Source organism: Crotalus tigris, unplaced genomic scaffold (assembly GCF_016545835.1).
Source record: "Crotalus tigris isolate CLP2741 ecotype Arizona unplaced genomic scaffold, ASM1654583v1 scf7180000018716.860359, whole genome shotgun sequence".
Lineage (NCBI taxonomy): Eukaryota > Metazoa > Chordata > Lepidosauria > Squamata > Viperidae > Crotalus > Crotalus tigris.
This window is the reverse complement of record NW_024097164.1, coordinates 53,842-297,634: the sequence shown is the minus strand read 5'-3', so window position 1 is coordinate 297,634 and position 243,793 is coordinate 53,842. Positions and strand designations below refer to the sequence as shown.

Genomic DNA, 243,793 nt, shown 5'->3' with positions numbered 1-243,793 from the left:
AAAAATATACGGCTGTTGTACTTGCTCCAGATCATGTTTATAGCATAAGCAGTCTTAGTGTGCTGATGCCCATAGTTCCAAAGAAGATAGTGATCCACTCTATCTGGGGAAAAAATATCATTATTTTCTTAATAAGCATTTTGCCATCAACTATGTTGTGGTCAAGCCTTGGTTTACAAAGCTGCACAAAGTTATGTGTACATATGCCTAGGGAAAGGCACACTCCAATTTGTAATAGATTAGGTTCCATCTATGCATTATACAGATGGAAAGATATAGTAGAAGTCAATTCTGAAATAATTTAAGCAAACAAAATGTTGAAAAGTGCTGCTTAGTTCATTGAATGTAGCATTTCACAAATCAGCCACCAAATAATTTTTTCTCTCACTATGTCAGAACCAGCATTTCCCCACTGAACAGTGCAGCTATGGCTGAAAATCACCAAAAATTTACTGATCATGCAATGTAAGATCAGTCGATTTACACATTGGTAGAAACCATTATTCAAGAACTTAAAATTAATATTTCCACTGTTTCTATTTCCTGTCCTCAAAATCCAATTACTTCCAACTATCTTTCTTTAAAAAGTGGTACGTTTAAGTGATATCATTACCTAAAATGTGGAAATGTATATTACAGTGAACAATATATTATAATATTTTCCATGTATTACTATTAAAAAGCCCAAACTAGCTAGGGGGTAATAAAAACTACATTATTATAGAAAGATACAGTTAATCTGTATTTTTCATCTTCTGTTTGGAAAATCTGGTAAGAGAAGATTCATGACAAACAGCTATATGAAAAAGAATTAAGTGGTCACCATCCATTCAGTTCCTTTACATTATATCCTTAAACACTTCTTGGTTGAACATGAAAAGAAAGTCCTTAATTTCAGTTCATTTTTCATTTTAATCATAAAAAAATTGGCAACCCTGGTTAAATTATATTTTAATGAATCCTTAGTGAAGAGAACCTGACTCAAATCTCTGCAGGGTACAAAGTTATACATGAATAGGTCTGTAAATTTAAATGCACACGTATTATTTGTGTGTAGTTGATTACATAGAATAATAAAATGGTGAATACTGAAGGCAGAACTTTCAACTCCCCATCAACATAATCTAGAAGATAATGTCTAGTCATAAAAGAAACTGAAATTACTGAAATGCTAAGGAAATTTCTGAGCTACAAGAATTCTACAAGGAAGGTAATATAAGTTTGAAGGACACAAAGAGAAAAATTTGTAGTTGTCTACACTTGGAAATCATTTTCTTGTTGAAGAGGTGACTGACTGACTGACTAACTGATGAAAGAACATCCAAACTTCTGCACTTACCATAACCAATTTTCATTGTCTTTGAATTAGTAAACAGATGCATATATAGTAAGCATGCATTTAAATTTTCAGTAAAATGCTTACTTAACTTTGTATCCTGTAGAAATATCAACTTTTGTCCACATACCATGTTTCCCTGAAAATAAGACCCACCCAGAAAATAAATCCTAGCCTGATTTTTTAGGGTGGGACTAATATAAGCCCTACCCCAAAAATAAGCCTGGGGGATGAGTATGGCTACCACAGGAGGCACCAAGCAGGTGGGGCTGAAAGTGTCTGGCAGCAGCCGCTGCCCATGGGGCACAGGTAAGTCCAAGTGCAGAGGCAGAGGCAATTTGGATGCGTTGCATGGCTGCTTGGCTCACGAGAGGCTCATGAGGCAGCACCAGAAGGCGGAAACAGCAGGATGGGGGGAGGCAGATGATCCCGACATGTCACCCACTCTGTCCCTCCATCTGTTGGCTTGTCTGCGGCTGCACTGGGCAGATGGTTGTGTGGTGTGTCATCGCTTGTCTTTTCCCATTTGCCTCTGCCTTTGCCGCCCCACGCGCCTCCTGTGATCCAGACGGCTGCACAGGTTGTCCAGGTTTTCTGTTTCCCCCTGTACTTCTGCTTCCTCCTGCTGCTCACGCCGCCGCATGAGCCTCCCGCAAGCCAGACAGCCGAACTGTGTGTCTGGATCACCTGCTCCCCCCTGCCTCCATGCTTGGACTTACCTACGTTGTGAAAGGGGCTGGCAGGCTGGAGCTGGACACCATTGTGCATGCACCGGGGGGGGCGCCCGGCCGGGCTGATTTCTCTGATACTGTGTTTCCCTGAAAATAAGCCCTAATGCGTCTTTTGGTGCCAAAAAAAAAAAAAAAAGGCTGCATCTTATTTTCGGGGAAACATGGTAGTTATTAACCAAAACATGCAGTGTTGCCTAAGCTTTTGCATTCAATGTATACACACATTTAAGTGAAACTACATAATTTGAATAATTTATTTTTATACTTTGGACATTTGAAAATTACATCTGATTCATTCCTTCTGTAGATTTTAAATCATCCTTTTTTCCATCTGATGTATTCATTTTCAAACTAAGGGGCATTCCAAATTAATACGTTGGATTCAGTCTGGTTAGTACTCAGATGGAGTCCTTAAAGATTGGATTGGAGATTACAGCAGAAATAAAAAAGAAAACCCCATAAGGCAACAGCAAACCATTTCCATGCTGCTGCTAAGTAAGTTATATGGCTGCATTCCTGAAGTCATCTGGACTTGTGCTCAGCTTGAAGAACTTGGCTTTTTTAGATCAACTACAACCTTCGCAACGAATTGGCCATATGGATATTTCCCAACAGTTTTGGTTTGTAATATTTGCAAAGAAGTTATTTGAGTCCACTTTCCAAAGTTTTATACCCTTCACATTTAAAATACAAAAGCAGATTAAACAGTTTTATGATCTTTTTTAACTGGTATTTGACTTAACAATTTAAATGGCTTTTTGATTCAAGTTCTTACAAACACATACATGCAAACATACATACAACTCTAAATCTTTACAAAGTATTATTTATAAAATTAAATTTCCTTCTCTGTCTCCCTTCTACATATAAAATTACATGCAACTGCAGTTAAATCTTTATACAGATTAAGATATTAATCTTAAATTTTTACTGATTAAAAGTTTCTGAGGCCTAGAAAAGCAATATACAATGTCTATCTGTCTATAGCCATGGATACCATGTACATCTTCCAAGCATTCAGAAGAAAACTAAAGAAACTGGACATAGTTTTGCGGAATGAGTCCTCTCTTCCCATTTAGAGTTCCTTCTAACCAGCCAGGTTCTCGTGAAAGATGCACTGAACAACACAGAAAAAGAGAAGAAAAAAATGTATGTTATTTGGATTAATTCATAATTTATAAAACTTTTCTAGAATTGTTCAACCAACATTTCATATAAGCAAATTAAAATCAATCTTTTGAATCTCCATTTTCCAGGAACACTAATTAATCACAAAGGTATAGTGAGGGATAGAGACATATGGTTAAAATTCCATAGGAGGAGAATCATATAAGTCTTTGGTGACAAAAAATTAAGAGGAAGAAATTAATTTTTTCCAACTAACAGTTTATTTTATTAAAAGGCATATGCTTTTATAATATTCAGCTCATTTTATCAGATGCATACTGAACCTGAAGCAGATTCTCAGAACAAACATGGAAGAAGACAGCGCCACAATCCCAGACATCTATTTGTTACCTGGTCTACACCAGCAACCCCATCACCAAACTAATACGTGTGTAAGATTAAAGGAATCTACACATGCTCCTCATCTTATGTCAGTATTTCTCAACCTTGACAATTTTAAGGCATGTGGACTTCAACTCCCAGAATTCCACAGCCAGCAATGCTGGCTGTGGAATTCTGGGAGTTGAAGTCCACATGCCTTAAAATTGTCAAGGTTGAGAAACACTGTCTTATGTGATATATTCCATCATCTGCAATGTACCTTCTAGATTTTATGTAGAACAAACTGGACAAATTTTCTTCAAAGAATTAATGAACAGAAGTTTCACATCAGGACTCCAAATGGGGCCAAAGTAGTATCAGATACTGTTTTAGAAAAGCAGGATTAAGTCCATCCCTTAGCAAGAAACTGCTGAATTTACATATATCTAAAGTTTTTGGCAGTCTCAGAACATTTCAATAAACACAATGGGTTTTAAACACATTACAATTATTAATTTGTAATCTGTTTTACATGCCATAACCTCAATCTTTTTCCTCATCAGGGTTTTACCCCAATTTAAATCCTACATCTGTCTATCCAGTCATTCTGATGAAGTGAGCTACAACTCATGAAAGCTTATGCATTTTAATAAAATGTATTAGTCCAAAACAGTGATACCAGATTCTTTATAACTTTAAAACAACAGAAATATTCAGAATCGATAGTATTTTCTGATCTTACAGATCTAAATGATAAGATAAAAATGAGTGCGCCTGATAAAACACAATACTGTTGCAGCACAAAATATTTTAGAATACTTTGATTTTGGAGCACTTACACTATATTAGTTGAAAAATCTAATGATTGCAATTGGACAATTTTGCTTCTGAAGTATTCACTGCATGTCTGAGAGAGATTTGGAGCATGACTCAATTTTTCCAGTTATATTTAAGATATTAAAGCTAAGTTATTAAAAGACTTGAAAAAGGCAACAGTTCAAGCACTTTAAATACCCAGCAAAAATGAATTATAAATGAAATGTCTCACAGGAAGCTATTGAGCACTTTTTTCTTCCACTTTGCAAAGTGGAACAGATTCTCTTTTCAGAATAAAATATAACAAGAATAAGCTATAGTGGTATATAGTGGTAGCAGATTGACTTGTAGCTACTTAAAGAAAAGTAACTGATTTGTTTTGGGGCTCTCTTCTTTGATGTTATTTTCAAATGCTAATGCTGAATAAATAAAGAATAATTTTTCTTTAATATAATGACACATACATTATATCATATGTTTGAAAAATCATAAAATGAATCTTTACATGGAATGTATGTTAAAATAAATTAAAAATGCATCTGATGATGAGAGGTTTTGATTAAAACTAAAAAGACATAGAAATTGCACCAATTCTGAATAGTGGCGTTATCTAAATTCTGCCATTTTATTTGTTTCTTTGATCCCAAGTCCTGCCCTCAATCTAATCCTCCTGAACAATAATAACAGCTAACCAACTAAAAGACAATGAAGATACTATCCTGATTCCGGTCAAGATTTTCCCCTAAAAAATATGTTAAGGGAGGGAGAATAAATACGGGAGAAATTAAAAAGAGACTAATATATGAAGGAAAAAGTGGAGGGGAGAGAATTTTACTTTATGGATATGGTGGTTTATGTCAGTCACTAATTTAATGGTTATATCAAGTGGCTGTTATTGACAGTATGTCAATTTAATGGATGCAGTGTCACTTCGATATTTTAAGTTATTGGTAGAGCAATAGAAAAGATGCAACATTCTCTCAATTCTTCATTTAAAGGCTTATTAAAACATATGGAAGCTTAGTGATACATATTAACTGGTTTTGTGGTATCTGAATGAATTCTAAGTACATGGGCAGAGAGGCATCAGGAAAAGACGCAGTCCTTTTCTCAAGGACTGTTGAAGGACAAATAGAAATGTTTTTACAGATTTGGTAAATATCACAGCTTAATTAACAATTCTCTTTGATAGTAAAATATTCTACTTACTACACTTGAAATCATTAAAAACATATTCATTTCTGGAGCCATTTTATTTTTATTCCTGCCACTAAGGAATTTTTTGTCAGTAGAGGCAAAGATGTATCTTGGCTTCACTAGTATTCAGGCTATGTCTGAGTCCTCTTGTGGCCAAGATAAATAATCTAGCTAATCGTCCTCCAAAACTGAGTGATATAAACACTGCAGTTCTCCTATATGCAAATGATGCAGTGCTGTTATCTCAGACACAAAATGATCTAAAGCTTTACGTGCTTAGCTGCACATTATAGTGCATAAGCATTTAAACATCATTATGCAAAAAACTCAGATATCGTGTAATTTCCCCTCAGGAAAGTTATTGGAAGGACATTAAATTTGGATACTGTGATTTGACTTAGATTTGATAGCTTGAACCTAAGATTTGCTAGTATGTTCTAATCTAAGCACTCTAAAATACTTGCTTGGTAACACATTTTTACTGATAGTATGTCATGCTATCAATAAATGCAGGGCACATGTGGATTATGTCTTCCAAAATGCAGACAAGTCTTGCATTATACAAGCAATGCAATATTCATATCTAGTGTTCTAGTGGTGAAAAGTATTTTCAGCCAATGTGCAGGCCCAGCTTTTGTTAAGAACCTAACTGGGACCATATGGCTTCTCCACTCTTTTAAAGGGTGCAATCTAAATTCTTAAATAACAAATTTCAAGTCCCAAAATGTGCTCCAAATGTGGCTTTGTTCATGAGGCTGGTGGGATCAACACTGAAACTTATATTTGGATATTTGTCCTCTGTTATTTGTTAAGTCGATTTCTTTACTCATGAGCTTGCTACTTCTGACTTTAAATGTTGACTTTATTTAATCCTGGGGTAGAACACTGCGTGAGAAATTGAAGTGCTATGCTCTTTCACTTAATGCAATCTTGAAGATGGTATACGAGCACTTAGGGGCAGCTTTTAAACAACATGTCCAGGATTAGGAAGCCCAATCAGACCTCACTGCCATACCCAAAGATGTGTTCTTAGATAGTCATTCACCTTTTTTCAAGATGCCAAATCACATAATCCAAGTTCAAAGAGCTGAACTTAGGCAAAGTTAACGTTCTCCCAACAGCTATTCCTGGGGGAAATTGCAGGGTATCCCATCTGAACAAAGACTTTGCCCCTGTGGTGAAGGAACTCCTGACTCCTGTTTTGCCGTAATGCTTCCATTATGAAGATGCCCAACTGCAGATACTAACTCTCCATCTGGTTAGCTATCCAGATTACCAGATCTTTCTTATATATAACCCTTACTATCCAATTAATATGATTTTATTGCTACAAATGTGGGTATATTTTTTTACATTGACAAAATGTTTTTGTCCACACTAGTTTAATTATTGGGTTTTACTTTGGTTTTTACTTACTGTTTTGGAAACTGTGTTTTTTAATAATAATAATAATAGTAAAGTTGGAAGGGACCTTGGAGGTCATCTAGTCCAACCCCCTGCTCAGGCAGGAAACCCTACACCATTTCGGACAAATGGCTGTCCAGTCTCTTCTTAAAAACTTCCAGTGTTGGAGCATTTACTGCTTCTGGAGGCAGGTTGTTCCACTGATTAATTGTTCTCACTGTCAGGAAGTTTCTCCGTAGTTCTAGGTTGCTTTTCTCCTTGATTAGTTTCCACCCATTGCTTCTTGTCCTGCCTTCAGGTGCTTTTTGTTTGTTTTTGGCTGACCAATAACTAATAAAGTTTATTTGTTAACTTCACCCATTAAGACTGTAATATCCACAACTTCACAGATAGGAATAAAACTGTGGACTCCTATGAGCAACAGTTGTCTAAAACATTAAGGGCTTGGTTTTAAAAGTATTTCTCGTCTCAAAAAGGATGCAGTAGTTCTTTAAAAATACTTTAAAAGTCAATGTTTTATCTTGCCCTTCCGGTTTGATTCCTTTCATAGTATGAAGAAAATGTCCGAAGATTCAGACCAGGTAAGAGAAACTATAGCATGTTCTTCTTGGTTTTTCCTTCACAATATATATAAAAAAGCCATTCTATTGACATTCCACACAATTTATACTGAATGAGAATTACTGAAAGGATCTTTTCCATAACTGATTCAATTCTGTTCAGGGGAAAAATAACTTAGAATAACATACATGTAGATACAATGATTTGTATAATAAATACCGATCACCAAGAGAAAGTAGTAAAATTTTAATAACCAAGCTTTCATTGGGATCATCCAACATCGTCAGGGTTTAAACGCAGACGTTAATGAGAAGCCTTTTATAGGATATTGACAGCCTTCATCCAGCTTCTGGAACGTGTCACCGGACCCAGCTGTTCGTGCAGAGCCTTGAATAACTCGCATGCGTCAATGCGTAGTACTTCCCCATGCGAGTTATTCAAGGCTCCGCACGAACAGCTGGGTCCAGTGACACGTTCCAGAAGCCGGATGAAGGCTGTCAATATCCTATAAACGTCTTCTCACTAACATCTGCTTTTAAACCCTGACGATGTTGGGTGGTCCCAATGAAAGCTTGGTTATTAAAATTTTACTACTTTCTCTTGGTGATCGGTATTTATTATGGATAATATACCCAAGAGTCGAATTTTTAGCTGTATAGTTAATCAATGATTTGTATCTACAGATTTGTGAAGGAGAAAGAATAAGTCTTGTAATTGTGCTATTTTAATTAATCATTGTGCATTCACATATTTTTCTGCCCAGAGTCTTTATTCAGAACCTTCTGGAAGTGATATTTTGGTAAAAAAAAAAATATCACATGTAGATATACAAAGTGTCATCCCACGTTCATCTCATTTGCTTGAGTACTGAAGCAACATGAAATCGAAGTATCTATTAGCATAAACACTTGCAAATGGTAAACTTAGGTAGGCTATATGCATGCATGGCTAAAAGAAGAACACCAGTTAAAAAATATATTTGGATGACAGTAAACTCTCTGGTCAGCACAAGGTGTTCATATTACACAAGAACAGAAGAAAGAGCAGCATACTTAAGACAGAGTGATTGTCTGAACTGACTCTGTGGTATCAATAAAAAAATACTAGAAACAAACTGTTGCTTTTATAAAGTGTCCTTTTATACTCACAGAAGCATGTTTGTCTTATCACCTAAAACACAATAGATTTTATCCATTTAGAGAAATGCTTTGATTATATTGTGTTTCCGTGATACTGGTAAGCAAACCCAAATATTGTCAGAAAAAAGCAAGCCCATCAGTATAAAAGGCAACAGGCACCCCTAACAAATAAAACACTTTTTCAAGATTAGATGACAAAGAAGTCTTGAAGATGGAAAGATATATCAAAGATGCAACCTTCAAAGAGGATTTACCCCCGATATATTTAACTGGATATAAAGTACCATGATGTCTCTGTAGAACTGAAAATAAGCAGATCAATTTGAAGCAAAGCTGTCCAATCCTCTCACAATTGAGACAAGAAAGGTGACCTTATTGAAGCCAAAGAGTGAATGGTTTGAATAATATATTCAACAGAAAAAAATAAATACTCCATGTTGGGGCTGATAAAGTGATAGATTAGCATATATTATACTGTCCCTTGAAAAATAGAATGTCTTGAAAAATGTTACACTGTTAAGGAGAGGTAAAAGCTTTGAGATTTAAGGGAAAAACAGAACCAGAAAACAATATGCATTAGTAGGTAAAAATACGCATGGCATGGATCCAGGCTATCTGAAGAGCCGACTCACTTCAGTGTGATTGGCTGTGACACTCGCTTCAGTGAAAGAATCCCACTCCGAATCCTGTCTGCCAATGAACTTTGTTTGGAGGGGTCCAGGAGAAGAGCACTCTGGAATATTCTCCTGCTGGGAGTTGAGATTGGCCTCTACACTGCTGGCCTTCCAGAGCAGCTTTAAAATCTGGCTCTGCCTATTGACCTGGGGCTCTGACACAGGCGCTCTGTACCGGGACTGGTTGACAGGGTAAAGAAAAGATCCCCATTTCCCCCCCCCCCCATCATCTGTCCTCTTGGTTTTTAGCTTATTATTTAATCTTAATTTTTGTACTTTTTAAACTTTTTTATCACTTTGTTTCAGGTCCCCAAAGAAATGAACCGTATGCCTACTTTCCCTTTTTCTGTAGCCTTTCTTTGTGGCCTGCCATTCTGTTGGGAAGGGGGAGCTTTTGAGATTGCTTTGCACTGTCTGCAGAATGGAATGTCTCTCCCTTATCTAAGGGACAGTTTGCACTTGGAGCCAGGAGAAATTGAAAGTGAGAAAGACCTTGAAAAGCCCGCTGAAAAGACCAGTTTTTGAAAAGACCAGTTACCAAAACATGATGCCACCTGTGAAATGGCTGGGATTCAAACGAACACTGAGATTCTGCGGGGAGGAGTATTGAATGTTGCTTTTAATATATTGCTTCGCGGGTTTTTCTCTCAGATTCTGCCTTGATCCCCTACTGCAACTAGCCGCTAATAAACGTTCCTTTTGAAACAATGCATGTTTCAAGAGTTCTGCTTTCTTGGGAAGCTTAGCTGAGGTAGGTCCTTACACTTTGTAAGCCATCCAGAGTCAGTGCAACAGTGAGATGTATGGAATATAAATTTAATAAATAATAAATAAGTAGGTAAAGTTTTCAAAATTGTCTCAAAACATAGGAAAGAAGCTATTTCCTACTTTTGGCTTTCCAAGAAGTTGAGCAAGATAAGGCTGCAGTGATACAATCTATCTCTGTCTTAAGTAATTGCCAGACAAAAACCAAGCCATGTGGACAAGGGATAAATTAAACCATTGTATTAAAAGAAATCCTGATGCCAAGCATGTGCTAAATCTTACCAAGCTGACTCTCAAAAGGCTCAAAAAATAGTCTTTGGAAATCTGTGAAGCACAAGCTTTCTTTTATTCAGCAATGTAGTTTTGGTAATAGAGGGAAACATAACATAGCTTATCCTATGCTATTAAGGTCTTGCATAAAAACTTCACGTGACATTTGGAAAGTCTCTTTGCTTCTGAATCTCATTTGTGACAGTCATCTATTCCTGAAGGCATCGCTGAAGTAGCTTGAATCCAAAGGCTGAAGGATTTTGGTATAATTTTAATGATGTGGAAACAATCACAAGGATGCAAACTCCCTTTTTCCAAATGGAGAATTTAAATAGAGCCTTAAATGCATTTCCCTTTCTTCTTTTGAGGAAGAGACATGAGGTCTGACATGCCTGAAAGCATTCTGTTAAATTCCTGCTTTGTGAACCACATGTTTCAACAACAATTTTGTACATAGATTTGACTACAGGAGTTTCAACTCACATGCCAAGAAACCACACCTTTAAACTAAACTTGCTTTTAAGAGAAGTCTTTGAAGCAATTAAATAAACATTTAATTCCTCTTTTATTACTTTTGATTCAGACGCAATCTGTCTATAAGGTAATTTTTGACAAGATACAACTATAACATCCCAGTTTTCTTAATGGTAAACAGACTAAGAACAAAAGAGAACAGAAGAAGGAATAATAATAATAGAAAAACCTATTTTTTAATCTACTGTAAGCAAAAATAATACAGTGTGTGGCAAAATGACTAAATGAACTCCACTTATTTCAAGCACAGGGTAGATGTATATTTCTGTTTTATATATGCTTGTTTTTTTCTCTGCTCCCTTTTCTCTGTTCATGCAGAAAAAACAGATCATTTCCAAGTTTTTAAATCCGCCTTAACTTGTTTAAAAAAATGTAAATACTTTGCCAAGTCTTAAGATGATGAAAAAATTAAGTTCATGAGAAACTTTTCTTATTTCTATTTTTGAGGTAAAAGAATAATGCCCAGTAGGAAGTCAGGGACCATATTTGGAGATAAAAGGAGAGACTGACTCAAAACAATTTCCTAGGAGATAAATGATAGTAGATACTTTTTAAAATGGCCAATGTTACAGAAAATCTGAGACCACCAGAAGAAAAACAAAACTAGCCTCATGTTTCCATCATTTCCCTAGCCAAAACCATCATATCATCATGGGACTTCATCTAACTCAGCATACAGCAACCCATGAACTCAGTAAGGAATGGGAAAAGCTATTACCTCAGAATAGGCATCCACTTGGAGCACAAAGCGATTTTGAGATAATACTTTGGGCACTGACATAATGTAACAAATGTTAGGAGAGTATGGTTAGTCACAAAATATTATTTACCAGAAAGCACAACCGATAAGTTCCCAGAAGTTTTCTTCCCTTCATGCTTGCTACTACCCTGCCTTTTTTCTCATTAAAAAGTTATCAATGTGCTATAGCTTGCATTCAGGAATTTACTTTTTTAAAAAAAGAGGCATGTGAACAGTTGTGTAATTCACTACTGTTTCTGCTGCTATCCACCAGTTAACAACTGCCAAAAAGGGAGATAAATCTACAGATATAGAAGTGTTAGCTTTCTCGTGTATTTGAGCCAACTGCTATCTTTTCTGGCAGAGGACAAGTATAAAGAAGGCCTGCAACTTCTTTGAAAAAATGTATCAAAATATATAATTGCCCTCTGTCACAGAAGCACCTTCTTCAGTTGCTAGCTGAATGATGTAAGTTGCAAATGCTGCCTTTAAGACAGTGATGGCGAACCTTTTAGAGACCGAGTGCCCAAACTGCAACCCAAAACCCACTTATTTATCGCAAAGTGCCAGGACTGCATCAGCATTGTGGTGCCCTCAGGGGGGGCATTGGGTGGGCGTGGCTGCAGTAGTCACGGCAGACTGGGTGAGGTGGCATCCCCGTGGTGCCAATGCTGCTTGCTCGCTCACTTCCTGCCCTGTCGCTTCCAAATGCCATGTGCTCGCTACTCTGGCGAACTCTGCTGGGGCAACGGTGTGCATGCCCACAGAGAGGGCTCTGGGTGCCGCCTCTGGCACACATGCCATAGGTTCGTCACCACTGCTTTAAGACAATAGATGAACATCAGAATTAAAAGAAGAATTGCTGCTTGTGGTTAGTAGATCAATTCATCCTGGATGTTGTCTTCTCCTGTGAAATGCTTTGCATTCTTGCAACTTCCAAAATAAAAATCTTGTATGACACATCCTTATTGCTTCTGGGATAAGTGCTAAGTCAGCTCAGGACTTAGAATCATAAGCTGACTTTAAACTTAGATGAAATGCTATTTTATTTTAATTGATTTATTGATTTAAAAGATTTCTACAGCTGCCAATCTCTTTCTCTGTCTCTCTCTTTCTCTCATACATGCACACAAATACACACACATATAAAAATAAACAAGATAAACAAGTTATAGTAAATCCTGTAAAACAACCAACAAGTCACAAGTGTAACACATTCAGATGGGGGACACCAGTTATTTCATACCTTACAGGATATCAACATCCTGGATCCACTGTCTGAAGGGCCATTTAGGTTTTCAAGGCCTTCCTAAAGACTAACAAGGTCAAAACTAGTCAATCTCAGGGGAAAGACTGTTCCACAGTATAGGTACCATAATGGAGGAGGCATTCCTGTGGGTTCCATCAGATTATACTGTTTCAAGAAGGGAACCTGGATCATGTCTCCTCTATTAGTGTGTGGGACATGGCAAGAAATAACTGGAGACAGCCCCACAAATGTTATTGAAATGATGGTTAAACCAACTAACTAACCATATCTTGGAATCCAAAACTCTTGATAGTGAAACTAGATCAAAAAACAAGTACACTGTGCTTTCTTTAGCACTTATAGCCCTGTACAAGCATTCTTCGACAGTATATATACATCATAATAGACTTTCTGTATTTGTGAAAGGAAACCAAATCTTTACCCCAACAAAGCTACAGCAGCTATATAAATTATATTACTTTAGATTGACCTAAAGCTCTTTTATATTACTATCATCAACCCACTCCTTGTCTATGGAGATTCTCAGTGTCTATTTTAGTACTCAAAGAGGGCTAATGACTAGATGCCTATAAGGAACATATATCCTTCCATTCTCCACCATTCAGCCAGAACTGAAGAAGCTTCTTGGATGAGAAGTGAAACATCTTCAAGGAAAAACAAAAAAGTCCATTTGGCTTTTGAAAAAGCACCTTTGGGACAATCTACTCCTTCTTGCTTAATATTGTGCAATAATCAATATATTCCTTTTCATAGTGCCAGAAAACCACTTTACAGTTAATACCTGCTTTCTTGTTTTGAGTAGGATTAACAAAGGAAAACAATTATTTTGAAAAGTGGTCAGAGTTGAAAAGAGTATCCTGTTTTGGTGCCATACTCAAATTCAAGATCTTCCTTTCATTCTATAAAAGAGTGGGGCATAAGTCAATGTTGTATAAAAAGAATCCTAAGTGAACATGTATTTATCACAACAAGAGGTAACTTGGAATTGATAGGAAATATTAGAACTATAAGACTGTCAATGAGCAAATGTAGAAGTGACTTTGGAAACTGGGAAGAGAGTAATTAACCATTAAGGGAAAAGAAATAGCAACTCAACTCTGAAAACGTGGAAAGTATGAGAAAGAAACTCCAAATAATTCCTAGATTTATTTGATTTCAAATAAACTCCTTGATTTAGTTCAGAATAATATGGCTTTCCATTTTCCATTACTCTATCTTACAATATAATGAGCATTCCTGAAATCCAAGAATTCTGTTTCTTGACCTCATCCCCATCAAAGGGCCAACAGAGATTTTCTTTGATCTGGTTTCTAACATTCAACATGACTACATTCGTACCCTGAATTTCTCCATTATAGTCTATGTAATATGAGCTCAGCAGCAACGAGCCCAAACTTTCCAAACCTAGTTCTTACTCAGTTCTGACATATTATTAAAAGTATAAGAAGTAGTTCTTTTTATTGAATGAATATTGATCTTTTTAATGTGCTATTGCTTGTTCAAATATGTAGTTCATTTCTACCAAGTTTCACTAAGCCTTCCCCAAACTCCTATCCTACAGATTTGCTGCTTCAGAAGCTCTCAGAATTTCCATTTTAGTGTGTCTATTGATTGGAAATCTAGGGATCAAGAAGGCTAGATTAGGAAAATCTGCAGTAGGTTGAAAGGAAATGTAAATAGAAAAACTGCATCTTTACACTGTATTTCTACAGTGTAGTACAGAGTAAGAGGTAAAACCATGGCTAATATGGATCTCCAATTAAATTCTTTGTATCTCTCAGTTCTACTTTGATCCATAAGTTGTATAAAATATTCCTTGTGTTCCATTAAATGTTCAAATAAGATTAAACCCAAACTATGCACAGATTGTCTTAATGCGATTTTTTTTCCAGCTTCATCAGACATTGGCTCAGGAAAACATATGCTTACAATGGATGCTGCATGTATTGTTCCAGACACCATTTAGGGAGACTATATGATATTACATGTCAGCTTTCTAAAAGATAGGCTTATTTGTAGGATTATAAAAGTGATAACTACTTACCATCTTCAAAAACTGCCCCAGTTTGAAAAGACAGTTCAGAACTATGCTCTGCTTCACATGGATATACTGCCCTGGCTTTTCTATTGACAATATTGAAAAAAAGGTTGCACAATTATTTACAGGTCCTCAATTTTATATGACAATAAAAGGAAATATTGATTTTAGTCATATAAGAAAAGTTTCAATGTCTCTGTGTATTTATGTAGAAAAACAATAATCAGCAGTTAATGCAGAAGATACAAGATTAGACCAAGAAGAAATCTATGGTTCACAGACTTCATCTACCTATGAATGCATTTCTTGCTCTGCTGAAATTAGCAGTGCATTTTCTGTCTGATAATCAATAGTCATGTTTGTTTCAAGTGCCATTTGAATCATGGAATGCTGCTGTCTCAATTGATGGTAGTGTTAAAATTTTTATTCAGAAGAGGATTAATGTTTTGGGAGGCTTCACTCATGGTATGCATATTTTTCACCATTATTCATTCATGGATTTGCCCATAATTAGCTTTTCCTGAAGCAATTACAAAGTAGCAGGAGCCTGTTTACTGAAGATCACTAAAATTATTTTTACATTTTAGTTGGCATAGTTGTTTTGGCATTTTTTATAACATTGGTAGCTAAAAAACAAAATGGCACTAAAGACTGATTAGGATATACTCATGGTATTTTGGCTGTTAAACATGAAGAAACTGAAAATCATTGTAATAATTTTGTCTTAAAATTATAACTGTCATATTTATATGAATACGAAAAAATCCTAGTACTTGCAAAAGGAAAGTTTAAATATATGAAGTCAGTACAGGTGGTGTTCACTTAACAACCACTGTTCCAACTCGCAACAGCATTAAGGTTCCAGCTGGTGCAGTATTCCGAGGGTCATGTGATCACAATCTGGGCACCCACCTCTTGATTACAACATTGCAATATCCTATGGTCATGAAATCATTATTTGCAACCTTCCCAGACAGCCACCCACAAACAAAGTCAATGGGGAAGCTGGCTTGAAGTCAGAAGTTGTATTCACTTAATGATCTGTGCAGTCCTTGCTTAATAATGGTAACTGAGGACTGCCATAACTGCTGTCACTAAGCAGCATGGTCATATGATACCTCAGTTTGCAATCCCATCACTTAGTATTGGAAATTCCAGTCCTAATTACCATCATTAAATGAAAACTGAAGCTCACTAATGAAGGAATAATGAAGACGTCTCATGTTATATTATTCAATTATCTCAAAATCAAATATCTTTCATTCCAACTATGGAATTTGAAATGCAGCATTTTTAATTCCTTAGCAATATTTGGTAACATTTATTTGATGTCATTGTCTTTCCTGGATAAAAAAAATAGCTACGTGAGGCTTCCTTATTTTATCTATAAGAAAGAACAATTTCTTTTCCAAGGATTGTAAAATATTCCATTATCTTAATTTCCCATACTCAAATGAGACTGGAATACAATTCAGTATTCTCACCCTCCTAGCTCAGTCCTGCATACTATGGAGCCTGACTTCATATTTTTTTTACTAAGATATGACTGATCAGAGAGCTTTTCAATGGACTGGCTGGGAAATTACAAGTGAATTATAGTCTTAAATATATTACTGTATCCTGAGAGACAGAGAAAATTTCATTTAATGTGACCAGAATTGAACTTTGTCCTTAATGTCTATGCCTTCCTCCCCCTAGTTTGAATATTCTGCTTTGTATCATGAATGGGAACATATTATGACAGTAAACAATTTAACTATAAAAGAACAATTATGTCTACGCTAATTGTTATAATAGAAAAGAACAATCCTGTTTCTGTTATGTAATAAGAGATAAATTACAATGAAAATAAATTAATATTCCAATATTACCTTCCAACTGGTCTGTCAGTTTCTGTAGTAGAGGACGGAAATAAAAATGATAGGTTTGTTGTGACTGGACTTTGTGCTGTAGTTGATTTTAGATTTATCCAGGAAACCATTGATGAATGAACCTCACTGGATCTGAAATAATTTTATGAGAATAATCAGTAATTTTAATCCAATCCCAAGTTAGTTCTGAGATCTATAAAATCAATGAAATTATTGACCGGTCATTATAATATGTCTTCTTAAACATACATCAAACATCTTTTAGCTTTGGTTTCTCTTTTGCTTTAGGAAAAAATCAACCTTGTTAGGCTAGTGAGAAAAGTATGCTTCCAGGTAAATATGAGAAGTTCAGGGAAAAGTCAAGATGGCAAGCTGTGCACTCAGCTTTTTATTTTATTTAATTATTTTTATTCTTTTTTATTTTTATTTTATTTCTTATGAAATATACACAGTTAACAATAAGATAGAGAAAAACCTTTTTCGAAAAAAAAAAGAAAACATAGAATTTTTTTGTGAACAGTCTGCTCTCAAATGTTTATTAGAAAAAACACCCCCTACCCTTTTAAAATAGAAGATTGAGATATAGCAATAAAAAAGTAGATTAAGTTTCTGTATTTGGCTTATGAAATGGTAATTCATGAAAGATAACTATTACAGTTAGATAAATATTGAATAGCAATATGGTAGCTTGTATGAAAAAATAGTAATTAAGGATGAATGTGAAAAACTATTAAAGAAGAAAGATTATTTGCTGGTCATTTTTTTGACAAGGAGAAATTATTGTAAGGTATAATTCCATTTCTAGAAGGACAACTTGGAAATTTGACAATTAGACATCTTAACTGATATTCAGGAACTAAATACTAGAAAAGAAAGTTTATTGGATATTATTTGACTTGTTGCCAAGGTAACACTGCTAAACAGAATTCCTTTATCTCAGGAATCAGTGAGCAAGGAAAGTAGAAGACAAAGGCCAAGGAAAGAATTTACACCAACTTTTGTGCAAGTCCATTTTGTTCCATAGAATAGCATAACCTTTCTTTATTTACAAGAAATATACAATTCCACACTTCTATTAAAACTGAATAAAGGAACAAAGATGCAAATGTTTCTTGCATGTAAAGTTATTTTTCATTGAATGGGAGCATATGCTGTTAAATAAAAACAGAAACAGGAAGATAATAAATTTTCTGGGAAGACTTTAATCAATATTACTTAGGTAATAATTGGATTATATATATTTTAAGGGATGTGGCTATTTATTTTGATTCCAAGAGGAAATGAAGACAGATAAGGTCCATTACATACAAGAATAAAAATATTCACATATCTACAGCATGATCAGTCTACACTGCAATAGCATGTTGTTGATAACTTCTAGATATATTAACATAACAATATTTCATGCCTGTTTCTTAATATATTTAAGCATAGTGTTGGCTGGGTGGATGGACAGATTACAGACAGACAGAAGGGCAGATAAACAGACACCAACTAGCCCAAAAATAGTATAGATGATAAAACATTATAAGACCAAGAAATAATAAAAATAAGTCTAAAATTAATATAAAGTTGATGTATATTATTATTGGGTATTCTTTCTAAGAAGTCTGAAAAAGTTAAGCATTTAAATTTTGTTAGAAAAATAAAAATATAATTATTTATTCTCCTAGTTATGCATTTATTTATCATAACAAACTACTGATTACTGATTTTTCAAATCTTCATATCTTATTTCAACTTAATCAGGGAAAGAGCATATATCAAGAAGTAAAAAAACTGCTCTTCAGTAATGAAAAAAAAAGACAGGAAAATACTTTAGGCATACTTCAAAGGGCAAGGATGGGGTTTTAAAGCATGTACTTTTAACAATAATACATAGTTTTTATAACTTTTACAAAAAAAATTTTTTTTATTAATTATTGCCAACTATTGGGGGTAGTGCTCATCTCCACTTCAAGGCCATTGAGCCAGTACTGTCCGAAGACATGATGTTACAGAACACTATTACCTTCCCACCAAAACAGTAGCTAAAACTAGCTTCAGCACAATAATTATTAACTAACATTAATAAAAATAAAAAAGGAAAAACAGAGCCATTAATGATAATATAATAATATTTTTTTTAAAAAAATGTTTTTTCGCCTCCGGTAAGACAGAAGTGCTGATGGTAAAGAAGAAACTGGAACAGAGGGACTGAGGTTCAGCCTCATTTTGAAAGGGTTGTACACTGCTGGAAACAGCAGGGTCACAGTCTGGGAATTTGACTTCATTTCAGTGGTCACTGGATTCAAGGTGTCAGCTGGGCGCCTCTGCAAATTCTTTTTGAGCTAGTAGCTTAACTTTATTAATGCTTAGTCATGCTAACATCCTTTTTTGATTACCGTGATAGATCCTACAAGGGACTAGGCTTGAAAAGTATATAAAAGTTATAATTAGTGTAAAATGTGAAAATAAGGTTGTGATCTAATATAACAATCCTAGGATGACTATATAGATCTGCACCATCGACTAAAATTTTAAGAGCTGGTATTGATCTTTAAAGTGCTACCAGGTTTAGAACATGCCAAATGAAAGAACTCCCTCTCCTTTTAGAAGCCTGAACCATTTTAAATTTTCCAAAAAGTGCCCCGTTGAATGTGCCCCTCCTGCAAGACCATCATTTGTCCACCATGTTGGAGACAGACCAATTCTGTTCTTTCAAGATAGGGCATGGATTCTCTGCAATATAAAGACTCTGTAAACATGTATCTCTTCTATCAAATATAGATTTCTACAAATTTTACAGCTAATTTATTATTTTTTTCAAACTATTCTGTTTTTATTGATATATGTTTTTAAAAAACTTAATATATTCCTCAAATTTCATCAACACTGAGCTGAGTTACATAACCCTTCAACTCTGTGGTAATGACACCCTAAAGAATATTATATATTGTAGCACCTTTGCATGCTTTGTAGTACACAGATCCCCTTTCCATTCAAGTGCAGGAAACGTGAATTAAGCCACACTGGTACAGATCATTGATTTTTTAATCACTTTATTTTTTTCTAACATTATTTGATATTTGGTGTCATTAATTTGGTGCATTAACTTATACTTTCAAATTTTAATCATAATATCTTCCCATTTTTATCATGTTGAAATTCAAACATTAACAATATACTGAAATTTGAATTAATATTATTGAAGTTCAAGTGTCCAAAATATTTAATATACTGAGTATTATATTTGTTGAATAATATACTGAGTATTATTGAATAAAATATTTACATGTTTTAATTAAGATCTCATAATGTACTGCATCAAATATATGCAATTTCACTTCTGTCTTATTTGAATGATATGAACGCATGTCAACTGAAATCTGTATATGGTATGAGAGAAAAAGTTATATAGGAAATTTGTCAAGTATGAATTACACTGACTATAGACATGGCAGAAGGAGGAGAATGCTTTTAGAAGGCCTAAAAGCATAATCAGATGAGATCTTTATCATAATTGTAATGTAAAATTTTAATAACCAACCAGCTTAGGCAGGCTTTCTTCTGGGTGTTCTGAATGGCAGTAAAAGGTTCACTCCTTTTCAAAGTGAATTGTACTTTTCATGTAAATCTTAACCCAGAATAGAATCTTACCCTGGGCTGCACTATGAAAAAAATCTATGCAACTGCACAGCCTTCAATATTCCACTGGCTGTCACTGTGATTCCCATTTTTCTTTTTCAAATGATTGCACACACAAGTAAATTTTTAGACTAAATATTCTGGGTGTGGGAAGAAAAAAAACACTGCTCTGCAGGCAATGCTTTTCTTCCTAAAAGTTTCATGTTAATCACAAAAATGCATTGTGCTTCTCTGTACTTTGTACAATATGAACACCATGACAAAATTCTTACATACAAATTATTTATAATCAAAATGTTAATGGGACAAAAATTCCTGTGAAAACCTATGAATTAATTAGGGATCAGGTTGAAATATTGAAAGGAATATAAATCCGGGGGATTACATGGCTATATCCAAATTGCTTTCTTGGCAACAATATGGAAGTGATTATCTTAACCTTTTTTGGGGGGTGGAAGAGAGAACTTTACAGAGTCCATAACTCTGGTCTATTCTACATGAATTTAACAGGAATAATCCTGTTTAGGTTTTCCAAAACCAGCAAGTCCATCTAGCTGCTGTCTCCTGCTGTGATAATTAGGAATAAAACACTTATGGTATTAAATATCTTGCTGAATAACAGGGGGATTGGACTGAGCAGACGCACAGAACACTTATTTCTTCTGTGGTCTGCTAAAGAGAGGAGGAATTATGAAGTAAAACATCTAACTTTAAGGGATTCCCCTCTATGTAATAAAGATACACTACAATTCTCTAAAATAGCACAATGTAATTTCAGCTACTGTTATTACTTATATGTTTAAAATGTATGTAATGAGTCCCCTTTTTTTAACTGAATTAAAAGTTTTAAAAGAATTTGCAATATCATTTTTTAATAGTTAAATCCAAAAAATAAGCTAAACTCTGTTCTATTAGAGGATCCATTTAAAAAGGAGCTAACAAAATTGCTTTCCACATTTCTGCTACTTACAAAAAACTTTAAGACAACAAGAAATCTGTACTTTACAAGTTTTTTTGTATACCATTTAAGTTTTCAAACAAAAAGTGTTACTTACAGATTGCCACTGTCAGTTATAAGATTATTTTTCTCTGTGTCTTGAGGGCTGGTAGGAGCAGCAGTTGTGGGAGACTGAGAAGACAGGGAATCCATGCTATCTGAGCGTGTGCATTTTTTGGCAGGGCTAAGGTGGTCACCTGAAAAATAAATATTTTTTATCTGCTTTCATTTTTAAAAATGTAGCATAGTTATATTTGCTCTGAAATCTGACTTCTGTGAAAAATGCTTTAAGGGTTCCAGCCATTTGCACTATATGAACGTACAAGTCATTTAAGACTTGCATACAGGCAATCCTGGACTTATGACTACAGTTGAGCCCCAAATTTCCATTGCTAAGCAAGACAGTTGTTAAATAAGATTTGCCCCAGAGATTTGCCCGTAGTTGATAATTGAATCACTGCAGTGGTTAAGTTAGTAATCTGATTGTTAACTGAATCTGGCTTCTCCATTGACTTTGCTTGTCGGGGGGTCACAAAAAGTAATCACATGACCCCAGGACACCGCAATCATCATAAATACATGACAGTTGCCAAGCATCCAAATTTTGATCATACTGAGGATGCTTCAATGGTTTTAAGTATGAAAAATAGCCACAAGTCATTATTTCAGTACTGTTATAACTTTGGTCACAAAATGAATGGCTTTAAGCTGATGGCTGCATTTAAAGAATGAATGGAACTGCTGCACACTGGAAGTGAAAAATAATTTCAGGCTTAGCAACTTGCATTTACTTGATTATTTTCGTCTTGACAATTATCAGTAGAATGTACAAATTGGCTGCATTAAATTAATTCAAGTTGAAACAATGTTCGGATATACCAATGGGTAATCAAAACATCAATTCTGTAACAAAATCTTTTCAGATATCTTGCAAAAGTCTTTTTGGCAATTTTTAAGGAAATCATTCTTTTAACATTTAAAAGAAAGCACACAGCATTTTAAAATTTTATCTGAAGCTTATCTTTCTAATGTTTTTATTTAGATAAATGTAATAACAAAGCATACATAATTCAATGAGATACATAAACTGAAACTTATTAAGATGCAGTGATTGAGGATATGAAGAGCTTTGTGAACTAGAAGCTTATCATCTTTTCTGGATGGGGCGATACCACCCCAGACAAACCCAATGCACAACTCCAGGATTCTCCTAGACTTGTGACTCCTGTTCAAAGAGCAGGTGGCATTCGTGGCTAAGAGAGCCTTTGCACAGCTTCCTGTGGTATGGCAACTGAATCCTCTTCTGAATTGTGGAGTCCTGCTTCAGTCATTCATGCATTTGTCATCTCCTGCCTGAATTATTGCAAAATGTTCTACAAGAGGTTGTCCTTGAATAGTATTTGGAAGCTACAATTGGTTCAAAATGCAATAGTGTGGACAGTTTTGGAGGCCCTTAACATCACAGTTATGCAAGTTGCACTGGTTGTTATCTGCTTCTGGGTGGAATTCAAGATGTTGATTATTATCTTTAAAGCCCTTTATGGCATTGGATATCTGCAGAACTATCTTTTCCAATAGGATTGGCCTACCCCACTTAGGCTGGCAGAAAGGGCTATTGTGGATCCTATCAGCCAAGGAATTTCAGTTGGTGGGATCCAGGAGAAGAATCTTTTCAGCCATGGCTTCTGGCTTTTCAACAGGAGGTAAGATCCGCCCCCTCTCCTTTAGCCTTCAAGAAAGGTCTTAAAATCTGGCTCAGCAGTTGGCATGGGCTCCTGAAGGAGAAGCTGTCTGCTGGAGGTGGTTGATACACTAACAAAAAACGCACTCCACTTTCCCCCCCAATTCTTGTTTTTTAGTTTGCTTTAATTTTTGTCATTTTAATCCATTTGTATATTTATAATAGTTGAATGTTTGTTTTATCTCAATGTAATCCTCTTAAGAGTTGCCTCAACTGTGAGATGGGCTGCAAGTAATTTGATAAATAAATAACCATACCATATTTAGATTAATTGTGCTGTCTAGTACAACAGATCTATTACATTGTTCTCTGTACATTAGATACTCTGTACATTAGATACTCTAAGTTGTTGTTTAGATGTTTGCTGGTATGCATCCTTGCATGACACAATAAGAGCTTGTGGTAAATTAGATTGTATAATAATGATGCATTCATAAAACCCATAGTAGAAAAAACACTTCCTAGGAGAATTTACAGGTAAAGTGCAAACCTTTTGGATCTATTCTACCTATTAATTTTTGTAACATAGATTAATGTTCATATCTAAAACCATACAGCATGCAGCGCATTTTTTTTTCAAAGCACTTAGGAAAATCATGACAGAGACTAGCATCCTGATTCCAAGATTTCAGTTCATTTCTGGTTTCCTGGGAGTATGACGGCTGATAGAAATGCTAGTTTCAACGCTGCTAACATTGGATGTTCCCGCTCTGACAACTGATGAAAATGCAGCCATTTTCTCTTCTCCTTTCTCATGTTTTTTCTTGCTTTTAGAAATCAGGTGCAGCGGGGGGGGGGGTTTGGGATGTAAGCTCAGCTAGCCATAATAATAATAACGCTGCTGTGGGAACCCATGGACAAGCTGATAACATTTTAGCAGGCTGAGGAGCTAAGGAGAAAGCCCGCGCTTTAAGCTAATTGGGGAATGTGCTTTATGACAGTTTATTGGGGGTGGGAATTGTACTTTGTTACTTTGTATCTGGAGGAAGGGAATTTAGTTTTTGGGTTCAACTTTGTTTCCCGAATAAATGTTCTTTAAGGAAGAATTTTGCCTCAAAGTTCTTTTGATATGTTTCATCTATCGGAACCATGACAGCTAGGAGAAGAAAAACTATCTAGTCAGGTCAAGTTAAATCTTGGCACACATGGCTGTATATAATTTTGAATTATTTGCCTCTCTTCCAGCATCATCTCATGATGTTCTGGAATATTGCCTCACTGGAGGCAGATTAAGGACATAAAAAAGGCTGGTTGGAAGATGGAATCTTGGAAAAAAAAACTTCTGTAGGCTTCCATCTATAACAAACATGCATGGTATAGGCTTCATATATACTTTTGCACTTATCATTGAATGGTTATCCAGTTCAATTATACAAGTGAAAATAATAATCCTAGTAACCATCAAAGGCAAAAATGTAAAATTTATACATACTCTTATTTGGAAACAAATTCCATTGATCTTAATTAATGTGTGAATAGTGGGAATAGCAAAAAATGCATGCATTAGATCAGGGGTGTCAAACTGCCGGCCCACAGGCCGGATATATTCTAAGGAAACCGTGTCCACCCCATTGTCGGCAATGGCAAAAAAGTCGTGATATGTTACGATACGTCATGACACATTGGAAGTTTGACACCCCTGCATTAGACTGATTTTCATGAAAATAAGTAGATTATAGATTTAACAGTATACGTTGTGAAAGAATGTCAAAATTGAAATTCAAATTTAACAAATATTTCCATGTCAGTTACAAAGAATTACAGATATAGATTTTAATCTCACTGGTTTGTCTGATGTAGTCTCTTTCAATGTAGCCAAATTTTGTTATACTATCTGCAAAAACAGGCAGACTTTGATAGCCCAATCCATCACCAATTGTTAAATATTATCTTGTCCTTTTTATTTTATTTCGTTTTATTTTTAATGCTTATTTATAATGCTAGTCTGTGACTATAATAAAAATACTCCTCCTCCTTCACTAGTTTACAGTATTATATTAAAGTGAAGAAATTATACAATTAGCTGTCCTGAAATGTCTGTTAAAAAGTCACATTATATTAGATTTTATTCTTCATTAAGTTATATTATGATGCCAAGAGCAAGTCCCATTTAAGAAAGTTTAAAGGAAGACAACAGGAATTAGATCATAAAGCAAGAGAGAAATTAAGTGACAATGTCAATATGAATTAACAAAAATTAATTTCTGTTATATCATAACACCACTATATATTAAAACAAAATCTATTTTCTATACCCAAAACAGAGCCTAAAGAAGAAAACTACAAAGGAGGCATTTTGCCTATCTATTGATAATAAACTGTGCTAGCCAATGTTAACATAGACCTGGAGAAGAGTAAAAAAACAGAAATAAATGCTTGGGGAAAAAATAGACTGATGAAACTGCCAGAAAGCTGTTAAGTGTCTCTTAAGTACTCTGATAAGAAAACAATGAGTGAATTATTGACACTAGAATTAGAACAGAATGATACATGATAGAAATGCCAATTATGAGGAACAATAAAAAATAAGGAGAGAGAATAAAAATTTTAACCAGCTGTTATTGGTAATTCAAATCAAAATTCTTATTAGTTGCTGCATTATTCCTTAAATAAACAGGTATTCTGGTCTGGTCATATTTAAAAATCACTATATCTGATACTATATGTTGCCCTTGAACACAGTGAAAAAAGAATATATATAGCCCCTTTGTTCTTTTCAGTGCAGTACATAGTGGTAACAACTTATAGAAAGAATCTCAATAAAATATTCAATTTAGTGACATCTAAAGAATCATGTAACCCAGTGACACCTAAGGGCACATCATATAATTGCTCTCTTCCAAAATATCAACTGCATTTACCTAACTGATAATGCATCTCTTCCATCTGTAATAATGAGCTGAAATACACTGCTTAGAAATTCAATGCAGAAGTATTGTATTCTATCACAATGCAGAAGACGGCTACTTACCCCATTGGGCTGCCACCCAAACTCTGTAAGGCTGGCATTTGTAAAAATTAATTTGTTGTGACTCTCTAAGATCACAGAAGACATTGCTATATATATCTAAATAAAGCAACTTTATTAAACGTTATGTTTCTGTAATATAAGCATAAAAATTACATATACATGCATTATTACTAACTATAAAACTATTTCTGCAATAATAAAGAAAGCTTGGACATCATTTTAATTTTTAGAATTATTCTTAAACTCAGTGTTCCTGGAGCCATAGGTAAATAAGCAACTTAATTAGGCAAATGACATCACCATCATCATCATCATATTCTTCTTCTTCTTGTTCTTCTTCTTATTATTATTAAAGAAGTTGCATTGCAAAAAAGTGTATTATAATATGAAAAATAAACCAGGGCATTCTTTTTTGCAGAAGGACACCAGATGGCCAGCTCCCTCATTAAAGCAAAAATCCTTTTCAAGGAAGTGTTAAAGAACTATTATCTACTTTACATATTTTAGCAAATATCTCATTTAAGTATTTGTGCATATAAAATTCAAAAATTTATATGCTTTTACTTTCTACCATTAGATAATAAAGCTTACAGCAGCACATAAGCATGAAAAAATCCCCGAGTGAATTAAATGGTAATATAGCCATTAATATAGAATGGTGCAGTGGCTCAGAGCTTAAAACCCTGGACTTGGCTGGAAACCAATAGCCCAGATTCAAGACCCAAGAGCCATGTGATGGGGTGAGGCTCCTGTCCTTGCTCCAGCTCTTGCCAACCTAGAAGTCTGGAAGTACGAATAGATAAATAGATACTTCTGGTGGGAAGGTAATACTGCTTCATGACATCATGTTGGCCACATGACTGCGGAAATGACTTCAGACAGAATTGGCTCACTGGCCTTGAAACAGAGATGACAACCTCCCCTTATAGCTGGCAATGACTAGTGGAGTAAAATCTACAGGGACTCCTTACCTATAGCCATTAATATAGTATTTTCACCAAATTCATTTCATATAGAATATGTTAATGAATAGACAACAAAAGATTAAAAAATGTGCTAGCAGGAAAAAAAAACATGTCGCGCTATAAAATGAACCAACCCAAGTACAGGTAGTCTTTAAGTTACTACAGATTTTTGAGTGACAGTTCAAAAGGTAGTTATGACCCAATCCTGAAGTTATGTCTACTGCAGCATGCCATCTGCTTATTTACCTCCCCCCCCCCGCATCCTGCCCCACTGGGTTCCCACAGGCACTGGGCCTATGTTATGTTCCATAATGTAGATGTTTGTGAGAAGATGCAGTATTAACTTACAAATTAAATAGTAAAATAATATTTTTAAAGCTCATACCAAACAGTCTCATATTTAAAAATTAATATTTTACTATTATTAACTAGATTTTATATATCACTTCCTACAACTGCAGCAGAGCAATTTTTCCCCACACATGTCCAAAGTACATTCTATCCTCTACACAAGATATTATGATAGAAGAATATGATTGAACACTGAAATATTAAGTCACATACTTCCCAAAAGGAATCTGATCTGTTTGCTTCTTTGTAGTTTCTAGTTTTGCTTGGATGTTAAACCAATCCATTTCCCTTTTTTTCTAAATCTCAGCTTTGCTTCCAATGCATTTCTGTTCTGTTGCAAGGAAAATCAATATTAGCATCTTAAGAAAAGTATGCTAAAGGAATAGCTAGCATACAGATGTACAGCATCCTCCTACGTGAACTTCTCATTGAGGTAACTAAAAATAAAGGATCAAAAACTACTCACAATCTTATCAAGCTGTGGAAAACAGTTCACAGCAGAATCAGATACTGCTCCAGGGTATTATTTTAGACCACATAATTAAAATGTCAAGATATGATAGATCCAATGGTTATCATATAAAAAAGAAACAAGAATAAAAGTAGGGCAAGATGAATTCCACACTAACTTGAGATTAAAGTGACAAGTGGAAATTTTATCTACTGGAGCACCCAGAAAATAAAAAATATTTAACTAATAGGAAAAATAGGTCCCTTCCCAATATCTCTGAATGCTGGTAATGGTCTCTTTTTGTCTTCTTTTGAGAATAGAAACCACTATGTGAATAGGCATAGATCTACATCAGGAGTATTTGTACAAAATGGCATTGAATCAAAATAACATGCAAATGTTGGTGCCATGATGTAAGCTTCATTTTTGCATAATTCTATCTGGATCTTAATACAAGTAGTTAAGTTGAAAGATATGCATTATTCTACCATGATACACACATTAACATTTGCTCTCCCTGCAGGCGCCCATGATGCAAATGGCTGTACACATTCTTTTTGATTCTTATTATTTAAGATTAACCTGAAAAATCCATAACGCAAGGGGTGTGAGTCAAAAAGTCAAGATGGTGGCTATGTCTGGGTGACTGAATCTTTACCCCTTTTTACCAGTTTTCTGGGTCAATTTAATCCTTTTTAAATACATGGTTAAGACTTTATTTTTTTCTTTTCTGTCCATTTATATGTTCCATCTCTAGTTTTGTTCCTTCTTTTTTATTCATTCCACAACGCAGATTCTCCTTTCCTTTCCTTCTCACCACTGCCACCTGCTTCCCTTTCATTTTATTTTTCTATATGAAATACAAGAATGTTCATGTGTGATGTGTTTCTACATATGAGAGTCACGTATACATGTGAAAGAAATAATACTGAATATATGCAAGCAGAGGAGCTAATTTTATTAAAAATTACAGTAGTAAGAATCTCCCTCCGCAATTCACAGGTAATTTGTCTGGGAGCAGGAGAACTTTTGTTATCAGTTGAAAATGGTGTATCTACTGAATGTCTGATACCTCTCAAATTTTATGGACAGTTAATAGTGTCTCTCTCTCTCTCTCTCTCTCTCTCTCTCTCTCTCTCTCTCTGTCTGTCTGTCTATCTGTGATGTCTGTGTGTGCATATACATGCACGCTTCCCTGGAGTTACAGACATTTATATGAGGAGAGGATTTCCAGGAATGACAAGGTAAGAAAGTTGAGCAGGACTCAACATTGTATTTACCATTTTTTATACTTCTTTTTCCTATTTATTGTATTTGTAGGTACGAATATTCTTAAATTCAAGGTTATCATTCTTTTGTATCAATATATCAAGATAATATATATGGATATAAAGTAAATAGGTTGTGCAAATCTTTCATATTCATAGACTAAGGTGCTTTAGATCAATGTGGAACTCATATAGCATCCTAAAGGAACAGGATCTTTTTCTGGAATCATAATTTCAACAGAAAAAAGCAGAACATGTGTCCCGGAAAAAGTCACTTTTAGTTCAAGGAGCAGAATATCCCCATGGGCTTTAACCCCCTTCTTGCCTTCAAATTTGTAGTTCCCCACAGCCCTGTTTGCAAGTGCATAAATCAGATTCTTCTATACTGGAGGATGTACGCCTTTGAATTGTATAACAGGAACGTGCAGAAACCTAATGAACTTTCTTGAGGGCTAGATCCCAAATACATTTCACTTTGTCATGTGATCGTCCATAGTAATCTAGAATGATTCCTGATTCACTAGCATGTTTTGGGAGGGGAAAAAAATCCATCTCCTATTTTACTAAAAGGGTTTTCTTTCCATTGCTTAAAAAAATCCCGCAGTATTAAGTTGAAGGGAGCCAGTTTGATGTAGTGATAAAAAAACTTGCTAGAAAAAGGAAGATAATGGGTTTAGGTATGGAGCCATTTTGGTGTCTTGGGGATAATCACTCACTGAACCTATGGGGAAGGAAGTAGCAAGCAACTTCAAAAATACTGCCAAGAAAGTACTAAAATACCAGGGGAGGGCAGAGGGGAGGGGAGAAGAAAGTAAAATGCAAGTGGTTGCAGGCCATGCATAGCGGTATAGCCAACTTTCCTTTTATCACTTCTCTTCCAAGCAATCCATTCTTCAGAATTTTATTAGAGAACCCCCATGAAAACAACATTGAATACAAGAATTCAGAAGCCTCCACTACAAGATTACTGTCAAGCCTCACAGAGTGACCAGGATGGTCCAGACACAACTGCTTTGTAGCTTGCCATACACTTGGGGGGAAGGGGTATGTGAGCCGTTAACAGTTGCCGGCTACTTTGTGACAAACAAAGACACGAGGAGAGAATTATTTATTGATGATTGTGGATTCTCTCATAACAATTGCCTAACGTACAATTGGGCAGCATGACTTGCATGAAGAGGAGAAGGAGGTTTCTATTCCTTAATTAGAAATTTAGGAGCGAAACCTCCAAAGCTGGTTTTCCTAGCAATAGTGGCGAAATGGTTCATTCAATAAAGCTTTGCATTAGAGATATAATTGTCTGTCTTTACTTTGTTGGGTTCATCAGTCAGAACCTCAACAATTGCTTTGAATAGAGCAGAACAGGATGGCCGTTTGAATTAAGTGAAAGGAAAAGGATATTTCTGTCACCAAGACTTATCTCAATAACCTCTGGATCAATATGAGTTTGATATTACAACTATATTCATGCTCCCCAAGTACTCTTGAGTTCTCTGGAATGAGCAATTATGGAGGTTTGAGGACTTCTTGTTTTATGTACTCTCTTCCTAACTCTAACCGCCAAAATGCTTTATGGAAAGAAGTGAAGTTTATTTTTTGGGTTAGGTTGTTGCACTGCCATTTACAAATCAATGAAAATTCACAGAAGAAACTAAATTGGAACAGGACAAATTAGAACCGTTTACTTTGTCTTGGGTGAATACAGATCTATCCCAAATTGTACTATGTTCTCCAGTATTACAATTCACTGCTATACAGGAGCCAACACTGCTATACAGGAGGTTCACCTAAAAGCTATGAAAGGACTCTGTGGCTGTATAAAGAATTTAACATGTCATCCAAAATTACTAAAGAAACTCAGTGGGATTTTAATATTGCTATTAACAATTATATATTGCTGTTAACAATTCTATTATTGACAGTTTAAAATCTCAGCTTGATCTTGTTTTAAAATATTTAAAAGTCTGAACAGTGATAGGCCACTTATTATTCCAAAGTATGTTTGGGTTTTTATTGGCATCCTCAAAGTATTGGAATTTAACTTCAAAGCTTATGGCAAGCGAGGCTGCCATGAAATGTGATATCTTAATTAAAAAATGAATAAACAGTATTATGGAAAATTAAAGATCAACAGATTTATCGTGGAATGAACTTTCATGCCATGACAAATAACATAGCTTTTAAGATGCCACCATACTTATTTTTGCTCCAACAGAACTACAGATGTCCTGTTGGATGCTTATGGTGGTTCTAAGAAGTTCAGTGCAGAAACTATTTTTAAAACTATTTCTTTTAAACATTACAGTACAATCTTTAAAAACACATCACTACATATCTGGTACTTTTCCTACCCCATATATATCTATAATACATGCATACATATATGTACGTATATACTGATTTTCTGGAGGACATGTTTGGATCTGCTATTTAATAAAAAAAATGAAAAGTATGGAAGACAAAAGGCATCACTTGTATTTATATATAAAAGCTAATAGTTCATATTTGTTATATTCTTACAACATTGCACTATTTGTCTGTCAATAAATACATCTCATTAAATAAAAGTTTATTATTCCATGTCATCTATTTGCATATTACTAAAATTAAGCTGCCTACAATATTTCTGGCTGTTGAGCTCATTTTCTTTATGAAGAGATATAATTAGTTAATGTAAGAAAGAAATAATAAAAAATACAAAAGTCTAAAAAACATTATTAAATTCAAATGCCCGACCAGGAGAAATACCTGGGGTGTATATAAATGTGGAAAAGCCAATAAAAACCACACATGGAGCTGGATAAAATCAGGAGTGTTACAAAAAAGGAACTGAAGGCTTTATTTTTCTAGCTCAAGAACAACCTTTGTCAGAGGTTTGGATTTAAATGTAGCAAAAACCACTGGGCCCATTAAGATGAAGAATTTTGGAAAAAGAGTAGGTTAAGATCTTATGGGATTTCAAAACAGATAGGCATCTTGTTCATAACATGCCTGATATAACAGTCATTGAAAAAAAGAAAGTCTTCTTGATGTTGCTATATAGTGGGTAATGATAGGTTTGATGAAAAGCAATCTGAAAAAAAATGTGAAATACTAGGGCTTGCAAACCGAAGTTAAACACTTATGGGAGAAAACATCATGACTGGAACTAGGGAACCCCAACCCCCTGGGCAGAAAGTGGTCTTTCTGCCAAGACAGAAAGGTTGGGGATCGTTGTCCTAAGAGATCAAAATGTTAAAAGTGAAGATGAAAAGTTTGTTCCTTCAGATTTAAAAGAGTTTGTTAATGTTCACCTTATAGTAGTTCCTGTCTGAGATATGTGTGTATGTGTGTGATTTGCTGTATCAATGTTAAATAAATTGGAACAATGGTGCATTGGAATTATCCGCAAGAAAAGCAAGAACTGGTATGTCCACAAATAGATAAAGTTATAGAAAATGAAGAAACTAAAATGCTCTGGACTTTTCAAACAGACAAGCATCACCTGTCACACAACATCTGAGACTTAACAACTGTCGATAAGAAAGACCAAAAATCTAGATAATGGTCATTGCAATACCTGGAGACAGCAGAATAGGAAAGAAAGAACTGGGGGAAAAAACCTACAAAGACTTGCAAATAGGAGTAGCAAAACAAAGATAGCACCAATAGTAATAGGCTCGTTGGATGTAATCCCAAAACAACTGGCGTACCACTTGAATGCCATTGGCAGTGAGAAAATCACCATCAGTCAATTGCAAAAGGCAACTTTAGTGGGAGCAGCTTACATCCTATGACAGCTTACATCCTTCAACAATACCTAATATTATTAAACAAGTTTAGTCTGTCTCGGGTCCTTGGAAAGAACTCTACAGGAGGACAAAAATGACAAATCCAATCTAAACATCTGGCTGACAGTGCAACCAACCATAATAGTTCAGACTACTGCTGATGTATTACTTAGGAGGGAAATGAGTCAGTCAGTTTGTCTGCCTGTCTATCATTTTATATCTATACATACTGTATCATTGTTAAATGAAGTATTTTAAATGGAAAAAACTGCTAATGTAATATTTGCATCCTGAAAACTGTTATATTTTATTTGCACAATTCTATTTTTTCTCATTTAAGAAATAGTAGTAAAGTTGGAAGGGACCTTGGAGGTCATCTAGTCCAACCCCCTGCTCAGGCAGGAAACCCTACACCATTTCGGACAAGTGGCTGTCCAGTCTCTTCTTAAAAACTTCCAGTGTTGGAGCATTTACTGCTTCTGGAGGCAGGCTGGTCCACTGATTAATTGTTCTCACTGTCAGGAAGTTTCTCCTTAGTTCTAGGTTGCTTCTCTCCTTGATTAGTTTCCACCCGTTGCTTCTTGTCCTGCCTTCAGGTGCTTTGGAGAATAGCTTAATTCCCTCTTCTTTATGGCAGCCCCTGAGATTTTGGAATACTGCTATCATGTCCCCCCTTGTCCTTCTCTTCGTTAAACTAGACATACCCAATTCTAGCAACCGTTCCTTATATGTTTTAGCCTCCAGTCCCCTAATCATCTTTGTTGCTCTTCTCTGTACTCTTTTCTAGAGTCTCAACATCTTTTTTACATCGTGGTGACCAAAACTGGATGCAGTATTCCAAGTGTGGCCTTACCAAGGCATTGAAGAGTGGTATTAATACTTCACGTGATCTTGATTCTATCCCTCGGTTAATGCAGCCTAGCACTGTGTTGGCCTTTTTGGCAGCTGCAGCACACTGCTGGCTCATATTTAAGTGATTGTCTACTAGGACTCCGAGGTCCCTCTCACAGTTACTACTATTGAGCATGGTGCCACCTAGGCTGTACTTGTGCATTTGGTTTTTCTTGCCTAAATGTAGAACCTTGCTTTTTTCACCATTGAATTTCATTTTGTTAGTTAGTGCCCAGTGTTCAAGTCTGTCCAGATCCTTCTGTATCTTAAGCCTGTCTTCTGGAGTGTTGTCTATTCCTGCCAGCTTGGTGTCGTCTGCAAATTTGATGAGTTCCCCATCTATCCCTTCATCCAAATCGTTGATAACTTATAGTATATAAGTTTGATAACTTATAGTATATACAGTGTATATGCAATTATATACCAATAGTCCTTGACTTACAACAGTTCATTTCGTGACCATTCAAAGTTACAATGATAGTGAAAAAAGTGACTTATGACATTTTTTCACTTATGACCACTGCAGCTTCCCAATGGTCATGTGATCAAAATTCAGACGCTTTGTAACTGACTCATATTTATGATGTTTGCAGTATCCCATGGTCACATGATCTACTTTTGCCATCTCCTGACAAGCAAAGTCAATGGGAAATTCAGATTCACTTAGCGATAACTTAACACCTGCAGTGTTCATTTAACAACTGTGGCAAGTAAAGTCATAAGGTGGGGCACTACTCACTTAAATAATGTCTCACTTAACAACATAAATTTGGGCGCAGTTGTGGTCATAAATTGAGGACTACCTATAATGAGTATCAATATTACTGCTATTACTGTTGTCTTTTCAGCCTAGGTAAAATTAAAATTCAAATGCATTATTATCACTTCAAACTCACTAAAAAAGCTTTCCTTTTGCTTATCTTATTCCATTTATTCTGCAACTTACAATTACTGTCATAGATTAAATACAATTACTTAAAAATTCAGTTAAAGCACATTTTCCTAAAATTATGTAAATAGTCTATTATAAAAAATGTGTTCTATCAGAATCTTAACTTCGTTTTCTGATTTTTAGAAACAAAAATAATGAAATGAAAACTATTGCTAAAGATATATTGCAATTCCACTATTACCAAGATAGACAATATAATGAACATCTTACTGTCATCCAGCTCCAGACAGAGATTATATACAGCAAGAGGCCTCCTATTACGTTGCCCCTGTCGTCTTGATTGTCGTGGTGGAGCATTTGGAGGAGAGATTGACACAGGGGTTGGCTCAGGGAAATAAGCATCAGGCAACGTGTGGAAAATCTGGAAAGAGGAATATAAAACACATTAATTTACTGTGAAGGACAACCTGTATAAATCCTGTACACCATTTTCAATAAATCACTTGTTTGGGATTTGATTCAAAACTGGAAAGAGAAAAATTATATTCAATTTCTCACATTTTGAATATAATCATTTTAAATAAATCAAAATTAAAATAAACATAAATATTCACAGGCCAAAGAATTTTCAACTATGTTTGCAGATGGCAGATTATGATAAATCAGACTTACTTATGAATTAAGGCAAGAGATATGCTCTACAATTTGCCCAACCTATGAATTTTGCTCAGGTTTTTTGTTATAATTTGTTATAATTCTTAAAACTGAGGAAAGTAATGCATAAACTACAGCTTACTCTGCTTATTTTTTCACATGCATTGTGATTCCCTTCCCCATTGGGAAGAAGAAATTGAATCTTACTGAAATGAAGTATCATAGTAACAAGAAACAACTGATTTCCTATTTGTGTATCTTTATTTATTTAGCCTACTCTCAAGAAGCAATCACTAAAATATCCTCCTAGATCCCAATTTTATCAGGTGAAAATTATAACCAAGAAAAGGGTTTTTTTTTAACCTATGGCACCTGGAAAAGTGTTATATATTTTTCCCACTGTGATTTTTTTTGCTAGGAACTTTAAACTAGATATTATTATAAGAATGAAATTGAATCAGAGATTCCATTCATCTGTATCTTTCCTTTAAATTTTTTTGAGTACAAGTGAATCTCGTGCTTTTCTACATGGACAGACTGCCATGAATGTGCACAGCTCAACCTCTACAAAACACTTTTTGCATTTAGATGGGAATTATGTTTGGCATTCTTCCCTTCTCCCTCAAATTTCCCCAAATTGCTACTATTATAAAGCAAAAAAGAAGCCAAAGGTCTTTCAAAAATGATGGCCTTCCAAAATACACTGCTCACAAAAATAAAGGGAACACAAACGTATAGGATCCTATACGTTTGTGTTCCCTTTATTTTTTTGAGCAGTATATATATGTGGGTGGGTCCATGCAGACACGTGTTTCTCATTGCTTCAGAACATAAATTTCATAAAATAATAATCATTTCATTAATCTGAACCACAGCTGATGTTCATTATCTGGTTAAAAGGACATTAAGCTGAGGTAGCACTAACTGGGGTGGGGGGAGTGGGGAAGGATGAGTCAAGACAAGACAATAAAAAAAGATATGGGTCTTCTCTATATGCAAAAAGGATTTTGGGGGAAAGGAAGAAAACACTGAAGACTATTAACAGGGTTTTTTAAAGACTATAACTCAGATTCCTTATTCCACCTTATCTGGTTGGAATTAGGCTGCATTTCCTTTGGACTCATGTGAGATTCTGTCATATCACATGTTGGTTGGAGCAAATTCTTTTGGGAATATCTTTGGATCATTTCTTAGTTTTAATTTAATTTCCCAAAAAGGAAAATGAAACTCAGTTTAGTTTACTTAGCTTTTATTTTCCAATATTAGATCTTTAGGTCTAATATTTAGGTCTCTACCTAATAAAGTCGTAGTTACCATAGTTACTATGTTACCTTCAATCTTCAATGGAGGATATAGACCTAGATTTCCAAACGGATATAATCAGAATTTTCCACCTCCATTACAACTCAATACCCATCCTTTCCTACTCTATTGCCAGATATTTTTATAGTATTTCCCACAATTCACGTAGAAGACACTTCACTTTCACCCAAACTATCAAATTATCTATAAGGACAACAACTGGTAGATACATCAGTATTCCCTACTAATACTTGTATATGTTATGATATAGAAGTTGAATTTATTTCACATTCATAACTAAGTGCCCTCTATGCAATAAATGGAGGACAAACTAATAACAATTGTTAAAAATCTAAATTCTCCTCTAAGCAGATTATCCATTTTCTCCTAGGCAATCAACTTTGGCCACTACATATATTGCTTACTTAATAATCGTTCAGAGATCAAACTTATGATGATGCTGAATGAGTGGCAGCTATAACTAGTCCTCATACTTATGTTGGTTGCAGCATCCAATCACATGATCACCATTTGTATAGGGAAGTTGAGAGAACATAATGATCATGTGATATTCTCACTTAATGACACGATTCATTTAGTATTGGAATTTCTGTTGCTAAACAGTATGGTCATGTGACACATTGTTTTATGATTGTGTTACTCAATGATGGAACTCCTGGTCCCAACTGCAACATGGTAGATAAGTTTTTAACAATACCCATGTCTTGCAGATTTTATTTAATGTTTCCACCACACTATTAATTACTTCAAGCTTGTCTGTTTAAGCTTTATTTTAATATTTTTACATCACTTTTATATTTACTGTGTTGTAATATCACCATTTATATATTGGTTATGGATTGTAAATAAATGAATAAATGATTGTCTTTTTCACTGAGAATATGACCTTTTAAATCAACGTGAACCAGATAGGTTTTCTGTATTCTGTTATTAATTGTTCTCTAACAGGTTGTGTTAGATTTACTTATTTATTTTGTATACTTCTGTTTTCCCAAAGTTAGCATTAAAATAAACAGTTTATAAAACTATAATTGTATTCTGCTGAGCCCTATGGTGACAGCTCATTATCATATTATTAAAATGTTTTAATCAATTTTCAAAAAATTGTCACAGTAATGCTAATCAAACACTGGGATGGGCTAGTCTGTTAAACATAGACTACTAAGATACACTGTTTATGCATCATGGTCTGTCTAATCTTCCTCAAATGGAGAATGATTAATAACGTCCATCAAATAAAATGCACTGGATAGGGTCAATTTCACTTACAATGGTGATTCTGAAAATATTTTGGAATCAAGCCATATAAGGCTTCGTAAATAAAAACTGACTTTGAATGGCATCAGAAACATACCAAAGCTAATGCAGGACCTATAGTACATATATTATATCACCATGAAAGTTTTGACTTGCCAATACGTGGGCTACTGATATCTACAGCAACTGCAGTTTTAGAATGGCCTTCAAAAGTAGCCTCATGTAAAGTGAATTGTACTAGTCTAACTTTATGGTGGTGATATGGAGATACTATTAAAAAGGAATCAAAATGAGGAAACTATTAATAAATATAAATAGTATTGAAAAAATGAATTACATATTTTTAGGAATAGGAAATAAAATGGCGAACTATTATACTTAACTATAAACTTTTTTAAAATTGTAAAAAAATAATACAGATAGATCGATAGATATAGATAGAATTACAAAGCAGTGACATTACTTTGCAAGTCCAAAATAACTATTCTAAGAATAGTTCAAAGGAGCTACTGTGTTGTTAAGTGGAAGAAAAGTACAAGCCTAGCTGCTCTAAAGGTCCATGTCATGGTTCCCAAGAGCATCATAGCAATATCACACAATATCTGACTTTAAAGCATTGAAGATAAAAATAAACACATCAGGTTTGCTCTGAAATAATCTGGGCAGCCATTGCAGTAGCCATAACTGAAGCAATTTGTAATACTATAGTTTGTTTGTTTTTATAGAGAAAATACTTCTCCATAGAAGTGCTAAGAATGTATGGAAACTAAACTTTAAGACACAGGGGACTCACCCAAATAAAGCCCAAAGCATCCTCTTTCTTCTTATAGTGTCAGAAATAAAATTCTTACCTGTCCATTAGCATCAGGAAATCATCAAAAGCACAAAGGGAATTTGCATTATTCAATAATTATATAGAACATTTAACAATTCTTAATTTGAATATTCTCTTACATTTTAACTGATAGCACTGCATGCTGTCTAAGACCCGAGCAACATTAAGAGAAAAATTAAATTTTTGGCATTCCCTATTATTATTGAGAATATAAAGGAAAAAAAGCAAGTTTTTTTTTCAACTTGGAAAATCAACTTTTCTTGGAAATATAAGTTATACTTTTGGGCAACTTCGGCGCACAGTTGTTAACCACAGCTTTTTCAAGAATTTAAAATGACTAAATGGATAAAAATGGGGGAAATATATGTTTATTTTAATTGCATCCTTTATCTATTAAATCAACAGAATAGGCAAAATACAGTACAACAAACTGAATCCTAATTTCCCAGAACTGAACAAATTTTTCATTGAATCAGTTGCCATGACAGAGGTGCAGTAGTAGTAGGCAGGTGGGCAATGAGATCAATTTTCAGTAACATGGTTCTCCTTCAGGGATAGTAGGCAAACAGAATGCTCATACTTGGAAGACAATTTAATTCTGTAATTTGTGGGCTTTGGAAAAAATGGGAAACATATGCTCTACTAATTAGCAAAAAGAATCATTATCCAAATGGCCTATAATGTCAGAAGACTATAATGCAGTCTTCTTTTCAACTACATAAAAATATACAGCCAAGCTAAAGAAATGAAGAGAGACGCATAAAGTGTTGTTATGAAGAGTGCAGAGATCCTCAACAATGCTGTTATTGCAACATTTAAAGGATAAGAACTGCATTCAGGACATATGCCGGGGTTGATGTCCTACTGACAATTCTTCCTTAGCTGTACAAATTCTGACAGAACCTTCCCTAAGTGCAATACTCAGAGACCACAGGATTGCTGAACAAGGACGTGAAATGTAGATCACTCCATTTCAAACATCTTGAGAAGAATTGTTGGAACAGAAGAGACAGCCATGAAGCTTTTCATTCCTACTGACCCTGCTGGCAGACTACTAATTTAATAGCCAACTAGAAAAGAGGCTAGGACTTTTTGTGTTGCAGTGTTTTTAGTCATCGGTCTCTTGCAGCTATGGATATTTATTTTTTTGCTGTTCCTTCAGCTCTTTTTTTGCATAGCAAATCAGGTCAGTTCAAAATAAAATAATCCATTAATTATCAATTGTTCAAAGAGATAAGGGAACATGAGGGATTTGACTTGGTACATATTGTTGAGAATTACTGTAAGGAAAAACCCTATATTGTTTGGCATAAGAAGGACAATTTGATTAAAGTATTTTTGGAAGGACGCTTAGCCTTGATTAAACAGCCTCCCTCCTTCTTTAATTTCCCACAATTCTCCTAACAGCTCTATCTTCCATTCAATCAGCTCTTCTTTCTTATCCTCAAGTATGTTCTGAGATCTTGACAGGTAAGATATCTTTTCCATTTCCGATATTATTGCTATGTCTTCTAATTCTTCATTTGTCTGAGTCTCTCTGTTAGTTCCTTTCTTTAGGTCATCCATCTTTAGATCTGCTTCCTCTGATTTTTCTTCAATTTTCTGGGTTGCTAGTTCCTTCTCTGTAGTCATTTTCTGAGTTTGTAGATTTAGATTAAAGAATTGTTCTTTTCTCTTCGTGTTATTTTTAGTCTCATCATGAGCCAAGGCAATTGTCTCTTGTATTGATTTTAAAATAGGAAGAATTTATTTCTGAAATTCATCAACATTTTCTTGTTGGTACCTCAAGCTGGGGACTTTGGGGACAGGTGTTAGGGATGGTTTTTTTACCATTTGAAGCTAAGTATGGAACATCCATTTTGTTTTTGTAAGTAGTCTTTATAGTCCAATCTATTTAGGGATTTAAAAAGTTTCAGTCAATTGTCATTTGAACTTCTAATTATCCAGCTGGCCTATCAGTTCGTCCTTAAGTCTCCCCTCAGCAAATATAAGTAAAGTTTGAATTTTTCAAATGTTTTTGTCCAATGAAAAACACATCCTTTCTGTCCAGAGAGAGAGAAGAGCAATTAAAAATTGTTCATCAATCAAAGGTTTATAGTCCAAAGTATTCCATCATCTCCATCAATAATGCATGTTTCTTCTATAGAGAAATAGCTCCATGACACAGCTCTAAAAGTCAGTTAGTATTTATATTCATAGTCCAGGCAGGCCAGTTTCAAAATAGTTTATTGTCTCTGCCATACAGATAAGCAGCCCAAGAGGTTTGTTTGTTCGCCTCCCCTTTTCCCAGCTGCAGTCTTCAAAAGTGAAAGTTAGAAAACAATTAAGAGTCTTATCTGAGTCTGGGCTTCCAGACAAGTTTCCTTTAGGCCAGGGGTAGGCAACCTTGGCTCTTTTATGACTCGTGGACTTCAACTCCCAGAATTCCTGAGCCAGAATGGCTCAGCTTGGAAACCTCTCCTTTTCCTCTCAGCATGGCTGGTTCAGGAATTCTGGGAGTTGAAGTCTATGAGTCATAAAAGAGCCAAGGTTGCCTACCCCTGCTTTAGGCATAATAAATTGTAGTGCTGTAGTTTGCCACTTGATGTTGTTGATGTCATCTTCCAGCTTTTTACATCCAAACTTATATTACAAGCTTTTAAAATCTCTTTAAAAAAAAAATCTCAAAAGCACTTTTAGTCCCCAAATTTCAAAGTTATATATGTGTATTGCTTCCAAATTAATCTTGTAATTTTCTCTATTTTCTCCCAAGCAATTAATTTGCTGCTTTTCTTTTCCTGAGGGAATGGGGTGGAAATTCCCCTTGCCTCTCTCATCGGGGAGGATTCTTTGATTTGGGAAGTTTTCTCCCAGAAAAAAATCTTAAAGTCATAAAGAAAGGTTAGGGTATCACCCAGTTCCATCCACATTGCTCAAAAATTGCTGGTTAATATTTATTTTCTAAGGCTGTCAGCAGCTTCTGACTGGCTACATCTTTCCCTCGCTGGTTTGGAGGGCTTCTTCGGATCAAATGGAAGGGCCATCACCCTTCCACGATCAACGAGGGTCCCCTCCTTCTCTGTCACCTCTTTGGGGCGACTTTTGACCCTTTTTAGGGTTTCCAATGGGGTGAAATCAAACATGGAAGGAGCCCTATCTTCCTGCATCCATTACGCTGCGACGTCAAACCGGAAGTCTATAAATAATTTTTATTGATCTGACATACGATTTTAAATAAGATTTTAAGAAAATAGGTTAGTATTCCTCAGCGTTAGTGAGCAAAATTTTCTGTTCTTAGGTTACCTTAATTGTGGAAAAAAGAACACTATTTTGTACATAGTTATTTTAAGAATATGTAAATAAATCTGCTAAAACATATGGATGACATAAAGCTCTTTTATAAAAGCGATTATTGGTTTAACAGATGAACAATTCTAAAACAACTAGGCTTTTAGCTTTTAAGTTTGACTCTGCATTTTACTGTAACACATTTTATTCAAACCACATGATGAAGATATAAAAATCATGCTTTACAGTATGGTCTTTATTTTATAAAGGAACTCTGTCCAATATACAAAGCATATGGAAAATCTGCTTGATGTGCTTTTCACAAAAAGAGTTGGACAAAAGGAATATATAATCATTACCACATACAACAGAAATAGAAATATTCTACTAAATGAAATAATTAATCATGTTTTCTCTCTCTTTTCTTCCCTTTCCCCACCCCCAGTTATGCTTTCATATATTCTACTTGGCTTAAATATTAAGTTTTTTTAAGTACCAGTATCAAAATCCAGAGTAACTCATAATATGTGAAAGAAAAAAATACAAATTCAGGAAAAATCAACATCAACTAACAGTTTGAAACAATAGCCATTTTTTAATCTTCACTTTTTATAGTGACCATTATTGATTATTAATATTTATATATTAGAAACCCTACATATGAAGAAAACAGCAGTGGAATTTTAACAACATATGTATTCATTTTCATAAAGTCATAAACTCTTCTTAGAACAAGGACAAAATGTTGGTTTGACAAACTTTACTGAATATATAAAAACTGTAGCATGCACATCAGTGTGATATCCCATACTATGACTCTTAATCACAAATATATTACTGTGGCTCTCCAAAAACAATATGGCATTGGGATTGAAAGCATAACTGGTGGATAAACTTTTCTCAGATGTATGTATGTATGTATGTATGTATGTATGTATGTATGTATGTATGTATGTATGTATTATTTAACATTTATATAGCATCCCAACTCACAAATAGGTGAATCTGGATGGCTTACATCATATAATAAAAACCCACAAGAAAAACCACTCCCTGTACCATGGCAGCCACAACAATTATAGGTAATCTGATTAGATTAAATCACAACTTTGAATCTCAATATTGGGGTTTGGGATAGGGAGAATTTAAGGCGGGATTAAAGACTAATACTACAATGCATGTAAGATATTATATTTACAATAATAAAAATGTTCTATTATAAATACTACCATTAACTAACTTTATGTCACAAGGAAGGGAGGGAGGGAGGGAAGGAAGGAAATAAAAAAGAAGGAAAGAAACAAGGAAAGAAGGAAAGAGTTTGTTTTAGATTGCCAAGGAGAATTTCTTTACTGTAATAAGGCCAGTGGAAAATACATTTGCTTCTACTGCCACCTGTCTATTATTATGTGTATGTAGGAAATTAAAATAAATTGTTAAAAGTGAAACATTTTAAGCCTCCCTTGATGTGATGCTTCCACAGACATCTGTCTGCCAGTCTGACTATAACGAATCTAGTAGAATTTCCATTGTACTGAAAGCAAGCTTTTTGCCAGTCTGCAAAGCAGCAGGACTGTGTGTGTGGGAGAGAAGAGTCAACTGAACAAGCTGACACTTTCTGGCAAGTGCAGAAGCAATAGTAGAAACATAAAATGATTTAAAGACATTATTACATATAAGTTGTACTTCTCAGAACCTTGATGAAGTATAAAGATATGGCTATAGAAGCAAACACATATGTTTTCATTCTTTTTCTGTGCATCTTTTTTTTTTAGAAAAGAGATAAAAAAATTGAGACTGCAACTTTAAACATGAAAGTTATAAAGTAATACAAATGTTAAACAAATGAAAAAATGGTTTTCTCCCATTTATTCAATCTATAAATAAATAATGTGGAAATGAAGGGACCAAAGAAGGCTCTTGAAAGCATTTGTTTATTAATAGCCTATGCTGAAATGCTAATCAACTCTTATGGGCAAATGAATGTTATACTTACCATTGTTCAAATCAGTGATTTATGATTATCAATTTGTGACTAAATTTTTCATATTATGCCGATAAATCTATTAAGATTTCAGTTAATATTTGATTTACTACGAATCAATGAATGTCACAGGAGCTAATTATTCTTTGGCATTCTGAGGCAACTTTGCAACAGGACAACTACTTTGAAAACAGGTCTTCAACTTTTCCAGGACTCCCTTTATTTTCACATCTGCCAAATTTTGAATCGCCATGCATCTACTGCATCAAATCTTAACTATATCCACTTTAGTTTCATTGAGACTTTTTTTCCCCATTTACGACCTGTAATCCATTAATTCAGAGTAGAGTTGGGAGACTGTCCTACCATATACATTCAGATTAGGAATATATTCTATATTCTATGCACAGAACAGCTGGTTTTGAATGGTCCATGCCAAGATCTAAATATGTTTCAAGTGTTTCAACCATGTGCAAAATGGTTGTGATATTCCACATAGGAGCATTAGCAGTGGCTGGGGGGACACAGAGAAGTAAAAGAACTAAAAAGAAAGGAGGGAAGTGAGTGAGCTGGTGAGTTATGCACTTATTCCCGCTAATGGCTGATCCAAAGTGTTCAATAGAAATCCTAGGATGGGATGGGTTCAAAATGAATTAGTTTCTCCATTCTATTCACCACATTAATTCAGTTTATGCATTTTAATATTTTTATGTAGCATCAACATTCCAAGATAAATCTTCCGTTTATTAGCACCAGAGGGATGGAAAGTTCAAAAAGAATCACTGCATCTCCTAACACAATAATTCTCATATAAGAAGCAAAAGTAAAGCATACAAATGCAGAACTTTCTTTTAAAGACTGCAGCTAAATACTGAAATATATCCTTGAAAAAAAAAGTAAAATAAAAAAGAGAACTTTAAATATTTGAAAAATTCTAATAGGTACTATCTGCAGATAAGCTGAAGAGTTAATACTGGGGGTCAGAGATATAAATGAGAGAGATACTAGGCAGTCACAGACTGATAAAAAGATGTTCTATTTTAAAGTCAAACAGAAAAAACAAAGGTTGCAGATTAGAGAATAGGGTAGTCATTAGGCAAGTAAGCATATCATTATACATACTTGCATTTCAGAAACTTAAATCGGACAAAATTCATTCTTTTCTCAAAATGTTCCTATCTGTTAAGCTAGTATAACTGCTAACAAGATATTTTATTAATAAACCTATTAATAAAATAATTAGAAGTAATGTACATCCCACAAAGAAGCAATGCAGAAAGAAGTTGTCCTAATCAAGAAGCCATCCTCTTTATTAGACACAAATAGTATGGTCCATCTCCTTCCCTTTCCAAAAACTTCATACACATTTTCCATTTTTCTACAAAACAGAATGTAAGGGTTCTGCCAATCTAGCTGTATGAAGAAATAAGAACCATCAGCATCTTTTTTATGCCCCCAAGAGGGTGGAATTTTAAAAATAATCCCTACAATGTTTTTTTACAAGGGATGAACAGGGAAGATTTAAAGGTCAAAGTGAATTTCATAATTCTTACAAAGGCTGAAAATGTCACTTCCTCCTTACAAATCCTGAAAGCCTATTAAAATTAAGGTGATTCTGCTTCCCATGTTATGGAAGTATGGAATTTGATAAAATCATAAATGATCTCATAGGAATTTAATTTCAAATCTTATACAAAGTATAAAATATTTGAACAGGTTTTTTTCCACTTCCTACACTTACTTTTTCATGGTTTTCAATTAGAATCTCCACCACAATGTTCTGAAATTTCAGATCCATAAGACCAGCCACTGTTTCTTCCTGTGGCCTCATTAATGTCGGTCCAAACACAACTCCTAAATTTGCCACAGTCATGAGATTTTTCTTAGCATGATCAGAAACACTTTTCAAAAACAGAAAGAAACAAACAATTAGCATTATGAAAATGGCTACTTTAAGATGAAAAAATAAAATTACATTTCCTTCAACCCTTGAACTTTTGCAACCATTCAGGATGAGCTTGTGAATTTCTTCTCTTTTCTTAAAATATTAAACCTCATTTAATAAATGGAAGTACCCCAAATTTCAAACAATTATTAGAAAAATACTAACAGAAAAACAAAAAAAAGCTTTTGTTCCTCTCAAAAAAAGTTGTTAGCAAATACTAACAATTATTTTATATCATTTTGAAGTGAAAACATTTTTACTTCAATTAAAAGCAATACTGTTAATGAAGATAATAGATTACATCCTGATTTGTGTATTCCTATATTGCATGTAGCATCATATGTAATATCTATAGGCAACAGTATCTAGCTTGCAAATTAGCCTCCAGATTGGAAATAGGAATAACATAGTATGTTTGGGGTTAAAACTAGAATTTGGTTGCACTGTGCAATAACCGTCAAAATGTGTCAAAAGAAAAAGGTAGTGTCTTTTTATGTATCAAGGAATGTTGTATGTAACACAGGTGCAATTAAGCTGAGTATATAGGTCATCCTTACTTAATGACCACTAGTTTAGCAACTCTTAAAACTTGTTAACAGTGCTGTACAAGTGATACTCATGACCAGTTCTTGAAGTTCTGGTCATCACAGTGATTCTGCAGTCACGTAATCATGATTTCTGACCTTCCCTGCCAGCTTCCAAGTAAAGTCAATAGGGCAGGAAGATGGAAGTTAAGTGCAGTCCTTGCATAACGACCTGCAATGACATTAGCCAGGGGCAGCCAAAATTGCCATGACTAAGCAGCATGGTAATGTGATATCCAGATAACTGCACAACAGACATTCCTTTCCAATTACTGTTTTTATGCAAGAACTACATATCTGACCAGAGTCATGATGAGATATGGAGGGCAATTTCTATTGTCCATGTTAAGAGACAACCATGGCACATGGAAGACAGTGACTTGGAATTTAAGAGTAGCAAACAATAAAGAGCTTGGAATAAAGAACCTTAATTAAAAAGTAAAATGGAGAGAGAAACATGTTCATTGTTGGTAAAGTTTTTGAATAAATGGAAAGACTTTTCTAACGCTTTTGGTGTGGCTGGGAAAAGATCCTGTTTCCTTCCTCTCTGGAGTGAGAGTGGCCCTATTAAGAAGTCCTTAGGAAGAGAAAAAGAGAAACAATAGGTGAGTGAAGTAAAATGGATGAAGTGTAGCAAATATTATACAGTAAGTTCAAGAAGGGAGGGAGGACTGATTGGCAGAGCAATTTTCAATGGACAGTTACTATACCAACTAGAGTTTTGCTGAGGTCAGAAGAGTACAGTAACCAATGTGATGCCAGGTTTTTTTTTTTAATCCACTGGTTATTCCCTGGATACTGGTCACTATGGATATTTGGAGCTGGATTCCAGATCTATTTGTAATAACATGGCTTGAATGAGATTCAATGAGAAAAACTGGTGCATACCAACAAGACAAGGTTGGGTGGAAATGAGGAATTTCTTTGTCTGAGATTCACCTGCTAAGATTTTGAGTGCTGCAGCAGTACTAATTCCAATGATAAAGAAATGGTGGTGATGATTCTATGTGAGGTTCACAAAAAGAAAAAAAGAGAGAGGCTTATTTATGGTGCGCTTCAATCTCCAAATAGTCTGAGCAATGTACAGAGACAAAACAAAAGCTTAAAAAAAATCAACAAAATTCAGTCCTCCAACCAATGCTTATGAACAGTGCCATCAATTGATCCATCAAACAGAAGAAAAGGTTTGATGGAACCACAAAGATTGTATTTATTTGCTGAATTTATCAGGATAGAGACTTCATGCAGTGTTAGGCTAAAGATAGTGTACTATCATGGAAAAGACTTGCCCTTTAGTTCAGCCACCATGTGCTTTTAGTAGACAGGGATATTCTCAACAGCCCTCCCTAGATAAGTGACTTGGATAAGCAGATACAATTCTGGAAAGATGTTGCCAAATATACCTGATACTGCATCATAAAGTACTTTAAAATTCATTAAGCATGCATGTGATACAGATCACTTTTTCATATTGTCAATGGGGCATATTGAGTAAAATGGGATGGAAGAAAAGGAAAGAAATGAAATAAAAAAGAACAAAAGTAGAATGTTCACAGGAAGTACAATTTCTGTATGAAAAAGAATGAGAACAAAAAATATGGAATCCATATGGAAGAGGTAAACAGAAGTGTTTAAGAGAATAAAAGCTGTATAAAATGAAATAAAAAGATACTGAATAATGTATATAGACAAAAAAATAATAATCCCAAAGAATGTATCAAAGAAAATACTGGAAATACTGTATTTGAACATTGAGCTGAAAGTCTGCTGCCGAGTACAGTAAGAGCAGTACACTCAATGGAATGTAAGCATGTCTAAGAATAAACAAAATGCTTAGCAAATGGTTCAACAATGAGCAGAGATTAAGACATGGATGTGTGAGCTTTCCTTAGTTTTTTAGGCGATAATTATGTAAGGAAATGCTTGTGTTGTCATTAGAACAGTATTTCTTTTAGATATCAGTATGTGTGTTTGTCTGCATGTGTGTATATTTTTGCATGGAGACCATATTGTGTTGTTTGCTAGTACTTCAATAATTTGCAGTGTATATTAAATAAATCAGATAATTAGATGTACAGATCTAAAAATTAAAATACTGAAAACCAAGTTAAGATATAAAAGTGATAAAACAAGAAAGGGTCACCAATGTTGAATAAACATAGACTGAACACAAAAGTAAATGAGCAGCATGACAGATGTACATTGAGGTGGTTGTATGGAAAGGTATATTAAATGAATATTGGTATAAATGGCAATGGTTTTGGCTATGTTTCTTTTCTTTCTGTAATGACCTCTTATTACTTTAGCTATTTCTTAATATTTCCCTCTGCATTAACAGTGCTTAATCAGTAAAGGTGGGCATGCATCCATCCATCCAGATTAAATTTTACTAAAATAGATATACAGTATATAACAAGGCAAACTTCACATTTGTTTTTGCTGTTTATATGAAATATAAAAATACACTCTGAACATAATCAGCCTTCTGGAACTGCAAAGGAAAAAATGTAAACATCAAACTAAGATACAAGACACTTACTTTGCTAAGTGCTTCACAACAATATCAAGCATTTCTTTGTTCTTTTCTGGAAGTTTATGAATCAAGGAGTGGATAACTTTAACACGAGACTCAGGGCTACCACTTTCTACATAAAAGAAAAAAATAATAATTCGTAGTTATGCACTTGGTACAATGTATGCTGAAAATTATCTATAAACATTTTAATTTTCTTTCTTGCTACCTGTGCATTTTTAAAAATATAAAGTGAAATCCTATTTTGATACTTTTTTTATGTCCCCAAATGCTAGGAAACTTCAGTACTATATTAAAAGTTGTTAGTTATAGAACATTTATCATAAGAGGATAGCTTTTTATTTTCTTGGCCTTGTTTATGACTTTCCTTAATATACAACCAAGCATCAGTTCTGTTTCCTGAAAACCACCCTGACTATAATATTGAAACAATTTGTTGAAGTGCATTACACTGAGATAATACAGACATGTCACAGCCCCAGATGGGGTATAATGAAAATGAAATGATGCACAAATATGGTAAAAAAATGAGATTTGCTAAACCTATGCAGATTTGTAAACAATTAGGTGACAAGAGTCACTTGATAGTATTAAAATAAAATAATAACATACCATAAAGTAAAATAAAATAAAATGGTGAATAAATACCTTGAATTAAATAAATACACACACTATCCACTCCAACCATTTATCTCCCATATCCTTTAGTATCATTATCTCTTTTCCAGCTTTACCTTCTTCCTCCTAGCATGCTTCAAGTTTAAATACTAAGAGAGTCCTACAAATCTATCTTTTACAGATCCTTCTTTTTACAGAGCTTTCTTTCTTCATATCCTCAAATATTGTGCCTTCTCCTTCAAACCACTGCACATTCTGCTTCCTTCCTTGTTGCTGGCAGTCCCTCAGCTTCTTTAAGTCATAAACCTCTTTAGCCTTCCCCTTTAAAAAGTTACAGTCATAGTGAAACTGATAATATTCTCTTCTCTCATAAAAGGTAGGTTTAAATAATTGAGTAATTGGGCATTTCAGATTAATATCTAGGCCGTTTTCTTCTCTACAGTACAATATGGATTTTCTGATGGGGGGACATTGAATGATACAATAATTCTTCTTTAGTTAATTATGGTTATGTTGACAGTCTTTTTGAAAGATTCTTAACACAAAGTTCAAGCTTCTATGTAATTCAACTACATTACATTCTGGGAGGTTACATCCAGTTTTCATATTATTTTCATAAGATAAAAATAATGCTAATATGTGTAAATTATATTGCAAAATCCTTCTATTTAGCCAAATACACTTAGTTTTATATATGAATTTGAATATATACTGTATAATAGTTTGCAGTGAGGCTGTTGTACTAGGTAGAAAGGTTTTAATATTCTGAATACTGTATGCATTTGTAGGAGGACCAGAAATATACATAAATTGCAAATGATTTTTGGAAAAGACTGAATGTTAAGTTACCTAACTGGATTTCCCTGATTTCCAATAATTATTATTTTAAAAGAAATAAAATCTGATAAGTCATATATTTACTAGCAGGAGTGATGAATTCTCCGTGTAACTCATACGTCATTAAGGGCTCTGGCAGGCTTCTGTTAAGACAAAAACATTGTAATAATTAAGGGGGAAAATGATCATGCCTCTTTAAATTTACAATTGTTTAAATACAAACATCCTAAAACTATATATTTTATCATACTACAATGTATTCATTTTAATTTTGCACTGGTTAATTTTCTACTTAGGATGCCTCTTATAGTAACTATAAAAAAATTATCATTCTGTGAAATATTTCTCTGGGCTGTATCTCATATTGCACATGAGGAAAACCTTGAAGTTTTTACCACCAGAGCCAGAAAATATAAAGGCATCATTACCATACTACAAACAATGTAGTCTTTAAAAGATGCCTTTTTTCAAAACATAAAAGTTTATTATAACTATTTCCACAGATTGCACTCTGAAAATTACAATTTACTTCTTTTTCTTTCTAGTCGAAAGGAATGTTGAAAAGGAAGTATGTAAAGAAGGTTGAGTGTCTGTCTATCCATTAACAGTACCACTCTCCAAACCCAGGACAGGACAGAATCAAATTGGGGGTGGCAGAATGTTGCATTAATGTATCAACTGAGGCTATAGAGAAAAATGTGCCCATGAATTGCTACAGAAAGGGCAATTGTGCAGCAGCTTGACATGTTGCCAACCATTCCATTCTAAACTTTTTCCCAGGTCATTTCATTAAAGGACTGGAAAAAATTCCAGAAATAATATTCTACACACTTCCTAAAATTGTTTACACTTGCATTTTTTTAAAAAAAAACCATGATAACATTTGCCATCTAGTATAGTTTCAATTAAATTACAGAAATCATGACATATTTAATTGTACCTTAAGTATTGTTTCAGTGTACTTGTTATTGTCTTCACTTCCCATTCTGTATTACCTTCCAAATCAACTTCATCACTTGTTTTTGCATCTATAAAATAAAGATAAGCAGGTAAATTTGATCAATTATAATTCAGATTTCAGATACTTTTAAAAGAAATAAAATCTAATAAGTCATATATTTACTAGCAGGAGTGATGAATTCTCCGTGTAACTCATACGTCATTAAGGGCTGAAAGCAGCAATAAATCAAATCATAAAATTCTGCTAATGAAGAGAATAAGCCACACACCTGCAAGATTCTGTTTCTTATCTTCTATGCATAGAGAAGTAGAAACTACAAGATACTGGGAGTACACAAGATAGTATACAGTACAGAAAAGTATACAGTACAGAAAAGACCATTTGAAAAATCAAATTTACACCTGTTGTCTGTTGTGGTCTCTGTGAATTATATATGGGTTATTAGCAGGCTTACCTGGGTTACTTATATTCTGGGACAACTAGCACTCATTAATACAGAATTAAAAGCAACACTGATATCAAATAAAGTATCATTTTGAGGTCAAACATTTAATATATAATACTGAATGCTCCCTTGTCTGGAAGAGATATAGAATTGCAGATATCAAACTAGTTGGTAGAGTGACTTCTCATGGACTCTATGGTTTTGGCTGACTATAATATACACTGGTTACAATAAATTTTGTCAATTAAATTAATATATATTGATATTATTGATACATCTCTTTTATCCATCAGACAAGAGAGAGATTTTTTTCCTCAATCCAGAAAAGCAGAAAAATATGTTGTATATCATAAAATGACTTTGTTGTAGGCAAAAAATTCCAAGATTCAGTGGCTATCCCAATAAAGTACAGATAAAAAGACACTTAGGTGAAGCCACTTTAGACTATAAAAGAAGACTATAGTTGGTCTTCACAAAATGTCTAACATTTGATACAGCTCTCTCACAACTAACCTAAAAAGTCAGGTCTTGACACTAGCCAACTAAGTGATTGGAGGTCAGGGTGCAGATTCTTACTGTGTATTAGATCTTATGAAACAACTAGAATAGCAGAGAATCATACCTATCTTAGCCACCAAAAACAATCAAGGTGGTTCTTGATGAGGTGTACCTCAGGCATGCAAGATTTTGATAAAGAATGGACTTTTCAGCCAAGATGTTCTTTATAGCTTCTTTGCTACAGAAATTCCTTTTGTTGCAGAACTTCCATTGTTTACTTTTATGATTTTTTCCTTTACTATTGTTATTTTTACATGTTTTATTTTTTCTTGTTTTATTGTTGTAAGCTTCCCACAGTAGTGAAATAGGCAACAAATAAATGTAATAAATACAAAAAATGTCCTCAGTGGTAAGAAGTTCCTGGCAAGGTTGTAATCCATGTTCAAAACTCTTATATGCAATGACAGAGACACTTATGAAGAATTACAGTAATTTTTCTAACAATCAGATCCATTTAATTCTTGTAACTAATATTCTTTTTCAGTAGATAAATTATTTAAACATGAACATCCATTTTATGAATTTTTTATCCTTAACTTTGTTTTTTCTTTCTCACAACATTACTTTCCTCTCGAAAATCTTGATGAGCCTGAGGATCACAATTTAAGAAAGCTAAGACAGGAGATGAGATCTTTCCTATGCTTGCATACCTATCCAGGTACGTCTTTGTAAGGCAGAACATGCTGAAACATGATGTAATAGCAGTTTTCCATAAAAAACAAGCTGAAAAAATGAATGACCCAAGAAAGATGGATCTCAGACAACAGAAAGGTCATAGGATAGTGGTTTATATTCTTCATAAAACAGAACCCTAAAATAAGCTTCTATTTGAAGAATATGTAATAAAATATAAAAATACAAAGAAATAAACTACATTCTATAATATGTGTGTAAAAGGATTTTGTGTATGTGTCGATTCCTTGCACTTGTCTGGATCAGTCCCTGAAGTTTTCTTGGCAATGTTTTTCAGAAGTGGTTTGCCTTTGCCTACTTCCCAGGCCTGAAAGAGCCTGGCTCAAGGTCACCCAGATGACTTGGTGCCTAAGGTGAGACTTGAATTCATAGTCTTCCATTTTCTATCCTAATGCCTTAACTACTGTACTAAACTGGAACCGCTATCAGCTATTTAAGTTTAAACTATCGCGTTTCCCCAAAAATAAAACTTTCTCCAAGAAAACAGAAGATTAAGTTGGGTTTTATGAAAATACCAGGTTTCAACAGGTTCATGCATTTTGTCTCAATAACTTTACCTTTTACTTCCTCATTCTTCCTGATGCTATAAGAAATATTAAGGTCTATATATCTTTCTTAAATTCAGTTTAATTGCCAATAGCAATTAAAGAGTTAATTAATAATTAGCCAGACCATTTTGCAAATTAATACGGCAAGCAAGACAGTATACTGTATAATATCTGTCATATTTTCAGCAGAGACAGCATCATACAGGTGGCAAGGATTTGACAGTAGCGCATACGGTAAAATAAAGTACTTTGCCATTCACATAATGTCTGGGGTAATGAGATGAATTCATTTGCTAGTTTCCTCTAGTTTTATCTGCCAAAGAACACTGTGTTATCAGCACAGATGGAGCTACATGCTCCTGGAGATGAGCCTGTTGCAAACTAGCGTCTCTGAATATCAATGAATCCTTGAGAGTCAGACCAGGGATTCTATCAAGTGACAAGCTTGGAAAACACAGAAAGCTCAAGTAATCCCAGTAATCTGATCTGATTGCATGTAGTGCCAAAAGTTGTGCACAAGAAATCTGAAAATTTTGCAGTATTGGTGGGATTGGATAAAAGACAGATGAACAGTTTCAGATGACGTATAGCTTATTTGTGTCAGAATTAAATAAAAATTTTATTGAAGGATGAGAATTATAATTTTCTAGAAAATCACTAGAGCTCAAAATAAGGATTAAACACATACAGACATGTACATTTAAATATATTTGCACTGAAATGAGACAAATTTCAATATGTTAAAAATATTCCTTTACTTAAAAAAATATCTAAATATACTGTTTCATTTCATCAAAATTTTGTCCTCACATAATTAAGGAGAAATCTTGAACAAACTGCAAGTATCTTAAATCTTTCTATATTTTCAGATTTTTTTTAACTTTGGTGAATTAAAGGGCATAATGGCTATGTATTAAATTATGCCTTTTCAACATCCATTAAATTTCCCCAAATCAAATTACTTTCTCATCTTGACATGATTTAAACAGAAAAGTAAAACTTGAAAAAAACATTTAAAAGTATGCATATATAATGATAGAAGCAGATTTTAAAAATGAGCATACCCATCAACAAATTCAGAAGTCTCTGGACTTTTGAACTCACCCCTACAAGTCTATACAGTCCTTGATCATTTATACCTATTAGAGACACAAAAGAATAAATAAAAGTTATTATATATAAATAAGTCATATTTATTATAAACATTTAACCTGGCTGATGAACAGCTTTGAAACAATTAATCCATCGACAACTAAAAACTGAGAATTCACTTCCACTTTGAATACACTGAAGAATGTATAAGCTTCCCATAAACAGTGTAGGTTTTTTATCTGATTAAGTATAATTGTATGTAAGAGCTAAAATAAAGTGATAATGAAATCTTTGAAGAGTTCAAATATATCCATGCATCAATGAAAACACTTTTAATTCAATATACTGAAGTTAACATAAGTTCAATATTTTTCTCCCTGGTTAGTCCATAATTTAAATTACACACAATTTGAGCTCTTTAACATACCTAAAAAAATAAATATTAACCTAGAAGATACACTCAAATATAAGGCGCTACCTAACTATTGTAAACTTCAATTACATATTGCCTATGAAGAGCATTGCAGTTGTTGTTATTGTACGTAACATGAAATCACAGCTGGCAGTTCTTCAGCTGGTGTTGGCCTTCCTACACATTAAGTTCCTCCTAAGAGCCTAGGATGTCATAATCTATCAATGTAATATATGTGTAATACTAGCAGTGTGGCCTTTATAAATGACAGATAGAAATTTTGTTAATGCACACAAGATTTTTGGGTATGGCAGTGTGCCAATAACTACGGGAACCACCATGGCCCGTTTATGCTATAATCTTTTAACTTCAGTTTTCAGATATTGATACTTTGTGATCTTCTGCAACTTTTGGTCTTCCATTCTACTATCCTCTGGTATTGCCATAGCTAGTGCTTTTTTTCTTAAAAAAAAAAAAAAGGTGCCAGAACTCACACACGTCATACAACCTGCCTTGCCTTGCCTACCCTACAAGGTTCTATCCAAAAAAGGTGCCGGAACTCCGTTCTGGGCGTTCTATGAGAAAAAAAGCCCTGGCCATAGCAATTATCCACATTCTCTTCTTTTTAACCAATTATATAAATTGCAATATTTATATTTTCACCTTTTCCAATTAGTATACTTAGTTTTATAACATGGAAATGCTAATACTAGTGATATAGCAGGTCTCATAATTTCTAATCATTTTTATATGACAGTCTTAAAAGTTCCAAGAAACTGTTATAAAATATAATAAATCGGCATGTTTTAGGATATGTATTTCCTGAATTGCTAACAGTAAACACAATCAAGAAAATAATAATATGGATCAAGCCATAAGAATATTAAATCTGGTAGTAATATAGGTAGTCCTCAAGTTATGAGTGTAATGGAGTCTGCCCATTCCACTCGTAACTCAATTCATTCATAGAGTGAATCTCGTATCTCGAAAGAGATCACTCCCTTGCTCGTCAAAATCAAACTGCTGGCACTTGGCAGAATTACCTGCAATACAGGTAGTCCTTGAGTTACAAGTGCAATGGAGCCTGCCCAATCCACTCATAACTCGAAAACTCGTAGAGTGAATCTCAGATCTCGAATGAGATCACTCCCTTGCTCATCAGACTCGAACTGCTGGCAGTTGACAGAATTACCTGCAATACAGGTAGTCCTTGAGTTACAAGTGCAATGGAGCCTGCCCATTCACTCGTAGAGTGAATCTCGTTTGAGGTATGAGATCACTCCCTTGCTTGTTAAAACACACACGGCTCATTAAGCAAACATGAGATATCTCAGGGTGGGGAAGGCCATGGAGGGCCTAGTGCTGGTACAGACCCCAAGGCCTCCCCGACCCACTAAGATACCTTATGCTTCCCCCTCCCTTCCTGCCGCACCGGACTCACCTGGAAAAGATCCGTCGCCTCTCTGCTGCAGGTCCGCCCAGATCTGAGACCAGGGGATGCTTCCACAGCTGCCCCACAGCCCAATCCCGGGTTCCAGAGGCCTTTTCAAAGCCGCTGCCACCCGGATTTGAGGCCAGAGAATGCTTCTGCAGCCCACCGGATACCTGATCCAGGCGTCAGAGGTCTTTTCAAGGCCACTGCTGCCCTGATCTGAGGCCAGGGAATGCTTCCGCGGCCCCCCATGGCCCGATCCGGGCTCTGGAAGCCTTTTCCAGGCCTCTGCCACCAGAAACAGGCTGACAGAGGGCTACATAAGCATCCCCCAGCATCAGATCCGGGTGGCAGCAGCCTGGAAAAAACCTCTGGAGCCTGAATTGGGCATCCGGTGGGCCGTGGAAGCATTTCCCGGCCTCAGATCTGGGCAGCAGCAGCCTCGAAAAGGTCTCCAGAGCCCGGATCAGGTCACGCGGAAGCGCAGAAGTGTTCCCCGGCCTTAGATCTGGGCGGCAGCGGCCTGGAAAAGGCTTCTGATGCCCCAATCCAGCCTCTGAAGGCACGTGGAAGCGTCCTCAAGCTTTGGTTCTGTTCTCTGTTGCAGAGAACATAGGCCTAAATTAACATGAGATCACGCAAGATCAGTAGCGTGAAATCTCGCCCCACTGATCTTGCATGATCTTACATTACTTTAGGCCTCCATTCTCTGTGAATGAACCGAAGGCTTGGAGCAGCCAAAAAAGTGAAGGATCTTGATGTTCGCAGGGTGAGTAAAGGCCTGGTACCTAGGGAGACCTGTGGCGGGGGTGGGGAGGGAGGAAATAACCCAAGGTGAATGTTGCAGAGCCACTGCGGACTTGTAGACTTCAACTTGTGGACTCAGCCAGCAAAGCTGACTGAGGAATTCTGGGAGCTGAAGTCCATAAGTCTTAAAGTTGCCAAAGTTGAGGATTAGGATTCAACTAAAATGTACTGCTAGCTTATCCTAAAGCAGCAAAAGCAAGCTATAGCCATTCAGATGTTATTAGGCCTATCCAATTTGCCTATCAAGTGGTCAGTGTTTGATAAGATACAAGCTATAGTCCTAGGAAGTCACAAAATCTCAACTCTAATAATATATTTTGTAGAATGAATATTGTTAATGCTTATGACAGTTTTCAGTAGTCTATAGAGCTATTTTCAAAAGCAGTTTCAAGATTTTTATGTTTCTTTCAATTCCTCACTACTGAAAATCTTGTTGTAGAACTTCAAGGAATGATAGTTTACTGCTGCCATCTATCTTTCCAGCAATGAATTATTATAACTAGTGCAGAAAATGGATGAAAGCTTTTAAAACAAATATTTGGGAAGTAGAACTATGAAGTCTCAGAAGAGGAAGAAAAATAAGTATTATCCACCTCAAACAGAATTGCTGAGGATATAGATAAATTAAGATTAAATGAAATATTTCTCAGGTACAAAAGAGTAATTGGTATAGAAAGCACAAAAATGTACTATGTATCTGATGTCTCAAGAAATCACAGTGATTAAACAAGTATCAAGTATTATTTATTTCATTTTATTTGTCCCCTAATAGGTCACTCATAATGACAATATTTTAATATTTTCTTTTGCATGGCAAACTTTCCATATCAAATCCTTAGCATTTTCTAGATGATACTGAAAAAAAATTATAAAATAAAACTCTAGAAATCCAGTGCTACTCAATGAAGGTCATATTCAATTAGATGAAGTGATGCTAAGAAAGAAAGCAACTTCCTATTGGCTGAGAAAACTAGAAACACTTTTTGAGGTTTGGATAGCATAGATAGCTATGGTAAGATAAAGTTAAGATAAATGTAGATTTTAAAAATATTTGTGTTCAACAAGCAATTCTTAGAATACGGACTAAGTATAAATTTAGATTTTGCCTAATAAAAATTTTATGGTTTCAACAGAAGGACCATTTTATAGATGAGAAATTATAAGTACACATAAATGATTAGTTTATTGAGATATAGTAAAAATTTTCTCAAGATTTAAGAATAATAAAACATGTGGTTAAAAGGATTGACATTATGTTCTAGCCTTAAAAGAATTTTTATAAGATGATATATATTTATCATCAGAGAAACTATCTAGAATATACTTTGAATCTTGCTGGAAACATGAACAACATCAAGAGAAAAAACAATGTCTACACTTGTGGTTGATTAGTAAACCCTTATAGATTTTTATATGAAAAAAAAATGCTTTACAGTTGGTAATTTTAAAAAATGGGTAATAGAAAAAAGTGAGGGTATTTTGTAATAGAGTAAGAGATACTTTTGTAAATGTATTCATATTTGCTGCAAAGAAAGTTGGAAATTTCAAATTTTTAATTCTTTGTCTTCCTGCAGTTTGCTTTTTTCTTTCTTTACTGCTTTTGCTTTTTATTGGTGTGTTCGTTTTTATGTGTTTTGTAAAACTACTAAAATTTGTGTGTGTGTGTGTGTGTATGTATGTATGTATTGTATGTATGTATAGCAACTTAATGGTACTATATATCATATATTACAGGGGTCCCCAACCTCCAGTCCATGGACCGGTACCGGGCCACGGTATGCCAGTCACTGGTCCGCACAAACAAGCAAAGCCCCATCTTTGGGATGCAGGCAGCACACAAAACCATGCACTCTCTGGTCTGTGGAAAAAACTTTCTCCACAGAACCTGTCCCTGGTGCCCAAAAGGTTGGGACCTCTGATATATTATATCAGGGCTTCCTACTTTCTGCCTCTTTTTTCATCTGTACTTGTTTCTTTAACCAGCAGCCAAGAGAGTAACTAAGAGGAAGCTAAGCAACCTGAGCACATCTCTCCATTCCATGATGCTAAATTCTGATGACATGCCAATAGAGAAGCATGTTTTTTGCTATCGTAAAGTAGGAAACACAGATTTAACATACACACAAAAGCCTAGCACAGTTACTTGCTTCAGAATATCTGGAGATGAATCAACTATAAGGAACTAGACAAAAAAAAATATCCAAGAGAACCTGTGCTTGCTTTACAACTTATTAGCTTAGAAGATCCAAAATTAATCTTCAGCAGTCATTAAGTGAATACATAGAAAGACATTGTAATATTTCAAAGAATCAAATATTTCAAAGAAAATTTGACTATCTGCAAGTTTCATAGATAGGTAGGTAGGTAGGTAGGTAGGTTGGCAGGTAGGCAGGCAGGCGGGCAGGCATACAACAGAGAAAAAGAAGACCAAAGGGGATCTTACTTTTACATGCAAAAAGCTTTTGTTTCGGTATTAAGTATTACAACAAAGCTTGATAATATTTCACATTAAAAACAATTTACTACACAAACTTTCAAACATAGGAAGCCAAAACTTAAAAACAGCTCCTAAATAGAGGAATAAATTATAAATACAGCTCTGAACACATATATCAAACAGTTACAATAGCACATGAAATGTGAGTGAGAATTCAGCCAATTTTCAAGAGTAGCTTTACAAGTCATTATGCATCAGTATTAGATTTTATCTAATCATACATTATAAATTTCATAAAATTAATATATTGAAATGCTATGTTCAATTCTGCAAAACACTATTTTGTCTCTTTCCCAAGTCATCTTTTCATTTCATAGGTAGACATCATGACTTCTTTGTTTTGATACACAAATGGCAATGGTAACACGATGAGTGTTCTGCACCAGTTGTATAAAATTGCAGTCTAAAATATGCCTGGAAGTCAGTAACTCTGTGAAGTTTCCTTTTTTAAAAAGAGAAAAAGTATTATCTGCAAACAATGTTGCCAAGAGGAAGGGGGAAGCTAGATTTCCCCACCCCCAACAGTCTAATGGCTTTGGGTTTTTTCTCTGACAGCATACTTGCTCAGAACTGCTGGAGAAAAAAGGTTATTATAAGACTTCTTCCTTCCTCCCAAGAATCCAATGACTTTGAGCCAGACTATTACAAAAAAAGAAATCGAATTTCCCTTCCTCTCAGTAATTGTGAAAGAAAGATACATTTGTGCAAGATGTAGGAAGACTGTAAAACATAAAGATGGTCATGGAGGGCAGTATGTGGGGATGGAAAAGTTCCCTGTTCATGATTTAATTGGTGCCTTAAATAGGTAGCCATAGCAAGAAAACCATTAGGACTCAAGGGTTATGCTCATGAAACAGTAAAGCTGAGTAGAAGTTGGAATGTTCCCACTTTTCTACCCTGCTTTTTCCCCATGAATATTAGAAGATTCATTATAGCCAAGATGAAAGATTATTTATTTAATCCATGAATTCTTGTCTTTACCTCTTCTTTCAATAGCACTAATGCATTTTCTGAGAATTGAGAATCCAATCTTATCTAGCTGTGTACCTAAGAAGACAAAAAAAATGAAGATATTTCAAATCTTTAAGCAATATTTTCCACTTTACAAATAAAAGATCATCTATACAAATAATTGTAGCTATAGCTATTCAAACAATCTACCACCGAAGCAGGAGATGGGTTTTAAAACAAAATATATTACCCCAACATATGGCTATTGGGTTTATTATACAAACAATCCTCTCCAATTGTTTTCTCCCTCTGTTTATATTGCATCTAGCTATGTCACAAAATAAAAATATTACTTTGAAAAGAAAGTTGAAATATGCATAAAAACAAAATATTCTTTATTAATGAGCACTTATCCAAAAGGTATTATTTTTACACTTTTATTCTGCTACATTAAACAACAACAATAAAATGATCACTTGTTCATTTCCAGTGATATTCAGTGGAACCTCAAAATTATGAACTGAAATTTAAATAGATTTAGATTTCAATCCTGAATAAAAATGAGGAGGAATCAACTCACTGAAAGCGAACAGGCTGAAGCAAGTGTTGAATAAAATTGGAACACAATTTTATTTCAAATGGTTTTTTTAATCTCTTAGCTGGAACAGTACAGGTAGTCCTTGACTTCATTTAGTGAATGTCTAAAGTTACAAAGGCATTGAAAAAGTGACTTATGACCACTTTTCCAACATACAACCACTGCAACATCCCCATGGTCACAAAATTCAGATGCTTGGCAACTGATTCGTATTTAGGAGAGTTGCAATGTCCCAGGATCATGTGATCTCCTTCTGCAACCTTCTGAGAAGCAAAGTCAATTAAGAAGCCAGATTCACTTAACAATCGTGTAACTAACTTAATAACTGCTGTGATTCACTTAACAAATTTGGTAATAAAATAGAGCAAAATGTCTTGGTTAACAGCAAAAATTTTAGGCTCTATTGTAATTGTAAGTTGAGGACTACTTGTGCACAAGATAGAATAAAGTTTATTTGTTTGTTTAACAAATTTATTTAGCCACTCAAGTGACATGTAAGTGATTCTGGACAGGTCACAACTTTTAAAAAATCCAGAATAAAGTTACCTTCAGAAATTATTCTTGAAAATTTAATTTTAATATAAAGATTGTTTTAACTCTAGTACTTACTTCCTTCTTTTTGTGTATTGGCCTTGTTCAAATTAAGAAACACCTAACAAAACAAAACAAAAAGAAAGATAAAACTTCTAACTGCACTCAAAATACAAGCTTTTAGACATTTGGGTAAGGAAGAACTCCCTACTCCATTAAAAGACAAAAATGGATTGTTTAGAATTGAATCAAAATACTACTTGGTCAGTTAATTTCTTTGTAACTAACAATTTCTAACTTTCACCTGTTTCTGCATGCATAAATAAGCATATTTCTGAATGGTATAGATAACCAATGCAAGTTACATTAGGATCAAGCCAGATGACTGGAATTCAAAATTCACTTCCATAATCCAAATAATGACATTAGAGGTAGAGGCAAATCAAAATTCTCCTGAAGACATTATGTGGAACTAGAGGAGAAGTTGCTTTTAAGTGTCAGCAATTAGGACTGCCCTTACATGCCAGCTTTTAGGGGGTTAATTTTGCTAATGCATACACTGCCAGGTGTAGATGCTGTCAGATAAAAAAAGAGGTTGTGCTTAGTTGAAGTCCTGTCAATTGGACAAACAAGACAAATTGGATTAGCCTTACAAACCAGAGATGTGTCATCCCTCCTTTAAATTCTTAAGACTTCTGACAGATTCTCATACTTCATCGTGTTTCCAATAAATCTATATTAAGGAACCTTATATAATCTCTTCTCCTCTTCCTCCTCCTCCTATTTCTTCTTTTGTATTTATTTGCATATTTCCTGGGGTAGTATGGATTTTGTTTTGTTTTTTTAATTCTAACTAGCTTCCTTCCAAAGGAAAGATGTTCCTTCAAAATTATTTGTATTTTTATGCTATTCTCTTCATTTAACAAATGTTTCACAGTGAAAAGGAGCTCTTGATTTGTCAATAATCTTTGAATTACTGCATGTCTAAACTGTATAATTTGGCAAAGAGCAGACAGAAAAGGAAACTGGAACTTCAACTATATTACAATTACTTGTACCTTTTAAATTATGTTAAATTTTATTATGACAAATGACAGATAATTAATATAATATAAATATGCTTGTTATTTCTATACACACTGATACTTGAAGTATTTTTATATAAACCAAAAATGAAGTGTTTCTTAAGAACTGTAGATAAAAACAGTAACATTTTTGAGATACAGCCTTTTTATTAAGACTGTCAATTTTATATCATTAGAGCTAGTAATAATACTTTTTTCAAAAGTTTTGCTTCCTGAAAAACTTTTGCTGATTATGATAGACTCCTACAAACTGCAAATAAATACATTTTCAGAATGACTGTATGACATAGGAATCTTGAGAAATATCAAAATATGAATTTAACTATGATATATTTAATCTCATAATGTTTCCATCAGCTTTGATGGATTCTGGTTGCCCTGATATCATTTTTCCATTGTGGCAATGTCCTGTTTAAACTTTTCACCATGCTCGTCACTGACTTTCAGGAAGAAGTGCAAGTGTGAATGCAGAAAATGAATATTCAGTGACATGTGGCACTTCATCATCTTGTATGCTGTAAAAAGTTTGTCAATCAGCTGATTATAGTTTGGTGCTCTGTAACTGCCAAGAAAATTCTCAACAACATCCTTGAATGTTTTTCAGGTGCTTTTCTCCGACCCCACTAACAGACCTTCAAATAGATATGTCATTGCCCAAATTGACATATCTTGGGTAAACAAAATTGCCTTCCTTAATCTTGGCATCATTTATTGTCTCAAATAACGAAAATCTTCACTTTCCTTGTTAATCGCTTTCACAAAATTTGTCAACAGTCCAAGTTGTATGTGAAGCAGTGGAAAAAATATCTTTGTCAGAACGTGTGTCACGTTTTTCTGTCCTGGAACCAAATTCTTTCAGACTGGCCATTTTTTTTTAATTTAACTCTCTTGCATGCTGTCCCATACACATATGTAACAACAACATTTGGTATATATAGCTGCATTCCAAGCAGAGACCCGCTACTTCTAGATATCTACAGATATGCCAGTTATGCTTAGCATACTGGATGTGGTTCAACAACAAGTCCGTATTTTGTTTTCATGTTTCTTTCTTTAGTGCAGCATAGCCAATAGTAGTAGCAATAGTCATAGCAGGATGTACATTGCCACCATGTAAAAACAGATTTCTATAAAATAGTACATGTTAGTTTAAATTACAGGTTATTTTCCTGATTAGCAGCCAAAACTCTGTCAGATATACCCAAAGTATTCTGGAAGCAAAACTTTTGTTGTCCAGTGTTAAACTTCATTTATAAACAAATTTACTTTAGAATAATTTTCTTCAAAAACGGTAACAACAAAATAATGCTGCAACAGTTTGGAAAATTTTTAATTAAAAAAATCCAGTAACATTTTTTTATACTTTTAGTCTATGTTCAGTTTATACATTATAGTTTTTCCTCTTAGAAGGAATATTCATTTATTCCTAGGTATATTTTTTTGTATATATTTCCATATGTACATTTAAAAACACATAAATAGATGCACATGCACATATATACATATATACCTTTAAATCAGAAAGTTCCATGCAATTGATCCATAAAATTCTATGTCAGTATGCACACATCAGTATTTAACAGTGATATGTTTTATCATTTTGTTATGTAAGCACATAATGCATAACCTATAGCACACAAACTATATAATTAATAGTAAATATAGTCCATGTTGTATTAGTAGTCTCTCCATGTTTATTTATTTGTAAAAATCGTAATTCTCTTACAGTTTCCTTCCCATCTAAGGCTTCAAACCACAGGTTCCTGTCCTCTTCTGAGAATGCTTGCAGGGTCAGAGGCATACCAGATCTGTAAAAACACAGTATTTAAAGTTATTTAAACCACCACTAAGCACTAATTTTCATGTGAAGTAATTTTTTTCATCATAACACTCTACAAATGCATCATATCCATCTTTGAAACTATCAGATATCTTTGAAACTATAATGTAGTTCATAGTGCTAAGTGAAAAATAAAAAAGTACACAAGCCAAAACCAAACATGCACACGCATACACACATATATACACAGACACACACTTACACAGAAACAGTGGTTTAGCATAATACATGAAACAAGTCATTATATTGAACCTGAAATTCTGGATGGCCGTACTAAAGTTAATTGAAGTTAACCACAAAAGCCATGGTGGCGCAGTGGTTAGAATTCAGTATTGCAGTCTGACTTTGCCCACTGCTGGGAGTTTGATTCTCACTGGCTCAAGATTGACTCAGCCTACCATCCTTCCAAGATCAGTAAAATGAGGACCTAGATTGTTGGGGGCCATATGCTGACTCTGTAAACTGCTTAGAGAAGCTGTAAAGCACTAGGGAGCAGTATATAAGTCCAAGTGCTATGAAGCTACTGAAGCTCATTAAAACAAAATCAATTTGTATCATTAAATTTAAGTAATACAGTGTGCCATTATTCTTATGTGATATCATTCTGTTATGCAAGAGAAGAGACATTTAAACTATAAGGCTGAATTAGACTGTCCCATTCCATAGCATTTAATAATACCTAATTTCAATATGTCGATGAACGAATTGTTCATATCACTTAAATATTAAAATAAAGTAAAATATTAATATATTTTGGGTACTTCCCTAATCTATGGAATTTAACAAGACATCAATGGTTATGGGATTTTTCCTGAAAGAATGGCCAAAGTAATTATTCTACAATACTAGTATGGTAAATTCAGTATAATCATTATTTTTAACAATAACATCTACTGAAATTTAAAAATATATAGAAACGTAATACAAATTAAGGAAAATACAAAGTATAATTTGAAAGAACAGAAAGGTATGAAAATGGATAGCCAATGACACTGATGTCATTTACATTTAATTTATTTATATTTTCTGTAATCTCTTTAACTTTCATTTATTTTTCTTTGTATTTCTTACTTTTTTCCTGCACTTTCTATTTTGAAAAGGAATAGTGAATATTATATAATGATATAATTAAAATATGCAGTAAATTAACTGAATCACTAAAAGCATGCAGAGTTTAAAATTAGGATCCCTAGTGTGGCATCTAAGAATGCCAATGTCAATGCACTCATGTCGCATCTCTCTTGGTAATCACAAATATCCTTGTCTCACCTTTTACTGTATCTTTAAAAATAAAAAAGATAGGCATTTTCAGCCCAATGTTTTGAAAATATATCTAGTTAGTAAAAAAAATGTCAAAAATAAGGAGAATTTGGTTAAAGGAGATAGCAGACAGTGGTCTGATGCTTTGCAAATAAGAAAGTCTCCAGAAGATACAGCCATTTTGTACATATCCCCATTTCAAAATTCCAAATAGACTGGGTATCTTTTAGTTTATTAGAATATTTAGTTTACTTATATACCCTAATGCAAAGACTGTGAATTTCCTTTGTTTACCAAATGTATGCATTAATTCCACTCTTTATATTGGTTTCAAGGATATAGTTTTTAGCAAGATTATCAGAAGTATGGAAAACGTTCCTATGAAGATGGGCTAAAGCAGGGGTGTCAAACTTAATTTCATTGAGGGCCGCATCAGCATTGTTGTTGCCCTCGGGGGGGATGGCCAGGGTGGGTGCAGCCTACTAGGTGGGCATGGCCAGCTCTACATTGTTCGCGTCAAAGATGCCTGGGCAGGAGTGGGACAGATCTGAGGCAGAACGGGGTGGGACCGAGGCAAGCGCCAAGGCATGCTCCATTTCTTCATTCCTCACAAGGGGTGACATTTCCCCAGCATGCACCCAGGGGGCGGGGCCAATGCAGCAAGGGCTGGTTCCTCGCTGTTTCTAGACGGCCTTGTGGAGCTAAGACTGAATGTGTTTCAGCATAGATGGCAACCACAAAATTGTACATTGGCTCTCGGCCGGCCTGGGCCAGGGCCAAGGCAGCAGGGGCCATTCCCTCACTGTTTCCAGGATGGCTTCGTGGGCCACATGAAACCATTTCGTGGGCTGCATCTGGCCCCCGGGCCTTGTGTTTGACATGTCTGGACTAAAGGAACAAGATATATTTATTACAGAGAAAAAAGGACTCATAGGTATCATATACATTTCATTTATATGAACTATTGCACAGTGAAAATGGAAAAGCTTGATTCTAGATGGCAAAATTAAACATATTGTTTTACAGGACCATAGATTTTGGTTGACCACTAGGAGAAGTATGACAAAAATAGTGTGCACTGAAGCTATCACCACAAAAATTATGGCCCCTTTCTCACTGCAGATATTCAATTAGAAACTGGTGAGTGGTTAGAGTTGCTTTATTTCTAGATTTCTTGCACTTTATGCAGAGCTGCTAAATGGATTTGAAGGTTCTTTTCAAATCTACATTTATATGATCAGAAGATTACTTATAACAGGGCCTTTCAACCTTTTTACCCATTATACCACTTTTAGGATATGGCAACATCCGAATACCACCAGTCGCCTAGCAAGGTGTCAAAAACTTGATGACCCACCCCCCAAAAAGGAAAAAAGTGATAAAGTACTGGTAGTCCTCGATTTACAACAGTTTGCTTAGTGATTGTTTGAAGTTACAATAGCACTGAAAAAAGTGCCCCTCAAACCACAGCTGAGCAAGACAGCGCCCGGCGGCGCTCTTCCTCCTGAGGTTTTCATTGTTGTGAGCATTTCTGTTGAGGATTGGCAGCGGGGGTGGGGTGGGGGTGTTTGATTTTTATTCCCCCCATCTGCTGGGTGGTTGCAACAGGTTTTGGTCACTTCACATGACCCTGGGACACTGTGACCGTCATAAATATGAATCAGTTGCCAAGCATCTGAATGTAAATCACAAGACCCTGGAGATGCTGCAATATTCCAGCTGATCGGCGCTTCTTCTGGGCTCAGCAGAAGCACCAGGATCAGCGCTGAGCTCCAGCTGGAGCCTGGCGCTGATTCTGGCGCTTCCACTGAGCCCTGACAGCTCTGAAGAAGCGCTGATCAGTTGGAAAACGGTACTGATCCTGGCGCTTCCGCTGAGCCCGGACAGCCCTGCAGCTCCAGCCATCTCTCGCTCAGGCTTGTGCAGTGCTACCACCGGTTCAGCTCATTCTCCTCCCCCGCTACCACTTTTCTAGGATGGTCGCGTACCACCTGCCAGTTGCCAATGTACCACAGGTGGTACCCGTACCACTGGTTGAAAAGCCCTGACTTATAAGGTCATCCTATAAGAATGGTTGTGTCAAATGAACTATATAGGTAATAATTTGAAATAAATTCAGTTAAAAGTAATATTAAGATACACCTGACCGACTTACCTCTCTAATATTTCCATATCAAAACAAAATCGCCTATCTATAGAATCAGTATTCCGTTTGGTACAGTTCTGAAGTACATAGACTTCCAATTCACCCTGAAATAAATTAATTACATGAATATGATGACAGAGACTATTACTAAAATGCCAGGAAAAATGTGATTAATAACATAAATTTAATTGTTGTTATTGTTTGATATTTTTTTTTAGAATGAAAGCATCCATCAATATTGTAGAATTTTTGGAACTGAATATAATGCATGCCTAGAATTCACTATATCATCAAATGAATTTCTCAGGACTAACAGAATATTTTACGGAGTAACAGATGGGATCAGAAAATCTTCCTCTTCATCATCATTTTGGCTGACACTCAAGTTAAATTGACTGATTTAGGATATTGGGCATAGAAGAGGAAGAATCCTGTCACCAAAAGTTCAATAAAAATCACTCTGCCTTGATTGCTATCAATACAGTAGCCAATACAATGAGTCGTGGTGGCCCAGCGGTTAGAATGCAGTATTGCAGACTAATTCAGCTCACTGCCAGGAGTTCGAGTCAGCTCAAGGTTGAATCAGTCTTCCATCCTTCTGAGGTCAATAAAATAAGGACCCAGACTGAGGGGAAAAATATGCTGACTCTGTAAACTGCTTAGAAGCAGTATATAAGTCTAAGTGCTATTGCTATTGCTATACTGATAATTTGGAAATGACATGGGGAAGATGAATATTGTAAGAAAACTGAAATGCTGCAGATTCTGGAATATTCAAACAGTTATCAAAGAGTTTCTTAACTTCAAAACTGGTAATATGAACAGGTTTCCTGGAAAAAGACATACTGTGCAAAAGTACTGTATATTTGAATAAATATATCGAATGTAATATGAGCTGATCAATGGAATGTAATTTCTGTGCCTTACTAAGAAGTCATTCAAATAAGCTTTCAAATATATTTGATATTAATGAATTACTATGGATAAAATATGGGTATTTTGTTAAAGCTCTCCAAAATTCCATTTCAGATCTCTCCAAACTTATTATTTGTAATTCCCAATATTGTATCTAACTATATTTAAAAGAAAATGTCAAAAACACAGAGAAGCAATACAGAATATACTTTATCTTTTTTACTGTTCTTTTGATATGAAATATACTCACACTTTTTCCTCCTGCTCTGTGTTCAAATGGTAACATAGTAAACTTCTTTGACTCCTTCTTATACATGCAATAATGTTTTATCCAACTGGAACCAAATGGTGCAGGTCCTTCACAAAACAATAATAATTAAAACTTCAAATTGTTAGATATATAAAGATGTTTTTCCATTCAGCCTATTTTTCAGATTGTTACATTTTGAATCAAAGTTCTTTTTAAAAACAAATAAATAAATCCAATATATGCATTCTTGTTAATAGAATCACAACAGCAAAAGCAATAGAAAATGTAAAATTATTACAGGTAGTCCTTGGGTTACGAATGTAATGGAGCCTGACCATTCCATTCGTAACTCAAGAATTCACGGGAGTGACTCTCATACCTTGAACGAGTTCACTTCCCCCTTTCTTCCTGCCGCACCGGACTCACTTACCTTGAAAAGATCAGTCTCCTCTCTGCTGCGGTTTCTGCCTTTGAAGGAGAGTCAATGGAAGCTCCTGGGTGCCAGTACTATTGTGTGAGTTCAGGCACCCATCCTCTTTTCCAGAGAATGGGAGCCTGAACTCACGCAGTATTTGCAGTGACTATCTCCTGCTCCCGTCCCCCAACTTCTTTCCACCACTGCCGGAACAATTTTCATCAGGACAGAGACCTTGGAGAGACTGGAAATTCCATCTGCATGCAAATGAGCACTTAGAAATGGAGTGAAACGCTCCATTTCTCAAGCGCCCTACTAGTAGCCACGTGGAGCTCCCAGTCTCTGTCAGGTCTCTGTCTGGATAAAAAGAGTTTGAGTGCATATGGGGTGTTTGGAACTAAGCATTTGTTTCATTTTCAAATGGCCCATGGTCGTTGAAACATCTTTTCTCCTAAGAGACCTGACGGAGACTGCAAGCTCCACATGGCTGACATTGCAGACTGAGAAACAGAGCAAAAGGCGCCGTTTCTCAAGCGCCACATTCCAGGCATACGGAGCTTGCAGTCTCTGTCAGGTCTCCGTTCGGTTAAAAAGTGTTTCAGGGCCAATGGAGAGCTTCAAAACCTAAGCCACTGGTGGTGCCGGCCACCTCCCCAGCCAGCCCTCATCCCACCCAACCTACTCATTGCCTGGCATGCCATCTGGCACAAATCCTGACTGCTCTTCTCCTTGTCATCCTCCCCACTCAAGCAGCCACAGCGGCTTCAGTTTCTCAGCTCTAAGTGGAAAAAAGCAGAGGCGCAGCAGTGAGATGGCTCTCAATAAGGCTGGCACTCATGAGTGAGCAGCACACCTGGGTCTTCTTGAGAGCAATCCTGCTGCTACGTCTCCATTCTCTTTGTTTCAGACGGAGCCAAGAAACTCCGCTTGAATGGGGAGGACAACAAGGAGAACAGTGGTCAGGATTTGTGCCAGCCAGCCAGTCAGAAAATGAGTAGGTTGGGCGGGGTGGCTGGCTGGCTGGCTGGGGAGGGAAGACTATGGCCACTCAGGTGGCTGCTACTGCCACCAGCAGTGGCTTGGATGCAGGTGCAAGAGGCCTGGCTCCATGATGCCTTCCTGATTAGTTGAAGGCTTCATTTCTGCCCTCAAACTAAGGCCAGCACACGTGAGCAAGCAGCATACCCACGCAATGGACAGTATTGGTTCCTGCATCCAGCTGACTCCAATTCCACACTTTGCCCCAGAGGAATGCAAATGAAGCAAACAATCCCCCCCCCCACGAATGGAATCTTCTGAGGGCCATGATGTCTTTTGTAGAGAGTTTGTGTTCAAACTCACGCAAAATTACAGCACCCAGGAACTTCCACTGTTGGTGTAAAAAGCATTTCCAAGCCAATGCTCCTCTCCCTCAAAGGGAAAGAAACTGCAGCAGAGAGGAGATATATTTTGCAAGATGAGTACATCTTGTTTATGGGAAGGGAGGGGGAAATTGTGGGGAGTGGGGGGGAAATAGGGTGAATGTTGCAGAGCCTCAGTAATTCATAAGGGTGAACTGTCATGGTGCTGCAATATTTGTGATTTTGGGACTTGTTCATAAACACTAGGGGGTGCTTGTTACGTAACTTTGAACAAGCATTAAGTGAACGCTCGTAATTCGGGGATTACCTGTATAAGAACATCGAAAATAGAGCAAATGTAGGAAATTGAAATGAAAAGAGAAAAAAAATTCTATACAGGTAGTTCTCATTTAACTACCACAATTAGAACTAGTAGCACCATTACTAAATTATGAGGGTGTTAAGCAAAACATCATGTGACCATGATGGACTTATGATCTCACTTCTTCTGCAGTTGTTAAGCAAATCACACATGGTCATAAACTGAAACTTGTGATTTTACTGCCAGCTCCACTGATTGTGCTTATTGGAAGGTGATTGTGAGGTACGCAAATGGAAAGCACATGACTGTGGGTGCTGCGACAGTTGTAAACACCCACTGGTTGCAAAGGACCCAAATTTCAATCACATAATCACAGGAATAAATAAAAAAATCAGTCATAAAGTTAATTTTTCAGATGTCTTAACTTTAATTCACTAAGCAGAACAGTCATTAAACAAGCCTTACCCATATATAAAATCATTAAATTTTTAGCATTATAAAAAACACCGCTAAACAGCCTGAATACATGTTTACAAATTCTTACCATGAAATGAAACAAATAGCTTACTTTTTTCCTGCACATAAAGATAACCCTCCATTGCAAATTGATTTGCTCTTTTGTGTTTTTTGGGATTTTGCTTGATTTTGTTCATGAGGTCTTCCACTTCTGATCTTGTTCCCTCAAAACGACTTCTTGTCTGCAAGAAAAGATTTTAAAACTTACAACAGAAAACCATAAACAAGTGATTCTAGAAAAAAATATCAAAACTATCAATCTCCTGGTATTTAATATCTCTTTGTCAACTGTATATGGCTACAAACATATTAAATACTATTTCCCAGATAACAGAAACATGGAAGATTACTGTTCTGGATCATATAGCTCTATGTAACCCTAACTAGAGAGCATGTTTCAGTATGTTAGAATATCTGGCATTTATTGATTTAAGTGTTGTTTCCTTAAGAGATGGATTATGGGAAATGCAGTTTAGCTAGTCAGTCATCTCATGTTCATGGGTCAGTGGGAGGAGTTTCTGAGTTCCTCTCAGGACATACTGGCTACATGCCCAGTTTGGAATGCCTTTGTTCATCCAGCCTCATGCCTCCCAGCCACAAGGCTTGGAGCTCCTATGCTAACATGTGATGCTTATGCAGAAGAAGAGGGGAAAATTCATTATCAATTTACCTATGGAAATGAACAGAGATGTGTTATCCAGAAGCAACAACATAAAAGCAAGTATTTTTTCTGAATAAACATATTTATCTGTTTTGCAATGATTTCTATTGAGTTGCCTGTCTGCCCTGGATTGGACTAAAGGAATTTGTTCTGTCTGGGTCAGAACAATTACAACTCTTCCAAGGTGTTACTCTGGTTGCTGAAACTTACTAACTGGAGATGGTAGGCAACTATCTGGCTTTGTGTGTGTTATCTTTTGTCTTAATTCCTGGAGATTACATTTTTAAAATTTCATTTATATACCACGTCTATTATTTTTATAAATAACTCAATGTGGGGAACACTACTATTACTTCCTCCTCCTATTTTCCCCACACTAACAACCTTGTGAGATGAGTTGGGCTGAGAAAAGGTGGCTGGCCCAAGATCACCCAGCAAGCTTTCATGCCTAATGAAGTTCATTTAAGTTTCTTTTTGACAACATTTTTGGAATTGGTTTTCCTTTGCCTTTTTCCTAGGGCTGACAAGCAATGACTAGACCAAAGTCATCCAGCTAACTGAACTGAAGTTCATGAACTGAAGAAGCTTCTTGGATGAGAAGTGAAATTCTTTCAAAGAAAAAAACAAGTCCAGTTCCCTTTTGGAAAAGCACTTTTGGGACAACCATGACGTGGAGGAATGAGAACCTCCATAGACATTCAAAGTGGATGATATGCATTTTGAAGACATCATTGTGTCTAACCCACATACGAAAGCCTGTCCAATTGATGAAAGTGTTACCCCTACTAATTCTTTCTGAATTTGGATTATTATCCAAATAATTAATAATTTACATTAACTTAACTTAAACATATAATACAATGTAATGAAATAAAACAATAGAAGACAATACAACATAATATATAAAAGTTATCTTAACATTTGAGTTTGCAATGACTGTTAAGCGCTGTAGTTTTGATTTCATACTAAAACATGAACATAAGCATCATAGATAATTGCTTATAATACCACAATCTTCTCTACAGAAAATTAATTTTTCAGTTTATATTACAATTTCCAATTAATTTGATAACAATGTCCAATATATGGAACTCTCAACAAAAATATTTTATATATATTTCAGCTTATTTAAAAATAATGCAACATACTTTTCTCTGTTAAACATTAATAGAGAAAATAAATTCATTTTTATTTTCAATTATTAAGTTATATACAAAATGTGCAGAAATATTAATTTGGTTACTGCATAAAGGCTTTAACAAGTCATGTAGCATATTAGCCTGCAGATGGCATTACATTTCCATAGTTTTGTAGAATATTATCATGCATTACAGAAATACAAAACTGCAATGGCAGGGTCAGAGTTACAGATGGACTTATCCTACAATCAAAGGATGGCGTCACTTACATTCTGGATATTGATCTGCAGATCCATTTTGTAATGGTTAAAATCTTTGGCAAGTTCATATCCTTGATGGTAGAAAGTGAACATACCCTGAAAAAATGACAGGACCTAAAACACAGTAAGATTTCTTTTTAGCTTAGATGGCAAAGGAGTAATTTCTTTTTACTTTCCTCTTAGCATTGTTTTAAATAAATTAGGTTCTATGTTTAGTGGGACTTTATGGCATAATACAGAATTCCACTGTGGAATAATAATCTGTAAATTCATAATTCACAACGTACTGTGATTAAGTATAAATTCAGTAAAATAGCAAAAGGACGTATTCAGCACAATGGAAATGGTTATATTTGTTTCTAAAGCAACTTTTACTTGTTTTCTATTGTAAAATTTATTTTCTTTCAGATACATTTTTAATATTCTACTTACAGGTTCCACAAACTCAAATTTCTTTCTTTCTTGTATCTCTTGCAGTTTACACACATATACAAGTAACAGTTCATAGAAATGTTTTCTGTTTTGCTCGATTTGGTTATCTGCCTGCATAAAAAATATATATAGTTTTGCTTTTTTTAAGATTCAGAGATTCTATACAGAAATATATTGTATCTCAATCTAACACAGAATCATTAACTGCACTAACTTAAATGTAATTATACACACCAAGCTCTATGGTCAAAGGATTTCAGGTTAAAATTCTCACGTTTCAGAATTAATTCCAAGTGTTTATATAATAACTTTCTTTTAATAAATGTATTAGAGTAAATGGGGGAGGGGGAATTGACAAATTAACAGACAGGAAAGTTAAGCTTAAACTATTTTTATTTTTCTCAACAAATTAGACCAAATAACTGTAAAGCATTGAAACAGTTTATTAAAAGAGGCACAATTTCCACCAAAAAAAAAAAACAAAAAACAAAAAACGATTATCAGGAGATGTAAGCCCTCAGATTTCATTTTATTAAAATTAAAATGTATAACCTGCATTCACACAATAAATTTAATGACTGACACATAAGCAAAAACAGCAATCTAATGTACTTGCATTTGGATTCTGTAAAATACATATATAATCTAAGCACTGGTAGGTGTCAGGTGCAAGAAACCAGTAACAGAAGTAGAGTTCAAAGCACTAAAAGTTTATTTTATGCTACCTATACACAAGAATCTGATCTAGTTAACAGTCCAACCAAATTGGCACTAGATAAGGGTTAATGGAATTCATGAGGAGGCTGGACTTAGATCTCTTCTGGGAAGTAATGACTCCATTTGACCCCAGCATGGGTTCTGCCTGGTCATCTTCTACATTAGGCACTTTACTGCAAATTAATTGTGTTTATTATGTATAAAACAAATAATATTTATCATTGATAGAAAGTCTCAGATTCCAGCTATTCGTTCCCTGCTCCCAACCCAGAATAGAAAAATAGCTGCTAGCAACTTATCTACAAAAGAATTATTATTGCAAATGATTACAACAGATAGAAGTTTGACAATGTAGTATAAATGATACCTCCAATATTTGTGCTTCTTTCTTTTTAGCTGACATATTTAAATGTTTCTCCAGTAAACTGTAGTTCTTTTCTGTTTCTTTATCAAACCTCTTTTTTTCTTCCTAAAACATTTTAAATGGAAAGATGAAAGAAATATTATATCATTTATACATGAAATACATAAACTTTGTAAATTGTTTGGTTTTTGTCCTTTCTAACCTCACAAATGTATTATTGTAGATACTGTACATGTTTTTGTAAAAATGAAGAATTTTAATTTACAATTTATAACAAAGCTACTACATCCAATTTTGGTATACATTGTTTTTGTTCAATAAAATATAAAACACAACAGCACACACAGAGGTTATACATTTTTTGAAATCACCTCATAGGCCTTGGTTAATAGATGGAAGAGTCTTGGCAAGTTTGTAAACAGTTCTGAATAGAAAAGCAAAAATGCAGAGCTATGGTGGTGAAGTGGTTAGAATGCAGGCTAATTCTACCCACAGCCAGGAGTTTGAGCCTAATAGCTCAAGGTTGACTTGCATTCTTTCGAGGTCAGAAAAATGAAGACCCAGATTGTTGGATAAGCCAATATGCTTACTCTGTAAAACTGCTCAGAGAATGTTGTAAAGCACTGTGGAGCAGTATATAAGTCTAAGTGTTATTGTTGTTGCTATATACAAGTATACAAAATCTTTTGTTAAATATTAACGGATCTTAATGCACACGTAAAGTACTGAAGAAACAATCATCTATTCCTACTTAAGTTAAATTTTTACCATTTTATTTGCAAAACAAAACAGATAAAATGGAAAATAAGCTATAAATACAAAAGTTGTTGACAAACCTTTACTGCTCCAAGTTGTTCTTTTCTGAATTTTTCCAGAGGCTTGATGAGAGTTTCAGTTACACTTAGGGCCTTTCAAGAAGAAGAAAATAAATACAAGTATACTTATGATTATTCTACAATAGGAAGAAAACATTACACTGACAATGTTTTCCAAATGAAAATATGTTTTAAAAAAATCCACATTAACTTCTATTAATAAACTATCATTGTCACAAGAAAAACAGTATACATGTATGTAAATTATTCTATTAATTGTAAATTTTTCTCTCCTGGAAATATAACGGACTTCAAATAACTTCAGCTAGGATATACATGCCTATGTTCTAATAACTTTTTTTAGACAACAATGTTTTTAGAGTATATATCCAAGTGCAACAGAATATATTTTGCTTACTTAATTATAATAAAGCACAACTTCTTTGTAGCCACACCTCTGAAATGACATTTCCTACAAGATCCAGATGGTCTCCACTCTTTAGAAGAGCCACAAGACCTGGCTTTTCATCCAAGTCTTTGTTTCATGCAGTTGTCATCTTGTATCTCTATCTTTTATGTATTATTAATTTATTGTAATTTATTGCTTGATCGTGTCAGGCACCAAAGTTAGTAAGCTAGACGGCATACAAGTTTAATAAATTATGGTTGGTCACACAATCAGCCAGATGTTTAGACTGAACTGGCATTTTTATTCACCTATTGAGTCCTTCCCAAGAACCTGGGATAGGTAGATGGTGTTAAAAGTATTGCCATAGGATGTAAGCTGTTCCAAATATAGATGCCTTTTGCAGTTGAGTGATGGTGATTTTACCAATACTGAAACTGTTCAATTGGTGCTCCAGATGTTTTGAGATTGCAGCCAAGGCATCTAGCATTATTGGTACTATCATTGCTTTCTTTTAACACAGTCACTCTTCTGCTACTGGTAGGTCTTTGTATTTTGTATCTTCTGTTCTATTCTGCTATTCCACTGCAACATCCATTATCCGGACTTTATTGCCTGTCTTACTGACAATTGTTAAGTTTGGGGGGTGGTGATGATGATGATGATCATAAAGATTAAGCAAAAACTTTCCTCTCTATAGTTAAATATAGAAAGCCTTGCTCACACCTAGAGAGCTATGTAATAGATTTAATAAATGAAAATAAACATTCACATTGTTGAGGGAGATTTTATTATTGTCTAAAGCAGTGGTTCTCAACCTTCCTAATGCCGCGACCCTTTAATACAGTTCCTCATGTTGTGGTGACCCCCAACCATGAAATTATTTTCGTTGCTACTTCATAACTGTAATTTTGCTACTGTTATGAATCGTAATGTAAATATCTGATACGTAGGATGTATTTTCAATGTTACAAATTGAACATAATTAAAGCACATAGTGATTAATCACAAAAACAGTATGTAATTATATATTGTGAAATATTTATTTCTAGTTACAAATAAATGAAATTTTGTCTTGAAGCATGGGTGCCGAATCACACCTTCAGCTGTTCCACCTGTGGCTCTGAAGGGAGACCTGACCTTTTCTCTTTTTTAAATGAGCCCTTGAAGTTGCCTCATTAGGTTAAGTATGACCTGTGAAAAATTAATATGACTGTGTATGGGGGAGGGAGTGCTTATGGGGTGGGAGAAAATAAGGATTAGTTGAGGTGATACTCAAGGGGAGCTATACTTGTAGACATTTGTTGTCCATGTGTGTGATGTGGCCCACACAATTTACCTCTTCAGCCTGAGCCACTGCCCGTTTTAATACCTCCAGCTGAAATTCACTGAGGGTGTGGAAGAGGACCCCTCTCCTTCCAGGACAATTGATCCTAAGGACCTTCAGAGCTTCTCTCTCTGAAGAAGGCAGAAGGGAAACCTTGGCTCTTTTATGACTCATGGACTTCAACTCCCAGAATTCCTGAGTCAGCATAGCTCAGTTCTGGAGCTGTGCCTGCCAGAATCTTAGGAGAGATTTTTGGAAGGAGGTCTTGTCCACTGAGGCAGGCAGCAGAAGGGAAATGCATTCCTTCCTCCCACCCCACTACTGGTTCTACTGAGCAATAATCAACTGCTTTTGGTGCAGCAGCCAGGGCAGGAAGAATGGGGAGGCATTATTGCAGCAACTGCAAAAAAAGGCCCCTTGGAGCTTCTTGATTCCACACTAGGAGCAGATTTATTTTGCCCCACCCCTCCCGGCTTTCCAGAGGCACACTAGGAAACAGAGAAAAGGCAGGCAGGAGGGGAAAGGGAAACATATGCTGCAAACCAAAACATTCACCTAAAGCAGCTTTTATCTCCAAAGCCCCCCCCCCCTTGATCTCTTCCCTTTTCACTGCCTCGACCAGTTTTCCTTCTCCCACCTGTAATGAAATGTTGCTCCCTTCCCCTGCATCCCACAAGTAGGAAGCCATCAAGGGAGGGGAGGAGGAATTGAGCAGCAGGAATCAAAAAGTACATGCTGTCTTACGGAGGGCTGCAGGGATCTCAGAAGAGGACAAGGGGGGGGGGAATCAGCTGCCGTGGGAAGAGAGGAAAAAGCTACTATACTTTTATGCCCACCACATAAGTAGGAACAAAGCTCCCACATTTATCATTAGTGTGATCTATCACTGGGAATTTAGGGGATCTAATGCAAACTTCCAATTGTGTGAGGATGGTTATCTGGGAGCTCAGTTAACTCCTATGCAGCAACGGCCACCAACTTACTTCTCAGAGTTGCGATAAGAGTAATAAAAACAGCTACGCTCTTCATTAGGTTTTGCATTATCACGAGTGGACTGTTTTTGCATGGGAATTGTGTTTTGTTTTTTCCTAACATAGGACACCTTCGACATCATAGGAAAGCAAGGGCATTATCTTTTAGCAATGGAGATGTCCCGAGCAGCTTCTTCTGGGAAGCGAACGGACATACCATCACCCCTCCCCCACTCCGGAGCATGAGGAGACTGCTCCTTCCTTTTATAAACCGCCCGCCTCAACATAAAGCTTGCTGGGCTTCTTGCAAGCTCAGTCGCGTCTGCGTGCCTGCTCGCGAGATCTCGAAGCTTGGTTTTCTTCCTCCACAGCAGAAGAGTCGGGGAACTTTCCTAGCCATCCAGCTATCTGTCCGCCCACGGAGGAGCAGTGGCTTCGTAGGCCCGCCCATCCCCACTTTGAGCTGAGCGTCAGTTTTATAGCCTGCCATCTGCCTCAAAGCACTTCTCTGTCGCGAGGAGGCGAAGGTAGCAGCCTGCCGGGCGGATGCTTTCTTCTTCTTCCTCTCCCTCCTCCCTGAAACGACGAGAGTAGGACGCTGCTGGCTGGGTCGCCCTGCAGCAGAAAGCAGGGCCACACTGGACCGCGGCCTTGCTCTTTCTCTGAAAGGTGCTTTAGCCAGCTGAGGCTCCTGGTGGCAACGCAGCAGACAACCTCTAACCTGAAGCATGCCAGAGCTGGGCCAGCATCCGCGAGCTCCAGAAGCAGCGCCCAAACGCGGCTTTGCCCTCCCTGGGCCAGATCCCTCCCTGCTCAGGCTTTCCTCTGCCTCCCGCTCCCCTTGCCTGGAGACGGATAGAGGAGCAGTGTCTCGGTTCCTAAGACCATCGGAAATATATGTTTTCCAATGGTCTTAGGCGACCCCTGTGAAAGGGTCATTCGACCCCCAAAAGGGTCGTGACCCACAGGTTGAGAACCGCTGATTTAGAGGAATTAGATTAAATTAAAAGATTTTCTTTAAGAGGTTCAAATGGATATATAACAAACTTTTGGAGTTTGAAAACTAATGAGAAATATGCAGATGACAGAGCTGACACATTACATACTGCTATATTTTATTAAATAGAAACCAAATTAGAATGCAACCACACTTTTGCATGTGACATTTTAAAAAAAGAACTCACCATTATTTCTCTTTGTTCTTCTAAATTTTTCAGAAAGTTAGAGAATTCATGAAGGGATGCATCTGTAACATGAATAAATATAAACATATATATAAATAAATATCAGACACTATGTAGCAAATAAAATATAAAAAATAAAATTTTAGATTTATATAGACACTCAAGTTACAACCATAATAAAGCCTGGATTTTCTGTTATGAATCATGACATTCATAAGTCAAGGCACCAAGTGTCTAGACTTGATTTTATTACTTCTTTTGCAGTGATTGTTAAGCAAATGCCAAGGTAATTAAGCAAACCTCATAGTTGTTAAGCAAATGCCATGGTTGTTAAACAAATCCATATGTTTCTATGTATGTTTTTTTTGCTGGAAATCAGCTAAGAAGACCAGAAATTAACCAAAAAACATTGCAAATCATAGTCATGTGACCACTGTGTGCGTGCGTGCGTGCGTGTGTGTGTCTATTGGAACTCTGCAACCAAGTCATAAATAGCTTTGGGGGGATCCATTTCAAAAGGCTGCTAAGTGATTGGTTGTTAAACAAAGGTGACTTGTATTAATTTTCTTATATTGACATACCTATGCATCTTTCATCATCTGTTTCAGCCTCACCAATACATTCAAACCTGAAATCCCTCAGTGAACGAGCAAACTTTCTTTGGGCAGCTGAAAGATCTAAAAGGAAAAAAGAAAGAAAATGAGTGATAGCGCTTTTCAATTCAATAAAAGAACCTTAACATATAATTAAGGTACAACAAAAAAATCTAAATTTTGAGTCTTCATTATTTAAAGGACTTCCTATGGTACTGAATAAATAAATTTATGATATTATAATCTTGTATATAAGTGTGAGAGGGAAAAAGTAAGTGAGAGGAAAACTTTTAGCATTGTTATTTACTATTCACTAACTTTTGCAGCTCTCTGGACATAATATAGATCTTAATTTACACTTAACATGTATATTCAATAATCCATATAAGTTCCATCAGGACATAAATGGAACAGAAATTTTAGTTGTGATAAAGTTTATATGATTGTATATGAATTAGAGAGCAAATGTGGTGTAGAGGTCAAGGCATCAGGCAAGAAACCAGAAGATCATGAATTCTAGTCCCACCTAGGCACAAAACCAGCCGGATGACCTTGAGTTAGTCACTTTCTCTTAGACTTAGGAAGCAGGCAATGCACTTCTGAAAAACCTTGCCAAGAAACTGCAAGGACTTGTCAAGGCAATCTCTGAGAATTGAACATGACTGAATGGGAAAAATGCATTAATAAAATACATTTAAAAATCCCTTCTATTGGTAAAAGCATCATTTGTAATTATCTGGTGATACTATGAATTCAGTTTGGCTATATTAAGAACTTGTGCATTACTTCCCCCATAAATTGTTCTCTGGCTCAGAATCACATGTATTTAATATTCACAATTCATCAGAAGTCAGCTGCTCAGAAGGCACAACCAAGTGAAACTATATGAAGCATCCTTAAGTAAGTATATCCCATAGTGTATGTACAAACCACAGCTGTGTTAAATGCCATTTGAGAATGAATGTTTCTTTAAAATGGTGGGGCTAGAGAATGAATATTTCTCTCTATTTCAGGGGTTCCCAACCAAGGGTGCAAGATGATATTCCAAAATATCATCTTGGGTTTTCAAAATTATAGTTTATATGCATAATTGGTTGCCGTTATTTTGAACTTTTGTAAGGGGTGCAAGAATATATCAGAGCGTTCTAGGGGTGCGGGGTATAGAAAACATTGGGAACCACTGCTCTATGTAGTGGCTTGCTCTGTCAATGTTGGTGGGAGTGGTCTTGGTGCTTCCTTGATCCCAATCAAGGGACCACCACAACCACCCCCACTAATACTGATAGGCCAAACTACTACTATATAGAATGAGAACAATCTCCACTCCCTTCTAGCATTGATAATGTTATCTAGTTTGGTAATTAATGCAAGAAAACAACCAAGCTCAAAGAACACCAAGGCCCCACAGTTCAACCCTGAGCAATAAATATTCTCTTCTGTCGATAGCACCTAACAATATTTGTAATACAGTCTCAGTAGATTAGGCACTGAGTCTTATGATACTTTATAAAAAAATGCAGCCAGTTGCAACTGCCAGGTAAAAGCTGCAACAGCTATATAACACTAGTGGGTTTGTGGGTGCTGCATTGGTTTATAGTAAAGCTTTTGGTGCAAATGAGAAAAGCCCCAAGAACACCTGAGGATTGCATCTTCCATACAGAACCAATCTCTGTTCCACCATCACTGTAAGCCGGGGAGTTAAAGGTTCCTCACAAATGTCGGGTGAGAGAGCAATTCAGCATTAGAGGTTTTCATTGGTAACCCCCCCCCCCTTTGGAACAGTCTTGAAAAGGTCATGGAACTAGGGCAGAGTTCCCCAACCTTTTGGGCATCAGAGACTGGTTCCGTGGAGAGAGGTTTTTCCACAGACCGAAGGGTGCATGGTTTTGTGTGCTGCCTGCATCTTGTGGATGGGGCTTTGTTTGCTTGTGCGGATTGGTTGCTGGCATGCCGCAGCCTGGTACTGGTCCACAGACTGGGGGTTGGGGACCCCTGAACTAGGGCTTTAAGGTGTAATTACTGCTGCTACCTAAATTGGAGCAATAATCAATGTTTATGTGCTATTATTGTTTTTTTGTTGTTGCTTTATTTGCTATTTTCATCCACATTCAATTTATTGAAAATCAATATGCTTTAGCAGTGTACATTGATTAGTTTGTTTTTAAATTTATCTAGCTGTCCACCTCACAGATGTGACACTCAGCTAACAAAGTTAAAATACAAAATGCAATATAAAAGTAAAACCACGATTATAAAACAAAAACCATTAAAACATACTAAAGAAATAAAAACTACTAAAAACATAAAAATATAATCTGTGAGGATACAATCCAATTTACTAACAATACAACCATTTAGCAGACTCTACACAACCACTATCAGATATTTATAACAAATACAGTTAATAAAAACAGATTGATTTTTATGCAAGGAATGTCATTTAATTCTTTTGTTTACACATGCACACACGCATACACACACACACATACAAGCATTCTAATGCTGTGTTCTGAATTAACAGGGCAACTGAAATTATCTTGCCTTTTAAATATTGCTGTTTGAACAATTATATAACTGTCAAAAAGATTATATGTAGGAAGATATATTAACATATACAAGCTGTGCCAAGTATTTTATGTAATTTAATAGAATGTTTAAATTAGAGTTGAACTTGTTGAAACACTGTATCTCAATAAGCAGATTTTTTTCATAAAAAGCAAGATTCCTAAGATTCTGCCATATTATTATACTACACAGGCTTAAATTCCATGCTGCCATGGCAATCACACCCATACAGATTTTTTGCCTACTTAAAACAATTGATGTTTATTATAATTGGAACTCATGAAATTTAAATTCCATAAAGGAAATAGTGTAAAATATTGCACATTTTTAACATGGAGAGAGGTTTTTCTGCGGACCAGAGGGGCGTGGTTTTGTGTGCTGCCTGCATCCCACAGATAGGGCTTTGCTTGTTTGTGCAGACTGGTTGCTGGCATGCCGTGGCCTGGTACCGGGGGTTAGGGACCTGATTTAGATCAGTTCAAGAACTCCAGTCAAGGAGAGCCCTCACATCGTGATGAAATCTTTTCTATTGTTGAGTAGCAATTAGATTTATATTTTTCCTTAGAATTAACCATAATCTACTATATAATTTCACCTATTTCTTGTACCAACTTCTAGAAAAATTGGAGCAATTTTGTACCATTTTCAATATGGTACATGCAATCTTCTCTTCTCCAGGCTAAATATTGCCTTCAACCATTCCTCCTAAATGTCTTTTTTCCAGATTCCCAATCATTCTAATTGTTCAATAAGACAGGAAACCTTTTCTTTAGGAAAAAAAAATACTTTCAAAAATCTCTTGCTTTGATCTAATGCAAGGGTAGGCCGCTTAGCATTAATGTAATATCTTTTTTTAAACAATACAGTAATGACTAAAATGGCCCTTTCATTTTTCAAAAAAATCTTTTCAATCTAGCCCACTAAATGGGCTTTTCTTGGTACTTTTCCTTTATGTACTAGCCAGATCAAATCTTTCTTAGCTTTTCAAGATCAACAAAGTTAGCTGCCTCTTCTGTTGTAGATTAAAATTATCTTGAGTTCTATTGCAGGTAACTATTTGGTGACATTCATACAGTTTTCTTGGCATAATATATAGAAGTACTTTGTTATTATGATTTCCATATTTTGAGTCTTTCCTAGAGTTGTTTATTCAAGTACGAACTAGCTCAAACCAGTTTAGCTTCTGAAATCACATAAAGCTGGCCAGACTACTGCCACAGGCGGAAAACTAAAAACTGGAATAATTATATATCCTAGCTAGTATGATTTAAAAGAAACTGTCCCAAAAACATGTAGAGAGCAATAACGAGACTATACCACATGTAAAATATTTGGCACTACCAATGAAACCAGAAGAAGCCACTTCTAATGATGGACATGTTTACATTCTACAGGCGCTAAATCAAATCATTTTCTCCTAGAAGATATTTTGAGGCTCATAAGAAAGCTGGATCTACCAATGAAACCAGAAGAAGTTAAGTTCCCAATTTATTTATTATATTTATATACTAGTTTTAGTATAATACCATATAATGGCTTTATTTGCATAAATCAATTTACAAAGATCTATATGGCATCACAGCAACAATATTGAGGTAGGGAATGTCAAACCCTGTTCTCTATGCTTTTTCTTCATTTGAAACACATCCCAATATGCTATTACCTTATGAGGCATTTACCTTCTAGGTCAGTGGTTCTCAACCTGTGGGTCAGGACCCCATTTGGGGTCGAACGACCATTTTACGGGGGTTGCCAAACAACGCAGTCTGCCATTTTTTCCCCTTTTCCTTAGCTGTGCTACTCCCTTTTATTCTATTGGCTTTTGAAAGCCAATAGAATAGACTCTCTTGAATAGTGTCTAATTCTATTGGTTTTCAAAAGCCAATAGGAATTGTCCAGGCTGTCTCTGCCCTGCTGAGCCCGCCAAAAGTCCCATTCTACAAACGGTGCTGCAAGTTGTCTGCAGCAAAGGAGAGCTGTATGGAATTTTCCACCCTTCCCTGCTGAGCAACTACTAAAAATGTAAGTAAAAGAGGGCCAGGGGTGGGAGGTGGGAGGCCGGCTGGCGCAGGGAGGGTTGCTGGCGCGCGTGGGGCCCGGTGGGTGCCTTACCTCCCTTGGGCTGGGCCGGCTGGTGGCCCAGCCGGTGGTTGGCCTGCGCCGTCTCTGCCGCTTGCCAGCTACGCCTCAGCCGGCACAGGGGGCTAGGCGCGGCGACTCGACTTACGACCGGTTGGGTAGTCCTCAGTTTACGACCGGTTGGGGGTTGCGGCATTAAAAAGGTTGATAGAAGTTTTAGCAGAGGATTAGGGGTAGAAATGCCAGTGAGAGACAGACAAACAGTATTTAATATTATATATTTCTGTATTACTGCCTCAGCTAAAAGAATATTTTTAAAATAAGTATTAAGCACTGGAATATCTAAACATGAGTCTTTCATATAACAAAAAGTTAACAGTTTCATAGGGCCTACATAGATGAAGATATACCAATTTTTTTAAGTATTTCTGCTGCATGTATAGTTTTTGAGTTTTACTTACAAGTATCACATATTACACATATATATTTATTATGTTTCTGCATTATCTTTTTATATTGTTGATGGTTGATTACGTACTATCGAGTCAGTACATAGAAACTGCATAGATAGATTTTCTCCATAATGATCAGTCCTTACCTGGTCTTTCATGTCTTCTCAAATTATACACATCAACGATGTAATTTTCATTCACCTTACTACTGATCCTCCTTTTTCCCTCCACTTTTTCCAGCATTATAGAGTTCTCTAGCAAGCTTTTTGCTTAGTGTGTCCAAATTTTAATCATTGTTTAATCATTAAACATTAACATGTTTTTATTTGTTTGTTTTTTTACCATCAACAGTTCACCTGGGAGTGCCAGGTACAAAATGGACAGGTAAGTCAGTAATATCTAATGATTCATCACTTAGTTCTATAGTCTGCCATATAATTACCAGAATTTCAAAAAAAAAAAAGCTTATAATTTAGAACTTATTACAAGACAAATATAATCCAAGGCTCATGGTTTTAGAAAATGATATCCTCTGATCAAGGCTTTTAATACCTTTTTTTTTCCAAACTGGCTTTTAATAATATATAGTTATATTAAATATTTTGTTTTCTGAGGTTTTCACGGGTGTTTGTATATTAAATAGTGTAAATGTGATCTTTATGATGATCAAACAAGGTGTCGTATTTTGATGAGTTTATGGTTTAAATTTACATTAACCACCTTGAGCCATCTTGGAGAGGTAGTACAGAAATAAAAAAGATAGCTATCAATAAAAATGTTTTATCGAGACTTCTGGTGGCGACGGCCATGCCGATGGTGGCTTTTTTTAGCCGTTTGCCCTGGGATGTGTCAAAGAATGCTGAGACAGTGAGCAACAGCTGTCTCGCGGCTCGGAACCTCTCTCCCCAGGAGAAGGGGAGGAGGTGAGCGTTCCTCAGATAGTGGTAGAGCTCCCCGAGACCCAAAGTTTTTTTTTTTTTTTTGGTGGTCGTAGGGTGAGAGCTCCCACGGAGTTTGAGATGTTCTCCACAGTCCAGGATGCCTTTGCCCTGATTTTTCTTCAGAGCAAAGCTAGACGCTGCTTCCACATCTGCGCTTAAAATGAATTTGTGAGTAAAATTTAAAGCAGACAGAGCTGACCAGGAGAGATTAAAATGGTGATTATATTGAGACTTTAACTCTGGAAAAGAATTTATCTTCTCCTTTTTTCAATTAAGAGTGGTGAAAAATGGCGCTGAGATGTTGATTCTTTGAGTGAAAGGACCGGAACTTCTATTTGGAACAATGTAACAGATTTTGTATTTATATAAAATGCAAGAATCTTCTTTTTTTCTTTTAAGGGGGATTTTGTCTTTTTTCCTCCCCTCTTTTTTTCTTTGGTATTTGTTGATTTTATAAGATTTTAGCAGACTTTTTAACAAGTGGTTTTAAAAATAAAATGGCTTCAAAGTTCTTGGAGCTTCTGTTGTTTCTAAAGACTCGATCTTCCCAGTAATGCAGACAGCTCAGCAAGCTAAGTTTAAGGTACCACCACCTTCTCCATTGTCATCAACATGTACACTTAAAGATCTACAGGATGCCTTGGGAAATATGGTACAACAGATTAAATAAGAGATGGAGGAATTTTTTGAAAATAAAATCAGGGAAATGAGAGAGGACATAGTGTTTGCGTTTCAAAAGTTCATTGGTTATATAGAGTGTCTGGATGATCGTATTGATGATGCTGTGGAAAATTTTGAAAAACTGGAAGATCAAATTGACAAAGTAGAAAATAAGGTGGAAATAATACAAGATGAAATTACTATGTTACAATATAGAGACATGGAATTTGCTTTAAGAATAAGGGGAATGAAGGAAAACATGCAAGAGGATTTGAGACAAATGGTGGTAAAAGATATAGTTTTCATTTTGGGGGCTGAGCCTGAAGAAATACTGAGAAAGACGGAAAAAGTTTTTAGGGTTAATTCAAGGGTTGCGAGGCAGAGGAATTTGCCATGAGATGTGGTTATTTATTTTTCTAGGAGATTACTTCGTAATGAAATTTTACAGGCTTTTTATAAGCAGAGATTTCAAATTGCAGCTCAAGATGTTATAATTTTAAAAGAAATACCTTAAAAAATTCTTAGAAAAAGAAAGGATTTTGCTTTTTTGGCTGACGAGCTCAAAAAATGACAGGTCCAGTTCAGATGGGAGATACCAGCTGGAATAGTGATGAATTATGCGGGGATATATTATAGACTTAATACAATTTCAAAGGCGAAAGATTTTTACACTTCTATTTTGAAGGCGGGCTCTCCATCATCTTCACGACCTGAGATAATAGAAGAAAAGTTGGAAGAGCAGCCGGTTGAAAGTGTTAGGTTATTGGATGTAGGAGACATACAGGCTGAACCTCTGCAGCAGTATCTTGTGACAGAAGATTTTTTAAAGAAACCGAGAATGACTCGTGCAGCCTATAGACGTAAAGAAAAAGAACAGCAGAAGGCGGATGTTGGAATAAAGAAAAGGAAATGATGAACTTTTGTAGTAGTTTTTTGAGATAGAAGATGTTTTAAAGGAATAGTGAATGATTTGTGTAATATGTAGATGTAAAGAAAAAGAACAATAAATGTTAATTTAGCTGGTAGTTTTAGTATGTTTTAAAGGAATAGTGAATGATTCGTGTAATATGTAGATGTAAAGAAAAAGAACAATAAATGTTAATTTAGCTGGTAGTTTGATTTAGTATGTTTTAAAGGAATAGTGAATGACTTGTGTAGTATGTAGATGTAAAGAAAAAGAATAATAGAAGGTGTTGATTTAGTGGAAAAGTTTAAATATTTGGGAGTATATATTATAATTTTTTTAATTTAAAGTGTATAAAAATAATTATGAGATATTATGGGTAAAGGTGTAAAAGAATTTAAATTCTAATGATCTCTGTTGGTGAGAATTTTAGTTATTAAGATGAATGGTTTGCTAAAACTTTTTAAATAGGAGGGTATTAATAAATTTACTTAAGGGTGGGGGGGGGGAAAAAGCAAAGAGCCAAGTTTATCGAATGTAAATTTGTTGGTTGGGTTATATTGGAGGGAAAATCTTGTGTTTATTATGGATGAATGGTTGTTTAAAAGAAATATACACCTCGGCGTGGAGAAGATGGATAAATTACATGTAGAGTAAATATGGGATTTAATGGATAAATTATGATTAGAGTTGATATGGGATTAAAAAGTATTATTTAGATTATGAATAATTTTTAGTTTTTAATTTGGAATTGCTTATATTGTTATTTTTGTTTTTTTTAAAATTTGCTTAAATTTGTTTTGTATTCGAGTTAAAGCACATTATTGATTTTGTTATTTGTATAGTTGGATTAGTTTATTTAGAATTTGCTTGTTTATTTGTAACCTTGTAACCAGCTCTGGGAAGTGAAGGGGGGAGGGAGGGGGTTATTCTAGGGGGGGATATTGTTAAAAACTTGTATAAAACTTTTCAATAAAAAAATAAAAATGTTTTATTTATAAAAATATTTTCTGTTATTAAGTAATAATAATAGGTCAGCATAATTATCATTAAGAAAACCTCTTTGCATATGAAGTTCTTGATGGGGACATCCTCTGGTACCTATCTAGCTCTTCCTAGCCTGCAGACATATTTTTAATAAGTCATTCTTAATTAATCTTAACATTATGCAAGCATATACAAGCACTTTTGCAGACAATTTGGGTCAAAAATATTAATGGCATTTTAGGTCAAAAGCAGTAACTGAAGTTTAGTGAGATACATGTTTGAGGAATGTAGCCTCAATATTGATGTAATCTATGCTAATTCAATTATCCCAGTCATTATAGGACCAGCCATATTTTTATATTAACTGCACATCTTCAAAGGCAGACAAACACAGTACATTAATACTATGAAGTTTGTTTTTGTATAACTAAACCAGCTTATGGTTCAAATGTGCATCAATATTAGTTAATACAACATAAATTCCACATCTTTGACACTGAGTCGTATTCAAACAACTAAAAATTACAATGAGCTCATTCACCTGATTCTAGAAGTTGTTATTAAATGTTTTGCTGAAAAAATTGGCAAAGACAAACCAAATGAGAAATATAGTCCATAATTATATTTATACGTAAGAGAGAATAGCTATAGGTACCAATAACAAAGTAAATACAAGAGAAGTCTCCAGCAGTAAGAAATAGAAAATAAACATACGAGACTGTCTTTCCACTCAAAACTGCTGACCTGAGTTTTCCTTCCTTATGGATTGTGCTCCTGGGACTTTACCAGAGCAAAGGGCATCAGTTGTACTTCAGGAAGAGAAACACTGAAGATGCAGAGAGTGGATATTGGTGAAAGAGAGGAATGAGAGCGCATTGGAGAACCAAAATGCAATCATGCATGAAAGATATGAGATGAAAACAGAAGGTGGAGTGAGTCAAAAGCCTCAGAAGCTACTACAGCTGAGAAAGTAGTAGCAGGACCTTATACCCACAAGAAGTCTTTTACAGATGCAGCTCAGCTACAGCCATTTAGCAGCAACTAATTGTTTTTGCCTTCCTATAAACTGATAAGGCCTGAGAGTCAGAGAAACAACTCAGAAAAGGGAGCAATTGCCAGGCTACCTCCAATTCCAGCAGCACCTAATGAAGTCTAAGGGCTGGAAGGCAGGGTGTAAGATAAGGATAAGTACAAAGTAAAAGAACATGAGTAAAAGGAACACATTTTCCCAGACGGTAAAGGTCAGAGATAGAGTCAGAAAAGTGTACATTTTGCATAAAAAACCAACTTTGTATAAATATCAAAGGAAAGTATTCAATGTTCTGGTCTGTGGTATATGCTATTACTTCTCATATGGATCTTTTGTAATTTTAAGTTTATGCATATACCGATTTATTTGTTCCAGTTTATATAACCACTCATCTCATATATGTGACTCACAAAGTTAAAACACACAGGTGAAGAGAAAAGAAGGGAACGGGAATGTTTTCAAGTGTTTGTTCAGAAATTGAGAACCATTTTATTACTGCCTGCCTGCTAAGTAATTTCTCTACTGTTTTCAAATTATTTCCTATAATGTCAATAATGCAAACATACATGTTGTATGTGTGTGTGCGCGCGCGCGTGTGTTATAGATATTGCTGTTAAACTGTTGAGTTTTCTGCATGCCAAATACAAAATATGTTACTTCATTGTTTTTGTAGCTAAAAGCAAATATAGAACATTTTCATTATGCAAACGTGCATTTATGAAGAAGTTTAAAGCTTAGTGGCCCCAAAACTATATTTCCACTACAGGTAGTCCTCAACTCACAACCACAGTTGACCACAAGATTTCCTTCACTAAACGAGACAATTAAATGAGTTTTTATGACCTTTCTTGGCAGTGAATCTTTGCTTGTCAGAAGGTCCCAAAAGGATGCCAGTTGCCAAGCATCCAAATGTCAATCACATGAACATAGGGATGCTGCAACAGTTGTTAAGTGTGAAAATTGGTCATACATCATTTTTTTCAGTTCCGTTCTAACTTCAGTCATTAAATGAATGGTTGTAAGTCGAGAACTACCTGTATATTGTGTTACTTAAGCTATACTGAAGTGAATGAATTACATCTGATTCATTATCCTGTCATTTTTTTCTGTAGACTGAATAGTAAGTAATATTTTACCATATTGTCTCCCTTTATTACCTTAAGTTAGCTTTAAAAAAAGTATGGGAACTCTATGTTTGCTTTGGTGGAACCCTTAAAAATATTTTACCTTCTTTTGTGAGAATCTATCCAACTCAAAACATTTTAATGAAACAATCTGAGTTAATATATAAGATTTTTCACTTAAAATTATGCAAGATTATATGAGAGAACAGACCATTACTATGTATGTTTTTCAACAACATAGTAAATACACAATTAAAATATGGCTAAAATAACTGTTTTAGTTGAACTCTCAAGGATCTATCAGAAATATATGTACAGCAATCTGCAACTTCTGTGTTCCTTAATAGGGCTCCACCTTGATATAAGATATGATACTTCTCACAAAAGAGTTGGGTGTCTTCACAGGCTGCCGGGGAAACACCCAGAAAAGAAAGAGGATGCCAACCTCTCATCTAAAACTGAAAATTGAGCTGAATAAAACTTGTTCTATAGGAATGCTAAAAGAGAACAAAGAATGCTGTAATTGTAGATTGTTATAATCCTGTTAATTATAGCCCATCAAATTCACAATGTAGTTGCTACATTTTTCTCAAATTACACAAATGATAAAGTTAAAGCAAAACATATTATCAATTCAAATAGTTACTTAGTAAGCTTGAGCTTTATCAAGGGCAATATTTTGATTCCTCTTTCAAGTATTATGATTATTTGTGATCAAGAATTATGGAGTGGCTGGAAGTAGGGAGATAATAAGGACACCTTTGAACTTCTTAACCCTTAAAAAGAAAGTGTCATAAAACAAAATATGCTTTAGTTCATGGGTGTCAAACTCACTACGTCACATGACGCTTCGTGACGTATCTTTTTCCATTGCCGGCAATGGGGTGGGCGCGACTTCGGTATGATGAACCCGGCCTGCGGGCCGGCAGTTTGACACCCCTGCTTTAGTTGCTTGATCATCCAATTAGATTTGGTGTCAGTAATCAATAAATAGAACATTTCAAGGTAGATTACTTTCTCTTATTTTGTAGGTTAGTAAATTTTATTTAGCAAATATTATTTACATATTTATTTACTGGATTTATATCCCTCCAATTCCATTAGATACAATAAACTTAAAAACCTCCATATTGTAACACAATTTTATGAATGGTAAAACATATGCAATAAATCTAAAATTAGCATCCACAGTATCAAAACATTCTCGGTAAAAAGAAACACACATCAAACTACATTATAATAATTTATAATATACTTCTAAATTGACCAAAATAATAATCACTGCACCTACCATACTTATTAACATAAAGAAAACCCTATGATAAAATCAACCAATCCCAGCAAAATTATGTCAACTACCAAAGGTTCTCTGAAACCATCCAATTTTTAATGTCCATTTTGGAAGGACATTATACTGAAGGCAATCTGATATTCAAAGGGAAGCTATTTTATAAAACCATTACAGAAAAAAAAATCTTTTGGTTTCCCTTTGTCGTTTGTTAAAATGTGGAATCCTCAAGCTTTTTTACCATGAGAAATATAACATATGGGTTGGTTCTAGCTGAAGATGGCTGGCGATAGCCTAAGACATAAAGCGCACTATAAGTCAAAACTAGAATTCCAAATTGTGCTTGGAAGCCTATTAGCAAGACCTAAGCACAGATATAAAGTGCTTCTGGTGGATGACTCTGCCATCACATGGATATTGTGTCACATTTTGTACCAATTATAACTTCAGGTGGTCTTTAGAACAGCAGTATTCTGATTGTGTGATCATTAAGTCATGAGTTTCTATTGCAAAAATTTCAGTCTAGTCACAACTGAAGCACCAGCCTAATTTGGGCAAATAGCCCTTAGCCACCTATCCAGTGGTAGTCATGAACTAAGGAGGATCTCAGAACCTCCTCCTTTGGAGCAGCCTTTCCCCTTCAAGACAACACAGAAGCTGCCATTGAATGTTGCTCAATTTCAACTTCATCCTGTTTTTTTCTATTCAGATCTTGAAAACATGCAGGCATTGGGACAAAATTTTCATAGCTCTGCTAAATTGGCTTAGGAACACATTGTAGAACTGGATATCACTAGCATATTGCTTATACAGGGCGTTGTCTTACCTGAACACCTTTTCTCAGCATGGAGATGTAGAATCCACCAATGGGTTAACTCTGCCTTCCTGCCCAATAGACCGGATCAGCTAACTTGTCACGCCCGTCCAGGGATAGCCACTCCCCTATTCTTGACGAAGGCGAAGCAGCTGACTACAATTTGACGTGATAGCTCCCAGTTTTCTAATATGAACTTTAATGATTTTAAGGATGGGAGTGGATTCTACATTTCCGTGCTGAGAAAAGGCGTTCAGGCAAGACAACGCCCCTTCTCCAGCACTGGAGACGTAGAATCCACCAATGGGACATACCAAAGCCTCACTGCCCCAATGGGTGGGAAACAGAGGAGGACAAAGTTGTGTTTGTGGAGATTACCTGTTGCAGGACCCTCCTTCCGAAGAAGTCGTCTGCGGAGGTGAAACGGTCTATCTTATAATGTCGGATGAAGGGAGAAGGCGTGGACCATGTTGCCGCCTTGCAAACCTCCACGATAGAGGCCTGTGTGGCCCACACTGCAGATGTCGCAGCGCTTTGAGTGGAATGTGCTGTGATTTGTCCTGGTGTTGGCAGAGAAAACGATTGATACACTTCTGCAATACAAAGTCTGATCCACAGCCTATGGTTGAGGTGGACATCTTCTGTCCGCTAGAGGTGTGGTGAAAGGAAATAAATAGAGCTTCTGATTTGCGTAAGGATGCTGTTCACCTGATATAATGTCGTAGTGCCCTCCGGACATCCAGTGTGTGCCACTGTCGTTCCAGGGGAACGATTTCTTGGGCCCTATGGAACAGGGTGTTAACCTTAGGAATAAAGGTTGGGTCCAATCGGAGGACCACCCAGTCCCGATGGAAGGTGCAGAGGTCCTCCCTGACCGACAGGGCTACGTCTGGCCAAGGTTATGGCGACCAGGAAAGTAACTTTGAGGGATAGGACCCTCAGAGTGCAAGACTTGATGGATTCGAATGGTGCCCTGGTGAGAGCCCGAAGGACCCATGGTAGTTCCCATGAGAAAAATCTATGAACCACAGGTGGCTTTGCCTGGGATGCATCCTTTAAGAAGACGCGAATCCTGGGGTGCTATGCCAGGGGAACTGTGTTGGCGCAAATGAGTAGGGTGAATAATGCCACTACCTGCCTGCAAATGGTATTTGGTGCTAAGCTCCTGTCCAGACCGTTGAGCAAGTATTCTAATATATTAGGAACTGTTAGACCCATGACATCGAGTGTTCGCTTCTTGCACCAGTTGCAGAAATTTCTCCATGTGGAGTCATAAATGTGGTTGGTGGCTCGTCGGCGGGATGCTTGGATCATGGAGATTACTCTTGGAGGGTACGACTCCCCGCTCAAGATTTGGTGTTCAAGTGCCAGGGGGCTAACTGCAGCCATTGGGGTTCTGGGTGTTGTAGATCCCCCTGGTTGAGTGACACCTGGTCTGGGGGTATCCTCCATGGCAGGGACCCGGAGAGATTCACCAGGTCCGCGAACCACAGTCTTTGTGGCCAGTGTGGGGCTACGAGTATGATCTCCGCCTGTTCCTGCAATGTCTTGCGGATGGTTGCCGGGATCAGCGGGAGAGGAGGAAACAAGTAGTCCCCTTGGCCAAGGGCAACATAGGGCATCTGTTTCCTCCGCCCCTGATGATGGAAACCTTGAGAAGAACCTTGGGAGCTGGGCATTTGTTGGAGATGCAAACAGGTCTACAACTGGTTGCCCGAACCTCTGTGTTATCTCCGCGAATAGGTCCGAGTGTAGACCCCATTCGGCGTGATCCACAGTCGACCTGCTCAGGAAATCCGCTTGTCTGTTTGCCTTTCCCGAGATATGCTCAGCCCTGATGGAGGCAAGGTTTTCCTCCGCCCAGTCTCCCAGTGCTTGGGCCTCTGTCATGAGATCCCTGGATTGGGTTCCCCCCTGCCTGTTCATGGGTGCCTTTGCAGACACGTTGTCTGTGAGGACTAGTATGTGTTGTCCCTCTACCCTGTTGTGTAAGTGTTGGAGAGCCAGGTGTATGGCTTTTAACTCTAACCAGTTGATGTTGTGTTCTAGGTTCCTCTGGGACCATTGTCCCTGTACCTACATGGACTGCAGGTGCGCCCCCCAGCCAAACAGGCTGGCGTCTGTCATAAGTATGAGACAGTTGGATTCCTTGAAGTGTGACACTCTGGCTAGTGCTGGCAATGACCACTTGAGGGATTAATGTTTCTGGGGGGGACCCTTACCCTTCTGTTGAAGGAGCTGAGTTTCAGCCTCTGGAATGGAAGGAGGAACGATTGAAGACTCCTGGAATGCAGTCTCACCCAGGGCACTATTGCTATGCATGAAACCATCTTCCCCAGAAGTTGGGAGAATACGACCAGAGGGGATGTTCGCTCCCTGCGTATTCTGCGTACTAGTGAACATATGCTGTTGCAACGTTCCTGTGACAGGTAGACCTGTTCCCTATGTGTGTCTATGATTGTGCCTAGGTGTAATATGCTGATGGCTGGGCGCGTCTGACACTTTTGGAAGTTGACCGAGAATCCGTGCTCCTGGAGGACTCTGATTGTCAACGCTAGGTCCGATTGTGCTGCCTCTGGGGACGATGATTGAATAAGAATGTCGTCCAGGTAGCAGTGGGTGCGCACCGGTATTGTTCGTAGGTGTGCAGCCAGTACTGCCAGGATCTTGGTGAAGACTCTTGCGGCTGACGAGAGGCTGAATGGTAGTGCCCTCTACTGGAAGTGGTGTCCCGCGTAGCAGAACCTGAGGAACCGATTGTGGCTGTGGGCAATGGGGATGTGGAGATACACTTCCGTGGGATCTATGGATGAGAGGAGATTGCCGTGTTGTATGCTGCCCAAGATGGAGTGGAGGGTTTGCATTTTGAATTTTCAGTGGGCGATATGATGGTTCAGACCCTTGAGGTCTAGAATTGCCCTCCATCCACCCGAGGACTTGGGAACTACGAATAGAATGGAGTAGAATCCCCGCCCCTGGTTTCCCATTGAAACCTGTTCTATGGCTTTTATTTCTAGGAGGTGTCGAATGGCCTCTTGCATGAGATTCCTTTTTGTGGGGTTCCTTGGCTGAGGGAATGGGACAAAACATTCTGGAGGATTGGACACAAACTCCAGGAACAGACCGAGGTGTATGGTTTGCCGGACCCAGGAGTCCGTAGGGTGGCTTACCACTGGTGAGTGAAATTTGCCAGTTTGCCACCCATGGGGAGGGATGTTAGGGATGTTAGGAAGTCATTTGAACCTTCTGAAAGAACGGCCCCCTCCTCAAAAAGGCCGTTTGCTCTGATTTTGGTGTCTGGGCTTGGGTCCGGACCTGTCCGGTTGGTGGTCTTGCCTGGGGGTGAAAGGAGTGTAAGGCTGGGGTGGCTGAGGGGTCTGAGAGAAACCCGAGCCCGTTCCTGACCGAAAGGATTGCCTGCGGGCGTATGGGGTTGAACGTCTGTCAGCCCACCTGCTGGAGTGCACCAATACCTTCCGCTTGTCCTTGTTTTCGGTTAGGTAGGGGTTCAGCGCCTCTCCGAATAGTTTTACCCACTGGAAAGGGGCCGCGGCTAAATGCCACTTGGCCTTTGAATCAGTTTGCCAGTGCCTGAGCCATAGCATCCTGCGTGCTGAGACGTTGGATGCTATCGCTCTGGATGAGAACCTGGCCGCATGCAGTGTGGCATCAGATACGTATTCTGTTGCTGCAGCAAGCTTGCTCAGGTCCTGTTGTGTTTGTACCTCCTCCTGGGGAAGGTTGGCCTGCATTTGGCGGATCCAAAGTAGGGATGTTCTTGCGAAGAATGAAGTGCAGGAGGCGGCCTTAACTGCCCATGCCACCGCCTAGTGGGTCCTGTGGAACGTAAGCTCCCATTTCTTGTCCTCAGATTTCAATACCTCTGCCATGTCTCCCGACACTGCGGTCGGAGAGAAGAGGAATCCAAAGGGTTCATCTACCTTTGGTACCTCAAGGTCCTCTGACTGCTCTGGTGTTGTGCTGAACAATTTCTTGTCTGCTCCCCCGGATGCGGGGAAAGTGCCTGGAGAAGCCCATTGTTTCTTAATGGTACTCCGGAAGAGTGTCGGATAGGGAACGTGGTGTTGGGCTACCACGGGTTCTAAAAACAATAAATCTGAACCGGGCGGTGGTTCAGGTTGAGGAGTATGGTCTGGGCCAATGTTTGCCATTGAGCTGGCTCTGCGCAGCAGAGGTAGAAAAAGGTTGGGGTTGAATACCCCCCCCGAATGGAGGAAGGTCTGGGGGAGGGTCCTCCTCCTCCCACCATGACATGTCATGCTGATCGTCCTCCGTAGGGGAGGACTCCCTGCTGTGGAGGGACCATGATGGGGAGGAGTCTTGGAAAGCAGCTTCCCCCCGATTGGGACCTGGGTGGGGCCCTGTCCATCACAGGCTCGGTTCTCGGTCTGTGGTTAGGTCTAGCCGCCATCATCCTGTGGACCGTTTGCTCAATGAAAGCTTGAATACGGTCCTCACAGAGGTTGATCTCAGGTTCCGCCCCCCTGAGTCCTGCCGCTGGGGGTGTGAATGTGGCCTCAGGTGTGGGTTCTGAGAGCCCTAGCATGAGAGGGCCCCTCTCTGGTGCCTGGGGGAACCCCTCTGGGAACCAAACTCCATGGGTGGAAGGTCTTAAGGGAAGATTAAAGGATGTTTCCTCTATTTGTTCTGCTTTTGCCTTGGCTTGTTTTTGTGCCTAGGAGAACTCCCTCTCCAGGGCCTGGTGTCTTCTGCTAGCCTGTTTCTCAGCCAACTTGGAAGGTTTTCTTCCAGAAATGGACTTAGCCTTTGCTTTGATCCTGCCTGCCACCTCCTGTTTGGAGGATTTTTGTGTTTTGCGGCTGGTGGGAGGGTAGGCGATGCTCCGGGGTTGAGACACCGTGGGTTTCTCCATCCTGGTTGAGCTATTTCAGTTACCTGAGAGGGAACTCTGGCAGGGGATCAGTTGACGAGGTGGCAAGTAGGGGTAGCAGGGGAGTGGTCGTCCCACTCTCCTGACTGTCTGACCGAGAAAGGGACGCTGTTTTCCCACCCCTTTGGGGTCTGGTCCTTCTTGTTCCAACTGTTGCAGCGGGTGGATCTGAAGTACTAGGGGTTACGGTCAGGATATAGTACACCAGGGTTGGGTATCAAGCCTTTCTTTAATTGAATTTTTTTATTTTTTAAAATTATTATTAATTAATTAATTAATTTGTTTGTTTGTTTTATTTATTTTGTTTCTGTTGGGGCTCCAGCTGATTCAGTGCGAAAAATAATTCCTGTTGTGGAATTAAGAGTGGTAATGGAGGGTGAGGGGGAGGTCGCTGTCTGGGTGATCCGGTGAGGAGAGAGGGAACCAAAGGGACCAAGCAAGGCAAAGAAAGGAAGGCACCGAATTAGATTGTTCCTTCTGTGCCACAGAAAAAACCTTAGGTCTCCATGTGTTCGTAAACAAACCTGCAAAAAAATGGCAGCCGGGAACTGCCGGATGCCTGGGGAAGGAGACAGAAGTACGCCTACTATTTGCACTTCCTGTTTCTTTGCGGGAAATTCAACAAAGAGGGGAAGAAGACGGAAGTCCCCTCTGGCAACTCCACACGTCCCGGCCTCCCAAAATGGTGACCTGCGCAGGAGAACTAGCATGGTCCCCCCGACGCTTTAAATTCCGAGCTGTCCTGGCCTCTATAGCCCTGATACCTCGGCTGGCATTTTCACCGTGACCGCAGCTGGCACTCCGTCAACTCCCTTGCTTGGAGCCGAAGAGAGAGACCAACGGGGATATCCCCCCCCCCTCCGGATTGGTGCGGGGGCTTCGGCTGCAGCGTAGAGCCAAGACCGGTGCCCAGCTGATTCTCCCTGCTGCGAGTGTAAGCAGAGCAGCTGAGAAACCACCCCCGCTCCCCTCCAGAGGTGCGGAAAGCCTTAGCTGCAGCACTGATCTAACGCTGTGCTGGGGATTCCCTTTGAAGAGAACAGATCGTAGGAGATGATGAGCCTGGAAACGTCCTTGGGATCCCAGCTGCAGATATCTTTTCAGCTGAACCCCAGGTCTGGGGAGGGAAATCACCCCCTACCCAAGCCTTCCACAACCAATCCTCCCAGCGCTGTGATCAGTGCTGTTAGGGTAGTTGTGATTTAATTAATAGAATCCACCAATATTTTATCTCTATTACCTGCCTTAGACGGGAGCCAATTTATTACATCTGAACTGGGCTGAGACCGAGTCAAGAATGAGGGAGTGGCTACCCCTGGATGGGCGTGACAAGTTAACTGACGTGGTCTATTGGGCAGGAAGGCAGAGTTAACCCATTGGTGGATTCTATGTATCCAATGCTGGAAAACAACTCATACCAAAGATGATCTCTCCCATTGTTAGTTGTTAAATAACAGGACAAAATAGACTGACCACTGACACACATAAATAGTCAAAAGCCAATGTCTTCTCAGTTATGATTAGGAATTAAAATTGCCCATAAAGGAAGGCATTGGAACCTAAAAATAGTGGTTTCTTTTAACAATATGTGAAATATATAAGCATTCATAACTAAATCATCACTTTGCACAGAATGCTGTGGCACAGATAATTTATGAGTGCAGCTTATTATGTCCATATAGTTCCACTGCTCCACAAACTGCTCTGGCTCCCAATAGGCTTCCTGATATAATTCAAGGTACTTGTAGAAGTTGACCAGGATGAGCTGAAGAGAGGGGTCAAGTGCATCGTCTGTCTCAAGTTTCTTTCTGCCCACAAAAGATCTAAGTCCAGTCCTCCTTGCATTCCGCTGACTCTTCTCTACTGCCAATTTGTTTTGACCATCAGTGGTTCAGATTCTTGTAGAGTGCTAGCGTGCGATAAACCTTTATATTCATTTGAACTGTCTGAACTCCTGATTTCCTGCACTTGACAGTACTGGTTATCGTCCTTCACAGTGCAAGGTTGTGTTACTTGTGGGACCACTTTTTCTCTAGAACATCTGCCTCCCCCACATTTTTATATCTTATATAATTTCCATTGGATAACTTTCTCCAATTTGATTGAAAACTACAGCTGTCAAAATTGATATTAAGATTTCATATTTAGTTACATTAGTTAAAAATGCTGGTATCAAAGCTTTAAGATGTTGCTGACAGGAAAGACAAAAATATTTGTTGCAATATTATTTATTACATATGTATATATAAAATCAGCCATACCCTGCCAAAAATGTATGAGTTACTTTTGCTAAACTTTTGCCAGAACAAGGTAGCCAAGCTCCATGTAATGAGTTAGACTGAAAACAAGCCCATTAACAACTAACAACTGAAAATGCTACTTTATAGCTTCCAATTCTTTATATGCAGATCTTATAAATAAAATTATGCAATTCTGATGGCCATTCTGATAAATGGCATGTTTCATTCCCTGTCAGGGCCTCCTCTCCCCTAAAAATGTCTTGTTTATTCAACAAATTTTTCAGTAACTAATGTACTGAAATTTACCCAGCTGTCTTATAGAGGCTGACCATTCAGGTTTTGGAAGGCATGGCTTCAACTAAGCCTGTCTTCTGAAAGGCTCTGAAGACCTGACTGGTTTGGTGAGTCATCTGGATTGTACCTAATTTTCTGAATTGCCTTGGGCACAATAATAAAAAATGGGAATAAAAGACTCCTCGAGTTACAACAGTTCACTTAGTGACTGTTATGTGAACCCCCCCTGAAGTATTTGATAGTCCCGAAATTACGAATGTTGCAACACCACAGCAGTCATTCAGCCTTATGAACGCAGAGGCACTACAGCATTCACTCTGCCTATCCTCCCCACCATCCTGCTGCACCGGACTCACTTACCTTGCAAAGATCTGTCTCCTCTCTGCTGCAGTTTCTTTGAGAGTGGGATGATTTCGTTTTCGGCATCCGATTGGCTTGCAAACACTTTTCATGTGAGAGCAAAATATTCTGGGCACCATGATCACAGCACCCAGAAACTTCCAGTCTCTGTGCAAAATGTTTGCAAGTCAACAGGACGCTTTGAGGCAGTTAAATTCTCAGAAATGTCTTTGTTTTGAAAAACTGGTCCGCAGGTACATTGTGTCCTGCCTCCCATACACATTTGACAGTCACCAGTTTGCATACAGAGAAAAAAAGATCCATAGAGGACGCCATAACTATCACTCTCCATACTGCTCTGACTCATCAGGAGCAGCAGGGGACCTATGTAAAGATGCTCTTTGTGGATTTTAGCTCTGCATTTAACACAATTCTTCCATATATACTGGTGTCTAAACTTGTAAATCTCGGAGTTTCACATTCAATCTGCCTTTGGATTATGAACTTCCTGTCTGGCTGCTCTCAGAGGGTTAGATTAGGCAACTACAGTATATCTCTTCAGCCCCTTATTCTTAATACCCCACAGGGCTATTGTTGAGCCCCCTACTTTACACTCTCTACACTTATGACTGAATCCCCACTCATCCCAGCAATATTATTGTTAAATTTGTGGATGATACAACAGTGGTGAGGCTTATCTCCAAGGGGGATGAGTCTGCCTACCGGGATGAGGTGGAACGGTTGCTCTTGTGGTGCAGAAACAATTTTGGTTCTCAACACAACTAAGACCAAGAAGCTTATAGTAGATTACAAAAAGAATAGATAAGACATTCAGCCCGATCATCAGCGGAGAATGTGTGGAGCGGGTGGCAAGCTTTAGGTTTCTGGATGTTACCATAAAGGAGGACCTGACCTGGAGTGCTCATGTTATAGCATTGGTTAAGAAGGCCCAGCTGGTAACTGCTGGTAACCTTCTACCGTTGCTCCATAGAGAGCATTCTAACCTAATGCATTTGTGTATGGTTTGCTTGTTGCACAGTAACAGATAGGAAAGTGCTCCAGAGGATCATTACCATCTCCCAGAGGATTATTGGCTGCTCTCTCCTCCCCCCCCCCGAACGAACTGTACAGTTACTGTTGTCTTAGGAAAATTCAAAATATTCTTAAAGACTCATCTCATCCCAGACATTCTTTTTTTTAACTTTACCATCTGGCAGACAGTACAGGATAATAAAAACAAAGACAAATAGGCTGAAAAATAGTTTTTATCCCAGAGCTGTAACCATATTAAATACCACAGTATAGTGCAGTAATGGTAAACCTTTTAGAGACCAAGTGCCCAAATCGCAACCCAAAACCCACTTATTTATCGCAAAGTGCCAGGGTTGCATCAGCATTGTGGTGCCCTCAGGGGGGAGCAGGGAAGCGCCTCTGAGTGCCGCTTCTGACATGCAAAAACTGGGGCTCAAAAATGGCCACTGTGCTGCAAGGCGCAAAAACGGCCGCCGCCATGCCTCAAGATGCAGATACAAGGCGCTGCATCATGCAAGAACAGGGCAGGGCTAGTGAGTATCACGCAGGCACTAGCCCCACCCCATTTGCAGCGTGTAAAATGCTTTCCCCTCCCTTTTCTTCCAGTCCACCAATCAACAAGATAACCTTTATTGTCTTTTTTTTAACTGTGGGCACAACAGCACACATCAAAAATGAAATTTAGTTGCCCGCTCTCAAAGTGAAACACATACATGATACGCCCTAAAAACATACTATATACAACATATGTATAGACCCACACCCCTACATATACATAACAAATAAATATTAAATACTGTCCATCTTGAATATATAACGGAAGGAGGAAGCTTGAAAGTTCACAAGGTTAATGCTATATGGAATTAAACTACGGCTGGATCTGGATGTTCTGCTGCGGATACCACGAAGCCTTCTCCCACCTCTACTCAAGCTTGCTAGTTGGCCACTTCGCCTTTGTGCTGGGCAGGGCTTCTGCTCCGGGCAGCGGTGGCGGCCTGATGGACCTGCTGCTGGCAGCGATGGCGCACGTGTCAACAGAGAGGGCTCTGAGTGCCACCTCTGGCAAGCGTGCCATAGGTTTGTCACCACTGGTATAGTGCAACATTGAAGTGCAATATTAGGGGCAGCACAGTGGTGAATAGAATGTGAAGGATGTGTGTATATAATGTATGTTCTTATTTGTGGTTTTTACTTGTGTGTAGTGTGCACTTTGGGCAGCACTTAATTTTGTTGTGAGTTACACAATGACAATAAAGATATTCTATTCTATTCTATTCTGCTAGTACTTCGCTAAAGAATCTGGTTATTGGAATGGAACTTGTCTAATGTCACAGAAAAGCAGCTTTTGTTGTTTCAGAGTACATAGTATAAAATAATAGATTTAAATTATTGGGAGGCACATTTTGGATGTTTTAAAAAAATTCTCAGTACCTAATATAAACAATAGCAATAGTTACACTGATGGTAAGTTCCTTTCATTCATTATTCAAGCAGAAGCTAATCAGTCATCTGTCTGAGAAACTTTTATTGGATTTGACTGCCTAAGTGGCATTTTCTAAAATTATGGTTCCTTGGTTCTAAAATAAACTAAGTTGTTGAGGTCAGAAATATTTCATCTACACTGAAGCCTTTGAAAATTAAACAGAGGGAGCAGCAATTTGGGTAAACTGTAATGCAAAAATTCCTTTTGTGAAACTGATGATTGAATTATTGACTGAATTGTTTACTGGTGGTCGTAAAAAGATAAGCTTTTCCTAAGCCATTGCCAACTAGCAATATTAACAGCTTTTATAGAAACTTCCACGTAATGTGTATTGGTATCTACTCAGAAAGTTGTTATATATATTCTCTTCAGAGTGTAATTCCTGCCATGCAGAAAGTTTACTTGTTTATATTACTTTGCTTAATTTGTATACTTGCCCACATCACAAAATGTGTTTCTGGACATTGGTTTTAAAACAAATAAGATAAACAATAAGCATAAAAGAGCTACAGCAACCCAATATAAATCAGCACTGATGCCAAACTACAACATGCTTAGAATTTCAATTGCTTAGAGAAAAAAACTTTTTTTTTATTACAAATTTTGAAATTTTCAAATAAAGGCTTTGGACAAAATAATTATATAATATTGAAAAGAGAAATCTATGAAATTTATGCTTGATCTGCAGGTACAACTGCACAAAAGGACAAGAACTTCAAAACAAAATTGGATTTATTCTGTTAATAACTTAATATTCAGAAGTTTTTTCTTTTTAAAAAGTGCTATGCTTAACAATTGTGAGATACTGATGATCCTTTGAATCTGTTGGACACATCCTTCATTTCTAATTTATTTTTATTTATTCATTAAACTTGTATGATGGCCATCTTTCCAGAGGAAACTCTAGGCAGCTTTGAGTTTAGCATAAACTATTTAAAATACTACCAATCAGCATAAACATGTCTATGTTTTATAAACATATATAGGCTGGGAATGGCTAACAGGGTAGAGAGAAGATCCCACCTCCGTGTCACCCATCCTCTTGGTTTTTAGTTTCTTATTTAAATGTTTTGTATTATCTTTTTTTACTTTTTATTATTCTGCAAACTACTCAGAATTGCTTTAATGGGTACTATATACATTTAATTTTAATAAATTTTAATAAATAAAATTCCATCCAGGAATCTTTTTCATACCTTATATTAGTGTATCTGGCACTTTAAACACAATTATTTCTGTTTCTTTCACAATCAGCTTCCACATAATCTTTGCTTAAATCAATATTTTTGTTCATCTTTTTATTGTTGAATGAATAGTTTTTAAGGGCCCACTAAGGGCAACAACCAGTGTCAATTCAATAATGTAGCTTATCATCCATAGTAATTCAAGATGTATAATTTTAATTAACATCAAGAATTCTTATGATACTATATGATATGGAACTGTGGGAACCTATTAACGTTCCCTTATTGAAACAAATACAATCCTAATGTTTAAAAGCTGTATTAAGTATAGATAAATCCATTCTAGTTCTGCAGCTGAGCTCATCTGAACAACTGTTCAATACAAAGTCAATTCAGTATTAAAGCATTTAAATATTAGCTTTAGTATTATCAATGAATTCAGAGAGATTACCAAAGTTGTACTTTGAAGTCAGACTTTTAACAAACGGGTTGCTCAAATTATAAACACCACCTCTCAGTATGGTCTCTCTCTCTTCAATCTTTAATTCAAACTAGCTTGGTCAAGAACCATTTTCTGACAAGGGATTCTGGATGTCTTCAATCTTCAATCAGAATATAGCTGAAAGGGACCTTGGAGGCCTGCTAGTCCAGCCCCCTGCTCAAGCAGGAGTCCCTATATCATTTCAGACAAATGGCTGTCCAGTTTCTTCTTAAAAACCTCAAGTGATGAAGCACCCACAATGTCTGAAACCACACTGTTCCACTGGTTAACTGTCCTCACTATTAGGAAGTTGCTCCTTAATTCCAGGTTGCTTCTCTTCTTGATTACCATAGTTTCCATCCATTGTTTTTTGTCTTGCCTTCTGGTGCTTTGGAAAATAAAATGACCCTCTCCTCGTGGCAGCCTCTCAAATACTGGAATACTGCTATCATGTCACCTTAGTCCAGAGATGTCAAACACAAGGCCCGCGGTCCGGATCCAGCCCGATATGTGGTTCTGTCCAGCCTAGGGACCTGTTCTGGAAACAGCAAAGGACCGGCACGCCGCACCTCGGCCCGGCCCAGGCCGACCGGACACTAGTCTACAACTTGGTTGCGTCCATCAAAGCCAGAACACGCTCAGTCTTAAATCCATGGGGCAGCCCCACCCTCTCCCCTGGGTGTGCGCACAAGCAGAATCTGGCGTCCCTGCTGGCTGTCTTGTCCCACAGGCTGACTTCACCCAAGACATGGGTGCTGGCTGCTCCTGTGCACTCACCCAGGGAGCAGGGCAGCTCCTTGCTGATTCCAGGGCTATCCCATAGAACCTTCGTTCCTTTTGAACTGGAGAGGAGAGTTGGGGGGGATCATCGCTGACTGGGAGGCTGGAGCTCTGCGGATTTGGCAGAGAGGTCAGGAGCTCTGGCAGCCTCCACAGTGGCTGGCAGCAGGGTGGGGCTCTTGGGAAGGGATTTTTAAAGAGGAAGAGGAGATTGACTGGGGGGAGATTTTATTTTCTCTCTTCTGGAGAGGCAAGCCAGAAGGAGGGAGAGCGAGGTAGGAAGTTGGCGAAAAGGCTTTTTATTCTCTCTGGAGAAAAAATAAAAAGCTTTTTTGCCAACTTCCTACCTCGCTCTCCCTCCTCTTTGCTTGTCCCTCTGGAGAGAGAATAAAAAGTCTTTTTGCCAACTTCCTACCTCACTCTCCCTCCTCTTGGTGTGTCTTTCCGGAGAGGGGAAGGAACAGAGGAAGGAAGAAATGGAGGGAGGGTGGGAGGGAGGAACAGGGAGGAAGGAACAGAGGGTAAGAGGAAGGAAGGAAGAAACAGGATGGGAGGGAGGGAAGGAAAAAGGGAGGGAGAAAGGAAGGAACAGAGAGAGGAAGGAACAGTGAGGAAGGAATGGAGGGTGAGAGAGAGGAAGGAAGGAACGGAGGGTGGGAGGGAGGGAGGAAGGAACGGAGGGTAAAAGAAAGGTAGGGAGGTAGGGAGGAATGGAGGATGGGAGGGAGGGAGGAACAGGGAGGAAGGAACAGAGGGATGGAGGAACAGAGGAAGGAAAAGAGGGTAGGAGGGAGGAAGGAAGGAAGGAACAGAGGGAGGGAGGGACCATGTCCTGGCGCTTGCCCCCATCCCATCCTCCTCCATTGGAGACCCTCAGATCTGCCCAGTCCTGCCCAGGCAACCCTGAGACAAGTGATGTAGAGCTGGCCACGCCCACCCAGTAGGCCACAACCATCCCAGCCACATCCACCCGGCCCCGAGGGCAACCACAATGCTGATGCGGCCATCAATGAAATTGAGTTTGACACCCCTGCCCTCTACTATACCTGTACATTTGGTTTTTCTTGCCTAAATGTAGAACCTTACTTTTTTCACCAATGAATTTCATTTTGTTGGATAGTGCCCAGTGTTCAAGTCTGTCCAGATCCTCCTGTATCTTAAGCCTATCTTGTGGAGTGTTGGCTATTCCTGCCAGCTTGGTATCATCTGCAAATTTGAAGAGGTCCCCATCTATCCCCTCGTCCAAATCATTGATGAAGATGTTGAAGAGCACTGGGTCCAGAACAGAGCCCTGAAGCACCCCACTACACACTTCCCTCCATGTAGATGCAGTTCCATTGAGGACCACACGCTGAGTACGGCCGGTCAGCCAGCTATGAATCCATCTGGTGGTGATGCTGTCTAACCCACATTTTTCTATCTTGTCAAGTAGTAGGTTGTATCTACTTTATCAAATGCCTTACTGAAGTCCAAGTAAATTATATCCACAGCATTCCTCTGATCCACTAATTTTGTCACTTGGTCAAAGAATGCAATAAGATTTGTCTGGCATGATCTGTTTTTGACAAACCAGTGTTGGCTTTTAGTAATGACTTTATTTGCCTCTAAGCGTTTGCTGATACGTTGTTTGATTATCTTTTCCAGAATCTTCCCAGGTATTGAGGTCAGGCTGATAGGTCTGTAATTTCCTGGGTCCATTTTTTTTCCTTTTTTGAAGATGGGAACTACATCAGCTCTTTTCCAGTCCTCTGGTAGTTCCCCAGTGCTCCAGGATCTTTGAAAGTCATTGTTACAATTCTCCCCCCAATTTCCCTTCCATATAGCCTCCTTACCCTACCTTCTCTTGGCTCTTGAGAGTATTCTTCCATCAAATACAGAAGCCTTTTTTTAAAAAAAAAATGCAGCAGCCTTTTTTCTCCTTTGCCAAGAAATGCCCCTTTCTTTGCTTTGTGCTCTTTTTTGTTTTGCCACACAAAGCCAGCCACATATGGCCCAGCATCCAGGTTGTATATGCCTTGTCATCAGTAGGAGAAAGAAGAAGGGCAACTGGGACTGGGCAACTGAGGCTTCCTGGAATGCGGAAAGCAACCCAGAGCCACACAGTTCTCAGGCCACTTGCTATCCAGAGAGGCAGGGTGCAAAGTGGCCAAAAGAGCACAGATGGGGGGGGAATAGGAAGGTGAAGGAGTTGCAGATAATCTCTTACCTTAGTGAGGCTTGGGGATGGGTAAGTAGGACAAGCCCAGAATGGCTTGAATTGGGATGGATCCTTGGTTAATGACCAGTAGGATTAATTTAAAGACAGCCATAGGGACTGCTGGGATTGCCATTGCTAAATGACGCAGAAATGTGAGTTGATGTTTTACAACAGCATTGGTTATTGACCAAAATTCAGGTTCCAATTGTGGTTGTAAGTTTAGTACTTTCAGTGGACTGTACTGCCACTGAATCTCCTTCTGAGCCCAGGCTGTAGATATACAACTTAGATATCATCAACATATCCAGCAGCTTCATGTAAATATGAAAAGGAATAGGAAAATATTCGCTACTGTTTTATCAATTTAAAAATTGCTATCTTGATTCAGAATGGCTTCAAGTTATGTTATTCTTAGTTGTGAAGTCGTGTCCGACCCATCGCAACCCCATGGACAACATTCCTCCAGGCCTTCCTGTCCTCTACCATCTTCTGGAGTCCATTTAAAGGAAGGAAGCAAACCTGACTAAATTATCAGATATTTTGCTTCTAGTTTATGAGTTTCTACTAGAAACTATCTCAATGTTTCCACCTCTCTGCAATTATGAGGACTAAGTCTGTTTTTTCTATAGCGGGTCCCCAACCCCCGGTCCGTGGAGTGGTGCTAGTTCGCAACATGCCAGAAACTGGGCCGTGCAAATAAGTGTAGCCCCATCTGCACGGTGCAGGCAGCACATGAAACCACGCCCCTTCAGTCTGCAGAAAAACCGGTCCCTGGTGCCCAAAAGGTTGAGGGCTTCTGTTCTACAGAATGCTGGAAATGGATGTCCAATTCTGCATATTAATAGGTACATATTTAGATATAAAGTACTCATCTTCATAGATGTGTTTTATATTTTTAAGATATTTATATTTTTTGTTATCATTTAAATCAACTAAGAATTTTGCCTGCTTAAAGCCCTTACTTAATACAGTAACTTCTCATTTAGCAACTATCTTAGTTAGCAACCATTCACAGGTCTCCCTTTTTCTCAGAAATATCTTTATTTAGCTAGTATTTCACTAAAGAACCTGGTTATTGGAATGGAACTCAGTCACTAAGCAAAAAATGTGTGTATATAGATGCTGTCCTAAATACAAATTTAAAAGTTGTTCTACAAAAAAAATTTCCAGGAGTGCTAAATTTTCCATTATTGCATAATTCTCGATTTAGTTCTTTTCCACCAGAGTTAACTTAATTCTGAAAACTAAATATAAAAGTAGCAAACCAAACTTTTATATTACTGAACTATACAACAGATTTCTTAATTCAGTTTTCTTAGGGAAATGTTTCCACATATTATAAGTACTGTGAATTATCTCTGGACCACAGTAGGATAGCGTCCCTTCAGTCAGGAATGCAACACTAGAAAAAATCTTACATCTTTTCAACTCTTAATTTAGGAAAAGCATTGTTATTAAAATGTATGTGCCAATTAACTTCCAGCGACTCTGGGCCCTTTACAAATGATTTAAGACATAAAAACAAAAAGAAACAAAAACAATACAGATGGCAGAAGAACAAACTAGGTGGAAGCAAATGAAACAACCTTAATTAAAAGGAGGCCTCAGTCATTCTCACCAAAGGCTTAAGTGAACAGTCAGGTCGACAAACAAGGTTTCATTGTAAGTAATTATAGAGAGGAGTTTGGCTTTAAACCTTGAAGGAAAGAAAGAACTAGTCCATGCTCTGCTTATTTTGGAGATACTTTAAAAAGCTCATATAGCCCATTTGTCCTCGAAAAAATTGAAATGGGAAATCATAAGAGACATAAACTGGATCCCAAAGGCTCATTCCACCAAATATTAAGAGCGGCCACTTCGCAATGGGAAAATGGCTGCAGGTAACCAGAAATCTTTGACTAACTATTAAGAAGTTACAGAACTGTAGACTTCTAAGGGAAGAATAGAGAGCTAAGACATCTCCAATAGCTAAGATTCAGACATTTCTAAATCAGCAGACACAACATCTCTGGCCAAGACTAAAGGACCAACAAGTACATTGGTCCCACAGAACCACAGGAGAGAACAGATCACTTACTTGTGCTCTGGACAGCTGCTCCTCACAGACAGACAGCAGGACATCAATTTCCAACAAATTTGAGTGCTAGGAAACGAAAGGAAGCAAACATGCTTTCAACTGTGTGCCTTTTAAAGGATACTGGGTTCACTAACCTCACTTTCAAACCATTTTGGAATCTAACGATTTTAAAGCTCACAGAAAACTTCAAAATGACAAGTTTGAAAAGCTACCTGTAAATTTAACTTTACTCTTCAATAAAATATAAATTAATGTTTAAGAATGTAAAGAATTGGAAATAAATGTCAAAAATCTAAGTAAGATTTTGATCTAAGAAAGTTATAAATGAATTAAAATACGACAAATTTGAATTATTAGAACTCTTGCTATAAAATTTTGGAAACAATAAACACACAACACCATACAAACAGTGGGAACTAAATTGCTTAGTCTATCCTAACAAAAATTAATGACTATGATTTCAGAAATTGGAACTAAAGATTCCTGGCTGAAAGAAAAAAATGTGATGAAAAGTCTGTCTTGTGTTTTTGCAAACTGACAGAAAATGCTATGATATTTGAAATACTCCAGGAGATCTTTGAAGATGGAGTTAGAAAATAGCAATTACAATGTTAGCAATAATGCAGGCTTCTATGGATAGACTATTTCCAAAAAAAGATGTTAAAAAAGATATGGCAGAAGTAAAAGAGACACAAACAGTAAAACATCTTGGGAAAAAAGAGATGAAATAAATTTTAGGGGGAAAAAGTTTCATGATAAAGAACTGAAATGTTTTCCTGTTGCAGAAAAATCAGAACATAAGGAAATTGAAGAAATACTTTAAAAATATGGCTTAGAAGACAGAGAAGATAAAGTGGAAATACAAATGACAAGTCAAGAGAATGACCTAGATAAGAACTTCTTACTACTTGTAAAAAAATTGGTTAACGAAGAAACCTTTGAGATGGGAAAAAGAAAAACTGAAGAGAGATTCTATGACAATATTTGAATGAATTAAAGATTAAGATTGGAGGAAAAGGAAATAATATAAAATTGGTTTGTTGAACAACATTAAAATGGCATATTTGTATACCTGGAACTTTTTGCATCTGGATTTGCGTAAGGAGAAGGAATGGGTTATGGGAAGAAGAAATACTTATTGCAAATATTGTTACCATATAGAGGATGAAGAATTATTAATTCTGCTTGTTCTGATGAAGATCAGAAGTCACTTCTTTAAATATTTCCTTTTGTCTTTTTCTTATTTTCTTTTCCCTCTTTACACATTTTTTTTCTTTATTCCTTCTTTTTCTGAGTTTACTTTGTATTTTCTTTTACCAGTTATTAGAATATTTGATAAAAACTATTTAAAAAAGTAAAAGTGTTTGATTTTTTTGTTAAGGAACAGAGCAACAGGACACAATATTTACATTTTCTATGTTAAATATGTGTTGTGTATTTTTTCATATCTCAGAAAGAATTCTCAAAAAAGAATATAAAGATATTATCCTCAAGTTGTAGAAATATTATTTTTCACGTATTTGTTCTACAGCAATTATATAGAGTCCTTAGTCATATTACGCAAGATTGTGATTAAGAACACTCTGAAAAATACCAGGAGGTGTAGTACAGTACTTATAACTGAGAACTAAAATATAAATAGGAACAAAAGGGAAATAAAAAACCATGTTATTCTTTACCAATATCAATAAAAAGTAATATAAAATCCACATTCTACTTTTTTATTACTAAAAAACAACCAAAATAAGTATCAAAAATTATTTTGCTAAGCCAAAATTCTGTTATAGTGCATTTGAATATCCAGCAAGTAATATTTCTATTCCACTCCAATCTGTTTTGTTGTTGTTTTAGGGCTCTTCCTCAAACTTACAGAAATAACAACAAAATTGACGGATGTAATTGCTTGCAGAAGACTAAAAGGCTTAACCTTTAATTACTTCAGCACAATATCCAGGATGTTAAGACAGTGCAACAACCCAACTTCAATCATGCAGCTGTTCAGGGCAAAACTTTATTGTATAACTCAGAACTATATTTTAAGAGGAGAGGAACAACTTTTAAGGAAAGTTTATAGTTTGTTGTACAATTACAACACTAATTTCCCATTTACAATTATCTGGTCCATACTGTTGAGTTGACATAATGCTGCAATCAGGAAACCATTAACTCAAATATGAGCTAATCTTCAATACCACAGCATAGACTGACAGAAATCTAAGTTCCAGTTTTAAGGAATACACCCATGTTTCTATAGAATACAAGATAAGGAACAAGAAAGCAATAAGAGTGTTTAATAAAAAAAGTCATCTACAATTAGGATACAATTATAAGATTGAAAAGCCAATGATTTACATAGCTTGATCATTTTACAGCCGCACAAATGCAAATGACCCAGCAAAACTTGATAAAAACATATTTAAGGTTTATTCTTTTAAGCAAAATATTCAGATATAACCAGCCTGTATTTATTCTCTTAAACCCAGAAAGCATAACAAATACTCTGGGATTAGCAGCTTTTAATGTAAGGATATAGGAACATCAGATTATTTGATCCATTATAGTACACACACACATACACAGATATTTCAAAATATCTTTGTTAACACAAATGTAAACTGAAAACTGTGTTTCAAAGTAGATATTATTTAGGGTAATCCAGAATGATTGATACATTAATTTTTAATTTTACTGTAGAAAGCATGTAATATTTTTATCTTTTATTGAGACCAGCAGAGAAAATTATATAATTTATCAGTTTATGTAGTATTTTGAAAGTAAATCTAATCTGCTGCATAAACAAAAATTAGCCTCATCACAATCACTATATTAACATTAAACATAAGATTTCCACATAGAACATTTACACATTCATTTAAATTATTTAAAACAAATATCTATGTACACAAGATATAGACGAACATGATATATTTATATAATCTGCTGAATTTCCTCACAATATTTGGTTTCCTGCTTCTAAACCCAAGTTAAACGCATCTGAGTTGTTACAGCAAAGTAAAGTAAGGAGTGATATGTATACTCAGAAAATATTTAAATCAACTAATTAATGATTACACAATACAAATACTGAATCAAGTTATAAAATCATATTGTGCACAAATATGAATCACGTAAACCCTGATTACGGTTCCAAGGGCCTATAATTGACAATCAGGAAAGGCAGCTGTGGGAATTCTCTTATTATATATAATAAACTCATCCAATAATGATAATTATTGAATAATTAAAATTCATAGATATAATCCAAGTATGTGTTTCATATGTTTATAAAAAATTGAAAGGCTTTGAAATATAATCTGAAGTGTAAGAGGAATTTCAAGATATATTGATTAGACTAAAATAAATTTTATATCAGGAAACATTAAACAGCGTTTCCCTACTCAGAAGCAGCGCGACTTGGAGACAGGGAAGATGTTTATCCTATGTAAATTATGCAAACATATTAGTTGGAAAACTGCAGCTCTTTCTTAAGTTATATTAGCCGTATGAATTTGTGTCTGCATTGCTGTAGATATCAAAGAATGCCGATCGGTTTCGTCATTAGGGCAAAAGCGCCGAATGCTAGTGAATTTTGGGAGTCCCCCTTTCCCCTTACACGATTCTGCTTTAGCAATTCCGTACTTTTCTACTCTAAGCTCCAATCACCCATTCCAAGAAACCCAACACTCTTCTCAAACTGCGCTCCCATCTGCTGTTTTGGCCCAGGCAAGAGGAGGAGTCGGAGAAATAATCCAAACAGCTAATCGCGCTTTCGGTGCCCCCGGACCTTGTAGGGGCAAGAAAAGATTATGGGGACACGTGCGCAAGGGAATCTGGTCGCAAACTCGACTATTTGCTCTGCCTCGTAGTGCCAAAACCAGCCTCTCTCTCCCCTCCCCGCACATACTTTTGGTTCCCGCCTCTCCCAACTTTTCCACTCACTCTTGGTGGCGGCGATCAGCGTCTTGCCATCCTTGAGCAGTTCTTTGATGAATTTGTTGGTTTTCTCCAGCTCCGCTTCATGAGCTCGTATCCTTTCCCGGAACCAAGGGTTGTCCAGGTAGCAATCGCTGAACTCCAAAGGCTGCAGTCCCATGGCTGCTGAGGCGGCGGCAGGGCTAGACCAAAATACTTCAGTCTATCTAATCCTTCTCCGAGAGGCTGCAGAAGCACGCCCGCCTTCTCAAGACCAGAACCGGTCCCTACAGCGCCTCACCAGGGCAAAGCCGACAGCCGCCGAGGACTATCCCAGCCTCTGTAAAAGAACCGCGGGAGAAACGGAGGGCTTTGGCGGCGGCGCCGAGCAACGCCACAGGAAGGAGACTGGCAGGGAAGAAGTTGGTCATTGAAAAATCCGCCACCAACTCCACGCACCCTTGGACCGCCTCGGGTGCTCCGCTGGAAGTCGAGGCAGAAGCTGGGCTGCTCTAAAGGAGCTCCGCGGACTGGCTGGAAGAGGAGGCTAAGGCGGCCCGCATCTGCATTCCCTCCTTCAGTCCCGCCTCCTTCCCAGGCTGAGTCTCCATTCCTGGCCTTCCCGCCTCCGGTTTTTCCAAGTTTTTCCAATCCGACGCAGAGGTTTTTCTCGCTCGGCTCCTCCCTTCGGCCGTCCGGGTCTTGCCGCTCTCACGCTCCTCAGGGTGAAGGAGGAGGTCTCCCTTGGGCCTGCAATAGGGCGTCAGCTTCAATCGCTGCTTTGGACTCCGCGGTCTCCAACTCGCTGCTTGGGACGGTTTAGAATAATCCGCAGCCATAATAAAAGGATCTCGACCAGCGGCGGTAGTGGCCGTTGGGCTGCAGTTCTTCTGGCTGCAGACCAGTGCGATAACATGTAACGTTTGTGTCTGTGTGGTTACCAAAACACTGCCCGTAAAGTGAGGGTTGTTTCTGAATAAATGAATTTAAAACCTTCCTCCTCCTCCCCCCGTTACACTGAATAAAATCAACTTTCCGAATCTTGATCTTTAAAGCAAACTCTCGCAACTGGTGGGTTTCCCCGTAACTCCACAATTTTAATTCATCCTGGAAAGCTCTGGTACATCCTAACTCGGGAGTAAGTCCCTTGCACTCAGGGCTGACTTCTAGGCGTGCATGAGTATGCGTATGTGTACGAATCTACTGAGAAATAAGCCTTAAGTAAATAGGGATCGATGCACGTACAACCACACTGTGAAAAGCGGGAGAGGCACTAAGACCTGAACATTGTTTGTCTAAACTCGGAGGGGAGGGCGGTGATGACGACAGGCGCCGCGAGGCCACGCAGCATATGGCGCCGCCCTTTTCCCCTACCTCAGAGAGGCCTCCACTGGCGGCTTGTCAACGGCGGTCTCTTTCTTTGAGCTCCGCTTTCGCCTTTCCTCAACACTCAGCGCGGAGGGGCCTGAAGCGGAAAATGTGCGTGTGAAAGTCATGGCTGCGTCCTGATTCCTCCTCTCCCGGGACTCTTTCCCTTTGAGAACCTGCCTCTGTTGTCTGAGGAAGCTCTGGCGAGTGCGGGTGATTCGAAAACGTTATTCTGGCTGCCATAAACGCGCGTATGCCTAACAGGAGAGAGGGTCTTCAGCGCGGCGTGGTTTTGTAAGTGAGAAGCCGGAGGTCCGCTTCCTCTTCGCCTGCCCTTGAAAGTGATTTTAAGAGGTTCGCCTTAAAAAAAAGTTTTAAAAGGTTAAGTAAGATTCCATGTCGTTCGTTTTTGCATGGGGAGAGCAATTTGTGTGAGAGGACCTTCAAGACTAGCATTTCTGAATAAATAAATATTAGTAAATAGATTTACCAAAAGATAATTGCTGCTCTCGAGTTACTACGTGGCCTCTTCACAAGGGATATTGGCGCAAAAGTTGTTGTTTTAGTAACCACACAAACACAAACTTTACATGTTATTGCGCTAGTATTGGTTAGGTTTATATTCTGCCTTTCCTAGAGGAGTTCTATACTCCCAAACCTTTTTCTCTCAGTAGCCTTTTTTACTTTTAAATTGTATATAGGACATCAAAAGAGCTTTTGTTGTATGGGTTGACATTAAGGTATTGATATTAACTTTTAAAGTTTTAAATTATGCAAAGTTTGGGACCACGTTTCATGTAATTCCATCAATTTGTTAATATCTATGGAGCATGTCTTATTTATTTACAAGTAAGGGCAGATTGATTGCTCGTGGGAAAAATACAATTATGCTATTTCTTCCTATAGATTTACTCAAATCCTTTAGCAGTATGTCTCAAAAGCCATGTTTTAGTAATAGGTTAGCCATAATACCACTGAGTGTTATGTAACTCTTTTTCAATAATGTTCTGTACCAGTAGAATTTTATATTCCACCTTAATGGAATTTATTGTTTCATGATATCCATTTTCCTAAGTTGTGTGCTGAGTAGACAGCTATATAAGTTAAACACATAAAATGTTTGTTTAGTAGGGCTCTATACATACCGGTATTTTAAATAAGCATTTAGTTATTGCAGTTGAACATACCCGAGGTGGCGCAGCAGTTAGAGTGCAGTACTGCAGGCCACTTTAGCTGACTGTGTTCAGCAGGTCAGTGGTTCAAATCTCACCGGCTCAAGGTTGACTCAGCCTTCCATCCTTCCGGGGTAGGTAAAATGAGGACCCAGATTGTTGGGGGCAATGTAAATATATATATACATTGCTTACTGGTGTACCCCGCTTAGAGAGTGCTTGCACTTAAAACGGTATATAAGTCTCATAAATAAATAAATAAATACCAGTATTTCTTTATCTATTGTGTATGTAACTGGGTTTACCCTAATTACATAATCTAATCACTTCACTTCTTTGGTCAGTCTTGGGTATTTTTCAGAGAATCCTGAAACTCCTTGAACATATTTTCTGTTCTTTGAATCTATTTTGTAAAAATGAGGGCACATAATTTGATGCAGCTAATAGCAGTAGAGTTTAGAATTAATTTGCTTAAAGAATAACATTTTAAGTAGAAAAGCTGGACCATTGATTTAGAGCTGCAAGCAGATTTTTCCAGCAACATCCACAAACATCTTGAACTACTGTGCACATCTTCTCCAATGGGCTAGATATCTCAATGGCATAACAATTCCAAAATTCAGAAGGGCGTTATTCTTAGGCAGATTCAATACCCTCCCGAAAGCTGTTATTGAAGGAAAATACCCAAAAACTCTTCTTCCAATGGAGACTGTCTGTGTGGTGGGGGACTAATTGAACTAATGGAACATGTTACCCTGTATTGCCTTTTCTCTGTAGGTGCTCGCCCTAAATATCCTGGTCATTCAGATTTGTTTTATCTCAAGATCTTATTATTGGATCAATCTGATATTATTTCCATGAGCACAGCCAAGTACTGTTTCATAATCTGTACAGTACCTCCTAGTTTTAACTCTTTTTTTCCTTTTGTCTTAATTGTGACTCTTGTGTTTTATCTGCTGGTCTATGACAGAATAATGATTGATTAGATTTGATAGAAAAGCTCACAATGAAAGTATATTGAATATGAATTAAAATTCTAGCTATGTGTAAAACCACTCATTCAGTGACCATTCGTAGTTGCCATAGCCTAAATGAGTGGTACTTATAGCTGGTTCTCAAAGTTCTGGCCATTACACCACACCTATGTCAGGCACTTGGCAACCACCTTGCACTTGTGAGAGTTAGGGTGCCCTGACGTTTTGTGATTGATATTTGTAATGTTCTGCTCTGGCTTTACATAACTAAAGTCAAAGCCAATGAGCAAATAGAGGCCAGGGGGGGCCAGCGCCACACTCTCTCTCCCCAGGCTACTCTTCACTCACATGGCACTGACCTTGTTTCTAACTTCTTCACTCACGCCCAGCCTGAATGGGACTTCCAGGGCCTCCCCCATCCTCTGAGCACCCCCCACAGTCCTTACCTGGAACGGCTTCCCACTTAAACCTACATCTTGGGGTTATAGTGGCAACTGTGATTGTCATCACATAATGTCTTCATGTGACATCACACTTTATGACCTCATTGCTTAACAACAGCAGTCTTCATCCCAGTTGCCATAATAAACCATGGACTATTTGTACTACAAATCAGTTGTTGGATTATTTTCATTCAATACTGCTAGCCAGACTAAATAAGATAATATGCATCTTTCTTACTTGTGTATGATGTTCTAAAGACAGCCTGCTGTCTTTAAAAAAAACTCACAGCATTCCAGTTTTAATATAAGGTTTGACTTATAGAGTGCATTCTTGCCTTTACAAAAATAAGAATCATGCTATATTTTGAGTCCTCCACATTCCTTTTGTTGGGAACAGAATGATAGTAATGTTCAAAATAGTACAAATTAACTTATGGATCGTATTTTATAAATAATTGCAATGGGGACAACAATAATTTAATTTTTTAATTGTAATAAAATAATAGAATTTGTCCACAATCCTAGAATAAATGCTTTATCTTTGCAGGACAAAGTGGAGTTGCTTTTAATTAAAAATGCCTAACAGTAAAAGCAAATCTCGGCATAGACACAAAGTTAGTCAAGAAACTGGCCGGCGTGAATTAGTCTCCAGATCCTTGCAAAGTGCTCAACATTGTCTGGAGGATCGTGACTTTGGAACTGCATATGCTCACTATCTCTTGGTATTAAACATAGCTCCTGAATTTAAAAATGATGTCAAGGTGAGAAATTTTCTGCTTATTTTTCCCCTGTCCTAAATAAATGTGTGAACCACATGTATACTACACTGAACATTGTGTATAATTTATTTATTCATTATTTATTTAGAAAATTTATATAGCCACCTATATAGCCTCTTACAAACAGAAAAAAATAAAAAAGAAACAATTAAAAATTAAAAAACAATATGCTTCCCCACTGTAGATGTGACCGGCAAGACCAGTCCCTCAGATAACCTGGTCCCAAGCCATGAAGGGCTTTAAGGACAATCAGCACCTTGAATTGCTCCCAGAAGCAAATTGGCAACTAGTGCAGCTCCCGTTGGAGAGGTGACACTTGCACACCGAGGTCTGAATAAAACCATACAGGCCGCTGCATTTTGAACCAACTGGAACTTCCGGATGCTTTTCAGGGGCAGCCCCATGTAGAGTGCATTGCAATAGTCAAGATGGGAGGTGACTAGGGCATGAGTGAATGTGGGTAGGGATTGTCGATTCAGGAAGGGCGTAACTGGTTCACAACCCACAGCTGCGTATTTATTTACTTATTTATTAGAAACATAATAATCTCTAAATTTTTGAACAATGTTTTTGTTTTTTTAGGAAGCATTTCAGTTAACCCTTTTTAAATGGGCAGAAGAGCTGGATTCTCTTTCACGAATTCAAGATTTATTTGATTGCTATGAGCATGCCCTGGAATTATATCCTAATGATGAAGTTATATATAACAGTATGGGGGAACATCTTTTCAGGTGTGAAGTTATACTTAATTAGCCATAATTTGACTAAATATTCTAATGCACATAAAGCGTCTGAGTCAAGGAACTTTAGTTTAAATATATTACAAAGTTATTAACTAGATATGCATTCTTAATTCTACATGTGTAAGTATTTACAATCATTTGATCTTGGCAGCTTCTCTTTCGTCTGTTAGCTCAGATTCATTAGAACAAACTCTAAATGCAAAGGTATCATTAACTATAATTTCTAGACTGCTGCTTTGTGTTTATTTTATTTTATGTTTAATTTTAAGATTCATCCTCATCATTTTGTGCATAGGCATCTTCTGTTTTTCCCAGGTTAATTTCCACAATGGAAATGGATAACTCTATCGCAGTAGTTATCAACTCAGGTTTCCATAAGAGAAAACACTATATTTGATTCAGTATTATTGAGATGATTTATCATATACTGTAGATAGTCCTTACTTAACAACCATAACTGGGACTAGCAGCTGGTCATCAAGCAACATGGTAATTAAGTGAGTTATCACATGACTGTGATAGAGTTTCATTTCACTTCTGCGATGATTAAGTGAGTCACCATGTTCATTAAGCAAAACATCATGTGATTACAACTTGGATTTTACTGCTGGTTTCTCCAATGCCTCTCCTTGTCGGAAGCTGATTTGTGAAGCACAAACAGGACCGCAGGATGCTTCAGTGATCATAAGCATCTTCTGGTTATGAAGCACCCAAATCTTGGATAATGTGACTGCAGAGACTCTGTAATGGCCATAAGTGCAAGGATTAGTAATAAATTGACTTTTTTTAGCACTGTTGTAACTTCAAACAATCGCTAAACAGGATAGTCATTACGTAAGGACTACCTGTAAGCACTTGAAGATTTATTTACACAGTACATGTGTCATTTGTTTATTTCCAACAGTGAACTATAATTATCATCTGCACTTTTCTATAATTTAAACTGCTATATATCTTCATATTACAAATATAGATTTTTCTCAAAATTCTGTTGTTCCAAAAATTAAACATTTATGCTTTTATTGATAGTGTAATTTTTTTTTCTGTTAGGTTGGGCTTTAGAGATGAAGCAGCTGCATATTTTCATAAAGCTGTGAAGTTAAACCCTGACTTTCCTGATGCAAAAGAGAACTTTTATCGGGTTGCCAACTGGGTGGTAGAACGGTGGCATTTCATTATGCTTAATGATTACAATAGAAATTTGCTGTATCAAAAAGCAATCCAGAAAGCTGTTCATTCAGGATATAGAAGCGTACTTGATATTGGAACAGGAACGGGAATTCTCAGGTTTGTTGAAACTTTGTGATACAAATATTGGCATGTTTATTTACAAAGTAATAATGACTAAGATTTAGTGACATATTTCAATGAGGCAAGTTCAATAAAAAGTTGCCAGATGGCATTCACATGGCACTCATTAGCATATTCAAAACAGATGCCAAGAGGCTTCAGCTATTATAGCCCTACAACCCTTGTAGCAAGATTGAATAACCATTGTTTCCTTACAGTTTTTTAAGTATCCTGGCATTCTCATCTATTACAAAGTATGAGAGTCTTTTTCCATAGCAAATAAAGTTGGGGAGGCTACAACTAATAAACAAGACCCCTAGTTTTATTTTGGTTTAAAATGGTGTTTGATACAACTAGCTTTTTTAAAAAAAACGTTTAAGAAATTAATGATATTATTTCTTATTACCTGAACTTTATGCCCCCCCCCCCATATGCCCCAGGACTTTTAAAAATAAGTATCAAATATTTTATACAGAAATTACATTAAGGTTAAATTACTAGTATTTTGTCTAACCCAGAAAATTATTATAATTTATATGGAATGTCTTCTGCTTTTTCAGTATGTTTGCTAAAAAGGCTGGAGCATCTCCTGTCTATGCTTGTGAATTATCAAAGACCATGTATGAATTGGCTTATGAAGTGCTAGCTGCAAACAATTTGGATGGAGAAATCAAACTTCTTCACATGAAATCCTTTGGTATAGAAATTCCAAAGCACATACCTGAAAGGTTATGTCTTATATTTTTTCTGCTATTTTGAATTAAATATGGTATTCATTACTAATGTTATGAATAATAATATTCATATTCTCCATAGCAAGAGCAAATATTGTATAATGTGTTATCCTTCTACTGAAATTGATTTTTTAAGTTTCAATATTTTACTGATTTTATTGTAAACAATGTAATATTATACTATACAGTTGAAGTATGTTTACTCAGTAGCTGGTATACTGAATTCACAGTCACTTATTTTGAATTAAAATAAAATTATATAATTAAAATAAAATTATATAAAACCCAAATGAAAAAAGATACCTGTTTTCACCTTGCCTTCAATTCCAAATGTCTGCTGCTGTTTTGGTATTTTATATTAAAATACTAAGAAGTATTTTTTAGAGCAAGTACATAAGTAACTTCTTATTGAAGAAACTCACTTGCAAGATGATCACAATTGTATAAGAAAGGACTGTTAATGTCACATTATTAAATTTAAGCTTTATAGTTTTTAAGGCTTCTTGTTATAACTATTTTTTTATTTTTAATAGAGTTTCCCTTGTTATCACCGAAACAGTAGATGCTGGATTATTTGGTGAGGGAATTGTAGAAAGCTTGATCCACGCTTGGGAACACTTACTTTTACCACCAGAGGTTAGTATCTTAGTGTCTAAGGCCTGATAAGAAAAGATACCTTATTTTTATATTATAAAGTTCATGAAGTTTTCTGCCTGTTCAAAAATTTTGTTAATCTGAAAAGTTGTATTTGGGCATTTTTGTACTCTGTAAGCTAAAATATAAGTATTGCTTCTTAATACATGAACAATAAATAAATCTTGTTACACAATTTTTAATCTATGTCTGTTTTACAGCCTAAGGATGGTAGAGATGATTCTAAAAACTATGGTAGAGTTATTCCAGCAGGAGCTACTATGTGGGGCATGGCAGTGGAATGCAAAGAGATACGTAGACATCATAGGTATATTTTTTACTGTTACAAAAAAAAAAATCTTTAATTTTTAGACAAAAAAAAACAGAAAATGCCTTACTTTTAAAGCAAAGAATTTTGTCTCTGTTCTTTTTTCATTAACTTTATTATGAAGAATTTTAAAAGCATGTTAATAAGCATGGCAAAATATTTTATTTTTATTTTTTATTTTTATTTTTTAAAACATACAATCATTTATAAAAATACAATAGCATGGCAAAATATTAATCATAAAAATGCTGATGACAAGTTTATACTGGACTGATACTCATAAAACACAGTTCCCTCATTCTACATCATAGAAAAATTATGTATTTTCTAGGCTGATAATTATATAATTAATACTTTTTACCCTTTCATTAGCAAAGGTTCTTTGTATAAGTTATGTACTAAATAAAGCAGTGTAAATAATAAATTCTTCCAAATCAGGTAATGTATATACAATGGGGCAAAAAAGTATTTAGTCAGCCACCAATTGTTCAAGTTTTCCAATTTAAAAAGATGAGATAGGCCTGTAATTGTCATCATAGGTAGACCTCAACTATGAGAGAAAACAAATCCAGACAATCACATTGTCTGATTTGGAAAGAATTTATTTGCAAATTATGATGAAAAATAAGTATTTGGTCATCTACAAACTAACAAGATTTCTGGCTCTCACAGACCTGTAACTTCTTCTTTAAGAGGCTCCTCTGTCCTCCACTCATTATCTGTATTAATGGTACCTGTTTGAACTTGTTATCAGTATAAAAGATACCTATCCACAACCTCAAACAATCACACTCCAAACTCCACTATGGTGAAGACCAAAGAGCTGTCGAAGGACACCAGAAACAAAATTGTAGACCTGCCTCAGACTGGGAAGACTGAATCTGCAATAGGCAAGCAGCTTGGTGTAAAGAAATCCAACTGTGGGAGCAATAATTAGAAAATGTAAGACATGCAAGTTGAACTGTTTGGTAGAAACACAACTCGTCGTGTTTGGAGGAGAGAGAATGCTGAGTTGCATCCAAAGAACACCATACCTACTGTGAAGCATGGGGATGGCAATATCATGCTTTGGGGCTGTTTCTCTGCAAAGGGACCAGGACGACTGATCTGTGTACAGGAAAGAATGGGGCCATGTATCGTGAGATTTTGAGTGCAAACCTTCCATCAGCAAGGGCATTGAAGATGAAATGTGGCTGGGTTTTTCAGCATGACAATTATCCCAAACACCGCCCGGGCAACGAAGGAGTGGCTTCGTAAGAAGCATTTCAAGGTCCTGGAATGGCCTAGCCTGTCTCCAGATCTCAACCCCATAGAAAACCTTTGGAGGGAGTTGAAAGTCCATGTTGCCTAGCGACAGCCCCAAAACATCACTGCTCTAGAGGAGATATGCATGGAGGAATGGGCCAACATACCAGCATCAGTGTGTGCCAACCTTGTGAAGACTTACAAAAAAGTTTGACCTCTGTCATTGTCAACAAAGGATATATAACAAAGTATTGAGATGAACTTTTGATATTGACCACATATTTATTTTCCACCATAATTTGCAAATAAATTCTTTCCAAATCAGACAATGTGATTGTCTGGATTTGTTTTCTCATTTTGTTTCTCATAGTTGAGGTCTACCTATGATGACAATTACAGGCCTCTCATCTTTTTAAGTGGGAGAACTTGCATAATTGGTGGCTGACTAAATACTTTTTTGCCCCACTGTATTTATGTATAAAAGCAGTGAGACCAAGGCTGTAGTTCAGCCTCAGTCATGGAAATTCACTGGGTGAGTTGGGCCAGCCATTCACTCTAGCACACATATTTCCCAGGATTGTTGGAATCAGGGGAAATAGTAGGATAGAGTCTGCCTTGGCTTCTGAATAAAAGGGAGGATATAAATCTAACAAATAAATATACACATGCATTAATGTATTCCAGGAAAGCCTTGTATTGTAGTTATTTTCACTACATTCACAAGATTGATAAAAATACAGTCTGCTGTTAAAAAGATAGGTGAGGAAGCAAGACCAGCAGGACCTCCTCTTTAAAACATACTTTGCTATAATGACATAACACTAAGCATTTTATAAGATGATTACACTTTCTCTCTTTCTCTATGTCTAATTCTATGACCACTCAAACTCTTTAAGATTTATGATGTATAAATTAAAGTAACATTTTTTTCAAAATTGTAAAAACATACTGAATGCCATTGGTTTACAGTGTATTAAGGGGTTCAAGTTACAAATTATGCTACTTGAAAACAATGGGCGGCTAAATGGGAGGCTAAAGAAAATGATCTGTTTCAACTCCAACTAAATACTGTATATTCCTAAAAAATCATGATTAGATTTGCACAAGAGATTGAAATCCTATCCTATCCTAGATAGGGAGATTTCACTATGAATCACATGGGAAAGTATGTGTTTCCTCCCCCCCCCCACTTCTGGAATCCACTCCCATCAGCTATATTTAAGTAAAGTTAACCTAAATCAGATTTCTTCAATAAACAATAGGCTGGGGGGGGGGAGATACTTTATCCTTACTGTAAAAGTTACCTTCCCTTTAAGTTCAAACAGTAGTACTAACCTCCAGCTTTTCAGCTATCAAAACTTCCAAATGAGACTTTTTAATATGCAAAACACCATGTCTAATTGGAAAATAAATTATAATAAAAGAAAATATGCTTGAATTTATCTAGTCAACTCTAATTTTTATTATTTCCTTTTCTTAGAGTGGAGGTAAAAGAAATTGCTGGAGTCTGTTTGCCAGAAACACTGAAGTTTTGCAGTCCAACATCTGCTTCTCTAAACTCCAGTGAAACCCTTGAACCTTACACTACTGAAAAACTCAGCAGAATACATGGTGGTTATAAAGCTCTTACAGAAATCTTTCAAGTTATGACAGTCAATTTTAATAATTTGCAGGTAATTTACTGGCACAAGAAAAGACTAATAATTACTAGTTATTATTGTAGAACTGAAAAATGAATTTCATTAGGATAATACCCTTATTCCATACAATATTTTAACATTTATCCAAATGTCATATTTGTATATTAAATATTTATTAGCATTGTATGCATGTTTTAGATCAGAGGTCCCCAACCTTTTGGGCACCAGAGTCCGGTTATGTGGAGAGAGGTTTTTCCACGGACCAGAGGGTGCGTGGTTTTGTATGTTGCTTGCATCTGATGGATGGGGCTTTGCTTGTTTGTGCAGCCCGAACCGGGGGTTGGGGACCCTTGTTTTAGATGCATGACTAATATGTAAAAATTTACTGACCTTCACTCAATTGGTTGACCTAATCTTGTAGAATCTATTTGTCAGCTATCACAATGGCATTTTTTTTCTGTGCATGCAACTACTGTTACCTATTGACATTAATGTGTATGAATGGTATTGTTACATTGCTTAAACAAAAGAGATTACTTACCGAAGTCAGTTTCTATATTTAAGCAGAATTTAACCAAAGTAAAATTGTGAAATAAAAATTTAAGCTTAATCAACAACATAATTTGGGAATAGAGAAACAGGGAGGTAGAAACACCTGAAAAATAAAGTAATGGAAGATTTGTACAGGTTATGTATATTAGAAAGAGAAATTAATTTGGAAGATACTCAAACAATTGTACCAAGTCATTTATTTATTTGAAGGAAAAAAATATGTAAAGTAACTATCATTGCATCTAATCTGTGAGCCAATTATATGCCTTAAAAGAAGATGAATGTTTTCTCTGTCATAAGCAAGGTTTTTATTTCTTAGCCATAAAGGCAAAATCTTAATATGTAACTCTTCTATACAGTTAATTAATAGTTTGAAGCAGTATGTTTAAATGGGAATCATAATGTTCTTTTTTTCCCACCCTGGTTAAAGACAGCCAAATATTGGCATATGCAAATTATATTTGGGAATCCAGATATTACTATATAGTCAATCTAATCAGTCAATAATATAGTCAGTCAGTATTATTGTCACTGAGTTGTTGCAGCCTTCTTCACCAATTGCAACATTTTTAATCTAGTAGCACAATTCTTAGGCTATGTAGAATTCACAGATCAATATATTTGTTTTATTTGTATTCATTCAGCTGGTTATGATATTCTAGCAAGAAATAAAAGTGACATTTTCTGATGTCTCCATAAACATATCTATGTTGTTTTGGGGGGAACAATCCAGAAATATTTGGCTGCTATCTTCTTAGGAAATATTCCTGTGAATTACAGTCTAGCCTACAGCTTTAATTTTTCTTATTGGTCATAAGCAAGGTCAACTCTGCAAAACTTTTACAAATCAGCCAAGGCTGGTTAGAGATTACTATGTAGCTGCACTCTAGGTATAGCTGTATACTCCTTGGGAAAATCTGGATCAGTGTATCTACAACAGGGATAGTCAACCTTGGCTCTTTTATGACTCGTGGACTTCAACTTCCAGAATTCCTGAGCCAGCCATGCTGAGAGGAAAAGGAGGTTTCTTGCTGGCTCAGGAATTCTGGGAGTTGAAGTCCACGAGTCATAAAAGAGCCAAGGTTGACTACCCCGATCTACAATATTTGAAGAATGAGCAAGAATTATTTACATTTCTTTAAAAATTATTTCATTATATATTGTACCTGACTTATTACTATTTATCTACTTTTTGGTAATAAATTCTATATTTGAGCAGTTTTTAAAAGCAAATATTTAATAAATTACATTTTGGGGTAGAAAGTGATTAAAGTGAACTGTAACTTACCATCATATTTTTCTTTTATACTTGACCAGGAGCTAAAAAATTTGTCGATTAGTAAGCCATCCAAGATGAATATACCCATTATTAAAGACGGAATACTAGATGCTGTTGTAGTCTGGTTTACACTGCAGCTTGATGATGAACTTACTCTTTCTACAAGTCCAAATGTGGACACCTGTTGGGAGCAAGCAGTCTATCCTGTACAAGGTCTCCTTGGTATGTCTTTCATTCTATTGAAACCAAAAGTGAAATTTCTTTTTTCTTTTGTTAAAATGGAGAAAAAATGAAATTAATCATATAAAAGTATAGATTTATAGATAAAAATGTCATTTGATTACATGAACTTGTAAAAATAAAGATAGGAGGTTCTCCCTGAGATCCATACAGTACCTACCCTGTTAGCATTTTAAAGAGCCATGTTCTTCCAGGGTGGTTGGTGCTCTATTTATTGGATGTCAATTATTGGGGCTTTGGGGGTTTTCCAGGTTCACCATTTTGCTGTACTTTCTCTTCTTTGAATCTATTCTATTCCTTATTTGACTAATGCCATTTTTTATTGTTTTGCTATATTGTGTGCAGCCAGCATTTCTTGGAGTTATGAGACATCAAATTAGTCAAAGAAATAAAGGTTGCACAAGCTTTGGGGCAGTAGTGTATATCTCTGTTTTAATGTTACACATATGCGCAAATACAAGTGTATTTTATCACATAGACATACATTTCAAGCAGACAAGTGAAAAGTCAAGGTTATGGAGATTGTGCCAAATTTTAGATATTCTAATCCTTGAAACAGTAAAAAGAAAGAGAGTCCAACAAGGTTCTATTCTCTAGTGAAAAAATATGTTTTTCTTTTGGCTTTTTCCCCAACCAAAGGAACCAAAATACTGGAATAAAAGGAAAATGATTTAATTTATAATTGCCTGTTAGTAATTTAAATAATCTAGACTTTACCTTTGACTATTATTCTCTTATTTTGTTTTTAAGATGTTATCTAATTTCAAAGGATTAAAACCTCCAAGAAAAGATGCTTTCTGTATAAAAGAGAATAAATCTTCTCCCTGAAAGTTAGGGGATAGATAAAACTAAATCTAGCTTCTGCCTATCATTCTTGATCAGGTCAGTTGTTGAGGCACCTTGCATGTATAGCTGATATATTCAATTCTCTTCTCTCTCCAGAGACACTGCACATAGTGAACCTGATTTAACAAAACTTAACCTATAATACACAATTTTATTCTTTAAACAAAAAGGAAAAAAGTATTGAAGAACTCCACTGTGGAAAATACTGAACTTGTCAAAGTTCACCTATTTGGGTAAAACTAAATCATACCTGGAGATCCAAGAAATCAGAATACATATTGCAGAAAATTAGGAAGTCATAACTAAAAGAACTTCAGAACTGATCATAAGTATCCCTCATTATGGAGCTTTAAGTTTCTTGCACTTAAGGTTTATTTCCTGTCTTACTTAACAACTTAGCCAACTGTTTTGAGTTGGCTAACTCGTTTTCATTTTCTTCCTGTGACTTGGATTTAGTTAAATTGTATTGTTGTTTTCCATTCATCACACTACATCTCTTAATAAGATTTGCTTTTACAGAAGTAAATTAGTGATATTTCTTTATCTAATAAGTTAAATTTATAGATTTAGAATGGGTTTAGTAAAAGCAGTCATAATGCTTTGTTTCATTAGGACTCAAGAGATAGTAATGAAGCATTTGGAATGACTGAGAGATAGAAATAAACAACATTGAGAAAAGTGAAACCTAAATCTTGTAGCTGGAACTTTATAATCTGTTTTCGTTCATAACTAGAGTTAGTCATAGCTTAGTTATTTGTGATTTTTAGTCAGCAAAAAAAGAGTTATGATTATTTGTTTTATTCCTATTTACACTGCCCGACTGCCAACAACTTTGGGTGGTTCACATAAGCATGTGACTATAAAATAATAAAACCAGTACAGCAATAAAATAGTGAACTCAGAAATGACAAAACCCGGAAAGCAACAAAGCACATACCCATTCTTACACCCAACTAGCTAAAGGCCTCAGCAAACAATCAGGTCTCCCACTCAGTTGGAAGCCAAACATACTTGCATCTAAACTCAAGAAAACATACTTAGGAATATATTGTTAATTTCTAACATTATGTGTATACAAATCAGTCAAGTGAAGCCCTTTAAGGACCCATTCCCTGAAACAGCTTCAGCCATTGCAAACTTGGTGCAGCTGTTTTGAAGCCTTCCCACAGTCGTCTGGATTATACCTCAGCAAGAGGTTAGTACAGACCTAACCTCTAATCTCTGTAGCTTTCTATAATGGATTATTACTAAATATAATAATCTTTGTGCTTTTTCCTCTTTTTTTGAGGAATTAAATTGAAATTGGATTATGGGAATTTGATGGTTATCCTGGATAAAGACTGAAATGCAAATTCCACAAAAAGAGTGGGATTATGTAGCTAAGTAAAATACCTGTTTAAATGCCTGTCTTATCCCATTTTTCACCTTCCCTTTTATCATTTTAAACTATTCCATTAAAATTAAAATACGATTTTGAAGTAATTTTTACACAAATACTGAATGTCTAAATTCAACCAGGCCTTTTTGTTTCCAATACTATCTTAGTTTGAACATCACTGCAAATTACACACTTAGTAATGGATTATTACTAAGTACACTATTGTTTATAAATAACTATTTGTGGCTCAGTCTATCTATATAAATAAAAATGTAAATGTTTGTTTGTTCAAAATCTTAAATCTCCGAAAGTTCTTCACCGATTGCTTTGAAATTTTGACACAACGTTGCATTCGAATACGCAAGTGTTTCTATATACCTATATTATATAGATGTCACACCTGTGACAGGTAAAAACATGCTTTTTTGAAAAACAGCACCATCTGTTGGACGTAATCTCTATATCTGCACACACAACGGAACAACAAAAAATATTGTATACCCACAAGCATTGTGGAATTAAACATATTACAAATGTCCGTGTTCTCTTTTCTTTCTTGAACCACAGCAACGCATGGCTGTGTACAGCTAGTATTATATAAATACACACAAGCAATGGCTAAAATAAAATATTTGCATAGTGCAACATGTAGATCTGTTTATCGTAAGCTGTTTGACATGTGTTGTCGAACTGCATTAAGAGTTACAGATGAATTATATTCTCCAACAACTGGAAAACAATTATTTAAATATTAAATATTTTTCAAAATGCACTTGAATAGCATTAGTTTGTATTTCAATTGTTATTTCTTTATGGTTTACAGATCATTCAGTGAAATCCGGAGATCGTGTGGCAATGGAAATATGCTGCCAGGACTGCTATCTAAGGATTCAAAGAATTTCCATTAAGACTTCAGGATATGGAACGGATGTTGAAAGAAACTTGAGGGAGAAGAACAGTGAAGCTGAACTCTGCAGTGCTCTAGCCAGTCTTCAGACAGCAAGCACACTGGAAAATGTCTGCCAAGAATGTATGCTAGAATCCACTGAAATTGCTTTATTAAATAATCTGCAGTATCATGAATGCTTTAAGATTGCAATAGGAAAAGTATTGTCATCATTAAGTCACCAACATTCAATGGATGTTGTTGGTCACCATGAGCTTGAAAAGAACCAGATCAAACATTCTGTAACTGTTGATCCTCTGTATATATTGGATGTATCAGAAGGCTTTTCAATTTTGCCAGTAATTGCAGGTAAATTTGGAGCAATTAAAGCATACAGCTCTGTTGAAAAAGAAGACCACCAAGTAGCTCTCAGTTTGATTTCAGAAGTCAACCAATTTCCCAGAGAAACATTAGAGTTTTGGCTTAGTCATCTACAAGATGAAAACAAGGTACTACAAAGACCTAAATCTGACAAATTATGGAGCATTATAATTCTGGATGTCATAGAAACTTCTGGTTTAATTCAGCAGGATGTGATGGAAAAAGCTGCAATATCTAGGTAATGTAAGAAACAAGTTTCTTGGATTTTTATTGCACCAATCAAGTTATATGACAAATATACTTATCAGTAGGTTAATATTTGAATACATTTTACAATTTAGAGACCAAGTCCATCACAGACTGGTCAGCTTACAAATTTAAAAGCAAGAAATAGTATTAACAAAGATCTTAATTGTCTGGGGAGAAAAATGTTCATAGCAAATAAAAACCCTGCAGAGACTTAATACTCAACCTTTCCCAAGGCCTGGGAGAATAGCCAGGTTTTCAGCACCTTTTAGAACATCCCTGGGGTGGGAGTCATAAATCTAGCTTTTCCAGAAGATAGGTGCTGCAACAAAGAAAGAACACTTCCTAAGTACCACTAGATAATATGTTTAATTAAAGAGACTTGAGATGTGCCCATCCTGTCTAGTTTTACATTTTTAAAATAATGATTTTGCTGTTGTTTTTCAGTGTTGCAGAATTACATGGTCACATCAGAATCAAAAGTTGGGGTTTTAATGCCCAGTCAATGCATTTTGCTTAATTCATGCTACACATTTTCACCTGAATTAATGTTTAACAGTTTTAATTATTTCAGCATCATTGTTTTTCAATCTTAAAGTCTACTATTTGGAGTCAAATGCAGAATATATTAAGAACAATTGACCCCGTTGGACCTGAGGAAGTGGACAGGATCCTCCAAGTGGTCAGTGCCACCATCTGTCAGATCCTTGTCCCTCCCAGATAGTGGAAGCCTTCAGGATGGTGACTAGCAGGTTGGTCCAGGCAGTGATTAACACATCACTGGAGGAGGGAACATTTCCAGGGGCTTTTAAGGAGGCCCTGGTTCACCCCCTTTTAAAAAACATTACTGGATCCCTCCTGCCTGGACAACTTTCATCCAGTTTCCAACTTCCCTGTTTTTAGGGAAGGTTGTGAAAAAGGTAATGGCCTGGCAACTTCAGAGGATCCTGGATGAAACTTGGACTCCTTCAAGTTAGGATTCAGGACTGTTTATGGGACAGAAACTGCATTGGTCACACTTGATGATGATATCTGGTAAGAGTGAGATGGAGTAGTGCAGCCATTTTCGCTCTCCTTGACCTCTCTGCAGGTATCCTTTTGGGCCAGATACAGGGGCTGGGACTGGGCTGCACAGTCTTGTGCTGGTTAGGCTTTTTTGTCCAAACCAATCTCAAGTGGAGGTGGTTGAAGCTCTTAACAACAAATTTCACCTACCCCCCCCCCATCCTGCTCCCCATCTTTTAATTGGGCCATTGTATTCTGGATTTTATATTAACTTGTTTTTAGTTTATATAGTTTTTATTTTTTTTATTGTAGGCTGTCCAGAATTACTTTGAAGTAAGATAGGTGACCTATAAATTTTATAAAGAAATAAAATCTGAGAATTTGTTTTCAGTATAACAACTAAGCTGCCATTTTTACACATTAAAAAGTGTACTTATTTTTACCAATTTTCTGTTTCAGTATATTTAATATTTAGAAATATAAAAAACTAATATGCTGATGCTATTGTTAAACAACTGAAAAGTTGAAATATTTATTAGATTCTATACATTTTTATATTTAGGTGTTTGCTTCACTCTGGAGGAAAGATATTCCCACACCATGTGAAAATATATGGAATGCTTGTAGAATCCAATTTATTATTACTTGAGTCTGCTGTTCAAGGGACAGATCCCACACTTGGTTTCAACATAGCACCTTTTATCAACCAATTCAAGGTTTGGAAGAATTTATATTTTTCTATATTCAGATAATCCTTCAAATATTGAAAAGCCAAAGTTTTTAAAGACAAATCAATTCTGTGTGATCCTATTCGTATCCAGAATTTGCAAAGCTGCTTATTGAAAAATTAGAAAATAGATTAAAGAAAATAATAGACTTAATGGGCATGTATATATTAAAAGTCTTCTAATGTTTTGTTATACAGTCTTCAAGCATACAATATGATAATTCAGCAGAAGTACAATTTATGAGAAGTTAATGTAAATATGGTTAGTTTCAATTGTTTTGTTTTTTTCAAAATTAAACTGGCCACCTGCTTTCATCGCCTGTTGGTAACTAATGCTGTTTGTTTACTTTTTTAGCAATATATATTTGTACCATTCCATACATTCCTGCCATTAAAACTTGATCATCTTTAATTCTATACTATTTTGATTGGACTAACTTGGAATCCTGAATTCTGTCAATAAAGTAGTACAACGTTATTTTGCCACTATCAATATTGGCACAAGGACATATTTACATAGTATAGGTTTAACACCAACAGTTTTATCCACACAAATTCTTAAGACTCAGAAATATGCATAAATGTCAGGATGGAACATAGATGGAAGATTTTGTTGTATGTTGTATTGTACTGTCTTATCTTTGTGCAGAATCTTAAAACTTTCTGTTTCAGGTACCTATGCGCATTTTTTTGGATCTCTCCACACTCCCATATATACCTTTAAGCAACTCAGTAGAACTTTTGAGAGTGGATCTCATGAATCCCTACTTGAATAACAGCAGCACTGAAGTTGAGGTAAGTCTACAGAATAGATATCCTAAAATTTATACAGCTACATTGCTTTCTTGCTTATTTATTCTCAAATTTATATAGGTGCCCATCTCACAAATCAAATGACTCAACAAAGCATGCAACAGTATTAAAAAAATAATAGTTTCCAAGTAACTATTATTATTAAAGCATTAAAAATTATAAAACACAGCAAAAAATGGGCCAAGATGTTAATAATAATAATAGAACCACCTCATTAGTTTGCCAAAATTAATTTGTAGAGTTTACTTACTTAGATCAGATTTATGCAAAATGCATACGTATTTACAGAAAAAGTCAATTTTAGAAGCAGCAGCTTTTAGTTTGAGTCCAACCTCTTGCTTGTTGCTGGAATCCAAATTAAAATAGTCCAGGTAGATAGCTAATAACACTCTATTTTAATGTGTCCAATGGAGTTTTACCATTTGTCTGAGTGAATGAATTGAACTGGCCATATCGTTATCCCTCTTTAAGATTTAGCATGGCCAACTGCATTAGTTCATGGGATTTAGTTCTAGTTCCCTGATCTACATTATTCTTCTATGAATAAGTTCCAGTTTCTCTGAATAGTTCTTAAAGTTGGACACTATTTGATATGGCCTTGACCTGAATAAAATAGAGTAAAATTATTACTTCCAATGATTTGGAAGTTTACTGATACAGCCTAAAATTGTATTGTCTGCCTCAGTCAATTTGCAATCAACTATTATGCCAAAATCTTTCTTTTTCAAGAATTATTATGCCAGATATCCATCATCCTGTATCTCTGTTTGGATTTGTTTCCTCTGAATTTTCTGTTTCTGCTGACATTCTCTCATTCTGTTAATTTGACCTCATTTTTTTAAACACATCAAGATTGTTTTCAGTTTTGTATTCTAGGGTGTTATTCATCACACCCAATTCAATAAGTGTTTTTTCCACCTTTTTATCCAAAATCATTAATGAACTTTGGCTCTGTATTTTCTCCTTCAAAAGCATCTGTAACAACCTATAAAAACGGCAAAATGACATGCACTTGTGCACATTATATACTTCTTTAGGGAATCATGCTCAATTTAATTTTATATAAAAAAAGTTTACTGCTAAACAGTAATTTCACACCTATTAATTTTATAGGTGGAGATTTGTAAATCGGGTCAAGTGACTGGTATTCCATTTTGGTATCATGTATATCTGGATAACGATATTGTTTTGGATACATCAAGCAAGTCATCTCACTGGAAACAAGCTGCCATTGTGCTTGATAAACCCATTCAGGTTCAAAAAGGAGAAAAGGTTATTCTAAGTATTCAGTATTACAAAAGCAACATCAGTGTGGTAGTAAAACAGTAAAATATAAATAGCTTTTCTTAATTAGTTTTGAATGTCTAAATTCCAAATTTATGTTCTATAATATAGTAATCTATGCAAAGTGTTGATTTTAAAATACTTGTTCAATTTCCAGAAGTTAATCTGTATAGAATATTTTATAATGTATAAAATGTTTCTCGATTGCAAAAAAAAAATACTATGGACTTGAAGCATTGTTTTTTTTTTATATTGTAGAAAATTACTAAATAAAAAGTATAAAAATATAATTAAAATTCTACAATATGCCTGCTCTTTCTTACATTTGCAGATCACTAAAATAGTGAATTGACTGGCAAAGAAGGTAATACTGTTTTTTAGATCATTAGTCCTAAAGATCTTGAAATGGTAATCATTAATTTTACAAGAGTGAAAATACAGTGCATTCAGAAAGTATTCAGACCCCCTTCACTTTTGTCAATTTTGTTATGCTGCAGTCTGATATTACAGTTGTTGAAATTCATTTTTCTCATTAATCTACACTCAGTATCCTATAATGACAAAGTAAAAACAGAATTTTAGCAATGTCTGTAAATTTATTAAAAAGAAAAAAACTGAAATATCACATTGGCGTTAAGTATTCAGACCCTTTGAAATTTACTTGAAATTTAGCTCAGGTGCCTCTCATTTCTCATGTTTCTAAACTTGTTTGGAGTCAACCTGTGATAAATTAAATGGATTGGACATGATTTGAAAGGCATACACCTCTCTATAGAAGGCTTCACAGCAGACAATGCATACTGTAGGAAAGCAAAAGCCATGAAATCAAAGGAACTGCCTGCAGAGCTCAGAGACAGGATTATTGCAAGGCACAGATCTGAGAAAGGCTACAATAAAATTTCTGCTGCACTGAAGGTTCCTAAGAGCACAGTGGCCTCCATAATTCTCAACTGGAAGAAGTTCAGCACAACCAGGACTCTTCCAAGAGCTGGTTGCCCAGTCAAACTGAGCAATCCAGGCAGGAAGAGCTTTAGTAAGACAGATGATCAAGAAACTGATGGTCACTCTGACTGAGCTCCAGAGAATCTATGTGCATATGGGACAGAGGTCCAGGACAACCATCACAGCACCCCTCCACCAATATGGGCTTTATGGCAGAGTGGCTAGATGGAAGCCTCTCCTCAGTGTAGATTAATGAGGAAAAAAATGAATTTCAACAACTATAGAACCAGGAGGCAGCGTAACAAAAAGTAAAGGGGGTCTGAATACTTTCTGAATGCACTGTACCTTGCCACAATATGATGTATAATGTTAAAATGATTCTAGTATATTTATAAGTCTTCATTTTTAGAGAACTTCCTGATAGGAAAAAAGGCATGTTCTTGTTCAAAACTATTTTATAATACATAATACAAAATAAAGAGCAGAGTACATATTTATTTTGTACCTCATCCAATAATCATTTTTAATTCGCATATTTTTGTCAGTTCCCATTAAAGCTCTATTTCCTATTTAAAGAAAAAGAGCCTACATGCCAGCACCATCTGATGTATTCAAAATAACAGCAACTGGAACCTCAAAGTTACTTTTAAAACTTTTAAAGGGAGTTTTCAAGACTCACAAGAGCAGCTGAATAAAATGCAGTACATATCTAATTTATTGTCTCATTTATTATTTCTTAATCTAAAGTGCTAAATGGCTCTTTTAACTAGCTGGATCTTCCTTTTTTATGTAAGAAGCATAAAAAAGTTGAGGGGAATAGTTGTGTTTGCACTTAGTAATTTGTTGACAAGTTATCTGAAATGATGCATATGAACAATACAGAACAGAAACCAAAGTTACCAGGAACCAGCCTGAGAGGAAAAAGAAATACAAGGGGAACAAAAGAAAAAACAGGAATATATATAAATGCAGAGAGAGAAAAAAAGGATGCTAAGAACTATTGCCTAAAAATTGCCAATAAAAATACTTCCATATTGCAACAGTAGAAAAAAATAGATTGAAAATTAAGAGCAAAGGCATGCATTTTTACTCATTTCTTATATATTAATATTAGATTATAAAGGGGCAGCAGAGTAATATACTTTAAGTAAAGTAATGTAAAACACTAATGAATAATTTATTGGGTTCTTTTACAGCCTGGTATCAAGGAAATTCAGATCCTTCATTAGAGCCAACAACGTTTTTCTATTTTATTAATGGGCAGAGTAAGAGGATTATTTTCCTCAATGTTAGAAGAATGCAACACAAAATTTAAATAAAAGCTTATTTAGCTTATGTACAGTATGAGACAATAAGTATCTCTTTACCTCTTTAATCAGTTTCACTTAAGGACACAATGAGGTTAAACAAAATATGTAGTCCACTAAATAAGGCCAAGTAATTACAAACATACTACTGTAGTACTGCAAAATACTTGTAGCATGACTTTACCCACTTCAAGATTGATAAAGAAAAATCTCATGTTTGAATATTAAAACATTGAGCTCTTGAAGGTGCTATTTCAAAAATACAATTCTTGGTGCAAAATTTTATGTGTGTAACATGGCAAGCATGCAAAACATGTATAAACATGATAAAAAAAATTGTGAGAAAACCTAAAGCCATTATTTATTACATCCATATATTTTAAAACTGTATAATTGTTTCTATCTAGACAAATATCTTCCACTTGATAGTGCTAACTAGAATGTTTTTAAACTCATTCAATAGTGTATAACATACACTTAATACAATCTTAATAAAGATTTCAGATTCATGTTTTTCAAGCTTGGAAACTTTTAAGATGTGTGGACTTCAAATCCCATAATTCCCCACCCTTCATGCTGAATTATGGGAGTTGAAATCAACAATCTTAAAGTTGCTAAGCTTGAAAACACTGTTTTAAATTATTGAATCTTCAAGGTCAACTCAAATTAACTTTATTATATGCTGATCATGCCTTTTTTAAAAGAACAATTTTAAGATACGTCCTAGTAGTCTTTAAATATTAGCTTTGTAAAGATTCGGGTATATTTGACTGGAGGGGAGAATCCTATTTAAAATTTTGAATCCTATTTAAAAACCCTTCCCATCTCAAATCTGAACATATGTTCTCATTTACTGTAAAAATTCTGTGCCCGTGAGTTGTTTGAACTGTATACAATATACATTTATGTGTTCCATATTATTTTGTTTCTATTTAAATTCAATATTTATGTACTACATTATAGCACTAAAACTGTTCTTTATGCATGGTAACTTCATCAAATGACAAATGCATATTTTTTCACTTTAGTTAAAAGTGAAGCCCAACCACCTGACTTATTTTAGTATTTTTTTCAATAATTAATCCTACTGGAGAAAATGTACTTCCAAAATAAGATAGTAATGTCTAAGAAAGGCCATAAGATATTTGAGCAAAGAGAGTTTTAAATTTTATCTATACGTTTGTCCGACTGAACAGAAAAATCCTCATTCTCTTCTACAGAATTACACAAATCAGCAGCTATAGGGTCAGAAGGCGTTGTTGGAGTCAGGGTATGTCCAAATCCTTGGTAGTGACCCACAGGTGATGATGGTACAGAAGTAGTAGTAGAAATTGGGTCTTGACTGGATGTTGACAACAAACTTGTATGTTCATTTTGTTCATGATCCTCACCAAAAAACATTTTCCTTGGCTGACCAAATACTGTCCTTCCTAAAGAATTTTAAACACTGCCATTAATTAAACATGATAAAAATTTAAAATATTAAGTGAACAACTAAAGTACTTATATTTACTAATTATTTGCTAAAGATATATTTTCATTTGTTGCTTACCAACATTGCGAACTTGTTCTGTTACATCTGCTCTGATATCTGAAATATCCCACATTGCAAGAAATGAATCAAAACATGATCCTTCTTCAGCTTCTTGCACATAAGGCTTGTAGGTAAAACTGTAATGATGAGCAATTGCAGCAAAGAACATTTCGACACAGATGATAAAATCCTAAGAAAAGAAAAATTAATTTTATTCCTATTCACTCCATAATTAAGCCACTTCAAACTGTTGGAATTTCTACTTTAATGACCATTTTTATGTAAAATATTTTTATAATGGCATGCTTTCACCAATTAAAATCAATTGAAAAAAAAAGTTTTAAGGACTAGCAATGGTATGAGGGGCATGACCAACCATAATCCCACTATTGTTTCTAAAGGAACTTCTAACCCAAACTCTAACCTCATAAAGAACTGAGGGGAAAATCCAATATCTAGTTCTCTCTTCAGGGCTATAAACTTGTTTCTACTCTCAAAACTGAGAAGCCATCAGTTCTTGATTCTGGGTATGCCATCCCATGGGCAATAAATGTAACACCCAATAAATACTGCAAATCATGATTCTACACTTCATGGGATTACCTTGAATACAGACCAGAAGTTTCATCCATTGCAAAATACAACTATCCTCACTATTGAACAAATATATGCATGAAAACAACTAATACTGGTTCTAAAGCACTGCAATAAATATCTATCATCTGCCAGCCCCAGTGTAAGATACCAACATTAATCCATAAAGGCTGCACGCTTTGATTCACATACTTATAAAATTGTCTACCCCGTACATTAATATCAATTAGCTGCAGAGGCCCAATTTGTGATTTTGCAATTAATATGCCCTACAATATGGTGAATAGGAATTGGTCTTCTCAATAGGAATATCCCAATTACCAAATCTTTCCCATGAAAAGTTAAGCTGCCCCCACTTCATCTATCTTCTTTCAAGGAGCAAAATTGCTTTTCTTATTGCTTTTCCTTTTAATGTATTTATTATTTTTTATTAATTGGTTATTTTAATATTTTTTTTTTCTAAACCACTGTGGACTCCTTTGGAAGATCAGCATCACTTATAAAAGCTATGCAGGTACATTGTCCTTTCTCTCCCCCCCCCCCATATACTCTCATACTACACCAATTTTTATTGGTCCAAGTATGCTAGAAACCTTAAGACTATTTCCACTTAAGGAGTAGGCCTATACATTTCTAGATGTTATACTAACTACTGATCAATAGGAAACATTACATGACCAGGTTTGTCATTATTAAAGCATCTTGGGATACTGCTGTAAACTCATAGGAATGCTAAGGCATATTTTAAAATTTTTGAGGGAAATATACTGGGTGTCAATGCTGTAAACATCAGATGTTCTTGCTTTGACAACGGATGGAAATGCAGCCACTTTCTCTATTGCTTTTAGAATTAGTTGCTGCTGGGAGGGGGAATAGGGATGACAGTCCAGCTAGTCATAACAATAATAACTTAATCATGGGAACCCAAGGATATTGGGCCCAGAGCTGTTAGTGTTTTGGCAGGCTGGAGAGCTGGGGAGAAAGCCCTCGCTTCAAGCTAATTGGGGAATGTGATTTATAACTGTTTATTGGAGGAGGGAATTGTACTTTGTTACTTTGCATCCAGGGGAGGGGAATTTAGTTTCTGGTTTCAACTATGTAGTGCTGATACTTTGTTTCTCGAATAAAAGATTCTTTAAGGAAAACAATGCCTCAAAGTTGTTTTGAAGAGATTCATCTATCAGAACCATGGCACTGGGCACTATGTGTGCTACCAGCTCAAGAGAGATCACAGATTTATCTAAGGAGACCATGAAAAAATTAAAGACACTTAACATTGCCATGAACCAAGAAAATGTGGGAACTTCTGCTTTATTGGGATAGGTTTAAATTAAATTTGTATTAATCCTTTAGATTAAAGGATTGAATAATTGAATATAATATATAGAAATCATATGATACCTACACAATAAGGCTGAAAACATTCATGTATTGCCTCTTACTAATCCATAGCTAAGATAACATTTATAGCATTGTCACTCCTATTATGTAGGAGAGCTTATGCAGCATAAGGGAACAATGGTTAAAAAGCTGGTTTAACTTACTTGCAGACCAGTTGCTACAGCTTCAACACTCTGCCATTCCCATGTGTGCTTTTCAGAGATAACACCAACTTTCACCAATATTGCAATAAGTACAGCTTGCCTATTTTAAAAAGGTGAAATTATCAAACAATTTGGTTATCACTTATAAAATTATATTGCCCATATAAAGAAATTATGGAATGATACAGTACATATATTTTCAAATGAAAAAAATACATATAATAAAGTTTGAAAGACTATAACCATAAACCAGAAGTGAAAGAAGAACTAGGATTTATAGTTATTTGGTCCAAATAGATATAAAAAAATGTGCATTCACCAAAATAAGTTAATAAAATAAAAAAATTAAGTTTAATTACACATTGTCCAAAAACTCTGGGGTTTGCATATTAACATAAGTTCAGCATGAAATCAAAATTTGCACACTGAAAAAAACCAGAATTTTGTCTTTTAAAAAACTCAGACATTAACACATTTCTAACCAAAATGATAGAGGAAAACTACTTATAGATGTATCCTAAAGTATTATACTGCTCCACATTTTCTCAAAGAATTCCAAATTTCAATGACATAAGTTGAAACTGAAATTTACTGTGACATAAGTTTAAACTGACATAAATAAATGGTATTTACTGATGTGTTTCAATTTAACTCACAGTAAATTGGAATTCTTTGACAAAAAAGTGAGTGGTATTAGTATTTTTGACCCTATCTGTACTGCCAATAATTTAGATTTCTACTTATAGTTTAATTTATATAACAGACTTTACAAAAAATATATATTTAGTTAATATTTTAACTTATTTCACTTACCAGAAGGAAACAAAAACCACCATTTTCACACAGAGAAATTTTCCTACAGGTCGGATTGGGTTCAGTTCTTCTCGCAGTACTTTATAAAATAACACAAGGCAATACATGGCAAACTAAAACAGAGGGATAACAATGCTTATCTGCCATTTCAATATTTGGACTGTTTTTATTCTTTATATCATAACATTTGAGAAGTTATTAGGCCAACATATTGTATCTATGTTCTGTGGGATATCAAGAAAAGGACTGCTACCTTATTCTTGCATGAATTATTTTAAAAACTTTGTATTTCTTTTTTAATAAATAAAGGACTTCTGACATTTATGATAACGTTCATTCTAAACAAACTAATTCTATAAACTGTGTGCAATCTCTAAGGGATGAAGAAGACTAAATTGTATTCTACACACAATAGTGTAATATACCTAAAAAGGATCAAATATCATAGTCAATCTCCTTTCATAAATTTCTCATTTGCATGCAATTCCACCAATATTTAATACCATGAAATTAAATATCATGACATGCTAAATATATTTCTAGATGTATCTGTTAAGAAAATGCATAAGACTGTCTACATTTTTCAGATAATTTTCTTATCAAGAATCTGAATTTAAAATAAAAGGCAAAAGCGTTATTTAATCTCACTGTAAATAGAAAGAATATCAAAGTTTCACTACTTACGAGCTGGGATATATTGTTGATAAATACCAGGTAAGTCCAGGCATTTTTGAAGCTAAAATTTCCTTCATCATAGACACCAATCAATTCACAGATTCTGAAAGAATTGAACACTAATTATTGCAGAGAAACTCGTGCAGTACACCTGAAACAGAGCTAGTCTTAGAGACTTAGGTTACCATTTATGATGGATAAATTCTAAACAAATAAGAGAGGACAAGACACATAGTTTAATATGGTAGATCAGTGGTTCTCAACCTTTCTAATGCCGTGACCCCATAATAGAGTTCCCCATGTTGTGGTGACCCCCAACCACTTATACATCGCCAGGGGCATGGCCAAAGAAAAGGGAAAAAATGGCGGACAACCTTGTTTGGCGACCCCCGTGAAATGGTTGTTCGACCCCAAATGGGGTCCCGACCCACAGGTTAAGAACCACTGTGGTAGATGAAACTTGTAAAATATCTCTGGCTTGATTGTATAGAATTTTACCTATAGAAATTTTGTGAAGCTACTGGAGCAGGGAGAAAAAAGGTGACTGGATCCCCAACTACTTAATCTTTTAAAAAAGAAATATTTTATTAGAGCAGTGGTAACCTTTTTAATGCCACGACCCCCAACCGGTCGTAAGTGACTGTGAAATGGTCATTCAACCCCAAATGGGGTCCCGACCCACAGGTTGAGAACCACTGTTATTAGAGTGTTTTTCTGTGGTCGTGCTTTTAATACCAGCATCACAGACTAGGGCCGTGGTGGCGAACCTGTGGCACGCGTGCCTCAGGTGGCACTCAGAGCCCCCTCTGTGGGCACATGCACTGTTGCCCCAGTCCTAGGCCTTCAGCTGGGTTTTATAAAACTTTCACTTTAAGTCTCCGCCCCTGTGAAAAAAAAAAAGTTCAATCGATCAATCAATTTCAACTTCTCGCGGGAAAAAAAAGATCTCGCAAAGTTGGAATTGATTGATTAAACTTTTTAGTCCCACCCAGTCTGCCGTTACCACAGCAGCCACGCCCACCAATGGGCCATACCCACCCAATGGGCCATGCCCAGCCGGCACCCGATGATACATGGGTTTTGGGTTGCAGTTTGGGCACTCAGTCTCTAAAAGAGTCACCATCACTAGACTAGGGGTTCTGTTCTTTTATTTTCCATTCCTGAATTGGGAATGAATTTTGAACAAATTATAATCCTGGACAAGGTAGATCCAAAAATATTCACAAAATCTCATAAATTTTGGCAACTGTTAAGTTTTAAAATTAGATGGGATCTTACTTATTTTGTCTGCATAGCTGTGTATTATATTAACAATTCTTATTGTTAGTATAGTATAGTATAGTATAGTATAGTATAGTATAGTATAGTATAGTATAGTATAGTATAGTATAGTATAGCATAGCATAGCATAGCATAGCATAGCAGGAGAAAACACTAAATTCTAATATCAAAACATTTCTTGTATTATTTTATACTTACAAAGCAGTAATAGTAGTGAATGGTCTGACAACTGTGTACTGTAGAACGCCAAGCTTACACCTAAACAACAACACCCTACAGAAAAAGCATAGAAAGACTTTAAGAAGTTAAGCAATATAAGCAACAATGTTGCATTGTAAGCAACAATTCTAGTTAGAATCTGGAATATGGCAACTACCCTGTATGATTGGAAGGCAAAGACTAGAGCAGTGGCTCTCAACCTTTTCACCACAGACCCCTTTTAAATACCTTTTGTGGCCATGGACCATGGCCACTGACCCCCAAGATTTAAGACTTAAATTATAACATTTCTTCGTGGATCCCAGGTGACATCACAGCTCCCCAGGGCTCCATGGACCACAGACTGAGAACCACTAGACTAGATAAAGGGATCAATATAATAAAAATAATAAAATATCAAAACAGCAATATCAGTCAAAATTAAATACTTTTTAAAATCAGTCTGTACTTAAAATAACATTGTTAGTATTCTTTGCTTAATTTTTATTCATGTATAGTTCCATTTAACAATATCCAATCACTAAAATAATTAGTTTAGAACATTTTTCCATCTGAAAAATGTTATCTTTCAAAAGCCCAATTATTACGCTCTCAGCCAATTATATGAAGTTATGAAATAAATTTGTTCTTCCAATAATTAGCCATTATTGTAATTATCAGCAAGCACTTGTTAACTAATTACTGATGTTCTCAGTCTAGTCTTCTAATATTTTACCCAATATATTTTTGCCTTCTTGCAGGTCCACTATGTAAAAGGATTATACATCAGTAGATAGTCCATTTTCATCAATATATAGACAGCATTTTCTCCCGAAAATAGTGTACATTTAAATAATTTTTCTTCCCATGAAACATTTAGGATATATTTAGAACTCCTCCTACTCTAGCTATTTTGAGTGTTACTGGCTTCATTCACACAATAACTAATGACAGTTCATGCTAACAAAATGGAGACAAACTGTAATACTCTAGCATGGAAATTATTTATTGATGAATGCCATGTAAGACAATGAGTAAGTGCTAACGTTTTACTAGCTATGGTAGAATAAAGAAAGCAATATTAGGCTTTAAAATATAAGACCATGGACATTAGCTATCAATACAAGGCAAAAAAAAAATCATACAATTCGCTTGGAAAATGTCAGCATCCTGCTATGATAACAGAAAAATCTACAGAAGTATCTTTAGAGACAGTAAATATTAAAAAGCGTATTAGTAATTAGATGAGGATAACGATTGTGAACAGTTATCTACATAGTGGTTAATGACTGATTGTAACCATAGTGATGGCTTCACAGCTGCTATAAGGAAATGGCACATGTTGCAAAGGTAAGTTCCAGATCTGTTCCAAAACCACCTGGCAATTATTTTAGCAAACTACAGCATAGTTCTATATAAACTAATCCACAAGTAGATGTACATTATATCTACAGTTTGTAAACCATTACTATAAACCATTGTCATGGTTAAGCTCTTCTTCTTCCCTTCAACTGTAAACTGGTAAGTAAGTAAGTTCTACCTTCTATTAGAATTGCATGTTTTGTTAAAACTTGAAAGATTCTTAGTTAACAAAATAGAAGACTACAGTAGGATCTATTAAAAATAGGAAGCCGACTTCCGGTTCTGGTTCGCGGCATCCCTAGTCGTACGAAGAGACTTGTCTCCTCGTCGGCTAGCCTTCCCTCCACCGGTAGACCCTTATGCAGGTCGAAAGTTGCCCTGGAGGATGCAACTTCTATCGAGGAGGCTTTGCTCGGCTGCGGAGGAGCGCAACTCCTCCAGCTGTCCGAGCTATCTCTGAGGACCGATGGAAAAGATCAGCCAGTAAAATGGCCGATCACACTGCCGCTTCAAACCGCAAGTCAAAGAACATCTAAGCTGTAAGAACCCCCGTGGTATATCCGGGTGAGACTTTTCCTTGCTACTCTCTCTACTCTATTTTGTTTTTTTGCCTGTAAGAGCCTTGTTGGAATTATTTCCCTGACTTGAAAAAGCAGCTTCTGCATGTTTGGGAAGAAAGGCGTTGTATAAAAATAGAACAAAATTCTAAAGACTATATTTTATTTTCATATTTTTGGGGGGTACAGAATTTTTTTTTCTCTTTCTAAGAACTGTACTATCACCTTATGCTGGAAGATTATTTCTTTTTCCACATTATACTTTAAAAGACAGAAAAAAGGAAATGGTGTTTGGAAAAGATCTTTTTTTAACCTACTGAGGGCATCTAATGGCGAATACTTAATACTGTAACTTCTGTTACACTTTGAAGATGGAATAGACCTGACCTTCAAATTATTTTTAAAGAGAAAAGATAAGCTGTGCAGCTGTGGGAATTGTGGGGGTGGACACTGCCTAACTTTTATTAAATATAGCCCCTACAAAAAAGAAAAAAGAGACTCTTTTTAATTACTATCAAAATGGAGAAACCTCAGTTATAATTAAACTGTAAACTTATATTGGAAAAGATTTATGAGGCTAGTGCAGAAATATGTGTTACAATGAAAGAGTTTACTACAGAATTAAGATCCAGAAATCTCACTTCAAACATTCAAACTGATGTCCAGACTACATCTGACTATTCTATAAATCAAAAAATACTAGAAGAGGAATCAACAGAGATAAAAGAGGAACTTATTCTATCTTATAAACTTTCCATCTGTAACTTTGAGGAACAGAAGAAGCAAAGACTGAGATTTGAAACTACAAAGCAACGATGCTTTAAGGATGAGAGAAATAGATGCCTAATGCAGAGAATGGGACTCCTATTCTTTCAAAGGCCATTGCAAGCAACAAAGATAAATCTACTGGCTGAAAGGGAAGCTTGGTTATGGAAACCTGCCTGGCCCAGAAAAAAAGCCAGAATCAGACTGAAAAGAGAAATTTAAAATTGTGTAATGGATTAAAAGGCAATGTTGGATTTATGGACTGTTTTAAGGATTAAGATTTAGAGTTGAGTCAGAAGTAAGAAAAAAAACATAGGAGGGTGATTATTAGAATAGATATTTTAAATAGATTAAGAATGTACCTTTTGGAATAATAGGTTTATTTTTATGAAAATTATTATGCATTGGAATTGAAAAAATGTTGGCTTTTTAGATTTGGATGGTTTCAATAATTAACTGAGTGTTTTAAATTAAATTAAATTTAACATTATTTTGTTATCTTGAAGAGATTGATCGATTGTGGGATTATATATGTATAGGGTAGTTTAGTATTTTATTTTAATTAGGATATCTATTGTGTAGTGGAAGAAGAAATAAATGAAATTGGTGATAAAACGAGGGATGTGAGAGATTAAGAATTAGAATATATCTGGAAGGGATACCTGAATTGATAACTTGTTGATTTAAAGTTAAATTTGATTATGGTAATTGTAAACTGTCAAAGCTTTAAAATAAGTTTAGCAGTAATAGAAATTTAAATTAGAAATGGAAAATTTTAAATGTATTATGCTATTTAAGGGAAATAGAGAGGGGACAGTGAATATATTGAGTTGAGTTGTTTATATATGTTTTCACTTTTGAATGTTTGATTACCCAAACACCACGGTGTGTCCTGAGTACTTTTTCTTAAAAATTAAAAAACCAATACAATGTGTTTAAAAAAAAAATAGGAAGCCAACATACCTATCTAGACATAATAGAAAACTCTAACTTAAATAGTATCTTTTCACTCAACTGGCATGAAACAGGAAGAACTAAGTTCAAATTTTTTACCATAGAAGACAGTTAAAGGAGACAATGATATGCACAACTCAAGGACATAATTATTAGAATATTAATTTACTATTCCAAGAGAGAGAAAGAAGGAAAAAGAATAGCCGGAGGGAGGAGGGGAAATACAAAGACAAATCAAAAAGAAAAAATAAAACAAAAACATAGTTTGTTACATGTAGAAAACCATTCACTTCCTAAAGTACATCATTAAACCTTGATTACAGAGGATAAAGAGAACAGCAATCCAGACTGTAAATCTGTGGTTGCATTGCCTTTCCCATTTTAAAGAGTATTCTATTTTGCTGCTGCTTGTACACAATATATGCATAATTCTTGACATAGTAGTAAGTTCCAAGCTTTTGATTTATGATTCAAAAGTGCAATCACATATTTAAAGCATACTGACTTCTGCATGCTTTATATTAAGAAATGTATGGATATTAAACCAAAATAGGGCAATAGTGATATTAGGCAATATCATAGGAGTAATTGTCCTTTCACTCATGAGAGCCAACAATATACCTTTTGTTAAATTAGTATCATCTTAATGTAAGAAACATACTTAACATTATTTAAGGCCTTTTTTAGTCAATGGTTTCCTAAGATGGAATATTAGGATTGTTCCAGAGGTCTTTCAAATAACCAATATGGGTATTGGCAAATTTTACTTATTTATTTAAAAAATACTGTTGACTCACAAATCAAATTCCAGTATGGATAGTGTTCAGGAATTTTAGATGTTGCTAAATTTTATTGGAAAGGCTAATAAGAATAAAGTATAGAAAAGAATATCTCCTCTGTTATTTCGTATTCAATTAAACAGACATTGCTCTCTTTGGAAAATGGCTTGCTATGGCATTGAAATACTTAAACAGGGAGAAAATTCTGCTTATTCCATTCCTTCTCAAGGCAAGTTAAACCATCATTGCAAGGGTATATTGCTTTTTCACTCTTGCTTTACAATACTGGAAGACAATTGCCCCCCAGCTTTTTGACAAAAATGGTCAGAAACCTCTGCATAAGCAGTTATGAATCTAAATATAATATAGCATCTTGAAACAATACTTAACTCTATAATAGCAAAATCAATAGAACTACATTGCACTAAAAGTCTTTAAAGATTTCTGTTACTAAAGCAGTCCTGAGAAAAAGCAAATAGAATATGAATTACTGAAAAATCAATATTTGTCTACATTATTTAGAACAATAAAGTGCGTTATTTAAATTTCTTGAAATCTGGTTTCTTAACTCAAAAGAAGGGAAATACTTTAATAAATTAGTATTAGAGGCAATTTCTAGTACAAAATGTGAAAACAACAGAAAAAATATATGATGTACTTACTCTCCCATAGCCCATGGTGGACAGCAACACAATGGTGGCAGATGTCGCTGCTGATCTTTGGCTTCTATTATTAACACCAGATTTGGATACCGATTGATAAGATAATTTGAAAGAAATACCATGAAGTTATAGATCACATACGCTTCATAGCATTCTCTACAAGTATCCACATATATTGCAATGTTGGGATATTTCAGTGCTATCCACTAATAAAGAAAAAGAACAAGCAATGAAATAATATTACTCAGAATTTAAACTGAAATTCAATTCTAAACATACTATATCTCAATATTGTAGATAAACATTTAACAACAAAAAGCTAGTTTTCAAATATAGTATCAAACATAAGCAACAAAAGTCAAGAGTTCATTATCCTGAGATATGCACATGTATTCTCAGTTGCATAACTGAGGGTTAGGAGAAATTAATCTATGCACAATTTTTTGTTCATGTTTCCTTCAGCTTTTTTCAGATGTCCCTAAAAGAATTCACTGTAATCACATGTCTATTACATTTTTACAAAAAAAATTTTGTAAAAATGTAGATTTTATAAATCTTACAAAAATATCAGCAACATAAAAAGTTGCAATTATTCAAAGATTTTCTACATAAAATAATTTGTGCAACCTAACAGACTAGAAAAGAAAAGCACTTACACTGTCTAAACTGTAAATTGGCACCATCCATAGAATTCTGTAAAGATAAAAACATGTTTGCGTGTTATGAGATTTGAATTTAAAGTGTCTGGATTGCTATTGAAGCATAACCAGCTATCATACTTACAGAAACTTACCTTATTATTGGTTTCTGTAATTCTGGTTGAGTATAATGAACTAAATGTTGTAATATCCCCCAAAGAGATATTGGTATTGTCATCAATAAAAAGATACCAGCAATAAACCATGCTTTAGTATGAACTCCAACCTTTAAAAAACAGATATACACATGCATTCAAAGGATAGCATAGGAACAGTGATAGATTAAAAAATAATGGTCCTACACTGATAAAGCAGTCTGTAATCTTATCAGTACAACTCTCTGAAATAGTCCATTTTTAATAGACAAGATATGCATTACAAATGTCATTTCCTTGCAAATTGCGATTAAAACAGATGTAAATATAAATATACATAGGTCTCAACCAGACATAAAAACTGCAGTATTTACAATTACATCCAAATATCTACAATAACTATTTTCCATTAAGATAAGTCACCCACAATGTATTCACAACCTATTTCTCTGCTTCTACATTAATATTTCTAAAAGTACATCATCTAATACAGGGCTTTTCAACCAGTGGTACGGGTACCACCAGTGGTACACTGGCATCTGGCAGGTGGTACGCGACCATCCTAGAAAAGTGGTAGTGGGGGAGGGAAATAAACTTTACTGGTGGCAGCACTGCACAAACCTGAGCGAGAGACGGCTGGAGCTGCAGGGCTGTCAGGGCTCAGCAGAAGCGCCAGGATCAGTGCCGCTTTCCAGCTGATCGGCGCTTCTTCGGGGCTGTCAGGGCTCAGTGGAAGCACCAGGATCAGCGACAAGCTCCAGCTGGAAAGCAGCACTGATCCTGGCACTTCTGCTGAGCCCAGAAGAAGTGCGATCAGCTGGAATGTAGCAGCCTCTCCAAGGTCTTGTGATTTACATTCAGATGCTTGGCAACTGATTCATATTTATGATGGTCACAGTGTCCCAGGGTCATGTGAAGTGACCAAAACCTGCTGCAACCACCGAGCAGATGGGGGGAATAAAAACCAAACACCTCCCACCCCCGCTGCCAATCCTCAACAGAAATGCTCACAACAATGAAAATCTCGGACAGGAGGAAGAGCCACGCCCCCGGCACCCAGTGATGTAGAAACGAAAATAATTTTATGGTTGGGGGTCACCACAACATGAGGAACTGTATTATGGGGTCGCGGCATTAGAAAGGCTGAGAACCACTGATCTAGATCATGAATAAATTAATTACTTCAGGTCCAGGATGGGTAGTAAAGCTTTCTGTATCAACACATATTCTGTAAGTTATAAGCCATTGATAGATATGAAATGTATTTCCAGGTATTTGTTTCCCATAGCATAAGTAGGAATAAACACAAGAAAGCAGAAAAGTCAGACATGTCTGGTGTATTAGGCAGTTAATCTGTGTGTGGGTGCAGATGAATCAACTGCTACTCAACCTAAATAAGCAATGATGAATAGCTGCAGGGAAAGTTGTCTTTCATATACCTTAATATTTTACATCTGTGAAAGATAATTATCAGGTAGTGCCTAGAGTTGGGACTGGTAATATGTGGTTATCCAGATTTTTTTGAATTCTTATTAGAGTAATCACCATGGCTAATGGCGAGAGGTACAAACTTGTAGTCAGATGTTTTAAATTCTCAAGATAAAATGTGAACAATATATGAAACACAATATCCCTGTGAAGATGACAGTAACGAGAGAAATAGGTTTTATGTATTTTCCCTACTTCTTAGTAACATAAGTATCATATGAAAATAAGAATATTTTAGCTTTGTTTTAAAACTTCATCAGTTTTCCCAACAGCTCCAAATGAAGTGTGTAAAGAAATGTCCCATTTCTAGAACATTGTGTTCAGTAAAACTGGCTTTATACAAAATCAGTCCAGTATGTTGATACTACAATTTACTCTATATGAGGTGCAAGCTGTGTGTGCATCCCACCAAGTATCTTTTTGCAACCTCTAGAACTCTTTGTATAAGGAGGGAGAGGGGGAGGGGGAGGGGTAGAGGGAGAAATGAGAATGTAACTTTTGCTATGCACTCAAGGCATTTCAATCTTGTTGCAAAACTAGTCAATTTTAACTAAGCTTTAAATTTTAGATGAAAGTATTTCTAGACAGAATTAAACTTCACAATGTCTAATTTATTACTGAACAGTACTGTCACCGTTACTAAGAAAGGTGCAGCTTCCAGTTTTCTAACCCATAAAAATTAAGACAAAGGCTAAAGCATAACCAAGACACTTTGATGCCACCTCAAGAGTCTTCAAAATTTTTGCAGCCCAGGTCTGGTTAATCCTACACAAAGGTCACCACAATTTGGCCCCTGAATGCTTCAAAAGTTAGGACCTGCCCGATTGGATATGAGTGTAAGTGGAGTTTGCAAAAGTTTTTAGGTTTTAAATCAAATACAATGTGAACTAGTAACTAGAGAAGTATATTTGATGTCTTTTCCCTACTTCTCAGTCATGTAAATATTCCCAAACAAGTTCGCCAACAGGGACATCAGAAAACCCAGTACTGAAAACATCCCTTTCCCCGCGGGAAACTGCCTCCCAGACCCCGATCCGTTCAGACGGCCGGAATAGGGTGGTCGTAATTGCCGAGGGGGGGGGGGCATTACGTCCTGGAAGACGCCAGGTCGGGACAGCTTCGTCACTACTGTATTGCGCACTTCGGGAAATTACCGAGTAAGGGGCGGGGGGTGCGGCGGAGAGGAAGGAGGTCCCCTTCCCCTTCAAAGTCCCGGAAGACCAGTCATTGCAGAGGCAACAAAGGAAGGCAGGGCGCCGTTTCTCCCCTGGCAGACGCAGGGGGCAGAGCTGACTCACCCTCCGGCAGCGCTCGGAGCAGAAGGTAGGGGGTGGGGGAAGCAGAGCGCCCCCTCCCCAGGCCCTTGCGGCGCCCGCCCTCACGCACCTCCAGTTTCTGCAGCTCCCAGACGCAGAGAGGTACGGCCACCAGCAACCCCACCAGGTACACCGTAGCCACCAGCGGCCGGATCCAGCGTCGCCAGTTGCCGCAGGTGCAGGGCATGGTGCCGCTGGCTCAGGCCCTCAATGCCACCTCGGTGCGATCGAGACCGGTCGCCGATTTAAGAATTGGCCAGGAGGGCCACGCAGGTGCATCGCTGCAGGCTGCCTCCAGCCCCGCCCTTCCGCCGCCATCCGCCGCTCGCCTGCTGCCCCGCAGCTGCCCCGCGCGAACAAAGCAGGCCACCCTTCCCCTCCCCGTTCTCTCCCACTCTCCCGGCGCAGAAACTCCTGCGGGCTACTCCCGCTCCCGAGCAGGGCCAAAGCAGCAGTACTTCCGGCTCTTTGAAATAAACAACTCTCCCCCCCCCCCGTTGGCAGCCAGGACGTCATTGGATGAGGCTCAGATCACGTGATGGTCACGTGGTGTTTCTAGGTGTACCTTATACTCTTCCAGGCGGGTTCGCGGATGGTGATAGAGTTGGTGTGGATTGTAGGGCTAATGAAGACATTCCTGAAAGTTGATTTCCACCTACAACAATAGTTCTTTGTGATTGGTCGCATGAAGCAAGAGCTTTACCTGCTTTCTTTTATAGTGCTTTCTTTTGGAATGGATGCAATCCTATGAAACTTCACATTTTAATGAGTTTAATCTAGTCCTCAATGAGTGAATGTTGTTTAGGAGTGACATACTCTTCTAAGGATGATGAATATACTTTTCTCCATATCTACCTACCTTAACTGTGACTTCTCTTGTCTAATAATAATAATAATAATAATAATAAAGTTGGAAGGGACTTTGGAGGTCATCAAGTCCAACCCCCTGCTCAGGCAGGTAACCCTATACCATTCTGGACAAATGGCTATCTAGTTCCTTAAAAACTTCCAGTCTTCATGAATCCCATAACCTTAATGTGCCAAAGGTGCTTTTTTTTCACAATGCAACTGGACTTTCTTGTTTTTTTCTTTGAAGACATTTCACTTCTCATCCAAGAAGTTTCTTCAACTCTGTGTCACTGACTGGATGATGGGGAATAGAAAGGTTTATATTCCTTGCAGACAGCTGGTCTTTTGCACTTTTAGCAAGCCATTGAGGCCATTTGGCCATTTGTGTCATCAGGGTCACTTGAGTAGTGTAAAAGGGTGTGGAGCCTTTTTGGAACTGCTGAAAGGACTATGTTGTATACTGGAGATAGAGTATGTCGTATCCCTCCACCTCTGTTGAGAGAGGGCTGTTTAATTTTGACATAAATGACCCCTTTGACCCCTCTTTCAAACCAGCGGTCCTCCCTGTACAAAATGTAGACTTTGCTGTCTTCGAAAGAGTGGCCTTTGTTTTTTAAATTCAGATGGACTGCTGAATCTTGTCCTGATGGGTTTGTTGCATGTTGCATGCATTTATGAAGTGGTTTCCCCAATGTACAATGTACAATCCTTCCATTCCCCACCATCCAGTCAGAGCTTGCATGAAGCAAAACATCTTCAAAGAAAAAGCAAAAAAGTCCAGTTGCCTCGTTAAAAAAAAAAAAAAAGCACCTTTGGCACAACCATGACCTGGATGATTGAGAATCTCCATAGACATAATCTTAATGCTTCCACAAATTTTCCAGTCTTTCCTTTTTTCCATTCCTCTTTCTTCATATAGCAGACTGATTTTGTGATTCAGTCTTCATTAATGCTGTCTATATGACCAAGCCATCCCAAAATACTTCTTTTGTAGACCACGTGTTTTGTGTTCATTCAGCACACATTCATTACTGATACTGATTCTTCTTGTTTTTTATACTTAAGTATACCTTTATACTTAAATTATCCTTTTAAACCAGAGGTCCCCAATCTTTTGGGCACCAGGGACTGGTTCCATGGACAGAGGTTTTTCTGCAGCCCGGAGGATGCATGGTTTTGTGTGCTGCCTGCATCCTGCAGATGGGCTTTGCTTGTTTGTGCGGCCCAGTTGCTGGCATGCTGCAGCCTGGTACCGGTCCACGGACGAGGGGTTGGGGACCCCTGTTTTAAACTACATTGAACTTTTTCCTGACATTCCAAACTCACTTCCCTACAAAAAGAAGAAAAAATGTGTTCATTAGTCCCAAGAAATAACTGCTACCTTTCCATGCCATTTGTAATTCTTGAAATTATTTTCTACCAAAGCAACATAAATTCACATACTTCCTTCCATTTCTATGCAACATGCAAAATATATTTGTTCTAATTTTTAGCCAACAGCTCTCTAACATTACAAGAATTTCTTAAATATATATCAATTTATATATTAAGCAACTTGATGGACATCTTTATACTTAGACTTACCCTACTTCTATGTTATATTAGTCTTATTAGCAATCAGCTTTCAACACTAAATATTTTATAATTCAAGCTTATTTACTTTTCCATATCCTTAATTTAAAAATATATGGTAACCTTTCTTTCTTATATTCATTTTCCAATTACCTGCTGAAGAGCAAAATCCTGTTGTGAAATTTCCCTGCTGCACTGCACTTCCCAAATTTTGCACATTGTCATTTTTGATCAGAATTGTGCATGTTGAACTAATTAATCCCTCTTTAATTTAGTTGACTTTTCATTACTATGGGGGAACAGTAAGTGATTTTTCCAGTAATTAAATACGTATATGGTCTTCGCACACACATTAATCAAGTCATACAATCACTACATAATCAGATCAAATATTTTAATATTCCTTTATTAGCAACCTTAGCAGGTTTTGTGGGTTTTTCAAATCAACTATTTGGGAAAATTGTATTTTGTAGTTATCCTTTGAATTTGTCTGAGCCTATTCAACAAGGGACCTGTTATGGTCCTTACTGCTTTTAGTAGCATTATGTGATCTGTTGAAGTTTTGGAGTAAAGCATAAGACATTTAAGAAGCCTGCTCCACAGACAAAGGCATTTGATAGAACTGCTGTTGGAAAAATATTGATTGGAGACTGACCTTTGGAAAAAATTATCCTGGACATTTTTGAACTCATTAGTGAACTGGTGCTGCTATTGCAGTGGTAGTGATTGGTTCCCAGTACCAAGTTGCTTGTATCTCTTTGATACAATTTCCTCAGCCCTAATCCTATTTTTGTTTTGTTTCTGCTTTGAGTGGAATGAGAGGTGGTTTTAATGAGATTTTAAAAAGACGGATTCCTTCACCCTTACTTTTTAAATCAGCCGCACATACACACGTCATATTTGCTTATTTAGTAGAATTTATTATTCAAATTTATTTTGGTAGCCATTCACTTCTAGGGAGTCCAGTATGCTCTTAACCACTCTCTTATCTCCATCTGAAATTGTTTGGAGGTTTTTGTCAAAGCACAACTGATCTGAAATAGCACAACAAAACTCCCAAGAGGTAATGTTTTCCTTGAATGGAGAAACATCCCATTTTTCATTTTATGTACATCTGTAGTTTATAGTAGTCATTCCAATTTAACTTGTTCTTATATCCCGATCATTTCCATGCAGCTCTCTAAAATAGTCATTCAGTATCTCCTCATTTCAGTTTTATTCCAAATCATGTCATCACTTTTTATCTTAATTCCATTCATTTTGATTAATGCTCCTTTTAACCTACTTCCAAAACATATTTTAATCTCCATCAAAATTGTTCTGCGTTTTCTTTTCCTCTTTTAATCTCAGTTGTTCTGTGTGCCCCTTAATTACTTTTTTGCAACTGTTTATTGATATTGCTATTAAGTAATAATATTGTGAGAAATTGTGAGTAGGATGGGAAGATAATGGAAGGGAAATTGGTCATAAATAAATAAAAAAACAAAAGGAAGTTTATTTTATAAATGGCAACTCAGTCCAAAGATGCTTTACAAAAGGCAACTGGACTTTCTTGGCTTTTTCCCTGAAAATTTTTGATTTATCCAAAAAGCTTGGGGAGTAGAAGGATTTATATTATTTGCAGTCATCTGCAGTCATCCGGTCACAAACAAATGGCACAACATAGGAGAACAAACCCATCAGGACAAGATTCAGCAGTCCATCAACTTTTGAAAGACAAAGGTCATTTTTTGAAGACAGCAAAGTCCACATTCTGGACAGAGAGGATTACTGGTTTGAAAGAGGGCTCAAACAGTCTATTTGTGTTAAAATTGAACAGCCCTCTCTCTACAGAGGGGGAGGGATATGACACCACTTATCTCCTGTCTACAACAAAGTCCTTTCAGCAGTCCCAGGAAGGTTCCGCACTACTTTGCACTCAGAGAATACAGATAAATCCCCAAGTGGCCTCCATGACTCTCAGAGAGCTGATGACCAACCTAAAGACCAGATTCTGCAAAGAATACAAATTCTTCTATTCCCCACCATTCAGTCAGAACGGAAGAAGCTTCTCGGATGAGGACTGAAATGTTTTCAAGGAAAAAACCCAAGAAAGTCCAGTTGCCTTTTGAAAAGCACCTTTGAGACAACCATAACTTGGATGATTTTGAATTTCCATATGACAACTCAGTTTAAATTGTATGAAACCTGGGAATGGTTAGAAAGATACTTTGGGTATATAAAACCAAGGGCTACTTAAATCAGAGAGAATCCATATTTGAATGTAAGTGGACTTTTTTGCCCAGAAAATATTTTCTGCTGATCGAGATAAATATTAGGCTTAATGAGCCATATGAGGAATATTCAAGTCTAATGAAATACAGTCATTTGAATGCACATATCCAGGGAAAGTGTAAGAGTATGCCACAAACTAGGAGAAACTCATTAAAGGCAAACGAGGTCCAGGCAGAAGAAGAACATCATGGCTTCAAAATCTAAGAGACTGGTTTGAACAAAACTCAGCAGCACTTTTTCATGTGGCCGCTGATAAAAACAGGAGTGCCAACATGATCGCCAATGTCCAATAAAGGATGTGGCACAAGAAGAAGAAGGAGAAACTCAAAATGTGACTGATGGATGATAGGACATGAACATCCATGGCCAAGAACTGCCTAAACAGCTAAACTCCTCCTTAATTTGACTATTAAACTGTAACAATATTCCATGACAAGATTTATAAAAGTCAGAGGCTAACTGGTCAGAGACTAACACAGGTTATAAAATAAGAGATAAAAAGAGCTCTGTATGTCTGGGTCTACATTTGTGTGTGTACAAATGTAGATTTTCTATTCTATACCTTGCCATTGTATTTGTTGTTTTTGGCTGCTACTTCTCTTACTGTGTTTCTATACTGGGATTCTATTCTATGATCAATGACAATTTTTTATAACACTAGAGGTTTTAAAGAAGAGATTGGACAACCATCTGTCTGAAATGGTATAGAATTTCCTGCTTGAGCAGGGGTTTAGACTAGAACAGGGGTAGGCAACCTTGGCTCTTTTATGACTCGCAGCTTGGAAACCTCTCCCTTTCCCCTCAGCATGGCTGGCTGAGGAATTCTGGGAGTTGAAGTCCACGAGTCATAAAAGAGCCGAGGTTGCCTACCCCTGGCCTAGAAGAACTTCAAGGTCCCTTCCAACTCTGTTATTCTGTTATTCTTGTATCCAATTACTGATTTAGATAATCTGCCTGCTTACTGTACATTAGTTTGGAAAATTCTGTTGCTCGATGATGTATATCTTTAGTTGTGTTGAAATTGAGAAATGTATTAAAGAGACAAACATATTGAGCTGTGACTCAATAAATCCATGAAATTGTTGTTTTGTACACTGTTGCTTTCTGTGGTGATTATAGGGGAGAGAAAAGGGGTCATTGTGGTTTCTCCCTCCCAAGATGAAGAAACATTTCAGTTTATTCAAACATACTTCTTGTTACTCAATATAAATGATGGTCTGAAATTGTTTGTAATGTTTCTACAATTCTTTATTTGCTCCCAAACCAGTACTAAAGGTGCTTAACTGAAAAATAGGTAATTTGTATTTCTTTGATCTTACCCAGCTTTGTAGAACTGGTATTACATATTACAAAATATATTTCTCTTATCCTCATTTTTCAAATTATTCTTTTAATGCTTTTTATATACAGTATATTTCAGAATTCCACTAGACATTCTTTTTCATAATCCCTACAATTTATCTCTGCATAATTCTGTGATTACTGATTCTAATTCTGTGATTACTTGATGACTCTATTCTTTTCTCTGAAAAAAGTAAGATGGTTTGTTGCAAAGCAAAGTTCCAGCCTTCAACATCATGTTTATTTCCAAGGACACCTCCAAGCCCCAAACAGATTCTGCAAATAGAGGCCAACTTTAAGAGATTACACAACTTGTGTGAATGATATGCAATATGAGGGGTCCTTGGTGCTCTCTGAACTTCTTTGTTTTCTTGCCAACATTTCATTACCCTAACTAGGTAACATCATTTTACCTAGCACTGATGATGTTACCTAGTTAGGGTAATGAAATGTCAGTAAGAAAACAAGCAAGTTCAGAGAGCACCAAGGACCGCTCATTTCAATCCTGAGCTACAAATAGGTTTAGAATTCAAATAGAGGCATATTTTTTGTAACTCTTTGCAAATGCTGTAATGCAACCATGCACAGTCTAATACAGTACAAATCCAGTCAGATTTCCACAATTACTCAAGCCCCATCATTGGTCAGTCCATTTTTTAAAAGGCAATATTGTTTTGAATAATACAACTATTAATTAGGTTAAAAAAATCACTAGCCAACAAAAATGTTTTGGAAATAGCACTGGAAAATCATTCATGCAATACTTTGGTCCAGTCAGAGAAGAAAGAGTAATTTGTATATTTTTAGGGTTTTTTCTTTTTACTCTCTTTTGAATTAGTACCATCTTGCACTTTGATGATATGTGAATTCATTCAAAGAACTGATCTCTTTACTATTTCAGAATCAAATAGAAACATCAGATTAGTTTCCATTAACCTTTTCCAGAGCACATTCTTGAATACTGAGAGATGTTTATATAAGCTTTAGTAATTTTTTTCTGTGTCATTAAATATGTGAATTTGAGATACATGTTTTCAAGTTTAAAAAAATATATTCATTCAGTATTTGAAAAATATAAATGTTCTGTTTACCACTAGGGTGTGCTACAGTTCTAAAAATTGAAACTGATGAAAAATTATATATACAATATATGTGTGTGTGCCTTTGTTTGTGTGTGCTTGCAAAAGCTCCCACACAAGGAATTCTAAATTACTAATACTTTCTTTTCATTTATAGATGCTTTAAAAGAGATATCCCGAAAATACTTTTAGAAGGAGATGTCAAACAACATTAGAAGCTCATTTCAGTTATATTTCACTTGTTTCAGATATTTCATTTAAGGATTTCATAATAATTGATTAAAAGGCTTTATAAACAAGAGGTCACCAGGGGGTTGGCCCAGTTAAATTCGATGACATTTATCTGAATTGATGAATTTGACTAGAATTCCATCATCATCAGAGTTTGGTTCATAGATGTCTGCATTAGCTTTCACTAGAGCAAAATCCATTCTGCAAAGCAAAAAACAACCCCTTCTTATAAAGAAAATCCAAACTATTATACTAGTACATCAGGATTTAATATTGTCAGCATGTGAAAAATAGTAGAAATGCATCTGCTTATAGTCTTGTTGCATTGCACTATTGTTATGTCTAGATAAGAGCTTTCTTTTGATATTGTGTAATCTATGAACTAACATATATATCTGAACTACAGCTCTCGTATAAAAATATCTGGATTTTAAGCTAGATTCTTGCTCATATTTATGCAATACTTAATAGTATAAGATAGGTATCTAACAAAATGTGTTGTTATAAGTAAGATTTATATCCCATAAATCCTTTAGTAGTTCAATAAAAATCAAAGGAGTAAGCTTGTGAGGCAGAGTAGATTGAAAGCTACTGACTGGGCCAAAGTGAATTTCCATGATTAATCATGTGCTTTAATATGCATCCCCAGAATTCTAGTTCTGACCATTACATATGCTGAAACTTTTTATTCAATCTATTTTTGCTTTACATTTTTCTTTTTCATTTTTCCTTTTAGCTTGCGAAACTGTCACTAAGCATACATATAAACAATTCCTATTCTTTTTCTATTTATTATAGTAAATCCGAAACCTTCTCTCTTTATCACCACAAATCTTGATAAGGGGCATTCACAGGTGTTTCAAAAAATTCAAGATGGTGTCCATGGTCATTTTGAATGGAGCACACTCCTCTCTGGAGGCAATCCTATTGTCAAGAATTCTTAACTTTCTATATATTTGTATTTTAAATTTTAGCCTATCTCCATTTCCTTCTTTGCTTTATCAGGGAAAGTGGTTTTGTATACCTGCATAAGAAACTATTTTTTAAAAACGGATACATCAAAAACATGTTTTATTTCATATTATATGGTCAGTTCTCCTATTGCAATTATGCTAAATAGGGCAGCAAAAATAATAGTTAACAAAATTATGTACAGCAATCAAGAAATACTTTGTTTCAGTGTAGAAATCATACTGTGAGACTCCATTCTACTAAAGATCAATAAGGTAACTATCTGACTTCCTGAATTATATACAACCAGTGGTGGGATTCAGCTGGTTCGCACTGGTTCTGGTAAAGCGGTATGAACCAGCTGAATCTCACCACTGACTGTATATTTTTTGTTGAGTTCGGCGAACCGGTTATGATAAATCTGAGTCTCTATCTCTCCATACCTTTACAGCCCTGTTGATTATGCTACTTTGATAGTTGAAAATGTAAATGATCTGCAAGCTTTAATAATAAAATAATAAAAGTTAAGGTGACTTCCGGTTCCGGATCGCGGCACTCGCAGCTGTGCTCTCTTCGCCAGCTGATTCTTCGCTGCCGGTAGACCCTTAATCGGGTCGAAAAGCCACCCTGGAGGGGCAGCTACCGCTGAGGAGGTCCTCGTCATCCGTGGGACAGCAGCAGCTTCTTCCATGGCCTGAGATTGCTCCTTTGGGCCGACGGTGGAAAGAGCGGCCAGTCAAATGTCCACTCACCTTGCCGCTGAAACCAGAAGTCAGAAGAACATTTAAGCACAGGAAAAAACCATGGCTGAGCCAGGTTAGACTTTTTTCTCTTCCTCTCTTGGTTCTCCTTTTTTTGTGCCTGTAAAAAGCACTTTTGAAATCATTTCCCTGCTCTGAAAAGGTGATGTTGGTGAGTGTGGGAAAAAGAAGCTTATGGATTGAATTAATTTAAAGTGACTTTTTTCTCTCTCTCTATTTTTTTTAATTCACTTTGGGGTCTTGGAAAATCTTTTTAAGATTGAATATTGAATCTACTATTGGACTTTGTCTACATTTGAAGAATTCTCCTTTTTTCTATGTTTTCTGATCTTGTTAATGATATTTTTGGTGTCTGGGAGGGGATTTTATATTCTACTGAGGACACCTTGTGGAAAAAGTTAAAATTGCACTATTTCTTTTTCTGTTGGTGAGACTGGCTTTGATCTTTAGACTACCATAAAAAGGGAAAGACAAAGAAATTCAACAGCTGTATTTGTGGGGGTGGATACTGATTAAATGTTCATTGAACACAGCCTCTACTAAAGATACAGATTGTTTCTAATTTTCCTTGAAATGGAGAAATCTAATGTTCAACTTGACTATAAACTTATACTGGAAAAACTTTATGAAGCTACTGATCAAATACGTTTCCAAATAAAAGAGTATACTATGGCAATGAAAAACAGACATTTTGATTTGAATTTACAAATTGACCCCCAGACTACATCTGAGTATTTTATAGATCAAAAAACAACAGAAGCTGAATCAACTAAGATTAAAGAAGATTCTATTTTACCACTTACAACTTTAAAATCAACAGAAATGAACAGACAAACTCAACTAACTGAAAACTATGGCAGCCTGGATAAGCATCTATTAACTACAAAATTGGACATAACTGAGCCTGTTAGTCAACAGTTTCAAATGTGGAGACTTAACTCTTAAAAAAAACAAGGGATTACTTACAAATGAGCTAGGTCTTTAAAACAGAAAAGGAGACGCTCTTGTTTGACGCAAAGGATACTACAAGGCATAAAAAGTGACTTATTCATTGATATAGAGGCGGTGTTATGGAAACCTGTTTGGTATAAAAGGAAAGCTAGAATAAGATTTAAGAGTTTTGACTTAAGGCTCTTTATATTGGATTTTAAGGCTTACTAGATATGGATTGATTTATGGCTTAAAACAGTTAAATAAGATGTTAGATTGAATAAAAATTAATTAAAGGTTTGAATTTAATAAGAAGATGTTCGTCTATATATTAAACTGTTTGTTGTGGTGATAGTAATTTTGAGAGGAGGTTAAAGGAGTTTGACACAGATATTGAGGGAGTGATAGATTATAAAATATAATAGAAATAGAAAGGTATTTTTTTGTTTTGTCTTTGTTTTTTTCTTTGTTTTTTTCCTTTCTCCTCTTTTTTGAATTACCGTATATGCCGGCGTACAAGGCGACCCGGTGTATAAGACAACCCCCATCTTTGTCGCCAAGTCGCATTCCTAGAACATCATCTTATACGCCGGAAACTACCAGTATTTCCGGCATATAAGATGACTCGGCGTATAAGACGACCCCCATCTTTGGCGCCGATTTTAAGGCTTGCAGAAGTTGCCTTATACACCGGCATTTATGGCAATATTTTTATTATTAGGAATGATAGCTATTTTGTAATGGAAGAAGAATAAGAAAAAAGAAGAAATGATATTAACAAATGTTTATTGATTATGTTAAGGAAAAAGGGAATGGGAAAACACACCCGAAGTGTTAATTATGTATTTAGTTTACCAATATGGAAGATAGTAACTGAAATAGTAAAACGTAATACAGGATTTGGACTTATTTAGATGAAATCTTACTGATTAAGAAAAAAGAAGGAATGATATTAATAAATGAACATTGATTGTGTTAATGAGAAAAAAAGGTATGGAGAGACATTTGAAGTGCTAATTATGTATTTATGTTAGCAATATGGAATACAGTAATTGAAATAGTAAAGCTTAATATAGGATTTGGATTTATTTAGATGAAATCTTATTGATGACTGTTTTGACTGACTTAGTTGTGCTGAAATACATTAACTTGAATATAATATACTGCTAGACTGGGAATAGAGAGGGGTGCTTTTCTTTTACCTTTTTTTTAATGATTTAATCTTATCTTTATGAGTATGACTTTGTTTTTGGACAATTGATTGCCCTGCCACCACAGTGATTCTTCTCCCGCGTCAAATTGGAAGTATCTTGGTGACATTTTGATGAAGTCTCATTCGTCATCTTCAGGCTGGTGTTTTCGGCTTTGTGCTTCTAGGAGCAATGTGTGATCGTAGTTGTTTCTTCCTTTTAACTGCCAGTGGGGGTATGAACTGATTGGATGAGAGCTTGGCTGTGTTCTGATTGGATGGAGGTGTGTTCTGGTTGGTTGGGACCTTGGCTGTGCTCTGATTGGATGGGAGGTTTGGCTGTGCTCTAATTGGTTGGGGGAGTGTTCTGTTTGGGTGGGGGTTTTGTTGTGCTCAGGTTAGTCTGAGATGCAGGGGAATGTGAGATGTTGAGATGCATTGCTATTGTTTGGCTTCGCGTTCGTGGTTGTGCCTCATCTTCATGGTGGGTGTCAGTTTGCTTCATGTATGGATTGGAGGATTCCAACACCTTAAAATCACAGGACATGAAATTGACTTTAAAAAGATCAGAACTATTGCCAAAACTGAACACTTTAATAACAGAATAATCAGAGAAGCCATCGAGATAGAAAAACGCCCACACAGCATGAACAAACGAGATGATACCTCCCCCCTACAGCCATTTGGAAACCCGCCCTTATTGACAAACGAGTCCCTAACACAAAGAATGACACCAGACTCACACTCACGAAAACCACACAGGATGTCACCACCACACATCCACGGAAAAAGCAAACCCAAACCCACACCGATGATGAGGCACGACCACAAACCAGAAGGCAGACCACAGCTGCATCATTAACCACTTTAAACCCCTCCAATCCATACATGAAGCAAACTGACACTCACCATGAAGATGAGGACAACCACGAACGCGAAGCCAAACAATAGCAATACAGCTCAGCATCTCACTTCCCCCTGCAACTCAGACTAATCTGAGCACAACAAAACCCCCACCCAAACAGAACACTCCCCCAACCAATCAGAGCACAGCCAAACCCCCCATCCAATCAGAGCACAGCCAAACCCCCCACCCAATCAGAACACAACCAAGCTCTCATCCAATCAGTTCATACACCCACTGGCAGTTAAAAGGAAGAAACAGCTATGATCACACATTGCTCCTAGAAGCACGAAGCCGAAAACACCAGCCTGAAGATGACAAATGAGACTTTGTCGAAACGTCGCCAAGATACTTCCAATTTGACGCGGGAGAAAATCCGAATAACCAAAGACCTACATACAAACACCTGCGAAAACCTCAGAAAACAAATATTGTACCTCTACGGGGAGGATATCCACCATCTGACCAGGACCTATGAAAAACTCGAAGTCTAAAGAGCTTCCATTTTATGTGACCTCGCATTCCTACGCAACTGCCCAGATCAAAATTTAATCCCCACAGGTTTCCAATTGAAATTCCACTCCAACTCTGCAGCCACCAAACACATCCTGAAAAGAACAGAATTGGCCCTAATCAGAAATGAACTTCACACAAAAAGATTCCTCCTAGACCAAATCAACAAAGATCTCCTCACACTTCACCTCAAACTCAGCAACAAGATCCACCTGCACTCTGGGACAAATCCAAACAACTCGCCATCTGGAGAGCCGAAACACAGACCACTCTCAAGACAGACACACACACCAACAAACTCCGAAGACTACAAGAACACCAGAAACAAACCGCTCCTCCCTCACAGCCACACATGAAACAAACAGTGCATAACATCTCAGATAGGATCCTTACCAAAGCTGAAACCAATGTCCTTTTCAAAGGATTCAACTTTGCAGTCGCTCCCAAACACATCCCCACTGAAACCATTATATGTGGAGTTGAAACCAGCCTGACCAAAATCAACCCCGATGACGCTAACAAAATCAGACTCAAAATCACCAACATCCTCTGCACCAGCAAGCCACCCAAAAGCAACTTACCCAAAGAGGAACAGACAGCACTACGTAACCTGAAAGAAGACACCAGCATAATAATCCTACCAGCAGACAAGGGCAACGCCACGGTGGTTATGAACACATCTGACTACCAAACCAAATTAACCAACCTACTCCAAGACTCCACATACAAACCCCTAAATACAGATCCCACCACCTACCTGGAAAAAACCACCAGAACCAAGATAAAAGCCTCCCCCATTAGCGAAGAGATCCAGCAAAGAATCATTCCCAGAGAGAAATCATCCAGATGCCCTAAACTCTATGGTCTCCCCAAGATACACAAAGAAGGAACCCCACTCAGACCTATAGTCAGCTCCATAGGCTCACCTCTACAAAACCTAGCCAAATTTCTCGCCAAACAACTACAGCCCTATGCAGAATCCATCACCTCACACGTAAAAAACTCATTCCAGTTTATAGAGATCATAAAGAAACAAAGCTTACAGCCCAGCGACCTACTAGTGAGCTTCGATGTCATATCCCTCTTCACCCAAGTGCCTATCAAAGAAGCCTTGACAGCTATTCAAAACAAATATAACCCCCCCAAACACATCTTAGATCTGACCAACCACTGCCTATCCAACACATACTTCATCTATAACGGACAAAAATACAAACAAACAGAAGGAGCACCCATGGGATCACCCCTCTCACCTGTCATTGCCAACCTCTACATGGAACACTTTGAAACCCAAGCTCTAGAAAAATCTGATCACAAACCCAAACTCTGGCTCAGATACGTAGACGACACCTTCATAATCTGGCCACATGGGAAAGAAAAACTGGACAACTTCCTCACACACCTCAACAGCCTACACCCCAAAATACAGTTCACCATGGAAACAGAAGCTAACAACCAACTTCCCTTCCTGGATGTCTTAGTCTACAAGAAATCCAATGGCTCCCTAGGACACACCATCTACCAGAAGAAAACACACACAAACCGCTATCTGCACGCTCTCTCACACCACCACCCAGCACAGATCAACTCTGTAGCCAAGACACTCATCTCCAGAACAAAACGCTTAGCTGACGAACAACACCTAAAAAACTACACACTCTCACCAATGTACTAACATCCAATGGATTCCATAGAAATAAGATTACAAACCTAATCCAAAAAGAAACCCCCACTAAAATCCAAGACAAAGAACAAGAAAACGGCAAAGCCCTCCTCCCATACATAAAAGGCACCACAGACAGAATCAGTAAGATCCTCCATAAACACAACATCAAAACAGCATTCTGCACAAACAGAAAAATATCCACCATCCTTAGAAACCCCAAAGATAAAATTGAATTAGAAAATCAAGGAGTATACGAAATCCCATGCACCACTTGTCCCACCACATACATCGGACAAACCAACAGAAGAATAAGTGCACGCATTGAAGAACATAAGAACTCAGTCAAAAAAGAGGAACCAACATCTTCCCTGGTCCAACACCTTAAAGCCACAGGACATGAAATTGACTTTAAAAATACCAGAACCATTGCCAAAAGTGAACATTTTAATAACAGAATAATCAGAGAAGCCATCGAGATAGAAAAACGCCCACACAGCATGAACAAGCGAGATGATACCTCCCGCCTACCAGCCATTTGGAAACCTGCCCTTATTGACAAACGACTCCCTAACCCCAAAATCTTAAACCCCTCTGCAACTCAGACTAACTAACCTGAGCACAACCAAACAGAACACTCCCCCAGCCAATCAGAGCACAGCCAAGCCCCTAACCATTCAGAACACACCTCCACCCAATCAGAACACAGCCAAGCTCCCATCCAATCAGTTCATACCCTCACTGGCAGTTAAAAGGAAGAAACAGCTAAAACCACACATTGCTGCTCAAAGCAAGAAGCTAAAAACACCAGCCTGAAGATGACGAATGTGACTTCGTCGAAACGTTGCCAAGACACTTCCAATTTTACGCGGGAGAAAACCCGAACAACCAAAGACCTATATACAAATACCCGCGAAAACCTCAGAAAACATATATATATATATATATATATATATATATATATATATATATATATATATATATATATATATACATACACACACACACATACACACGTATTTCCTCCTTTTTTATATACTTTTGGTTATTGTTTTTAGGGTTGAATGTATGTTTTTGTTTTTTCATTTTGTTTTAGTGTTTTGTATTTTATTTTCTATGATAAAACAATAAATTTAAATTTAAAAAGTATTTCACTCACAAATATCCCTTCATTTCCATATACAAGCTAGGATCTTTAACATAGAAAGTACATTGCAAGTCAACATACCATCTAGTAGGATTACATATTCAAGGATGCAAATTCTACTTTAAAATATTTATTATTAGGAAAACAAGTATTTTCATGTATCAGTGTATATGTTGATGCCCCCTTTCTCCTGAAAGAACGTGCAGTCTATGTGGAAACAAGGCTTTAAAAATTCCATTGGCTACATTCATACTAAATGCTAAGCCAGACAATATGGCAGATATCTTAATGTGCAAATCCAGCTAGCCATTCCAAACCTTAATTTTTGTATGACTGAATATACAGGAGATTCTCTGGGAAGATGATTTATATTCCAGAGCTGATCATGTGGTCCAGTTACCTCTTTTGTGGGAGGTGATTTGATCTTGTTAACTCAGGAGGTCATTGGAGGCCACAGTTTAAAACTAATATCTGAATGATCCCTTATATAGGACTAATTACAATAGACTTACTTTTCTTTACCTACAAACTATCAATATTTTTATTCTTGGCTTCTTGTATATTAACCAGCTATCAATCCAATCCTTAGATTTAAAACTCAGTGTATTGAGGAATATTTATCTTCATCCAGGTCTTCTGGAGGTCCAAGAATATATCTGTCTTTTAAATTTGCTGACTGATTATACAGAGAGACACACACACATGTTGATTTGATGTTTTGAAAAGTTTTGAACTAAACCCTGTTCAAAATTGTCCTACAAAAGATACGTAGAAACAAATAAAGGGGAAAAAAATAGCTTCATGTGAATATCATAACTGCAGTTATGATATGTGCTAGCAATTTAATTAAACATAATCAGTAATTTGGGAATACACAATATTTTAAAAAACAGAGGCAGAGGAAAACCAGAACCTGTAAAATGGAAGAAATAGAATTTAATCCCAATAATATATATAAGCAACACCTGATTGAAGATATGCTTTTCATTAAATATATTCATACAAGTTTATTTTTCACAGTGCTTGCTAGAGAAAAATACTATTTTAATAAAGAATTTATTTCAAAAACATACAGATATAAGCATTGATTTATATAAGGATATTTAAGGAACTCTGTAGCTTATTTGTTTATATATTGGAGCAGGCTTCTTTAAAAGTCACTAAAAGAGGGCCTCTGGAAAAACAAATTTATGTTATAAAGTAGCTTTTTGGGTCTCTTGAGTCTTTCTGACACATTGTTCTCAGACCTTTATGCCTGGGATGCTGCCAAATAGTTCTTTTCCCACAAAACTGTAATAAACTTTCAACGAAAACTGGATTTCGGTTCTGCTTTTCCCAGAAGAAATACTGACCTATATCACTCTGAGGTGGTAAACCGTGTCTCTGGGCTTTACCATTTCAGACTTTAGGTAGCATTTTTTTATGACTGAACGTTCTTTCATATAAGATGCCAATGTTGGATATAGAATATTCAAGGATATAGAATATTTTATATTTTTTTCTTTTCTGTATCTTCTATTTTTCCTTTTAGTTTGCATTAGTTTCTTATTACTGTAATTGTAACTTTTAATAAAATTACTATTAAATATATATATCATAGGCTGACCATTATAAAGAGAATTCATATAATAAACAGAAGTAGCTGTACAGGAGGTAAGCATTTGAGCTTTTTGTTTAACTATTTTCAAAGGAAGACACGTCTGTGCAGAGATGCTTTTATGGATTACAGCAGGAAAATGATTCACTGCAGAAAAGAAATTGGAGGCTGATCACTTCTTTTCCTTATCTACTTAATGGCATCTTGTGCCAAGACAAACTGCAGGCCTGCTACTTCTGGTACCTAAATGGTAGGCTATAAAAAAAAAAAAGGGGGGGGGGAGGAAGATTTTGAAATAGTATATAACAGTTTTGTCAGCAAGAACTTTTCCTGTCCCTGCATGAAAGATATCAAGTCTTTCTCAAGACTTGAATAAGAATGTTTTACAAGAAAATATATCAGTCTACAGAGCTTCCTCCCTCATACTGCCAGTTAAAAAATAAACACTATAGATGATTAGAATAGTATCTTGTCTAGTTTGACATATATGGTTAAACTTCATATCATTATGCTGATGGGGCCATCTTGCTTTTATTTCTGAGTTTATGTAAGGAAAAGCTCTGGAGAGAGTATGCATGGGTAACAAGAAATCAAATCATTTTAACCTTCCTTTGATTACCTCCTCCACAAAAATCCTTAATTAACACAGTCGTAGGAAATTGTGGGGGTGATGATGATTAAAAGTCCAGTATATCCTTACAGGAAGAGTCCAGCTTTGGGTTTACAATTGTTTTGATGTATATTAGTTAGCTATGTGCTTTTAATGCAGCAAATATGTTTCCAAACTCAAGCAGTATGATTCATAATTTATATCTTGTCTAGTTTAGTTCTGGCTCGGTCAGTACATATTAGCAATCCTGAGTAATTTCAAATTTAGGAGACTGGTGGATGCAGAGACAAATGTCTTGGGAAAGTTTGTATATATTTTGCCTGTTCCATAAAAGATGGCCTTAGGCCTCCATGACAGAACTGGACAGTAGAGAGCAATAATGCCTGCATCATGCTAAAAGCTCTGCATCCAAAGATAGGCCATAAGTAGGTAAGCATGAGGTTTGTATCATGACATCATTGCTCCAATAACTATTACTTAACATGTTTTGCTATTGTTTCCTATGACAACAGCCAAATTAATTGGACAGCATAGAACAGACGTCTCCAAATAGTAAGATTCCCAGCTGATATTATCAGTGACTAAGGGAGTTGTAGCTCTAACAGATTTGGAGTTGGGAAAAAAACAGACTATCAGACTCTCTGAATGAGAAATTCCTAAGAAAATTTGCAAATGGTTGCAAATTTGTTCTTGGAATTCAGAAAAGTGACAACATAGTATCTGTAAGAGAAGCATCTATTGAATTCAACAAATAAAGTCTAGCTGAATATTTATTTAAAGAGTAATTACAGATTGAGGTTTGATCTGAAATTATGTAAAGACACTGTGCAGTTTGTAAAAGACTGACAAAATTGAAAATTACCTGTCAATCAGCAATTAATTTCAACAGCATAAAAATAATTTGCTGAGAAGAAGCTGAGGTCAATATTCCTTTTTCTGTACAGGCTCAATCAACCTATATTTTAGATCACAATTCTTCCATTGATGTTCTTACCTACTTACATTATTTTAACTTTGCATTCTTTCTGTTATTTTTATCTTACATTGTTTGTATTATTTTTATTTAAAAGCAAACCAAATGAAACCAGGTACACAATAATAGTTCAGGAAAATTTATCTATGCTCAAGTTTGAGAAAAGAATGTATTTGGGAATATGTTGAAACAAGGTCCCAAGATCCTTCAAATCAAACCCATCTTCTGATTTTTCCTCAAGTCTTCTTTCTGAATAATCTATTTAGAGAAAAGAGAATCTTTCATTTGTTGTTACCGTTAAACAGCTGGTAGTAAGATGTCAGTTATTTAGATTGAACTGCAATATTATCAAACTAGGTTGGAAAATAGTAAAAGAAAAAAAAACCCTGTTTTTAAATAACACTTTATAGCTATAATAAGGAAAAAAAAACTTTCATTTTGCAGTAACTTAGGAGAACAGCGTTTCTTCCCTTTCCTCTGCATCTGGTTCCTTTTGGTCTTGGTGGGAGAGAAGTCAAGCTCTAGGTCCCTACAATGTGGGGTACCTTAGAGCTGCAGCCTTTTGCTTCTTTTTAACACTACTGAAACCATTGGGGGACGTCATCCATTGATATAGATAGTGGCATTGATAATGTACAACTATACATCTCTATCCCTAGTCAGGCAAGTAATACTATGGCCGTGCTGGCTGAGGATCTGTAAGATGGGGAAGAACCGGCTTTGACTCAATCTTGGCAAGATGGAATATCTCTCGATTTTTGCCCTTCCCAGGCCCAGAAGATACTCCATCTTTGACTCTGGAGGGGATGGCACTCCCCTGGACCAAGCTGGTGCACAATTTGAGGGTTCTCCTAGGTGCATGGCTGTTGCATGAGGAGTGGCACTGGTGTCTAGTACACCAGTGGCTAAGGGACCTTTGCACAATTTATCTGGTACACCAATTGCTACCTTTCTGGACTGGGAGACCTTGCACAGTGGCTCATGCCCTGCTGATTTCCTGTTTGTATTACTTCAATGTGCTACACATGGGCTACTCTTGAAGAACATCCAAGTTGCAACTGGTCCAGAATATGGTGGCACACCAATTAGCTCATGTTACATCTCTGTAACAAGCAGCATTGGCTCTGACTTTTCTTCAAGGTGTAATTTCAAGGTCAGGTTATTAACTTTAAATCTCTATATAGAGCAGTGGTTCTCAACCTGTGCGTCGCGACCCCATTTGCGGTCGAACGACCATTTCACGGAGGTTGCCAAACAACGCAGTCCGCCATTTTTCCCCCTTTTCCTTAGCTGTGCTACTCTCTCTTATTCTATTGGCTTTTGAAAGCCAATAGAATAGACTCTATTCAAGAGACCCTATTCTATTGGCGTTTGAAAGCCAATAGAATAGACTCTCTTGAATAGAGTCTAATTCTATTGGCTTTCAAAAGCCAATAGGAATTGTCCAGGCTGTCTCTGCCCTGCTGAGCCCACCAAAAACGGTGCTGCAAGTTGTCTGCAGCTAAGGCGAGGTTTCTGGATGTTTCCACCACTCCCTGCTGAGCAACTACTAAATGTAAGTAAAAGAGGGCCAGGGGTGGGAGGTGAGAGGCCGGTGGGCGCAGGGAGGGTTGCTGGCACGTGTGGGGCCCAGTGGGTGGCTTACCTCCCTTGGGCTGGGCCAGCTAGTGGCCCAGCCGGTGGTCGGCCTGCGCCGTCGCTGCCGCTTGCCAGCTACACCTCGGCCGGCACGGGGCGGCACCACGCATGCGCGGCACTCCCGGGCTGAGGTGATTGCTGGGCGGCCCGCGTGCAGCTGCAGGAGAGGCGGCGGAGTATGCACGCCTCCTCCTGCCCGCCCACAGGGAAATACAGGTAGTCCTCGACTTACGACCACATGGTTGAGGTCACGGCATTAGGAAGGTTGAGAACCACTGATATAGAGCCAGGTTATGTGTGGGACCACTTCTCACTAAGGACATCTACTGATCTTACTAGATAAGACAGGGTGGGCACATTCCTGGTCCTATCCTTTAAATAATGGCATTCTATGAGATCTAGGAAATGTGCCTTCTACGTAACACCCCCTCTCCTATGGAAAACCTTCCCTCCTAGTCCCCTAGCAGGGAACTAGCAGGCCCTAGCAGACTCCTAGCCTCCTAGCCTTCTGAAAAGCACTTAAGATCTGGCTTTTCTGCCAAGCACTGAGATAGGGTGAGACTGATGAAAGTTTTTGTGGTAGACTGCTTGTTAAAGTTTATTATGGTGTTAAGTTTTTACTATTTGTGGTTTTAATAGATATATTTATATATTAATTGTGCAGTTACATTGGTTTGGAACTGCCCACATATCTTCTGCATAATAGATGGCTATATAAATGTTTTAAACTCGTAAGTACTTATAAAATTGTTCCAAAATGCAGATTCCTAGAATATTTGGAAGGGAAACAAAAAATACTTTGTGTTTTCAGTTAAGATATCATCTGCTCAAGAAGATTAGGGATATAAATGCCTCTCATATTGCCTCAGCATGTATACATTTATACACATATACATAAGCACACATGGAGAAAGATCAGAAATTTGTAAGTTATGAAAATGTTTGTTTTCTAAAGTTTTCTGGGTAAAAAAATACTCACAGCATGCTCTTTTCCTTTATTATAGAGCAATGTCAACACATTACATTTTATTTGAAAACAAGAAATATGTATATAAACAGAACAATTGCTATGACACGTATATATCAAAATACTATAGACATTTACATAGACATTTCATATATACAAATTACAATATCATCTTCTATATGAAGATGGTGTAACTGTTCAGTAAATTGATCTTAATTATACACAGAATTGTTTCTACTTGAAATTGTTGAAGGTTCAAAACCACATGGTTGTTTTGCGTACTTAAGCACAGCAGACATCATAAATTGGTTGACAATATTTTGTAGCCATACAATGTAAGTTGTGTTGTTCTAAGCAATCCATTTTGCTGGGAAAAAATGCTGCTTATAAGACCCACACCATAGACATTATGATAATAATAAAGAAGTCATTTGGATTATAATGATTTAGATGGATTCACATTTTACATTTTCATTATATTTTTTTAATTTTGATTTTCCTAGAAGATACTTCAAGCATCATATATGAATTCAGTAAATAAGAGACCTACTTAAGTTATAATTGCTGCAAAGGAATTCTGAACATTGAAATAGTTACCAAAAACTGAGCACTATAGAGAAAGAAGAATAGTTGGACTTAGCTCAGCATGTAATTTTGAGTATATTGGCTGCAATTCACTCGTCCTTCCCATTAAAGTTAACACGATGGATATAGCAATTTAACTAGTTACTCTGATAGAGAGCTCCATTATCTTTAATGACCTAAAATAAAAGCAGGAACAGCACATCAATGTTAAAATGCATTAAGACCAATATTCAGTAACTGGATCCCTACTTAGAACAGTAGACTTTCACTGTTCTAAATCTTTTCTCAAAGCTATAGATCAGATCCTCCTATTCCATCCTGCCCTTGGCTTTCTTTGAGACTTTCCCAGCTGAGATTTTCCAATACTGGGCATCATAGATCTGAATATCAGACAAAAGACTAAAGTTAATAAAAGGTTCTTGCCTCTAAACCTGGAATCCTATTTCCCAATTAAGAGGAGGAACCAGGTATGCTACTGTCCATCAGGCACTGCAGGAAACAAAAGAATTATATTATTATTTACTTATAAAAAAAATCAAGATTCCCTTAAATTGGTTATCTCTAAAAGCCCATATAAAATAGTTTGTTTGACAGTAATAGAGAAATGATTCGTTATCTTTTCCAGGGTGTTTTCTTACTACCCAAATTAGCTTACAACCTTGGACTTTCCTATTGATCTCCACCCAACTAACTAGAATGGATCTGCTTAACATTTCAAGAATAGCCAAAATCAGCTGAGTGCTGTCATTCGCTGAGCTACCTATTTATAACAGATAACAAAATTTGAATTCACTGGGATTTATCTCAACTCAATCCAAATATTAATTATTTCTATGAAGAGTTTTGAAAACTTATTCAGAAGTGTTCTGGACCCTGTGTGAACAAAAGTACCCTTTGGTATTCATTAATTCATTATCTCTAGGCATCCATAAGCGCAAAAGCAAGATGTCATGCTGCCTTAAGAAATGGTTCAATACTGCATAACTCTTAAAGAAGCAGAATATGATTCCCAAGCTGAAGCTCCTTTCTAAAAGTGAAGACATTTGTTTGGTATTTTAATGTAAGCTTACATAACTTTTTACCCATATGCAAACTGAAATTGTGGTTGAAAAGCATGCTTCTCATTTTTGATGCAATTTTCCAATTTATAAAATATACAAGTATGCATGTTATGAAAGAGTGCATAGAAATGTCTATATTAGTGGGAATAATGTGCAGAATGCACAATATTTGACAACTTGCTTGTCAAGACTTGAAGTATTATAAATTATATACAATATTTTTTATGAGAGGCGTTCGTAAATTTATAAATGAATTTTCATGCACACTTTTAAAAAACAAATTTATCTAATGTGAAGTTAGTTGAAAAAAAATTAAGACAAAAAAGCTAGAAAAAGAGAAGACTAAAAACTAATATATTTGTTCACCCCTATAGTACCCCCTCTAACTTAATTAAAATAGAAGAATATGTTCAATAGACTCTTTTGAAAAATTCATTTAGACTCCTAAGAGTTTTTAAATACACATTTACCTAGGCAGGAATTATGTGTGCCCTGTTCTATTAGAGATGTAATTTATTGTAGAAATCCTTCTGTAAAATTTTATTTCTCCAAAATGAACTACAAAGAATGTTTGGTTGATAGTCTGTTCTCAGACTAATTTCAGCAGTCCTTCAAAAGAGACCATGTCAAAACTATGGACAGATCTCTCCAATCCTTGGCAACATGTTGTGATAGCAAAAGGAAGAAAAATGGAACAACATCCAAGCAAAACAGGAAAAAAAGGTTGGCAAAGAGAAAGACCATCATTCGCATCTTGATTCTGCCCATCACAGAGGTTTATGTTTTAGGATTTGTCTGCAACAGAATGCCAGAATTATCAATCTTAAATATATAATTAACAATTGAAAATGTAGCATTCATTTTTATGAAACAGAATTTAAAAGTGGTTTTATATACATTGCCATTTTTTACAGAATTTGGTAACAAGTTTATATGTAATTTTTTACATACTGAAAAAAATCATAGAAACCAAAAAAGATGCAGAGAAGGATAATAAGGAAATATAAATCTTTTAAGAAGAAATGAGAGGAAGTGGGTATGTCTGACGTTGAAAAGTCTGAGGGGGAAATTTAAAAGCATTTTTTAAATATCTGAATGGCTATCACAAATAGAGTGCTGGATATGGTGTAATGGTCTTAATTTGTCAGAAGATAGATTCCAGTTGAATGTTATAAAAAGTAAGTACAGTTCAACAGTGGAATCATGTGCTATGGGGAAATATGTATGTCTGTTGAAAGATATTTTCACAAAGTACATATATCATTTTGTGTCTGCATGTGGTTTATTTAAAATTTCCCTGCTAATACACTGCTCTACCTTTTGGGCATAAGTTTATGTCCTAAAGGTTAAATCCTAATATTATACCTGTATCCACAAACCGGTGGTTGGTAAAAAACCCCGCACAAAAAATAATATTTTCTAAATTACATCTCATTTGTTACATTACAATACATAAAATACTGTTTAGATCTAATCTAACACATATATTATAGTTATAAAAATGTTTTCTGCTGAACATGGTTCTAAACATGAAATTAGTCCTTGCTTAATGTCCATTCATTTAGCAACTGTTCAAAGTTACAGCACTGCTGAAAAAAAAATATGACTGGTTCTCACATTTGCAATCGTCGCAACATTTCTGCAGTCACATGATTGTGATTCAGATGCCTGCTAATCATTGCACATTTATGATGGTTGCAACATCCTGCAGTCACATGATCACCATCTGCAACTTTCCCTGCAGTTTATTTCTAACAAAGTCAGTGAAGAAGCCGGCATTGAAGGTCTCAAGCCATAGTCATGTGATATCTTGCTTGATAACCATGGTGATTCACTTAACCATGTAAAAATGGTGGTAAAATTGGATGTAGATATGTGATGCTTTGCTTAGTGAAAGCAATGCTTAACAACACATTTTCCAGTCCCTATTATAGTTGTAAATTGAGAACTACCTATGGATTAACTAAAATATTTCCTGAAAAAACAATGGTGTTATTACAGAGCAGCTACAGGTCCTACGTTTTCACAATTCTTGATATCCAAGAAAATTCAATAAGATTATAAAATTAAAATGATATAACAGAATATGCAACATAACATACAGCTAGACGTTCTGGCTGAAATCTGTGAACACTTTGCAGAGTACTGGGTCAATTGTTCTTGTTTCTGCCAAAAGTGAATTTCTTTATAACAAAAAGAACCATTTGGAATCCATTTAGAGATTCACTTATGCACAACTGTTCTTTCTGCTCATCTCTGGAATTAAGTGCTAGAGCACAGAGCTTCCAAATAAATAAGTTTGTTGAATCCTAGATATCGTATCTGTTGTCTTTTCCTTAAATTCAGAAGTACAGTCTTTGCTGAATCTCAGTTTAAGCTGTCTTTGTGGATACTCCGCTCTGTATTGTGATTATTCAGTTCATTAGTTTTCCACTGAATGCTGGTCCCATTCATGGGGACAGAGGACATCTGACTTCCTGTCCGGTGACAAATACAGCAGAGGCATGACTGGCAAGAAAAAAAATTCCAAACATTACTGGTTTGTTTGTTGGTTAATTTATTTTAATGAAGGCTCACTTTCAGTGGAGAGCAGAATTCTCCAAATTGTAGAAAGCCTGAGTAAATTACACTTCAGAAATGGAGAAACATATAGTAACCATAAAATACAGGGTAAATTTACTCTTAAGCATACCTAATTTCTTGCTAAACTGTGATTAATATGTAGTTAAATGTAAACAGATAAGAAAAATGTATTTCTTTTGTTTCATTGTTCCACACTTTCAGCTTAACTAGACTACAAAACTTTGAAACTTAGAAAAGAGATTTGAAATTAATGGAATAATATAGCTCTCTTAACAGGGGTTGTTAGAAACCGATATGATTTGTATTTCAGCTAATTCTCTCTTCTCTTAAAAACAAGAATTGGACTAAATTATGAAAGAAGTGGCAACAGCTTCTTTCCAAGTTATGCTGAGTTTAGTACAATATAATAATTCTTGAGCTTCTATCATTCTGGCACTTTTTGACTAGCTCTGAAGTGATCCCCTCCCCATTGGGAACCTTCCATTGATAATTGTCGTTTCCATCTGAACTGTAGTGTGAAGTAAAGAAACTCAAGTTTTTAGTTCTGAGATTATGTATAATTATTGAAGATCTAAATTCAATATGTATAAATATTGAAGAACTAAATAAATCAGCCTATTTATTTTTTGTAAATAGCTGCATCATTAGTAATGACTGAAATGGCCATTGTGCTAGTAAAAATGAAACAACTTCGTCTCTTTGGGAAATAAACCTTCATATATGTCTTCATCTAATGTGTAAAACTAGACAGGCTTGTGACTAAATTTATCAAAATAATCAGATTTAATGACATCAAAATATAATAGCCCTGCTCAATGCTTTTCAAATGTATTAGAAAAAGTTCCAGAATTATCAGCCACTATGAGAAAATCCTGGAAATTCTCAAAGTTCAACATAACTGAAGGAAAGAAAGTTGGAAAAGACTGTTGTAAAACATCTACATAAATGTTCCTAAATGTTTATTTGAGCAGAAAGCAGGTTCTAAAATTTAAACATCAATATTTCAAAATATGGGATCAACTTGGAAAAGGATGAATAGTATTCTGTTCATCTTTCACATTTTGTTCTTCAATATTGTTTTTGATAGGTTTAATTTAATCTTTTTGGCTCTTACCTGGAAACAGTTTTTGAACTTCTTGCTCACAAAATAGAGCGCTATAGGATTAATGCAGGAATTGATGGTTGCTAGATTAATGCTGATATAATCCAAAGTCAACAAAAAACTAGGATCAAAAACAGAAAATGTTACAATCCTCCAATGGTGAACAAATGTTCCCCCAGCCATTATAATTTTGTGAAACTATGATGCTACAGCTGTGTCTTCTTCAAAACTATCCAGTGTCTCAGGTAAAAATAGATAACAGAATTGCAAGTGCTTAGAAGAATTAGGGCTATGAAGCACATAATTCAAATAACAAAGCATTCATAAATGAACAGAAACATAATACAAACCCTTGGGTTAGAAAGAGTAAAATTCGGGAGCCATTTAAAATATAATGTGGGTTTGACAGGAAAAATGATGGCATAACAAGAAGTTCTCGAATTACAACTGAGCTCAGAATTATGATCTAAAGTCATAAAGTCTAAAGTGGTTGATAAGCAGGTTATGTGATCGCATCCAATTTTATGATCTTTTTTGCAGTGGTTGTTAGGTGAGCACTACAGATGCTAAGTAAATGTCGCAGTCACTAAGCAAACGATGCAGTCATCAAGCAAACACAGTGATGGTTAAGCAAACCCACAATGGGCTTTTTTAATGACAAAATAGAAGTAAATGCCAGCTTGCAGGAAAAAAACATTGTAAATTGTAGTCATGTGACCACTGAATGCTGCAAAAAGCTGTAAATACGGAACAGTTGTCAAGCACCAAAATACAATCATACAATGGCGGGGTGGAGGATGGCCATCAAAACTAGATTGTAAATACCTTTTGGTTGGTTCATTGAAATTTTGAACCGTTGCTAAGTGCCTGTTCATAAGTAAATACTATCTTATTGTTTATAATTAAGATAATTAAGAAGACAGAGACCTAAAGATTACTTTCTTTCTAATTATTTGGGAATAGGCTCAATAGAGGTTATTTATAAGATTGCCTGGATAATTCTTGGAATAGTTGGAAGACAACTGTCTTTTAACCTGCTTCAAAAACAGGTAACATAATATTACAAAGCCAAGGTGCATAACCTAGACCACGGGTCGGCAACCTGTGGCTCCGGAGCCGCATGCGGCTCTTTCAGCTTCTACTGCAGCTCCCATTTGTAGAGAGGGAGAGACAGAGACAGAGCACTTGCGCTTCTCTCTCTCTCTCTCTCTTCATGCGGGCTTGCAGCCTTGCAGGGCTCCTGATTGGCCCTCACCTGGGCACCCCTCCCCCTGGGAGAAGCTCAGCCAGGAAGTCTCTTTCCTGGGCTGGCCCCATCCCCATGTGGCCGGGGAGCTGCGCGAGGCAGCCCTGGGATCCCCCCTGGGAGTGGTCCGCCGGAGCCTCCGCTGAGTGGGCCAGCCCTCCCGCAAGCCGCAGCCCCAAGGGAACACAGCCCCTGCGATCTCCAACCAGTGCTACTGTTGGCCCCGCTGGCCAGGAAGGTGCACCAGAGTCCCGGCTGCCGACAAGGTGATTGGCCCGCTTCTCTCCCATCACCTGCTCTGCCCGGTTCGAGCCTGGCTGGAGCAGTGTTGGTACTTCCAAAGGTGGCTGCTTCAACGTTACATGGGCAGCCCTCGGCCATTCCCCTCCCCTCTGCACCTCCAAATTGATCCCTGGGCTGCCGCCTGTGACCCCCAACGATCTCCAACTGGCTCCTTTGGCGAAGCAGCTCTGGGCAAACGGGCTGCATTTCTATTTGCTTGGGCCTGCAGCTTTGAAATGCAGGTGACTGGCCCCCCAGTGATAAGCATCTGTCAATTTCCCAAGGGCTGCCTACTGGAAAAGGAGAAACAACTCAGGGGCGACCCCCCACCTTAGGGGCTAGCTTGGCTGCAACTTTTCTGCCCTGCAGCCTTTAGTCAAACATGCTGCCAGTGGCTCACAATGGATTGGTCAAACCCAGCAGGTAGCTCTGGAAGGCTCAGGAGCAAAAAGAGGGAGGGGAACAGTGAGAGAAAAAATGGCCACCCCCATCCTCACCTTCCCGCAAGATACACTCCCCATTTCCAGGACCTCAGACCTGTGTGGCCCTCCCTCAAGGCATGAGGATGGACAGACATTTTAAGAAATCTTTTTATTTACAAAGCGGGTGGGGAACAGACACATGGAATGTGGGATGAAGGATGAGTGGTCAGGAACTGCTTGGCATCCCAGGATGAAGAAAAAATCAACCTGGAATCAGGAAGAGGTAAACAATCTGTCCCTATTGCTGGGTTTTCCCCGCATGCAGAATCCAGGGCACGGCTTACATTGGTGGCCTCCCCTTTAGGTGGTGACACACTCGATGCAGAAAAGGAGGGTCCCAGGCACAGAGCAGCTTCCTTTGCTGCCCCCTGGCTTCTAGAGTGCAAGGACTTTGTGCCAAGTTAGACCACAAGGAAATTGCAAGCTTTGCTCTGTGAGCAAGATTCCAATCCTCCCTGCTGCTGAGAGGCCACGTGGGCTGCCAACCTCCATGCCAGGGGCAAGAAACATGACTACAGTTCTGACTTGCACTGCAGATACATGGAAATGCGCTGTGTAAACCAGTGTTGCCCAATCTTGGCAAATTTAAGACCTGTGGACTTCAATTCCCAGAATTCCTCAGCCAGCATGGTTTTCATGACATTTCACGACCCAACTAGGTAACATCATTCATACTAATGGCTGGCTGCGGAAACGCAGCAAGGGCAGGAGAGGAGCACCGGTATAAAGCCAGCCCAATAAGAATGTCCGTGGTATGTCAGCTTGTCAGAGAAGAGCGTGAGGCCGGCTGGCCAGGTGAGCAGAAGATCAGAGAGAGAGAAAGAGGAGAGGGAGGGAGGGAGGGAGGGAGGGAGGGAGGGAGAGAGAGAGAGAGAGAGAGAGAGAGAGAGAGAGAGAGAGAGAGAGAGAGAGAGAGAGAGAAAGAGAATATGAATATATGTGGTTGTCCTTACTGGACTTTTAGTAAAGAACGTTTAATGAAATATTTTGATTTTTTTTTTAATTGAGAGATGAGGTATGGGGATAAGTATGCTGTATTTAAAGATGGTAGATAAGCTACTAAAATTATTTTTACCTGTTGGGATGAAGGAGAAAGGTTTTTTTGCCCCTCTTTCTCCTGTCCTTTTCTCCCCCCTCCCCGCAATTTTTTTCTTTTCTATTTTTCTATTTGTAGTTTTTATAGTTTGCACCGGCTTTTTATTTCATAAAAACGAGGAAGACTCAAATAGACATTGAGTATTTTATTTGAAAGTAACCTTCGACCCAGCATCTTTTTTTTGGGGAGTTCAAAATGTTTTTGTTGCATGCAGAAATAAAAATTTGTTTTCTTTGTAGCAGTTCATTGATTTCATAAATGCAACACCCTATAGTTTTTTTATACATAGCATAAAGGTAAAAAACGATATATGCAGTGTTATCTTCATTTTAGATATCAAAAGGGTTTTGTGGCTCCCAGTGTTTTCTTTTCTGTGGGAAATGGGTCCAAATGGCTCTTTGAGTGTTTAAGGTTCCTGACCCCTGACCTAGCCCCATAGGTTGCCTGTGGCCCCCTAATTCTTGGGAACACCACTCTTTAGCTCTATCCCAAATAGCTACTGAATTTTAATGTGTAATGTTGAAGAAGGGTTAAGTTATTAAATATATTGCATTAATGGTATAATTAATGTATTGTAGTTTAATTACATTTATATTTAATTCAAGTTTAATTTTTGTCCTGGCCTTCCCCACCTTTTGTAAAATGGTCCCAGCATATTACTTAAAAATCAAATGGAACTGCAATCTCCCAAGAAATTGAACACCCTATTTAAGGAGAAAGTGGAGATAAACTAGAAGAAAGACAGAACAGTCATGTTTACTCTTATATTAATGAATTTATGTTATTAAAATTATGCAGTATATCATTAATGAAAAATTAACCACAAAAAAACCCACCATAACCTATTTTTAACAGTAAGGAAAAGACCTTTGAAGACATTTTTGAGTCTCTGGGCTAAGTATCAAAGTCTCCACTCTTTGGCTGTCTAAACCAGAGCTTTTCAACTGGTGATACGGTGGTGCATTGGCACCTGGCAGCTTGTATGCAGCCCTGCCCAGCCTAGCCAAGTATAGTGGGGGAGGGAATGAGCCAAAGCGGCACAGCGCAGGACTTGCCATGAGAGAATCCTCAGGAACTGCAGGGCTGCTGGGGCGAGACAAAGGATTGGCACTTCCGGCATAGCCAAAAGAGAAAGGACGAGGAGGGGGGCGGAGACAGGAAGGGATATAAAAGGAGGCAGTTTTGACGCAAGAGGGAGAGAAAAAAAGACGCCAGAGAAAGAAGCAGAAGAGAAAAGGCTTTTATCAGAGAAGCGGTGTGTGTGTGTGTGTGTGTGTGTGTGTGTGTGTGAGAGAGAGAGAGAGAGAGAGAGAGAGAGAGGAGGGTGGAAAGACTTTTGGAGAGGCGTTTGCATGAGAATGGGGAGGATTTTGGAGGGAGAAGGAAGGAGATGCGAATGAGAAAGAGGGAGGGAGGGAGGGAAGGAGCCTAACCCTAACTCTAAACCCCTCCACTGGAGACCTTTGGATCCCCCCCAGACCTCCCAACCTGAGCGACATAGAGCTGGTCACACAGCCCCACTCCCCCTCCGACAGTAACCACAATGCTGATGTGGCCCTCAATGAAATCAAGTTTGACACCCCTGATACAACAGAACAAGGGGGGGGGGAGAGAAGATGATATAAAAGGAGGGGGAGAGAGGAGAGGATATAAAAGGTGGAGGGGCGAGAAATTTGTTAAATGAGATTTGCCCCATTTTATGACTTTTCTAGCCACATTTGTTAAGTGAATCACTGCAGTTGTTAAATTAGTAACATGGTGGTGAAGTGAATCTGGTTTCCCCATTACTTTGCTTGTCAAAACGTTGCAAAAGGGGATCACGTGACATCGGGACACTGCAACTGTCATAAATATGAATCAGTTGCCAAAACATGCAAATGTAAATCACATGACCCTGCAATGGTCATGACCCCTGCAACGGGATGCTACAATGGTCATAAGTGTGAAAAATGGTCATAAGTCACTTTTTTCAGTGCCATTGTAACTTTGAACAGTTACTAAGCGAACTGTTGTAAGTCGAGGACTACCTGTACTTTATCACTTTTTTCCTTTTTTTTTTTTTTTTTGGTCATCAAGTTTTTGACACTTTGCTAGGCTACTGGTGATATTCGAATATTGCCATATCCTAAAAGTGTACAATCGGTGAAAAGGTTGAAAAGCCTTGGTCTAAAGATACAAAAAAAAGCAAAGAAAAAGAAAACAAATCTTGATATACAAAGGTAAATTACAACTGTGGCTCCTGGTTGGGTTGTACTTTCCTTGAAAAAGCTATTGAGCTAGTTGTGTTTATCCTGGATTCATGGCTCTGATAAGTGCAATCACTGAAGACTGGCCAGAAGAGCCTTTGACCAGGTTGGATGTGCATAGTTGTGACTCTTCTGGAACAGAAGTACTGACTATAGTGAGTCACATTCCTATCATTTGCTGGTTAGACTATTTAACCTTACACAGGATGCCCTTAAGTTTTAGGGATGTCCCAAACTTATAGTTGTCATTGAACACAGAGGCCTGCTTGCAGTCCGGTGGAAGCTGGTTCAGTACACTGCACCTATGCTGCAAAAACTGCTTTGATTGCCTACAAATCTTTGGGCTCAATTAAAGATGATGGTCAGTATCTATAAGGCTCTTTTTTGCTCAATTCTTTGTTGCTTTGGGAACATCTATTTCAGGTGGCTTCTGCTCATTCTATATGTGTTAGCTAAGGAGTAGTTCAGATGTTCATTCCTTCAAGAATGGGGACAACTCATACTCCATGACCTGTTTAATTGCAGCCCCTTCACTTAGGAGCTATTTGCTCCCAGAAGTGAAGATGGCTTTCACCTAGAATTTAGTAAAGCAATAAAAACAGTGCTTTTCTGCAGGTCCTTGAGAGAGGAGAACCTTAAACAAGGCAACCAACAGTATCTTGGGGCAGCTGTTAACTGCTAAGGAACATTATGTTTTATGTTGATTAAATGGTCATGTTTTTATTATCACAAACTGTACAGAATTCATTAGTAAGCAGCATATAAATACTTGTATAAAATATAAATAATAAATGTTATGTATTCATGTTAACTCACTTATTGTGTTGCTGCATTCATCTATCATCAAATTATTTAATATCATACATTAAAATAATACCTGAGGAATTCACATCTATTGGGGTCTTTGTCGTTATACAGCATTGATCTCAGTATCTGGCTTAGATGCAGAGGAAACCAGCAGAGAGCAAAAATTACAACTAAACAGAAAACTGTTTTAGCAACTTCTCGGCGCTATGGGGGAAAAAAAGACAATGATCTGCAATGAGTTTCAACATAATTTAACATAATTTAACATACCAACATTTCAAAATAAGAAATATCAAAGTGGTTAGTAATCAGATTGTATCCACATGCTTTTAAAAAGCTGTATTATTTCATCAAAACTTAAAAAATATGGCAAGATACAACAATACCAAATGTTATAAGTTATCAAATTTTGTGATACTGTAGTCTCCGAGCACTTAAAACAGAATTAATCTTTTTCATCAACTTGATATTCAGGAATTTGGTTTAAATAATACAATTAAACTAAAGTTAAATTGAAACCCTTGACAAATGCAGTGCTTTTATATTGATAGAATGATGAAAAATCAAAATAAAGAATTCTCTTAGAGAAAGATGACATTTCTTGATAATGAAATATTAGGAAATTTGGTCCCTGATGTTCCCATTCAATTGACATTTTGAAGAGCTATAAAGACCTGGCTGTCCTTCCAGGCCTTAGACTATTCATTAATTTCTTTTGGTTGTTGGCATCTGCTTTGTTGGATGCCAGTTGTGGGCAGTATATTTTTTGGGGGGGGGGGAGAGACCTTGCCATTTTCACCATTTTGCTCTTCCTTTTAATTTTCTCAGTCATCTTGTTTTGTTATTCTTTGGTATACTAATGTTATACTGTTTTGGTGTATTGTGAACTGCCCAAAGTCATTTGAAGTTGATCATTATCAAATAAATGAATAAATAAATGGTTGGCAATTATAGCAGCTGAGACCCAACACCCAAAGTAGGTATTAGATCAAAAAAGATTTTTAGTGAACAAAAATTCCATGTAGGAAATAATTTGAACTCTGTAACAGGTTACCTGCATTAATTGCTTGCACTCTTAATTGTCCTAATGTTCTGATTGCCCAACTATACTAAGTCAAAACACATTTTTCTGTTCTCAGAATGAATATTGATGATATCAAAAGTTTACAGGATAAAACTTTTGTGACAGTGACTGGAAACGCATGTCAAAACTGTTTTCTCCTTACCTGCTTAAGATGTTCACTGAGAGCAATTCTCAAATTACTCTTCCTCCTGTTTAACATTTCACAGGTCATCAGGGTATAAAAGAATGCTGTGCAAGCAAGTGGCATGCAGAAATAGAAACCAAAGAGCCACCACTCTTTTACTTTAATGTATAACTGCAAAGACATCAAACATGACAGGTTGTGGCTAAGTAACTTGCAGTACCATTCTATAATTTCCATAGAATATACGGCTACATTCTTTACCAGCTTTCTCAACTAGAAGCTTCCAAAACTGTGGATTTCAAGTCTCAAGATTTAGACCAATGACTATCCTGTTTGAACATATTTAGCTGATTCTCACTTCTGGAGAGTGCCAAATTGAGAAATTGTTCTACCCTAGGGGTGGAACCATAGCTCCTTTATGACTTCTGGACTTCAATTCTCAGGGAAATAAAGTCCACATGTCATAAAAAGGCTATCATTCCCCACCTGTGTTCTACACAGAAGAGTAACTGGCATAAATATGACCAATTAGAAACTATCTAGGAAAATATCTCTATTTTTGCCATTGATTTGAAAAGACCATCTCACAACAAATCACAACAATCAGGATTGATTTAAGACATTCTGCTGCCTGAAATGCTACATATTTCTCCTGTTTCTAAATAAATGAGCTTTGACCAGTCATATCAGCAGAATTATCTCAGAAAAGTTGTTGAACATTTAGCACCTGGATGATAGCAGAATACACATGCACTAAACGTACATTTTTGCATATGTTTGAATTTTTCTAATATATATGTCATAAACAAAATGGAATAATGAGAATGTGATTTAATTTGAAGTAATAATGGAATTAAGTTGCATTATTTACTGGTTCATAATACATCTCCCTAACACATTTTCCGAACTTATTTGGAATAGAAAGGCTAACAACATTTCTGCATAAAAAAGCAGCCCAACACAAAACAATGTCTATTTAGAATTAAAGCTACTGAAGCTATTGAATGCATCAAAGCTACTTCTACTGGTAAATTACTCTTTGTTGGGGTAGAAGCTTACAATTCAAAGATTTGAATATCTTTTTTAAAAGTCTCACTATATTCAGAAAATATTTGCTCCAAAATAGCTATAAATAGAGGTGAAAGCAAATCTTTATCCCACTATTCCTTTTTGGTAATTGCACAATCTTTAATACCCCCCCCCCCAGACATAATACACACATACACATTCTATCCATACACACTAACATAGGCAACCAGATCACTGCATCAGCAGAATACATAGCATTGGACTATATTTTTAGTCCAACTACATTTTAGTCCCTGCTTTCCAGTAACATACTTTATTGTTAATTTGCATGAAAGATCCAGTGTAATCTATTGATTAAGGGTGTTAGATTTGGACCGGAAAGTTCTAAATTTAGGTCCTAATTAACCATTAATTAACAATTAATTAACCAATTAACCATTTTCTCAGTTCAGCCTATCTACAGGGCTTTTGTGAGAATAAAATTAGTGGAAATTCTCCAGATCTGACATCTTGAACTCCCAGAGGAAAAAAAAGTGGGCCACAAATATAATAATTAAATAATTAACTAAAGAAAGTTCAGCCAGAATCAAATTTCCATTCCTACATTAAAGTCAAATGATGACTGTTAAGGCTTCAATGGGTAATTTTAAGCAATGTTAACTTAGATAACTTTTCTATTTCATGACTATTCTCCAGAGCACCTGTAGGGAGAACAAGAAGCAACAAATGGAAACAAACCAAAGAGAGAAGCAACCTAGAACTAAGAAATTTCCTGACAGTTAGAACAATTAATCTGTGGAACAATCTGCTTCCAGAAGTTGTGAATGTTCCAACACTGGAAGTTTTTAAGAAGCAACTGGACAGCCATTTGTCTGAAATGGTATAGGGTTTCCTGCCTGAGCAGGGGGTTGGACTAGAAAACCTCCAAGATCCCTTTCAACTTTATTATTATTAAAATTTAAAAAGATACAGTGATATGCTTTTGATATGCTATTGCTCAAGAACAACTCCACTACAGTTTTGTTTTCTCTATTTTTAACCACAATTATTCTTAAATATGATAAGACCAACGAATACGAGCTCATTGCCTACAACTATGATTTCATCAGAAAACTAACTGTGAGGAAGAGACTGCTGTATACTTTATTGAGATAGTCTTTAGTAACAAAGTCTTGCAGGTTTGCTTCAATCTTCCTTTCCCTCCCTCTTGAACTCCAGGGAGTCAGCGGGTCTAGCCTAACTCTCTTTGTATTTTGCCTATCTGGACATAACACATATTTTTTTCTTCACCTACTTGCCTCATGTTCTCTGGACTCCTCCAAGGTCACCTTCCTGGCTCCCCTGACTAGGACATTCCTTCTCCAGACAAATGAACATCCTGTACAGACATGCATAAGTAGTCTTATAACTGTAATTTCTTTAGATGAACTGAGTGGCTGGATTCATATAATGTGCTAAGTCCTAACCTGGTTGCTTTTGGTTTATCATGTACTCACTCATTATTTGTCATGTATAAACTAGGCTGGACAATGCTTAAACAATCCCATTCTATGTTTTATGTGGAGGCCACCTGTGAAAAATAATGTTAAGTGCCATTCCTGCAGTTATCTTAGTCTCTGAACTGCTATATAATTTGGATTTATATGCAAACAACTGTGATCTCTGCTATTTCTTAACCCAGGGAACCTATAATCCTCCAGATGTTGTAGAATTAAAACACTCAGTAGTTTCTACACAGCAGAGCAGATGACTGGGTGCAATACAACATACCCCTATCTCACCTTAAGTATCTTCTCATATAAACAAAAGAAGAAATAAACTAAAACCAAAACACAGAGTGTGGACCAGGCTGAATTGGTAAGAGATGTATAAGGAAGGTGTTTAATCAGCCTATTGAGTCTCTTGAGAAAGGAAGAAGGTAGGAAAAAATAAGAGAATTCTCTTACAGAGAATAAGAGCACTTAGATTCTGATCTGTCTTCCGTCTTTCTGTATGTGTTGTGCTTATTGGTGGATAGCATTGTATTATCAAAACTGATTTAAATCCCAGTGATTAAATACCTCCTATCTGTATATTAAAATCAAAGAGCACCAGGAGTCATGTGAATTGCCTGTCTAACAGAAAGTCTGGCCTGTTACCTTTTAAGGCGTTTAAGAATGACTTTGATTCCAAGAGGTCCAGGTTAAGAATGTCTTCTATGTATAATTGGGCCCTGCTATCAGCTGAAAGATTAAGTGTCTTGCTTATATGTCCAGCAAAAAGAGGCCACTTAACATGTCTTAGTCTGGAAAATGTGGAGTACAGCCTGCTTTTTCCAGTTACTCTGATTCTCTAGTTGTTTTAACCCCCTGCCTGGAATGTAACCCTTTGCATGGTATGCTGATCATGTGCAGGAAGAAAGAATCGGTGGTCTGAGTAAATATCAGTCTTGCCTATATGCATTTTCTGTTCATTTCTATATATAAGTAGCAGGAACACAGACAAAAACATACACTTATATGTCAGGTGAAACCGCTCTTATTCCTAATTATTTGTTATGAGTTGGATTGGTATCTAGGGGATTCTTTGTTCCCATCTCCTTTTCATTTAGTTGTTTATTCTGATGCTATTTTCCATATGAGAATATCATTACGCAAATAACTATGTTTGGCTCTTTGTAGTCAGAATTCAGCTATTTTGTTTATGCATAACTAACCAGAAAAGCTAACTTTGGAATTAGATTAAACCTTTATTGTGATTAATATACTCTTAATAAATGGTGCTTTACTTTTTCTCATTTATAGGCATTGTTTCCATGTGAAGTAAGCACACAAAAATAGGATTTCCCCCCTTTCTTTCCTTACCAGATCCTGCTATATGTATTAAAGCTAAAGTTTATAAAGTTCCCAACCAACATAGTCTTTCTGACAAGTGATGCTATTGAGAATGCTATTAAGAATGCCTCTGAGACAATTTTAGTTAGCTAAATGTAGCAACAATAGAACTAAAGGCAATTTTAATGGCATGCTTCTTATTAAAAGTAGGCAAAGTTAGCATAAATGTGATCCAAATGGATTCTCCTAACAAGGCTCTTTGATCTAGATTTCACAAATTGATACAACATCTACATGAGTTGCACCAATGTAAGTCTAGCAGAGTGGGCTGCTCCTGAAGTTCCTTCAACCGAGCACTGTATCCAGTACATATGTAGAGGAGATATCCTTATAACAGATGATAACAGAACATCTTCAAGACAGATTTTGGATACTCTTATGCAAGCACACATTGAATATGCCTTCATAACTGGAAATGGCAAGATATGCAATCCAAAATTGTATTAGACTAATTCATCACACTGGTTCTTTTAATTTATCTCTTCCTGTTAACTTGATCTGCAGATTAACGTGTACAGCAAATGATCAGTGTTAATGGTTAAAATGGCTGCTGGGTCTTTTTCTGCAGCTAAACTGCACAACAGCCTGTCCGCTGTTATTCAAATTGTTTTTGCATACAAAGTTAGTACTATTCTTAGTGCTATTCTGAAATAGCACTATGCCCGTCTTAAAAGAACACAACTATCAGCTGACTGCAGCCATGCAAAGTACTTGCACAAAATATAAGAAGTTTTACAATGGCTACAATGATGGGTCCTTTTCAACTTTTATATTAAGGTACCTTACACAAGGCCAAATGGATCTCTCTTTTCTACTATTATTTGAAAGGCAGCAGTTCAAAACTTAGTCATTTCCAGCCATAAATTTATGATGCTCTTTATAATAAAAATTCCAGGAGGATAGAACCCAAGGCTTTTAGATAATTAAATGACTCAATCGGAAGACTCCCAGGATGAAAAATCTGAAGATTTTTACAAACAAAAGGATAAATAGTTTTTTTCCCAAAAAGGCACATCTTGCTAGAGAAAAATTAATGCTAAAAAGATGAAAAATTAATCTTATTTAGCATTTAAAATGTGAGATTTTGAAGTTAAGAAGTAAACCGAGATGTCTTCAAATTATAAATTAAAGCTGTTAAAACTTACATAGATTTTACAATAAACCAATGTTGTACTTTGATATAAGAGGCATAGGTATCCTTTTATCTACAGCAGAGGTCCCCAGTTCTAGCAGCTTTAAGACCTGTGGACTTCAACTCCCAGAATTCCCCAGCAGCAGTTGAAGTCCACAAGTCTTAAAGTTGCCAAGGTTGGTGAGCCCTGGTCTACAGTACGTAAGTCCACATGAAACTAGTTTTCTCCTGGAAATATGCCTTTTCCCATGTTGCCTAAGGCATTTGGCCTTTTGGGATTTAGATTCTAGGATAGTGGTTCTCAACCTGTGGGTCGGGACCCCATTTGGGGTCAAACGACCATTTCACGGGGGTCGCCAAACAACGCAGTCCGCCATTTTTCCCCCCTTTTCCTTAGCTGTGCTACTCCCTTTTATTCTATTGGCTTTTGAAAGCCAATAGAATAGACTCTCTTGAATAGAGTCTAATTCTATTGGCTTTCAAAAGCCAATAGGAATTGTCCAGGCTGTCTCTGCCCTGCTGAGCCCGCCAAAAGTCCCATTCTGCAAACGGTGCTGCACCAGTTGAGTAGTCCTCAACTTACGACCGGTTGAGTAGTCCTCGACTTACGACCAGTTGGGGATCGCAGCATTAAAAAGGACAAATATTGGAAAAGTGGACTTAAAAAATAATGAAATGTTTTCTAAGAAAACACAAAAGAATCATGAAAAACTATTACGTTTTATTGATATTAACCTGCACAATTTATTCAAAGATTTGCTATAAAATATATGAAGAGGTTTTAGCCTTAATTCCTCCTTTTAGTGCCTTAATTCATGTATTTAAAATCCTCTTTGACTTGCTTCAGCTTGGCTGGCTGAGAAATTCTGGGAATTGAATTCCACAAGTCTTAAAGTTGCGAAGGTTGGGGACCTCTAGTTTAGACACATCTCTCTGTGTGTATTTTATTGTCTCCAAAATCCACAAGAAAAGATAATTCTTTGCAGTCTAGGGCATCTCTTAATATAACTTTGAATGTGTTTGGAAAGGTAAGAGAACTAGCTATTTTTCCTAAGTCAAAATGGGAAGGATTTGACAAATCATAAGCAGTCATAGTTATCTTTTCTGTAGTGCTTTGTTTTGTTAAAACTTCCAACAGCTATAAGAGGAATGCCAGAGGAAGAAACTATTTAACTATTTCTAGCTGGTTCTTCCACGTACTCCCTCTTACTGCTTCTTTTTTTATGGAAGAGATGAGATTATGGTCCATTCAGAAATGGGATGAGGGAATAGTCAGAAAACTAAAGCTCCCACTTTAGGGAGCTTTATTCTTTTATGTAAGGTATCAGGGATTCAGGAAAAAATAGAAAAAGTATCTAAAACAACAGGTATGTTTTCATAAGGAGTTACTGAAATATAGCTTGACAACTGAAGAGATGAAAACCTTGTCCTTTGTTGAGTTAATCCAGGGGTAGGCAACCTTGGCTCTTTTATGACTCCTGGACTTCAACTCCCAGAATTCCTGAGCCAGCATGACTGGCTCAGGAATTCTGGGAGTTGAAGTCCAGGAGTCATAAAAGAGCCAAGGTTGCCTACCCCTGAGTTAATCTATCCATCTTTAAGTTGGCAAACTGCCAGCTTTAAAGTTATTGTCCTTGCCAGATGCTGCTCTGCCTTTACAGAATCTGTGTTGCTAAATCAATTATACATATACAGGCAGTCCTCGACTTAAAACCATTCATTTAGTGACTATTCAAAGTTATAACAGCACTGTGACTTATGACCAGTTTGATACTTATGACCACTGCAGCATCGCCATGGTCACGTGATCAAAAGGAGGTGTTGCAACTGGCATTATTTATGACGGTTGCACTGCCCAGGGGTCATGCGATCATCATTTGAAACCTTCCAGTCAGCCTCTGACAAGCACAGCTAACAGGGAAGTCAGATTCATGTCACGATGGCATGATTCACTTAACAAAGGTGGCAAAAAAGGTAATAAAATAAGGCAAACCTCACTTAAAAACAATTTTTGGACTTGACTATGCTCATAACTTGAAGACTACCTTTATATGTCCAGCAAAGAGAATGTTTAAGCCTTCCAATTTGACTGCCCTCTCTTTTTAGCACATCCTAGCTTGCAGAAAAAAAAATTACTTACAACTATGACACTATAACAGGAGCTGGGCAGGTCCAATTGTAAAACTCTGCCTCCTTCTATCTATATTATATTTCATTCTGTCTCTACTATACTTCATTGTATCATAACCTGAGCTGAATAAAGATAGATGGATGGATGGATGGATGGATGGATGGATGGATGGATGGACGGACTGACTGACAGACGGACAGACAGACAAAGATACATGAGTCACCAACAGCATATTTTCAATACATAGGCCACAAATGCTTCATTTCAAATTCCTACATATTATTTTCAGAAAGCAAAGGGGTGGGGGGAGAGTTACTTCCACCATTTTAGTGTTCTGCTATTTCAGCCTGTTCTACAATTTGATTCCATTGTTTCAGAGTTCCAGTTACAGCCCTGTGATACAAATAATAAGGGCCCCAAAGTTAAGGATCAAGTCAAAGGTTGCAAACTCAGGAATCTACACTTATTACATTACACCTAATAGATTACTGGACCATTATATCTAACTCTTGAGAGAATCACCAGTGAAATTATGGCAAACCAGAAATCAATGTATAGAGACTATGAGTCCACATCAGCCTGACACAGCCGATAAACACTACAACAACCTCACACATTTATAGACACTTGATCTTATCTAATCTGCAATTGCTCTTGGATGTTGTCAGCTCAAGGAGAAAAACTTTAATGTTGGTACAGCTATGAATGATTTAACACTTTCTGAGTCATAGCGTATATACATATATATATATATATTTCCTAGATTTTTGCAACTCTGTTCAAGAGAATTGTTATCCATACTGATCAACCAAATGCCTTTGGAATACTCACAAGCAGAAAATAAAGGAAACATTCCTTCTTATATGGTTGTTCTTCTGCAAATAGTATTTGGAGGCATAGCTATCTGGTAAGTTTGGGCCAGTCACTCTGTTTCAGCCCTAGAAATAAGGCAAGGGCAAATGACCCCTCAAAATCTTACTCCACAAAATGCAGGGGCTACTCCACACAATTGTCTGGAGTCAGTACTGAGTCAAAGGCACACATACGCACACACACCTATCTGAAACTGATATTTGGGGCATACCACCTACCAATCCATAAGTAACACTGAACTTTCAAGACTAATAGTCTTTGATAAATTTGTTTTTTATCATCCCCCCACCTTTTACTTACACTTTTTCTTAATTCTAATTCTTTAAATTAGGATTGTTACTGATTAAAAGACAAACAATAATCACAACAAAATTGTTTTGCATAGCTGATATAGTAACGTACTTCCAAGAACTTGTTGCTTGCTACTAGCAAACAGGTTTTGAGCCGTTTTTCATTATAAACAAAATCAACACTGGTGAAACCAATTGCTTCTGGAATAGCCAGGATGAAGGAAAGAATCCAAATACAAAAAATTTCAATAGCTGTAGTCAAAGGGACACCAATTCCCTGGACACGACTCCAGGAAGCAACTGCTCGGTATCTAAAATAAACAGAGAAATTTATATTATCAGCTTCAGCTCTTTATAAAAGTTTTCAAGACAGGCATAATACATTAACAGGCACATTTTAAGATTCTTCAAATATGTGCTAGTAACAAAAAATTGGTGAAAATACATAGTTGACAAGGTAGTCAAGAATGAGCAGATTAAAAATATGGTGGGATTTCTGAATACAAACTGATAAAGTCTTGTCTCATAATAGACCAGATTTAAGGTTGGTTGAAAAGAAGAAAATGTAGATAATTGATATGGGAATACTAGGAGATCATAGAAGACAAAAATTGGACAAGATTATCAAATCTGAAAATCAAAGTTGGCATAAACCAGCCATGATGGTCCCAGTGGTTATTGGCATTCTGGGTGCCATACAAAAAAAAAACACAGACAGCATTAATGAAATTTCCATCTGTAAATTGCAAAAGGCCACCCTGATTGACTCCTCATATGTACTATGTTGATATATTATGATATCCTAGGTTCCAGGGAAGAACTTGATGCACGTTGTTAAGAACTGGCAGCTATGATTTTACATTGTCAGGTATATATAATAATAAAAACCTGGAAACAGCAGAATAGAAGAGAAAGAACTAGAGAAAATGAAATACAAAGACTTGCAAATAGAGATAGAATGGCTATGACAAAAGAAAGCAAAAGTAGTACCAATAATAATAATAAATGCCTTGATAAGTTGAAAAGAAAGACAAAAAAGTCTAAATACTGAACATTGTAATACCTGGAGGGAACAGAAGAGAAGAGAATAAACTGGAGATAAATCACAAAATAGAAAGACCTGCAAATAGAAGTAGAACGACTGTGGCAAAAGAAAGCAAAACTAGTAGCAATAGTAATGGGTGCCTTGGGTCCAAACCCAAACAACTGGAGCAACACTTGAACACCATCACTATTACAAAATCACCCAGTTGCATAAGGCAGCTTTACTCAGAATACCTTATATCCTGGGACAATACCTTTAACACCATGAAACATCCACATCTGCTTATCCCAGGTCCTTGGGAAGGACTTGATAGCTTAATAAAAATGCCAAATCTAATCTAAACATATGGCTGGTTGTGCAACGGTTATACACTACCTTGACACTTCTTAGGTCCTTGGTTCATACTTGAATTATTACATTTCCACCAGTTTTAGATTGTGAATGTAACTGTAGATTACCCACAGATAATAGATCTCTAAAGTAGTTTCTTGTAACCATTTATCACCACAAGATGCACACCATCTCAAAGAGAGACATTCCAATGATAGATATTCTTTCTCTGCCTTGCCCCTGAAAGTTTAAGAAGAGAGGGCAATTTTCTTGTAGCCAGGACCAAACTTCTCACTTCCTTGGCTTTTGGCTATAAAGGATTTGACTGGTGATATCAATGATATCACTGATATGGCTACAGCTAAAACTGTAGACATTATTGAAATGTATTAATGGACAAAATGGTTGCTTTAGTCATACAAAGTCTAGTGCAGGGGTAGGCAACCCAAAACGCTCAAAGAGCCACTTGGACCCGTTTCCCACTGAAAACAAAACACTGGGAGCCACAAAACCCTTTTGATATCTAAAATGAAAATAATACTGCATATATCCTTTTTTATCTTTAATGTGTGTGTATATATATATATATATATATATATATATATATATATATATATATATATATATATATATGTGTGTGTGTGTGTGTGTGTGTGTGTGTGTGTGTGTGTGTGTGTGTGTATATATAAAATAAAGGTAAAAAATGATATATGCAGTGTTATCTTCATTTTAGATGTCAAAAGAGTCTCTCTGTCTCTCTTTCCTTTCTTTCCTCTCTCCCTTCCTTTCCTCTCTCTCTTTTCTCTTTTTTCTTTCCTCTCTTTCTCTTTCCTCTCCCTCTTTCTCTCTTTCATTTCCCTCTTTCCTCTTTTTCTCTTTCTTCTCCCCCTTTCTCTTTCCTCTCCCCCTTTCTTTCCTCTCCCTCTTTCTCTTTCCTCTTTTTCTTTCCTCTCCCCCTCTTTTTCCTCTCTTTCTTTCTTTCCTCTTCCTTTCTCTCCCTCTTTCTCTCTCTCTTTCCTGTTTCTCTTTCCTTTCTCTTTCCCTCCTTCCTCTCTCTTTTCTCTTTCTCTCTCTTTCTCTCTCTCCTCTCTCTTTTTTCTTTCCTTTTTCCTCTTTCTTCTCCCCCTCTTTCTTTCTCTTTCCTCTCCCTCTTTCCTCTCTTTTTCTCTTTCCTCTCCCCCTTTCCTCTCCCCTTTTTTCCTTTCTCTTTCTCTTTCCTCTCCCTCTCTTTCTCTCTCTTTCCTCTTTCTCTCTCTCTTTCTCTTTCCTCTCTCTCTCTTCTCTCTCTTTCTCTTTCCTCTCTCTTTCTCTCTCTCTCTGTAAAAGTAATCCTGATCTATATGATGGTATCTTATATGGCTGACACAGTAACATGAAAAGAAGGGGCACAAACTAGATGCATCTTCTGGTAATCTTAGAGGACAGTGTGATCTTTGTAAGCAATATAATCCTGCACTGAAAAGTGAGCTGAGGAACTGACTTGGGTGTTCCTGAACTATAACACCTGCTGATGGGACTTTGGGAGTTGTAGTTCAATCCTATCAGGAGGATCAAAGATTTCCTTCCCAGATATATAAGATGTTTAGAGAAGACATGGGGAAGAACATCAATAAAGCTCCCTTATGCCATTAATCTTTTGTGCAGGAGCATAGTGACTTAATGGCAATGAAATTACCCTGGTGAACTGGGAATTGCCAAAGATTATAGCTAACAATGAATTTAGCAAAGTGCCTGTGGCACAAAACTCCAATTTATACAAAGTATGGGCGTGGAAGGGGAGCAGGATGGGAGGCAGCGGCTCTGGTGGTGGTGGCATGGCCTGGCCGCCGCCCTACCACATCCTCAGCCGAAGGGGTGGGGAGGGGGAGCAGGATGGGAGGCAGCGGCTCCGGTGGTAGTGGCCTGGCCTGACCGCCGGGTTCTCAGCCAAACGGGTGGAGAGAGGGAACAGGATGGGAGGCAGCAGCTCTGGTTGTGTTGGCTTGGCCCGGCCACCGCGTTCTAAGCCGAATGGATGGGGAAGGGAAGCAGGATGGGAGGCAGCAGCTCTGGTGGTGGTGGGCCGGCCTGGCTGCTGCACCCGCCACATCCTCAGCCAAATGGGCGGGGAGGGGGAGCATGACGGGAGGCAGTGGCTCCAGTTGGTGGTGGCGTGGCCTGGCCGCTGCGTTCTAAGCCAAACGGGCAGGGAGGGGGAGCAGGATGGGAGGCAGCGGCTTCGGTGGCAGCAGCATGGCCTGGCCACTGCATCCTCAGCCAAACGGGCAGGGAGGGGGAGCAGGATGGGAGGCAGCGGCTCCGGTGGCGATGGCGCGGCCCAGCTGCCACCCCGCCGCGTCCTCAGCCACTTTGCCGTCGTAAGAGGAGGGCACCAAGGCCGGGTGCACCATGGGCAGCTGTGCCGGCAATGGGGAATGCTGCCGCAGGGACGTCCCAGCCTGCCACCAGCCCCCCCGCCCTCGCAGCCCAAGGTCTCCTTCTCCTGCAGCACTGCTGGCGGTGGCGGCAGGAGGAAGGCCAAGAGGACTGTGCAGCAGGTGGGGAAAGGGCCAGGCAGGTGCCAGGGGGAATCCAGTGCCTGTGAGATGGCCAAAAGGCGCAGGCAGAGAGGGGAAGCTCGGGAAGACCCCGGCTACCCCCGTGACTAACAGAGGCAGCAGCGGAGCAGGGTGAGGGGAGACCTGCCAGGCAGAGAAGAGGCACCCCGAGACTGGCCACCCACGGCTCCTTATCAGGGACACTTTTCCAGCAATCCTCCCGGCCACCATGTGCAGTACGAAGAAGGAAAGAGGTTTGTGGGCAGTCCCACAAACCAAAGAAGTTTAACCAATCAATTCAAACTTCATGAGAAGTTTGAATTGATTGGTTGAACTTTTTTAGGCCCACTTTTTTTTCAGACTGCACATGGTGGCTCAGGACAGGGAGCCGCAGGAGATGGCTGAAAGAGCTGCATGCGGCTCCGGAGCCGTGGGCTGCTGACCCGTGGTCTAGTGTATCCACTCAAACCATTAATTCCTCCAATGGAAAAAAATGAGCCAGTTAAAGAATCAGGGATTTTTTAAAGAGGTGAAAAGCATTTAAAGTAAGGTGGACCTTCAGTTTTCTCTAAAACACACTTATTTGGGGCCTTGGGGGGGGGGGTTGGGGATACCTTAGATGTGATATGATCAAAATTGTGTCAGATAATTTCATGGCCATTCCTTTGGTTCACTTTATTAAAAAAATATTTTGGTGTCTTACAACTAATCAATGAAGTATTGTCAGACTGAGAAAAATAATATAATGAAATACAACACAGGATGAGGAGCCGAATTTGAAAATTAAGCAAAAAGCTATTTATCTAAATAAAAATTTAAAAGTCCAGGTCATTATATAATATTCAGTTATGGATTATCTTGATAATTTTTCATGTATGAAAAATATTCACAGAAGGGAATAATGTATTTCTTACCTGTCCACACTTAGAGCACAGAGATTAAGAACAGTGACCCCAACAGATGCCTTCTGAATAAAAGGAAAAAAACGGCAAAGAAATTGTTCAAAATGTATCATCCCAAAGGCCGTTGGAAAATGAAGCTAATAAGACAGAAAAAAGAAAAAGAAACAGTTAAAATGTACATATAAAAAACATGAGCACACAATGGAACCAAGGAAGGTTTAAGCTATGGTATATGCAGTATTATTTGTACATTACTATTACGATATTGTAAAACTGAGCCTGAAGTCCCCACATTTTAGCATGAATTGCAATGTACTTCAACCTGCTGATTTCAATGGATTCAGGCATTTATAACTATCCTAAGCCACAATCAAGAATATTACATCCTAGAAAATGAAGTATGGCCAGTGTGATTCTGATGATTGCCTGAATAAAATATTTTTACATATTTTAGAAAGGGAAGTTTATTTTCTAGAAATACAAAATAAATATGCAATGAATTTTAAGCAATGTAGCATTATTTATCAATAAACATTCCTACAAGGCTTAGATGACAATTGTGCTCAAAGCATTATCTGTCAACTCTAATCCAAGGTTTCATACATCCAGAAAGCCAGAAAAATGGCAGGCAGGCAAGCAAAAGAGGAAGGAAGGAAAGAAGGAAGGAAGGAAGGAAGGAAGGAAGAAAAAGAAAGAAAGAAAGAAAGAAAGAAAGAAAGAAAGAAAGAAAGAAAGAAAGAAAGAAAGAAAGAAAGAAGGAAGGAAGGAAGGAAAGAAAGACCTGACTCTTCTAAAACTGTTAAGTCAGCTGAAAACTTGTCACCCAAAAATTCAGCATGTGGTCTTGGGTAAGGCAGGCAAGCCCTTCCATAAATCACGATGTCAGCATAAATTGACATTAAGAATGCCTACTGGGAAGGAAAGGTGTTACACTGCTCTTCTGGAGCAGCTAATACATTTTGTCCAACCAAAGGACAACAGCAGTAGATTACTATCACTTCCACCAATATACAGAACTCATGGAAAACTAAAGTGGAACCAGGCCTTTCTGGTTCTCTGATATGACTCTTCCGATCTTTTACAATTTCCTAATGATTATATTCTAAAATCTATTTACTAAATTGTATCCTTTGTATCAAAGGATGGCATTCTAGTCATTGAGGTGTACCACATAGAGAAATGACTGTGATGTTGTTGACTTTGGCACAAATGTGGTAAATCAAATGACTCTATTGATGTATCCTCATCCATTATAAGACTCCATAGCAAATTGTGTGGCACATCAGAAACCCCAGGAAAGCCTAATTGCAAAAAATTCTTGGGAAAACAGGTGGAATGTGATTTAATTGCCCACTTTCCCCCCCATCCCAGCTTTCCAGCTGATATTTCTTAGCCCAGCCCAAGTGGCAGAATCAGACAATAGACAAGCACTATTGCAACAGGATTTGGGGTTATAAGCTCTTCAGAGTTTGATAACCTAAGGGACAATAAGGAAGTTTTAGAGGCTTGCTGGCAGCTGCTCCCACAGATAACACCAGTGTGTAGCCATTTAATCCACACCTGATGAAAACAATGTGACAGAAGCAGCACATGGTACATTCAGAATGTCTTCCACTTTAAATGGACTGTAATGTGGCAACAATCAGATCAATAACTCTGAAGAAAAGAAAGTCCAGAACAAGTACATATCTTTCCCAAATATACTTGAATTCCCATATATATTGCTTTTTCTTCCCAGTTTTTTGTTCAGTGGGTTGATGTCAGGGATTCCATGTGTATAATATATTCACTGGGGAGACTTTGCTGAACAGGTTTTCAGGGCAGGCTAGCAACCTAATGTAAATCCTTCTTTTTTTTCTTCTTATAATATTTTGTTGGTGAAATTTAACAAAATTTAATCCAATCTGCTTTAATAGATGTACCATTAAATACTATATATCTTTATTAAAGTTGAAACTATGTTTCTCAAAATAAATTTGCTGAATAATGTCTTGCATAGTAGAATTCTGACCCCAAATTTATAAATGGAAACCAGAAGCTTTCAAATATTTTAAGGTTTTGCTTCTAGAATTCAGGAAAACTGACCAGACAATTACAACTTATTGAGCTTTCCCTCTCTCTAACCTTGGTTATTTCATTTTGTCAAACAAGACACAAATGCTGATAAATTTTACTTGGATGAATTCTCTAAAAGTGACATTATTTGCACATGAACCTCAGGAAAACTTCAGAAAACCAGAGAAAATTCTCACAGTAGGTGCCAATTCTAATTTCAGTGAATCAAATATTCTTCTACTTGAGCATTGCACTGAACTGTAGTAGCTTGATCCTATGAACATAATTATTCTTATTTAAAACTCAGCATGTGACTTAATAATTTATTCAATAAACCAAGGTTATGGAAAAAACTTCTTAGCATTAAGCTTGAACCTAGTCAAAATGTTTTAAAGTAATAGAATAAAAAATTAACCCAATACATATTTTAAAGACTAAATGAAGATCAAATAAAACTTCTATAAATGATATAATCACAGATTAAGTAAATGAAAATAGCCTGACAGTTACTTTAAACTTTTTCTCTTTTTTGTATCAAAATAAAGTATACAAAGTATGATCTAATTGCCAAACCTTATGTACAGTACTATCTCTATATAAGTATTCAATCAGCAAATTGAGCACAACCTTCTAGAATACCCAAAAGTAAAATTAAAAAAAATAGGGCCAGGAAACAAGCACTGTAAGGAATGAATATTTCAAGTTTCTACAGGGCATCAAGTATCTGAAAAAAATAAGAATAAAATTGAAGGAGGAGAAGAAATCAACTCTTCAGTGCTTCAATGAAATTCTAATAGGAGTACATCAATCCAAACAACAGCATTCTGGCACCATTAATATAGTGCTGCATTTTTTTCTATATTTTGCAATAAGTAAAATATGGCCTACTATTTAATTTCTTGGAATCTCAGCTTTCATATTTTTTTTTCTGCACAGGATTGGAATGGGCTGTGACTGATTAAAAAAAGATCTTAGAGTTATTATGGACTCTATTTATTGAAAATAAATTGCACCCTTTGTGCACTTACTGTATAAAAAGCGAATTTTCTTTTTAGGACATGAACTTCAATCAGGAAATTAGAAAATAGAACTGCTAAAATAACAATGTTTTTTTTACAAGACTATGAGGAGACCACTTTCAGAGTATTGTGTATAGTTCCAATCACTGAATTTTAAGAAGGAAAGTACAGAACTAGAAAGGATAAAAAAGACTGTTCATACAATGATATAACCAACATGATTAGGGGGTAGATGCTTCTTTTCCAAAAAAAAAGGTCACAGCTCTTGGAGCTTTTTAGCTTGGAACAAATGTAAGGGATGATGTGGTAGGGGTTTATAAATCATACCATGGTATAGATTATGTGGATATAGACAAGTAAGGTTAGAACATCTGCTGAAATTAATTGCAGAAAAATTAAAAATCAACAAAAGCCTTTTTTTTGCACCATCCATAGTTAAAAATAATAGAATAGCAACATGTATAGACAATTTTAAAAGAAGATCTGACAGGTTGCTAATGACAGCAGAAGGACTGTCACTACTTTGTGCCTTAATTCTGGTTGTTCAAAATTCAAGTTATTTGAACTATTTCGATCAAGGCCAGAATTGAAAAATCATCAAATGATTCAAAGTGCAGATTCTGCAAAGAAGCAAAAGAAACAGTAAGTAGATCATATACTCAGCTCCTGCAGGATTGCACAAACTGATTATAAACAACAGCATAACATAGTCACCCAAATGATTTACTGGAACATCTGTAAAAATTATCATGTACCAGTAATAAAAAATTAGAGGGAAGATAACATTGAAAAAGCAGTTGATAATGAGTGGGTTAAAATATTGTGGGCTATTTTAATCAAGACTAATAAAATTTTGTCTCATAACATACCAGTTAACAAAGTACAAAGAGCTGAAAATCAAAACTGAAAGATTATGGAATAAACCAACAGCGGTTATCAGCAGACTGGTTGCCATATTAAAAAATCTGGGACAACAGTTAGAAAATCTGTGCACTGTTAAAATCTCCATCAGTCAATTACAAAAAAACCCACACTGCTTGGATCCGCAAATATACTATGCTGAAACATTATCACATTCTAGTCCTTGGGAAGAACCTGATGCAAATAAGGAACAATATCAGCTAGAGAACTGGCAACTGCAATACCACATTGTTGTGTATATAACATCTGTCCATTCCAAGTTTTTGGGAAGGACTCTATAGTTGAACAAAAATGCCAAATCCAATCTAATTATCTGGCTGATTGTACATCTGAATATAATATTGGTAATAATTAAATTTATATGCCATTTGACCGCCAGTGACTCAAATACATTCAGTTGGCCATTGAGTAATTGAAAATGCTGGATTAGATAGGCTTCTGGCCTCATGCAGCAGGAATCTCCTTATGACCTATGTTCACATACCCACACATCTCTAATTAATATTATTTAAAAACATTCATGATAATTTTTACATGTGCACACATTCCTTGACTTTCTTCCAAATCCATGCATATAATCAGGAAAAGTGATCTAAAATTTGTGTCAATGGGATAGAAATGACTCCCATGAGTTAATAAGAACCATGTGGATGGAAGTCTGGCCCAAAACATATGTATCTAAACGATTTCCAAACAAAGCTTAAAGTTTGTTCTTATGCCAAAACTTCGGTCAGCTAGAGTTCAATTTACTTTCAAAGAATGCTATTTTTTTTAAACTTATGGCGTAAGTAAATCTACTGGGTTAAGAAGAGTTGTAAGAAAGGAAATGGTTATTGAAGAGTGGTATATAGAAAGAAAGGCAAGCTTAGGTCAATATCAAATATTAATTAAGATATGAATGTTCACAAAGACCATTTCTCCAAAGGGATCATTTATGTCATTAGGCAGAATCCCCTGGCAGTGCAAGCACCTGAAGAAAAACAGATGGCTGTCCAGTCTCTCCATAAACACATCCAGCAAAAAGGATATCGCTGTCTCCTTTACATGTGGTTCATTTTTATAACACTTAATTGGAAATTGCTTTTAATTAACTTTATTCCATATTCGGCACCCTGGTCTAATTGAAATTAGGTCTTGACCTTGTGTGTGACACCCTTTCACTATCTGAAAAAATGTAATATGCTTTTTCCTATATGATTTAATAACCAATCCCAACCATCCTCAATGCCCTTCACAGTACCTCTTCCAGTTCCTCTGATTCTGATAAAAGTGGACATAATACTCAAGGTTGGTCTGACCAATGAAGAATACATAAACTATGAATAATTATTATCTGGGAACTTCTTTTCCAAAATCTATATTACAATGTTTGTTCATGTTGTGATAATCTATTATTGCAACATCATTTTTTACAAGTATTATTACTAGGCCAGATAATAGCAGCTGGCTATATTATTTCCCTTTCTGATGAAGAACCTGCACTACACTTGTGTAAATTTATCTATTATTTTTACCTACTTCTGTAATTTGTGCCATCTGCAAATTTGAAACTATCTCTTTCTCATCATCTAAATCATTAATTAAAATATTGAAAATATCCCAAAAGGAAATTTTATAACTTTGAAATATCACTCCAGTTCATGGATTACTTGCTATATCTCTCCAGTTTGATATCATTTAAGTTTGGCTTTCCAGACAGTTGTGCATTCACCTAATAAACTTACATGCAACTCATATTTAATCAACCTTATAATAAGAATATAAAGACAAATTATTCCCACAAGCTACTAAAGAAATCACAAACTAATAATTGTTTTCAAAACAACTTGTTTATTATGCGTTCTAGCATCTTCCTAATATGGTGATGGCAGTTGAGAATTTTTTTCTTCTTTTTTCAAGAGATGAGGGTTTATTCATTTCCCAGGCTATATCGATCTTAATGGCTAGCTAGTCCATCCATAGTTTCTTACAATAGCCTAGCTTGCGAACCATTGAATTCAGATCTGAACTCATTCAACGTCAGCAGATATTCCTTACATATGTTTCCATCTAAATTCAATTCCAACTGAACCACTTCTTCAGAACTGCTGAGTATGCCATATATCTTCTTAGAGATGAATGAAATAAAACATGAGTAGAAGAATTAGGAATTATTTTATTATCTGTTAGTCTTTTGCCCAGTTTGCTCAGTATGAGATTTTCACTGAAATTAAGTGGGATATTCTTCATACAAAGCACACTAAGCAACTTTCCATGAATTTAAAGAGAAAATATCTTAATAAGAAAAATCTTGATAAAACCATTATAATTTAACAGAAAGTCAAGCCTCATTGAAAATACAGTAGTGGAACTTTTGAGTAAAAATACTGTAAATTATATTTGTAGCCACCCATGTACAATGTAATAATTTCTTGTGCATATAAAGTTGCACTGTATTATTTAACAATTTTGGAAAAATATTAAATGTGCTTATTAGCAACATGTAGTAAAATATCTGAGTGATAACTGCCATAAGTTCCCTGTGTGTATATATATATATAGCAAATGTACTATTTTTTTACACCTGTAGAAATTCTTCAAAAGAGATGTTTTAGAACATGTAGAATTACTTTAAAAAAAGCTTTATAACAATTAAAACTCTTGGGAATTTTAAGACTTGCACAATCCTACTAATCTGTAAAGTCCATGGATAAAAAAGTAGGGATGTTTTTATTGGCCTGGCAAGGGGAAAAAGGCAAAAAAAGAAAAAAAAACTGATTAAGATAATTCCTAAAGAAAAAGAGTCATGCTGGGAAGGGAAAAGAATAAAAAGACAAAAGTCAAATTAAAATAAAGAAAAAGTGTGTACAAGAGATGCACATGATAATACTACTTTCAATACCTGAACAGCTACAACTCATACAAGAAAGCAAAGGATGCTACTGTTTCAACTAGGCTTGATGAGTTTGCTTGAACATTGGCAGAAAGCTGTTAATAGTAGAACAATGGGACAAAAAAATGGGACAATAGGACAAACAATGGGACAAAAAATTAACAGAATGAAGTGTCACCTCATCTGCAGATCTTCAAGCAAAGGTTGTACAGTTTAGCTCTCAGTTCCTGAACTGGGCAAGAGGTAGAATAGATGGCAGTTACGAGCCTCTTCCAACTCTGATTCAATGTTTGAAGGGCAAGTGGGTATGCTAAAATGTCTATGAACCTACTGGAACAATTGCCCGATTAAGGGATATTAAAGAAGTATTCTTGGTTTATGCATTAATTAATCCATAATTCTACTTTTAAAAAGTATATCTTATTTCTTAGTTGAAATACATAAATTGAACCAGGCATAAAAATATTATATAAAGCAATATTATGTAAAGCAACAAAAATAAGGCAAGAGAGATTAGGTTTTATTTTTTGTTTCTACACAATTCTCTGCCACCAAACAAAAAAGAAAAAAAAAGAACTATAGAAAATAAAAGAGAGGTGCAATAGAACACATATTATCAAAGTAATACTTTACTTCAGCCTTTTTATGCTAAGCGGAAACTAATTAAACTAATTAAACCTTCATCAGTTCAGTGAAGGTTTAGGAGACTTTTTGTCTTAGTAGATATCACAGAACAGAGGAACAATAGCCTTTCCCCTCTCTCAAAATGACCCGTTTTCAAAATATCACATCCTCCTACCACAATGAGATTTTAGATTTTAAAATCCATAAAGGCTAAAGCTTGTGAGGCAATGTGTATGCCCAATCAGCAGACTGAAGTTAAAAATTTTATCCTTTCCATACTGGGAAAAACCCAGAGAATTGCAGAGGAAACCATGTTCTATAAAGAAAACAATCTAGATTACAACCAAAACCTCATGCTAACAAATGAAACTATAGGAAGGTCATAAAACCAGAAGCCAATATTTATGTATAAGGGAATTTTAATGTTATAAGTAATGTTTATATGTGTGTTTTTGAGGGTGTTTATAAAGAATGATGGATAAATTTTAAATAATATAAGTATTATATTAGAAAATGTTCAGAGTATTTTATAATGTGTCTAATGATTGTGATTTGATGACAAAGAAAGAGGGATAGATTTTATATAATATAAGTATGATATTATGGAGATTGAATGAAAATTCTAGATAAGTAGTGTATTTCTAGATATAAATTTTTTATATATATATATTGGTCTTAAAGTATTTTATAATTTGTTTAATTATTGTAATTAATTGCTTATGGTTTACACGTGTTTAATTTTTTTTTAAGTTTTAATTAAGCCTATATTCAGCTCTGGGAAGGTTGGGGGAGGGTTGGGGTGGGTGGGGAGGGTTTGGGGAGGGGGATTTTCCTTTTTTCTTCTGTAAAACTTCAAAAAACTTTTAATAAAAACAAAAACAAAACAAAACAAAACCCAGAAGCCAATATTATCTTGAGTTTTGGAAGATCGGGAGAAATAACCATTAGGTTCCTAAACTGTAAGGACCAAGAAATAGCAAAAAGAAATGGAAAAACTGAGATCAATTTTACCTTAAATGCTTCCCAGCCCCTCAAGTAATTTTCAGCTAATTTCAGACTTGGACATGAACACATCATAAATAAGAACTACAGTATGCCAGTTCTGATAACTTGGAAGTGTTAGTTTGAAACAAAGATAACCATATTCTTTATACAAAAATAGACTCTTCATGCCTAAAATAATAAACATTGGCTACATGCATGAAAAAAGCTATGAAATGAATATTAGAAATAGAATATTTGCTCAAAAAGTAAAGTAAATGAAAGCTACAAAACTTTGTATGAAAATTAGGACACACTATTTACAGTGGGTTTAAAATAAGAAATATTTGGAAGATTTTGAATAGTGAAGTTTTTTATTTCACTATAAAGAGTAAGTAATATATCAATTTTCATACAATCCAGTTTTTGCATAGATGGTCTATATTTTAACAAGAGCCAATATTAAAAATTACATTAATTATACTGTACCACATAAGTATTAAAGATCCTTCTGTAGTAACAAATTTCTTACAATAAACAAGCATGTTACGTTCTGCATTAAGCCAATGATTGTGCTGATATATTTCTCTTTTACTTGTTAAAAATCAGTTGTGAGAACTCTTGATGTGACATAATAAAAGAGAGTTGAATCCTTTGCCTCTTTATGTGATTCTGATTCAATTTAGAATTATATACATAAAAATTTTCTTCCGTATTGATCTCATCTCTAAAGTTTGGTCACAGGCCAAACTTCCTATGCCCCAAAGAATACTATTTTTTCACAAGAGAAAGTATTTCTCTTCTGTGTCTCATGATATTGTTTCCAAATACAGATCTGATGTGCGGTTTTTAACATGTCTGCTTTCTAAATAGCAATATTTAATTATCCTACAGTAGACTGCTATATTGAGTACTATTTATACACAAATATATTCAAAGTTCTTTTATTTCATCCATAAGTCATAAAATTTTAAAGATATAAACAAAAGAAAGAAATCATAAAAAATTATGATGAAACTTAGTTCATTAAATAACAAATTATATATAAATCCTAAAAAAATTCCAAACTTCCAGATAATTGCCTACCCGAATAGTTTCATATTAGATATCTCTAAATATTTAGACAGGGATATATTATGGCTTTAAAGGCAACAAGTCCAAAGCCCAAACTCAACTATTAATGTTGTGAAATATATCTTAGTTTAAGGTCTTGCAACTTTGAAGATTCCTTACACTGTAGAACACCATCAGCAAGTGCTATATGCAGTGTTTTTCCTTTCTTTTTCTATTCTTCCAAGCCCCAAAGACCATGTAAGGAAACAATCATATCTTTGTAAATATGCTTTACTGTCCACCCAACTCTTCAACTTCGAAGAAAGACAGAAAGAAAGAAAGGAAGAAAAAGAAAGAAAGAAAGAAAGAAAGAAAGAAAGAAAGAAAGAAAGAAAGAAAGAAAGAAAGAAAGAAAGAAAGAAGCTATTGCTGTCTCTTATTGCCTGGTGAAATAAAGAACAGAAAGCTAAGATTCTGTGTGCCAGAAAAAAAAATATGGGATGTTTGTTGGAAAATAAAGGTGAAAACCTTAAAAATGAAAAAAAAAAAAAATCCAAACTACCTTTTCCAATTCGGCAGCATAATTGTGAAGATGTTCCCTGGCTATACTAAGTTCTGATGTATGAAAGTGAGTCATCTGAATGTCATCCATAGTGATAATCCACAATCCATGAACATTCAGAATTGTCATATATATTTTAAATAGCATGATAGATAAAATTATAAGCTCTGAATAACACAGTAACAAAAAATCAATGACATTTAGCATGAAAGTGGTTAGCAATACAGAACCAAAATAACTAAATAACTATAAATAGATTGAAATGTGTCCAAGACATCAGTAACGTTAGATACAGAACTCATCCCTCACCATCTGCTTGTCCTCTCCAAGCCATTTCATTCTGTGCATAACAATAAAGGAGAGTATTGTTTGTGTTGTTAGTAAGAACTGATTCGCATACATTTCTTACCACAGAAAGCTCTGTTCTAAAAAAAAAGGCGTGTTACAAGTACTTTCTTAGCTAATATTAAGTAACTCACTTTACTTGAAACACTGTTATGTTTATAGTGAAATGCAAATGACTTATTTGCCACAGACTAAATACTAATCATATGCCCACATTCTCCCACATTGAAGAAAATGTGTACATTGGGCATCAGTTAACATATATGAAACAGGCATCATATGTGCAACATAAGACTTTCATGTTCACCCTAACCACAATGAATTTCAAGTTCACTTGTTCACTTGCTAAGTATTTAAAAGTCTGTCTCATATAAAAAGTTTTTTTTACACATATTCCTCCAATGGCCATAAGAAACAAGAATAATTTATGTATGCAAAACTATTGTTACACATTATAATGCTGTAAAAACTATATAAAGCATAGCATGGCATATTACCTTATATACATGGATAGGGATATCTATGATGATGTAGATGAGATCTCCCAAGGCCAGACTAGCTATCAGTGCATTGGGTCCATTCCTCATGCATTTGTTCTGGTAGATTATCCGCAGAAGAGTTGCATTTCCGACAAGCCCAATGATGAATACCGCACAAGAAATTACTGTATTGATATATTTAAAAGTATTATCTATTTTGGGACGGCTTGTACAATTACTCTTGTTAGTGTTGGGTTGACTGGCAGGAATAATTAATTTATCTTCCATTTCTATGGCAGAGGTTCCAGAGTCATTCAGGCTGGAAAAGTCTCTTTCTGAACCTTCACTGATGACAGATCCAGTTGCAAAAAGTGCCAAGGTTATCCAAAAATGAAACGTTTCCATTTTTTTAAATCCTCAAAATCAAGAAAATATGTTTTACTTAAAAACCTACAAAGAAAAATAATGTTTATGTTGTAGTACTAGCACTATAATCAAAGCTTCTATTCGGTTAAACAAAAAGAGACATGTTTTTATTTTTAAAATAGATAATCAGAAAACAAAATGTCAAGCACAGGAAATCAAAAATCTAGGCAGTTGAAATGAATATATAGCTTTATTGCAAGATATATGAATATATAGCTTTTTTCAAGAATCTGAATTACAAAGTCCTCAACTTACCACAGTACATTTAGTGACTGTTCAAAGTTACACTGGCACTGACTTATGACCATTTTTCAGACTTACAACTGTTGCAGCATCCCCATGGCCACATGATCAAAATTCAGATGCTTGGCAACTGACTTATATTTATGATGGTTGCAGTGTCCCAGGGACATCATGGGATTACCTTTTGTGAATTTCTTACAAGCGAAGTAAATGGGAAAGCCAGATTCACTTAACAATGGTGTTACTAACTTACAACTGCAGTGATTCACTTAACAATTGTGGCAAGAAAGGTAGTAAAATGGAGCAACATTAACAAATGTTCTGTTTAGGAACAGAAATTTGGGGCTCAATTGTGGTCTTAAGTCAAGAACTACCTGTATTAACAATCAAAGCAAATTGGAGGTAGATAAGACTCAACACAATTCAAGGTGGACTTGACTTAAATCTCTTGTGGGTGTGGAACTTGAGACTGATGAGTTGGTCTGACACCTCCCTCAGGCTCAGCCTGGTCAACTTCTATACAAAATCCTATATTCTTTCTAAAGAGTGGGAATTAATCTTAGGTAAACATGCAGGACCTGGTTGGGTTATGTCCTGCCCTTTTCACCTTCATATTAGTCAATATCACAGGTGATTATGCCTTACTTCAGAGATATAAGGTCAAGTTCCAGAGCAATCTGTAGAAAGTGATGAATATAACACATGGAATAACTTTTATGTGACTCTAATCAGGGTTTTATGTTTGAATGGATCGTTTTAGTATATTACTAGCTTTACAATTTATGCTTCAGTGCCAATTGTTAGTACCTAAAGAAGCAAGAGAGAAAAATCTTTCCTGTTTCCTGACATTCACACACAACAGAAAAATTTTAATGTGATCAACTACCTTCCCTTCACCATTTCACTCTCTCTAACAATCCATGTTCTGAGCCACTGCATTTTGCATACTTCTGCAGAAATTTCCCTTGTCTTCCCTAATATCATCTAATTAATTGTTCCTTCTATTTGCCTGATCCATCATAATCTTGATATCCACAGTTACGGGCTCATATAGGAAGTAGTGTTTCTTTACTTATTCAAGCTCTTTGGACTGAAGTGGTAGGTGACTATTGTGATTTCTTTCCATTATTTGAACTCTGTAAGTACTGAAATATATGTATATCTTTTGTTTAAGACAGCTTTCTTCAACAGGGTATTGGGCTACAAGTCCCATAATCCCCAAACAGTATGTTATTTCTTAAATTCTGTGCTGCTGCAGTACTATTAACTAAAGAAAACTAAATAAGACTCAGTAAACTCCAGCTTTGGTTTACTTATGTAATTATAATACAATCCCATTTATGAGTATTCAGAATGACTGCTCACCTTGTGGCATTTGTTTCTAAGGCACCTTAAACTTAGAAATGCCTGCCATCTTAAACTGATTTCAAGCAGAAGTTAGGTTATCAGATGAAGGATGCAAATCTCATAAGGACTCTTAGGGAGCAACATCTACAATATTGACACTATGCAATTACATACTTGTGTCACAACATCTGATATAATATATAAATCATGGTATTTGTGTTTTGACACAACACATTACATCCTTAGTTCCTTTCTGCCTATGCCACTGGATGGCAGAAAAGTTTTTCTATGTACTGCCATCTAATGGTTATCTATATCTTTTCAACAATGATCTGTTGTTTAAATTATTGTTTCTTAGACTTACACCACAGATTTTCTCAGCAGCACCAGATATTACAGTGTATTTTATACTCCAATTTTACCACGCAACTACCCAGTGAGGCAGATAGACTGACAGAGAGTGACTGGACAAAAGTCCCTCAGTGAGCTTCCATGGCTGAGGAGACTTGAATTTCTTAATCAACACATTGGTTGTATTTTCATTTGGCTGAGTTCTCTTGGCTTTAATAAAACCAAAATTAAACCAAAAAATAAAACCAAAATGTCTTAAAGATATTAAATTAGATTCAATAAAGATTACTTGACTTAAACCCCACTGAAATAAATGGATTTTAAGACATGACTATCTTGTCATAGTACACAGTACAGCTATATGTGCCTGCTTGGAACTTAATTTCTGAATGTTAGTTGTACCCATGTGTACACTGCAAAGAAAATTGGACTTTTTCTAATCTAACATTAATTTAATGTAATGAAATATTTCAGCAAAACCAATAATGACAGTGGTTGAAAATTGAATGATGTGATATTTACTGCTAAGTCAAAGATGCGCAACTCTGACAGCTGTAAATACTCAGCTACTCTTTTAGTAATATGTTGATGGTTGTACTTCAAAAGGTGTGGAGCAGGACTAGAGCAAAAACAAATTTCAAATGGATTTCATTTATACTTAAAGTGATTCAAACTGTAATCTACAAACTGTAATCTATAATTACCATCTAGTTGCTAGTTTATGCATTTCTGGATGTGGACTAAATTTGTATGTAAATTTTGGACTTCCATTCAAATTAAATAGATTTATTCTTTAGAACTAAAATACTGACTGATGTAAATCCAGGCACATGGGGGTTTTATTTGGCTAAGCAATGGGTTTATTTCTTTTTAAGTTTCTATAAACTCCAGAGTGCAAAGACATAATAAAGTTTTTTTTTGAATAAATATTTTTAAACACATAATACAGAAACTCATAGAACTCAAAAGACATTCACAAATCACATAATTTTTATCCTGTTCCAGTTTAAATGCCTAAGAGAAAAGAGATGTTAGAATCATTTTTTTTTTTACTTTTAAGAAGCTGGTTCATTTCAGAAAAAAAACATAAACCCCCTCCGCCCTCCCACCCATTTAATACACGAGAAAAAGAGCCTTCCAATTTGAAGAGAACTGAGATTGTTTTCCTTGAGAATTTCAGTACTTCAAGGTAAAAAGTTAACTGCGTGGCCAACCCGTGTCGGTTTCCGGATGCACTGTATTGCAACTCCCATTCCGCTGGCTGACTGAGATGGGATTTGTAGTACAATACTCCCAAGGGGTTCCAAGTTGGGGAAGGGCTAATTTGAAAGACCCATTCAGTTCAACATTATATTGTTCCGGGTGGACGTTGGATCTCAGCAGTGAGATCAAAGCCAGTCCGTCATGCCTGCATCCCCGCAGGTGGGCAACATAAGGTGTTGGGAAGGGGAGGAAGAAGCGGCTCAAAAAGCAGCGGCAGAAGAACTTTGGAGGGGGGGGGGAGAGATTACATAGCCTTTCTCCAGTTGTTCTGCGCTTCCCCACCCCCCGGCCAATACCAGCCTCTCTCGGCTCCTTGACACAAGTCAAGCCTACAGCTCTTCCCGAAGGTCGAATCTGGCCAGAAATCAGAAATTTCTGTTCTCCTAATTGCAGACAAAATAAAGACTTGAGTACGGTTAAGTGGGCGTAAGAGCTGCCTGCCTCTTTTACAGCTAAACCGACTCCAAGGCGGAACATTTCAACTCGGAGTTCTTCGGCTTAGCTGCTATGAGAAGAGCTCGTTTGCTTCACTATCTTTCCACAAAATAAAAAGAGGGGGCGGAGGCGGCATCCTCTGCTTTAGGCACTGCTTCTCCTCCGCCTTCCCATCTCGCGCCTCTCCCGGGCTGGCAAAATTAAAGCGCCGAAAGTTCGGCTCCAAGGGACGCCCGCTTTCCTTCAATACACCCACCGTTTGGTGCGTCCCGAAAGAGAAGCGCTCCCGCCGCGCAGGGAGACACGCGGCCGCTCCAGTCCGAGGCGGCGCGGGGAAAGTTCGGGCTCAAGGCGCGCAGCAGCGCAAGTTGACAGGAAGTGGCTTCTGGCGGCGTTTCCTCCAAAAAGACTTTGTAAAGCCTCCCGTCTCCGTCTGGCTGGCTGGCTTTGGGACTCTCCACCTCCACTGCTCGAAAGAGAGCGAGCGAGGGAGCGGCTGGATCAACCCCCTCCTCTCCCCCTCTCTAAATTTGGAAGGTTGGGGGGGGGGGGAGAGGGAATTCCTGTCAAAACCAAGTTGCTGCCAGAACTATAACCGAGCAACCGCATTCTGTTTCAACGGGTCGTGTGAACCCAGTTATGCGATGGCCGACTTTTTTTTTTTTTTTTGTTACCCTGGTCTATATGATGCGACCAGTCATAAATTGCTAGTACCACGGTGATCGCGCTATTATATATTACTGCAGTGATCAATTTTATTTTTCCATTAAGATGCCAATCACAGGTTTTTGTTAGTTCTCACCACATAATCATCAATGATCTCAAACATGCTATAATTAAAACAATTATACATTTCTATTGCATATATAAAGCCAGCCACTGTAGACTTTGTTTTTTCAATAGGCTGGATCTTCAACACTAGTAGAAAGGTTGTCAGGGCTGGGGCCATCCCAGTCTCCAGGGATATGCCATAGGGCAGATGCTGCTACACCTCCAAGAGTCCAACAGAAGAGATCTGGAGGATGCCTTCTTTATTAGTTCAGGAGAGATGAGAAGAAACAATAGGACAAAAGTGGTCCAGCAACTAGCCTGGCCCTATGCCATGAAAGCTGTATAGGTCATAACTGGCACCTGGAATTATACTTAGAAGCCTCGTGGGAATCAGTGCAGCTGATGGAGCATGAGCGTAATAAGAAGCACCAACAAATGTGTGGTACTGCATTCTGGACCAGCTTCAGCTTCCAAAGGGCAGCCCTATGAAGATCACATTACAGTAATCAAACATGAGGTAACTAAGGTATGAGTCATGAGCAAGAATCAAAAGTGGATGAGCACCCCACAATTCAGTGTCACTATCTCACCCCCTTTGGGAAACTTTTAAAAATATTATAAAGTTATTGATTAAACATTATTTTAAAGGATAATGATCATCTTCTGGACAAAAGTATCCTGTAGCTTTGTTATAACTTGATTTTCTATTTGTGTGAGTTTGTTTGTTTGTTTGATTGATTATCTGCCTTCAAGTCAATGTCAACTCTTACTGACCATACTGCATAGATTTTTTTCCACCACGATCTGTCTTTCCAGGTTTCCAGTGGTACACTCATTGCCATTGTAGCTGAGTCCATATTTACTTGGAATTAAATTTCCATGAAGTTAGTAAAGTTTATTCCCAAGCAAAGTATTATAGGTTAAAGTCTGCAGACTTATTCCATTGCAGTGCTGAATTCATTAAAGCTGTTTAATGTGGCACAGGTTCAATAATCATAGATCTGAACATATATAGGTTTTGATGGATTGTTTTATATTGGCTATTCTGCTGTCTTAAATGAAAACATCTGGGAAAACACATTCAAGTTTCTTATAATATTGCAGTGTTCTTACTTCATCCATCACTAAAAGACAATGAATTTTAAAAAGGACATGTAGAGATGTATAATATGGAAAATTAATGGTCCTACTAGTCAGCTTGGTCAGGTTATGTAACTAATGAATTAAATTACAAAGAATAAACATATTCCCCCCTTTCACGATAAAATTTTAACCCTCCTTATTTTCCCCCAAGAAAATATGTTTTCTTTTCTGAGTCACTAGGTCAGTGGTTCTCAACCTTTCTAATGCAGCGACCCCATAATACAGTTCCCCATGTTGTGGTGACCCCCAACCACTTATACATCACCGGGTGCCAGGGGCGTGGCCAAAGAAAAGGGGGGGAATGGCAGACAGCCTTGTTTGGCGACCCCTGTGAAATGGTCATTCGACCCCAAATGGGGTCCCGACCCACAGGTTGAGAACCACTGCACTAGGTAAAAGATCATTTTTTACAATGTCAGCTAACCATATCAAAAGAACAGACAGAAAAAGTTTACTGTATCTGCGTATAAGATCTCATTATGATGGCTGCAATGTTATTTTTTTATCTTCCAGCTTCAACTCCACCAGAAATGTATATATCAAATTCATATGAAGCTTTGCAGCAGCTCAGAACTGGACCACAGTTGCTTAATCACTTGACAATTCATATATTCGCATTAATAACATAAGAAAAGATATAGACTTTGGGCTTACAAGATGATTGTTAATTTTTTTTGTAGTGAATCTCTACATGTGATTATTTACATCTAACCTGGAAGCCTTCATTTGGCAAATGTATGAATGTTCATGAAGTTTTCCTACAGCAAACAAGCATTCCTTAAACATACAGACTGCCTCAGAGTGAAGGTTCGTTCTCCGAGGTTGTGGGTTGGTTTCTAAATGTTTCATTACTAGGCTAGGTAACATCTTCAGTGGAATAACATCCACTGAAGAAGCTCAGAGAAGGAATCTTCACCCTCATCCTATACCCGAGCTACAGATATTCACCTCTATTGGAAATATAGACTGCCTCTTCATCTGTGACTAAGAGAAGAGAGGATGGGAAGGTGACTATTCACGTGTTGGATTAAATATATGCCTGAATGGGGGCATTACAGAGTTTCTTAGAGATTCCTTAGTTGTCAGGTCTGCCATGTAAACACTTCAGCTTGCTTCACTTCACTAGCATCCTGCCATAAAATGAGATCATTTTATGGCCTCATTTTTTTGACCTCAAAGTGTTGCTCTCCTTTGATTAGGATAGGAGTTGGAGATGATTTAGTTGCAGGACGCAAGGGTGAAGTGATTGCCAGCTTTAACAAGCTACAGTGGTAAAGTGAGTGAATGTGTTTGAGGTTTTGGGGGCAAGTCTAATTGTACTGTTATAGGATTGATGATTTTAATTATGGGAAAGTATCCAGTGTACTTAGATCCAAGTTTCTTTGAGGGTTGTCTGGACTGGAGGTATTTGGTGGACAAATAGACTTTGTTCCCAATGTTAAAGTCCTTTGGCTTAGAGCGTTTTTTTGTCAACTTGTTTCTTGTATGTTTCATGTGCCTCCTCCAGGGCTTTGTGAACCACTGGCCAAGTGCTTTGAAGTTGAGCAATCCAGTCTGCCAGGGAAGTGTTCTGGGGGATGGTCTGTGGCAGTTCTGGAATGGCTATGAAGTCTTGGCCCATTGCCACTTAGAATAGTGAAAATCCGGTGCTGCTGTGGACTGCATCGTTATAAGCTATTTCCGTGAAGGGGAGGAGATCAGCCCAGTTGTTCTGGGAAGGGCAGTTCACTACTCTTCACATATTGGATTAAATGTATGCCTGGATCGAGGCCTCACAGAGTTGTTTAGAGATTCTTTAGGTTTGTTCTCTGGCTAATTGAATCTGGCAGTTCTGAAAGAAAATATTTTATTGGAGCCTATATTGTTATTTTGTCCTATTGCAAAGATGAGACACAAACCGCAAAAAAATTACTCTGGAATTACTCTTAGGAATTTAATCATGGCTGTAATCAAACCATTTCAGCCAGCAAAAAATGAAAAAGGCAGCCAGATTTTATTCTTCATTGTATCAATAAAGAAAGATATATGTAGTCCAGGGTTGAAATGAGGGGTCCTTGGTGCTCTCAAAACTTGGTTGTTTGCATCCGTTTCATTACCCAAACTAGGTAATAACATCATTGTTTTCTTGTGGTAATTGGGGATGAGAGACTGGGGGCAATGAAGATTTAGCAAAAGTAATTAAGGGGCCTTATTCATGTCTATATGTCTTTGAATTTAAAACAACTTTCAGAATGTAGCAGCAGCAGGTGATTTTTCCTTTTTCTTCCAGTTCTATGCATCTGTTGCTAGCTCAGGGCATTGGCTGCCTGTAATACTGTATCTTTGACTGCAAACACCCATAAATGCATGCTAGTTGCTGAAACCCAAAATGTACTCACATGATTGTTGGGGGGCACTGACATCAGACTTTGAAACTGTATTGTAAGTAGTTTTGGGGGGCGGTCTGTTGTGACTTTGAATTGTTGCTAAGTGACCAGTCATAAATTGAGGACTACCTGTGCCAGATTTCTTTCCTGTAAAAAACAAAGCAAAATCCTCCCTCAGTAGCCTCCAAATCCATATTTCTCTCTTGAAAAATATCAAAAATATCAATATTCTGCTAGTATCAGAAGAAATAATTCCTGAATGTCCTTATTCAGTATTTTCCAGCTCCTTTGAAGTTAATGTCCACGTTATTGTGGTGCACGTTCTGTTAAAATTCCCTAAATCTAGATATACATAGTTAACAAACATTGACTGTAACAAAATAAAGAAGCTTCCTTGCCTCTCTTTTTTTAGATATCTCAGACAGAGGCTGAAAGTTTAATCCAGGAATAAGTCTGACTCCCTGAAAATCATACCTTTGATCTGTCCCTTTTTTTGGTCAGCCAATTGTTTTCTCCCCAACCTGCCTCCATCCTTACCACCAACAAAAACAAATTCAATAATGGAAATAACAATTGCATTTCCTTTTTGTTTTCAAATTTATGGGAGACCTTTATTATGTTTCTTTTTAATGTTTCTTTTCCCATATTAATATACTTTATGGGAAAGCATAATAAAGATACATAGGGATGAATTCATGGTTTCTATTAGTTCATGCTAATGGAAAGAAAAGTATATTTTCTCCTGGCCCTTGTAGCTCTTTAAAAGAAAAAACTGAGTGAACCTATGAAACAATATAAGAGATGATGGATTGCATGGGAATGGAGTGAAGGTAAATTCCTCTTCATTAATAATGCTCTTTGCTAGATCTCAGTCACTTTCATAAATGCAATTTATACAGAAGAATTAGTCTGGAACAATCCATTTATATTCATCCACAATCTTCTGAAATAGTTATGTATATGTTGATTACCTTTCAAAGTAGCTTAAAAATAGTTTCTCTTGAATAATAGTTAGGAAAACATTACTTTCTACTCTTCAAATTTTTATTTTTTTTCTCAAGAAAACCAGCTTGGTTTAGAACCAAGAGATCTTGATATTTTCCATCAGTTCATGCCAGTATCCAGTTGTAGAAAATAGCCTAATAATAATAATTGTTAGGCTGTTGCTTTTCTTCATTGGGATTATCTATTTCTGAGAAAACATTTCCTTATCATTAAGTTAATTTAATGATTTTGTGTTTTCACAATGCTGTATACCACTATGTACACAAATCTTTGCCATAAACTGTAACAATGCTCATGATAAAAAGAAAAACATGGGGGCCAGAGAAGAAAATGTTGGCAAGAGAAGATATAATAAGAATCATAAGATTCTTTACTTTTGGAAATTGATGTAGGGGGGAAAAGACATTTCCTGCTTTCTACTATTTTAGAACTAATAGAACAACTTCAGTTTGCTTTTCTCCTCTAAACTTTTTTCTCTTTATTACAGCTGAAAAGCAAACTCATCTCTGGAGCTCAATTTTGGGAAGAAGGTAGGGTCTGTTACCTTTCCCCCCCCCCCCCAACAAGATAGTCTGGTTAACTTCTCAAGCTTTCAGTTATATTTAATTTTCTTTTATTTATATAATATAGGTGCAAGGAAAGATAGAGGTAGCAAAATTAACTTTTTTCCTTTCCACCTCTAGGTTTCTCTATTTTGCTCTGATGGCTTCTTTTATGAAACCTTGACGAAAGAAAGGCTAAATTCAGGTTGAAGTTCTTGGCTGAATTCCATGGAACTTATCTGGAATATTAAGCAGATACTGAAAATGAAAACTGGGACATCTTACTCAGTGGTCAGACTTCCAACATCTAAGATAAACCATCACAAGATGTGATTGCATATCTTTATTAGTGTATGTACAAAGATCCCCTTCAACTGTGTCTGAACATGTAGAAACTGGAAAGGATAGATTGCTGTCACATATACTGTAGAGAGTATGACCATGTTTGGGGCTAGAGATTGGATTAGCTTCTTTGGCTTCCCACATACATTGACCTCCCACACACAAGCCTTGCTGGGTAGGGTTGCCTTTTCTTTGGAAAGGCAACAAGGATACAAGCCATCAGTCACTCTAGCAGGCAAGCGGTTGAAACTTGTAATAGAAAAGTGTTTTCTGTGATCCCAACTGACCATCTCTTAGGCACAACCAAATATCATATTAAACATATAATTTGTATTTAAAATTCAGTGAAGATGCAGACTTTCCAAAGAATCTGTGATACAATACTGTATAAAAAGAAGACATTTGGCCTTTCCATTTCCTTCACATTACACGCACCCTCTGTGATATTTCAATGTATTTTCCCTCCAAATCTAAAAGTTGTATTTGGAAGCACAGAAGATCGAAATGGATATTCTTAAATGCAATGTTGATGGATCCAAAGACATTATCTTCAGCATCTGTCAGACTCTCTTTACCATCATATTTGTCTTAGACATTCATAGGAAATAAAAATGATGCATTTGCTGTAGACATCAAATGTAACATATTTCATCTTCATGACATACTCATCAGTTTCTAAGTAGTGAGTAATCTTTGATTAAGCCCACAGCATCTCTGTGTTTTGTATTTTCAATGACAATCACATGACCTGCTGGATCAATTACTTTTTAAAATGCATAGCTTATAGTGAAAAATTTTATGCCATATCTAATTTTGCTCCCTTGTGTATTCACTTAATTTGAAGTACTGAAGCATACATTCCATAGGCTGTAAAATACAGAGAGCTGGATGGCAGTCAAGAGTTAGAGCTTTCTCTACTTTTTTTACTGCCACACAGAGATCATCTGAATTATTATTTTTTTTTAATTGAAAATTTTATAAACTTTTTACAATAAAATCCCTCCCCCCTCCCTCCCCCCATCCCCCCATAACCCTCCCCCCTTCCCAGAGCTGAATACAGAGCTAAAAAAACAGAAAAAGATTAAATAAACATCAATCAACTATACATAAATCCTAAAAAAATAAAAAAAACACTTTAACTCCAATACATTAAAATCAATAAATCTAACCATAACAACTTTACACTATAAATTATTCAAAAGCTAAATAATACTTTCTAATCCCATATTTGTTCTGAACAAAATTTACCCATCTTTTCCACACAGAATTATATCTCTCCTGTGAATGGTCTTTCAGATAAGCCGAGAGATCATCTGAATTATTGCAACCTAGATACCGTATTAGCACCATTTAATAATTGTAATCTTATATTTTCCCCCCCAAAAAATAGTTTACAGATGCTGCAGTTTGCAACACAACCAGCCAATCTGGATATATGGCAGGATTAAAACATTTTTTTTATCACTTGGTTCACAATTTTCAATGTTTGAGTGTTGAAATAGCCAATGGCACTTTCACGCTATTTGTAAGATTTCTGCCTTATTTCTTCATGTGATTGGACTGGGAGTGGGAAAATAACTGGTTTCCTGGAAATTAAGGAAATTATGATAGCTAGGATTATTCCTAGATATATTAGGGATTTTTACTAGTTGCTTATTTTCAGTTTCAGTTGGAGTTTGTGGTTTTGCAAAAAGCAAATTGTCCCACAGGACAAGCCATGTTTCTATGCAGTTTCGTTAATAGACCTAGAACTTTTGAAAGATTGTTTTAATAAAAATATCTATATTTTGAGTTTTATGTCCTGATTCATAGCAATTTTATACAACTGACGTAGTTCTGTGGTATTTATGGTTAGTAATATATTAACTGATTAGTTGATTTAATAGATTTAGAGGCTGCCTGACTGACTACCAAATGACCTTAGGTGGCGAACATTTTTTGCTGGTAGAAAAAGTAGAAAACAATAAGAAAACAGGCTCTGTGGAACCGGAAAAACATTGCACTAACTTTAATGAGTAGATCCCTTAAACATGTTTTTTCCCCTTAAGGTCACATGGAAATCTGAAAGCCAAGAGTTGCTTTAATTAACAATAGAGAAATGTTGTGCTCTGGTAGTGCCAAAGCACTCATTTGGAATTATTTTTGAAGCTTAGTTGTGCTTTACAATAATTGGAGGTTTAATATTTCTATCTGTACACATGGATACACTCACTCTGTATATATATTGTATATACATGATTGCCATCAAGTTGCTGTTCATTTAGTGAACACATAGATAAGCCCTTTTCAGCATTATTTATGTGTGCTTATGTGTGTGTATGTATGTCTTTATGTGCATGCACACACAATAATTGGCTGAATCTATGGAAGAGTTCAATGCATTAGAAATAAGATATGACCTGTGCAATATTTGTGTTCTAAAATTTTCAGAGAAAACATAAGTGTTTCAGTTTGAATTGTACTTCTTTTAATACAAATCCATGTCTAATAAAAAAGACTACTCTTGTTATGAATGTTTTTGTGTGTTCTATATTCATTTAGTAAATTCAGTAAATTCTGAAATTGTAATGATTGCAATAGCACATGTAAAATTCATTTCATTTGGAAAAACATGTCTCCTCATTTTTGTCTTCTGCAGAGAAGTAAATCCTGTCTGCTCCTCCTTATTTTGTCATTATTACCTACTTTTTCAGCTATTACTGTAATAGGCAGGAAAGCAACTTTTGATCTGAATGATCTTTAAAGTTTCTGATATGGCTAAATGAATTGAAATATTTCATTTTTAGAAATGTGTAGTGTATTGAGTTATTGTTATTACTAATTAATTAAGAAATTTATATTATTATTAGTTATTTTGGTCTGCCTGTATAGTTTAATTGTTACAGACTCACTGATGTTTCATCAAAGTTAGTAGAAGAAAAACTTACTTCTGATTTAAATGTCTTTGTTTGGTCTGTAAAAAAGATAGAACAATTCTAAGCGATGCTTCCTTCTACAAATACTTTTTAAATACCGCTATCCATTGGAATCTAGATATTACCCATACATTTTCTTAACTCATAATCATGCCTAGGGAAAAAAATCTAGCTATTTATTTTCCAACTAGTAAAAACAGGTTAATACTAAAATCAAGCATTTCTAGATTTTAATGTAGAAAATATGTGCTTATCTTTTGATATTTTTATGGATCTTTATCCACGTTAATGAATTCAGTAATGTGTAATTGACAGAATATGTGGATTAGATTTCCTCTCTTCAGCTCTTGACTGATGTAAAAATCTAGCTTTTTCTCTTTGTAAACTGTACAGATGACACTCTATGTTTTAGTCTGTGGTGCCTTATGACCATTTCACAGGTCCCCCCTTTTTAATGTTTGGGGTTTTTTAAAGCAAAAAAAAATGATCAGCACTGATTAATGTTATTCTTCATGTTATTATTTCATTTATGGGAAATTCAGCATACAAGGACCAGAAATTATTACTATCACTAACATCTCTATTCAATATTGACTTACAAGAGAGATTGCAAAAATTTCTGTAATCTGTGAATGTTGAGACAAATTTCTAAAACCGACTGATGTTTCAAAGACCTTGACTGTGCTATAATTTGGTATTCTTGTTGCATTTCTTTAAACAGACAAATAGAAAAACTCAAACACAACACAAAATAATAACACCCAGTTTTCCATTGTCCATGCTGAACTGACATTAATTCTGACAAAATATGATCAAAATGTATATATTCGTATTCAATATTGGTGAAAATATGGTACACTTTATAATACGTGGTAGTCTTGTAAGTATGCTAAATCATATTGGATAAATATAATAATGATAATGCTGAAAATATTTAAAATATAAATATTAATGAAACCCTAAGCCTTTCTTCTAGGTATTATGGACAAATCGATAGAAAAACAATGTGGGACATTATTTCTCTACATGATGACTGTTATGAGGATTGTTTATGCTAAGCAATGGAAGTAAAAGGGAATGCCAACTGTTGAAGAGTGGACTTTAAAATGGATTCAACTTGCAGAGGTGACAAAATTAACTTCATTGATTAAAGACAATGGATTCAATAAGTTTATTAGAGACTGGAAGCCATTTATGAAATTTCTCTGTGTTAAATAAAATTACAGTAAATTACTGTTACCTTGGAGGTGCCTGTTTTATATATATATATATATATATATATATATATATATATATATATCCCAGAGATCGAGGATTGCATTACTGAACAAATATGCCCGGGATTCGCATTTTTGCAACCATTAAGGATATATATCGCTAATAGAGGTTGAGTTGACTGGCTTACTAGATAAATAAATTTCCACATCAGGGACATTTTTTAATGTATCATAGTATTTATATCAAATATAGATGGGAAAGTTTATAACTATTTGGAGACTTGTTATGTAAGGGGGGGGGATAACGCATCAGATACTTTTGATATATTTGGCAGCATTCAGCCAGGGTATTTTTTATGTTTACTATCAGTGTGAATGAGATATTTGCTATTTATTATCCTTTTTTTGTATACATCATTTTTTTTATTTTTATTATTAGTGTCTGATAGTTGTTAGTTTGTTTCTTCTTTTTCTCTTTATTTTGTATTCTAATTTTGGGAAAAATAAAAAGAAATAAAAAAATAAAAAAGAACATTAGCTTTCTTCAAGTGAACTTTTTCTTCTTCTAATTCTGTCATGGGATCCCATCAAATTCTGTGGAAAACCCTACTCTATATGATCAGAACTTTTAAGAATCAGCTGCTGTACAAACTGCATAAGGATATAAATGACTGAACTTGCCAGTGAAATTGACTATTAATGAATCACCTTGATATCGTCAGATAGTGGTTGGTGTCACTTATAAATTTAGCAGCTTGACAAAAGGCAGACTGGATATAAGGGAATCAGTATGGGTTCAATAGTCAGAGCATTACTCCCACCCCTTTCCCCCATGCAGCTGCAGTCTCCTTTAGTCCTCTTTGAGGAAAAGCCAGACTGTTTTCTGCTGAAATTTTCATCGGAACATGATGCATTTATTAATCATTATCATAAAGAGAAGGAGGAGGAGCTTTTTGTTCAGGCCACAGCAATCTGGATGGCCTTCTAAGGTAAATGCAGATTGTATGTTCTTCCAACTTTTTTGAAAGTGGCCTCAAAGGGGAAGGGATAATCACTGAGTGCAAGTGAGGATTTGTATTATTATTATTCCAAAGCCCTTTCAAGATTTCTGGCAAGCAAATCATATTATTCTTTTCGCTAAGGACACCACTCAGCCCATTAATACTACAGAATACATAAAGGATCCCAATACTTTACTATGAGTTTGCTGGCAAGCCAACAACAGAATTAGTGTATGTGTTGGGGGGCAGGGAATCAGGTGTCTCCAATCCTGATATACTTGATTTTGTCCTTTTAGGGTGGATTAGACCAAAAGAAAGAAAGACACATTTTGGATTATATTTCCTTAACCTAATATTACCCATGACATGGCTAATTAATATTAACTAATGTAATGGGAGCTGAAGTCTTATCTATCTGGAAGGTTATATATTGGAAAGGGTTGCTTTATAACATCTCTGTTCTACAAAAATTTACAAAGGCAGAGTTATTCCAATTTAAAATATCATCCTATTGCTTATATAAAAAAAAGTAGCATGCAAAGGAGAATGGACATAGTTTTTGATATAACTTTTCTTCAGGTATGGTACTTACCAGGTAAATGATTTCATTTCTCAGAATGCTAATTAATAGCTATGCCAGCTAGCAAATTCTGTCAACTGAACTCCACACATTTGTAGGGTTTTAAAATATTCCATTCCATTAAGCAATATGTTAGCCAGGGTTCCTTGAGGTGGTCTGGTTACACTGCAAAGTAAAAATGATTTCAGTTGCATGGACAATGTTGCAAAGTCTTCATTAACTGAAACTTCCAGTCCTCTAATCAATGTACAGGGCAAATATCTATTTTAGATCTTCTTATTCTCTATCTCCTTACTCCCAAATCTCCCTAAACTTTGTCTTGGCAGTAACAAAATCATTTTTCTCATTGCTATGTTTGTTATTTCAGCAGAAAATCAAGCAAAATAACTCCGTCATCAACATGCTTCTCAGAGCCTAAGAATGAACCCCAGACTAATCATGAGTGGTGAATAAATTCACTATGTTGGCCATAATGATTTTCCACTTTGCATAATAAATTGTATTCTGATCTGCATTCAGATTTCATCTTATGATTTTCAAATAGGCAATACATATTTTGGGGACTATAGTTGTTTTGTTTATATAGTCATAAGAATGTTTCAGTAAAAGAATGTAATGCCAAATCTGTATGGTTAAAGAGAGGTGGGGGATTTATATTTTCATTCATAACAAAAGCATGAAAGAAAATGGAAGCTTTGTACATGGAACCTAAAATGAAAGGCCGTTGACTGGCTGGAGAAGCATCTCTCAGGGGTACATTGTACTGTCAGTATGACTGGTCCAAGAGTCCTCCTGTGAATTTTAATAATGGATGGTGAACCTGAACCTGGGTTTCTACTTTAACCACTACCACTAACTAAATGAAACCATGTTAAGACAACTAGGTTTTAGTCCTGGCACAAAGCCAGTCAACACAGATGTAATAATAATAATAATATATAACATTATTTAGGGAAAAAAGGTTGTTTTGTATTTATGCTTTATTGAATATTTTTTATGTTTTAATTTTTCTATCTAAACCACCAGGAGTCATTTTTATTACAACAGCAGAGAAACATTTAGCACTGTTTATTTAAAAAAATGAGCTATCATTTCAATGAAGGAATCTATAATAACAAGTCGTGAAAGTTCCTTTAAAAAATGAACAAGGGCAGAAAATATAAACAAATTAATTATGGCAGAGATCTCAGAATACATATATAAAATATCATGTGAAGACCTAAATAGGGTATTTCAGCATTTTTCAGCAGCCAATAAGGGTACTTTTAAAGATAATCCATTTTGACTCAATATACAAAAATATGGTCACTAAGATGACAGCAAGATGATGCAATTCTGCATCTGCCTTGAATTTTTCTTCTTTTTCAGAAAAAAAACCTATCCAAAGTAATTACTTTTCCATCAAACTAAACAAGAAGGGTTGAAAAAGAAGTGTTTTGCACCATAGATTGGCCCCGTCTCTGCTGATCTTCCAGAAGTCGCAACAGGTTGTCGCAATAGGTTGGGCTTCTCAAGAGAAGGATAATCTGATGAAGTGGCTGTGTTGTTTGTAATATCTGATGCTCTCTGATAGCCTTTTAATAATAATATTAATTTTTGTACTTGTTGAATGTTTTTTTAAATTGTTTGTAATGGTAGTTTGTACACAACCCAGAGTTATGAGACAGGCAGCCGTAGAAATATAATACCTAAACAAATGACACTTTATTTTACCACCAAATATTTAAGTAGTGTACATGCCTACAACATTTTATAGGCAAAGAATAGTGATTTAGAAAATGTAAATGCTGTTTTGATTCTCCCTCTTTCTCTCCCACACCATCTCTCATAAACACATATAACATTGTAACTCTCACTTACTCTCCTTTACAGTTGTGTATAATTTTACTCTTAGACTGCTTCTAGATTCTTGCAATTGTTGATTATTTTTTAAAAGACAGATAATTAGGTACATAATTAGACTTCAAAGAAAAATATTGGAAATGTAATTTGAATAAGCATAAAAATAATTAGGATCCTTGTACTCTGACTTAAAGGGAGAAAAAAGTAAAGAAATTCATAAGGACATTATTCTTATTTTCTATATTCTCCACTAATTTTTCTAAAGCAGAACGAGATATTGTCTCCTATCAGTCAGATGTCTTTTGATGTACTACATAGTGGTAGGAGGTATCTTTTAATGCATCATAAAATTATAATCTTATAATCCCTTAACACTAACACAAAAGAACAAAAACACAAGCAACCTTAATTACAAAGTCATTCCTAGAAAAATAGAAACTAATTGGAAACATCTGATATACATGAAGAATATGAGTAATTTCCTCAGGTCAAACTGTCTGAAAGTCTGATTTAAACACAGGAACTAAATATCTAGCATTTTTAAAAAAAATCCAAACCTTTTTATAGAATTCTTTCAACATTCAAAAGAGAATTATATCTGTGATTACTGAATGAGATAAATAAGTACCTATTCATTAACTAAATCACAAGTATTTTTGTTCCATATGATTATGTTTTATCATTTTAAAGACTTATTTAAAACAAACAAAGTTACATGAACCTTGAGATGGAGTTTCCTTTATCTTGAAGTTCAGCTATTATTGCTGTAAATATTACTATTACTACTATTGCTAATATGTTAAATCTATAATTTTTATAGAGTTGGCTGTTGTTTCATTATACTTATTATGATTATGAATCCGGACCAAAAAATAGTTTTAAAAGAGTCATCCTGATCTAGTTGCCTCTAGAAGTAGTGGGACTTTAACTCTCAGAATTTGTAAACTTCTCTGGGAGAAATTTGTGCTTCGCTCTTGAGTTAGTGATACATGGTTAGCGATTTAGGTTTAGATCAGGGGTGTCAAACTGCCGGTCCATGGGCCAGTTGCATCATACGGAGACTGCGCCCACCGCAGCTCTGGCAATGTAAAAAAGTTGCGATATGTTGCAACACATCATGTGACGTGGCGAGTTTGACACCTATGGTTTAGACTAACCCTTGGATTTCAAGAATTTTCATGATAATGTTTATGATAAATTGTAATGCATTAGAATTATAGCATTATAATGTTGAATACTTTTGTTATTTTAACTATATTTGTTCTATGAATCACCTTTTAAACTTAGTTGAACTCAAAAGTCAGCAGAAGTGAACAAAGTCTTTAAGTGAATTGGTTTGATAAATCTATGTATGCAAAAAGGAAAACAGTAAGTAGGACAGATCAAAATAGTTTGGTTTATTCCCCAGTCCAATCAGGTTATGGAAATTGTTCACCATTCATCACAGACTACCAAGTTCTCAGAACCATTTCTTTTAATCTTTGTTTATACAGCTGGTCTATTGATGGCAGCAGCATCAACAATAAAAGTGGAAGCACCTGCAGTTTACAGGGCTCTTCATCCATGCTATTAGAAGTATCAGGAAACTGCCAATAACTGACTGATTAGAGAAGAAATATTCTCAAACAGTATCTAATCTGAACTGAACAAGAATCCAGACCCTTTGTTACAGCCATTCTGAATCAAATGATTCAAAGCTAATCTCCTTCTCCTCCTCCTCCTCCTCCTCCTCCTCCTCCTCCTCCTCCTCCTCCTCCTCCTCCTCCTCCTCCTCCTGCTGCTGCTTCTTCTCCTCTCCCTCCTCCTCCTCCTCCTCCTCCTCCTCCTCCTCCTCCTAATCTGGGACTATCCCTCTCCATGAATAACAGGGGCTCTATTAACACATAAAATCTAGGGCATCTAATATTCCAAGCCCTGGAGAAATTCAGTTACAATTCAAGCTCTGCCTCTTTTATACATGAGACATGATGTCACACATCCATACTTAAAGAACAGAACTTGTGTCTTGCACTCATTTTGTCAAAATCTAGATTCTGTGAATGTCTCTGACATGACAGACATTTTTCATACCCAAGGAACATTTACCCTAAGGAAAGACACGTGCACTATTCATACATACATAGTGGATAATGCAGGGGTAGGGAACCTTGGCTCTTTTATGACTTGTGGACTTCAACTCCCAGAATTCCTGAGTCAGCATGGCTGGTTCAGGAATTCTGGGTATTGAAGTCCACAAGTCATAAAAGAGCCGAGGTTCTCCACCCCTGGGATAGTGCATGAGAGAGAAGGGCTGATGAAAATTACATTTTCTCTCATGCTAAAATGATCAGTTAAGTAGAGTTATTGAACAGTGAAAAGATAAACTGATTTTTCAGTTTTTAACCAGGTGAAATTGACAAGAGTTATGTGATTTTTGTCTTTTAACTCAAATTATGGCAGACAATGAACTGTAATGTTTTCTTTTTTACTAGTCCAAGGAAGTAAAAGAAAAGAAAATAGGGGCACATGACAATCAGGGGTAAACATAATCTAGAGCAGGGGTGTCAAATTGGTGGCCCATGGGGTGGATGTATCACACGCAGGCCACGCCCACCTCAGCTCCACAAAAACAAAAATGTCATGATACGTCATGATATCACATGTGACACAATTGAGTTTGATACCCGTGGTCTCAAGGGAACATTAGCAAACAAAGCAGAGAAGGGATTGAATCCAGATTTCATTTCCAGCTGGCTTACACATGAGAGATAAACAGGTCAAGTTTGCAGTGAGGAAAAGTTCTCAGAGTCAGAAATAAATATATACACCAGAGAACAGCAGCCTCCAATTGCAGCAGCATCTGCAATATTCTTTTTCCAATTTAGCCTCCTCCAGATGTATTGGAACCTTAAATTCCCAGTCATTATGACTAATGGCATCATTGAAAAAGACCTTGCTAGGATATAGTTGAAAGCCACAATCAGCAAGAGGGTGGTGGGGGGGGGGGGAAGGCAAGCACTGGAGTAGTTCCTAAGGAATAAAAGCAATAGTGCTTTGCTTTGTAGCATAGCAGGAGATTTGAAAGAGAAAGTTTAAAAAGGTGTCTGCACTTTGCCAAATTTGTTACCAAGAATTGAGTTACAACCTGGAGTCTATCTGGGATAAATGCAGGGCAATGGGAGAATGGGTTGGGAGGGAACTCGGGATATAGGGGAGCAGATTGTGAAAATTTGGCAAAGTTTATGGCATGAGAGAGCTGTTGCTGGAGGAAATGCAGAGTTTCCTAAAAGGGCAAACTTGGGAAGAGGCTGTGAGACTATTGTGGAAGAGTTTGAGGACAACAGGAGTAGGCTGGGATAGACCAAGGGGCTGGCAAAGAATTATGGGACAACTGGTAGGTAGAAGGAAAGGCTATGTGACAACTTTGTAAGAGCTGAAGAAGACAGTGCTGGGTGGAAAACCAAAAGAGGGATGTTTGATGGATACAGAGGTGCATGATTGTATGTCTGTGAATGGACAGTTGAAGTGAACTTCATTTGTATCAGAGGGATAATGGAAGACTGTGTGGTTCTTGCATGCTCATAGCAAGAGTTGTAGCTTTTTTATATAGCTGATAGTGATCCATTAATGGGGAAAATGTGGTGAAATAAATTAATTTTAGAGGTAATCTGAGTTTGCTTTTCTCCTTAACATGCAGTCCGCCGGATTCAAAGAAATGGATGTGTATTTGAAGTTCAAAACCAATTTCTATTTTCTCTCTCTTTTTGTTGTTGTTGCTCTCGTCTCTTTAGCTTATCTTTCTGTGAAATGATTGCTGAAACTGTTGTGTGCCTGGACAACAAAATATTTTCTCAAAATACTAAATTTGTACTCTAGGTCTCTAAAGTCAGGGATTTCTAGCTCAAAATGTCATGTGAATTTAGTTTATTTGTAATGTATAAGATATTCAAACAGCTGAGGACTGATAACCAATGTTCAAATTCTGCCAAGCACAAAAAAGGAGGGGATAAATTATTTCTAGTACAAACATGATACGAAGAATCACTGTCTGGTCTGTTTCCCTATGTTAGAAGTAAAGTCTTCATCCTGGTTCATCCAAGCCAGGAATAAATAAGCAAACATGGCGACTGCTTTGGGAAGAAGGTTGCAGTTTATTGCAGAAAGATGGTTCTTCAGGAAAGTGCAGAGGAGAGAAGGGGAGAGATTGAGCACATGGGCAGTAGGTTTTATACCCCCCCCCCATAGCCTTTTGTTTGGAATAGTTTCCTGTGCCTGGGGCATGAACCTTGAGGCTGTTTCTGAGTGTTTGTCTAGGCCTTGATATCTGTGGTTTAATTCTATTATCATATCCTGCTTCCCAGGTGATGGGGCTGACTCCTAGAGTTTGGATGGGGTATGCAGATCTTCTCTTTTGTCTTCTTGATTGCTCTGGCTCCAACTTCCTGATGGTTTTACATCTGCATTTGTATGGAGCTAGCTCTTGCTTGGGGCAGAGAGATAGATTTGGGGCCAGGTTTGGTTTTAAAAAGTCCTTTTGAGGAAAAATATATTTTTCTGCCCTTTTTAATATTTCCTTCTGGGGGGGCTAACTTCCATCACCTATTTGCCAAAAGAGAAAGCAAACAGCTTATATGCTGCAATAGCCTATGTATGGACAGAACATAGCATGTACTCCATTGAAAGTTAATACTATTATTTTTTTTTAAAAAATGCCTTCAAGTTGGTCTTTGGCAAGGCCCTATAGTTTTCTTGGCAAGATTTCAGAAGTGGCTTTCATTGCATTCTTCATGCCTAAGGTGGGCCTAGAACTCACTGTCTCCTGGTCTCTAGCTGGGTGTCTTTACCACTACATCACCACTAGTTCTATCATACTTCTTCAATTTTTGTAGAAGCTATCATCTGTTTTTCATTTAAAAGTGGTCACTCTAATGCTGCCATCACTGACTTTTTAAATACTATCTCTATTCTATTCTGGAGTTACTGTGTTCCTAGGCTAAAGTAAGATAACTTCCACTAAATAGGGCAGAATATCAAAAAACTGCAGGAGTAGCTAAAGAGATTATGTAGATCTTAAGACTGCCCAGTAAACCAGATACCAAGATTTGGCTATGCAACATGAGATAAGAAAGTTATTGCACCATTCTCAATCGCAAGGAGATCAAACAGTTGCTTTTGGTTGGTTCTTTGATGTAGTCCACAAACGGAAATTATTACCTCCTCTCAAATACTTCAGATGAAAATGTTTTGTCTATTAGTTAGGTGTTGTGTTGTGAGATATGGAAAAAAAGGAAAGCTTTTTGCTGCAATTGAAAGGGACAACACAGAACTCAAGTGGTAGTCTGTATCGATGAAGAAAATGCATTTTTCAGCTATGACAATCTCCTAAAGTGAGGTGCCAGCTATGTATACAGTGCATTCAGAAAGTATTCAGATGCCCCTTCACTTTTGTCAATTTTGTTACGCTACAGACTAATTCTACAGTTATTGGAATTCATTTTTTTCTCATTAATCTACACTTAGTACCCCATAATGACAAAGTGAAAATAGAATTGTAGAAATGTCTGTAAATGTATTAAAAAGAAAAAACTGAAATATAACATTGGTATAAGTATTCAGACCCTTTGCAACAACACTTTAACTCAAGTGCCTCCCATTTCTTTTGATCATTGCTGACATGTTTCTACACCTTGATTGGAATTGACCTGTGGTAAATTAATTTGATTGGACATGATTTGGAAAGGCACACACCTCTCTGTAGAAGGTCTCACAGCTGACAATGCATGCTGTAGGAAAGCAAAAGCCATGAGGTCAAAGGAACTGCTTGTAGAGCTCAGAAACAGGATTATAGAAAGGCACAGATCTGAGAAAGGCTACAATAAAATTTCTGCAGCACTGAAGGTTCCTAACAACACAGTGGCCTCCATAATTCTCAATTGGAAGAAGTTTGGCACAGCCAGGACTCTTCCAAGAGCTGGTTGCCCAGTCAAACTGAGCAATCAGGGGAAAAGGGCTTTAGTAAGAGAGGTGACCAAAAACCCGATGGTCACTCTGACTGATCTCCAGAAATCCTGTGTGGAGATGGGACAGAGTTCCAGAGGAAACCAGTGGTGGGATTCAGCCGGTTCACACCAGTGGACACCACCATTTCCGGAAGTCCGTTCTGACTGGGGAGGCCTCCCAGGTCCAGAACAGCCTACCGGGAGTACGTGGATGCCACTCCTGGAAGTCCATTCTGGGCCTTAGAGGCCCAGGCCCAGAACAGACTTCCAGAAATGGCGTCCATGCAGAGAATCGGTTGTTCAGGTATTTGAATCCCACTACTGAGGACAACCATCACTGCAGCCATCCACCGAGCTGGGCTTTTTGGCAGAGTGGCTAGATGGATTAAAGCCTACTTGGAATTTGCAAAAAAAGCACCTGTAGGACTCTCAGACTGTAAGGAACAAGATTCTCTGGTCTGACTAAACCAAGATTGAACTGTTTGGCCTCAATTCTAAATATTATGTCTGGAGGAAACCAGGCACTGGTCATCACCTGTCCAATACCATCCGAACAGTGATGGTAGCACCATGATATGGGGCTGGTGGTAGCATCGTGATATGGGGGTGTTTTTCAGCAGCAGAGACTGGGAGAGTGATTAGGGTTGAAGGAAAACTGAATGGAGGAAAGTACGGGGATATTCTCAACGAAAACCTGTTCCACAGCACTTAGGACCGTGGTGGCGAACCTATGGCATGTGTGCCACAGGTGGAACACAGAGCTCTCTTTGGGCATGTGCACCATCGCCCCAGTCCTAGACTTTCAGCTGGGTTTTATAAAACCTTTTCACTTTACACCTCCACTGCCGTGTGCAAAACAAAAAGGTTCAATCAATCAATCAATTTCAACTTCTCATGGGAAAAAAAAAGATCTCTCAAAGTTGGAATTGATTGATTGAACTTTTTAGTCCCACCCAGTCTGATGTTACCATTGCAGCCATGCCCACCCAATTGGCCACACACACCCAATGGGCCATGCCCACCCAGCACCCAACAATACATAAGTGGGTTTTGGGTTGCAGTTTGGGCACTCGGTCTCTAAAAGGTTCGCCATCACTGGCTTAGGACCTTAGCCTTGGCTGAAGGTTCACTTTCCAACCTGACAATGATCCTAAGCACACAGCCAAGACAACACAGGAGTGGCTTAGGGATGAGTTGTGAATGTCCTAAAGTGGCCCACCCAGAGCCCTGACTTGAACCCTATTTAACATCTCTGGAGGGACCTGAAAATGGTTGTCCACTGATAGTTGCCATTCAACCTGACTGAGCTTGAAAGCATTTGCAAGGAAGAATGGCAGAAAATCCCCCAATCCAGATGTGCATAACTTGTCGTGTCATACCCTAAAAGATTTGAGGCTGTAATTGCTGCCAAAGGTGCTTCAACAAAGTACTGAGTGAAGGGTCTGAATACTTATGCCAATGTGATATTTAGTTTTTTCTAAACTTCTGTTTTCACTTTGTCATTATGGGGTACTGAGTGTAATTAATGAGAAAAATGAATTTCAACAGCTGTAGAATTAGACTGCAGCATAACAGAATTGACAAAAGTGAAGGGGGTCTGAATACTTTCTGAATGCACTGAATATGGTTTCCATAGACCTTCTGAAGAATGATTCTCTAGGGAACTCTATTTGGAATGAGTCTTAACTCCTTTTAAGATATTTTATAAGGTTCTTAAGGTGCCTATGCTTGTATTCAGTAGTTTTGGGAAATGTGGCATTCAGAAGGCCATTGAGGAACATAACAGATTCACTATTTCTCTTTTTCCTGGAATTGTTCCTCATAAATTCAAATAGGAAAGCATATTCTCTTGCAGAGGCTCCTTCCAATTTCAAAATTACCATTATTTTTGTCAAGATCTTAACATATTCTGTTTTTGATTTGGATTTTCATAGCTTTAACCAACTTATTTTTTGAATTTAGTTTTAAAAATTATCTTTCAGTTTTTGAGTTTGTAAGATGAATCATGATATAACTGTAGCAAAGAGAAGATTGGTAAAAAGCATTGTTTTTTTACTCATGTAACTTGACACACTATTTATTGCAATGGGGGCATATTTAAGATCCCTGAGGAAAAATTCTATTGCAATGTGGGAAACTGCATATTTTGATTTTTCCCCATTCACTGACTTTCAGTTTTCCATCTGGCACATAACTATGAGAATCTACTTATGACTGACATTTTCTAATACAAATAAACTACTTAAATCAACAAAGGATGTTTGAACTTTTCCAATATTTCTCTCAAGGGGCCAAGGATGTATAATAATACTTAACATCTCTGTGGCTCCTTTTTTTGGCTTTACTATATAAGCATCTTAATTGCAAGGATAATTGCATATATATAATCACTATTGAAGGTACCAGACTGATGCACTGATTTTAGTGTGTTCCAAATATTTTTAATTTTTTATAAACTAAAAATGCTTCAGCTATTAGACGATTGATAAAGTGATGTTATGACATTCTCATTTGTTCAAGCTATTAATTTAAATCGGAAAAGTTACAGTATATTGTTTTGTAACTCACATATAGGCTTTTACAAATACTTGAAAGAATCGAATTTCATTAATATAAAGTTTTTACTACCTTTATTTTCTACAAAATAACTGATTCACTGTACAATAAAACAATTTGTAAAACAATGGGCCCTTGTTCTGATAACTTTTTTTTCAGTCCTCTCATACTATGGATGTAATTCTGATTTAATTTCTGACAGGAAATACTCCAAGATTATTACTTTGCTCTTCAATCCCTGTGTAGAGGTTCAGCCCCACACAATTAGAAACACATGTGGGAAAGGAAGGAGGCCAGCCCTTCGGTTCCACAGCCTCATTTTTCCCTTGTCAGTTCTGCCATTCTCCGTGAATTGGGGATGAGCATTTTTATGAGAGAGCTATTTTTATTTCTATTGGCTTTTTATGATAATTAAAACTGTGGAAAAATGAAGTTGAAATTTGCTCAAGGACCTATACCATTAGACAAGATTCCTACTACAAAAGAACTGAGCTGTGGGAATAGAAGAGGAGGAGGAGGAATGCAGGCAGGCAGGCAGGCAGGCAACAGAACAGGCTGGGTTTTACCCTTATCAGCCATAATGAATTCTAAATTCAAGGAAAGGGATTCACAGTAATAAACACTACTTCACTACTGTTTTTAATAGTACTGCAGTCACGAAGTCATGTTCTCAGGGTCTTGTTTAATATGCATGAATATTCATATTTATAGCAATACAGTTAGTATTTTTAGCATTATTGTAGTATGCAACTGCATACCACTGCAACTAATACTATGATGTACATTATGTACATATGTATATATACCGTATGTGTGTACGTATCTTTATGCAAAGAAAGTAAGATCACAGAATCTTGAGTTTCAATGCTGTTTTGTAAATTATTATTATTAGGCAATAACTCCAAAAGTATTTATAAGGGTATAGGTGACTTAATGTGCATGTGCAACTGTTTCTTGAATTACATTTTCTATGAGTTGAGCTTAACTTTTGGGGTCTTCATAGACATGTCTGAGTATTTTTATTAATAACAACAGAATAACAGAGGTGGAAGTGCAGGTCTTCCAGTCCAACCCCCTGCTCAAGCAAGAAACCTTATGCCATTTAGACAAATGGTTGCCCATTCTCTTCTTAAAAATTACAGTGTGAGAACACCCACAACTTCTGGAGGCAGGTTGTTCCACTGATTAATTGTTCTAACTGTCAGGAAATTTTTCCTTAGTTCTAGGTTGGTTCTCTCCTTGATTAACCATCTATTGTTTTTTGTCCTGCCTTCAGGTGCTTTGGAGAATAGGTTGACTCCCTGTTCTTTGTGGCAATAATATGCAATATGCAATAGATTCTGGATGACGTTTTTAACTTGCCAGTCTAATCTGGTATCTCCCATACAAGTAATACAAGCCCAATCCTGCTTAGCTTCCATGTTTAGACATTGTCTAGACCAGTGGTTCCCAACCTTTACTATACCCCGCACCCCTAGAACGCTTCTGATATATTCTCACACCTTACAACAAATTATTCATATACACTATAATTTTGAAACTTCTAAACCCAAATTTTCACACTCCCTGGAATATCGTCTCGCACCCCCGGTTGGAAACCCCTGGTCTAGATCTACCGCTTACTACCAAATAATATTAATTATTAGAATAATATTATTCATTTTCCCAATTTTGTTTTTGAGGGAATAGCTATATATATAATTTAAAGGGCTTAAATTAGTTGTCAATACACTAGGGCATAAAAAGATAAGTTGTTATCAATATTTTCTTTCTTTAAAAAGTTTACTATGAAGCAGAACTGTGTATCCTGCTTATGTTTGTTATAGAAATATTTCAATTGAATAAGAATTTTTGTTTTACAAATAAGGAATTGCATTTGAACTGGATTTGTGTACTAATGATGAACATGTCATTGCAAAGATGTATAGACTTTTATGGAAAATGAATATGCAAAATGATGATGTTAAAGACTGTATGATTAAGTGGGCAAAAATGGATATAATATAATGCTGGATCAGTGGAAGAACATGTGGAATAAGGAATTGAAATTCACTTTAAGCTATAATCTGAAAGAGAATTTTAAAATATGATTTATCTTTGGTATTTAACACCTGATAAATTGTCAAATATATAAAAATGTGTATCAAGCATATGTTGGAAATATAATCACTCTGAAGGCACCTTTAGTGGACATGTAAGAATGCTAAGAGTTATTGGGATCAAATATGTGTTTTATTTCAGAAAATTTTAAACAAACGTACAATTGAAACCAGAGGTTTTTCTTTTAAATTTGATAGATAAGCAGATGTACAAAAAATATGGAACTTTGTTTTTACATATAAAAACTGCAGTGAAACTTTTGTATGCACAGAGATGGAAAGACTTACAGATTCCCACAACAGAAGAATGGATGGCAAAGTTAATGGAACTGGCTAAAATTGAGAAATTAATTACTTTGATTTTTTTTAAAAAAAAACCACTTTATCTAACTTTATTTCTATGTATAAACCACTTTGGGACTTTTTGCTAGAAACTCAAAGAAATGCTACATTAGGTTTAGGATCAGAAATGTTTATGATTATAACAATACTGGATATTATTGAATTTTAGATCAAAGGGTTAATATATTTTAGATCTGTAACCTTATTAAAAGAAGTTGGAAGTTATTCTTTATTTATTTTTATTTTTCTTTATTCCTTTTTACTTTCTGTTCTCCTGTCTTCTTTCTTCCCAAAAATTTCTGCTTGTTTGATTTTTATATTTTATCTTTTATAGACATTTAATAAAGGAAATTGTCTTCTTCATAGCAAAAAAAGAATTCTCCCCTCTCTGTTCTTGATTAAACAACACAATTTTTTTCAGGCATCTGTGCAGGTCTGAAAAAAAGTTTAAGAAAGCAACTTATTAAAATTAACGCAATCCTTAAAACAATTGCAATATTTTTCAGGCATGAAAAATCCAAGAGCGGAGATGTTCTCTGATGGAAAAGAGTCTATAAATTTCTCTACATAGTGGTTGTTCTCCCCAGTATCAGAGTTATTCTTCCTTGCTCCTGACTTTATAAATTTATGACCTTTTAAAAAAGCTGCTCACAGAGGTCACAAATAGCTTTTAAGTCATAATGAATTTTTCATAAATCCCTCTTTATCTGTCTATTTTTATAGCATATTTCTGCGAAAATTGGGGAATCCAACAACAGGAATTCAAGAACTGATAGAGAAGAGAAATTAAAGAAATCTATAACATTAATGGATCCAGCCATGACAATGCTGAAGCTGATACAGATCTCAGACTATGTTCTTTAATTCATGTTCATAAATCTGTTCTTTTGGCTTGAAGAGAGCTTTTTCTTCCTCATTCAATGATCTGAAATTATGACTTTCCCTTTATTGCCAAAACAACTATACTTTCTATCTGCTGTTCACTTTGTTCACATTTAACTTAGATATATACAGCATGGCTGTCAGACTTCAGTGTCACCCGAGGTCCTGGGAACATACCACCCTCATTTTGATCTTTCTTTGGGAGCTTCCTGCCTAATCTCCCTTCAGACTTCAGCTCTGAGAGATTTATCACTGAAAGTTAACAATCTTCTTCTGTGTAGCTAAGCTAAGATTTAATTCTGCAAACTAACTGTAAAAAGTGAAATTACTATAGATAATTGTCCCATGGAGAAAGAAGTAGAAATGCACAAAGTTAATTAAATAGATTCAGGACATGTTTCTGATTAATTTTTATTGCTCATTTTTTTTTATAAAAGTGGAAAATGGCTTGATTTTTAAAGAACCCCCAAGACTCATTATGAAAGATCATCTTTGTCCAATCCATATTCTTCAAACTATTTTCTAAGACTTTAGGTGGCTCTATCCTAAAAGAGGAACGCTTTGCTCTGTTGCTTGACTGCATCTATTTGCTTAACTGCTCCAGGAATGTCAAACTTTAGTTTGCTGTAGTTCTCCCTCCCCCTTCCACTTTGGAGATCACTCAGGGTAGTATTTAGCTGGACTCTTGCTAAATCTAGGTCTGGTCTAACCAATGCTTATCCTAGAAGTTGTCCATTTTATGGCCTTTCTGGAAGAGGTTACTATTTACTCAAGTTCAGTATATTATAAGGATTCATAGTATTACAATTCAAACAGATTCTTATCAAATTTCCAGGGGATCACAATATGTTAGGATTTTATACAGAAAAAATGTCTCTCTGCTTGTTTTCTGCATTCAGAGGTAAAACAGACAATACCAAATTGGGGCTCTTCCAATTTTCTGTTTTCATTTACTTATAAACATGATCTGACTTATGAATGTTATACGGCAAGATGGAAAACTATTTATTTATAAAATTAGATTTCTATGCATGAAAAAATGCTGGTTCCATTGCGTTAAAAAAACAAACAGGAACTCCAATGGTCCTAGTGGAGATCTAGCCCTCCCTCTCCTCACCCCCAACACTGCATCCCATGTAGGAAATGTGATGATTTACTGCTAATTTTTGTTATAAAGGCAAAAATGTTTACACTCCCTATCTGTGTTTCAATCTGATGCTGATCAGGACACCAAGAACTTGCAATGAAAAGATCCAGTAAGAAACTGGACCAGGAAAACTTATAGTTGGGCAGCAACAGTAAAACACATCTAATCGGGTTCTTAAATGTGTAGCAGTTGCATTTAATATGTTAAGCTTGATAAAATTTAACTCTGATTAGATTTTTGGTGGCTTTGTGCAAAATCATAAAATGAGTTAATCCAGTAGACAAGTTAAATGTGCTGTGTAAGCCCAGACATTATGTATCATCTAATTTATTTTTCATTTCCACTCATGCACACCACCCACCCTGTTCCCTTGTATAGTGGGAAAAAAAAAACTGAGTCATTTCTCTGCTTCTCAACAGTCATTTTAACTCCTAATGAAAATCCCGATCAAAATGTCACTGTGCATCAGCCACCTTTTATGAGGTTTTTATATATATTGCCTTAGGATACCTAAAGGTTCTACTCACAGAGGTCACAGACTCATTTGGAAAAGTTCTTGCAGAAAAGGAGCAGATACAGTAGTTTGTTATGTCTGGAAGCTTAACGTTGTGTTTCAGGGAATTTTGGAGGAAACAGAGGTTGTATGAACACTTGGCCACTACTATAATTGGCATAGCTAGGATTTTCAGCATTTAGCAAAATTTTGAAGGTCAAAGGGATGTAAAAGTAAAATTAATGTATTGAGCTTAACAAAGTTTTACTTATTTTTTAAAAAAAAATTATCATTCTGGCGATTTACTGCTAGTTTCAGCCACATACCCCTGAAGAGGTCCAGGGCTATGAAAAGGAACTCTAGGTTGTATGCTACCTGCTCTTTGCAAACTCCCTCTAAATAAGCTCATCCAATTTTGCATACTCACAGAATTTTCCATTTCCTTTCCCTTGTTCTGTTGCAGCCTTCCTCATAGGCATGATTGTACTTCCTGCACACTGAAAGGAAAAGAGATGAAGACACTGAAATAGGCCACTAGAAATTCTGATAACCTTCAGAAAATGTAACATTCAGAGGGTTTGCATTCAATATTATATTAACTGAAGAACAGATATGTTTTTTTCTTAAATAAAATTGGCCTTGGAGGATGGGATAAAAATAGTAATTTGTCTACTTTTGCAGGTCAAGTTTTATTTTTACATTCATCTCATATTTATTTTAATATTCATATTCATTTGACATTTGTTTTGTGAAAAGTCATCTGTAGCATACCAAATTGATTTATATGGCACATTATAGTCTGGTCTATGAGCTTTAGGGGTGTTTTAGTAGGTAATCTGACATATTTTCAGCTTTGATGGCTTTGATGTAGGTGACTCATATCCTTTTCAGTTCCAAATTATTAGAAAGAGACACATATGTAACCCTGGCAAAGCTTCATTCCAAACTTAGCCAGGCTTGAAGTGTGTGTGTGTGTGTGTGTGTGTGTAATCCAGCTCATGGAAATTGTTTCTATTACCAATAAAAGTTATCTTTGACTTTTTACCCACAGCATCTGTATATATTAATATTCATAGGTTTCTGATATAGTCTGGGTATGATCTATACCACATTCCTTTTTTTCATCCCTGAAGAAAGATAAAATTTCCAGCATATCCAGTGAGCA

At 36.5% G+C, this 243,793-nt stretch overlaps 4 protein-coding genes and 1 long non-coding RNA gene across 10 annotated transcripts; 2 read left to right on the top strand and 3 right to left on the bottom strand.

Moving 5' to 3' along the window:
- Positions 1-934: 934 nt before the first annotated feature.
- ARHGAP10 (Rho GTPase activating protein 10) lies at positions 935-115,505 on the bottom strand. 2 transcript variants are annotated; one of them, XM_039355658.1, is made up of 24 exons: positions 114,880-114,996; positions 110,941-111,006; positions 81,066-81,161; positions 80,485-80,546; positions 76,618-76,689; positions 75,785-75,886; positions 74,701-74,811; positions 74,278-74,382; positions 72,261-72,390; positions 69,616-69,722; positions 68,460-68,554; positions 64,931-65,012; positions 62,198-62,240; positions 61,021-61,086; positions 54,864-54,938; positions 51,535-51,622; positions 50,679-50,737; positions 49,146-49,251; positions 45,819-45,978; positions 35,028-35,178; positions 21,516-21,654; positions 16,834-16,965; positions 14,969-15,048; positions 935-3,184 (listed from the first exon to the last, which is right to left on the bottom strand). In XM_039355658.1, exons 4-24 carry the CDS (start codon positions 80,485-80,487, stop codon positions 3,096-3,098), a joined length of 1,995 nt encoding a protein of 664 aa, XP_039211592.1. In that variant the 5' UTR covers positions 80,488-80,546; positions 81,066-81,161; positions 110,941-111,006; positions 114,880-114,996; the 3' UTR covers positions 935-3,095. The 2 variants fall into 2 exon arrangements, with proteins under 2 accessions (XP_039211592.1, XP_039211590.1); XM_039355656.1 differs by lacking the exon at positions 110,941-111,006 and having other exon boundaries at positions 114,880-115,505.
- On the top strand, positions 3,091-14,960 carry LOC120313590. The gene is made up of 3 exons (XR_005558184.1): positions 3,091-3,216; positions 7,523-7,553; positions 9,653-14,960. It is a non-coding gene; the product is annotated as an uncharacterized LOC120313590 (long non-coding RNA).
- Positions 115,506-116,244: 739 nt separating the features above from the next.
- PRMT9 (protein arginine methyltransferase 9) lies at positions 116,245-136,056 on the top strand. Of its 4 annotated transcripts, none has more exons than XM_039355654.1 (13): positions 116,245-116,514; positions 119,357-119,570; positions 120,171-120,319; positions 121,382-121,618; positions 122,182-122,349; positions 122,889-122,991; positions 123,210-123,316; positions 126,042-126,234; positions 128,071-128,254; positions 131,320-132,001; positions 133,577-133,730; positions 134,414-134,536; positions 135,668-136,056. In XM_039355654.1, exons 2-13 carry the CDS (start codon positions 119,385-119,387, stop codon positions 135,881-135,883), a joined length of 2,502 nt encoding a protein of 833 aa, XP_039211588.1. In that variant the 5' UTR covers positions 116,245-116,514; positions 119,357-119,384; the 3' UTR covers positions 135,884-136,056. The 4 variants fall into 4 exon arrangements, with proteins under 4 accessions (XP_039211588.1, XP_039211587.1, XP_039211586.1 ...); XM_039355653.1 differs by having other exon boundaries at positions 116,245-116,574; XM_039355652.1 differs by having other exon boundaries at positions 116,245-116,601.
- A 1,434-nt stretch (positions 136,057-137,490) lies between these two features.
- TMEM184C (transmembrane protein 184C) lies at positions 137,491-153,864 on the bottom strand. Of its 2 annotated transcripts, XM_039355659.1 has the most exons (10): positions 153,473-153,864; positions 150,599-150,729; positions 150,462-150,498; positions 149,806-150,011; positions 144,727-144,801; positions 143,257-143,350; positions 142,573-142,685; positions 141,760-141,859; positions 139,640-139,811; positions 137,491-139,517 (listed from the first exon to the last, which is right to left on the bottom strand). In XM_039355659.1, the coding sequence occupies exons 1-10, from the start codon at positions 153,587-153,589 to the stop codon at positions 139,249-139,251; spliced, it is 1,314 nt and encodes a 437-aa protein (XP_039211593.1). In that variant the 5' UTR covers positions 153,590-153,864; the 3' UTR covers positions 137,491-139,248. The 2 variants fall into 2 exon arrangements, with proteins under 2 accessions (XP_039211593.1, XP_039211594.1); XM_039355660.1 differs by lacking the exon at positions 150,599-150,729.
- A 23,637-nt stretch (positions 153,865-177,501) lies between these two features.
- On the bottom strand, positions 177,502-215,860 carry EDNRA (endothelin receptor type A). The gene is made up of 8 exons (XM_039355667.1): positions 215,664-215,860; positions 211,361-211,792; positions 200,444-200,568; positions 195,730-195,928; positions 187,308-187,460; positions 186,152-186,285; positions 179,935-180,043; positions 177,502-178,745 (listed from the first exon to the last, which is right to left on the bottom strand). Exons 2-8 carry the CDS (start codon positions 211,745-211,747, stop codon positions 178,605-178,607), a joined length of 1,248 nt encoding a protein of 415 aa, XP_039211601.1. The 5' UTR covers positions 211,748-211,792; positions 215,664-215,860; the 3' UTR covers positions 177,502-178,604.
- Between the last annotated feature and the right edge of the window lie 27,933 nt (positions 215,861-243,793).

What these genes read in the sequence shown, in the direction of transcription:
- TMEM184C (XM_039355659.1), bottom strand. Translation starts at nt 153,589, where the DNA reads ATGCCCTGCACCTGCGGCAACTGGCGACGCTGGATCCGGCCGCTGGTG. An exon ending in CTGTAGCAACTGGTCTGCAA is followed by an intron (nt 139,812 to 141,759) that starts GTAAGTTAAACC and finishes TTCTTTTCTTAG; the next exon opens with GATTTTATCATCTGTGTCGA. An exon ending in AGAACAAGTTCGCAATGTTG is followed by an intron (nt 139,518 to 139,639) that starts GTAAGCAACAAA and finishes AAAATTCTTTAG; the next exon opens with GAAGGACAGTATTTGGTCAG.
- EDNRA (XM_039355667.1), bottom strand. Translation starts at nt 211,747, where the DNA reads ATGGAAACGTTTCATTTTTGGATAACCTTGGCACTTTTTGCAACTGGA. An exon ending in TCCCTATCCATGTATATAAG is followed by an intron (nt 200,569 to 211,360) that starts GTAATATGCCAT and finishes CTGTCTTATTAG; the next exon opens with CTTCATTTTCCAACGGCCTT. An exon ending in TGTGCTCTAAGTGTGGACAG is followed by an intron (nt 195,929 to 200,443) that starts GTAAGAAATACA and finishes TGTTTATTTTAG; the next exon opens with ATACCGAGCAGTTGCTTCCT.
- ARHGAP10 (XM_039355656.1), bottom strand. Translation starts at nt 115,033, where the DNA reads ATGGGACTGCAGCCTTTGGAGTTCAGCGATTGCTACCTGGACAACCCT. An exon ending in ACAGAGCAGGAGGAAAAAGT is followed by an intron (nt 68,555 to 69,615) that starts GTGAGTATATTT and finishes AATTTATTTCAG; the next exon opens with GGTGAATTGGAAGTCTATGT. An exon ending in TGGGGCAGTTTTTGAAGATG is followed by an intron (nt 3,185 to 14,968) that starts GTAAGTAGTTAT and finishes TGTGTTGTTCAG; the next exon opens with TGCATCTTTCACGAGAACCT.
- PRMT9 (XM_039355654.1), top strand. Translation starts at nt 119,385, where the DNA reads ATGCCTAACAGTAAAAGCAAATCTCGGCATAGACACAAAGTTAGTCAA. An exon ending in ATGGGGGAACATCTTTTCAG is followed by an intron (nt 120,320 to 121,381) that starts GTGTGAAGTTAT and finishes TTTTTCTGTTAG; the next exon opens with GTTGGGCTTTAGAGATGAAG. An exon ending in ACAGCAGCACTGAAGTTGAG is followed by an intron (nt 134,537 to 135,667) that starts GTAAGTCTACAG and finishes TTAATTTTATAG; the next exon opens with GTGGAGATTTGTAAATCGGG.